Source organism: Thermobia domestica, chromosome 13 (assembly GCF_964235325.1).
Source record: "Thermobia domestica chromosome 13, izTheDome1.hap1.1, whole genome shotgun sequence".
NCBI lineage: Eukaryota > Metazoa > Arthropoda > Insecta > Zygentoma > Lepismatidae > Thermobia > Thermobia domestica.
Genome location: NC_137466.1, coordinates 7,486,833 through 7,763,499, shown reverse-complemented (window position 1 = coordinate 7,763,499; position 276,667 = coordinate 7,486,833). Strand labels below are relative to the sequence as shown.

Sequence of the window (276,667 nt, the reverse complement as noted above, 5' to 3'; positions counted from 1 at the left end):
TGATGGTCCTTCCTTTCCTTTCATCGGATAGTGTGCTCGCCGAGGGAGTCATCCCTTACATGTGACGGGCTAATATGGGCATATATGCTGAAAGCCCAGAAATCTAATTCCTAATCCTAACATTTCACTTTACAAACCAATAAGTCATTTATAATCAATCACCTTATATTGTATTGAGTTGGCTTTGACATTCTGTGACTTCACACCTCAAGTTGAGCTATTACTTGGCCTCAGTGGTGAGCCGAACTTTTTCGCTGGCGTAAGCAGTCGAGGACCATTACGTATTAACATCCCATTTTCTCCTTCATGTGCATTAAAAATAATTGAGACAGATTGCAGATGCATTGAACTTTCAATCAATTTTTTAATCAACTTAATAAAGGTTATATTATATATATTGGTATGCAAAACTTAAGAACGAAAGTAAGCCTCGCATGAACTATGTTACTCCGAAGTAGCGTAGGTCGGTGAGACTTAAACTATAGATAGAAAGTAGTGCTACGGTATGATACAGGAAACAACAGGAAGAAAAACATGATAACAAAAGTGACACTGTTAGAAGCCAGTGCGACTCATAATGGCCCTCAGAAATTACAGGAGGAGTGAAATGGCCCTTAGAAGAGTGTGTGATCAGCGCAGACAGGATGCATGCTCTGCCGTGTGCTCCCATTCGGCCTACAAAGTTCGTAACATGTTGTTGTGGTATGGAGTTCTATTTTTTAACTACCGTTGTTCACAACTATTGGGCGGTTCTTGATGCATCTGAACGTTTCCCTATTGGATTCTACATGCAGTCGATAGGTCAAATCGGGAGGTCGGGCAGGTCAGTCCATTTGTCGAATATCTTTTGTTTCCAAGAGCTCCGCAACCTGCGCTATTCGATGCGGTCGCACGTTATCGTCCATAAAGGTGAAGTCGGGGCTGACTACATATCTGAAAAGACACACGCGAGGAAGGAGTGCAGTGTCACAGTAATTGACCTGTGAATGTACCGCATTCAAAAATGTGGAGAACGGTATGCTCATACAAAATCATGCCTCGCTACTCAAGAACTCCTGCACCACCAAAATGATCATGTTGGACAATGTTCCTGGGCCAATTGCATGTTGCTACCTCTCACCAGATGAGTGTGTATCCAGAATCACTACTCAAACTGAATTTGCTCACATCTCAGAAGAGAACGCGACCTCACTCATCCTCGGTCTGGTCTTGATGTTTTTGACAGTACCGTAAGTGTTGCCGCCGATGTGTCAATTGAACACACGATAGTGGCCGTCGGGTAAAGAGGCCATCTCCATGCATTCGACGTGCCACTGTGGAACGTGAAATTGAACGTCTCGCAGCCTTGTTCAATGTGCTTGAATGGCACCCGTTGTTTTGATATCTGTTTCTTCTTGTCTGTTGCACATGTATCGGTCGTCCTCTGGAGTAGTTGACCGTGGTCAATTACAATTTCTCTTTCGCACAACATTGCCAACGCTCTTCTCCATGTGTGCATGTAGGAGACTTGCCGGACACCAACTACGCAAATATTTTGTTACTTTACCTATCTTATCCTCAAGTTCTGTTCACATATACATGTTGACACATATATCCTCAAGTTCTGTTCAGCCGCTACAGAGGATTGAAAATTTACTATGTGGCAACGTTGTAGATTAACTTTGAAACACAAGCAGTTAAACTACGAGTTTTTATCAAGTAGTTACATCGATTGTCGCCAGATGGAGTTACAGCTGACAAGTGCAGAGTAAATGGAAATTATATGACATATTTCATAACAGTCATATTGAGGGTATCTGAGAATTATATCGAACATGCTGATTGGCTAATCGTCTGTTTCAGCGTTCTTCATTGGCTAATCCTTTCTCGATTTCAGAATAGATTGTCATTCCCCGCATTTTTCTATAGTCTCGAAGATGTTGGTACTAACGCCATCTCTTAGTATCGGTAGCGTTATATCATGGTCCAACAAAAGGCACAACTAGAGTAATTTATGTGTATGTGTGTGTGTGTTACACAACTGAGGCAGCGGATTGATACAGAAGCAAGTCTCGTGTTGCTAACTTGTTTAACGTCATAACAATAAAATACATATGTAAATACTTGTAGTAGTGAAATAATTGTCATGTTAACTCTAACTGTACAAATTGAAAAAAATACATCCAATTGAAGAAGACATTTTTTTTCATTTCTACATTAGTATTACCAGGATAATACTTTCTGTGAAAGAGGACCAAAAATCCAACCCTATGCAATACTTCGATGCAGAAGCGGCAGCTTTTGTAAATCAGTAGAAGTCCTTTAATTAACTGTTTAAGACCGGAAATCTAGGGGTACGGAAACCACTCAGGCTCATAGGAGGACCCTTTCCCAGATTGGAAATTGGCTCTTCTAAAACTGCAATTTTAGGTATTTTGAATGAATGGATTCTTTTTGTGATTCTTCTTTTTTTCACAGTGCAAAATGTGTATTCTTGAATGAGAGTATTGTGGTGTAACTAGGGATATTCTAAGATTCTAACCCCCGACCTTAGTTTTCGCCACACCATTTTCAACGTCTGTCATTTGTGATATATATGAAGCATAGAAATTATAATTCAATCTGTCATTTAAAGTAATCGCCACTTCGTTGAGAAAAAATACAGTGAAGATGATTTTAACTGTCTTCTCATCAACAGCATCACAATTTCGGATTTTTCTATCCCTGCTTAAATCTCAGCTCAAATTTTATATATCTTTAGTCACCCTAAGAAAATGTCGATTCCTGCTATCATTTGGGGTGCTGAGTTCAATTGTCAAAGCTGTGAGAAAAAATGACAAAGTTTCTATACATGAAAAAAGGAACACTGTTTTCTACAATATAAGAAGTACGTACAATACCTGGATATGAATCTTTCAAGCAGTGAAAGGAACTTCATATAAAGATCTTAAATATAAAATATCACCAAACTAATCAAAAAAGTGGATTTGAATCCATTGTGCAATGAATGCCCCATTTAGGAACTACGTTGGATTAGAATTGAGTTTTCTTTCTTTTGCCTTGGTTCTTTTACTTTCAATTTTCCTATTTTTGGCTGTTTTTGTGGGGTGATGAGAACCCCACAAAAAATCTGCGGAGTGCTCCTCCGCAGTCTGCGATTCTGTTTCGTTGAGTAACAGTTTTTTCAGTCGTGTAAACTGATTTTAAAATTATATGTTCTTTTACAACATTCAGAAATTATTCCACTTGTAATAAACCGTTAGCATGAAATTGCTTGTTGTACATCCTACATACAGAAGAATAAAACATGATATATTTGCGCATATTTTTTTTTTTTTTCCAGGAGTGGGATGATAAAATGAGAATAAAAATAAATGTTGTATCTATAAAAGAACTGCATGATCATATCTTCAATACACATTCATTTGCACACATCAGTTAATAAGACATTAATTATGTACTGGGTATAATAAGAGGTGATATTATAGTTACAAACGTTAAAGAAAGACGTCAATATGTAAATCGTAAAAGAATTATAATTTTTCAGCAGTTACTTCTGGTGGCCCTCTTGAATTTTATCTATGCTAAGTGAGATATTTTCATGTCCCCCACCGCAAATCTTTTAGGGAACAGTAAAAGGAAAAGGAAATTAGTGAAAGAAATGGAGAATAAAGAAAAGGAACTTTTTAAATGTTGTAAAGAGCTAATAGTTGGCATGAAGAAATGTGGTAAAAGGAAAGTGAACTCTCGCGATAAAACAATTATTTGCGATGAATGTAAAAATGTTTTCCATTACCGGTGCCTGAATCTTGACGAGGAACAGTGTGAAAATATGAGTGATAATGAGGGTAAATGGACATGTGACGAGTGTTCTTTGAAAGCGCCCAAACAAAGAGAAGGTGAATGTATTGAACCCATAAATGAATTAGATGACAACAAAAGTAACAAAAGTGATGAGGAAGAACAAAGTATAGAAAGAAAAACCCATGATGAAAAGGATGAAAAGAAAGATTGTGAAGAACAGTTATTTCCGAGACCAAACAGTCCGGATCAGGGAAAAGAAAAGGACGTGTATACTTTAATGAAATTTGTGGAAATTCATGATTCTGAAGAAGCCACGAATATACCAATTGAAGAAAAGAACCACCAACTGTTATTAAAGATAACACTAGTTAACAAATTTAAACTTTTTGTTTGTTACATGAGAAAAATCACCTGATCTTAAAGGAACTTTTTGCGCTGAATTCGAATATGCACTCGGTTTCTCTCCATCACGTACAGTTTTCCCTAACAGAGGGATTTTCGGGAAATTCCCTCAAAAATTTCCCTTTTTCAGATATTTTATTCCCCTAGCTCCTGTCCCCTTACATATAGTAACATAGAAATTATACCTAAGTATACCTTCATTTATATTTAATAAACCCTAAAAGTTTCGTAAAAATCGCTTTGTTCTTTCTAGAGAAATAAATATATTTGTATGTATACTGTGTGCACTGTTTATTGCACCTGATAGTAATGCTTTCAGATCTCCTGAGTTGGGGTAAAAACGATTTACTTTATTACTACAAACACAGACATAAAAATGAATATTTAGTATCGTTTCCCCCCTCCCCCCGCGCATTTCTTTCTTTCTTGTGTTCTTGACACCTGGTGAGGGAGTTTTGTACATTTTTATATTGACGTGTGGTTTAACACTACTTCACTTTCAAAGTTGTCTTTGCTGCTAAGAGTGCTTTCATGTTTGATCTTAACGGCATTATACCCAACTAAGACCAGAAGTTTAGTTTGTGATCAGTACAATGGCGTCAAGAGGACGGCGTTCGTGTGTTAACTCACCAAATAGTTTTTGTTATGTGTGTGGCCAGTTTGTAGTTAAAGGACAGTGTAGATCCATTACGCCATCGGTGAAACTAGCATATTATATATATTTCGGATGTCGTGTGGGAGATCAGGACAAAACTTGGGCACCCAACATAATTTATGCGTCGTTCCGTCACTTTACTTGCATGGGCCAAAGGGAAACGGAGGTTCATGAAATTTGCTGTACCAATGGTGTGGAGAGAACCCACCAACCATCTAGATGATTGTTATTTTTGTCTCACAGTAGTTAAGGGACATTCTAAAAAAAGCAAATACACAATAAGTTATCCCAACGTTAAATCCGCAATTAGACCTATTCCGCACGGGGATGAACTTCCACTTCCCGAGCCCCCTACCAACTGGGAAGAGATATGGCCAAAAGACTCTGATGATGATCATGACCTTGATGAACCATCGACTTCAACATGTACATCCAAGGATCCAACGTTCATCCCTGACTGTGTTCGCGAGCCACATTTCATCCGGCAATGTGAACTTAATGACCTAGTCCGTGATTTGCACCTGACAAAACAAGAGGCGGAACTTCTGGGATCAAGGCTCCAGCAGTGGAACTTATTGGATGCAGAAACGAACATATCAGTGTACAGGAAAAGGCATGTTCAATTTTCAAGCTATTTCTCAATGCAAGATAATGTGTGCGTATGCACGGATATAAATGGGTTGATGGCGGAGCAAGGAATTCCTTACGTTCCAGAAGAATGGAGGTTATTTATCGACGCGTCAAAGGTCAGCCTTAAAGCTGTCCTTTTACATAATGGAAATAAAAAACCTTCTATACCACTTGCGCACTCAGTGAAGATTAAGGAATCCTATGACACCATGTCAACTTTGCTAAATCTTATAAATTACAAGGACCATTGTTGGCAAATATGTTGTGATCTCAAGGTAGTTGGTATTTTATTAGGACTGCAGTGCGGTTACATGAAGTACCAATGTTTTTTATGTTTATGGGATAGCCGAGCTGATGACAAACATTATGAAGTGAAGGAATGGGAACCTAGAGTGAATTACGTACCTGGAGAATGCAACGTCAAATACGCTCCTTTGGTAGATCCTAATAAGATATTACTACCGCCACTTCATATCAAGTTAGGACTTATGAAAAACTTTGTCAAAGCCATGGACACATCTGGTGAAGGTTTCAAGTATTTGCGAGATAAGTTCCCTAACCTGAGTGATGCTAAGATTTCAGCGGGAGTGTTTATTGGTCCCCAAATTAGGAAATTAATGCTTGATGATAGCTTTGATAGTGCTGAGCTAGCTGCCTGGACAGCATTTAAGTGTGTTGTGCGCAACTTTCTGGGCAATAACAAAGCTGAGAGTTACACAGAAATCGTACAGGACATGATACAGAAATACAAAGAGTTAGGTTGTAGGATGTTTTTAAAAATCCACTTTTTGCACTCCCACCTCAGCTTCTTTCCTGCTAACCTAGGTGCTCTCAGCGACGAACAGGGGGAAAGATTCCACCAAGATATAATGGCAATGGAGAAAAGGTACAAGGGACGATGGGATCCTTCAATGATGGGGGACTATTGTTGGGGTATTGTTAGAGAATGCAATATTTCTTACAAAAGAAGGAAGTAGTGTACGTTTTTGTAACCCAATGGAAGTTTCATATATTGTGATAGTTTTGATTGTCTTTTCATGACCTTTTGGTACATTTGTATTATTGTTTATTGTAAATTGTCACACTTGTAAATTATATTGTATTATATTTTATATATGTGTTTGTGGTACTAAAGCAAAACGTTTTACCTCAACTTAAGAGATCTGAAAGCATTACTATAAGGCAGCGGCGTAGCGTAAGGGAACGCCGGTATGCCCGGCATCCCCTGTTAATAAGAAAAAGTACGTATTTCATTATATATAAATTGTTTGCTTGTAATTATCACAATTATTTCCACTGCAATCTTCTGGCGCGCTCTCTCGACTTACTTTGACAAGAGGAACCTACGCATGCGCGTCGCTCAGATGCACATTTTCTGTCTTTCCTCCTGTCGTATGCTATTTTCCTCGGGCTTCCAGGCCTACTGAAAGCATCGGTGTTTTCGTCTGCTACCGGTTGAATGCGCATGCGCAATACTTCCCTTCTCACTCCTCCTCATCCCTTGCAACCCTACATTTGCTTTAGACATACGCTGGCATATTCAAGTATTTCCAACTGTATATATTTTGAACTAAGCTATAGTTTCTGAAAAGAACTTACGAGCCCTGATATAAAGGATATAGAACAAAACGGAAATGGTTAGTTCAACGCATTTTTGAAGCATGCCGGTTATGTAAATAATAGTATTAAAATAGTTATGCCTTAATCGTAACTAAATAATATATGCCTCAATCATAATTGTAATCTTCATCGTAAAGGAGCTCACAGACACAGGCATAAATTTAAAGCATTCTGTAGAATTACGGTCACCGATCTGGTAGGACAAGAGAGCCACCACTCCCCGTCACTCGCAAAGATTGTGCCAGGGCCCTTCAGTCACTGGCACAAATCTCGGGGACATAAAGGGAACATGTTCCCTACAATCTTGTCCCCCCCAATAATCCGATTTGAGATTGTGATGATGATGATTTCTATCCGACTGCCACAAAGGAAACTGATGTCCTTTGACTTGTTTCATTTTTTAAAAAAGAATCGTATTCTGTAATATTTCATTGTCATTAATTATTAGTAGCCTATTTTCAACTATTTGTTTAATTCCTGTAACAATTCCTATAATGCTATTATGGTAATCAAATTTTGCTCAGATAAGAGTATTGTTGCGCCAAATATAGGCCTGATTGATTTTCTTTCATAGTTTTGGGGAAGTCATTATTTGTATTGTTATAAAACAAATGTCCTAAAATTTTCATGTGGATCATTGTGGATGCGTAAGTAGAAACATAACAATTATTATTATGCATATATTCAAATTTCAGAATGTGCTCACGGCACTGAGTTGTAATAATGATATGTACCACTATTTCATCTACATCATTTGGTATATAATATACGAGTACAACAGGTTTACCTCAGAAATCTGATTCATCTACTGTAATATGAGTCTCTTCTCCCCTTCCCCCACAATAAGCCTTAAAATGTGCCCTCCTGCCGATGTTATAGACAACTCTGCTCCCCTAATCCTCCACAGCATTTTTTTCAACTTCATAAATATTTTGAACATCGTTAAAAAAAGGAAAGGATTATGGGAACAGTCTTACCCATCCCACGAACGTTGAAGACAGATTTGCGCCCTTGACTTCAGTATCTGGATACAGAAACAGGCCCCCAGAGTTGGTTTAAGTGCTTTGTATTTATATCTTCAAATGATATATACACTCAGGCCCATATTCACGAACGGGCGTCTGAGTTCCGGACCCAAGATGACAAATTTCTAGGGGCGATTTTTTTTTTTGTGGGAAGAACGAGATTGACGTGTGGTATGTGGAGAAAAAAGCCGCCAACGAGAAAGAAATGAAGGGAACGATACTGGACAATGTTCATACAAAAGTCGAGCCTAGTTTTCTCGTCACAACGGTAGTGGCAAGAAGGAGCTGAGACAATTGGTTATTAAATTCTAACGTAATCCACGCATTCGCTTCTCTATGCCCCACTAGTCCTCCAATTAGGGGGGCTTCCTCCTAAATTTTGTATAACCCTATATTTCCATTCGGAATAGCTATGTATTGCTGCTTGCAGTAGTACTATATCGCAGAAATGACTAACTTTGGCATCCTCTTTCGGAATATCACGCTACGCTACTGCTATAAGGTGCAATAAACAGTACACACAGTATACATACAAACATATTTATTTCTCTAGAAAGAATAAAGCGATTATTACGAAACTTGGAGGGTTTGTTAAATATGAATCAAAGTATACTTAGGTATAATTTCTATGTTAGTATATGCAAGGGGACAAGATCTTGGGGTGTAAAATAAACGAAAAGGGAAATTTTTTAGGGATTTTCCCGAAAATCCCTCTGTTACGGGAAAATCGTACGTGATGGAGAAAAACCGAGTGCATATTCGAATTCAGCGCAAAAAGTTTCTTTAAGAACAGGTATTTTCTTTTATGTAACAAAACCTTTGTTAATTAGTGTAATGCAACAACTTCCCGAATGTAAGTCGGAGATTTTGAATGGCATAAATACTTTTACTAACCGACTGGAAAATTTCGGAAAGGAATTAAAGGAAGAAATAAAGAAAGATTTAAATGCTGAAGTTGAAGATACGAAGAAGGAGATTAAAGAAATACATAAGCGAAAAGAAGATAGTATGAAGAACGCTCCTGCAAAGACAACCAATGGAATCGACGACATGGATAAGTCGGATGAAAGAACACAAGAAAAAATTTTGTCAGATAAAAGTACGAAAACTTTGAATTGGCTGAATGAAAGATCTCTTAAGAAAATAAATAAACGTAAAGAAGAGATCCAAATACGAGAGATGGGAAAAAGAATATGCAAAGATAGAACCTGGAGAAAAAGAAAAAAGAAAAGGGAAAGTACAAGCAGAAAAAGAAGAAAGAAGAATATGGCTGAAATCGACATCAGAAATCAGAAAAACGAGAGAAGAAAATTCAATAAGAAAAGATATTTGATGAAGAGGCCGAAGAAGAAGCAAAGAAGGACAAGATGTTCAAACAGAAACAAATTTCGAAAGAAACTCAGAGAGAAGTACTGGAACAAGAACAGAAAGACCCACGAACAGCTATGGAATCCGGAAAAAGAGGAAGAGAAAAAAGAAATTTGAACTAGACAAGAAATTGAAACATCACAGGAAGAAAGACAAGAAAGTGGAAAAAGTAATTAGTGGAAGAAGCCAGCATAGAAAGAAAGAAAGAAAAAAAAGAAACAGAAATACAATGAAGGAATAAGTAATGCGAGGTGGAAAAAAATGTACAATGACAATTCGATGATTGTTGTTTCCGTTCTTGTTTATATGTTATTGCCATTGTCCTGTTTGTTATTTTGTTTATTGAGTTTCTAATTTCAAACTTACATCTTCATAGACTTCTACGTAGGCAATAACAAAATTCTGGACAAGTTATGCTACTTTTCAATCAATTTAAAACGTTATGATATCCAATTTTAAAAATGAAACTTTTAATACTCTGAAAGTAAATGAGAAAATTATACCAATATTTAAATCATCAAACCTATTATTGAAGCGGTGTTAGCTATTATTGCTTTTTAAAAAATGATACAGTCAAATATTTGAAGTATTAAACTGGACCTTACATTGTCACCAAGATATTGCGAAATTGTGCATTATTAACTACTCTTGATAATCAGTCTATAGGCGCGCACAATATTCGTAATTTAAAGTACTACAATTGCTCTTCCGAAGAGAGAAGAAATCTTTTAAGAAAATACAACAAGGACTATCTAGCATCTCCAAAGGAATCAGAGAAAATTAATGAACGTGAAGTGTAAAAAAAAAAAAAAAAAAAGGGTCTAACAGTGTCTCTCGAATTTGTAAACTGTAATTATGTTTAATTACTTCTTTATGATATTTAACAGGTTAATATGTTTAATTATTTGTTATGTTTGTTTTTAATTCCTAAAGTTCTAACTTTATTATGCTAACTGCTTAGGTTATTATTGATCTGTACCTAATTGTTTTATTAATTATTTAAACTTCCAATTTAAAAAGAAAACTAATTACGCTGTTAGAAGAAAAAGAACAAATTCGAATAAAAAAAGAGAGTTTTTAATATATATATATATTGTAAACAAAATAATTGTAATACTTGAAGTTAATTATTTAAAAAAGGGAAAATATTTAACAAAATTTCTAAATATCTGAAAATATATAAAAAATTAAGTAAATCTGAGAAATACCAAGTACTTATTCAAAATAACATAACTATTTTACGGATTAAGATTGAATTTTGACGTTGAAATGACACTATTTAATATGTCAAGCTACAAAGTTTATTTTAGGGGCTTAAGCCCTTCTTTCTCTCGTCAGCCACCGAATAATAGCTTAAAATGTATATATAATCTGATTCATACGTAATGTCAAAATTCCTGTTCTAGTAAATTTTGAATATAAACAAAATTCTATATTTCAGTACCTTAGCAGTAACAACATATATTCAGTGACTATATTGTGTAATCGCTAAGTATATCAGAACATAATTGTTGCAATATCATTCTTTCAATACTATATTTTTGGAATATCAGCATATTCAACTTTGTAAAGAAGGTACCAAACACCTAATATTCAATACTAAAATAATATGAAAGACACATGGTTATGTTAATGAATATGAATATTATGAATTTGAATGAAAATGGTTACTTTTAATGAATATGAATACTACGAATTTGAATGAAAATGGTTAGATACGTTACACAATGAAACGTGAATTTAATGGAGTAATTATTTATATGAAATGAATTTTGAACCTTGTGGGAAGTAATAATAATGATGAACTGTTAGGTACCTAGTCGATATGCTGTTTTTATTCATAATAGAAGATCGTTAGCAATCTGTATAATTATGTTAACTCGCTGAATGTAGAGAGAGGATTATTTGTTGTACTACTAATAAACTTTCGATATACCGTATGTAAAACACAAATTTGGACGATTTGAAAAAACATTCTATAAATATGTTTCTATTTGGTTTAAACTCTTGTACTTGTACACAAAACAGAATAATGATAATAATCACGCAGTCAATATTAGAGTTTTCATATAAATTTTAAGTCACGGTGTCTGATGTCCCGTGCGATGTGACCGTAATCAAGCTGTGCTTGCTTTTAATACCTCTGCACTTATCTGATTCTTCTGATCGTGTAATCTATAGTCAGATTCGAACTTGTCCACGTTTATATCAGCGTGGTGGCGACCCAGGCTATTTTCAGAATTGAAAGTTAAAATCTAGTCAAGCTGAAGAGCAATGGCATGACAACTAGTTGCCAGCGCTCATTGTTAGCAGACGGCTGTTTTGGAGGAAGGACACCATAATATGTGAGTGAAACAATATGGATGTGTTGTGGAGTACAGTTTCTACAGGATATGAAACGTAAAATATCAGTCATGTCACACTTGTTACTCATTAGCTTAAACGTGCACTTTATAAAGAATAGTTATAGATATTTATTTCTTGTCAATAGAAATGTTAACTAGTAGATCATATCAACTGAACATTATGTGTACTGCCTCATTCCTCTTCCTTGAGATACAAGATATACAACCTTGTTTATTGGTAATTTTAATTTCTACAGCTTTATAGACATCAGTTCAATGTCTCTACGTGTACTATTCACATCTATCGAAGTGATGATATGTCATGAACAGTACAAATCTTAATTTGGTTACTTGGAGATACTCTCTGGTGAATGAATTAATGGATAAAGGAATCTTTTTCACATTTGAGATAAATCATTTCAACGCTTTTTGTGTTTTTCGTTATATCGAAAAAAAAAGTTGGTAAATTTAAAGTTACTAACATGGGGCATCTTGAATGTGGGACTGTGAGTTCGAATCCCACTCCTAACATGTGGATTTAACAATCCTAATATCATGGTTCGGATCTTACGTTAAACTGCAGGTCCCGCCAGCACTTATGTGAGCTCATTTAGGACTAACCGAAAGAGAAAAGGTAATAGCATTGACATTGACAGACCTCCATCAAGCCCTGAATTTGATATAAACAAAGATATACTTTGAAATGTTCATCACGATCAATCAATATGCAAACATTTTTTTTTTTTTTTAGCTGAGCCGCTTTTACGATACTTAAATACAACATACAGCGTGTCAAGAAAATGGAAAAGTTTGAAAGTTGTGTTGGCAACAGTGAGCGTTTGGGAACACTGAATAAGGTACGCCAGTCTGTCAACAACACCCTGCTATTTAGTTATCATGAATGCTTGAAGTGGTGCCCAATGTGCTTTCGTGATCAAGCGTTTCAGAAGAAAAATGACAGTGTGGAAGGACCCCTAGAGAATGCCGCTGTCATTTTAATTTAGGACACCAAGATCGTGTTCAATCAGTACATGCAATTAAAACATGGATACGTAATTTCGAGCAAACTGCAGCAATGAAAAGGAAACCTCCAGGCCGTGTGCGAACCGTCCGTACACCAGATAATATCCAAGCTGTTCGAGATGCTGTCATAAGAAGTCCATCTCGGTTAAGCTCACTAATGCTTCAAAATATAAACGAGGTAAACTGGATGTCAGACGAACCCCATTTCCACCTCAGTGGATTTGTTAAGAAACAAAATTTTAGATATTGGACACAAGACAATCCTATTGAGCTACACCAGCGTCCATTGCACAGCAACAAAGTTACTATGTGGTGTACTATGTCATCATACGGTGTGATGGGCCCTTATTTTTTTGAGGACAAGAGTGGCCATGCGATTAGAATCACATGGAATCGTTAAGTCGCCATGCTTGAAACCTTTGTTGTATAACAACTACAGAGATTTCCACACATTATTGACACAGCCTGGTTTCAACAACAAGGTTCAACATCCCGCTGAGCACGAATATCGATGGCTGCTGTATGCCAGTTGTTTGGGGAACTTATAATTTCGAAAAATGGTGACATTCAATGACTTTCCAAATCCCTGATTTGTCAGCTTGTGATTTCTTTTTGTGGGGTCATCATAAAAGTAAAGTGTTCCTTAGTCGACCTGCTACAATGGAAGAATTAAAAGCAACAATCAGAGAAGCAATTGCCGAAATTCCAGTTGAGATGTTATGTCAAACTATGAACAATGTAACGAAGAGACTGCATGAATGTTTGCGTAGAGAAGCTCATCTGCAAGATATCATCTTAAAAAAATAAATTGTATTATATGTATTCTAAAATGAGATAATTAATTACATGTACTATTTACTATTAAATGAGATAAATAACATAAAAAATTGTTTTCATGAAATTATTTAATTTTCAAAATTTCCCATTTTTTTTGAATCACCCTGTATTAAAATGTAATAGTGATATCTTCTATCTTCTGCTAGGTTAGGGTAAGCAGGCGTACTGATTTTCGCAGGACAGTACTGTTTTCCAAAGAGCTGTCCTGAGTGTTGCAAAGACATCTAGAAAATCGAGAAATGTCCTTTTTTTTTAAATGTCCTGCGAAATGCCCTGATTTAACTTGTTTGCAATACTTTAATGTTTCGTTTTTTATTCACATTTCAAATCACAAGCACTCTTTTTAGAATGATAAACCGCTGCGTTTCTCAACACTCCTCAGAAGGAAAACAATCAACAAACCCTCGTTTTACAATACATTGTTTTTACTGAGAAGGCCTTGTTGAGATGTCCCCAGACAGAAAATGCAGGTGGTTTACAGGCGCCTGTGAAACATGCATAAACAGACATATTTTTACAGGCACCTGTACATGCGCCTGAAAATGGAACACTTTTAAACGCATGAGACATGTATTAATTTTTTTCACGATCATTGCATGTTCATTTCACGGAAACAGGTAGTTTTCATGTTGATAGGGATGCAACCTTGCAACGTGAAAAATGCGTGTAAACAACATGTAGAGAGTGGAAAGACATTTACGTAACCGGCATATTCCATGTAGTTGACATATATGTTACCTCATGAGGATCTGACGGCAGCTGCTTTGCATTTGATAAAAATGTAATTGACATGTTAAATACATGTGAAACACAAGTATTAGCGAATTAGTGGGTGTGTTAGCGGAGCATACATGTAAAGTACATCGCGTTAAGTATAAATAAAATTTGCGTGTACATCCAAGGTTCCAATCCATCTAATCCAAGGGTCTGCGCACGCCTCTGTATATGTGTCAGCACCTTGCATATGTGCATGTCAAAGTGAAGACTTGATGTCTAGATATTGCATGTTCCCTACGCCTGTAAAGTGAATGTTTCACTCTAATCAACCTTGTCCATCGCATTTACCTGTTTAAACTATTTACTCACTACATGTATCGGTTTAATCCATTTATTGGCAGTCATGATCACTGCCTGTAGATGAGTTCACACTTTGCATGTTACAGGCAATGTGTCCAATTCTATTTCAATGTACTATACATGTGTCAGGACTTTGTATATGTGCATGATAAACTGGAAACTTGGTGCCTGAATATTACATGTTTCCTACACCTGTAACATTAATGATTCACTCCAATCAACCTTGTTCATTGCATGCACCTGTTTAACTCATTTATTGGCAATCATGATCATTGCATGTTCCCGTTCACCTGTACATTGCCTGTACACTGTACGTAGGGGAGTTACACATTTCGCATGTACACGAAAATGATAAATGTACAATAGCATATTCTACATCATGCATTTTCCATGCTATACGCTAATACATGGTATTTACATGTAATGCGAATGCCACACATGTATATTATATGTTGATAAACAGGCACCTTCCCTACACTTTTCATTCTTACTGTATTGCGAATGTTATCAACAATCCATTCAAGGTACTTTACATGCGCATATTCCGTCCATTTACTTGCATGTGAGTGACTACGGGTGCATTGCATGTTCTCATTTTAATGTACAGGCTCTGTACAACGCCTGTTTCCTTGTAATATTTTCAACAGAAGTTTAATACTTTTTTCGACATGCATATCACCTGAAGACAATGTTCCTGTAATATTTTCTTTACTTGCGTTTTCGCCGAAATCTGACAGGCTTTTACAGGCAGTTCCAGGGACAAAACATTGCATCTTTCTTCATAAATTTTTATAATAGTCGGTAAAGCAATCTTATTTCAAGTTACGACAGTGATGCTAACGAAGTTACGTAGTTCCCTCGTCCAGTCTAAATTTTCCCTCATTCCTTAAAATAATCCCACACTCCGAAAATCGGCAAAAAAAAAAAAAAAAAAAAAAACTACTCATATGAAATTTAACTGTATTTTCATAAAAATACACCACAAGCACAAATATTAATTACTTGTCTAATTAATTACAATACAAATGAAATTATGTGATTATATTATTATTTGATTATAATAAAAATGAATTGGATTCGCTCATTAGCGACTTGCGATGCGGAGTATTTTCGCTTCCTAAATACTTTGGTGTGAACAGAGAGAGCAAGAATTCTTTATAGTTTAATTGTGACTTTTTTTTTTTTTTTTTTTTCGTGATACCTCCAAGACGGAAATGTGTTTTAAATTCTGAACTACAATCTCTATACCAGTTTATTAAGAGAGGAAAGACAGATAGTGATGTACATTGTGAAAAATATTCAGCTCAGTTTTCCATTGTCAACAGTCGAAAATCTGAAATTGAACGTTATCTAAAAACGACGCAGTAGGCTATCATATACTATTATGTTTCTGTCCTACTTTTCGCTTGTCAGAATCTGGTCACTTTCTGCTACGTCGAGGAAGAAAACAAAAAGGAAAAGAGTAAGACGTAACAATAGAAGAGTGTGCAGGAAAGAACTTAAACAGCTGGAGAGGCAACGACAAATTGAAAATTTTAAAACAAAAAGAAAAAAAAAGTTTACCTACAGAAGTAAACAAAAGGTTAAGAGTTTAATGAAATGCTTGTTGCATTAAATAAAAGCAAGCAATGAGAAAGAATAACAATGAAAAGAAGTCGTTTCTGAGAGTTTATGTAGGAGAAAATATAAAAATATAGGATGTTCGAAACAAATGAACGCATTTATGAATTACTAGCAGCGTTCACCCCGCTTCGCTGCGGTCACCCCGGAACGCAATAAACTTTGTTACTTAGATAATTTTTACTTTTTCGCTTTCAAGTGATATGATAAAAACCATAGAAGATTGCAGTAAATCTTAACATTATATCGCCTGTCATTTATGTTAACCCGCCCCGCTTCGCTGCGGTCATCCCGGTGCTGGCATATTGTAAAAGTGTCTGTAAAAATAAGCAAATCAATTAAAAAATTTTAAACAGAAGATTCAAGCTATTTTCCGCTGTATATCGCCTGTCATTTATGTTAACCCGCCGAGTGACACGGTCATGCGGGTTGCATATAAATGCGTTTATTTTTACCTATGATGAACTAATAACAAAGGATTTGTACGTTATGGACACTTGAATGGTCAATTATCTCAAGACACTGGTAATTAAAAATTAAAGTGATATGATAAAAACCATCTAGGGTCCAAATCCTAATAACCCCCCAAAAATGAAAGAAATTGGTTCAGCCGTATTAGCGTGATGAGCGGACAAAGGATTTTGTACGTTCTCTTTTATATATATAGATAAAGTTTGTAAAATTTCACATAGATCACCAGGAAATGTACGGAATTTAGAATAGAGTTAATAAAAATACTTAGAACTGTTTCTAAATAATGACTTATATGGCAAACAGTCCGCTCGATAAAGAATATAATAAGAGTGATAGAAATAAATTGTTCCAAAATCAAACTTATAAGGAAGAACAAACACATGCATTTTTATTTCCAGAAGTCGAAGACCAATCGTGGAACGAGGGATACGATTTTAAACAAATGCTCTCTGATCGTATCAGTCTTTACCGTAGAAGGAAATTGTTCGAAAACCTTAAGTTATCAAAGCTTTCACAATATGAGATAATATCGAAAGCAGCTATTTTAAAACAAGAATTTCGTTTCACTATGAGTTTATTTATTTATTTAGAAAAATATATAAGTATTTTACTTACACATTATTAGCTACTTTCATATAACTAACGGCAAAAGCATTCCAGTTGTTTAGTTCAAGAAAAGTCCCACATTTTGTGTGCTATCCTATGAAAGAAGCCATCTTGCTTAAAAATTAGTTAAATGCAATCCATATTTCTTTCTCTGTCTCTCTCTCTCTCTTTTTTTTTCAAAGTGCATGCCTAGCTTCATAACTAATTTTAGTGTGTATTTTTATGATATAATTTCGTTTTTTAAGTTCTTTAAAGACTTCTGAAAACCTTATGTCACCACGCATCAAAACAAAAACGAAATATGTATTTCTGAAACTTTTTTTTTTCAGAAAATTAGTTCAAAGTTCCCTATTTCTGAGAATGTTCCCCATATATCGTCGCTCCCATAACAGGGGCGTAAGTGACATTTTTTTGAAAATATATTTTTTTTTCACTCATTGAATCATTTATGTTGCATTCTTGCACCTGGCAAATTGATGTACGTTAATTCCCAATAAAAACAGATTTACTGTTCAAAATTTGGAAGACGTAACAGTGTGTTCCACTAAGTTGTTCATGACAGAAATGTTTAAGTTCACTTACGTCTTTATGTTATAAAAATAATATTCACATTGTAGTAAATATATTTCTGAGCATACATACAATGGATGGGCGTAAGTTGCATTCAGATGCGTATTAAAACAATTGCAACTTCAAACCAAGCCGCATTATCTTATATTTTTCTTGCATTGCTTTATTGTTGGCGGTGAATAAATAAACTAAATAATGTTGCAGTTTGTGGCATTGTTGGCTTTTTCTTTAGTTTTGTAGTGTGTGTATATCTTCTAGTTGAGCTGAAGAGAGTGATCAGGATGGACGGTGTTTCGCTATCTGATCAGGAAATATCCAGGCTTTTGGAGAAAGACGATTCTGGAAACTCCATTACTGATATTAGTGTATCGTACGACAGTGATGCTGACCCGGAATTTAAGGTGGACAAAGATGAAAGTACTTCAAGTGATGAAATGCTAATAGAAACAAATGTGGCCACAAAATCATCAGGCGCATCTAAAGCAAGAAGCATAAATCGAATCCCATGAACTGGAATTTGCAAGAAGTTTTTCCTTTGTACTCTTGACGTTAGTGATAAAGTGTGTCGTTTCGTTTTGCTGAGAGGGCTGAGAGGGCTCCGGAAGTACAGGTCGTGAGCTTCGAGGTAAACACAAACCGAAACACAGTTTAACATCAGCAGCCAAAAATATTGCAAAGGAGTATGTACTATCGATGCCCCATGTTGAATCTCATTATTGTCGATCTTCATCAACTTGCTATTACTATGTTGAGCCAGGACTGTCTTGTGAGAAGCTCTACAACCTTTATAAGCAATACTGCAAGAAGAAGGAAGTCTCACCTGAAAATGTAACAGGGCGTACTTCACACTGGAAAATTCTGAAAGAAATGAATATCAAGATACATAAGCCGAAGAAAGATCAATATAAAACTTGTCGGTTTTTAAAATTTGTCTTCTGAGGAAAAGGAAAGAGAGAAATTGGTTTATGAAGAACCTTTGAAAAGAAAAGAAGAATCATGATCAGAAAAGCAAAAAGACAAAGAAGAAGCAATAAAGGACGACTCTCACGTAGCTATCGCCATCATGTAAAACGGATGTTTTGTATTATATTCGTAAACTTAATGTTTACAGCCTGACCATCTACAATCTAGCCACGCGCGAAGGGTTTTGTTACATGTGGGATGAATCAAGGGGTAAGAGAGGTCCTGATGAAATGCCCTTTTCATTCTACTATACTTGCGAAATTTACCTCCTCGAGTAAAACAAGTGACGATGTATTCAGACTATTGTGGTGGACAGAATTTGAACAAGAAATTTGCAGCAATGTGTATGTATGCCGTCCATAATACAAGTGTAACCTGTATTGACCACAAGTTTCTTGAACCAGGACATACACAGATGGAAGCTGATTCCATGCGTAGCGTCAAAGAACGCGCAAAGAAGAACATAGATATTTATACACCTTCTGATTGGTGTATAGTTGCTAAGATGGCAAGACGGAAGCCGCAGTCATTCAGGGTCCATTCGATGACAACAGAAGATTTCTATAATTTTGATGCCACAAACAGCTATTATAAGTTAGCTACATTCAAAGATCAGAATGGTGTTTCTTCGCCATGGCAAAAGTTAAGATGGCTGAGATCCACGCAAGACGAAAGGATGACAGAGCCTTTAAAGAATCCTCACTTCAAGATCCTTACAAACACCTGGAAAGGAATACAATCTAAGTCAACTGCACTCAGGACTGCTACCAATTTCCAAGGAAAAAAAGAATGATTTAATGAAATACTGTAACACTAAAGTCATACCGCAAGAGTATCACAACTTTTTAGCAAGTCTCGTTACATCCGATGACGCTAAGGACTACTTAGAGATTTCCTACTCGGACATTCAGTAAAAGCACTTGTGCGTAATCTGTAATCGCTAATGAAGATTGGAATTATTCTTGTTATGGGTAAAACTTAATCAGCACTATTGCATCTCTTATGTTTTTTTTTAAGTATTAAACTCTCTACCGTTATCTTGGTTGTGTAAACAGAACGTGGTAAAGACCAAGCTAGAAAAATTACTTTTCCTCTGATAGAGAAAATACTGGACTGCTGTTATAATTGTATTTTTAATTCATTGTGTATAATCGGTAACCAGTTTTATACTGTTTTACTATTGCGTAAGTAAACAACACTGGTATGTAAAAATTCATTTAAGTACTTTGTTGGAAATAAATTGTTTATGACATAAGGGCGTATTTATGACACTAACATGTAAAAATTCAATTAAAAATGTTATATATGAAAATATACACTCATGTCCAAAATTATTGTCGCATGTCTATAAATATGTTGATGTAGGAATATAATTTGATAACGATTTCGCCCGGTATTTCTTATAATGTTAGTATGTGTATAATTGGCAAAGACATGTATGTGGCAAATTTCATGTCAAAAGATCAGTAAATAAGAACAATAAAACGAAAATAAAACTTTCTTGTTTATTTAGCAACATTTTGGTTTGGTCATTCTAATTTTCGTATTTATAATTCTTTTCCTATGAAATTTACCACAAATATACATTTTCTGATTATACACATAGTATCAGTATTAAAGTACCCTGCAAAATCATTATCAAATTATATTCTTACAAGAAGACAGTTATAGATATGCGACAATCAGTTTGGACATGAGTGTACATGATAAAAGGCATCATCTTTGACCCCTAAATATCAAAATAACAAAAAAGATTTCAGATTGCTTCTAATCTGAGACAGTACCAAGGGATTGAAATCAAGCAAAATCTTTTTTCCTCTCTCCTGTAAAAAAATAAAAATGCAACTTACCCCCTCTGCCATGGATGTGACGATATAATATCTTAATTCATTTGCTTTGACTTAACATTCTTAATAATAGTAACTATAATCGGCTACGGATAGCTGTATTCATGATTTCTGAATTCGATCGAAAGGATTATACTATCTATGACTTTTTGTCAATAGGAAATAAAATGTATACACTTGGATTACGATACATTTTTATAGAGTATCAATACCTATGGAGAAGGACAATACACAATTCAATCATGTTATACACTTAGCAAGTTCTAGCACAATAACAAGTAAACACTTGGAAATACTTGGAAATGTTTGCTTTTAACTCTGAACACATTTCTAATGTCACTTCTAATGCATTAGACAAGGCCCTTTTTTGAAGCAGCAGCACTTGTATCTTAGGTAAGGAAATCTGATGTATACGCCAGATCAAACATTATTTCCTCACCCCATTCTTACTTGTTGCTTGTATAAAACACGCCGATGAGAAAGAATTTTATAGGCAAAGGTAAAGCACAAAAAAGTAAAACTACTTATTTTATTTATTGTATTCTTAATATTTTTATTTTATATCATAAGGTTACATATCTTGCAGATTTTCAAATGTAAATGAGAATTAAAATAACTAAGTTTCTTATGTGTTTGAAGAAGACAGTTAATGGGAATTTTCAAATGGCGAAGTGTAGGAATTGAAACGTGGTTTAAAAAAACGTATGAAGACTAAAACATAGCCAAATGTATATTATACCTTACATTATTTGCAAACTTTGTTCTAAAGATGATACTTCTTAAGTTGCATTAAAAACTTAACCATTACTGAATATAACTCTATCGCTTGCACCGTTCTTCGATTTGTCAACATGTTCACGTTCGATTTATTAACTTCTCACACCTGATGGTTCAATTGCAATTATCCACAGCTACTTTTCTAAATCAATGTTTAAAAGCATTTTTAAAAATATTTCTATTTAGATTAAAAACATTTAAATTGTCTTTCTACATGGCTTGAATGAAAATAACTTGAATGAAAATAAAAAAGTTATGTAAATAAATGGGAAATTACAATTTCCAAGGTATTAAGTAAAACAGGTAAAAATTATAGCATAGCATGAGCACAGCATTTACAGTGTATACAAAGTAGTAACGCGAATGCCCCTGTTACGTATTCTGTTCGTTTCTTGCAATCAAATTTTCATTTACTACTTTGAGTGACACATTCACAATACAATGTTTCCTGAATACAATAGTGTATTTTGTAAATAATTCTCACTAAAAATATGATTCAGTTCACATATTATTAAACATCGTAATACACATTGTAAAGTGTTGTCGATTAATATATCGACTTTGACCTCCAATAATGTTTTACTTATTCGAATACAGAAACTATGTCGGTTAAATAAGTTTATTTTATGCTTAGTTATACTCATGCGTTTATGATATACTCAGTATAACAAGAAGGGAAAATGTCTTTTGCTTATACTAATACCATTATTATTACTACAATTCCTGTATTTCAACGTTAGACAAGCTTTGAAAAGTGGTCTCTTTTGGCAGATAGTTTGAATAGACAACTCTTACACGTGGGTACATTTTAAAGAACTTTAGATTTTGTACGTATAACAGAACAATCTTCTGCTAACTGAGTCTATTTCTGTGAACTGTATAACAAATCTCAGAAATTTCAGTCTCAATCCAGTAATACATTTTTTAACTCTTTGAATGTCATTGAATTCACATCTCTCAGTAACCGGTGTGATATAAAATTGTTTTTTTTTGTCATTTATTGAATATAATATATTTTAGTTTGTTACGTTCACGGTGAACTACTAAACATTTATCTAACAAATTTAGTTTGATAGGAACTAAAACACATTGAAGGAATTAGCAGAAATAATCCATTAAACATATACATTTTTGTAACACATATCATCTAATCCATTGAGAATAGGAAGATTTTCCCATATCTTTTCTGTTTATGATTTATTTATGTAATTTAATGAAGCGAATAATCACCATTGAAATTGACATCGTTTACATATTTGTAATATTTATATTGTTCTGCAAAACGCATTAAGTGAAATATAATATCATTCGTCCCAAATCTTACTTAGAGATAACATTTACTACTACATCATTACATGACTCCACTTTAAACTCTGGTTATTGTGCTACAAGCAACCATAAATTAAAATTGGAACACTTCTTGAAGTTTATTACAAGCGAGACCGTCAGAAATTAAAATGTTTAACAAAACAGATCCAAAATTTGAGCTCCAAACCAATAAGTTTAACAAGAAACTAATCGGTAATTCAGTCCCAAAGTAATTTTATAATGGACCATTCTTGTATATCTAGCTCATCCGCATTTACGCATATATCATGTGAGGGAAGTTTTATTCGAGTTTACTGTATTATCATAAATATGTGTGTTTGTTTTTACAATTTGAAGCAAATGAACGATAGATAAAGTAATGTGGTATGTCAAAAACAAATCAAAGTAGTATTATTGGGCTCCCTCGTGAGTAAGGGGTTAGCGTACCGACTTTGGCATGTAGAGCTCATGTATTTCTGATCGCACGTCTTATATAGCCTCGTTGCTGAAGAAGACAGTAACCTCAAAACCAGATCAGATATGAAAATAGTATTACAGAATTCAAATGTTGTAACCGAGGGGTTATCTCCAGTGAACCATCAACTTTCTCCATGTGAGACATCAAAACACTATTTAGGGCGGGGAGATTTGCTTAGTGGTTTTCAAATCCCCTGGGTTTTCTCATTTAGGTTTTTAAAGTTGGAGAGATTTGACTTGTGTATGTCAAGAAAACCCGAGGTTTTTGCCCCCTTGGTTTTGGTAAAAAAAAAAAAAAAAACACCAGCAAAACACCAGTGGTTTTTCGTCTGGAGAGTTAAATGTCTCTGGGTTTTTAAAAATGGAGATATTTGGTCTACAGTGAAAAAACCCAAGGTTTAAATACCTAGCACTTTACTGGGGGAAATTTATCCTATTGGTAGCAGTGTTTTTTTAGACGGAATAATTTCCTGTAATCAACCTGGACGAAATAGACCACATCGATTACGTGGGTGATGTTATTGAGAACCAGCCACACAAAAGAAATTATACAATACGTAGCAGAGTAGATCCTTTGGCAGTCTAAAGTAATGAAGAATTTGGAGATCGTTTTGGCTATACCAAATAAACTTTCCGAGCATTAATGCATTTGATTGAAGAAGATCTACACAAACCAGTACGTAAGCATGACTGCTCCGCAGATTTACAGGTATTGAGTACATTACGCATTCTCCGCACAGGCACTTTTCAATGAGTTGGTGGTGATTCGGTAAATGTGCATCGCACAACTGCAGGAAAAATATTTCACAGTGTAGTTGGAATTATAGCTAGAAGAAGGCCCCAGTTCATAAAAATGCCTGCAGGAACAGAAGTGCCTGCAGTGAAACTGAAGTTCTATGAGGACTTACAATTCCCTGGTGCAATTGGAGCAATTGATTACACGCATATTCCAGTTCTGTCACCCTCTGGTCCAAACTGCAGAGTTGTACAGAAACAGGAAAGGGGTACATACTATCAATACACAGCTAATTTGTGATTCTAATATAAAAATATTAAATATCGTTGCACATTGGCCTGGCTCCACCCATGATTCAAGTGTTTGAAGGAACTGTTCCCTGAGAGTCATAGCCGAAGAAAGAAACCTTCCTGGATTATTAATAGCTGACGGTGGTTATGCTTGTACAAGCTACATATTAACGTCTATTCCAAATCCTAAAAACGCTACAGAAGAAAGATATAACCATGCTCACAGGAAAGCAAGAAACGTTCGCTGGGTTCTATTCGATTAGACAGGCAGGCAAAATAATACTTTTCAGTCACATGTACAGCAAGTCGGTGGATTTCAAGAAAAACCCTGGATATTTCACCCCACGGTTGATAATGAGCAAATCTCTTCACTCAAAAACCCCGGGTTTTCGCAAAAATACCTCGGGGGCAAATACCTAATGTTTTACTAAAAACCAGAGGTTATTTTCCCCACAGCAAATCTCTTCGCAAATTAGAGAAAAAGACGTGTAGGTACTGGGTCACAACAACGTTTTTACAAGTTTTTATAGTCTTTTTCTCCAATTATTACCTTATATTAATTACAACATTTTTCATAATTAGATTAATAATGCTTAGCGCCACACAAATAAATTCAGTTCATAAATAAGAACAAAAGTGATTCTATATTTTACGAATATGATAAAAAAAATATTATATATTAGCTGTGCAAGTGCAAAACTAACTTTTAGCTGGATCATAAAATTACGAGAAAATTGCTGTGACACAATGACTGCTATGTACCGTTAAGTTTGTAACCATTGTTTTAAGAATAATATACAAATTCCACGAACTAAAGTATGTATTTCAATTTTCAAAACACGTCAATCAATATATATTAATTTCTGATCTTGTTTGAAATTCACGTTTGTTTTATTTCCTATTTTCTTGATCCTTTTGTATTTTCTGAGAGTAATGCTTTATTGGACAGAGAAATTGTAACTTCTTAATGGGTACAATTTGGATACGAAGTAGGAACAACAGATATATTTGGACAATTATTTTCACTTTGAGGTACAGACACTTTGAATTGTACCAGAACAACAAGATAAGTGACGACAGTGCCGAATACCTGGAAATATGAAACAAGGAAATACTAGTGTGAATAAACCAATTGTGGTTAAACATTATTAAAAGAATATATATTTTAGTTCTCACAACATAGCTCAGTACTTGATTCAGATATAATTATGGTACTAATGTTTCTTGGTTTGATTCCAAGATATCGATTAGGGTTGTTTCGTCATTATTGTGATGTATAATAACCTGTCCTTTGATTTTCCGAACTCTCCCGCTTCTATCTACAATCTTCATTTCATTTTTGTTTTAATCAGTATTAGGACATTTATCTAACTTCTTCTTGGACATAGATTAACCGACGGAGTTATGCAAAAGACTATTTCACTTCATATTTATCTTACTTGTTAATTGTATTTCAATAAACGTATTAAAAACAAGTAGAGTGCGCTCTGAATGAACTTTATGGCTAAAATAATAAATAAATAATACAAATACTACGCTTCTGATCAGTTACTGAAATTTTGTAGAGTTGCTGCTGTTGTGCTTACGTTGTTATTTGGTTAAGAAAGTGTTGCGAAGGAAGACATGAATTGTTTTATGCATTTCTTTACAGGATTGGCACAATGTAAGAGCAGTAAAGTTAGTAGGGCGAACCTTTGTCTCGTTTTGTTTAGATATTTTGTGCGATATTTGAGGTGATTGTTATGAATTGAAGAAGAAAGTAAAAGCGTTAGCAAAAATGCCGCCCGATGCTGGAAAGTTTATATACAAGGTATCGTTATTCTGTAGAGAAGAAAACTCTTACATTGAAGTAGTATTAATGTTTCTTCAAATTATTCTTTAAGGCTTGAAGTTTTTCTTTCATATATAGCACTAACCTACAGGTTTAATATTTGTTCCCACGTTAACAAGTTAGAAATTGAACACAAAACGATTTAGAGTATGGACACGACTCCTATCACACTAATTTGATTAGGCTCAACTTATTCACTTTCTTTTCTTGAAGAACTCTAAAATGTGTATGGAATTTTACATAAAAGTAGCACCTCTGGAAGAAACTGATATATGTCAAACGTCACTTGTAAACAACGAAATTATTACGCAATCTTATTATTCGCACAAATATAGCATACGTGTAATACTTTTTAAATCATAGAAATCATAGAGGTAAGGCCACCTTCGTAATAATCTAACATTGTGGTTTATTTTCTTCTACTGTAATACATAAAGTTTTCAGCCATGCTTTGAGGAAATCAGAGTAGTGAAAATAGTTTATTTTTATTTTTACAAAAATGCATATACTAAATATTGTAAAGTAATATAAAGACGTGAACAATGATTTGTAGAATAGCGGTCTGTGAGAAACAGTGGAAAAGTTTAGATTAGATGTACAGCCGAACAGCAAAAGAAAATACTATAAAGATTGAAGGAATACTGCTCAAAGGTAAAAGAAATAATCAAGCACAGGTTCAATGAGAAGTAAGTAAATGATGTATTGATATCTCTAAGGCACTTTTAAAACTTTCAATCGCCAATATATTTACAAACAATAGAATTCTCATATTTACATGTTCAAAATGCAATTTATTCAGTAACACGCACTTGCAAAGAGGAAATCCTTCGTTTCATCTCACTAAAACATGTTAGAATACGGAATACACAAAATACATTGACAAGATGACTTTGAAATCAATATTGAGTATTGTAACATTTGAAAGACTAATAAAATTCTTGAAAGCATAGGTGTAGCTAGAACTTTTCATATGCATAGTATACGCGACTCCAAAAGTGCATTACCACCTGCAATTCTCCCTTTTCTGCAATTATGGACAACATAAAAAACAGGGTCGTTAGGATGGTTGAAATTAGAAAGGCGTTGGACCAAACCTCAATTTTGTTACAAACATATCAGTGCGGCAAACTTCAAATAAGAGAAGAAAATACATTGTCCAGAATTACAATTTTATTATCGTGAGAGCAATGGATGACACAAAAAGTTACAAAAGATCCTACTTAAGCAGTTCAAACAAGACGAATAGTAAAAAAAAAAAAAATAGGCACCAGAGGAAAGTAGTTTCTCTTCTTTTATGAAACAAATCTCGTAAAAAAAAGAAAAATGTTAGATAAATAAAGGCTTAATATAAAAGCCTAACAACACAAATACAAACATTCACAAGAAACGGAAAGAGAGACAAACAGAGACTAAGGGACACCATTTGCGTAGCAGATTTGCGGGTCTCCAATGCAAGAGGAAGAGATGGGACTCTAGTTGTAAACTCAATTGTTACAATAATAATAATAATAATAATAATAATAATAATAATAATAATAATAATAATAATAATAATAATAATAATAAACTATTATTATTTTTATTTTTATTATGTCTGCATATAGCGGTCATGTGTGTACTTTTTGTCAATGAGCGGTCCCAAACGCCAAAAGGAATAGAAATTTCTGAGAGAGAGGAACAAAAAACTTTTTTTATGATAAACTCTAGGTCAAGGTTCGAAGCATTTGCTTTTGACTGATACTTTCTAGTTTCTTTGTTTCAGAAAGAGACAAGTTTTGGCTGTTAAGAAATTACAGTATATAATATTGCAAATTTCCAAGTGGATTTATTAGCATTGCAATTTATGGTAATAAAGAAATTGTCATTAGAAGACATTATTGAAAGAAATTAAGTTTTGTTTCTTCATCCATCGCAAGTCTTAGAAGCTCCCTATACTCGCCCCCCACGAAGATCAATATCGAAAATTGAGGATATGGATATATCGATGTTGATGTATTTGCGATATCGAATGTTGATATGTGTCAATGTCGATATCGATATATTGACATATCGTACAGGCCTAGATCTGACAAATGATGCTTGAAATATAATGGAATCAATAATCAAAATCTAAACTTTTCTTCTCCAATGTTCTTGCTTTTTCCGCATCCAAGGTTGAGGGGGAAGTGGGTGAACCCATACTGACATTTTAAGCCAAAAAATGTTAAAATAAAAGTAGTTATACTTCCCCCTCAATAGAAACAATTACTCTATTATACCCTTTACTTCTGTTTCTGATTGTAATCAGAAATCAGCGACAGGACACATACTTTACATACTATATCAATACACTCTATAATATCTCACAACTGAGCAAATCGGAAGATGAAATTCCTGTGACATTAAAGTGGAATGTTCTACAAAATAATCATAATTCACTGTCTTTATTTCTGTCAGTAATTTTGACACAGACTCAAAACTACAAATCTAATAGAACTAGAAATGAGAGATTTAATTCCCTTTTTCTCTCAGACTAAAAGACTTCTGTATTTTGCTGAGATTATCATTATTTTTAAATATGAGTCCCTTATCCCACGCTAATTCTGGTTGCCGGAGTTTCGACGTAATCGGTACCCGAAATTGTAGTTTGTCGACTCTCAAACCTTGACAGTTTGTTAAAATAGATTTCATATTTCAGTTTGTTATTTCTTCGTTACAAAAACATTTCCGGTTGACTCTATTCATGGTGAATTACTGAACGTATACAATCCCCATTAAAAAAGCGATAGCTAACACCTTGCAGCTAGGTAATCCAATATACATCTTCTTATCCCCCCTCTCTCTCTCTCCCTTTCCTCTCTCCCGTATGAAAATCAGCAACAACATGAGCACGATTCTAATTTTAATATATACATGTATTAGTATTAATAAAGTGAAAGAGTAAAAATGAGACTGAGACGAAACGAGATTAATAAGTTGATGTAGGGAGAAACTTAAACATATCTCAATGAAAAATTGAAACCAATAGATATCTGTTAGAGGTACAGAAGTGAAACAGAGAGAGAAAGATGTAGAAAGTTAAAAAAGGGAGCACAGATAAAAGTATTGGGTTTAATTTATAAAAATATTGGATTTAAACGTAGTAAGAAAAGAACTTACATCATAGTTCTGCTTCCAGAAATCTAATAGTAATATAGAAATAACGCTTGGTCTTTATATTTTTTACGGCTATTCGAATCTATAGAAAATGCTTAAAACATTAAGTCACTTTCAAAATGAATACTAAACTTGGTTGTGAAATTAAACCTCACTTTTCAGTGAAACTCTAGAGGTCCCACACATACCTAGGATGATGCCAAAAGTTTTACACATACCCTGTCTTTCGGTGTGGTTCGGTTGCAAATTCGTTACTGTTCATTAAACATACTGATATGAAATACATTCTAATAAATCTAGTAGGTTGCGTTGGTCAAACTTTCCATGCCAGACTACCAATGCAAATTGAACAAAAAAAAAATAATGAAAAAAGACAGAAAGAAAAAATGGAATGAGTGCTATTTTACTATTAAATTTCTACCAAAAAAGTTCAAATTTTGTCATAATGAAAAGTTACAAATGTTTAAAAGGAAAATTGGATCTTGGTTGTATATAGACGTAGCAAATCTTGCATATTTCGCGTTTCATACATGGATAAAACAAATTGAATTGTAAGATGGAAACAAATTTTGTGTCAAATTAATATAAATAAAATCTCTCTTGAAATAACTAAAAAGTGGGCCATCTAGTCATTTCAGAATATTTGTTCTGAACATCCATTCTTGATTCCACCTATTGCAGATATAACGTTGTAATTCGAAATGGTAGAATGAACACGCTAAGGCTGAAATGGGTCATCGCAGTGACTTGGTGAATCGATTGAGACTCGGTAACCAACAGGAAAAAAGAGACTTTACTTTTTTCCTTGATATAAAGTGTGTGCTTGTGTGTGTCTGAGCGTGTGTGTGTGAGAGAGAGAAGGAGGAGGAGAGAGAGACAGAGAAGAGAAACATACAAGACATGATATGGAAACGTCAAGAAAGATTGATAGAGAGAAAGAGAGACTATTATAAATATGAAAGTTACTTATTACACTGTATGATGAAGAATGCACACTGTTTATTCGGATTTCGCCAGTGATGTTTTGTAACTTTTCCAACCAACGTTGCTAGGGAATGTTTTATGGGAAAAAGTTACTACCTGATGGGATTCGAACCGAGATTTTCCGTTTGGAAGTCTAGGACGACCCAATGCCTTACCGGTTCTCAACCAGAAACGTGTTTAACAAATAGTACAGTATTTCTTTCTAAGAGCAATAACATGGAAAGTGGATACTACAGACCAATTAAGTGTTTCGAATATTGTCTTAGTAGGCTCCATAGTTATTTGAACTTTCCCAACCAACGTTTGTAAATTGTCTCTATCATGATACGGATGTTTGCTTCCTTACGGATTGCTCATTTAGTATGAGAAGTCACTCTTCGATTCCTTCGACTACACACGAAGTCACTCTACCCGAAACGTGTTTAACAAATAGTACAGTATTTCTTTCTAAGAGCAATAACATGGAAAGTGGATACTACAGACCAATTAAGTGTTTCGAATATTGTCTTAGTAGGCTCCATAGCTATTTGAGCTTTCCCAACCAACATTTGTAAATCGTCTCTATCATGATACGGATATTTGCTTCCTAACGAATTGCTCATTTAGTATGAGAAGTCGCTCTTCGATTCCTTACGATCACTTTGTTAAAAAAGTAACATTTTTGGGGGCCGCGGTGGTAGAGCGTTTACCTCTGGTGCATGGGGTCCCGGGTTCAAACCCTGCTCCCGCCAAGTGAACTTTGTGGTGGACAAACACCGTGTGCGTGGGTTTTCTCCGGGTTCTCCCGTTTCCTCCCACTTTCTTCATTCCACCATTTCATTCATTTCTCATAATCACCGTCTCCTTTAGCCTAACCGGCATAACCGTGGGACGTAAAACTCAAAGATTTCATTTCATTTTTCAAAGTAACCTTTGACTTTAACAGGATTTGAACATGTTTTGAACCTGTACTACTCGTTACTATAGGACGTTACCCCTATAATACCCTGCCATCTAAAACTACAACTCAAATTTTAGTAAGTTCAGTTCTGTTCTCTGGAACAAACTGGCTTCTTTCTGTAAGGTTATTTATACCAAAGTGCAAACCGAAATTCATTTATTCAACGACCTGAAGACAAATTAATGCCCACTAATAAACGAAATAACATATAATCCAGGAAAAAATTACAGAAATAATAAAATCATATGCAGCAATTTTCCCGTGCAAGTTCAAAAGTATGCTTGTAATAATAATAATAATAATAATAATAATAATAATAATAATAATAATAATAATAATAATAATAATAATAAATGTTCATCTTCAGTGGATAATTGTCATTTCAACGAATAATAATGCGGCGTCAATCTAACGAACATTTTTTATGATTAACCAGTTGTCCCACTTACTCTTCCGTTTCGAAAAAATCCACTTACGTAGTGTTTATTTACCATAAAGTCCATATGACATGAGATGGGATCGATCTTATGTATGCATAAAAGTCGGGACCAGTACTACACATGTACTTGTTGAATAACTCAAGCTTGTGTGTAACTTACAAAAATATTTACTAACGTCTTTTGCGCGTGGACATGGTTTCAAGTCCGTTGGGGCCTATAGAACACACTGGGTCTTAACTTACTTTAGCCAAAATTCTAAGTCCCGTCGTTAGGAGCTCAACTGTTCGTTTTAGTCTTTCGTAGTAATTATCATTAATAATGTTTAGTACCGGTAATACTTTTTGTTTTTACGTATTCTTTTTATTTTCTTTATTTTTAAAAATGGGATATTCCATATGAAATCAACAAATCAAGGTGGCTCATGTGTTTTAGATTTTCTTCAAATTTGTACAAATGTTGTGGTATCCATACAGGCAAGCATAGCAGACCTGTCAAATTTTACAGATCTACGTCAAAGGAGAATGCTGTAGGAGTCATTCGAAGTTTGAAGGTTTTTGTGCCTAAGTTTGCCTTCGACTTAAAGTACTGAAACCGCTAGATCTCTGAAGATACTGAAGCTATTTGAAAGTGGTATTCACTAAAATAATATTAGAATTTGCAGCATTTAAAACATTGTAGTAATGACTGCCCAAGTGGAATTGAGCATATAAATTTCAATATCAAAGAGAAAAAAGAAGAAAAAATAATGTCAAAATTTGGCAACTATTTCTGAAAAAGGCCCACCTAACACCAACCTCAAATTTTCAAAATAAGTAACTCTGGTGTTCCTCTTTAACATATAAAAAATAGCAGGGTGTTATTCGTTATGTTTAAGAAAAACAAATTATAACACAATGTAAGTTGAGAGCGGATTTAGGCACTTTTTGCACAAAACCTCAAATTTCCAAAGACTGTTTCCAATTTTCCGTGTTGAAAATGTTTATAATTGTCAAGACTGAGGTGACTGAATAATTAAATTGTGCCAGAAATTTGAAACTCCAAGTATCATTGCTGAAGGGACTCAGATTCTGTCATTTCCAAAATCATAGACAACTATGAAAACTATTGAAACATTTCAAACAACCGAGTATCTCGTTCGTGCATTAAAAGAACTGGCTCACTTATAAGACAAACAATGGATTCAAACTGACAGAACCCAAATGGAGACAATGATTAAAGATACAGACGACTTCATTGAAATTTTAGTAGGAATAAAATGACAAATTAGCGCAGCATCACTTCATAGTCAAATCACACAGCATCTATTTCAAACACACACAATAGAGACTTTGGAAATCATGCTTAATTATAGATGATTTTGCTGAAAACTGCTTCTGTATTATTCAAGATGAAGTTTAAGAGTAGCACTGGACCAACATTCTACTGAACCGTGCAACATTCGAATCTTTTTAAATGCAACATCCTAAGAGGTCTTGTAACTTTTGTTATCAAATGTTTCATTATGTTGTGTCAGTGATATGTTAAAGGACGATATAGTTACATTTTATTTCTTCCAGGTTATTCTTTTGAAGTACGTTAACGATGTTTTCCCTCAAATTAAACACGTTATCTACTTTGGAGATGGGTGACCAGCCCGATATAAGGACTATAAAAAAGAAAAAAACCTTGACATCTTATGCCTGCGTAAGTGATTTTGGACTCACTTATGAGTGGAACTATTTTTCCACAAGTCACAGCAAAAGTGTTTGCGACGACATAGTTGAGACGCTGAAATGTTTTACGAGACATGTTAGTTTACGTAGGCCACTGGATGACCGGATTGTTACTGTTGCTGATTTCTTCGAATTTTCTCAAACTACAACCAATGTCAAACTATAACCAACTATAACCGAACGCTTTTTTTATGCTGGAATATGTTGGAAACCTTTGTCCAATGCTTCAAAAGAGACTGGAAAAGCCATAACGTTGCAAATGACGCGTGAAATTCATCATTATGAACACACAAGCATGTTAAAACTTGAAGTCAGTTGTGTATCTTCTTCGAAGACAACATTCACTCTAAATACTTAAGCAGAATTGAAGGACATTAATCTCTCATGTGAGCAATTTATTACCTGCATTTCTGAAGAGAAATGGTGGATTGGAAAAATAGTTGAGAATTTACAGGAACATGGTAACTAATGTGAATTCCTTTATTCCCATGGACCCACGAAAACGTTTTTCTGGCCAAAACACCTGACACATGCTGGATTCCATACGAAAACTGCATCATTGATATTGGAGAACCAAGTATTTCAACTGGTACTGGCAGAAATTACAGCATTTCTGAAGAAGAAATTCAAGCTACTGAGAAGACCTTCTCTAAAATTGGTGATCGTAGGCTCAATATTTCAAATTGTTTACAATCAACCAAACATGTAAATGATATTTGTGTATTATATAACGATAGTTCACTATTGTTCAGTGTATCTTTCATTAGAACAAACAACACTATATAAGTAACTACAGCAGATTTCAGATGAGATACGATATGGCCTTGAGTTGGCTTCACACGGCGTCCAATTGGCATTGAGCGGTGTTGACAGTTCGCGACAAGCAGTTCTGCATACTGACTTCTCGCGCTACTGCGAATCTTGACAAATATCAGAGGCGCCACTTAGAAATATTGCATTAGCACATTAACTGCTCACTTTAGGAAGTAGAGAAAAGAATTACGAACACACACGTGAAAACTACATCTTTCTATGTCAACTGGTTGTCGTGATACACGCTTTGAAAGGTTTCCATATAAAACAATTAGTAAAACGAGCGTTGAGTCCCGCGTCTAATTTCCAGTGGATTTTGTTTCGAATTGCAAATAGAACTCACAACTTTTATTACAGGATAATCAGGGGTGTAGCCAGTAGGTTGTTCTAGGGGTACATTACTTACAGGGGGAGGCAAGCTTTTCACGTATTAAAAGCAGAACAAATTACCTCTTTCACAACATGAAAGCATTTTAATTCACCATACATACATACATACTATACACACATTATATTTTCACAATGCTACCTTATCAAAAGACGGATCTTGACAGTACTGAAGTTAAAAACCGGATTGTAAAAGATGAATCAATAAGCTATTCATAAGAAAACAAATGCTGTTTTTGGCAATCTGTTTATCTGACTTTGTGTTTATGTGGGTTAAAATAGTAAAGGAAAAAAACTTGAAAAAAAAAATCAACTCAGATAGGCCCTATTATTATGCAATAATATAGAGACTTCACAGAGAAAGGGAAATGAGAATGTAAACCATATGATTAATTTTAGCTGTTTTAATTAGGTACAAAAACCGTACTGATGATGTTTTCTTTTTTAATTTTCATGTTTTATCATAAACGTCCCTCATTTACATTAACTATTAAATAAGTTTATTAAACATATACCAAACGAACCTCATTTCGGGGTTGGAAATAATTTGGAAAGACAGGGCCCCCTTTTCCCCCGTGGCTACACCCTTGAGAATAGTAAGCGCGCGAGTTAAATAATATCAAGCCTCTGATATATATATATATATATATATATATATATATATATATATATATATATATATATATATATATATATATATATATATATATATATATATATATATGCGCCTAGCATCGTAAGAACAAAGTATGGGAAGTTCGTAGTATTGGTTTGAAGTTCACTTCCAGATAGATTCTTCCTTATTCGACAGAAAGAAATGCAGTATGTTTTGTCTATTTTTTTTTCTTTCACGTTTCACTACGTTACATATATGCGACCACTTATTCCCTCTTTTCCCCTCAAGCAGGGATTCAAAAGCACCAGGCATCTGAATGGTATCGTAAATTATCGTAACCCAAAACAAACTCGATCATATGGACTTGCTTAAGAGAATCAGACGGATTGTTTTCGTGAGACCTAGACCAAGCCCCAAGAGTGTTATTTGTTATGAAAACTGATAAAGAACAAAGGGACTATTCGTGTAGGAACGCAACTTCTCTTCTAGCATAAACATAATTCATCAGTATGTGGGTTGTTTTCTTTCGTGGTAGTTCGTTTGATCTCCGAAAACCAGAATTGACAATGTCTTTAAGCAAACCGAGTGCAAGTGCGGGGTTTTCTAAAAAAAGAAGTGCTTCGAAGTCAAGCTTGGAGAATTATTTTTTGTATTTACATTTTTTTTAAAGAAATACTCATCACAAAAAGAAAGAAAGAAAGTTAACTTTAAAAAGTGTCAAAGCCTAACAGCACAAGCTTGCGGGAAAAATCGAGCCACAGTGTCACGAATCTGCGTGGAGGCAAGAAAGCTGCCTCCCAGTAATATCCCAGTTTTTCTATCTCCTAGAAAACACAAAGGACCTCCCAAAAGGCTCACAAACCTTAATGACTTTGAGAAGGACGTAGTACGCAGGACTGTTTTTGACTTTTATGACCAAGGCAAATTTCCGACTTTGCAAAAAATCACAAATGCTTTGAAAAGTAAGATTTCCTTTACAGGTTCCAAGTCATCCACTTACAGAATACTCCGGGCTTTAGGTTTCAGGTATAAGAAAAAACCGATGGACGTAAATTTTTAATGGAGAGAAGTGATATTGTGGCGGCAAGACTAAAATTTCTTCGGAAGATGCATGAAATTCGGATTTCTGGCGACACAAGACCAATATTTTACTTGGACGAGACTTGGGTAAATCAAAATCATTCACATAAGTCAATTTGGCAAGATTCTACAAAAAACGGTGGATTAAAGGTGCCTCCGGGAAAAGGAAGCAGACTTATTGTCTGTCATGTGGGATCTGCAAAAACTGGATTTATACCTGAAAGTTGGTGGATATTTCGGTCTAAATCAACTTCCGACTATCACGAAGAAATGACAAGTGCTATATTTAAGGATTGGTTTTTGAACCGATTTCTAAATTATTTAGAGGAGAGTAGCATTATAATAATGGATAATGCCCCATACCATTCAGTCATCACAAATAAAATTCCAAATTCATCAACTAGAAAAGATGCCATTGTTGAATGGTTACACCAAAAAGGTGTTGAATTTTCGGCAACAGAAGCTAAGGTTGAGCTATTGCAGCGCGTAATGCCGCTCAAAAACCAATCTAAAATGTACGAACTAGACCAACTGGCAAACGAAAACGGACACGAGATAGTACGGTTACCACCCTATCATTGTCAATACAACCCAATCGAGCGTATATGGGTTTAAGTAAAGAGAGGAGTTGCAACAAGAAATAAGACATTCAAGTTGACAGACGTTGAAAGACTGATAAACAAAGAAATTGATAGCATAACGCAAAACGACTGGCAATCTTGTGTACAACACACGGACAAATTACAAGAAGATGACTTCATGAAAGAAATAGAACGTGACGAAATTTTGGAACCCATAATAGTCAATTTACAAGACTCAGATTCAGACAATGACGAAATATTAACTGACATAGACGATAGTGAAAGTAGTGGGGAAGACGAGCCTTTAGCAGTTCCACTGGAGTAGATAAAAGGTAAGTAATTTAGTTGCTATATATACTTTTAGGATGCACAGTCAAAATTCCAGATTTTGCTGGAATGATATTGTTACATTGTGAATAGTGTTGCAAATTTATGTGTCATAATCTCAGCTGGAGAAAGAGCAAGAAGGGAAAGGGGAGTCCGCAATCCGGCAACACCGCGTGAAATATCGCGCAGCATTGGCTACTGCCCGTGATGCTTTACATCTGAAACACACAATAACTAACTAACTAACTCTATGGCCTATGGAACCCGGAGGTTCAATGCCGCGTTCACAAAAGCTCTCCACTGACTTCTATCCTTAGTTAACTGCACCCAGTTTCTACTTTGTATTCCAATCTCTGCGAGATCCATCTTAATATTGTCCTCCCATCTGCGCCTAGGTCTTCCTAATGGTCGTTTTCCGGTTGGTCTTCCAGTCGAGACTGAAAGCGTTTCTACTTTCTTCCATTCAAGCTACATGACCCGCCCACCTCAAACAGTACTATATACGCTACGTAATAGGCACATATTGTTTTAAAATAACTTTATAAATTACATTTAAGGAAGAGTTTCTACTTGATTTATTATTATTATTATTATTATTTCAGAAGAATCATCAACCATTGTAGAGGAACATACTTAGCTATGCAAGTCGTATTACTAGAAAATTAAATAATATGAGACTTGTATTATTTTTTTCCCTTCAACATATCTAAAAACACGCTCCTAATTTTTATATACGATAAACATGAATAGCAAAGCTACTTATTTTGAAAATTTAAGGTTGATGTTAGGTGGGCCTCTTCCAGAAATAATTGAAAAACTTTGACATTATTTTTTCTTTTCTTTTCTCTTTGATTGTGAAATTCGTATGCTTACTGACACTGACACTCAATCCAGCATTTCAGGGCACTTCATCATTGTTGTAAAATTCTGTGACTAAATTAAAGGTGTTTGCAGGAACACTATATTCGTTTTTAGTTCCAGGTTTGGCTAAAATACAATGCTCCTTTGTGATCTTTACGAACGAGATACTCGGTTATTTGAAATGTTTCAACAGTTTTCATAGTCGTCCATGATTTTGGAACTAATGACAGAATCTGAATCCTTTCAGCAATGGTACTTGAAGTTTTAGATTTCTGGACCAATTCTTTTACTCAGTCACCTCAGTCTTGACATTTACACAAATTTTGAAGACGGAAAATTGGAAACAGTCGTTGGAAATTTGGGGGTTTTGTGCAAAAAGTTCCTAAATCCGTCCTCAACTTACGTTGTCATAATTTGTTTTTCTTGAATATACCAAAAAACATCCTTCTATTTTTTATATGTTAAAGAGAAACACCAGAGCTACTTATTTTGAAAATTTGAGGTTTATGTTAGGTGGGCCTTTTTCAGAAATAGTTGCCAAATTTTGACATTATTTTTCTTCTATTTTTCTCTTTGATGGTGAAATTTATATTCTTAACCTCACTTGGACAGTTCATTACTACAATGTTTTAAATGCTACAAATTCTAATATTGTTTTAGTGAAAACCATTTTCAAATAGCTTCAATATCTCCAGAGATCAAGCGGTTTTAGCACTTTAAGTCGAAGGCGGACTTAGGTGCTTTTTGCACAAAACCCCCAAATTTCGAATGGCTCCTACAGCAGTTCCCTTTGAGGTGGAGTTGTAACCTTTTACAGGTGTGTTATGTCTGAGTACCACAACATATGTGCAAAATTCGAATAAAATTTAAAATATACGAACCATATTTTAGTTTCAAATTTGGTGATTTCATATGGAATGAACCAAATATATCCAAAAAATGCCACCATAGTTATTTTGAATGTAAACGATATTTACAATTGATAAAGAACAAAAATTTAACGTTCCGACGTATCTGTAAAAAAAAAAAAACCCGCAAAAACCGAAAATGGAAGTATTGGGGTTCGTACTCATTCCCATGGACATCAAAAGTATTACAACCACCTACCTGAAACCGCTTCGCCATGATGATTACGTTTAGTAGTACTCAATATATTGAAGTTCTGTATAACCCTATTGAAAGTATGCTTTCGAACCCCAAAACTTCCACTTTGGTTTTTTACTTTTTGCAGCTACGTCGGAACGTAAAAATTTGGTTCTTTATCAATTGTAAATGGCGTTAACATTCATAATGAGAGTAATTATGGTCACATTTATTTTGATATAATGTTAAAATAAAGAAAAGAGTGAAAACAATATGCAAGCACAAAAATCACCGGTATTAAACGTTATCAATAATAATTATTACGAAAAACTAAAACGAACAGCTCAGCTTGTAATGGAACTTACAATTTTGGTTTAAATATGTTAAGGTCCACGGTGTTCTATCATTCCCAACGGACTTGAACCCATGTCCACGTTCACAATACGTAAGTAAATATTTTTGTAACGCTGCACACAAGCTTGACTTATTAGACTATAGCACGGGTATTACTGGTCCCGACTTTTATGTATAAATAAGATGAATCCTATTTCATTTCATATCGACTTTATCGCATAGGTTTCCAAAGTCGCGAGCCCGACGCTCGCGAGCTCGGGAATCGCGCTCAACCGGATTCCGGCTCAATAATTGAACGCTAGCCCAACCATAATTGAAACAAGTGAGCGCGAATCCGAGTGAGCACAAGCGTAATTAGGACTAGTGAGCGCGAGCCCGAGTGAGCGCAAGTGCATTCGAGAGAATTGTGTGCGATCCCGGGTGAGCGTAAGCCCAAGTCAGGAAAATGATCGCAAGCCCGAGTGAACGAGAGTCCAGTTGAGAGAAGTGATCATGAGGGCGAGTGAGCGCAACTCCAGTTGAGAGAAGTGAGCGCGAGCCGATTGATCACGACCCTAGTTAAGAGAAGTGATTGGGCGCGCAAGTGAGCGCGAGCTCAGTTAATAGAAGCGAGCGCGAGCCCTAGAGTGCGAACTCAGTTGAGGAAAATGAACGTGAGCCCGAACTCAGTTGACAAAAGTGAACGTGAGCGTGAACGCGAGCTCGGGCCTGCTTAACACTCACGTGGACTCATTGCCTTCACAGAAGAGAAAAATAAGAAATTCATTGCAAAATTAAAAATGAAGATTTAAGCAACTGTACAAAAAGTAAAAAAGCACATTCTTGATGGCTGTTTGAGATTAGGGCAATCATTTTATTGTTCAAAGGAATTCAAATAACCGACAAAAACTCAACTTTTCATATGAAGGGATGGTAATCCCGACATTCGCGAGCTCGCCACTGGCGCTCAACCGGGCTTGGGCTCAATATTTAATTATAAGCTTGAGTGAGCCCGAGCCCATTTGCAAAATGCAAGCGCGAGTCCAAGTAAGCGCGAGCGGAGTGGAGAGAAGTGAGCGCGAGCCCGTGTTAGTGCGTGCCCCGTTGAGACAGGTGAGCGCGAGTCCAGTTAAGGGAGCTGATCACCAGCTTGAATAAGCGTGAGCCAATTTGAGGGAAGTGATCGTGAGTTCAGTTGGAAGAAGTGAGCGCGAGCAAGAGCAAGACGCGCAAAATGACCATCTACGCTTTATGGTGGATAAACACCACGTGAGCGGATTTTCTTAAAACTGAAGAGTAAATGGGACAAGTGCCTATTCTACGAACAATGTTCGTTAGATTGACTCCGCATATTGGTATTATTATTATTATTTGAAATACCAACCATACAGTTAAGATGAACTTTTATTATTATTATTATTATTATTATTATTATTATTATTATTATTATTATTATTATTATTATAAGCGTACTTTTGAACTTCGTGGCGAAATCACTGCATATTGTGTTATTATTTCTATAATTTTTGCCTGAATTGTATGTTATTTCATTTATTAGTGCGCACTAATTTGTCTCCACGTTGTCGTATAAATGAATTTTGGCGTATAAAAATGAAATATGAAATCTATTTTAACAAACTGTCAAGATTTGAGAGTCGACAAACTTTACACTTTCGGGTACCGATTACCTCAAAAGTCCGGCAACCAGAATTAGCGTGGGTTAATGGACTTATATTTAAAAACTAATGGCAATCTCAGCAAAGTACAGAAGTCTTTTAGTCTGAGAGAAAAGAAGGAATTAAATCTCTCATTTCTAGTTCTATTAGTCTTGTAGTTTTGAGTCTGTGTCAAAATTACTGACAGAAATACAGTGAATTATTATTATTTTGTAGAACATTCCACTTTAATATCACAGGAATTTCATCTTCCGGTTTGCTTAGATGTGAAAAATTTAGGAGTAAATTACTATATTATGTAAAGTACGTGTACTGCCGCTGATTTCTGATTACAACCAGAAACAGGTAAATGATAAATTACTGTAATAGTTTTCTGTTAAGGGGGAAGTATAACTACTTTTACTTTAACAACTTTTTGGCCTAAAATGTTTGTTCGAGGACACCCTGTTTCCCATCAACCTGAATACGGAAATGGAGGAACACATTTAGATTTTGATTGTTGATTCGAGTATACTTCATATCCTAGATTTTCGACATCGATCTTGGCGGGAGGGGGGACCGGGGTATAGGGGCTACTAATACTTGCGATAGATGAAGTAATAAAATATAATTTTTACAATAATGTCTTCTAATGATAATTTCTTTATTACCAGAAATTGCAATGTGAATAAATCCGTTTGGAAATTTACAATATGATATACTGAAATTTCTTAGCCGCCAGAACTTTCCTGTTCCCGATAAAAGAAACAAAAAAGTATCTGTGAAAAGCAAGTGCTTCTAACTTTGATGTGGAATTTATGACAAGAAATTTTTTCCTTCCTCTCTCTCGGAGATTTCCATTCCTTTTGGCGTTTGGGACCACTCATTTAAAAAATGAGTGAGGCAGATTTAAAAATTTGGAAAGGAAACGAGTTTCCAATACTAATACTACTAATAATAATAATTATTGTAACAATTAAGTTTACAACTCGAGTCGCATCTCTTAATCTTGTATACATTGTCTAAAGATAATAAAATACCAGTCACTATTATAACATTCTTACGTGCAAATTTTATACAGTTTTAAGTCTATTAGAAATGGGGTTAAAATTTTATTTCAATGAGTTGACAATAAGAATTGAAGAAAGAAAAAATAAAGAATCAACGCATTTCATAAAGCTGTGCATGGGAATATTTGGCATCCTGTAGCTACACCTATGCTTGAACAGTCCGTAACAAGAGATTAGCTAAAAGGATCTTCTGCATATGAATAGAACATTATGTGAAGAAACAAGATACTATCAAATTTCGGCTTGTTTGATCATAAGGACTTCAACTTTAGATTCCAAGTCCAAACATTTCTAGAAAATCAATGAATACGAGTCGTTTATATATATACAGGGGTAGACAAAAATCTAAAAACGCTTATACGGGACACGTAAGTTTGGCCAATCACTGTACAACACGTGTTGCGGTTGCTGATCGTTTTTTGTTTTCAATCTGTCATGTGGACCTTCCTCTTCCGTCAGCAGTAACCAGTTCACCTGCGAGTGTCATGGTGTGAAAGTGGTGCGGTAAAATGGGCGACCTGACAGACTTCCAAAGAGGCATGATCGTTGATGCCCGTCTGGTTGGAGGGTTGGAGCTTCAGTGGCAACAGTGGCGAACATTGTGGGGGTATCGAAAGGCACTGTGTCCAATGTCACGAGGGCATACACTATTCATGGGCAAACGACGTCTGCAAAGCACAACAGTGGTCGAAAGACAATCCTGTTAGATGGGGACCGGAGGGCATTAGAACAGATTGTAGCAGCTACAAGAAAGACCACTGCAATGAAAATTACGTCTGAATTCAATTCCGGCCTACAAAACCCGGTTTCATCGAAAACAGTGTGACGGGAACTTCATAAAATGAAAATTCATGGCAGGGCCGCTATCGCCAAACCCCTGGTCACAGCAGCAAATGCGAAGAAACGATTCAGTAGTGCAAGGACCACAAGACGTGGACTCATGAGCAGTGGAAAGACGTAACGTGGTCCGATGAATCGACCTTCATCTTGTTTGCAACAACCGGTCGTGTTTACGTATGGAGAACACCGTCGCAGGCCTATGATACAGACTGTCTGCTCCCAACTGTAAAGCATGGGGGTGGTTCTGTTACAGTATGGGCAGTGATATCGTGGTTTTCTGCAGGTCTCATCATATCCCTACATGGAATGATGAATACTAAGGCGTATGAGGCCATTCTGGGTTACCAGGTTCTACCCATGGCCCAAATATTGTTCCCTGATGGTGATGGCATCTCCAAGATGATTTGGCACCCTATCACTCTGCAAAAACGATGAAATCATGGTTTGTAAAGCATGACCAGGAGCTATAACACCTCCCCTGGGTCCCACAATCACCAGATCTGAACATCATTGAGCCATTGTTGTCTGAGTAAGAAAGGCGTGTTCGGTCTCATTACCCTCCACCAGCATCTCTTATGGAACTGGAGCATGTTTTGCAGGAACATTGGTACAAAATTCCACACACCAGGATTCAGAAGCTGTATACGTCCATTCCACGTTGGATTCAAGCTGTTTTGGACGCAAAAGGAAGCCCCACACCGTACTAGATATGATTTTCACACTTCTGCAAACGTTTTAGATTCTTTTGTCCAACCCCTATATATATATATATATATATATATATATATATATATATATATATATATATATATATATATATATATATATATATATATATATATATATATATATATATATATATATATATATATATATATATATATATAGTGTTAATGAATTAGAGCGACACACTGTAAGATGTGACTCCTCGTATGAAAATTATAGAGAAAGTTCATATGAATCAGTATGGAAAAATGCATCATTTCAGAGCTCGGACTGTCTAAGATCGTCGAAAAACTCAATTTCAACTCGTGCTATTTCGAATTCGAGAAACCATGAAGTGGCGATCCATATCACCGTAAAACAAGACACACATATACATCTAAATAAGTATATTTCATTAATGCACAATGAGTGTGCAGGAGATTCCTTACAGGGAATAATTTCCAGACATGTTCTTAACAAAATTTTCAGATATACTCTGAATGTAAGGGGTCCAAAGTAGGAAAATATAAGCCTTGACAGCAGTGAATATATAACGTGTCAGTGAAAAGTCGGAAAAATTAACGACGAGCAACATCATGGGCTCTTTACTCAGATTTAATGTGAACTGCTCTGTTTTGTTTCACGCTTAGGCATATAGGTGAACCATCAGAAAGTATGTTGCAGTACGTGTTATTGGGAACAAGTACCGTGTAGCTGTTCATATGCACTGTTGGCAAGAGTTACATTTTTCCTAAGTTGAGTCCACCATAAAATTACAGCATATCTGAAACTTCTGTTCAAAGTTTGGCTGGGAAATATACCCTTTAGTTAATTCACTACATACCCGTTTTGCTTATTCATGAAATATGTATTTTTGGATTGCATATGTATGACTTTTTTATGCTGATGTGCATCGCCACTCCATGTTTTTTCGAAATCGAAAAAGTGTGTATTGAAATGTTGCTTTATTTTTTATTTTTATTGATTTATTTATAATAGTCCTCTACAGAGCCAAACTCCATTTACAGAGGAACACATGTATACACACATAATTTCACATGAAATACATATGTACCTACATATTGAAAGAAATAAAAAATACATGTAAACAAGGAAAAATACGAGTTAGATAATAAAAACAAATTAAAATATTAATAGTATAAATCTAAAAGAAAATGAAAAAAATATGATGAAAAATGTACAATATGAAAAAATAAAAAATATGAAAATAAAAATAAAAAATAAAAATAAAAATGTCTCCAGCATAGGTTCAACATTCATACAGATAACACTTCCTAATTATTTAATTATTCCATACATAATGTCTTTTTCAAAATATTATTTTTGAGTGTACGCAAATATACAGAAATAGGATAACAGAAGTCAAGATCGAAGTCTGATGAAACCAGCTGATTGAAATTCTTACAAGCTCTAATTATGAATGACTCCTGGTGAATTGCAATATGAGATCTTGTTATGTTAAATACTAAATTCTTACGCAATGGTCGTTTTGGTATATTGAAATTAATATATTGGAGCAAATTACAATTATCTGTTACTGACTTTACTGTCTTGCACAAATATGTTTGTTGAATAAGGAAACGTCTACTACTTTTCCACAGCCCTAGCTTTTTCTGTTATTGTAATTTGAGCTATCACCTTTTTCAGCTTGTCGGTATAATACATTGACATATATATATATATATATATATATATATATATATATATATATATATATATATGGTCGTCGTTATATCAACATCATTGGAAAACAATGGACACACATTGAAGTATGAGAAAATTTTTGCATATAGAACTTGGCACAATTAGAGTTTGTGTCTTAGACGTGTCCATAATAGTCTATATTCTGAAGATCGAGAGAAAAGAGATATACATATAATAGTTTTAATTAACATCTATAGAATTTTATTAGATACAAAATTGCCAAAGTTCTAATTAGAGTGTTAAATTTTAGAATCTTTTAGAAATTGAGAAAGGAATTGAAATATGGAGTAACTGAATGTTCTGAGAGGTGAATACTTTCTTTTAATTTACAATAAGAACCTGGTCTTTTTAGTTTGAGACAAATTTTATCAGAAAGCAAACAATCCAAAGAAAATATTTTTGGATTTTACTTTTCCGTGAATGTAACTCATTTGTCAACTTCAAGTTAGAGGCAGGTAATAAAAATATCTGAAACTGCTTATTAGAAGGTTGATGGATTAATGAGACACTTTTTAGTTACTAAATATCGATTCAACGAGACATCGAAATAAGGGGAAACGAATAAAACTTGGTTTATGGTAGGAGGGAAGGGTAATCGCTTAGTGGGTGTTGACTTACAGTAGATAGACAAATCTGCCGGGAGCTTCTTATTTTTTAGTTTTTTTTATTTCTTTAATTTTTGGATTTACTAAAAAGGATTTTCCAACTTATTTTTAGTAGGAATTTCATATACAGGTTGACAATTAATCTATTGGACAATGGTGCCTCTTGAGGGATATCACATCGGTAAAAATTTTAATTTTGTTGCTACATGCTAAAGGAATAAAGGTTACCTAACGTGCTGATTCTTGTATACAGCTCATAACGCTGTATAAAAATTTATGGCTAGATTGAAATGATAACATTTAATGTGTTACCAACATGACTTCGCTGAGGAACCGCCAATGCTTATGCTATTTGATAATAGTATTTGTTTATAGGGATTAGTTTTATTTCTCCCTAGAAATTTGGTAAATTAAGCATTACTTCATCTTGTCATTTCATATACAGTGAAAAATAATACACAAACTACTTTAAGAAACAGTAGGACACGGTACACATTACTGACACTCTTTGAACATCTCCAGATTACATATATTCACCCTTTTCAGATACTGTGGTGTCGAAGTATGTTCCAGATGTGTGTACAAAACGTGTAAAATGTATGTCATCACTTTGTTTTCGAACTGTTTGCCGAGCAGAAGTGTCTTAAATGTCATAATAGATATTGTTTTCGGAGAATGAACACTTTTGGACACGCGGAGCATACTTTATATATTTTCATCTCAAGATATGTACCAAAAGTGTTTCAATGCTGTTTTATTTTTTACAGTGTATAAACGATCGTTATATCTATATTTAATAATAATAATAAAATACCACCCTTCCATAAATTGATAAATAATATTGTTTTCTCTTATCTTAAAGTAGCCTACTGCCAGATCTATAAATTGCCTAAACCATGAAACAAATTGTCTAATCTCTCTTATGTGAGTTCTTAAATTGTATCTTCAGTACACTAAAATGGGATCAATTATTGTAACTAATCAACAAATGCGGTGAGACATTCAGAGCACAAGTCACATTACCTAAATTGTGAGAGAGACACACATAAGTGTATTAAGAAGTTAAAACTGTTTTTACATTATAAAACTTATTTACAATAACTGCTCGCCAATCCTTGAAGCTCTGAAAGAAGCTTTGGACACAAATCTTGAAGACGAACTATATCCAAAATGACGAAAACTCGACTTAATTCCTTTGCGCACTGAACGCACCAAATGTGTGTGTTTTTAATAAAATTAATCATAGTTTGTAACTATAAAACGAGAATAAGTTATTTAAACTAAAAATAAAATTCTATTTTACAGTTTTAATCTTAATTATTTGTTTGAGGTAAAATGTTATTTTAATTATGTGTGGCTCTGATCAGAGATAAAGTTCCGTTCCCTCAAAGTAAAGAAATAGACCTTACCTAATGCTTTAATTGTTGTGTTTAGCAATTCGTATTTTGGTAAATTTTCTCCCTTTACTTCAGCTTAAAGAAAAAATAAAAATAAGAAAGAAAAGAACAGGAAAGTAGAGTTAGAATTTCTCTCACGACCTGCCTCTGGATGCTTTAGAAAGACGTTTGAATAGTTATAAAAGGTAATTTTAAGCTTTTATAATAAATTTCTAAAGTAAATGTAATATATTAAGTGATTTATGATTGTTTACTAATAGTGCTATTAGATATAAAAATTAAATAAAAAATAACTCACTGAAGTCAGCAATGCTCTGTTTACTTGAACAAAACCCCCGAAGTTGATGACTGGTTTCTTCGTTGAAAGAACTTGGATCAGAAATTGAACCTTAAAAGAAAATGAGAAAGTTATTGTATATACAGTAACTACAGTTTGATACAGTAAGATCAATATCAGAATGAATAGAATTTATCACACCTTTCCCTTAAGAAAATGATGAGCTCTCTCCTCTTTGTTGCTTTGCGGTAATTTGTTAATTGAGAACAGCAGTCTGCTTATTTTATACACAGCAAAAAATGAGGTGTTTAAACAACCAAAATGACTACCACTTTAGCGTGTAACTTGTGTGTCAATTCAACACTTCTTTTTCTTTTGTCTGTCGTCCCGTTTAAAGGGTTTCGCCCTTTCTTCGGGCAAGTGCTTCATATATAGAAAAGTTGATTGCACTTTAATGTGGTTGGTCTAAGAGGTGTTCATATTTAATATTTATTCATTTACTGAATATACGTACATACAGAGAGGTGATTGAAGGGTGAAAAATAACACATAATGAGAATCAAACATAATATGATGTGGGGCCAAGTGTGCCACAATAGTATGGTAGAAAATAATACATTTATTAGCATGCCGTGTTGAATTATGGCGAAGCAAAGCTGAATGATTGTAGTGCAGGATGCAGTGGGCAGAGAAGTAGATTAAGATGGAATGCAGTGCTTTGGACGCCACATCACAGGGTTTTTGGTTAGTACTGACGAATGCAAGTTATCTTCTGTTCCTGGGCTGATTCAGGAACTGATGAAGACAGAGGAAGCCCATGTTAATAGGTAGTTACGGTGCATATTATGGGTAGATGAATGATGAAAGCTCACGTGGTTCATAGATGTGAAAGATTTCGGGATCCACTGCAGCATCATCTAGTTGTAAATGATAGAAGGTCATGAAGTGCTGGAGAGGAGTATCGACGTAAGTTGGAGGTGCGTCGTGATGCCGATGGTACCGTAGGATATCAAGTAACATGGGATGCTGCTGGTCAATTCGCTTGCAAACGTACCGAGTACGAAGCTGTTCGAGATGATGCAACAAAGGTGGAAAATCAATCAGCTCGTAAAGTAACTGTGTCGGATGCGGTAAGATGCGATGTGCTAGGCGTAAAGCATGACGCTCTAGGATAGCCAATTTCTGATAGAATTTTGGCGGTGCGGATGTCCAGGCAGTGTGTCCATATGTTAATGTGCTGCGCATAAAGGCCTTGTAAGTATTAAGTACTGTTAATGCTTTTTAGCCCACAGGTTGTACCGACTAAGCACTTGAGTAGGTTGAGCCGATTTTGTGCTTGGCGTACGATCTTGGTGAGGTGTAGATTCCAGGTAAGTTTGGAGTCAAATATGACACCAAGATAAGTCAGAGTATTTGACGCCAGTACAGGTGTATGATCTACTTGAAGGTTTAATCGATTTGGATTCCTGTATATTCGTGAACGGTGTCTACGTGGCAGAAAAACAATAGCCCGAGTTTTCGTAGAATTAATACTTACACCATATATTACACCAGTGAACGAATGTGTTAATTTCCGTTTGTATGTTTTTACTGATTGATTGCACTGTGCAGGTCGCCGTGAAAAGGCGGTGTCGTCAGCAAACTGAAATGTGCATATGTTGTGTGGGACAACAAGGTCGGCAACATACAATAAGTATAATAGAGGAGACAGTGACGAACCTCGAGGAACGCCAGATTGTAGGAAGATCGGATGAGAGAGTGCTCCGTTAATAGAGATATATGCTAGCCTACCTAATAAGAAGGAATGTATGAACCTGATATATGAAGATGGTAGTAGATAGTTATGGAGTTTGTAAAGTAAACCAGGGTGCCAGACTTTGTCGAAAGCTTTCTCTAGATCAAAGGCTACCAGACAAGAGGGTAAACCGGTGTTGTATTGATTATAAATAGCCGTGGATAGTCGTACTAGTTGATCCAGCGTACTAAAATTAGGTCGAAAACCGGCTTGGTGAATAGGAGGTAGATTATGAGTAGCAAGATGAGCATGTATACGGCGGACTAGAATTCGTTCCAAAGTTTTACAGAGGCAACTAGTGAGGTAAATAGGGCGATAAGACTGGACGTCAGACGGAGGTTTCTTAGGTTTCGGGAAGAGAAGAACTTTTGAGTATTTCCAATCGATTGGAAAAAAATCCAGTTCGGAGGATGAAAGTATATATGGTGCTGAGAAACAGAAGAAAAGAAGGTGGAGCTTGCCGGATGAGAACATACGTAAGAGAATCAAATCCTGGGGCAGTGTTGCGTTTACGGAATAATGTTTGGCGAATATCGCTGGTTGGATCGGAGTGGTAAGTTGATTATTGGGTTCCAAAGAGTGGTTGATAGATGGTCGCAGAAAAGCAGAAGATGGATCTGTAAGTCGGTTTATTGATTTTTGTAGGCGTTGCGATGTATGCCAACCTGGGAAAGGTGTAAAAATATCTTGAAAAATGAAGCAAACGTATTAGCTTTATCCATATCAGTGATTACTGCCTGATTAATTTGAACAATGGGGTATGGTGTGCGGGAAACTGTCCCTGTGAGTTGATGGAATTTGCGCCAATATTTACTAGGGTGTGATTTACTTGCAAGTGTGTTACAAGTTTCAATCTAATGGCGTTTCTTATGTGCAACAATATAATTATGCGTAATCCTAAGGTATTGGTGATGAAGCCGAAGCGCTTCAAGATTACCTGTAGCGAGATACTCGCGATGTGCTCTACGAGGAGCGGATATGAAAGGTAAATAGTGAGGAGACAAATTTTGGTTTATGCAATTGTATTTCTGTTGTTGGAATGGAACGTTGTGCTGCTTCTTGAATAGCTTCAGTAAGATTAGCAATTGTGTGATCAAGATCGTATTGTGTTGTAGGCATGAGCAATTTATTAACAGCAGTGTCCAGATCTGAGCGATATTGTTCCCAATTGGCTCGTTTGTAGCAGAATACTTTCTGAGGAGGTAGTTTAGATTGAGAGCGAGGAGGACATTGAAGTGTAAGTTTGATAGGCACATGATCACTACCAATTGAATCAAGCACATCGATATGAATACTCTGGGAGAGATATGTTGATGTGATGACAACATCAGGTGTGGTATTGCTGACGGGGCGTGTAGGTTTCGGTACAACATGGAGCTCAGCAACTGTTTCAGTGTGCAAAAAGTCGAGAAAGTTATTCTTGTCACGCTGTGACCGGCTATGAATGTTTAGATCTGCCATGATAATATAGTGCCTAAAGGTAGAATCGATGTATCGAAAGAAGTCGTAGTTAAGTGCTTTACTTGGACGAAAATATATGGTGACAAAGGTGACAGTGCGGCCTCGAAAATAAATAGTCGTGACATTATGCTCAGGTAGGTGGAGTGTGAGCGTTAATGGAACCGTGACTGCTCGATAAGACGTTGGCTAACACCTATATCTGTTCCTCCATAGACTCGTGGACCAGATGGAGCATCATGTCGGAGTGATATTTCGGGAAGTAACATTGGAGATGTGGTGCGAGGTACGTTTCGTTAAGTGCAAAGGCTGCAATTTGTTCTTCTTGAAGAAGCTGTGTAAAGAGCACGTGGTGTGTTAAGACTGATCGAATGTTAAGAAAAAGTAAGCTATAAGCCATAATTATATGTAGTATACAAGTGTATGTAGAAGTATCCATGTTAAACATAGACTTCTATTGGTTGAATTTGAAAGTAAACTGTAGGTCCGGAATAGGTAGCATGAAGTTGTAAGTTAAACAGTAATTTGGCTGCATATATGATCTGGTTCAGGATGTGGTTGCGATCAAAAGGATGAATGTTTTGTAAAGAAATAGTCAGGAAACGTAATAGGTCTTCAACTGTTATTGGATGGCGTAACGAATTTGCTGGAGGGGGTTGGAGTGTCAACGGAACGGATTTGTACAACAAGCTCTGGCTTAGCTGGGTCGGGTTTAGGCTTAGCTTTACACTTGTAGCTATGAGTAGGATGTCTTTCAGAACATTGGTCACTATGTGGTGGTTCCTTAAGATTTGGACAAGTTTTTGTAGAATGTTCAAGTGAACAGTAGCCACATTTGATGGTATTTGGACACTCAGATGTCGGATGAGAATTGTATTGCTGACATTTCTCGCATCTAACAGGTAAAGGTGCTGGTGTGCGAGATGGTTCGACCTTGTAACGACGCCGGTATAGATATGCACCGTTGAAAAGAAGTTGGTCGGTCAACTTTTGTTGATCAGTAAGAATGCGGACTAAGTATGTTGGACCCAAGTTGTTCTTAATAAGTATACAACGTTTGACAGGTACTCCTTTTTAATGCAATTCAGAGTAAATTTCTTCATCGGTAAAGTCGGGTTCTACGCCACGAATGACAACAGATAACATTGAAGCACACCGTGGTGGAGGTGGCGTTTTCCGTCCACTCGAACTTAAAGTTGATATTTTTACTTTCAATCCAAAAATTTCGTAAGTGGCTTTGTTCCGAACGTGTGTGGCGAAGTTTGGATTGGTCGATTTGAGAATGATGCCTCGACGTGTCTTGATGATTTCTCGTATTTCTGGACGAGGAACGTCCTTTACTAGTTGTTGAAATACAGCACATACTGAGTCGTATTTTGTATCATATCGGTTAATAAGAAGTTATAAACTGTTTCTTGGTGTGACATTGATTGATATGAGCAGAAGTGGATGCCCAATCCATATTAGTGCTGACACTATTAACAGCAATAGGATCTGCGATGGGTGTAAGGTGTTGTTTCTTCGGGTCTAATGTTTGCTCACCATCGGAAAGAGATCTCGAACGAATTCGTTGTCCGTTAGTTACACATGATGCATAACTTGTAGGAACAGTTGTGGTAGCTTGTACTAGATGTGTAGTATCGGTAACTATTCGCGGTTGCGGTCAACACTAAGACATCGCCTTCAGAGAATATCAAAGTACCTTGTTACTGGCTGTGAGTATTTGCATCGTTTTTTACTGTTTGGTATGAGCAGTGGCGCATTTACGATTTTGTTTCGGGAGGGGCTTTGCTAACTTTCGGGGGGGGGGACTTTTCCTGAAAATGTGAAAATTCTGCAAGTTACTTTATATATTTGACTGTAGTAAGTGAGATTTCGGGGGGAGTTTAAGCCCGGAAGCCACCCCCTAAATACGCCACTGGGTATGAGTAAAGCTTTCCGAAATACATTTCGCATTTATGGTAAGTAACTAATAACATTCTATGTTTTCTGTAATCACAATAATATTGTTGTAAACCTGTGAATCATCTGACAACAGTTACACAGATAGCAGTGCTTTCCTGTATTTTCTTTATTTGTTATTCTTGTGTCTTAGCACGTATGAACGTGATGACAGAACTCTTGCTTATGTAACTGTTGTCAGACGATTCACAGGTTTACAACAATATTATTGTTATCGATAACAGGAAACATAGAACATTATTCGTTACTTGGGACAAGTGCTAAATATGTTTCGCAAAGCTTTGCTCATATTAAACGATAAATACCAATGCAAATTCTCTCAGGTAGTAACGAGTTATTTCTGATATACTCAGAAGGCGATGTGCTTGGTGCTGAATTAACACACAAGTAACACGCTAAAATGGTACCGTAGTCATTTTATGTTGTTTCAACACCTAATTTTTTACAGTGTAAGAAGTTGTATTGCTGATTCGAGAAAGGTTTCTTTTCTTCTTTTTCTTTTGGTTCTCGTAATTTTATTTTCTTCATGTAAAATAGCCATGTTCAAAAACCGGCCCCCGTCCCACTGAACCCTTTCATCTTCCCTGCCTGACCTCTTATTGAAACTATACTTCTTACATAACCTTAAACTAAATTGAAAGTATTTCCTGGATAACTGATGTCCAACTTGGAAAATATCATGCACATTGAAATATCTAGCGTACAACGGGACATTGAAAAACATGAAGAATGAAATTCCCCTAAATAAATAGATTTGTCGTGCATTCCTTTAGTAAATAAATATTTTTGTTTATTTTATAACAGTTTATGTGTTCTTGTGATGTTAGAATACGATGAGTTAGTTTCTCCATTAAATACGGCCATTCGATTGTTACGAAAATATTATATACAATGTCTCGTACAGCTCTCGATGCCTGTAAGTTCTCTGTTATTGACCCATCCCCTGTTTCAACTTGCACATACCTTACGTAAAACATACAGCATATTGTCATAAAATATAGAACTACAACTTATGATAGCTATGAAAGAACTACAACTTAAAAAGGTAGTGGATTGATTGGAGTTCAATAGACGGTTCCACTAAAGTGATATACAAACTACTGCTCGGGTTTGTGATTCAGGCGAGCACCTCCAACGGGACAAACATATGCCTTATTTTCTCTGGCACAAACGGTAGTAAATGAGAAAACTTATAGGAAGCATTGTAGACTATGACGGGTTAAATAGTCAAACATGATTACAATAATAATAATCTCTTTAGTGGGAAGAAGATTGAAGAGTGAGATCATCTGAACCCAAAATGTGGGCGTCAGATTGGAAGAAAAGAAACTTATTATTAATTTCCTAATGATACATAACAAACTCCATATAACAGGAAAGCGTTATATCTATGAAACAATAAGGCGAGTGATGGGTTTTCTTAAATATTACAGTACACTGTACACCATAAAAAATTACTTTAGCTCTGAATACTGTAAGCCAAATTAAAATAAATCCTAGTTTTGAAAGTGCTTTTCTTCTTTGTACCAATACAGCATAAACATAATTTGTTTTACGCCATAAATAGTAACTCATCTTCAATATCATAAACTATTGTTTTGCACATTAAATTCCACTTACAGATGTATCTGCATTATTTCAGGTGTTACTGTTGGTTTTCGTTGGCATATTCTTTCTGTAGTGCTTCCTCTAAAAGTATTGCCTTAATTTCATTTATTTACACTTATTTCATTTAGGTAATGTTTCTCAATACTTTTGAGTTTCGAAAACGAGTCCAGGATAAGGCACAATCCTCTATTGAAATTCCTTAACAAAAGAAGCATTCTTGTAACAGCAATTACCGAAACATTGGATGTGTCCATCAATGTAACTTGCTAAATTCTGAATATAAGATTAAGTAATTTTTACTTTCATAATTAAATAGACGAGTATGGATAAATTCGATTATTTTGTCTCTAGCCAATATAACTAAAAAGAAAATAACAAAGCAACGTTTTCTGTACTACCTCGTATTTTGTGTCAGGATCCATTCGTGTGGTATCAATTGACCCAATATCTTCTTCTAAGAATTTCTGGGCCTGTAAATAAAGAATTAATAAGAATTATTATAAATTTTACTTTCATGTACAGAATGAAAAAATCATTACATTTTCCGAGAAAATATTGGAAATATCTACCGTTACACTACGCGCTAGGTTTGAAGTTGAAATAGTTTCTTTGGTTTCATTTTCTTTCATGTATTTTATTTTATTATTGTGCCGTGATGTGCCAACAGTTTGTAGCACAGAACAATGTCTAAATACTCATAAAATGACTGTGACAATTGGGGATGAAATTGATGCTCAACACGGTACTTAACTCTAAAAGTTATGGTTGAATTTATATAAAATTCAAATGTTTCAATTTCATAAGAATGACTAGTTGAGGGAAAGGCAAGAGAGAGAGAAAAGGTTTAAACTATGAAACAAAGGATGAGCACTAGCCTGATAATTCCAACGAGACTGGTGTCGTCCTGGTCATCTGGGTTAATGAATGGTTTTCCGTGGAAGAGCCTGGATACACTGGAGTCAGCCAACAATTGGATCCGAATCCTATTGAGCTGCCGGGGGCGTCGAGTTATCTTGTCACGGTGTATCTAACGATTCTTCTCATTCATCTCCATACCACTAGTCAGGTGTCTAACTCAAGTGAATCTGTGGCGATGAACCTGCAGAATGGTATTTCCAAGACATATATTTGGTCGATCTCCAATGGTGCGTTGTGCTTCTTACGACGAATCTGCACTTTTCCAAACCTTGTAGCAAATACCCCGTGTGGACGTGTCCTCCGTGGTTTCATTTAACAGGAAAACGATGAGTCTTACATTCAATCAATTAGGAAGAATCAGGCTAGGCGGAATGGAATGCAGAAAAGCAGGAAGGGAAACTAGTCGTATATATTAGCAATTTCAGTAATAACAATTAAGAAATACATGCTTATCCAAGTCCTCTACGAATGCATATCATAAATAAAAGTTTTGTTTCGTTGAAATTTAAGAGTTCCTGATTCTGTTAAGATTTAAATGTGGATAAATGTAAAAATAATAAAACTGAAATGATATATATATATGGTGTTTTAAAACAACACCGACAGCGTTTGGGAGGTGATTCCTGACACTAAAATAAGACAAAAAGTATAGACCAAACTGGGTGCACAAATGCATCCTTTCGGAGTTATAGGCTGCCGAAAACATGAAAAAATGAACTTTAAAAGGTCCATACCTCCAATAGTATGGCACCTACCGTGGTCGGGTCAAGACTTCAGTTAGGAACTAATATGTGCACTATCCAAAAATCCATGTTTCAGAATCCTAAGGTACTCAAGCAACAACTTTTAGACAGGCAGTTTGACTACTGGCATATAACTTGAAGTACTCACAAACTACCTCTATAAAAATTGTTGCGTAAATAACGCAGGGTTCTGAAACACATATTTTTGGGTAGGACACGTATCGGTTTCTAAGTGAAGTCTTGACCCGACTGCGGTAGGTACCATGGTTTTCGAGCTACGGGCCTTTAAAGTTCATTTTCTGCATGTTTTCGGCAGCCTATAGTGCACCCAGGTTGGTCTATACCTTTTGTCTTATCTTGGTGACAGGAATCACCTCCCAAACGTTCTCGGTGTTGTTTCGAAACTCTCTCTCTCTCTCTCTCTTTATTTATATATATATATATATATATATATATATATATATATATATATATATATATATATATATATATATATATATTCCCTACCCTCATGTTGCGGGCCATAGCATCGGAAGTGTCATCGTTTATCTCAGCTACTCCTAAAACTATACATTGGACACTGATATTAGTCATTAGTCATTTTTAAATGTTTATCCCCCTCCCCTATGTTGTACCCTCCCCCTCCAATCTAAGTATCAGGGCTGAACTTGGGTTGACACAGCATCAGAAGTGTCCCTGTTTCTCTCATCGACCCCGAAAACTATGTGTTCAACTTTAATATCGGTCATTTTTGATCATTTATAAAGTTCTCTCCCCCTCCCCTTCCTCCGTGCTGCGACACACGGCATCCGAAATGTCACTGTTAATCTCAGCTACTCCTAAAACTATGGATTGAACACTAATATTAGTCATCTTCGATCATTTTTAAATGTTTAACTCCCTCCCTTACGTTGTACCCTCCCCCTCCCCAACTGTCAGGGCTGAACTTGGATTGAAACAGCATCAGAAGTGTCACTGTTTCTCACATCGATCCCGAAAACTATGGATTGAACACTAATATCGGTCATTTGTGATCATTTCTAAATTTCTCTTCCCCTCCCCCTCCCCTATGTTGCATCCTTAAAGTAAATAGCCTAAAGTAATCTCTGCCCCTAAACTCAAGTATGTTGAAAATTTGATTGAGATTGGTGGGGTGGTTCAAGAGTGATGAAGTCACGAGAGCAGTCATTTTAATTTTTTTCTACATATATTTGCCTCATCTCCCTCCCCTATGTTGGCTTGTCAAATTGATAGGATAGGATAGGATAGGATTTTTAGATTTCTGGGCTTTCGGCATCTAAGGCCATTTAGCCCTTCACGTTTTTGAGGGATGACGTCCCTCGGCGAGCACACAATCCCGGGAAAGGGAAGGAAGGAAGCGGCCAGGACCTATAAGTTAGGTACCACCCCGGCATTTGCCTGGTGAGAATGAGGAAAACCCAGGAAAAACCTCATTCAGGGTGGCTGGTCTGAAAATGCGCTTTACACTTTTTCGACCGAGTGACCGCTTGTCAAATTGAAACGACACATTGAAGAAACACTTAACGTCCGACCCTCATATATGTTGAAAATTTGATCGTGATTGGTTGGGTGGTCCAAAAGTTGATAGGTTTTATTAGTATTTATTTATACGTCCCCCTCCCCTCCTCCTTCCCTAGGATCTATCGTTAAAGTGAAATTACAAAAATGTTTCCAGGTCGGAATCACACGTGTCTTGAAAATTCGATTTAGATCGGTCGGATTGTTCAAGAGTTATTAAGTTCAAAAATAGTCACTTTCAAACTTATATAATTGTTTTTATATATCTCCCTTCCTTCTCCTCCACTACATTGCTCCGTCAAATTTAATTCATAGAAGCGATTCAAGGACTGAACCTCATCTACGTTGAAAATTTGATCAAGATCGGTGGAGAGGTTCAGGAGTTATTAAGTTTTATTTATTTTTATACCCCTCCACCTCCCCCCTTCAATTCTAACATCAAAGTGAATAGCCTAAAACCAGCCCAGCCTCGAACCGTATGGCAATTCAGGAGATTTATAGTCACAAACATAGTGATTTTCAATTTTATATACAGTGCGTCCCACTAGCTTTCGAACCCGAAAAAAACGTTATAATTCCGAACACATATACATAGGAAAATGAAATTCACAATACATGTACCTTGTTTTATGCTGAATACATGATCGTCACACCAGATGCTGAAACTGTCCTCCCTGAACGTCAAGACATGTTTGTACACGGCATTCCACATTGTGAAAAGTCCGATGTAGAGTCTCCGGTGTGATCTCATGAATCGCATTCTCAATATTGTTTCGCAACTCATGCAGTGATCGTGGGTTGTTTCTGTAGACACAACCTTTAAGAAAATCCCATAAGAAGAAATCAGGTGGTGGCAAATCCGGGGATCTTGGCGGCCACAATCCTTTGGAGATTATTCTGTCACCAGAAAAGGACTCAATTTCTGCCATGGCCACGTTGGAAGTATGGCATGTTGCTCCGTCTTGTTGGAAATAACCGCGACGCAGTTCTTGATCGTCCAGCTGATTCACAAATTCACTGAAGATGTGTTAGTAAACTTGTGTGTTTACTGTATCTTCAAAGAAGATGGGTCCAATGATACGCTGTCGGGAAATTACACACCAAACTCCCACCTTCAAGGGATGAAGTGGAATCTCATGGTACACATGAGGATTTTCGGCGGCCCACACCCGAGTATTTTGCGAGCTCACATAACCGGAGAGATGGAACCAAGCTTCATCTGTGAACCAAGTATAGTCTAGGATACCTGGATTGTCATGCAACAAAGCTTGCAACCAACGACAATACATCACGCGCTTTTCCCAATCTGTAGTCTTCAACTCCTGGACGACTGTAACGCGATATGAAAACAGCTTGGCTCTTTTGGCGGCTCTTTGCACAGTTGACTTTGACATCCCTACTTCTTGTGATAATCGACGCAGGCTCTTCTTAGGGGACTGCAAAAGACGTTGCCGCACATTCTGTACTGTCTCCTCGGACATCCGTGGACGCGCGCCTCCATGTCCCGTAAGCAACGTTCCTGTTGTTTCGAACTTGTTCACCAAATGATGTATTGATGATTTCGATGGTCCTTTACGGCATCCAAATTCACGTCAAAATTCACATTGAATGGTCTGATACGATCCCGATATCCAATATTTTTTTAACAATGAACACGCGTTCCTGTACGGTGTACAGAACCATCCTCGTGCTGCAGCGACTCGAGTCACACTAACGCACGCGCACCACGCCAAGCAGCACTTCCCCTGGCGCCACCTATCGTCTTTGTGTTGACGTGTGCGCTTCTGTTCAACCCTTTCTCGTGTTTAGCATGAAACAAGGTACGTGTATTGTGAATTTCATTTTCTTATGTACATTTGTTCGGAAATTATAACGTTTTTTTCGGGTTCGAAAGCTAGTGGGACGCACTGTATATAGATTAAAATTGTTTTACAGCGTAATAAGTGATAAATTATCTCCAACTTCGAATTTTCATATTCCTTGGATTCTGGACTTTCTCCGTTCTCCTCCTACAGGAAAGATAGTTAAAGTAGTGCACAAATATATTAATTTTAACGAAAATTACATTGAAAAATTGAAAGTGTTTTTAAAATTTGTACAGATCAGCGACATTTACATTCTTTTCATTATTCAATGAAAATCATTTAATTTATAAAACATCAAATAAATATTAAGATTATATTTTAAAAATCTATATTTCTTTAACACTAGATAAACCTAAGATATGGAGTACAATAATTGTTCTAGTTATCTTCGACGGAAATGAAACATACGCCGTACCTGTTAAAGTGCTTTTTATGGATGTAGCATAGAATTAGAGATATTATGCAAACAGCTACAGGGCATTGTATTTTGTACAGCGTAAACGCATCCGGAGATATAGGTTTAGAAGTAAGTGCAGAAAAAACTAAATAGGTTAAAATTTCTCATGACGTAACACCGCAACTTAAGCGTAGGGTAAAATATCAAATAATATTTTCGACAAAGTCGGGAATTTCTAATACCAAGAACCAACATTATCAAAACAAAATCATGTCAAAGAACAGATTGAATATGGATTGAAGCGGGAAATTCGTCCAAACTCTTTTGCTTTTGCAAATTGTGTGGAAGAATTTGAAATTTGAAATATACGGATTAAAAGATAATTATGCGTGTTGTGCTCTAAGGTTGCGAAATATGGCCACTTACTTTGAGGGAAGAACTCAAACTGAAAGTATTTGAAATTAAAATCTTGATGCAAATATTGGGATCCAAGAAAAGTGAGAATTGAGAATGGCGAAATCTTTATAACTATTACTTTCGTATTTTATACCATTTACCTGACATTGTTAGTCATCAAGTCTAGGAGGCTCAAGTGGGCAGGTTAAATAGCCAGAATGGAATAAAGCAGGAACACTTTGAAGCTTTAACTGGAAACCCAATCGCAGAAAGATGATTGAGAAGATGTTTTTCTTTTCTCTCTTTTTTTGTCCTGAAATTTCCAATAATCTGTACAACATCCAACGACCAATACTATGTACTCTTGATATGATTTATTGTTTGCAGGGAAGAAAGGAAGAAATCAAGTTTTTTTCTATTTTAACCAATTACCATATTTATAACCTCTTTTTAAAGCAAACAACATTTTATATGTTGTAATGGGGAAGGGGCGTAGAGTGAAGAATAAATTCATTATTATGCAAATTAAATCAAAATTTAAATAAATTTGAATATGCTAATCTTGAAATGCTAATGTTCTGAAAAATATGTAAGTAACTAACTAAGTCGGTAGAGCTTTTAAGTTGAAATGTCGGTAGAGCAAAATATGTAATTTAGAAAGATAAAGTAGTTTTACTGAACAAACTTGAAAATAATTTAGGATAGCATTTCAAATCAAAAGAGAGACTCTAAGTTTCAGGTCTACGTGTTTCCCCAGGTGGTTAGAGGCAATACTAATTCTCACTCACCCAACAACCCTTGATTGTACACCGTACTTTACCGGACATTGACAACTCCAAGACAGCTGAAAAGAAAGACGTGATAATATTATACTGATCACATACCTTGTCAGGCTTCCTTTGGAGAATGAAGTGCACACGAAATTCATTAGACAAACTTTTAATGAGGTGTAATAACACACGCAACAGCACTATACACTGTGACTTTACAACAATGAAAAAAATATTAAATTTTGAAATTCTCAGAATTGTTTCACCGAAGTGTTTATTTTCACTTTTTAAGGCCTGATTTGTTTATACTAAATGTTCGTGCACGATTCAACGCATCTTCGGTGGTTCTCCTCTTCTCTTGGATGTCCTCCTGCTCTTCTTCTTGATCCTTGGAGTTGGCTCTACTATCTTCCACCTTAGTAGAACGTAGGTACCAAGGAGGTCATGTTTGTCTTCCACATTAAAACATGACGATACTCTATTTCCATCCTGGTTCGCCTTCGGTCGAATATTCAGAGAACAATTAGCAATTCTCTGGATCTTGTGCCTGCGGTGAAACGAGATCTAGGCACAGGTTGTTTCGCCTAACCTAACGTGATCCAGCCTGTTAGGTGGCTATTGCACGACTATCTAACTTCATCACCCTAATAGAAAAGGGAAGATGACACTATAGGGTTCGCATAACAGATAATTATATCCTGCTCATATTTTATAAATGTTCGCACACCACTGTCCTGTACTTAACGCACACAATTGCGAAGTTCACTTGCAGAATTAATTATGGAAGATGATATATATACACATTTTACCCTGAAGATATTAACTAGGATGAATATTGAATATATATATATATATATATATATATATATATATATATATATATATATATATATATATATATATATATATATATATATATATATATATAGTTTATTTATTTACAAAATATTCGCGCACATCGCTAATATAAGTGCTTGCAAGTTTAAAACTTCAATGTTCGTAGCTAGCACTGTCTGCTACTATACCAGAGTCATGAATTCCTCTGTACGTCAAGAGACGAATTTCTCTATACGAGAGCACGAAGAGTGATACCTCTCTTCCGATCACAAGACACGAATTGCCTTTCTTCCCCCTGCCTCCTTGTTTTTATCAAACCCACCTTCTACTCAAAAGGCTGGGCTCGCTTCACAGCTTTTGCGAGTCTTATGACGGGGGTGAAGTGGGGATGAAAAAGAGTGCCTACAAAGGTCATTGTCCCCTCTGACCTGAATTTTCACTTTCACTGTTTCACATCTTCACCATTTAACCCATTTGTGCCCATTGTCGACATTTGTCGACAACCTCTGACGTCGACATTTGTGAGGTTTCGGAACCTCTGGGGCTGAAATAAAAATCGGGGTAAACGGTACAACTTTTTCTAGTGTCGGTTGGTATCACTGCCTACGATTAGGTCAGCGACATCCCGCTCCATGTCACGTGGTGTGTATTTTGTAAGAGAGATGAAAAATAGAAACAAATATTTCGAAATTTTTTTTTGGCCAGAAATGGGTTAAAATTGTTAATAGTTAATCGCAAACTGATGTATCCACAGTATAGCTGAAATGTCCGGCTTTCAAATCATACGTAGCACTACTCTAATCATGTTCTTATTAAACATGTATTCTACGTTTTTCTCACAAAAAATGTTTATTTTTCAGTTGAGAGAACACATTGCTCTCATGCAGACCTGATTATCCTGCCGCCTAGCGGGATTTCTCCGCGACCACTCACCTGTGTGAGGGGTTGCTATAAGGAGTTGTCATATTTTCATTGTTTTTGGTAAATTAAAATGTTTGTCAACATACCACACACGAGAATTAACACCTATATACAGTACGACAGCTTATTTGAAAGTGTGATATGCTGATATATCTTAAAAACATAGAAATTTCACATTTTCTCACATGTTGGTGCAGCTTTTCTCCTCAGGACGTCACCTGCTATGATCACGATGTTTAAGCTCTTACATCTATCATGCATTCCCTTCATGGAGTACTGCCGGACTTGTCGTCCTGTACTGAAATAAGCCTTTTTTGATATGACACAAAAATAACACCATACAGCGACTAACCTAACTTATATTCCACAACAACGAAATACCAAGAAAATCTTTACAATATTGAAAGAATTACTTGTGGAAGTAAAATTATCTACAGGGGTGAAGGATTCTACATGGAACGCTCAGCTCGTCGGTTTCGCTCCGGTGAGGTGAGGGGAGCTGCGAAATTCTAGGTTTGATTCTAGCTGGCCGAATTTCCGTTGGAAGTGATGCTAGCTGCTCAAGAGGTGTTACTTCTAGTCAACTTCCAAAATTTTAACGCCCCTTTGTAAATGAAGTTTCGCATGTACTTACGAACTCCAGCAAGCAAACTTAAACAATGGCTGCACCCGACTTGGTGTCTTCAGATCACATCGTCTCTGACCATAGTAATTTTCCCATATATATCTTCCGCAGGTTTATAAATACTGAAGATTCAGCGATATTCCCTTCTTTCTGAAAATTGTAGTTAGCAACCATGAGCCAGCTGCATCTAACTCTTGGGTGTTCTTTTCCTTGAGACAAAGAATCTTCCAACTTTTCTCTTTTTTTTCTGTGTTGAGTTCATGCGATGTACCGTCCAGCTTCCTAAGATTTCCCAAGCATTGCTTTCTGTTCCATTTTATATTCCAAATCGATGTGCTTAATTAATCTTTTGTCTTGATTTAATCCTTCCCCTTACGTACTTACATAACACACACAATAATAATAATAATAATAATAATAATAATAATAATAATAATAATAATAATAATAATAATAATAATAATAATAATAAACACAAAAATGAACTATACCATACACGATTACTCCCACAACTAATCCTTTACTTATCCTATCTTAAATGCAAATTGTTATACGGAAATATATATAAAATATGTAAATTTTGAAGCAAAATAATTATATGCATAGCACGATTTTAATGTATTTACATAAGCTAATGTATGTATATTACAATGTTAAATCATATTTTAAAGTTCAGTAAATGGATTTCTTGTACATAGTTTTTCGTAAACCTTCTACCGGGATGGGAAATCAAATAAATACCCCAAGAACACAATACCGTCAAATATCTAGTTTTGGTGTTCCATGAGATGATATTTAAAATTTTGATCCGTTGACTAACAGAGCAGTCGACCATCTTCGGAATTAGAAAATAACGATAATGGTAAATTTTAAGAAAGAAAGTAATTGATGACATTTAACTTAATTACCATAGTCCAGTAGTCAAAGCTTCAAGCGACATGGAGTTTAGTGATTGATACAAAAAATCTAAATTCCCAAAACTTAAATTCTTCAACACTATTTGACTTGAAAGTAATAGTTTGTACATCAGCACATCAGCATCAACTTTATAGAACCTAATTATTATTTTTTTCCCAGACCACTAATTAGTGGTGTAAAAAACCAAAATATGTTTATACTGCATCGGTAACAAATTTCAAGAACGTAAACCATGGAAATATTTAAAGAAAGTGTAATGTCAGTCAAGTTGTTCTCCAGTAATACTACTTGACTTTAGACCCGTAATATATATATATATATATATATATATATATATATATATATATAGGGGATAACAAAAAATCTAAACACACTTCATACAGGACACGTAAGTTTGGCCCATCACTGTACAACACGTGATGCGGTTGCCAATCGTTTCTTGTTTTCAATGTGTCACGTGGACCTTCCTCTTCCGTCAGCAGTTACCAGTTCACCTGTGAGTGTCGTGGTGTGAAAGTTGTGCCGTAAAATGGTCGACCTGGCAGACTTCCAAAGAGGCATGATCGTTGGTGCCCGTCTGGTTGGAGCTTCAGTGGCAACAGTCGCGAACATTGTGGGTGTATCGAAAGGCACTGTGTCCAATGTCACGAGGGCATACACAATTCATGGGCAAACGACGTCTGCAAAGAACAACAGTGGTCGAAAGACAATCCTGTCAGATAGGGACCGGAGGGCATTAAAACGGATTGTAGCAACTAAAAAAAGACCACTGCAATGAAAATTACTTCTGAACTCAATTCCGGCCTACAAAACCCAGTTTAATCGAAAACAGTGCAACTAGAAGAGTGCGTCGCCAAACCCTGGTCACAGCTGTAAATGGGAAGAGGCGTATGCAGTGGTACAAGGACCACAAGGCGTGGACTCATGAGCAGTGGAAAGACGTAATGTGGTCCAATGAATCGACTTTCACCTTGTGTCCAACGACCGGTCGTATTTACGTATGGAAAACACCGTCGCAGGCCTATGATACAGACTGTCTGCTCCCAACTGTAAAGGATGGGAGTGTTTCTGTTACAGTGTGGGCAGTGATATCGTGTTTTTCTTCAGGTTCCATCATAGCCCTGTATGAAATGATGAATGCTAAGGCGTATGAGCTCATTTTGGGGACTAGGTTCTACCCATGGCCCAAATATTGTTCCCTGATGGTGATGGCATCTACCAAGATGATTTGGCACCCTGTCACGGTACAAAACGATGAAATCATGTTTGAGAAGCATGACCAGGAGTTATCACACCTTCCCTGGGTCCTACAAGCACCAGATCTGACAATCATTGAGCCATTGTAGTCTAAGTTAGAAAGGCGTGTTCGGTCTCATTACCCTCCATCAGCATCCCTTAAGGAAGTGGAGCATGTTTTGGAGGAACATTGGTACAAAATTCCACTCACCACGATTCAGGAGCTATATACGTCCATTCCTCGTTGGATCCAAGCTGTTTTGGACGGAAAAGAAGGCCTCACACCATACTAGGTATAATTTTCACATTTTTGCAAACGTTTTAGAATTTTAGTGTAACCCCTGTATATACAGCGTGTATGAAAAGTCTGGAGCCATGGACCAACTTCGTTATGAACAAAAACACGAAAAAATGAAAATACAGGAAAGTTGTTAGAAATAGCTAAAGTAAAATGGTGGAAACGTTACAATCTCATCTGTCGTTTAGGTTACATTTATTAAGCGGTTCTATGTAAAATGACAAAGTAATCTCTCAGCGCAGTAGGCTGTCCGAATGCAACTTAAGGCCACGCCGAAATAACACAATGATCATATAAATTATTGCGTGAGGGAACCTAGAGTACCTTAAATCCGTTTTGCAATAATGCTGTATTGTTCTTATGATGAGGGCCCAAGGGAACAGTTTATGGAACTGGCATGTTACTTTTTCATTGAGAAACTGGCGAAGGGCAGTACTGAGCAAAGACGTTATTTGCAGCATTTAAGTAGTGGTGTAGTTAGAAAGCGGAAAATGGGTGGGAAAGTCACTAAGTTTTGTCGACTGCAATTAAGGAACTAAATAAACATATAACAGTGTTCGAATTAAACTATATATACTGGCAGTTTCTTGTACCGTAGAATTGTGTGCGCTCGCCGCTACTACAGCAATAAATGTGTGGAAGTAATCAAGAGAAGGGAACCATACACAATGAAGATCTGGCAGTGAAAAATACAAAGATGACAGATTTTGAGCTCAATACGCAGTTGATGCGGAAGCACGGTAAAAGATGCCAATTTATCTGCGTCACCGATGTAATGGCATTTGCTAAACGTTAAAGTTACATCACGAATTCATTTACATCAAGTTGTATTGGCTTAAAACTACAAATGATTAAGGTTACAATTCGTGTGTTAACACTATTGATGCTATGCCGAACGTCGCACCTTTTATTTTCTGCCGAGTGCCGCTTCTGCCTGTCCTGTAGTGATGATCAAAGACTCTATGAAATGGATTAGGTGAGTTTAATTTCAAATTGCGTATTCAGAAAGTGACAACAGCCGAAAGGTAGGTGTGATAATATGGGACGGTACTAGGCACAACATGAAACAGCGTCTGCTACCCTCTAAAGGTAATTTTCGAGTTATCGATTCAATAGAAAAGTTGATGAGGTTCACAGTTATCCCTTGTACAACTCTAGAAATAATATTTTAGCATTACAATGCTTGGCGATGCGCATAGTGAAACGTGCAAGCCAACTTCAAGGAACAATGAATACCAAAGCTTCCTTGGTCTGCGCACATGAATGGGATACAAAGACACAACCATAACTATTTACAGATATGCACAGGTACTTAGGACCACCACACATTTTCGTATGGGTGTGTACAAAGGGTAATTAAATATCATTATCTCACGTTCTGAATTTATTGGGCTTATAAGTGTATTAGAAATAAACAATGAAATTGTTTTCTTATGCTGTGCATAGGCATTCTTTGCACACTCCGTATCTATACCTATGATGAGATATGGGTGGTCTACACCTTACTGCCACGGCTCCTCAGTAAAGAATGTACATGTGTTTTGAACTAGATTACATTCAACGAGGTAGGCGATTCCTTATGCAGAATCCAACGTTTCCTTAATTCGATGTCATGACAGAATTTCTGTTCGCAGAACCTTCAGTGTTTACTTCATTTTGATGCATCACCTCTAGATCTCGTGCGCAATTTCTGAACTTGTTATCCATCCTGTACAGTCGTGTAACAAGTTTCTGATTCATTTAGCTTATAGATGTCGTGTTTTTAAAGTAACAAATTTCAACAACAACAATGTATTAGACACCTAATGGAATATTACGTTGAGACACTTTCACATGGCAAATTCAAAATTTTACAGTTTTTTTAAATTAATTAGGCCCACAACTAGATTCCTTTCCTATTAATAAATTACAGTCACTATATTAGAGACAATATAAGTTAAAATACAACATAAAAGAGTTCTGTCGTTCGGGCGCAGCTAATATAAAATTGGGAAACGTAATTCGTATATTGTGAAAAAAATCACAGTAAACCCAAACAATTATTAAAGAAAATAAACAACAATTAATGTTACATTAAAATCACATTACGAGAAAATTATTCTACTAATAATTAACCAGAAAAATCAACATTATTAACTATAGATAATACTTCTTGAGGAACTAAAGTTTTAACAATCTGTATCCTTTTGCTTCTGGTATGAGGTGAAGGGAACCATTTCTTTAATTCATCTATATCACGCTGACCTAGAATTTACCAGTTAACATTACATAACTCAAAAACCTTTGGATTAATCTGTTTGGTACATAAATAAAATCCGGTGTATAAATCATAGGATTTGTAGATTCTCTTCAGGGATGCGTCACTTTGTGGGTGTAGTCGAGTAAAAACATGGATGATCTGAATTTTAGGTTTGCCAGTTTGTTGATTCTCAATTTTTTTGTTTCGGAATTGGAATTTATGTGTTCTACGAAGATGTACCATATGATAAGATGAAAATAATCAATGTCATCGTTTTCAGTAAGCTTGATACCAAATGTTCTATTGGCTCTATAGAATCGGTTCCACTATGATTATTTGCTGGAGCGACACTCAAAGTGTTTGGAACAGAATGATTTAAGAAATGTGTAATTTCAGTCACACATTTAATCCAGTCTGAATTTTTAGTTTTCCAACAATGTCGGAATTGCATACCAAATTACGATGAGTATTTTCCACTATTGAATTATTCGGGGGCTTTGGAGTGACAAAATGGACTTGAATATTAGATTATTCAATGCACCTTACTACAAAATTGGCCAGCATTCTCGCAGAGAATATGCTCAATAGGGCCATAATGTGGTATATAACATTCAAAATCCTGTGGACAATTGCAGAGGAAGTTGCTTTTCTGAAAGGATATACTACAAGGTATCTTATAAAGACGTTCATTACTGTACGGAGAAAAGTATCACCAGCACGTGCTTGTGGCAACGGTCCATGCAGATCTATAGAAATAAAAGACTGTTGCTTCTTAGGTATAATTGACTACATGGGTTTATATATAGCCTAATAATTGAGTTTAATTTCCATATATTCCTCACAATCATTAATATAATTCTTGATTTGTGTCTTTAGCGACTTCCAGTAAAAGGGTTTTCTGATTAGCGACTGTGCCTTCAAATATCCCTCCCCCAAAAGTCCGAAGTTGTCATGATACGCCTTTAATATGCGAGGTATCGGAATTGGTGGAATACATATTTTCTTCTTGTTCTTGTATTTGAAATCGCATTTGACATCCAATACGTTGTACTCCAATTACGAGACAATCACAATCTTGGGACAACATGTTAAATGCGTTATGAATTTTGCATATTCCTCGTAATTTCACTGTTGTTTCTTTAAGATCTTCTGAAGAAATTTTTCCTATCTTATGCTGAACAACTTTGAATGCATTTATGTACGGGACTCAATGTTCGGAATCCGGAAATAATCCCGATAATGAGTCTACAGATACGTTTTAAATACTTTTATATGTTGCACATCAAAATCAAAGGACTGTAGTACTAATAATCATCGCAGTAAACGACTCTTTTACCCTTGAACTCCTTTCAAATGGCGTAAAGAATTGTATATAAAGATCAGTCACATTGGACATAAAAAGCACGATCGAAATTTGAACAGTTTAAATGAATATTTTCCATGATACAAGCTTTCAAGTTGTGAGAGCTTCGTTCCTGTGCATCACTCTACTGGCAAGGAATTCCTCTTTTGTAATGAAAAATTGAGGTTTTGCAATTTTTACAAATCGAGATATTGATCTTCGGAACCAGTTGAATAAGCCCAAAACTTGACGTGTTTCTTTTATATTTGTTGGGGAAGTGAATTTTTCTATGGCCTGAATCTTGGATTAACTAAAACATATTCCACGTGAATTTATGATGTAGCCAAAAAAATTCATACGATTCCTGAAAAGAGCTCCTTCGTGGCTAAGTGGTTAGCGTACGCGCCTTTGGCGTGGGAGACCCGGCGGGAGCTCATGTGGTTCGGATTCCACGTTAATCAGTAGGTCCACGTCTCATATAGCCTCGCTGCTGAAAGGGACGCTAAACCAAAATCAACACAACAACAACACGATTCCTAAAAAAAAATATTTTTCCAAATTGGTTGTGAGACCTGCCAGGACAATGTCAAGGTTTTTCAAATAATCTTAGCATGTTTATCTCTTGATTAAAATACCATTTGTGGAAAAGATTACATTGGAACAAAGGTCTCGTCCAAATACCTGATTTAGGCAAACAGTTAAACCAGCATTCCCATTAATCAATCCAAAAAACTACTGTTATATTCATACAATTGATCTTCGAATGAACATGTTTAGAATAAGGCCTAGATCTTTCTCCCAATAATATTTGGTTGTACGCGGAGACTAGATCCAAATTTGAAAATATTACATTCTCCTATAAAAAACTGAGGATCTCATCGACAAGAGAGTACCTTACTTGTTGTAGTCGCTTTATATTTATTTCATTTTCTCAGATCAAGAACAATTATCAGTTTGTTTCCATTCTTTTTCGGTACGACATGGATCAGATTGAAATGCATATTGTGTGAAGGACTCATTCTCCTTCATCTCATTAATTTGGTTCCTTACTTCATTCCTAAATATGTAAAGTATGATATAAGGTTTGGTTACAGTCGGTTGTTATGTATCTACATCAATCGCATACACCCTTGAATTTTTTGAATACACCCTTGTATGTTTGTGAAGAATTCTTAAATTCTGGTATAAGTTTCTCATGTTCGTTACGAATACAACCAATAATTTTATCCACACAATCATTAAACGAGCGAATTTTTCTATTAATAGTATCCCTTTTGTCTTGAGATTTTTCGGTAGCTGGTGTGATGTTGTCGTAACTATTTAAATGTAAATTGATATATTTACAAAAGCTGAGACTGACAAGCAAACATTTTCAAAAGCTGGTATTAAATCTAAAAATTACTTTATCGCTGAAGGTATGTACAGAAAACGTTTTATTCTTAAAATCCAGCACGGAACGTATATGCCTGAGGCAATCTAGTCCTATAAAAATATTTTATTTTTATTATTTTTATAACTAATATTGGTATAGAAACGGGCATATAATCTTGCAGAGAAATCACGACTTGTGTACTTCCCATAATCTTCTCTTGTTCTTACCTGTGTAATCAAATTAAATTATTTATTTTTGAGCCTAGGGATTAAGATATCTTTAGTGAGATCTCGCCAAAAGGAATAAGAAATCAGAGATAGCGTGGCGTCAGTGTCAATAAAGGCATCATTAACTGTGACACGTATTCTAGTTGTACAGTACTTTTTAAGAAAACAAAATCATTGTCTGATACATAAATATGACTTATATTATCATCTGATAAGCAAAAAGAGTTACGTATAGGAATGTACTGGTAAGTAGGCTATATACACAACTCAAAACTAAAAGGGATAGTTTAACAGAAAATATCATCTGTCTTAATGTTAGAAGGATCAACATGAGTATATATTTAAAGTATTGCCCCTGGTTTCTACATTCATAATTTTATGAGTGAATTTCAGTTGCTGATCTGGTTTCACCCCCTTAGTATTCCTGTATGACACATCAATTAGGACACATTGAACGGCATACTCTTGTGCACAACCATGAGGAGAACTCAATTCTTTTCTTGTTTGTCTCATATTGTAAAAATTCCTGCTACTTTTCCGATAAGAATTGCAACGGAACCTATTAGTGTTAATTAGATTAGGTTGGTTGGATCTATTATTTCTACAACAGTATTACCTTTGGAATTAGGGTCAGTTATTTTACCGGTAAATGATTTTCTTGTTTCATTACTACTGTCTTGTTTTATAGTAATGTTAGGTATTGGCACTTGCTTGTTGCGTACATTTTTGTTTGCAGCATATTGCATAGACATGTGGTCACACTGGTATGCACAAAATGTAAAATTTCTGTCAAAAGAACAAAACAAACTGTTTCTGGAAAATAATGTTTTCCCTGAATCCAGGTAAAATTCCAGAATTTCTCAATCGGCCTAAGTTTTTATGTGAAACTGGTTTTTGTATATGCCTATGGTTTTTGTTAGTACTATATGTATTTGCCATAAAGACATGGTCTCGCAACAGTAGCTACTTACATAAAGTTTTTAAAAACAGTATTAGTACACAAACGAAACAAAGGAATGAGCAGCATAGAAGTAAGTAAAAATTAAGAAATTTACAAAAAAAAGTTTTCTATCAGATTTGCTGCGAAACTTTGGTTCAGGAAAGTCCGGCAATAGTCAGATAACATTGCTTCACTCCACTACCCCTGATAATGCATATCCATTTGAGAAATATCCTGGTGAAAGCGTGTACCGTGTTCGTCACTAATGGCATGAAGGTTATCCGGAAAGAGGTCCGAATAGTCATTTAGGAAACGCAATTTAAGTGACATGTTACATCCCATACGGTGATATGATTTCACTAGTTCAAGTACAAGATCGACATAATTCTTTGCCTTATGGTTGCCTGAAAAGTTCTTGCACATACAAAGGACAGAAATGCCATTTTCTCAACATCACTCAAAAAATCAACAAAATTCTCATCATTCATTAATGTAATAATTTGCGGTCCTATGAATATTCCTTTATTTTAGCATCACTTACCCTTTGGGAACTTTGGGGACTCGTGTACTCTATCACGAGTACATGAATACATGTGATGTTTCGTCCATACTTTTTACAACGTTTTTGATAAGTCCCAATTTAAACTGCAGTGTAGGCAAATACACATTTTTAGGGTCAACAAGAGGAGCGTTCGCCACATTTTCGTGTCCAGGCAGCAGTTGATTGCGAAGAGGCCTTTTTTCCCCACAATAGTGAATTTTCTGTTCCGGCTGTCCCACTAGAATAGAAAGCAGCAGTACTTTGTATACCCCGACTGCATGCCAAGCAGAATAGCAATTACTTTTAAATCTCCACAGATATTCCATTTGTATATTGGATAATAGTGAAAACAGTTTAAATTTCTCGTAAGGCTCTTTAAAATTAACTGCGTGAGTAATCAGAACAAAAGGAAATTTGTTTTTGTCTCCTGTAAAATGGGGAAGAACTGCTTTGAGTCCCAATTTACTAGAATCTATGAACAGACGCCACTCATTTACAGTGTATGCATGGCCGTGAGTCTCCATAACGGGTTCGATATCGTTACAAAAAAAAAAAAAAAAAAAAAAAAATCCACATCACCTTCCTTTGAGTAATATTCAGAGAAAACAATATGGCGGTCACGAGAAACACTAAATTTGGCATTGGGAGAAAGATGATTCCACCCTTTCAATGGCGAAGCTAAAAACTCAGATTGCTGCTTACGCAAATTTAAATCGCGAACAAGATCGTTGAGATCACCTTATGTCAAAATGTGTGGGGTACTTCATTCGCAAGGTAATTCAAATGTTGGGCAGCCATGAGAGGATTCCCCATCTTCTGAACCTTCTTTATGCTCGCTACCGGATTCATCGTTACTCAATATCACATTTTCTGGAGCCATTCGTACAGATAATTTCTCACAGTGGCATACCGGTCTCATAGCAGATGGTAAATTCGGGTTTGTACACACTTCTTTGTATTCGAATGATTACAGATGCTTTTGTTATATAAAAATAAGTCTGTTGTGTGATCCGTTGTTTTTCGCCAAATCATGCAAACAGCGAACAGCATATGTCGTGAACCTTTCACCCAGCCTCTTAGGAATCTCAAGCAGCATATGTGGGGGTCGCCAAACTTACAACCAAAATAAAGTTCGTAGCACTTCTTCACAAGCGAGGTCAGTTGTTGTTTTTGCGAACTGAGAGTCACCCGTCTACAAATATAACAAAAAGCATTTGCACTATTGACAAAGCTGGGATGCATGTCCTTCTTCTGAATGACCACAGCACTCAAATCTCACTAACCTAGAAGAACATGCAACCACTTCCCACGCTATGAGAACTCACAATGCTGCGTCACAGGAGGCAAGAATCAGTGCGCAATTCCTGTATGATTGAATATGACTCATCGGCAATGTTGCCAAACGTCACTCATTTCCTAGAATATGTTCTTTGACCCCAGGGCACGAATCGAAATTCCTTTCACTTCTCTCGATTTTATCTCACTTTCTCTCAGCTTTATTTCAATCAATATATCTGAAAGTTACTTAAATTCAGCCATGGAAGAATAAACCGTATCCAACGTTTTTACCGATTTTCAAGGATTTCAATAAGGAGGGAGTAGCATGTCAGAAGAAAACCTAGCCCGATAGACAAAAACTGATTTCATTTTCGAATTTAGCACCCTCGATTTAGCTTAGAACACTAGTCATATTCCTTCTGACAGAAACCTTGTTGACCAGTGTAATAGATGGTTGAAATTCATGAACTAAGATGGCATTAGAACTTGTTGCAATTTATACAGTAACAAAATTGTAATTGAAGCAATAATCCTTGAATCCAGTTGGTAAGGATTCAATAATTTAAGATCGTTGTATGTAGTAATAACAAAGTCCATAATACTTTCAACTATTTTAGGATCATATCTCCTATTTCTGACTTGTGTATACCTGTTTGCTGGTATAAAGTCATTTTCATTATCAAGCAAAATGCTCTTAAATTCCTCATAGCTACTTAGACCATCTTTGATGCTTTTGAACTATATAAAACATGAGGTAAAATTTAAATAAGAACTAGACTTATTAATGCCTATTAGTTTGCATTCTTTTTCAAATTTCTACATAAAATATTTTCCAGAATGTCATCTACACGACTACTAAATTTAGTTGAAGTTTTGATATCACTACACTTTACTGATACATTTAAAGATCTAATATTGCTTACTTTTACAGATCTTATTGTTCCGGGTTTTACGTGATTGGAACTTTGCTTAGTCTTTCCTCTTTCTTTACACTTTCTAGATCTGAACTGGCGTCTTCTCTTGCTGTAATTTCCAGTGAAGTTCCGCCTTCGTTTCCACACCTGGGAATTGCCTGATGAGATTCGGGGATGACTACATTATACCACGACTTCGGGATAACTTCTCTAGCCGTAAAGTCCAAATTAGTCTCACTAGAGGTTCTTAATTTATTCTTGGTGGTTACCAGAAGTGGTTACCATATTGAGTTTCCAAGTACTAGATGCTGGTTCAAATCAAAGATGATACGAACTTTCCAAGATGCTTCAATTTCGATTTCAATCCATATTTAGTGTGATAGACAAAATCTACTCATTACATCTGTGGAAAAGAGAAGAGACGTAGTAATGACAGGATTAACTCGGAATTGGAATAGGATCAGGGATGGAGATAAAGACTGACAAACTTGTTTCCTTTAATTGTTTCAGATTTAATATTTTCAGTTTATTTCAACTGTTTGCTTAGTCGTTTTTCATCACATATTTCTTTGTAATATCTAAGAAAGTGATACATCATAGCCATAACAAGTTATAATGTCTTCGATATGTGGCCCTCGTTAGACACTCTCACTTCGAACAGTAGATAATTATTTCGTTACATCTTAAACTAGAGAATTATTTCGTTCATCAACTGCACAGCAGAAAATTCTTTCAGTGCTTCACAGACGCACCATCTGTCCTCACTTGCTTGAAATGCTGCGTATAATTTGGGTTGTATCTGCTCAGACGTTTGCGTTTGTGAAACCTACAAAAGCACTAGGCCTGTCCTAATTGAGTTATAGCAGAAGGGTGCCATTATATATATATATATATATATATATATATATATATATATATATATATATATGGCTGAAGCATTCCAGACTTTTAATAGCCTTACTTAACCCTTCAAGGCTAAGTCTGTAGGCCTTCACAAGCTTGCATTTACACATCTGTAGACCTAACCAAAGTTAAAGCTAGTTCTTCAATTGCAAGCTTGCTTCAAGTTCGTCAATAATACGTAATATAAGGCTAGCATTAAAATTCTTTTAAATTGACATACCTGTCAAATGTAACTTAAAATGTACACTTGATAAAGCCGTATACCGAGAGAATCGCCAAAGCTAAATCTAACGCGCACGCGTTTACGAGTAGAATTATATCTGGTCTAAGCGTAGGGTACACAGCTTTATATGTCAAGGCTATCTGGACTTGAAACATGACTTAAAATTTACACTTGGGAAAGCCATACAGAGACACAATCTTTAATCTTAAGCCTACCAAGGGAAATCAGGAGCAAACTTAGGATTTACCGTAGACGTACTTGCTTCCTGTGGTCTATCCTACATATAAAAAAATACATATTTAAAGAAAACAACAATTTACAGAATTGGTTTCAAATTCAAGTTATAAGAGCAGAAATCTATATTAGGAATTACGTAAGCTTTGTCTTAAGAATTGATTTTAAGGGCTATTATAATAAAGATAAAACAAAGGAATACGAAATTTACATAGAGTAGCAGTTTAAGACACTTCGGTATAGAATAAAATAATGTAGAGTAAAATTATAAAATATAAATATCTATTTGAACTCACCTCTTCGGAGACTATCTCTGCGGAAATGCATTGAAGCACAAGGAGTGACAAATACATTAACACTGCCAGGAAATACGTAACGATCCCATCGGAAGGTTCAAAAAGAGAATCAATGAAAGAAAATAAAGATAATACAAAGGCCACTGTAAACAAAGCCTGTTGATAAAGCATATTTAATGTAAATGACTTACTCAGCAGACGAACAATTTTTATGATTTTAGTGTACGTGATTCGCATTTGTTTTACTGTTAGAGAATTTGTTTGTGCGGGATGATCAACAATGCATTTTATGTTGTGTAGAAGACGGTCGAGAGACCTTCTGCAAGCTGTGCAACATAATACGAATAGGGCATTGGTGAACAGAAGAACCAGATGTTTGTATATTGCAAACATATATACAACTAGAGAAAACTTTATTATTCCTGTAACTAAATGAAGAAAGTTAGCGAGAGGACACCATACTCCAATCACAACAAGAAGTAATAAAGTTGGTTTTCTTAAATTCAATGACATAAATATCTTAGAAGATTGAAATACATGAGATTCAATCTTCGTCCATTCGTAGAAATAGCATCTCATACATAACATCCATTGCCAACACATAGGTAAACAGAATACAATATTTGCAATATGCATTGAGTACGTTATTATTACGCAAATCTTCTTGAATCCGGCAACATCTAGTTCGTACTGGCGAATTTCAGTGAATCCTAAAGAACTAATCCCACACCCTAGTAAGAACATAACAAGGGAATATATTGAAATTGTTTTGGATAAATGTGGTTTCGAAGAGTTATCAACATTTAGAGGAAAACAACCGATAATTTTACCAAAGACTAAAAGTGGTTGGATGTCTTCAAAGAAGTTTCTTTCACATTTAGAATTTGAGGAATTTGCTAACGAAGTAGAAGCTGGTTTTACAAATTTATGAGTCATTTTCACCTGCTGAGAATCAAAATGCTTTTACGAGAGAACATAATTCTATTTTAGTGCCCTTATGGTATTTTAGAGTTAAGGAAATACAACAATAGGTCTATTTGACACAATTAAGTTTGTTTCATTAATTAATACGTTGAAAAGGAATATTGAATTTTCAATATTGTTTGGTGGTTTATCAAACATTTACAAAAGGCGTAGGTATGGAAATTACTTTCTCATTTATTATCTTAAAATATTTCCTTGCTTGCAACAATAGAATACACCACCTACGAAATTTTGTTAACAAAGAGATGCTTTTTTTAATATATAGATTTAATGTATCAACCCATTACGTTCAAGAAGCGTTAAAGTGAAGAGAGAAATGAGCAAAATTAATTGAATAATGTTATTTTTGATATTTTACTCTAAAAGTATGACAAATTATCATAGCTTTTTTTTCTTTTTTTCTTTCTTTTTTTTTTTTTTTTTTTTTTTTTTTTTTTTTGCAAATGAACAAAAGCTTCCGAAAAGCACTGAATAAATTTTCCTTTGTCTTGTAGTCTTTTGGAATTTAGTTTCATTTTGCAGCACGGAGGCTAGATGAGTAAGAACCTACAGTTCAACTTGAAATCTCAACCAAAGAAGTTGCCGATTTAAAATCGTATACAAGCCTTCCATGCAAAAGACGAATATTATATTATTCAGTCACTGTAAATCACAAGAAAGCTCGAAATCTTCGTATTAAAATTCTTTGCGGTATATTTTACATTTTTATATCTACGTTTTCTAAACGTCCAGGAAGACGAATATTTTCTTTGAAGGAATAATGAAGCGATTACCTATTGTCCTCAAGGTCTTTATTGAAAAACAGTGTTAGATTTTTCTGTGTGTGAATGTCAGAATATGGCAATTTATAGGTAGCCAAGATTTTTAGAGCAAGGTTGTACATAAAGTCGTATAGAACTTCTGAGAAAGAAATGAGCACATATACGTATGCTACTATGTTGATATAATTATTACTCCCAAGTTGAACCAAAATGCTGTGATATATAGTAGGGTGGAGCGTTTTGCACTTTTGTTGGAAATTCGATGACGGCTAGTGCGGAAAAGGGCCATTAGTAGCACCGACCTTACTGATTTATTTTATTTTTTGGACAATCCCTTACCCTGCCCCAACGGACTTAAAGTTTTTTAGGTGTTTGGTTAAGCAACACGCACAACACAGAATGACACACAATGACAGAAAAGCTACTTGTGGTCGTTTTCAGTTACCTGATGGCTATAATACAATTATTTTATTAAAAGAAACTTGTAGCAATGCTACGAAATAATTTTAAAATGTTTATCAGTCAAAGTACAGCCATATTAGCTTTGTTGTTGGAATTAATGTTCAGATTTTGTTTGGAATGCCACGTTAACGATGATTATAGACATAGCCCTTGATATAACACGATTTTCTGGTGCAACTCTTCGCTTATTTTGGTCTGTACGCAAAATAACCCGTATTACTTCAACAAAGCGGCTGCAATTATGTATTTTAACCAATGTTTAATAGAAATAATGTGTTGTGAACTCTGTACAATACAAAATAATGTATTGTGAATTGTGTACTCTCTATCTTTTTATAGTAAAAAATACACTAGTGCCTTTGTTTGACATGCTGTGATTCCCACCACGACAGATTGTTTTAGGGGGCTCAGCCCCACCGTAGCAACGTTGCTGATTATTATTAGGTTGTTACAACATAATTGTTATAACATAATTTTTTAAATATAATTGTTTAGAACATAGTTGATTATAACATAATTGATTTTTCTGAAGAACTTATGTCCGGTTAGCTTTTATCCGCTTTTGCGTTAATATAGGGCAGCTTATGTCCGATAAGCTTTTAGCCAGTGAGATTTTGTACTGTGAATTTTTCGCCGGTGAGCTTATATCCGCGACCCCAAAATCTTATGACACAGTGTACTTCAAGTGAAACGTGTAACGAATTTCTTGAGCATTATCGCAACTCATTACGAAGCATCTGCACTTCTTTCTAAATTTACGGTGATGCATTTGGCTTGCATCCTAAGTGTGGCATAAATTGCCAACGGAGTTTAATTTTTAGAATTTATTTTGCAATTTGATGAATGAGATTTATCTTAATCTAAAGAGTCTAACTAAGTATATAACATTACTTAATTAATGTGGTGAATACTCAATATCATATTAGTAACATGTAAAAATCATCTGTAACTGCAACATTTTTGTTGTCTTAAATCCTATTTAAACTACTCGCTGAACAAAACAATACGTTTAATGTAAATATTAATAACGTGTAACAGTTTCACCAACCACCCACTCGGCTTCATCAGACACTATAACTACACAGATAAAGGCGGGTTATACATATAAAAGATAGCGAAACAATTCCTGAATGCTGATTCGCTACAACAAGTTACATCAGCCAATCCCCTTTAATCACAAAACCAGAATATAAAATAGAAACAAAATTCACTAATTCCCTTTCCTCCGCTGTTGAAGCCAAATACATAATATCTAAATTACAAAATGACCCTACAACTAACTCAAATATGAATACTAAATAAATACTAAATTATAAATAAATAATATAGAACAAATAAAAATATAAAATATATAATATAGAACAAATAAATAATATAAAATAAATAATACAGAATAAATAAATAAATATATCATTATGAAGTTTACAGAAATAAAAAGCTGTACAATTAACATATTCAATCTTTAAACCTACATAACAATTTAACCCACTGTTCAACAATTTTGATACCTGACTTCCACTTCTTGATTATATCACCTTCCATTTCAATGAGTCTTGCTTCCTTCCATTTTTCACTAATCTTCTCTCCTATTGGACCAACACATTCACTTCACTCCAATTAATTGAATGTCCCATGTCTCTTATGTGCTTATTAACTGCATTCCTGTCTCTCTCCAACCTAACGTCGCAATTGTGTTGTTTTATTAGTTCCTTTAACTGTTTCGCGTTTCCCCAATATAGCACATATCACACTTACTGCACACTGGATCATATATATTACTTCTTCTTTCTACATCATTACTTCCTCCTCTTCTTCTCCTATCTTTCTTCGCTTCTCCCTTATATCTGTAATCTCTTCCTTCCCTTTTTGTACGTGCAAATACCTCCCATCTTCAACATTCTTCCTTGACCCGTACTATTTATCCCCACCACAATTTCTTTCTTCTAATCCTTCCAACCTTTGTACTCTTTTTCCTTCATCTCTTCCTGTTTTCCTTTCTGGTACCATTCTGCGTATATATTTCTTTCCTTCTTCTCTATCTTCATGTCAAAGAATACAAATTTCAGTTTCCACTTTCAACTCTAGTTCTACGCCTTTTTCATATCTTCAGTGTCTTCTACAAATTTCTCCAATTGTTGTCGTGTCCCATTCAATATTCCTACACAATTATCAACATATCTACTAAAACAATATTTTGTCATCATCTTTTGACTTCACTATCTTCTCCCAATCATTCACACAATATCTGCCAACCTCTTGACTCAGCCTGGACTCTATGCTTAGCCCCTCTTTAATTTTAACCAACTTGTCATCTATTTTGCAATAACTACAATAACTGATTTAGAGTCTCTTTCAGAACTTTCGCACTCAAGCCATTAATCCACTATCTTTCCGTAATCACCCTTATTATGTTCTTTCTTCTTAAACAAGGAATCATGGCTTTTACGTGAATACCAAATGTTATGCGTTTTACCCTAATGTGACCTATTTCCTCTAAACTTCTCTTCAGTTCCAGCGAGTTCTTTACACTACTACTTTCTTGTTGTCCTTTATTACCTCTACCACTTTCTTTATCTCTTCCTCCAGTGTTTGAAAGAAGGCGGAAAGAGATACCGAAGAGAGCACGTGTGGTTCCTGAGGAGGTGCTTAATGGACGTTTAAAAGTAGACAAGAAAGGACTGAAGTGTGAATCAAGCAGATATAAAAGACTTGTTAAGAAGATGGAAAATGAACTGATTTGGAATGAAATCGGGGTTAGGGAGCTTTTTTCTAAGTTGGAGTGAGGAGAAAAAGAACAAATTGAGAGGTGATATTACTGATAGTTTGCTGGTGTTTGTTACAGACACAGTTACGGAAAGACTTAGTGTGTGGGAATAGATTCTAGTATGAAAGTGCACAAGAGATTGGAGGTGAAAGGATTGAGGTTAGGGTGGAAGAAAGATAGTATGAAAGACATAGACAAGAAAGTAGTACTAATAGATGATGTGACAGTCTTGGAAGACGAAAAGAAGTGACTGAGTTTAGGTTAAATTTGACTAGGAAAATCCTTAATGACTCGAAATCTTTGATGGAAATTACTACTTTTATGGAAAATTGAACGATTGCTACTTTATCAATTGTCAGCAAATTCTGTGTTATTTCTCTAATTTTCATTTTCTCCGGAATAACTATAGCATTCTGCGGTAATAACTTATCACTAATTATCGATAATTGAGATCCTGAGTCAATTGTAGCTTTGATCCTCCGATTTCCAATATGAATTGGTAGAAATTCCATCTCATTGTTACATTCTAATGAGGCTATTACTTCTCTAATTTTTGTAAATCTATTCCTTGTAAATGCGCCTCGCGCATTTACAGCTTGCTTTAGTTTAAATTCTTGTTAGGTTGACTATCTAGGATCAATATTAAAAGAGGAAAATCATATCCACGAAGAAATTAAATGTCGACTAAAAGCAGGTAATTCGAATTACCATTCAAGTTCAAAATCTCTTGTCGTCGCGAATTCTGTCGAGAAATTTGAAGCTTAAAATATATAAATCGGTAATCATGCCTGTTGTTCTATGGATGCGAAACATAGTCGCTTACACCGAGGGAAGAACATAGACTGAAAGTATTTGAGAAGAAAATCCTGAGACGAATATTCGGACCCAAGAGGAACGGGAATGGGGAATGGCGGAAACTTCATAACGAGGAACTACATAATTTATACGGTCTACCCAACATTGTTAGGGTCGTCAAGTCTAGGAGGCTTAGGTGGACAGGTCATGTAGATAGAATGAAAGAAAGTAGAAACGTTTTCAAAGTCTTGAATGGAAGACCAATCGGAAAACTTAGGCGCAGATGGGAGGACAATATTAAGATGGATCTCGCAGAGATAGGAATACAAAGTAGAAACTGGATGCAGTTAGCTAAGGATAGAAGTCAGTGGAGAGCTTTTGGAACGCGGCGTTGAACCTCTGGGTTCCATAGGCCATTGAGTTAGTCAGTTAGTTAGGTTGACTATAATATATTGTCCCATTTTGGAGCTGGTTGAGATATAACCGATGTCTGCTGATGTTATTGTTGGGGAAAATTTGGCTGAAATTGGGAATTATGCTGATTCTGATAGTTATTTTGAAAATTATTTCTACGCCAATTTCTCCTAAAGTTTGTTCGTCCTCGTAATTTCCTGACCTATAATTATTTCCAAGACCAAAATTTCCCCTGTTGTTACCATTGTTGTTATAGTAATTATTCCTATTGTTTCCATACGAATAATTTCCATTTCGAGACTAATTATTCTTACAATTTCTATTATTTCCTCTAAATCTCTGATTTCTAAAATTTCTCCCTCTAAGCCTTCTTTCTCTATCTGGCCTGTCTTCTGTATTCTGACCTTGATTTTGGCTACTATTCGACACCTGAGTTAGATCCTGATTTTGCTGTTGATCAGATGCATTTACTAATGATACATGTAATTCGTCTATTTTCTTTTCTAATTTTGAAATTTGAGGCACACTAATTCCTACTTTCTTATTTTCTTTCTGAGTTTTTCTTTACTAACAATTTCTGTATTTCAGCGACACTATCCTGACTGTTTATTTGTTCTTTCATTCTCTTTTATAAATCTTTCACCGTTACTTTCCTATCCTTGCTCTCCTTCTTTCTATTTTACACTTATTTTTTTCTACTGTAATTCACCCAAAAAATCCTCTAATGTTACAAACGTTTTCGTTCCGATTTTCTGCATGAAATAGGTAAAAGCCCTGATGCTATCAATCCTATTTTTTATCTTCCATATTTTTTATCTTCCTATTCTTTATCTTCCATATCTATCTGCTAATGTCAAAATATCATGGGCAAAATTTATCACTGGCTTCTCTTCCTTCTGTAACCTATCTCTATTCCTGTTTTCTAAATCTAGATTGAAATTCGAATTCGTAAATTCTTCAATCAATTCCTTCTGTAAATCCTTATATGGAAAATCTGCTACATTTTTCCTTTCCAAAAATAATTTTACCCATTGTCTACCTAGTCCTTTAAATACTGTAGTGAATAATGTTCTTGTCTTATCTTCTTCATAACCTGCTATCTCACATGCATCATCAAATTCGTCAAAGAATGCCACTATATCCTGATTTTTTGTTAAATTAAAGTTTGGTAACCTACTCATGTCTGAGAAAACTGCTACTCTGCTATCTGATGTCGCCATGTTTCTATTTTCTATTTCTACTTTCGGTTCTTCCTCCGAATTCTCTTTTCGGTTGTTCTTCCGTATCTTCTGATTTTTGTTTCTCGTCCCAACTGAACTGTACTTGTACCTCTTGATCTATTTGTTCTAGTTACCTTTCTTTCTCTACTTTTTCCTCTGTTCCTTTGTGCTTCTGCTTTTCTTCTTTAATTTCTAAATCATACTCCTCGAAAACACTTGTAAAATCATATCTTTGTGCTAATAGTCGACTGCCTGGATAATTTGTAATTGGTCCTGTTCTAAAATTCGGTGTCATGATTCCTTGACTTGTTGATGGTTGATCCTATCCTTTGCTCTTGTCTATTTATTCGCCTCTTACGCACCCGCGGTGGTGTTAGTAAACGAAATAAATTAACAAGTTCTGGATGTAAACCTGCTAATGCTTTTTGTGTTCTAGTGATAACTCTCTTTTCCGTCATCAATTTATGCTCATACCCAAAATATCAACGCAAACATTATCTTAATCTAAAGATTTGGTATAACCACATACAGAAACACATCGTATTTGTGTAAGCAAATAAATGTACTTTTACCAAACAACAATTTTCTGAATTTCGAGGGTTTATCTTTTTGTTAAAAAGAAACTTCCCTGCGCGGTTGTGAGACGGTTTACCAAATTTACTGCTGTCATATTAAATACCAAATAATCAACCACTTTTTAATTAATGGAAAATTTTTTTCTTCCTTGAATTTAAAACTATATTTTGTATAAGACGTGAAACATCTTTACCATGCCTTAATGGTGAGTTAATTCGTCTTTTGTTTCTCTGGGATTCGAACCGGACGCGTTTCTATCATTCACTAGGGAGAACACAATTTTTAATTCTTAAGCCGGGAATCGAACCAGAAGCATCTCCACCATGCCAACCGTGGTTGCTATGTCTTTAATTGAATACTGAATGTACCATGTAGAGCACTCAGAGCTCCCCAGATTGTTCTAGTTAGCATTAGAACTAGCTTCAAATGACTGATTCACATAAAGTTTACATATTGAGAGAGGCAAGTAATGAGGATGATCCACAAGTAGTTGCACTGACCAAGGGCCAACCAGAGTCCATTCAGAAATGATAAAATAAGACGTTAAGTCTGAACTTGTGTATTTAAATACTTCATTGAAATTGGGGTGATAGATATTTTGTGTAATGTGAACTCAGAGTGAAATTATTCCGTCTGTATGCCATGTATAAGAATCGTGTTAGCACATCATTTGGTTGTGACACATACCTTGGTTCTTGTGTTGGAGATGTTCAGCCCAAGCTATGGAGATCCGTGCTTCCAGAAAACAGTATGCGGTCGTAATTCTTAGTGCTTCTTATTCTCGTCGTAATATAATATCGAAGTTTGTTCTCCCTATTTATGACGATCTTGTCTCTCCAACTGTCGGTATATTTCTCTCCCCTCAAGGAATAAACTGAAGATTTTATAGGACCAAACCTGCTGACGTTCTACAGATACGGTTTCAGTACTCGGGATGATTTTCACCCACGTGTGTCCTAGATATTAAAAGATCTTAATCAACCAAATTCTTGTAACCTGGATGCAACATGATGACACAAAATAGTGTCACTTTTCTGATATCCGCATTGTGTATGTATGTTAACAAAGTGTGTATATTAACAAATTTATTACATTACAAGCATTCTGTTTTTAACACGCTATGCACATAATCTGAAATACACACATAATGTTATATTAGCACATATCTCATAAACAAGTAATGAGACTGAAATTAGATTTCTGTTTGTTTTAAGAATTAACCATAATTTTAAAATATAACAATTTAATTATAAAATATCTATCATTTTGACAGTGAAGAAACCAAAGTTGGACTCACAAAAAGTCATTTACTATGTAGAACAAGGTATAACCCAAATACAGGACAAAGAGGTAAAGGAGAAAGTAAGAAGGGCAAGGTAATAGTGAAGAGAAACATAAGGAAGGAAGGAGCAACCTATCAAAGAAAGAGTATAGGGTGTTAGAGAACAAGAGGAAAAGGAAAGGCATATATGTGCAACATGCTGACAGGTGGTGCAATTGTTGTTATGGACAAACAATGGTAAAAGAAGAGATTGAGTAAGCTATGTGATGAAACTTATGACGTAATTGATGACAATACTATGTGTGAAGATATTGAAGAAAAAATGGTGGTATCGTTCACGAAAGAAAAGTATAAGCAAGGTCTAAATGAAAAAGGTACTACGTTCTACAATTTATGAAGGGTTTCCCAAAAATTCATAAAGAAAATATGAAACTAAGCCCAGTGCTCGATTGCAGAGGAAATATATCTTTTTTGAACCACTGAAGGAGGAGATAAAGAAAGTGGTAGAGGTAATAAAGGAGAACAAGAAAGTAGTAGTGTGAAGAACTCGGTGGAACTGAGGAGAAGGCTCAAGGAAATAGGCCAGTTTATTGAAAAAAACATAATGTTTAGTATTGATATGAAAACCATGATTAATTCTTTAAGAAGAAAGAACATAATGAGGGTGATTACAGTACCGATGAAAGATACTAGAATTAATGGCTGGAGTGCGAAAGTTCTGAAAGAAACCCTAAGCCACATGTGAAGGTGCAGTCACTGCATAATAGACGATAAGTTGGTTAACATTAAAGAGGGGCTAAGCACAGGGTCCAGGCTGAGTCAAGAGGTTGGCAGATATTGTGCGAATGATTGGGAGAAGATAGTGAAGTCAAAAGAAGATGACAAAATATTGTTTTAGTACATATGTTGATAATTGTGTAGGAATATTGAATGGGACACGACAACAATTGGAGAAATTTGTAGAAGACATTGAAGATGTGAAAAAGGCGTAGAACTAGAGTTGAAAGTGGAAACTGAAGTGAAATTTGTGTTCTTTGACCTGAAGATAGAGAGGAAGGAAAGAAATATATACACAGAATGGTACCAGAAAGGAAAACAGGAAGAGAAGAAGGAAAAAGATTACGATTACGAAGATTGGAAGGAGAAGAAGAAGAAAGTAAAATGTGGTGGGGATAGATAATATGGGTCAGGGAAGAATGCTGAAGATGGGAGGTATTTCCACATACAAAAAAGGAACGAAGAAATTATAAGAATAAGGGAGAACCGAAGAAAGATAGGAGAAGAGGAGGAAAGAAACATCCAGTGTGCAGTGAGTGTGATATGTGCTATATTGGGGAAACGAGAAAGCAGTTAAAGGAACTAATAAAACAACACAATTGCGACGTTAGGTTGGAGAGAGACAGGAATGCAGTTTATAAGCACATAAGAGACATGGGACATTCAATTAATTGGAGTGAAGTGAATGTGTTGGTCCAATAGGAGAGAAGATTAGTGAAAAAATGGAAGGAAGCAAGATTCATTGAACTGGAAGGTGATATAATCATGAAGTGGAAGTCAGGTATCAAAATTGTTGAACAGTGGGTTAAATTGTTATGTAGGTTTAAAGATTGAATATGTTAATTGTACAGCTTTTTATTTCTGTAAACTTCATAATGATTTATTTATTTATTTATTCTGTATTATTTATTTTATATTATTTATTTGTTCTATATTATTTCTTTTATATTATTTATTTGTTCAACATTATTTATTTATTGTTTAGTATTCATATTTAACGGTCAGTTGTAAGGTTATTTTGTAATTCAGATATTTATGTATGTGGAGTCAACAGCTGGGGAAAGGGAATTAGCGAACTTTATTTTTGTTTAACAATATATTTTTTGTGATTTAAAGGGATTGGTTGAAGTAACTTGTGATAGCCACTCAGAATTCAGGAATTGTTTCGTTGTCTCTTATATACGCCTGTCATCAATTTATAGTGTGCAATGAAACCAAGTATATTTATAGTTAATGAAATATTTATACGTCATTAATTTTTACAATAAATAGCTCAGCTGGATTTAAGTCTACTAAAGCAAAACTTTCACAACGGAAAACATTTTGGTTGTGTTTGAATTTTAGTGTTTTATCTCCCATTTGCAACAATGGGTTATGAAGGAGAAAATCTGCTACTAACGTAGTCTCCAAACTGCGTAAGGGGTTTGAATATAATGTGCTTGTGGGTGCAAGGTCAGTCCTTTAAACATAGGTCAGTTTTCAGCACAAAAGAAATATCAGTACACCATTTGACCGGTTCTGACTTTAAATATTAGGCAGGGCATCAGACGAAGAGACTTCCGAGAAAGAAAAATAGAATAAATATTATAGTAATTGTATTATCCTTGAACAAAATAAACAGATATTAAGGAGTCTGTTTTTACTTTTTATTGAATTCGTGGTAATATTTGATACACTTTTGTGTTTCATTTTTTTCTTATACGCTCACGTTTAGAAAATCTCTGACTGTTTTAGTCTTAACATTTATAACACTCAATTATTATTGGCTTATTAAATTGCAAAGAAAGAAAAATTAAATTACTTATTCACCTTATAACGAAATCTGTGTTTTAGAGCTATAACATCTCAGATGAAGAAAAGAGTCAATTGTTTAAGCGCAATGTCAGCTTGTGGATTAACAGTTAAATATGACTCGCATGTTTCAATTACTACATACTTCCCTAGTGATGACATTAAGATTGTAATTCTGAGGCCATGTTTTTTGATTATTCGCAAATGAATTTAAGTAGTAAATAATAATAATAATAATAAATGTGATAATACTTAATTTCTCTAAAGGTAACAAACAAAGTGCAGTCGTGTTTTCACCCACCACATTCATACATCGATATATTACCTAAGACGTTCCAGAAAGATAAAAAATAGTCTCCATCAGCATGAAAGATCTTCTGGCAACGTTCTGGTAGGCCATGGATTTCATTGCGGTAGAAATTGGTAGGCCGTTTAGCAAAGAAAGTACCAAGTGCTCATCTACTAGGAATTTCAAGTGGCCACCTCCAAGGTTATTGTCCAAGAAATGGAATAAGTGATAATCGGACGTTGCAATGTCCGAGGAGTACGGGAGATGCAAGTGTTTGACATTCAAGATGTACACGTGTAGAATGGTGTTCTGGGCCATTCTAGCCACGCGGTGCTTAACGTTGGCCTGTAAGAGGAAAACCCCTATTTGATTCAGAAATACTGGCTCCAGAGTTTTTGAGTTTTTCTTGAACACGGCTCAACTGATGAGAGTACATAGTTCCATTGATGCTCTGACCAGCTGGTAGCAGTTCCCGATGTACGATGCCGCGAGCAGTCCACCAAACACAAAGGGGGACCTTCTTCTGGTGCAGTGCTGGTTTTGGTTGTTTTAGAACTTGCTCATGGGATGCTAACCAATGATGACGGTGCCATGGAGCTACGTATAAAACCCACTTGTCATCACATGCCAACGCCCTGTCCCGAAATGGCTCCTTCCTCAGATGAGACAGCAAAGAAACATAGGTGTCTGCTAACGTTGTCCTCTGGGCCGGAGTCAAATCATGTGGGATCATGACCCAACTTGTAGTGCTTTCCAAGTTGATGGAGGTGCTGCCGAATCGTTTATCCACTCACGCTGGATTGTAGTCTCAATTCCTCACATGTCTGGCCACTGTTCGCCTCAACTGCGACGTGTAGATCATTTTGTATATGTGTTGGTCTTGCGGCACGCCTTGCGTCTTCGAGTGTTTTGTCACTTTCTTTAAACGTGTTAAACCATCGTTACACTGCTCGCATAGTCACGAGACCTCACAAAAGGTCTGGTGTATCTTCTGCCTCTCTGCAGAGGCGTTTGGCCCCAGTTTGAACTCGTACAACATACATGCATTATGACACTCCGTGGAAGTCCCATGTTCACTCTCTTCATACGGAAGTTCACGGTGTAACTGAAGTGTCACAACCAGGTAGTATGTTGGATATTCCCACACCACTGGCCTTCGCCTTATATCCATTCGCGTTCAACTCACTGTGTGAGGGCCAATTGAACACAGACCTCCACAAAAAGCGACAGATATCTCTTGGTTACCTTTATAAAAGTAAATACAATTGATTTTAAGCAGAACTTCATTACAATTTAATCTGATATATAAAGTGCAACTTGCACAAAATGTGAAAATGCCCTCCTATTAAACATTTGACGTTCTCAACTTTGAAGGTTCGGTAATCCGCGGAAGAATAAGTAGCTACTTTGTATTCCATACTGACCTTGGCTTCATATATCATCTAACAGGAAGCTAAAAGGAGGCACGAAAACAAATTGAGGCACCTAATACTATTAGATGGGTTATATCATATTTAAATATCGTGATACTTTGAACGAGATTTTTGCATAATGAACTCCATAAATGTAATTACCAGAACTTAAATTTAGGTAATAACAAATAAAACCCAATTTTTCTTCTTTGTTATTACAATCTCCTTTGTTAACTCATCCAACATAATACTCTATATTCAGTCTAATTCAATTATGTCATTGCTGTATGCAGTTCCAGCTTCGATTTCAAATGACTGATTTTCAGTAATTATTCATCGCCATATCAAGTATTCTGTAAAATGGAATATACGGCATCTCAAATTCTCTCGATTCCTCCTCCACGTTTACCACTTTCCCTTATACACCCAATCTCATAAAGATTTTCATTCATCTTAGTCGTTCGGCAAGTACTTCTAAACCTAAACCTAGAATAAATCCAATGAGAATAAATAGATTGAGTACATTCTAAAATCCTCTTTGCAGTAAAGGCAGTTGTATCAAGTTAGAAAATGAATAAATACGTTTATTATAGTGTCTATAAACGTCATGCCGTCATATGTATTACCTACAATTCCACACAGCTTTTAGAAAAGTTAATATTACAATATTCTTTAATCAAAATAAAATCAATGAAACTGCTACCTATTTGACGAATTTCACTGTAAAATATTAATAATTGGGAGGTTACGATTATTAAAGAGATAAAGTAGGCAATGAAACCTTATTATGTCTCTGAACTTTATATATTAACCAAAAACGTTATATGTAATTCAAATTCGGTTATAACTCGCTTTTTGAAAAGCCCAGTCAAGAAAAGTAGATGAGTAGAAATACCGTAATATGATAAGGAACTATATTTGGATTCACGAGAGAAAGCTAAGAATAATGATAGTAATATCACAAAAATTTGCAGGAGCTACATATCTCATTCAGCTATGAAGGCTGTATCAGATGTGCAACTAACATGTTTAACGTTGGAACCTAACCAATGAATTTTCGCTTGGGACCGAATCTGGGTCTTCCGTGGAAAGTATGCATGCTAATTGTAGTCACAGGAATCTAGTTATAATTAAAAAATACCAATGTTGCTTCCAGATGAACATAACAAATTTATGCCGAAGTTTTTCTGAAGTGTTACTTAAGATTTCGGTATTGCCTTGGTTGCAGCATGAATATTTTCGTTTAGTCATTTTTCATTCCTGTGTCTCATATTTCTCAACTTCTGACTTAGCTTACAGAACAGAATCATGATATTCAATATCATCTAAACAGGCAATAAAGTTAATGGGCACTTGTTCGTTTTATGTTCCTGTAGCTTCAACATAATTTTAGAAATTTCGGTACCCCTATTCCATTTTAGTTTTAATCAATAGGGTTAGTACAGGGTAACTCAAAACTACTTACCAAAATTAAATGTATTGCACAGATATGCCTGAACAGTTTAAACAAAGCTAACTGAAATGTATGAGAATTGGTATTAATAAAACATGCTCGACTTTATCACTGGTCCCATCAATGCTTTACGCAATCGGATTGCAAAATTGAACACCACGCAGTACTGTCTCGCTGGCCGTCTATAAGAATGGCTTTGCATCGTTCCTACGTGTTCTCCCATCTTCGTGCATTGACATGAACCTGCATCTCTTTCGCATACGGGTGACGTATGCACCCAAATCACAGACACACAATTTCTGTTTTCGTTCCTTATTTCTTCCTGCTCATTGCCAACCTCTTGACTCACTTCCGTAACACATTATGACAACGTGGTACACGTGATTGGTCCATTTCTGGATGTTCTCCTTTCTTCGAGTGGGTCTGTTCTACCTCATTGCCTTGCGTCGGCTATTCGTAATATTTCGTACATGTAAACTTTTTCGATATCTCTTCTCGTTCTCGCTATATTCCACATAATCTCATTTTGACAAAAAAATATGCCTATTTTTGACCCTTTCAATGCGCTTGTTAGCCGATATAAAATAATACGTGTAGAGTCTTTTTCGATGTTCTCTATATCTGTGCAATCTTTTCAAAATCGGTGTGTTATACCGGGGTATCCTGCCTTGTAAGAAATATTAACTTCTGTACAACTAACAAAATTCATTCAACAGTGGCAACTCTATGCGTAAATTTCAATAACATATCAGTTGACGTTGTCGAATAGAGAAACAGCTTGAATAATTCAGTTTTGGAAATGATGTCAGAAAAGTATACCGCACTAATTACTTTGTTGTATTCTATTTTGTCTGAAAAAAATTAAATCTAACAATAGGTTATTGCTGAAACTAATGTCATTGGTAATTAAAAGAATAACAAATATCATATATTCTGTAAGTTTAACGAAATTAAATTGTATTTACTATTTTCCTTAATATTTGAGTTGACATTAATGGACCATTCTGTTAACTGCTGCTATCTAGTACTGGAATTATTGTAAGTAATGCTAAATCCTCAAGTTACAAACCCTCAGGAATACTAAAAAATCAATTTTCAAGATGAATTTTCCCTCATTTTCGTTCACTATATATATATATATATATATATATATATATATATATATATATATATATATATATATATATATATATATATATATATATTTGGTCTGGGAATTAATTCGTGCGGTTGGTACACACACATTGAAGCTGTAGTACAAACACAAAATACATAAATACCTTAAGAAAAATATTGTCCATCGCTAGCCACCACTTTCGCCCATCTGTCAGACAATGTACGGATTCCGTGGCGAAAGAAGTTCTCATCCTTGGAAGCGATCCAGTCAGAGACCCATGTTTCGATATCTTCTGAAGAAGTAAACCGCTGTCCAATCAAATCGTTGTTCATGCAATCGAACAAGTAGTAGTCCGAAGGAGCAACGTCTGGTGAATACGGCGGGTGGGGTAAAACTTCCCATCCGACATTTTCTAAATAGGTTTTGACCGGTTTTGCGACATGTGGGCGAGCGTTATCATGTTGAACAATAAGTTTATCATGTCTGTTCTCCCATTCTGGTCGTGTTCTGGCCAGAGCTTGCTTCAAACGCATTAATTGTCGTCGATAACGTTCTCCATTCATAGTTTCACCCGGTTGCAGCAGCTCATAGTATACCACACCTTTCATATCCCACCATATGCACAGCATAACCTTTGCACAGTGAATATCTCGTTTTGGTTGTGATGGACCTGGTTCACCTGGTTTCACCCAGGCCTTTTTTCGTTTAGGGTTCTCGTAATGGATCCACTTCTCATCACCCGTAATAATTCGATGCAGAAACCCCTTTCTGCTCTGTCGTTGAAGCAGCAATTCGCAAATGGTTTTTCGTCTTTCAACGTCTCTGTCTTTCAATTCATGTGGAACCCAATGTGACATCTTTTGAATCATTCCCATGGCTTTCAAGCGTTTGGAGACTGTTGTTTGATCAACGCCTAATGCTGCTGCAAGTTGTTCCTGCGTTTGACACGAATCCTGCTCGAGCAATGCTGTCAATTCTTCGTCTTGAAATTTTTTTGGCTGTCCAGCTCGCTCTTGGTCTGCCAAGCCGAAATCACCACTTCTAAACCGTGCAAACCACTTCTGACACGTTCGCTCAGCTAGAGCATGGTCACCATACACTTCCACCAAAATACGATGACTTTCAGTCGCACTTTTCTGCATGTTAAAGTAATGCAGCAGAACACCCCGCAAAAACACTTTATCAGGCACAAATTGCGCCATGTTCACTTAACTACAAACTGGTGTTGTTGACGCTTTAATCCACTGCCCTATACTACGAACGATGCGCGATGACAGGGGTTTGCAACACATGTGTGGATACACGGAACTGTGGGACGCTCCGTTCGTTGCGCCATCTCTTGTCCACCCGCACGAATTAATTCCTAGACCAAATATATATATATATATATATATATATATATATATATATATAATTATTTAAAGAGAGCATTATTGCGTATTTATGGATCATTACACCATGGTTTTATATCCTCAACATACATTTGTGCTTTTAATCTTCTGTTATTACTTCAAACTTGCCTTGTATAATGACATGCTCAAACCAGGCCGCGGAAGGCTTGTGAAAAAAGAAAAGTTTGTCACTTTGTGTGTGGGATTCTGGAAAGAATAGCACAGTCTTTCGTCATACTGCTGCAGTACTTAGTAACATAACATTTGTTTAAAAGTTAAATTTCTCTACATTCTTCCCCATATTCGTAAAGTCTCCACATTTCCCTCCTTAAAAAGTCTTTTCTTAATCTCCCTACGCAACAGGAAATTTCCCTCAAACTAGTATAAGTAATTATTTTTTTAGAATTGTGAAGATGTACTAGCTGAACCTGAGCTCCCTACACAGCGCATCATTCACATATGAGCATGAATCTCTTTGTCATTCCTCACATCATTTGTACATGTCCCTCTACAGACACAAGTGAAAGACGTCTTGATTTAAAAAAAAAATTAGGCAAGGAGTACCATAAAAATGAGTCTTTTTGTTTTTTTTCAATATCTCACACCGTTTGCAAGATTTGAGTCTACTTTCAGTTGGAGTTTCTAATTCATGTATGATCAGTGTTTCTTTTCTTCTTGCATGCAATATGAAATAACCAAGTACATTATATAGACAATTAATTACGAGGGCTATCCAGAAAGTAGATTACGTTTTAGTCTGTGTCCGCTAGGGGCGGGGCTAGCGCGGCCATCTTGGGGTCAGAGCGTTGCGCAGCTCAGTCGGCATCTAGCCGTGCTAGTGAGAGGTTCGTGCTGTGCTCCGTTAAGATACTGTGACGGTTTGAAATGTCTGCGTTAATTGAAAATCCCGCGAGCTGCGAGGTGCGTGCAGTAATAAGGTTTCTGACAGCAAAAAACTGTAAACCGATAGAAATCTATCGGCAGTTGTGTGAAGTGTATGGGGACAACATTATCACTGAAGGTGGAGTGCGACAGTGGGTCATAAGATTTAAAAATGGCCGAACCAATGTTCACGACGAAGATCGAAGTGGGAGACCCAGCAAAGTGACTGCCGAACTTGTCGAAAAAGTCGATGTTAAAGTCCGTAAAAATCGAAAGTTCACAATAACGGAACTTTCTTTGAGTTTTCCACAAATTTCGCGAAGTTTGTTGCACGAAATCATCAGCGAAAAGCTTGGTTACCACAAGTTTTGTGCAAGATGGATTCCAAAAATCTTGACAGAGGACCACAAAAATCAGCGAATGGCTGCAGCGTTGCACTTTTTGGACGCCTACAATAAGGATGGTGACTCTTTACTCGATCGCATCGTTACTGGTGACGAAACATGGGTGAAACACGTGAACTGTGAAACGAAATTGCAATCAATGCAGTGGGGGCACACAGGTTCTCCCCAAAAACCCAAGAAATGCATGCAAACAATGTCGCAAGGAAGATGATGGCGACTGTTTTTTGGGACAGAAAAGGTGTGATTTTGGTGGACTTCCTGGAAAGAGGCACTACAATAAACGCTCAAAGGTATTGCCAAACTCTGCAAAACCTCAGAAGAGCAATTCAAAACAAGGGCAGAGGAATGTTGAGCTCTAAGATCTTGTTGATTCACGACAACGCCCGGCCCCACACGGCAAATGTCACGCGTGAAGTTCTTGAATCTTTTCAGTGGGAGTTGTTTCCTCATCCGCCGTACAGTCCCGACCTGGCACCGAGCGACTTCCACCTATTCCCAGCAATGAAGAAGTGGATGGCTATGCAGCGTTTTGATGACGACGAACAGCTGCAAGAAGAGGTAACGAAGTGGTTGAAGTCGCAGGCGGCCGAATTTTTCGACGAAGGAATTTCCAAGCTCGTACATCGCTACGATAAATGCCTTAATTTGAATGGTGACTATGTCGAAAAGTAGTATTTGTGTGTGGCTTTCATCTGTATATAATAAAATTTGTTTCCTATACTTTGTTGATTTTTTATTCCAAAACGTAATCTACTTTCTGGATAGCCCTCGTATGTCAGTGATATATGGTGTTCGTTGGCAGAACACACCAAAAAATAAAGATTTATCTTAGCCTGGAGAAATGGTTATCCTTCGTTTTTTATTACCATTTGGCCAACATATATGTGTGTGTTGTTGGAATGTTTAACTCGTAAAATATGATGCTTCTTTAAAATTTCAACACTTCCAGTGTACTGATAAAATGTAATAAATAAATAACGGTCATTTTTTAAATATTCAATTAGACTGAACAACCTACACAAAATTTGCAATCGGTCAGTGAAAACGGCTTCTTTCTAGAGACTATGATTCACCAGAATTCATTGTCGAGAGGATTGGCTATTAACATATAAACGTCCACAAACATTTAAACTTTTCTTGACCACAAACATATAAACCTAACACTTTAATATATAGATTGCTTTTAAGTGTTCATTTTCATTCCGGTGCTAACTATGTCTCAAGCAATGTCAGGAGGACCCTTCTTAAAGGTAAGCAATAATGATAATATTCGATTTTCTTATTTTATTTGTCAAGATATTTAACTCCTATCAACTTTCGAGTTGGCTATCATACACTCGTTGAGTGTTGAACTAGCATATAAATTTACAGGTACCCATTTCCTGGGTTAATTTTGCCCATGGTTTGGTGCATCTTGTATTACTGCTAAATATGAAACAAGAACTTACCTTTCTACAAACGGATTCAGCAGAAGAGCATAGCATTACACCACCCACCACCATGATTAGGATTGCTACAGTGAAAGACATGCAAAGTCTACCCGAATCTTCCATTATTCCTATACTCAACACAAATAACGATTTTATGAAACTTGATATGTTCATTATCAGAAATATTAACAACTGAGTAGCAAATGTGCTGCTTGTGAGACGTATCATGTTATGCAAGTCGTTATAGAGAAGTCGGTATCTTCTGACAAGAGTAGGTTCTAGTAAGTTTGGGTATTGCATAATGCTGATGAATTTTTGATTATGATATTCAAAGTATAAACCATATGTTTTACAAATCAATATAAACAAAAGAAAATTTAACCACATTATAAATATGAAGTATATGCTGCTAATTAGTAGATACACGTTCAACCAATCGGAATAAAAATATTCTGTTACTTCACTTGCTACAAGAATTCCGAAAATCACAATTAAATATTTCAAACATATTTTTTCATACTTTAAAAGAGGACACGTGTTATTACACAATATATATATTGACTTAAAGAAGTACAATTTCTGAAAGCAATTAGTAATCACATTTCCATTGAACCATCCAAGAGGTATGGAAATGAAAAGAAGAATCCGATAAAAAATGATCATAGCTTTGACAATTTGATCCTGAAGTTCATATTTCTTATATGTGACTAGTAGTTTGTACACACCATTAGCTGAAATGTAGCAAAATGTTATGTAAATGCATAGAGAATATATGAGAAGATTACGCGAAAATACGCTAGCAGAAGCACTTCCCGTATTAAATGGAAAACATCCTAAAAGTTTTCCAACAAGCATGAGTGGACTCAAATCATATTCCAATCCATCTAAATTGTCAATAATGGGAATGTCATTTGTAGGTATATCTCGACAAATATTCATCGTACTTCTGCATCTAGTATTAGTTCCACCAAATAACTTAGCTAGTTAACTCACTATATACACATTGTGTCAAGTGTTGTAGTGTTTTCTTTACTAATTGACAAAATTTATAAAATATGCTTTTCATTATGTGAGATACAGATGATAATAGAAAATTAAAAATTACCTTAAAGGATGCTTCTGAGTTGTATGACATGAAAATATTTACTTAATCAAATATGTCAATATTAAGAGAACACAGAGAGAAAGAGAGAGACGGAGAGAAAGGAGAGAGAGAAAGAGATAAAGAGATTGAAAATAGAAAGAGAGAGACGGAGAGGACACAATAATAACTGTATTAATAATAATTGCTGAGTGACATGTGTGAAACAAAACACACATGTAAAAACATTTCAGTTTCGTGAATAAGTAGAGAAGAAAACATTTGAAAGCAAGATGAAGCACGAAACACAGAGTTAATGAATTGAGATGGAATGAATGACTTCATGTGTCCATTTTTCAAAACGGATGGACAAAAGGGAAACACGAAAAATAGTCCAAGAACTAAAGAAAAAAGAGAACTATTTTAGACTCGATTAATAAGAGGAAAAGAACTAGTTGGGAAACTAGCTGAAAAGGAATTGCATTATAAAGGACCTGCTAGAGGAAGATGAAAGAAAGATGAGAGACGGACAAAAAGGTAATGAGTGAGTAAATGATTATCAATTACTTTAGATGCCAGCAGCTAAAGTAGTAAGGACGCCAGCTGATCGAACTTTTTTGAGCCCCCTGGATTGCGGCACTCGGGCACCCTGGAGTACCTAGGACCACCAATCTTTATTTTGACAGGGTACCTTGGCCCACACTCTAAATTTTGGCAGGGGTACATAGAATTACCTTCCCCAAATTTTGGAAATTGCTAAATTAAAAAAAAATGTACGGCAGTTGAGGACCAGAGTATGTACGTGTATAAGTTTTGGGGTGTCCATCTAGTTCCTTTCCTGGGTAAAAAAAAAAAAGTCAAATGTTGGAGGTTTTTGACCCAATTTATCCCCTTTTATAAGGTCTTATTACCTTATATGGTTATATGGGCGTTTACTTGGGTCTATTCTCTTTCATCGGACATAGGTACTTTAGTGGGTCACATTGAAAATTTGGAAGAGGTACATTGGCCCACCTCTTAAATTTTGGAAATTGCCAAATTTAAAATTTTGGCATAATAGTATAGGACCCTAATAAATACCAATAAATTTCGGTGGAACAATTCGTTCTATTTCATGGTTAAAAAAATGCCAAAAGTTAATACGAATACGTGTTTGCCATGAGGTCGGTTATTGGCCCGATTTATTCATTTTGATGAGGTCTTATTACCACATACGGTTATATGAGTGTGTACAGTTGTCTATTCTATTTGATAAGGCATGGGTATATTGAGGGACTCCTTTGAAAATTTGGGAGAGGTACATTGACTTACCTTTTAAATTTTGAAAATTGCCAAACTTAAAAATTTAATATAGTAGTATTGGACCTTAATAAATACCACTATAAATTTGGTTGCTCATTATCGTGGCTAAAAAATTGCCAAAAATTAGTACGACTATGTGATTGCATATTTAAAAGATTTATATCCTTTGAAGAGGGCTTTATTATTTTATATGATTAGATCAATGTGTTCCGGAATCTGCTCTCTTTCATAAGGCATGAGTAGTTCGATGCTTTCCTCTTCAAATTTGACCCAACCCTTAAAATTTGGAAATTGCCAAATTTAAGAATTTGGTATAGTAGTATATGATCTTAATACATGCCACTATAAATTTGGGTGGGCCATCTCGTTCTCTTTCACTGATAAAAAATACCAAGAGTTAGTACGTAGCCACATGTTCGGTTATTGACCGAATTTATTCCCCTTAATAGAGATTTAACACGTTATATGGGTGTGTATATTGGTCCATTTCCTTTATAAGTCATGTATACTTTGATGGTCCATTTTAAAAATTTTTTGGGACCATTCCTTAAATTTGGAAAGTACCAATAACAAAATTCGGTAAACGTTCTATAGGGTGCAGTATAGTTTTTTTCCTTTAATGGGTATAAAAATGGCCAAATATTCATATTTCGAAGGTTATTGTCCTATTTTATTTTTTTGATACGGCATTATTACCTTATATGATTATATGAATGAGTACATCGTTTATTACCTTTCATAAGACATAGGTATATTTGTACCAATCTTAACTTTTGGGAGGGGTACATTTCTTGACAATTGAATTTTTTGAATTGTCAAGTCAATAATTGGTAATTGTTCTTGGAATATGAATATGTATCATTGTAAAAAAACGTTGGGTGGTCCAGCTTATCTCATTCTTTGAATAAATAATTGTCAAATATTAGTTAGCACACATGGAAACAATTTCCTGTCCTAACTATTTCTTTTGTATACACTACTCCAAAAGTCCATTACCACCTGCAATTCTCCTTTTCCTGCAATAGCAGGCAACCCAAAACGCTCGGAGGTTGGGTTGGTTGCGAATTCGAAAGGCGTTGGACAAAACCTCAATTTTGTCACAAATATATCAGTGTGGCAAACTGCAAATAAGGGAATAAAACAAATTGTTAAGAATGACAATTTTATTATTGTGATGGAGTTGGACGACATCAAAAGTTACAAAATGATTTACTTAAACAGTTCAAACAAGATGAATGGTAAGAAACAGATATCAGAAGAAAGCATTTCTCTCTTTCCCCCCGCCCCACCCAGAAAAAGAAACACATAAAAAAGTTACATAATATAAAAGTTTCATATAAAAGCCTAACAGCACAAAAACAAATATCTATACGAAACAAAAAAGAGATAAACACAGAATAGGGGACATTAGTGGTGTAGTAGACTTGCGGCCTTCCTATGTAAGATAAAGAGGCAAGACCCTAGTTGTAAACCCCATTGTAATAATAATAATAATAATAATAATAATAATAATAATAATAATAATAATAATAATTATTATTATTATTATTATTATTATTATTATTAAAAAGTCGTTTCCTTTTCTAAATCTCTGACTCTGCCTCAGAGCATAAATGCATATAGCGATCATGTGTGCACCTTTTGTCAATTAGCGGTCCCAAAGGCCAAAAGGGATGGAAATCTCCAAGGAAGAGAAACGAAAAACTTTGTTACGGTAAATTCTAGTTCAAAGTTCGAAGTACTTGCTTTTCCACATGATTTTTTGTTTCTTTCTTCAGGGAACAAAAAAGTTCTGGCGCCTAAGAAATTACATCATATAATATTGCAAATTTGCAAGTGGATGTATTTGCATTGCAATGTTTGGTAATAAAGATATGATTAGAAAACAATCTTGCAAAAAGTAAGTTTAATTTCTTCATCCATCGCAAGTCTTAGGGGACATTTATACCTCGCATCCCCACTCCCCGAATATCGATATCAAAAATTTAGAATGATTATATTCATGTCCATATATTTGCGATATCGAATGTTGATATATGATAATATAGATATCGATGATAGCGATATATCGACATATCACAGGCCCAGATTCCGAGAAGTGATGCTTGAAATATATTGGAATCAACAATCAAATTCTAAATAACTTTTTCATTTCCTTATCCAATGTTGAGGGGGAATGGTGGGAGTCTACTTAGCTACAGAGGCCATATCAATTGTGTTCTCAAACCAGCCATTATACCCGCTATTATCAAAGTGTTAAGTCAGCCATTGTCTGCGAGTTACCCCAGTTCCATTTGAAGTTTGAATTGAATACCTGAATTACAAAACATCCCAAGTCCACTCTTTTTCTTCGTATTTTTTGTTTTCTGTTTTTTATGTTAGCATCTATGTTTCAGGGCTATTCACTTGCATAATACGTAAGTCCAAGTCAAAACTTTTTTTTTAAAAGAAATCAAAATAATTTCAGCTAAACAGCATAGCATTCCAAGTATAATCTTCTTGTCTTTCTTCTAAAAACAAAAAAGTACTCCGGTGGACTTCGGATGTTCTGCAATTCAGATCTTCAATTTTATTTACGGTCTTTAACCATCTTTAACTCGCAGGCTCCTTGCTTTCATAAAAAGCATTTGTTGTGTAGATTAAAATCAAAAATGAATTAATCTATATTCTTGGGAACTTATTGTTGCACCAACACACATATATACAGGGTGTAACGAAAAGGTAAGGCAAAATTTCAGAGGTGGATTCCTTATGGGTAGACAAGCAAAATCATTCATATGACCATATGTCGGGAAATGTATCATTACAGAGTTATGGCCATTGAGCCGCCTAATGGTGAAAATAGTCATATTCTGGTCGCTCCTTAATGTGACTCAATTTAAACCTCAATAACTCAGACCCTAATTAACCTAGGAAGATATTTTTGATATCTATGTATTTCTAAAGGACGATGCTTTCCGCCTATATATATAGGGTGAGTCAAAAGTCTTGGAAACCTGCATAAGTTTTAAAATCGACGGGAAAAGTAAAAATTGATGATGGGAAAAGAGGTTTGATGAAGGGCTGCAACTTTTGGAGTGTATGTCATTCATGGCCGCCATCTCGAAATCCGCCATTTTGGATTCAAGTCTTTTTTTAAATGGAAAAGTGTATGTCACATCAAATAACACTAGCTTGAGCTCAGAAATTTAGTGGTGTAATTTGTTTTTTCTATCTTGTACAGTTTAGAAGTTATTAATGTTCAAAAGTGGGAAATTACCTTGACACTGACCCAGTTCTCTCTGTTCCAGGTGACCTAAAATAGGTCTGACACGTGAACAGAAGATCGAAATCATCCTTATATCAGTGGAACGCAGCTACCGAACAATAGCAGCTGACTACAACCGACGGCACTCAGACAGAGAACTGGTATCGCACAGCACGGTGGCTCACGTGATCACCAAATTCCGAAAGACGGGCTCTGTTCAAGATAGGGCACGTAGTGGGCGACCAAAGACTGCCACCAATGACGAAACTGCAACGGCGGTTGTTGCGTCGTTTGTGAAAAGTCCTACACGAAGTACCCGTCGTGTGTCCCTAGCATGTCCAATAAGCCAATCCTCCGTTATCCGGATATTGCACACCAATCAGTGGCATCCTTACGAGCTGCACATGCAACATAAACTGAACGAGGATGACCCTGATCGCCGGTTGGAGTTCTGCATGTAGGCTACTGAACAACACGAACTGGATCCTGCGTTTGTCAAGGGCATACTGTTCAGTGACGAGGCGTATCTCACTTTGAACGGGGAGGTTAATCGACATAATTGTCGACACTGGTGTGACGCAAATCCGATCTGGGTTGACCCGAGTCGAGAACATAGTCCAGCGAAGGTGATGGTTTGGTATGGTATATGGGACACCCGCATCATTGGGCCATTTTTAAGTTACAACACCTTAACTGCACCACAGTATCTGATTCTGTTGCAGGACTTTGTGTTCCCTGCCACACTGAACGCTGACGGCATTTTCCCATCTTATTTTCAGCACGATAGAACCCCTCCACACTATAGACTTGGTGTCCGTCAATGGTTGGATGAACAACTGCCACGGAAGTGAATTGGTCGCCGTGGTCCCGTGGAGTGGCTGCCCAGATCCCCTGACTTAACGCCCCTTGATTTTTATCTATGGGGACATCTTAAGCAGATAGTGTATGCTGAGACAATCCGTGATTTGAGACACCTGGAGGAACGCATCCAACAAGCCTGTGACCAAACTTCAGGAGACATCTCCTCCGTGTGAGACTCCAGTCAGAGTGGTTGCAGTTACTACAGTTGTGCATTGCACGAAATGGACAACACGTAGAACATGTGTTGTAGCATTCAGTATCAAGGTAATTTCCCACCTTTGAACATTAATAACTTCTAAACCGTACTAGATAGGAAAAACAAATTACACCACTAAATTCCTGAGCTCAAGCTAGTGTTATTTGATGGGTCATACACCCCCTTCCCATTTTAAAAAATGACGTGAATCCAAAATGGCGGATTTCAAGATGACATACACTTCAAAAGTTGCGGCCCCTCATCAAACCTCTGTTCCCATCATTACTTTTTACTTTTCCCGTCGATTTTCACTTATGCAGGTGTCCAAGGACTTTTGACTCACCCTGTGTATTTTATGTATGTGTGGGAGTACCACGGTGGACATGGGAGGGTAATTACTTGTTTTTTGTTTGATTTTTGCATCAGCATTTTGGAGATGGCATTCCTTGGGGATACACTCATAAAATGCATATCAGCGGAAAGCTTAATTTTTGCAGAACACGTTGCTACTAAAATTACCTTACTATCTTAATCAGAGTTTGATATATTGAGGTTTAAATTGAGACACATTAAGTAGCGATCAGAATGTGATTATTTCACACCAGTAGTCGGCTCAAAGGCCGTAATTCTGGAACGATGCATTTCCCGACATATGGTCATCGAAACGTTTTTGCTTGTCTACCTATAAGGAATCCACCCATGAAGTTTTGTCGTACCTTTTATTTACACCCTCTATATACAAGATCTGTTTTGTTGATTTACGAAATCACTCTTTTTTCCTCAAACAATTTACAAAAAGGGTCTTGAATGAGGTGGTCGCACTAGTAATGACATTCCGTAGCGTCGTTACGTAACACACACAGTATAAATAAAGCTTCAAAACCACAAATTACAAGTTCTGCCGCAGATAATTCGGTAAGATGTCTGCTTGTTGAGTGGGCAACCCAGATTCATATCACGGCTGGTACGGTTTGCCTTTTTCCCTTTCAAAATACGTTTCTATATGTTTATATTTCTTCTTAATAATTACTTTCTTGCAATCTTAAATTAGTCGGGGTTAAGTAGTCAGAAGATTAAAATACATGTATGACTACTTTATCCGTGTGTGTGTACTCATATATGTATCTTTACATATTTGTTTCTCTCTTAGGGCCGCGGCGGCTCAGTGGTAGAGCGTTCAACTTTGGTGCTTGGGGTCCGGGTTCGATCCCAGTCCCCGACAAGTGAACTTTGTGGTGGACAAACACCGTGTGCGTGGGTTTTCTCGGGGTTCTCCCGCTTTGTTCATTCCACCATTTCATTCATTACTGATCATCACCGTCTCCTTTAGCCTAACCGGCATAACCGTGGGACGTAAAACCCAAAGATTTCATTAGTTTCTTTCTTTCAACTAGTGTTGCCACGAGACCAGACAAAAACCTTTGATACGAGACACGAGACGAGACAGACTACTTGTCCCGTCTCGTTTCCGAGACGAGACGAGACGTCTCTTGAAATGCCTCGTATCGTCTCATGTCTCAAAAATGAAAAGACAGTTTTTGAATTTGTTTAAAAATTTATTAACTCGGAAGAAATTATTGCCTTCGAAAGTATACCAGCGTTTATTATTTCAAATGAGGACTATCCTAAAAGAACAAGGAAGACCTAAAGTTATTTTTAAATGATTCTTAGAAACAGCTTTCATTTCTATTTTCCAACCGATTCAAGTTTAAATATTTAGTGATACTGTTCCAGATTCAAGTAAAATGTTAAACCATTCTTTGAGATCAGTGTTTCAGAATATTTCATTCCGAGGGCTGGTGGTTATATCTATGTATAAAAATCCTTTATAGAAATACAAGTACTCTTAATGCCAGTTTCATCAGCAACTAACCATTGTTCATGAGTTTTCTCGTTCCGAACAAAGACAGAAACGTGTATGCCTTTTCCTGTACTGAGTTTGAAAGGATGCTGGTTTGACAATAAAATTTAGTTTCGTTTTATTGTTTTATGATGTTATTCGAACCAAAGTCATTTTTGAAATCAGAAAGTCACATGGGCCTTCTTATATTTTGAAGTGGCGCCAGAGGTTTTGAAAAAAGGATTTCAAAATAAGTGGGGAAGGCTTGCCTTTCGACTGTACCGACGATATTGACAAATATTCCTGTCGTAATAATTCATTACTGGAAACCATTGGCGCCCGAAGAATTTTTAAGGGGGTCATCTCCTTGATTGCTATATTACGCCTGATATTTAATATACGTAGTTTGCTATAATACACATATATTTTCGTGAGCAAGGGCGGCCGGGCCCCTTCCCCCTCCCTTCGGGCGCCCGTGGTCGAAACTAAGTAGTCGTTGTTTTAAGCAGTGTTTCTTCCAGACATGTTTTTGGGGTGCTGCCCCCTGGAACTCTAAGAGTACCCCCCACGGGGAGACCAAAATAATACATCTATAATAGAATAATACCAGCAGTACCCCCGGAATCCTAAATATACCCTCCCAGGAACATTTTTTCTGAAAGAAACACTGATTGGAAGATTGTAGTCGTGTTATGTGTTGTGCTGATAACCAAACAAAAGTGGTTAAAAGCTGTAATTTTAACCACTTTGTATAACAGCTCCTTTTAGTGGGCCTCATCCGCTCTAGTGTTGCCACGAGACGAGACATTTCTCGTGTCTCGTCTCACGAGACTAGACAGCTTGAAGTCTTCTCTCGTCTCATCTCGTGGAAACACTACTTTCGACCATGTGGGTTACTGCCTCGATCTTGGAAATGTCCTCGAAGGGATTGTGCTATGAATAACAGATTTTATTCGAACTAATTGACTGACTCCGATGCAACATTGTTCCAATTTCGCCTATTCACAATGTAATGGAATAGACAAACATACGTTTATATGGTTACATGAAGGCGGTCCCGTGTTCGATTCCTGGTGGGGGCACTCGGTCGAAAAATTTAAAAGTTTTTCAGGCCAGTCACCTTGAATGAGATTTTCCTTGGTTTTCCACATTCACACCAGGAAGATGCCTGGGTGATACCTTAGGTTTCAGATCACTTCCTTTCTTCCCCAATCCTTTCTTCCTTCCCTTTCCCCGGAAAGTGTGTTCGCCTAGAGACGTCATCCCTCGAACGTGACGGGTTAAATGGTCTCAGATGCCGAAAGCCCAGAAATCTAAATCCTAAATCCTAAATTTACAAAGTTACTTCTGGGAAACATTGTTCTTTCAAAATATATTTCTATATATTGATATTTATTATTATTAATTGCTTTCTTGCATCTTTCCTACATTATTCTAGATTAGTTACCATCGGTTAGTTTAGTCACATTATGTATAGTTAAATACGGTTACGTATGTTTACCGTTTCTTTTCTTTTTTTCAAAATACATTCCTATCTGATCACATGTATTGTTAATAATTTATTTGTTGCATTTTTTAATAATTTATTTCATACACACAACAGATAAAACAACTCATACATTTTAATTACACAGCACATAATTCTTTGACATGGAGAGAAATCTCCTTTGGCTATAGGAGCATATAGTATTACCAATGGGGATTTCCCTCATCCCCCTTGTAATTCGCACATCGTTAACAGATATAGAACATTGTTGAACATTTCTTGAACCACTTCATCACACTCCTGGCCTTATGACATGGTGCATTATTTTGTCGAAAAATGCCACTACCGTTGGGAAACATGGTCGTCATCAAGGGATGTACGTAGTCTGCAAGCAGTGTGCGATACGCGTCGGCCGTCATGTGCCTTGCTCGAGCTATACTAGATACATGCTCACGTGTATGTCCCCCAGAACATTATTATTATTATTATTATTATTATTATTATTATTATTATTATTATTATTATTATTATTATTATTATTATTATTATATTTGAAGTACAATCAAATATCACGACATTAATTATTAGTTTTAATTAACGGAATTGAGCTGAAAATTAAATCTTGATTTCGAAATATTAACCATTAAGTTTATGCGTTCGGTACCTTTCTAAAGTAATAAATACTGGAATTGGTTTCAAGGCTGTTTCTGACTGAAAACTTTCTTCAAAATAATATTAAAAATTATAGAAAGATTTTCGACACATTCGAGTCGAGTCGAGATTTTTACGAAAAGTCTCGACTCGACTCGTGTCTCGGCTCGAAAATTAGAGTCGAGAAATAAATTTGTCTTGACTCGTCTCGAATTTTACAAAGTGTGTCAACTCGAATTTCAATCCAGATCGAGACATGTCTCGACTCGTGCGAATCCTTAAATATTCATATTTTAAATGTGCAATACTACCTCGCGAAAAATGACCCCAAAGTTAATTTACCAGTCTACTTTCTTCTTGTTAGATTAGTGATCGTGGTTTAGGATAGATTATGTAAAGTCAGACATGGTTATGTATGTTTACACTTTCGTTTCTTTCTTTCAAAATGCATTCCTATCTGTTCCCACTTATTATTAATAATTTATTTCTTGCATTTATTAATAACTATCAGAAAAACCCATTATTCGCATGGTGGCTGTATTTGGAAGTCAACGCCTCTATAGTATCACCGTTGATTTCAGCGAGTGTGAAAACTTTGGATTTGACATTAATATCGGCCATTTTGGATTATTTTTACATGTCAGTTATCATCTCCGGTACCCCGACCCTCAACTAAGTGGGGTTAATTTGGAAGTTAATGCAATCGGAGTTTCACCATTGATCTCAGCGACCGCCAAAACTTTGAATTCGACACTAATATCGGTTATCTTCTACTACTTTTACATGTCCCTGTAAACGTCTCCTGAGACTTACTGGTTCGATTTAAAAAAAAACGCTTCGTCTTGATCCGGAACCTGGGCCAAGGTACCCAAGATCAAAATTTGGTAACTCTCGGTCCTCTTGTCTGGTCTCCAGGCAGCACAAGATACATACATACAGACAGATAGACACACAAACAAACTTTTTATTTTATTTATATTAGATTAGGTGTATTTCAAACAGTGCTTCTTCCAGAAGTGTTTTTAGGGGTACTGCCCGCCCGGAGCTCTGAGAGTGCCCCCCGGAAGAGACCAAAATAATACGTCTATAATATAATAAAAAATAGAAAGTTATCGATAGTGCCCCCGGAATACTAAGTGTGCCCCCCCCCGGAACATAGTTTCTGAAAGAAACACTGATTTCAAACACAACAGATAGAACCAACCGCGCCGACTTTCAAAATGTATGTGGGTGCATATAAATGACGGGACGAGTTATATGTTTTCAGGGGAGTCTCGATTTTTTTTGATTGATTTCTTTTTAGTTAAAATCTTTTATGAACACTGTCATAAAGGGCTGTGCTGTGATAAAGTAAAATATACCGGTCCTAAGGATAAGTTGGGACTGTCCTAGCTCAGTCGGTAACACGGCTGACTTAAACGTAAAGAAACAGGTTGAAACCCGGGTTTAAGTTTAATTCCTGTAATGCATATTCCCAACATATATAATCGTGGTATTTAGTGTATATTTTCAACAACTTACATGATGCACAATGAGTGCAAGAGGCAGTGATATTATCAAACGTTACTAAAAGAAAATACTACATTCATACAAATTAAAATGAAAATATCATCATAAAAGAAAATAATTTTAATGGTATTACAAAAAGAACTTGCAAGGATTTTGAAAATGAAATCTTTGAGTCTTGCGTCCCACGCTTATGCCGGTTAGGCTAAAGGAGACGGTGATGATGAGAGATGAATGAAATGGTGGAATGAAGAAAGTGGTAGGAAACGGGAGTGCCCCGAGAAAACCCACGAGCACGGTGTTTGTCCACCACAAGGTTCACTTGGCGGGGACTGTGATCGAACCCGGGACCCCAAGCACCAGAGGTGAATGCTCTACCACTGAGCCACCGCGCCCCCTGCAAGGATTTTGTTGTGGACATAAAGTATAAAGTGACTAACTTAGTGTGTTTCTTGGTTGCCTTTGCAAAAACACATTTGAAACAATCAATTATGTTTTAGAGGTTAGAAATTTTAACTCCCATCTCTGTTTTAATTGTTTATTTTTTAATAGTGTCAAGCGAGAAATATTTATTTTATTATGTTTATTATGTTTCGAAACTAAAAATCTTGCCTGCAGCGCCCTGAGAAGATTATTTGTGTGAGTGCTTTAACCAGGGAACACCAAGGAGGCGGCGCACATAGACAGAACAACCCCTAGCATTTCTTACACAGTACAACGTTGTTTGGCATATAACGTTGCTCCTGTACTAGCTAGTTCCAGCTAGTTAAGACTTTTATTAACAGCCGGAGGCAGCATTCTGTTATATCGTTGTAGTGAGTGGCGTGTTAAAATACTCCTAGTATCAGTTTTTTCATTGTTCGATTGACCTTGAAGGACCAACAAATGCCTTTCGAGGAATACAAGTTCCCTTTAATTCATGAAGTTAATATAGAAATGACCTTCAAACCTATGCTGTGCATAAATGCTGGAAGTCTTATAAAACGGTTTTATCCGTGTGTCTGTAGACCAGAGCCCTGCAAAGCCAGGCTCGAAGACGGCCCGGATGGATCTGTATTCTGTGTCCGTCTCGACGCGATCCGGCCCGAATCTCGAGCCGGGCAGAGAGTGGGCCGGGCTGTAACCGGTCCGGGCACAAACGGGCCGGACTCTAAACTGGCCGGGCACAAAGGAGCCGGGCTCTAAACGGGCCGGGCGTAACCGGCCTGAGAACAACCAAGTTGATAAATCAAGTCAATCCTTCAATATGTAATGGAAAATGAGAAATATGTCGTCATAATATTGCACTGTCTATTTGTCCTTCTCAAATAGGAAAATCGTGTGAAAAGTTACCCAAGGTTTGTTTTCTATATCCCTATACTGTCTGTCTATTTGTTATTTGTGCTTGCTCTGTCCAGCCATGTTTATTATGCAATAATACAGCTCATGGACGTAAATGTCTTATACTACACTCATTAATGCATTACGAGTAACAGAGAAGATATGTAAAACTGCTACACCATATGTGATACTAATACTACAACCACTACTGTTAATACTACTGTTACTATTGCTATTACGAATGCTAGTGCTAATTCCACTATTGCTGCCACTCCTACTTATATTACTACTACACTACTACTACTACTCATTACTATACTAATACAACAGCCAATACCACTACTGCTATTACTAGTAATACGAAAACAAAACAATACAAATGAAATCTTTGAGTTTTATGTCCCACAGTTATGCCGGCTAGGCTAAAGGAGACGGTGATGATGGTGGAATAAATGAAATGAAATGGTGGAATTAATAAAGTGGGAGGAAACGGGAGAACGTCGAGAACCCCCACACACGGTGTTTGTCCACCACAAATTTCATTTGGCGAGACCTGGGATCGAACTAGGGACCCCATCCACCAGTGGTGAACGCTCAATCACTGAGCCACCGTTCCAGGAACACCTAATCCGCCCTGGCGTCTTGGTGATTTATTTTATCATAATATTTTGTTATATTTGTAGTATCATACTATGATATAAAGAATACAGGAACATGTAACATCATTTGGTATTTGGCTTGCTAATTGAACATAACTACAAATTGCACTGATCTTATGAACACGCCAGTTCACGGTTTAGGCCTCCGTGGTCTAAAGGTAGCGTACCAAATTCTACTTAATAGGTCAAGTACTTGACTTTGTCATACGTTCTTTAGGTAACTACGGCTCAGGCTGTATGGATGATGATGGGATGAATTGGTGGAATGAAAACAGTGGGAGGAAGTGTGACCACCCCGGAAACTCCCACGCACACGGTATTTGTCCACCACAAAGCTCACATAGCATCTGGGTGGTAGTTCTGTACGGATCCAATGAACTACGGAATAACGAAGCAGAAACTATCTACTCTGTAAATATATACTGCTAATATTCGTAAGTTTCAAGCTTGTAAAAGAACGTAGCTGTTTTGTCTTTCTATTAAGGTTTACGATATTTCTATCGTATCTTGTCTGAGCTGCAAAACGAGAGGTAATACGTTTATCGATTTATGGTTAGGGATTGGTCCTTTAAAACATTTAATTAAATCGAGAGGTGATAGAAACATACTATCCCGCGAAAAACGTACATTTTCTTTTGTGACAGATGATAACACTACTTCAAGTTTCACTATTGAATTGATATTGTTTGGAAATCTTCGTTTCATACTGTGAAACGATACTTACTTCTTTTAGTTTGGTATTGGTACTGGTAACTCCTCTAATATATGCAACAAGTTGAAGCTCTTAGTCATAGATTAAAAATGTAGCAATACACGTTGAAACCGAGCTTGGCTAACTTCAGCTACTTCTGTTTTGAATAGGAATTGGTGGAAAGTATTCTTGGGATGCTGAATTCTTGGAGGAACATTTCCTTACGACTCTGATATATTTAAAAAAAGCCGTATCTTGATATCTCCTATTGTTTTGATTCCTGGAAACAAGAATTCAAATAGGAAATGATAGTTAATTGGAACCACTTCCTGTTGATCGTAAAAAAAAAAAGACATCCTGATATCTCGTATTGTTTTGATCTATGGAAAAAAGAATTGAGATAGGAAGTAATAGTTAATTTGAACAACTTCCTGTTCCGGTAGGATGTTGACAATAATTATGGTATGTTGCCTAGAGACGGTAAATCGTTTGGACAAAAATGTTCTATCTATTACTGTTTTTGCTCTATGGCGAGGAACGTTCAAACATAATATGGCTAATTTTAACAAATTCTGCTTGGATCAAAACTGCCACGGAAATGGAGGAGGCTATTCTTGAGACGATGAATCGATTGCAAAAAGCCATATTTTAATATCTTTTACCATTTTTGCTCTACGGAAATCAGTATTGGAACAGGAAGTACTAGTAAATTTGAACAATTTCCAGTTTTAGTAGAGTTGTATGGATAGTAACGATATATTTGTTGAGAGGCTGAATCGTTTGCTTAAAACTGTTTCTAGCTATCTGCTGCCGTTTTCATTCTATAGCGATAAACGTTGAAACCGTTATTGAAACCAGAAGTTATAATAAATTCTAACTACAGCCGAATTTAGTATTGTAGATATTTGTCTTTAGACTCTAAATCGTTTGCAGAAACCACTTCTCACTATCCGTTATCATTTTCTTTATATATCGACAAACGTTGAAATCGGAAATGGCTAATTTGAAGCAATTCCGGTTTGAGTAGAAGGTTAACGGAGGAAATAAAATATATTCTTTGGATACTGAATTAATTGCAAAAGACCACATCTTGAAGCATTTACTATTTCTATTAGGCGGAAATTGAAAATTGAAACCGGAAGTAATAGTAAATTTCAACCAGTTATAATTTCGGTAGAATATTTTGTGTACTCATAATGTTGACTCTAGATGGTAACTCGTTTTCAGAAATCAGTTCTCGCTATGTTACCGTTTTATGCTATGACGATAAAAGTTGAAACTTGTTGAGACCGGAAGTAATAATAAATTTAAACCATTTTCAATTTTAGTAGAGATTGTGAACGACCATGATATGTTGCCTATACACGCGCAATCGTTTACAAAAAAAAAGAAAAAAACTTTTTCATGTATGTTACCGTTTTCATCTATGGGTTAAATGTTAGAACCGGAAATTGCTAATTTGAACCATTTCTGGGTTCAATATAAAGTTAACGGATGAGATGGAACCTATTCTATTCATTGGATGAAGAATCAATAGCAGAAAACCATTTCTCTATATCACTTTCTGTTTTGCTCTGGTATCTGTCAACAGACACACGGATGAAACCACTCTATAAGATTTCCGACTTTATGCACAGCACAGTTTTGTAGTTTAAAACCTGTCTTTGGTTCCATAAATATTATTAACACTAACATATCAATGATACTCTTGTGTATGATTCAAAAAGTTAGCCGTGAAATTTAATCTAGATTGGAAGTAGTTGTGGTAAGGCCTCTTGCTATAACAGATTTGTGGGTGTTCAGATAAAACCAACATAATATTTCTATTTCACAACGGGTGAGTAATGCATAGGTCATTTCTACTGTATATCAACTTCACGGACCAAAGCGACTTGTGACTTCATGAGAAACCATTTGTTAGTTCTTCAAGGTCAATATCAACAAAATAGCTAATACTTGGACTACACGCAACCGATTACTTCGATAGAAGAGGCAGATTCAATAGACGTGTTTACGTATAAAAGAAGCCCTCCGGTGTGGCGCGCACGAAATACCGGGGTCCCAATTTTTACCCCCTCATAAATCATAGTTGTAAAATGTCAAAACATACTGTGTTAAAACATCAGATGGCTTTTTCAAACGAAGGCTTTTGAGGTACAAGTTTTGTAGTCATACATGGTTGCCAGTGCACGGACTGGAGAGAGGAGTTTGTCCAACGATAGAATATTTCTGTACCCCCAATAAAATAAGGAAAAGGCACAGAGCAATAAAACTACCACACGTCTTGACCACAAATTTAGGAGAGAAAAATTGGCACGCGACACATTGAGTGACAGGTAATAATCCAACCGCTCAATGCGGAGAATCGGTCTTTTGAAAAATCTTCTATATTAATCAATACATTTTACTTTTTGTAAAATATTAATGCTTTCACAAGATAAATAAAACTGTCACTGTTCATTGGATCAGTCATAAACATATATATATATATATACAGTGGCGGATCCAGGATATAATCAAGGGAGGGGCTAAACTATAGTTTGCACTTTTATCCAGTGTAAAGCAGGATTGAAGCCCATTTTATCCAGTGTACACTTGAGCGTCCACTATATATATTTTAAATCAATTGATCAGTGTTGACAAATTATGTTCCAGACTGCAAATATTATCTTTGTATATATTTAAATTAAGTTACTTGAAATGAAATTTATTAGTTTAATCAGGAATGTCATTTATTTATTTATGCCCCCTAAGTCTGAGGTGTATAATGAAATACTAATGGAAAACGTTCATTAGTAGATAACATTACTCCAGAATATGTTTCAATTAAATTCAATTTCTTTAGTCATTACGCAACACCAAGGTTATGAAGGACGGAACGTGGGCCTTGAACAGCCACCGGCGGGTGTACAGACAATCATATAAGATCAACTTTCTCAGAATAAGTATTTTCCACCACACTGTCTCACTTTCCAGAGAGTTGGATTAGAGGATCACGCAACTGTCCTGACATGACCAACTCAAATAGTTTAAATTAAAAATATATCGAGTACTTAAGTCTTCCAAACATAAATAAATGAATAACCTACCCATTCTTTCTCAGTTTTATAAGTTTCTGTATGCAAGGGGCATATATATCTGATATCTCGCTTATTGTTTAAGAACAGCGAGACAAAACTTTTTCCTATATAAACTTTCTTTTTGTCATTATCTTTTCAATGATATATCAAATTACATACTTTATCATGTAAGATTTTCGGATAGTCACAGCAATAGGTTACACGGTGACACAAGCAGAGCATTCCATGAAAATATTGTTTTCAAAAAGATTGGAGACATCATCAAAAGGTTCTGTTGTTTTTCCTGCTCGCAATAATTTTTTCTTGAAAATGGTTTGTCCTGGAACAGAGTTGTAGAAATATGTGGTGATGCAGCTCCAGCGATGTTAGCTTCGCAGTCTGGATTTATAAAGCTGGCAAAGAACAAAAATTCTACAGTTATGGGTTTGCACTACTTCATTCACACACAAGCCTTAGTAAAAAAAAAAAAAAAAAAAAAAAAAAAAAAAAAAAAAAAAAAAAACCCAGAAAACCTGAAGCAGGCATTATCACTGGCTATTAAAGTTGTTAATTTTGTCAAGTCAAGTGCTCTGAATGCTCGCCTTTTTGAGATTTTGTGCTGTATCCATATTGAAGTTCGTTGATTAAGGAGTTTAAATACCACTTTTCATATCCCTCATATGTCTCAAATTTTCCGGTATTTCGAGATAGGGCCATCTTATTATAACAGTTGCAAACCAATCCCCTTTTTTCTCCCACCTTTCTCTTCCCCTTCTAAGGAAATCCAGAAAATGCAGAAACAATTCTTTAACTATTTTAAATGAAAAGTCTAAATAAAATAAATTATGTCTCTAAGCTTTAGGAATTTCGAGATATGGCTATCTTATTTTAACAATTGCAGCATCCACCAATTTTCTTACCGTCTTTTTCACTTTCTGCTTTTCTCTTTCCTTCTAAGGGAAATATCTAAAACCGCTGAAACACATCTTTAATAACTTTAAATGAAAAGTCTAAATACCAAATTTCATGTCTCTAACCTTAAAGGATTTTGAGATATTTTCATTTTGTTATAACAATTGTAACCACATTCCTTCCCCTTCTTCCATTCTAGGGAAAATATCAAAAACCGACGAAACACGTGTATAATTATTTTAAACGGCAAGTCTATATACCAAATTTTATGTCTCTCTCTGCCTTCAGAGATTCGGAGATATGGAAATTTTAGTATAATTATTGCCAGCACCCTTTCCTTCCTTCCATATCGATTTTCTAAAAATCTCTCCTTAATGGTATCCCACATTACAAATCCGATGCACTGTAAAAATTTAAAATTTCCAGGTTAAGAAATTTGACCTTTGAGTTGTTCAGTCATGTAGGCCTTACTGTGTCCAGTGCTGCCGTGTCGTGACAAAACGCTGTAACTTTGGCGGAGAAGTTTTGCGAAAATGAGCCTTAAAGTTTTCATTCGAAAATGTGATCTGTATCGTGTAGAACCAGTGTATCTTGACTTTGGAAACACGTGGATACATGTAATGTTACGTAAATGCATGTTGTGTGATTAAATTTGGTGAAAACTGATTGATTGACAATTATTGCCTAGTTACACTGGTTCTACACGATAGAGATCACATTTTCGAATGAAAACTTTACGGCTCATTTTCGCAAAACTTCTCCGCCAAAGTTACAGCGTTTTGTCACGACACGGCAGAGTGGTGGGTCGATGTGTCCGAGGTTCGATCTCAGCTCTTGGCAAGTGAGTTTAGTGACTGACAAGTTGTGTGCGCGAGTTTTCTCGGTATTCTGTTACCTTCGGCTTTCTTTATTCAATCATTATCATCAATAGAGCCCGGATTTCGATACATAAACAAACCCCAAAATATTCATGCAAACATGCACGAAAAATACAGTATAAAAATATGCACTAAAATATGCATTTAAAAATTTAACATATGCACTGAAATATACACTAAGAAAATAAAATATCAGATTCTTACAAAAATATCTTATCTTAACGATCTCTGTTGCAATGAACTATCTTCCTTAAGTTGTTTTTTTTTTCTGTCAACTCTGTGTTTATCAGTAAGAAACGTTTTGTAGATCGAAAAGTTTCTTTCTACATCAGCAGAAGTCACTCGTACATGTGAAATACATGAAATTCTTCCTGTGTTACATTCTCTTCCCATTCCATGTTTTCACCATTAAGTACATTTGTAATGGCAAAGATTGTTTTGTACCCGGATTTTTTTTTGCAAAGTTTATCTGACGCTATTTTGGCAAGACCATGAATTGTTTCACTGGACAAAGTCTGCGATAATTCGCCCAACAAGGAGAGTGAATGCTGCAAAGCCTTCTTACAGGATTCCAACTGTCTGATAACTTCAGGTATTGCCGAGAAGTGGTTATGTATGTACTTAATTTTCTTCTCAATGCCACTTGTAGAGAAACATTTTTGAGATACATAAATAGCGGCTGCATCATCGGGACTTAGTGAGTCTACGGCTGTCTTCATTGATTTTTAAGATATCTGTATAATACTGCACAGCTTGGAGCCACGAGCTCTTCACTGGATGAGAAGGTACTGGAACATTTGTCGCAACTTCGCGAAAAATACGTAAGCGCGATGGAGCTTTCACAATAATTTATTTACATTTAATACTAGCGCGTCTACTGCTAGATATTAGCATTTGGTTGTTTCAGTTACGCAACACTTTCTGCTATTATTCTGTACAACATTTTGTTCTACACTGCGTTTACAAACGGAGTCAGTTCACTTTAAATCAGTGATGTGCCGTAAACTATAATTTTACGTCTACGCGATTGTCTACTGTAATATATACGTAATCTACATTACACCTTTTCCCGTGTAGACTATGTAGACAATCATTATCAAATGTAAGGAACAATTTCGTTGCTCGTTTGTTCATATTTCCTCATTCAGTTGTTTCGCTTCGGTGCAGCGAGCATTTTTGCCGATCCCAAAAGTTTCAGCATTCTTGCCAATTTGATGTCGAGAGCAGAACCCAAACAACCCCTGCGGGGCTTCTAACCCGTTCCTACTACTACAACTACTACTACATTAGCTGTGGATCTATATAGTACAAGGGCAACGTACTACTACTACATTTGCTGTGGGTCTATACAGTACAAGGGCAAACTAATTTTAATGAAAGAAGTTTAATGAAAATTTTAAAAAAAATATCGTTAAATCACTTTTTGAATATTATTTTTGATCTTATTTGTTGCGCTAGCCCATTCGGCTATCAGAGCCGACACCATTTACCGTTTACTTTGTGCTATATGTAGATCATGTCTTGTGATGTCGTATCTGTATCGACCAATCAGATCAGAGGATATCTGAAACGTTTGGGATCCGCAAATATGCGTGCAGCGAAAGATTAGGGAAACGAGTAACATATAAAAAGTAGAGGGAATTATCTAATCTGTATGTTTACTCTGCTCTGCACATACCACTTCCTTAGATTTTCCACTTCGAGCACTGCTTTTCTAATGAAATTTACAAAACAAATTCTCACCTGTGAGCTTTCAGTCTTGAATATGCTGTATTTGCCAATTTTTTCTTGCATATTTTACAAAATGCATAATATTTTTCATTTTCCTTCATCAAGACGCAACTAAGTATTCGAAAGTTACTATTCGCTGGTCTAGGCATTTTATTTTGTACGCAATTTCGCAAGGTAACGACAAAATAAAGCTCCTTTATTGTCCACGATGCCATATTAAGTTACGTGTTGTTGACATATTTTACATAGTCTACGTTGTTTACATTGTCTACGCATAGTTGACACGTAAACGTAAACTATCGTTTTTTACGCGTAGACGCACATCTCTGCTTTAAATATAGCCTACTTTCATGTGATATACTCTCAAATATGCTAGTAAGCAGCAATAAAATTCAGGAATATGCAGTATCCTGCAAAGTTTACAAAGATGTATACACATTGAAATTCACTCAAAATATGCACTTACATGCACCATTACATGCATCTCAAACGAATTCTTGCAAGTCCGTCGGAAGGAAGAAAACATTTTCCATACGTTCTTGCATGTCACTATAAACATGCATTTCGCATATAAATCCGGGCTGTAATCATCAACGTCTTCCTTAACCTCAGTGCATAATCATGGGACGCTAAACTACTACTACTACTACTACTACTACTACTACTACTACTACTACTACTACTACTACTACTACTACTACTACTACTAATAATAATAATAATAATAATAATAATAATAATAAGGATCACATTATAGTTTTATAACCAACATTGCACACCTGATTCATGACAATAAATTTACTCTTCTAGTCAACTCTAGGACTTGGTACCGTACTTCAATTAAATTTATGCATGTATCATTAAATTTTAAAATAGTTTTGAGTGTACCGTTTGTTCCGCTAGTCCGTGGAATATTTAATAACAATATTTAAATACTGATTCTCACATAGGGTACTTTATTATTATTATTATTATTATTATTATTATTATTATTATTATTATTATTGTTTGCTTTTTTACTACCTACATGAATTACTTTTCTCTGTCTATCTATACTAATACAATAAAATATCGTTTATGTGTGTCTGTTTGTCTCTCATCGGCTCTCCGCAGAGAAAGACGTGACCTAGAGCTATCAAATTTGGTAGGTTACTAGATCTAATTCTATATGAAGCACTTTCTTCTTTATTTCGCCACTGAAGACATTATAGAGGACTCGAAATTTATGCATAAAGTGAGATTAATAATTCCCGGGAAGCCGGATATTAGTGTCTAATTCATAGTTTTCGGTGTCACTTAGACGAATAATAACACTCCCGAAGCCGTTCAAGTTATATTCTCTACCCATTATCATCGAGGGGGACGAAGAGAAAAACAGTACATCCAAAATCACCGATATTAGTATAGAATTTGCAAGCTGATTGGTGTCAGTCATGATGACATTGAAGCCCAAGTTTAGGCAGAAAGGGGCATGTCAGTTGGCCCGGGAATAGACAGGTACAACCAGGCGCGGACCAAGGCAAAATTTTCACCCGGGCAAAGTGACTTTCTGTCACTTTCTCCAAGTTCTAACATATATTTTACATTTTATTCGAGTGATTTTAATATTTTAAACCCATTGTTCAAAGAGAAAAATTAATATTCAAATACATGACATATGTAGATATATTTAGTACTTAAAAATGAATATGGTATCAGATATATTGTGTTTATATTATTATTATTATTATTATTATTATTATTATTATTATTATTATTATTATTATTATTATTTATGTATCGATATCTAACAACAAAAACAATATCGAACACCATTTATTGAATACTACTAATGCTGACATGATTAGTGCTATATAATCAATTGTTTTGTTATCAATAACATCAGTAGTAGTATTCAATACCACCCACTACCATAAATCCCACTATGTAACAATCTATTCTAATAACGTGAAATACCAATAAAGACACTTCACATATGTTGAATGTCTTTTACGCACAGCAATATAAACCACCCTTTTTAAGTAGGTCCTACTAGCTGAAGTCCATAGCATTCATAAAACATATCTCATGAATTTGTACAAAAGCTGAACACTCTTACAAGACTAAAGCTTAATAACAGGTTTTATTAAGTATTAGAAATCCTCTGACTTTGATAAGTAAGTAGATCATATCAATGTCAATTTATGGAACTTTATGAGAAAGAGCGTCCATGTCTTTTTCTTCCATAAAAACAGTACCTTAAAATCTTGAATAATTTACTCAAATTAGTTTCCTAATTTTGCAACATTTAGCCTCAGGCGTGATAATTAATAGTGTAACAAAATTTAGAAACTCAATAAAAAGTTAAACTTTACTATTACTGAAAATTAACAACATATTAAACAACTTTAAATATATTTCTTTTCAGCACTCACAAGAATTAAAATATAATTTTCCAAGTCTTTTTTGTCTGCAAAATACCTAACAATGACATCTGTGTCAATGTCTTGAAGAATGTCGAACTCAATCGGCATCATGGCGATCCCCACGAGGCGCTCCTGGCACATGGTAGATCTCAAATAATTTTTAATTAATTTTAATTTTGAGAATCTCCTTTCGCCTGAAGCCACGCTGACAAGAAGAGGGGGCGGCCCCCCAAACCCCCCTGGATACGGGCCTGCTGGTTACTCGTTAAGTATTTTAATACTTCAAAGCAAGGCTGACATTTTCTTTGTAACTTTGGGAGGGTGGGGGCATTAAGATGTGTTTGGTTGCAAATAAGGGTCTAAGAAGGGATATATAAGGATTTCAAGACAAATTAAATTCAAATTATGCAAAATATTGTATATTCATAAAAAATATAACAATAAAAAATATTCAAAAAATACATGGGGGGCCACATAAGCATTGGAAGGCCCGGGCCCCCACGTTCTCCAGGATCGGCGACCTTGCTTCAAGTTTTTTTTTTTCCACCTGGTAGTAGGAGGAGTAAAACCAATAGTTCCTGTTGAAGTTGGAAACCCTCAATATCACAATGCTCTAGGTCAGCGTTTCCCAACCGGTGTGCCGCGGCACACTGGTGTGCCGCGAATGGGCCGCTGGTGTGCCGCGAGGAAATCGAAACAAAATTATTAATTCTATAGCAACCAAATTGCAAGACATAGGGAAAAAATATATATTTTTGTATTTCACATTACTATGAATTTCTACCATGGAAAAAAACTACTGTAATTGTAATATATTATTCTACATCTATTACTGTGTAGCAGACAGTATTTCGGCTCGTACACATTTCCACTATTAGCTGTTATATTACGTTAACCCGAGTCATACGAACACCGAGAAATGGAAGCACTTGTACGGTACGCGTCAAGTGAACGTTCGAGCACTCATTCGCACGTGAATGACAGAACAACACTTTGTTCAACAGCTGTGTTTTGACTTCCACGCATCGCAAGCTGTGTGATTGCAATAATATGCACCGGTTTAGGTTAAAACAGCAAAGTTAAAAGTACAAGACATTTGTTTGTTCGCTCGTTATTTAGTGATCTTCGTTCTTAGTGAAAGGTTGGATACAGTTTTCGAAAAAGAAAGTGTATTTTTAAAAATCTGAGTCCTTTATTTCATTGCAATTGTTTTCTATTTTAAAATTAGAATAAAAAATAAGCATAATGAATTAGCATGGGGGAAAACCAGTGATCGAGCTTTCATCTCTGTGAGAAGGAGATCAGTAATCACAGAAAAAAAATACAACGGTATTTTATATTTGCAAATAATAACAATAATAATAATAATAATAATAATAATAATAATAATAATAATAATAATAATAATATCTATGAGTGTGCCGCGAGAATTCAGGTTACACCCGTTGTGTGCCGCAAGTTGAAAAAGGTTGGGAAACGCTGCTCTAGGTCAGCAAATTTCTTCATCAGGGTATCCTAGTCTACCTTTTTGATCCTGTATAAAAACCCAAATAGGTCATGTTGTTGGGTCGAAATGAATGATTTTGCAAGAACTGTGCATAGCGATACAATAACATTTCCTAGACACTACTTTCAACAAAGGTCGACAGTTAGGTGCGGCGGCATCGTATCTAAGGAAACAAAAATAAGTGGTGCCTGTTAACCCTCCAGTACCACTTTAAATGAGTAGCACATGTAAACTCCAATAACATTCATTGCCTGGGAAAAGTTTACAAAGAAAATGGGCCGCTATAAACAATATTAAATCCCCCTCCACTCTCTCTTGTACATACCATTTCTCCATTTGTCGATACAGTCCCCTACTAATATGAAAGTCTCTTCTTCCATGGTGGAATGGAAAAAGATTATCTAATTGACGCTAGTTTACAACAATATAAACAAACAAAAAAAAAAAAATCAGTAGAGAACACGTTATAAAATTTGCTTTTTGAGACTCGTTTTGGCACCCCCTGACTGTGGCGCCCCGGGTAGTTGCCCGGGTTGCCTGGCCCTTGGTACGCTCCTGGGTACAACGCCAAGGGAACTACTCTTCCTTATTTATTCACTTAACATATTTCTTTACTTTCAAATCTATCTTTCTATATTGTATAAATAAAAATGAAAATGACAATGTTGTGACTTATTAACTCTTCAACAATAAGACTGATCTCGATCAAATTTTCAACATAAATGAGGTCTGGGATGATTTTCATAATTTTATTTTGATGGTGCAATTTGGGGAGGGGAAAATGTGTAAAAATGAGGGAAAATGAGCGATATTAGTGCCGAATCCATAGTTTTCGGGGTCGGTGAGATCAACAGTGACACTTCGATGCCGTTTCAGTCCCTATTAGTACTTCTAAGAGAAGATGGTACCATATAAAAATAATTGAAAATAACCGATATTAGTGTAATTCATATTTTTTGCGGTCCCTAAGTTGATTGGGGACAGTTTTGACGCTTTTTATGTCCAACATGAAACGCATTCTCTCCGTGCGAAGAACGGATATTTAAGGTAATATGTATGAATTCAATGGCTCATTCACTGAGTCATTCATAAACAAATCTCTCTGTTATTAAACGAACTTTGAAATTATTTATGAATGTTCTTCTTCTAGTCTATATTGTAGATAAGACAGTATTTTTTTTAATGTAACTCCTAAAGCTAAGAACGAGGGGAGAGCTTCAATGATTTTTGCCCTCGACAAATCTCCAAAACTACTCACCGTACAACCTTAAAATCTTTTGTTTTCATCGCACTCTGGGCTGTAGACTATACGGGTATTTTCGAAATGCAACTTCCTATGTAAGGGAGGGAAGATTGTTTTCTTGTCGTTCAGTACAATTTTGAGAGTAGAACTATTACATTTTGAGTAAATATTTTTCTTTCCCTACTGCAGATTTTTTTTTTAATTGTGACTTCCTAAAAAGATGGGAAAAAGAGCTTTCTTTTTTCCGTTCTCCAGATCTTTAACCCTATTAAGTATAAAACCTTGAACAATTTGCTTAAGCATTTTCAATTCACACCAAGTGATTTTGCGAAATTTGAGTTTCAAGGGGAGACTGAGGCCTAAACTTATTGCCTTTCTATTGGTCTTTGAACTTTTTCATAAATATTCTTGATTCACTCAGGCTCTAGATGACACGGGATTTTTGAAATGGTACCACTAAGAAAAACAAATAAGAAAAAAAAAACATGATGTAATTTTTTTTCATTCTGGATTTCCTAAAACATTAGGTACCTGATCTTGAAAACTTTTCATTTCTACCTTCTGAATTAGACACGGTTTTACGAAATGGGATCCTCGGTCTGAGGAAACGGTCTGTATCTCTTCCTTCTCGTTCCCCAGATCTCTGAAATAGGTGTACATAATCATAATTTTGTATAGATATTAGGGTATAAATTTATGGGTAAAACTTTTTTAAAAAATGAATCATGGAAGAAGGTGGAAATGGGGTTAGAGGTTTTCTCGCACTAGAAAGTTGAAATTTTGTGAATATATAATAAACTGTATACTTTAAGACAGAATTTGAAAATGAAATCTTTAAGTTTTACGTCCCACGATTGTGCCGGTTAGGCTAAAGGAGACGGTGATGATGAGAGATGAGTGAAATAGTATAATGAAGAAAGTGGGAGAAAACGGGAGAACCCCGAGAAAACCCACGAGCACGGAAGACATAATTTGAGTAATAACTCCAAGGACACGAGTTAGAATCAAAAGATTTCGCATTATTAGTAATTTGCTAATTTCTTTTGAATGAAATAAAGTGAAACTTTTCAGTTTAACGTCCTACGATTCCTCTCTTTAGGCTAAGGGAGACGACGATTAAGGCAAGTGAATGATGATGGAAGAATTGGTGGAATGAGAATTGAGAGGAAGTGGGAGTATCCTGATAAAAATCACGGACACAATGTTGTCCACCATAAATTTATGTGGCCGGGGATCGAACCAGGGACTCCACATACCAGAGGTAAGCGTATCTATACCATTGAACCACCTTCCTCTCCCTAACTTCTTTTGAAACTAGCTATATTTTGGCATGCAGAATATTAGCATATTGTGCGAGAGATCGACTTGGTCAAGTTTGGGAACTGAGAAAAGACATTTAAAGGTGCTTTACGGAAAATTAATTTCGATGAATGAGATTTAGTAACAATTTCCGTTAACACTGTGAAAATCTTGTGATTTCCGGTGCAAGAAATTGATTCACCTCAGTCTCAACTCTGATAAAATACATTTAAAAAAATAGCTTTTGGGATTATGCGTATCGCCTAAAAATTTTGCCTAATGATTTACGTAGATTTTGGTGAATCCGCTATTTTTGCTGCTAAAAACGGTCTGATCCAGCCTTAACGTTGCGAAAAGTTATTTAGGAGCTGTCGCATGAAGTTTTATGTAATTCCAGGGAAATCAAAATTCTATTAAGTAGTGTTTTAAATGAAGAAAATTTGCACATATATCAAATATTTTTTCATAAACCTATTTTTTCCGTGCGAAGAACGGACATTCTCCTAGTAATTTATTAAATTACTTGCTTGATTTGACGAAAGAAGATGTTTACTTTAAGATTAAAATTGAGTAAGACATCATGAAAAAATAAATATTTCCTGTGTTGAGATATGTGCCTGAAATTATATGAACTTGAAAGCATAAGTCACCATTACCATTATTTTTCTGTGACAATGAACTTTCTGCCCTCTTAAGACACAAGGTTATTTACTTTGATTCATGTTGTATGTTATTTGAAGCTTATATCTTGTACTATACTTGATTTTGATTGGAAATGCTGTGTGTTATTTGATAGGAAGTCTGATAACATTTTATATTAAAACAGAGAACTTGTTTTTATGCCAGTTTCAGTACGTCCAGACGTGATTGACATTATAGTTTGTTGTCTTGAAAATAAAGAAAGAAAAGTGCCTTTATTTCTCCGAGACGAACATACTGCTTATTTCACAGATGTTCATACAACAGATGAGTACCTGGTTGATCATTTTTACACTACATAGCATGTGACTTGGTCCCATGAGGATCTTCGGCCTTCTTGTTCCTAATCCGCTAGAACAAGACCTCGTGAGAAACGCAAGTAGACAACGCACCTAGTACTATACATCCTTTGTATCTAACAAGCATAAGCTACGTATATTCCTAAAGTAATATATCTTGTCCACCGCCTCCTATCTCCGATCCGCTCCCACTAGGTGGATCGAGGAGGCAGTGATTTTGATATTACCACTTTACCTTGCGTCTTACGCCGCATGGGACACTTTCTCATTGAGAAACAATGTTTCAAAGAACAAGTGCTTCTTGAAATAAAGCTGACTCATATTGATAAGAGAGGAACTGGAAGAAAAGAAAGGTTGCCTTTCCTACAAGACGCAGCTTGAAGAATACGAATCTATAAATACCACATCCACAAAATATCGTGTTCATCTGAAAGAAACCATAATACTCTTTCCCACGGTACCAGATCCATAGCCGGCTACTATTTGAAGTACTGTGGAGAGAGCGTGAGAGAAATATAGGAAAATGGGCCATTAGGCTATTATTTTAAGTGCGGTGCATACCAATCTACAACTATGTGCGGTCAATATACCATGAAACAATATAAGCATTCGTTCTTAGAATGTTAGGCGAAAACACAAAATAAGCATAACATATGATGAAAATCTATTAAGCAGAAAAGTGGTGAAACGAAGTATTCAGACTCTTATACAGTATTTTACACTACAATAATGATATACAGTACAGTACAATGATAATAGCCACGATCGGAAGAGAAATGATTATGATCGATCATATAATTGAGGAATAATCCTCGAAACAATGTTGTAATTAATCAGAAGAAAATATTCCCCAAAATGAATATATTTTTATTCTTTTCTGAATAGAGAAATAGTGATAAACGTTCACACTTGCAATGGTACCTAAGGCATGCCCAATCGGACAAATTTTACATGTTGACTAAGTTTATCCCTGGAATATTTATAATATTCCTCAAATTCATAATTTGAAATTGAAATGCTAAATCGTATTTCTCTGTGTGTCTTTTTCAAACAGTTCCTCGTCTTCATCCCATACAAAGTTTATATGCATATCTTGCGCCGCATTTATTACCTCATAAAACTCCTGGTCATCCTTGAGAATATTCGACTGTTGCCTTTTATTTCCATTAAGCAATATTGTACTGGAATGTATGATTTTAGTGTATTGCTCTTATGCCAATTTGTTTCATTTTCGTGCATTTGCACATTATATTTCTTATTCTTTTCCTTGCTTTGCTCTGCTCTGAATTTCTGGATTTCCTGTACTCTCCTTCAATAACGTGTATTCTGTCTCTCCTGTTCCTCTGTTGTCGAAGCCTTTTCGGCATATTCTCTTCTTTACCTACACACTCGTTAATGAAGACACTCAAATATACTGTACAAGAACTGAATAATAGAAGTGATGCTGGATTTGGTTCCCAGTCAAGGGCGCCGATCCTGGGAGGGTGGGAGGAACCCAAAGCTCATGTGACCCCTGTATTTTTATGAATATGTATTTTCTCTTGTTATATGTATTGTTATATGCACTTTTTTATGAATGGGCCCCCCAAAGTTACAGAGAAATCGGCGCCCTTGTTCCCAGTAGGGCTTGCCTGAGATACAGACTTCAAAAGCAATTTGGATTCCATTTTAAATAGTATGTCGCGTAACGTATAGCCTCTGTGTTGAAAAGAATATTAAGCTCCAATAAATACATCTTTTTTTAATTGCATATATTAATTATTTTAGATTTTTATGTAATGATTATTTATGGTGTTTGCTTGCCTCTCTTCCTATCGCTGTTTGAAACTCATTCAAGATGTAGTATTATTTTTCAGCTTCTCAAAATCCCATGGCCAATATAAATTATGAATTTTTCGATTATCACGTCAAATGTAACTGACATTTCATTAGTACTATGTTATCATTTCAATTAACTTTGGAGAACCTTTGATTACTCTTACTTCAATCATACAATTTCTTCCAAGACAGCATTTCCCAAACTATGTTTGACGGCAACCCTTCGTGAATCCTATATACTTCACGTCTCCCCTCTTTCCTGCCGCTCATTGATCTGACCCTTTTTGCGATTTCAGATACTGCATTGAATTATTGAATCTTCCATAATAATAATAATAATAATAATAATAATAATAATAATAATAATAATAATAATAATAATAATAATAATAATAATAATAATAATAAGAAGAAGAAGAAGAAAATCTATAAATTACATTTATTTCCAGCAAGACTTCTACAAACGCTTCTATGTTACAACATTCGTAATGTTTGTAACCAGGTGAAATGCCTTTAGGCTTAAAAAGACGGTGATGATGAGAATGAATAAAATGATTCAATGAAGAAAGTGGGAGCAAACGGGAGAACTCCGAGAACATCCATTCACATGGTGTTTATTTATCATAAAACTCAATTGATAACAGCTGGGATCGAACCAGACACCCGGTGCAGAAGAGGTGAACGATCTACCGATAATCAACCACGATAGCTTATTTTGTGTTACCTGATTTTAACTTTTCAGCCCCTGGAGTGTGACGCCCGCTGAAATTTTGCGCCACAACCCCTCTAGTTTACATAGTTTTACGCTTCGCCTTTATGGGGTAGTCTCAGTATGGATTTATTTTGTTTTCTTTTATGGTATAAATTTGACGAATGTCATTTCCTTTTTTACCTTATAGGGTGTATAGCCTACCTTATTTTTGTTCTCTTTAATACGCCCCTGCGCCCACCTTAGCATCACCTTTAGGATTACGTCATGGGGTCACGTGATGTTAGGCCATACTCTACCTTTATGGGGTAGTTCCACTGAGGGGTTTAGTTTGTTTTATTTTATGGTATAAATTTGAAGAATGTTATTTCCTTTTTTACCTTATAGGGTGTATATATAGCCTACCTTATTTTTGTTCCCTTTGATACGCCCCTGCGCCCACCTTAGCATCGCCTTTAGGATTACGTCATGGGGTCACGTGATGTTAGGCCATACTCTACATTTATGGGGTAGTTCCACTGAGGGGTTTATTTTGCTTCCTTTTATGGGTATAAAATTTTGGAGATTGTTATCTTTATTTTTTACCTTATAGGTTATATGTATAGTCCGTTTCCTTTGATGCTTATCAATGATTGATTTTGGAGCCTTATTACGTTATATGATTATTTGGTGGTGTACTTAAGATTATTTCCTTAAATTTGATATGTACTTTGTGATCCATTTTGTTCCGCTTTAGGGGTGAACATGGATACTTTACGTGTGTTGATTACTACGTTATAGACATTGCATTCGTCCCGAGTTCGATTATGGTGCTAGTTTCAGGAAACTTTAAGTTTAACGCCCCGCGAAACGATGGTGATGAGAAATGGTAGGATGAAACAGAAGAAAACATGAACTCACTTGCTTGCGGATTGAAGCAGGGACCTCACACATTAGAGACAATCGCTGAGCCACCGTGCCCCATTCGGTGTGAGCAATTTTACGTATGAAAAGTACATGGACATGTTATGTTACATTAAACATTTCTGCCCGTTGTTACGCATACGAGTTTGTTGTGAAATTGCAGAATCTGCTTTTTACGAAGAGTATAATGTCAGTTCGTTTATTGAATATCTCTAAGAGGCGTAAAGGAGGAACGATTCCGGACCTCATTAATTTATATCGTTTTTGTTCGCAGATTAAATAAAAATGATGCAAAGTTTAAAAAAAAACTGCTTCGTGCATTGGTTTATAATCATATGTTTAGAAGCAAACGTCAGCTATATTGTGTTACATGTGCTTACGTATTCGTGGCCAGTATCATTGCCATTATTTTAGTTTGCATATTAAACATATACAGTATTTAACTGTCAATGGTTTACTTTGAAAGGATATATTTATTCTTTGAGAAGGATAAAAAGGATGGGATGATGTGATTTTGGACCTAGTTAGTACCTCTCGTTTCCGTTCGTGGATTAAATAAAAAGATGACTCTTTGCTTAAAACTGATTAGTTAATTGTTCGAGCGGTTTTTTAAAAACGCTCAGCGTTTGTTTTTCAGTAAGCGCTTCATTAATGGAAACAGTGTTGCCAGATTTTTCTTTCCTAAACTGCTCCGATTCTTTTCGAAACGGTTCCGCAGAGTGCAAGAATTTTCAAACTAAAAATTTTTCGAACTAAAAAAATTTCAAAACTAAAAATTTTTCGAACTAAAAAAATGAAACAAAAATTTTTCGAACTAAAAAATTTCAAAACTAAAAGTTTTTTCGAACTAAAAAAATGAAAAATTTGTGATTTAGGGCTGACTAGATAGCTTGTCTTGAGAGATGAGCTTAAGACTTCATTTCAATGTTCCGTTACGAAATAAATGACTAGCAATGACTAGCGAAACGGTTCATCATCATATATCAAATTTAATCCTGAATACTTCTCCAAGATAATTTAAATTCAAATCAGTAAACCAAATATCGTTAAACTGACTGCACTTTCAATTTTAGCAACAATTCACAATTCTACGATGTAATCTGTTTAGGTGATCACTTTCAATCTCTATTAAGATTTTCAAAAAGTTTGAGTTTGATAATTGTAGTTCGAAAATATTTTTAATTGGAAACGTGAATTTCAAATTTTGATTTTAAAACTTTCTGAGTTCGAAAATTTTTAGTTTGAACTTTGAGTTTGAATTTTTTGTTCAAAATTTTAGATCGAAAACTTTTAGTTTGAAATTTTGATTTGCATGTTTTAAGTTTGAAACTTTCTGAGTTCGAAAAAATTTGTTTGAAAATTTGGTTTGAAAAGTTTTTAGTTTTCAAATTCGGTTTGAAATCTTAAGTTCGAAAATTTTAAGTTTAAAAAATTTCGTTCCAGAAAGTTTTCATTTTATTTTTTTGTTTCAAAATTTTTAGTTCGAAATTTTTTTGTTTGAATATTTTTGTATCTTTTTTTGGTTCAAAAATATTTTTCATTTTTTTAGTTCGAAAAAAAATTTTAGTTTTGAAATTTTTTAGTTCGAAAAATTTTTGTTTCAGTTTTTTTAGTTCAAAGAATTTTTAGTTTGAAAATTCTTGCACTCTGCGGAACCGTTTCGAAACGAGTCGGAGCAGTTTAGGAAAGAAAAATCTGGCAACACTGTTTCCATTAATGAAGCGCTTACTGACCAACAAACGCTGAGCGTTTTTAAAAAACCGCTCGAACAATTAACTAATCAGTTTTAAGCAAAGAGTCATCTTTTTATTTAATCCACGAACGGAAACGAGAGGTACTAACTAGGTCCAAAATCACATCATCCCATCCCTTTTATTCTTCTCAAAGAATAAATATATCCTTTCAAAGTAAACCATTGACAGTTAAATACTGTATATGTTTAATATGCAAACTAAAATAATGGCAATGATACTGACCACGAATACGTAAGCACATGTAACACAATATAGCTGACGTTTGCTTCTAAACATATGATTATAAACCAATGCACGAAGCAGCTTTTTTTAACTTTGCATCATTTTTATTTAATCTGCGAACAAAAACGATATAAATTAATGAGGTCCGGAATCGTTCCTCCTTTACACCTCTTAGAGATATTCAATAAACGAACTGACATTATACTCTTCGTAAAAGCAGATTCTGCAATTTCACAACAAACTCGTATGCGTAACAACGGGCAGAAATGTTTAATGTAACATAACATGTCCATGTTCTTTTCATACGTAAAATTGCTCACACCGAATGGGGCACGGTGGCTCAGCGCTTGTATCTAATTTGTGAGGTCCCTGCTTCAATCCGCAAGCAAGTGAGTTCATGTTTTTTCCTGTTTCGTCCTATCATTTCTCATCATCGTCGTCTCTCTTAGCCTCGAAGGGGCGTTAAATTCAATATTTCCTAAACTAGCACCAAGAATCGAATATGTAAGCATATGTAACACGATTTAGTTGACGTTACCTTTTCAACATATGATTATAAGTCAATGCAGAAAGAAGCTTTTTAAATCTTTCCAACAGTTTTATTTAATCCACAAACGAATACAATATAAATTATTATTGTTAACCAAGTCCGGGATCGCCCCTCCCCCTCTTTTATGCGTCTCAAATAAATGTATGCTTTCCTGGATACACTTTTTGACAATTGAATATCATGGTTCGAGTCCCATAAGTTCCATGAATGAAAACTAAACCTTAATCAAAATAAAGTATTCCTCCCAAAGTTTTCGAGTTAAGTTGATTTTGAGTTTAACGTCCCGTTCAGCAGCGAGGATAGAACCTACTAATTAACGTGAAATCCAAACCGCATGAGCTCCTTCCGGGAATCGAACCCTGGTCTCCCACGTTAAAGGCGCATACGCTAACCGGTTAGCCACGGAGGAACTCCAAAGTTTTCATATTAATACTAATACTAATTTATACTATTACTGGGATCTACTAATTCATAATGTAATAGATCATCAAGAAAGAGATCAAACCTTGTTTTAGTAATTTTATGCCCATAAAAGGGAACGAAAAAAGCCATCATAATCTCCAAGCTAAAAATCCCAGTTCAGTGATTTCAAACGAACATATTAGCTCGAACCAAATACCTCTAATTCAATCATACCAGTAGGGGTGCGGTGGCTCAGTGGTAGAGAGTTCACCTTTGCTGTTTGTGGTCCCTGGTTGAAGCCCCGCGAAAGTAGTTTTGTGGTGGGCAACATTATGCTCGGGATACTCCATTTTTCTCCTACCAATTCATTCATTTCTCATCGTCACCGTTTCCTTTAGCCTAACCGGCATAATCGTGGGACGTAAAACTAAAGATTTCATTTGCACCAGTGTTAGTCCATCTCATCAAAGGGATAAAAATCTCCAAATTTTATGCCATAAAAGGGAACGAAAAATAAAAAGCATTCGTAAACCTGTACTATTTCATAACGTAATGAATCATCAAGACCAAATTTTTAGTAATTTTAAAGAATCATCATAATATCTGATCCAAAACTCCCAATTCAATTACGTCATAGCAGGGCCAAGGTACCTGTGACTCATTCACACCAGCGTGCATGGCCCTGAATAAGCATAAGCAAAATTTCAATAGGTGACGCAATCCCAGGCCAAATCATCCCCGATTCATTCACTATGGTCCATGAGGCCCTAAATTGGATAATCAAGAGTGAGATCAGGTGGGACTCTTACTACTTTGTTAGCGTAGGTTCCTTTGGCGAGGAAGACTCGTGTTCTTAGTGGAAGTCCATATGATCCATATTCTACGTTAGCTGTATGTCTGCGTCCCATACAGCCTCTGGTTGAAAGGGACACTGAACTCCAAATCAACCAACCTACTGAATAGCTAAAAAAATGTCGGGAAAACATTTATCATCGGAGTAACCACGTCGTCATCAACTCTGACATGATCCACGGCCTCTTCTCTACTGACTAAAGTGTTTACACTTGTAATAAAACCAGGTTGTGAAATTATCACTAATCGGAGTTTGAACTTCTACGGTCAATCGCTCAAGCACCGTTCTGTCACAATAACGGTGGACCTGACCTTTATGATATAAAAGGGTAAAGTGTTTGTCATGGGCCAAATTACGATGAATTTTAATTAAATTATCATGGTATAATTATTGCCTCGTTGAATTGTTGATACTTTTCAGTGAAAAAAGGATAAAATTTGAAAGTCCCAAATCAAGGTAAGTAGACTAACGTAAAGGAAGAAAAAAGTATACAATTTTTCATACAATTAAACGTACAGTCTGAACTTAAAATTTTCGTGTAATGAAGCTTACAACACAAATATTATGCCTACTTTTCTCACAACTTCATGGGTTGATTGCCCTGTGCTCTACATAAGCGCTCCATATAATAAATATAAACTTCAACAATTATTATAGTAGAAAGCAATGGATATATGAAGCGAAGCACTGAATATTTTGTTTCTCAATTAATAATTGTTTCTCAACTAATATCGATCGTTTTCGATTATTTTTACAAACCAAACCACTACCAATTTTTCATATATAAAGAGTTAACACACTGAATTTCAGCTCCGTAAGTTTAAGGACTTGCGAGATACTTAAAGATGGACACGAGTCGAGCTATAACTCAACTCGACTTGAGTTTCGAGTCGAGTCAAATTCAATTTTCTTGAGTCGAGTCACTGTTTTGAGGTCGAGTTTCGAGTCGAGCCGAGTTTGATAAATGGCTTGCTCGTTCAGCTCGTTTTAACTCGTTTTGAAATCATCGCCAGATTAGCCTGGAAAACGAAAGCCATGAGGAATGTAAATAGTAATGCGGAATACTTTTAATGTTATTCACAACAGGGACGCACCTCGTCTCGTACTTTTAGTGCATCTTGTGGGGAACTTTTAGTGCGTCTCGCCTCATCTTGATAACGAGGCAATAGATTTTAATAACGAGACTGCCTCAAATGTCATGACCACCAATATAAGTATGTAGTTCTTACCATCAAGGCTGAGACCTGCACGGTCTAATGTTTGAGCCCAAACAGAAGCTCAATCCGGGTAGTGATGTCAACCGACTCGGCTCGGTTCAACTGAGCGAGCTGCTCGCTCCGGCTCGATTGTGATTAGCCATCGGCTCGGTAGGGACAAGCCATCGACTGAGCCGATGGTTCGAGCCAGCTAGGTTGGGATGAGCCACCGACTCGGCTCTAGCTAGCTCCGTTGAAACGAGTCCATCGGCTTGGTTCGACTCAGGTCAAATGAGTCGATGGCTCGAACTGGCTCGGTTGGGTGAGCAATCAGCTCGGTTTGGTTCGGCTTGGGTGAGCCATCGGTTCGAGCCTGCTCATTTAGGTGAGCTGTTGGCTCAGGTCACTTCTCGGTTCGGCTCGATATGAATGAGCTGTGAGCCGAGCCGTTCGAGCTGTTGACAACCATAAACCCAGGCCGAGCAGTATTGAACATCTTTGGCCGGCGCCGTATAATTTTTAACAACTTTTCGCTGGAGTCCGAATACTTATTCCTCCGGAACTCAAACCCAGAACCTCGTGACCGATGTTTTTGCCTCCTGAAGACTTTTCGAAGACCGAGATCTACAGGCAACTAGTTTTCATTATTCAGATACAAACCGCCTACCTTTCATGGTTATACACGGTATTGTTCTGATAATAATAATAATAATAATAATAATAATAATAATAATAATAATAATAATAATAATAATAATAATAATAATAATAAAAGAAGTAGTAGTAGTAGTAGTAGCATAATTGATAATTATTTTGTCACTGTAGGATACTTGAAAAGAGTACTTGGAACTACACACAGGGTTTAGCTCGAATTGGCTATTTTGACTCGACTCAACTCGAAACGGCCCAAATTCGAATCGAGTTGCACGAAATTTTCGATTCGAGCTGAAAAATGTCTGTTTCGAGTCAAGCTGAAAAATGTCTGTTTCGAGTCGAGTCGAGTTTCAAAGAAAACTCTCCCGTGCCCATCCGTAGGAGATACTCATTTTTTTTTTTTTGCGCACAAAATCGGATCCCCACTACCCCCTTAGGATATGTTTTATAATAAAAGCGATGTGATACTATCCCAGTTTGGATTAAGACCTAAGCCAAAAGTCATTTCATTTGACTTTTCAATTTGGCCGTGATGGTTAAGCACACATAATTACATTCAAATTTTTATTATAATAATTTATATATTACAGTAATTCAAAAATTTTTTTTCCAGTATTTAGCTCCTCTAAAAGCTCACACGCTGTTTCTCAAAAGCCAAGTAGTAGTATAAGTCCTATTGCTTTTATTACGATTACAAATATCAATATCCGAAAATGCCTGAAGTTCTTTTTTCACTTAAATATACTCATCTCAAGTAAGTAAACAGAAACAAATGAAAAAGGAAAGGAAATGAAAGCCATGCAAGTAAAACATAGACAAATTCACCAGTATTCAGAAGATGCTGTCTATAATGCAGAGAGTCGCTGGATCAGAGTGAGCCATGGTGAGTGGTGGGTTGCAGTGGGTCATGATGGGTGGTGGGTCTCAGTAGGTCACATGCTGTTGACCCACGACCCAATGACCCACTCCATCTCTAGTATGAAACACTGTGACCTTGAACAATTACTATTACCAATATTAGGATTAATTGCATTTTATTTTCACTCACAAAGTTTTTATTTAAATCCCAATCTTCCGCACCAATTTACAAAATTCCGTCCATATGTCCCTACGGTTACCAGAAATGTCTAAATATTTCTAAGTTAAAGAAAGATACATATCCCTACAGTAGACAACACTTATATTCACTGTAGTTAGTTACCATACAGTGAGCCAGCTAAACTAACTTTTGGCAACCAATTAGTGATCAGCGTGCTGTTGTCAAACCTGCGATGAGTGTTTCAGAGGATGAGTGTTTTGTAATGATGAGGCACTCACTAAGATTATTTAATACGTTATAACAATACATAAATACGTGACATTAATTATAAAATTATCTTAGCATGCGTGTTATTGATAATCGTATTAATTGTTATTACGGGTAAAAGCGGATCTGAAAAGGTAGGGGTATGGTAGGTAGCGGCATGAGGTCGCGCCGTCCCCTTGCCTATCTTTGCCCATTGTAATTTTTAGGAACTGGAGGGACGCCGTACATATTTTTTCAAGGTCGGAGGACGGTATCTCCCCGCGTTCCCCCTCACTTTTACCCTTAATTATTATAAATAAATATTAATAATGTAAGTATGTTCTATTTGGTTCGGATGTTCATGTATTCACCATCTAGTTCATAATCCTTCAGAGTTTAATAACATTGTTTTACTATTACAAGAAGTTTCTTATATATATATATATATATATATATATATATATATATATATATATATATATATATATATATATATATATATATATATATATATATATACCCACCTAAAGTTTTCTCTTTGGACTCACAAAAATTTGCTCACCACTGTGCTAGGATATAGGATATATATTTTCACTGAAATTTGTTAGTAATTATGAAAACACGAAATAAATTCTTCAATATCCTGCTATTTTGAAAACTCAAATATATATATATATATAAAGCAGTTCGTACATTGTCAGAGCCGTAGCTAAAGAGGGGGGCAAGAAGAGCGGTCGCAGCGGGTGCTGATAGTAAGGGGCGACGAACAAGCAAGAAAGAAAAAGCGCTGGAAATGAGTAAATGACGAGTCATTCCAAAAACTTTTTGGTGTCCTATTAAATCAATATGTTTATCAGTTTGCAAAAAAAATAGATTAAAAAAAAAATTTTACTCGCTCCTCTTGCAATTCGAATGTTTCAATAAGAATGATTGCAAGTTTTAACTTATTACTTAAAAAATGTATTGTATATGATTTTTTAATAACGATGTGATATACAAGGTAGGGTGTAATAATATCTTATAGTGTACGGAGGAGCGTTTTCAAAATCGGAAACGGTCCAAGTTTGAAATACGCTTTCGGCATTGCGATGGCGATGAATTTGCTTAGTTAATCATAATTTTTTACTCAATCAGATTAACCACGATGGTGAGAATGAAGATATGAAAATGAGAGTAGCGAAGAGACATGCATGTTGCTGTTTGCGCAGGAACATTAGCCAGTTGAGAATGCTCGAAGAGTATTGCCAGAACTAACTTAGAACGAATTATTTTTTTCCGAAATTTATATGAAATTTAATAATTAATTTATTTGTTTAAATTCGATAGATAATACACTTACATATTTGGAACCTGCGTATTAGGGGATCTATTGAATTAGCTATATAGAGGTGTCACATTTTTATCACCGTATATATACTGAAAATGCAGATATAACCAGTGGCCATCGGTTATTATTTGGTACCAAAATGTTCACCATTCTCTTAGGTATTGATCAACACCAATATCATCTCACTATCACTTAAGATTCCCGAGATATGGCTTCTTAAATCTACCGAAATCGGAACTTCTTCCAATATCTTGTAAACGGTAAGAGTGACGCAAAAAATGTCATCACTTCTTTCAGGTAGTTTTTGATGCTCTATGGAATGGACGACTCAAAATTGAAAAAAAAAATGCAGATATCAGACACACAGACATAGAGAATTCAGTAACCAACTATTTAAATTCGTTGAAAATGAAGGTAAACAAGGGGAATAATAACATTTTTGAAGTTGAAGCAGTTGTAGAATAGGAGCTTAAGGGTCATAACTAAACCCAGCGAATTTCGTATTTTTCAAAGACGGATCACTAACAGTGATTTTTTTTCATTCCATTGACATATGAAATGCTTCCAATTTGGAGGAATTTGTTATAATTTCTCCATCAACTACTTGTATCACCAGGATATTTCTTCTCTGCATACCTATCTATACATAACACTCTCTCTCTCTCTCTCTCTCTCTCTCTCTCTCTCTCTCTCTATATATATATATATATATATATATATATATATATATATATATACATAAATATAATATGTATGTGCGTTAGTGTATACCAGACTAGAAATAACTCCCTCGTGTGTATAGCATACGCGCCTTTGGGGTGGGAGGCCCAGGTTCGATTCTCAGCGGGAATTCATGTGGTCCGGATCCCACGTTAAGCTGTAGATCCACGTCTCATACAGCCTTACTGCTGAACGGGACACTAAACTCAGATATCTAATCCAACCCAATAAAACGAGAATCAGATAGCCTATTATACTTATTTCAAAGTGAAATAGTGTTATGATTTCCATTGGTTATTCCTTGCAATTTGCAATTCGAATAACCATACAGGTAATTTTATGAACTACAACTTGGGAAAATATGTGTATCTATTTTAACTAATTGGTTCATTATCCAATCATTTGTTTCTTTTTCTTATAAGCATTACTAAAATATTTATTTAAAACATAATGCAGGCAGAGAAACAAAGAAATATTAATAAACAGTACGATAAATAAAGTAATAAATAATAACTATTCTTGTATAATAACTGACTTTTTAAAGTCGGATTTTTTTTTAAAAAAAAAAAGTAACTCTCGGTAAAAGAAATGTTTTAAAAAATAACACGCCTTGAAAATGAAACAAAGCAAAGAAAACCACAAAACAAATATATATTTACAATAATATTATGGAAAATTTCCTACTTTAAAATCAGACAAAATTAACATGAAACGCAAGAAGGAATAGACATAATAGCTTCAATGAATCTGTAAGTATTGCAGCAGGTAAGAAATATGACAATTATTTGAGCTGACTTTCATAATTCTCTTCGTTGGCTTTTGCTCCTCGTAACTTACATTACTCATTACAAACGGATACACAAAAGTTTCTCAAAGAAGTGTTACTCCACGTGGAGTTGATGAGAGTTTGACATTAGACACTGGAATCGTATTGGCTAAAAAGGTCGAAGAATTTAGGGGTGTGGCTGTGAATCGAATAAAGAGCTTTGTTTATGTCTTTTGACGTCCCGATGACCGCGTGAGCAGGTAGGGAGAACTAAACTTCCTTATCCTTTCCTCCTGCTTTATTGTCAATCTTTGGTTTTCTTTAAAACTGGTATTCATAGACGGCACCTGTTGGTGAAAGTCATCTCCTTTTAGAAGAAAGGGCTACTACATGTGTGTTTGTCAAAATAATTTATTGGGGGGTAATCTTTGTGTATAAGCACTACTTGAACTCGCTGAATGATCACCCTGTCCCTTACTCGTACCTTTATATTACTGGCAACCCTGAAACCAACTTAAAAGACGGTATCCTTTTGGTAATATGTCTGGTTCCACAAGGAGGAAAGAATAAAAGCGGATGTCAATATGATTTATTGGGGGGTAGTTTTTGGCTGCTCATCTTGTACCCCCCGGTAATGCATGGGCAGCTTCAACTGTGGGCAGCACACCGGCACTCAGGCTGGGTGGAAGCAACAACATTCTATGCGAAAGAACGCTGTTTGTTCTATCTGTTCGAGTTTGCTTGTGTGTCTGTTTGTGTGCGGCCTGGGGATCAGACGAGTTGACAAAAAGTTACTAAATTTTAATAACGGATACTTTTGTCCAGGCTCCAGACCAGGACCAAGTGGTTTTTATTTTTTAAAAAATCGGACCAGGGGTCTTAGGGGAGGGGGACGTTTATCGAGACATGTAATAATATTAGACAATTGCCGATATTTGTGTCGAATTCATAGTTTTCACGGTCATTGAGATCAATGGTGACACTTCAATTAGCGATGACTTTCAAAATCAGCTACCATTGCGTGCGGGCCGGGGTCACCGGGAGGGGGGAGATGTAGAGAAACACGTAAAAATAATCCAAAATGACCTATATTAGTATCAAATCCTTAGTTTTCACGGTCGCTGAGATGAATGGTGATTCTTCCAGAGGCGTTGAATTCTAAATACAGCTCCCATCGCTTGGTAGCCAGAGGCGTTGTTTTTAAATTTTGAACCAGGGGGTCTCAAGGGGCGTTTCCCGCGATATGTAAAAGTAGTAGAAAATTACCGATATATTTTCGTTTCGTTGTTCAGTTTGTTTACATAGATATTTTATCTTACCCATGCGAAAAGTGGCTATTTTCAGCTAGTTATTATTAAATGCAAGAAATAAATTATTAATAATATACAGGGTGGCCCAAAAGTACGTATACAGTACCGTACTGATCAGCTCATTGTATTTTATATAATTTCTTATTTTTATCCATCAGGTAGACTTAGTTTCTTTATTATTTGTTCTTAATATGTTTTTACTTATATCTTAAGCTCAGAAGAGCCGAAGCAAATAAACTCATACACTAGAATGTTATAATTGATCAATACAGAGGTGTATGCCTACGTTTGGACTACGTGAACAGATAGGAGTGCAGTTTGAAAGAAAGAAACGAAAATATAAACATACATAACCGTATTTGACTTTACATAATCTATCCTAAACCGCGGTCACTAATCTAAGATAATGTAGGAAAAAATACAAGAAAATAATTAATAATAATAACTATGAACATATAAAAATATATTTTGAAAGAAAAAAGTTCCCCTGGCAGAACTTGTTTACTCCAGACGCCGAAACGTTAACCAGAGTTGGAGTGGGTGAGTGGGTCAGTGGGTCGGTGGATCGAGTTTTCTCAGTGGGACGTGGGTCAACAACATGTGACCCACCACCCACCGTGACTCACTGCGACCCATCACCCACCATGACCCACTCTGCTCACTGCATTGTAAACAGCATTTTCTGAACAGCATATTTTTTTCACCCTCGACTCTAGCCATAGAAAGTAAAAACTAAAACGAAGAAGAACATTGAAGAAGCAGTTGAAGTTAAATTTATATCATGGCAGTCACGGTGGTTCATATCAAGGACTGCCTAATATCAATATTAGGCCGTCAACTAATATCGATCGTTTTCGATTATTTTTAGAAATCAATCCTATATATAGAAAATGCCCCCCCCCAACAAAAGGGAGTTTTAAAAAATGATATTGAGATTAGGGCCTAACTATGTATATGCCAAATGTCATTTCAGTTGACTTTGATGTTGATGATCACACATACATAGTTATATTAAATTTTTATATAATAATTCAGACATTATAGGTGATTCAAAATAAAACCAGTAGTTAGCTCCTCTAAAAACTCTTAGGCTGTGTCTGAAAAGTCAAGAAGTAAGTCCTATTGCTATTATTACAATTGCAAATATGATCAATTTCCTAAAGTTCTGCAAGAGTTCCTGAAGTTCTTTCTTCAATGGAAACAAATGAAAAAGAAGAAAAAAGAAGGCTTTGAAAGTAAAACGTAGACAAATTCACCAGTGCTCAGAAGAAGCTGTCTACAATGCACTGAGCAGAATGGGTTGGTGAGTCACAGTAGTTCGGTGGGTCAGCGTGGGTCAGAATGGATTGTTTGGTCAAAGTGGGTCACGGTGGGTTGTGTGTCGCAGTGAGTCATATCCTGTTGACCCACAACCCACTTAAAAATCTTAATACAATTGACCCACTGACACTCCATTATTTCAGTCCTTTTTACCGAAATCCAGAACATCAGCATTTTCGATTACTTTCCAAAATTGGCCCTGTAGTGGCGAAACGGTCAGTGAGTAGTGGTTGTGCCTATTAAATCCGTTTCTCAGAATCACAATATCTACAACATATCACAGTTTCAGTCATTTTTATCGAAATCCAGAATATCACCATCTTTGGTTACTTTCACGTGGCCTGGTTGTGGCCAAACGGTCAGTAATTATTGGTTGTACCCATTAGGACATTTTCTCAGAATCACAATATCTACAACATATTACAGTTTCAGTCATTTTTACCTAAATGCAGAACATCACCATTTTAGCTTACTTTCAAAAAAGTCATCTCATAGTGTCCAAACGGCCAGTGATTATTGGCTGTGCCCATTAAGACTTTCTCTCAGAATCACAATATCTTAAACATATCACAGTTTCAGTCATTTTTACTGAAATCCAGGACATCAACATTTTCGGTTACTTTCAAGAAACTGGCCTGTAATGGCCAAACGGAAATTGATTAGTGTGTGTGCCCATTAAGACCTTTTCTCGGAATCACAAGATTTACAACATATCACAGTTTCAGTCACTTCTGTCGAAATCCAGAGCATCACCATGTTACGTTACTTTCAAGAAAGTGGCCCGGTAGTGGCCAAACGGTAAGTAATTATTAGTTGTGCCCATTAGGACATTTCCTCAGAATCACAATATCTACAACATATCACAGTTTCAATCAATTTTAGCGAAATCCAGAAAATCAACATATTCGATTACTTTCCAAAAAGTGGCCCTGTAGTGGCCAAACGTTGAGTGATTAGTGGTTTTGCCCTTTTCTCAGAATCACAAGATCTACAACATATCACAGTTTTATTTTTTCGAAATCCAGAACATCATCTTCGATTACTTTCCAGAAAGTGGCCTGGTTGTGGCCAAAGGTCAGTGATTAGTTTGTGTGCCCATGGAGACCTTACAAGATCTAAAACATCACTTTTCAGTCATTTGTACCTAAATCCAGAACACCACCATGTTCCGTTACTTTAAAAAAGTGGCCCTGTAGTATCGAAACGATCAGTGATTAGTGGTTGTGCCTATTAAATCCTTTTCTCAGGATCATAATATCTACAACATATCACAGTTTCAGTCATTTTTACCAAAATCCAGAAAATCAACATTTTCGATTACTTTCCAAAATTGGCCCTGTAGTGGCGAAACGGTCAGTGAGTAGTGGTTGTGCCTATTAAATCCTTTTCTCAGAATCACAATATCTACAACATATCACAGTTTCAATAATTTTTACCGAAATCTAGAATGTCACCATCTTTGGTTACTTTCAATTGGCCTGGTTGTGGCTAAACGGTCAGTAATTTTTTGGTTGTTGCCATTAGGACATTTTCTCATAATCACAATATCTACAACATCTCACAGTTTTAGTCATTTTACCTAATTCCAGAACATCACCATTTTAGCTTACTTTCAAAAATGTGGTCTCGTAGTGTCCAAACGGCCAGTGATTATTGGCTGTACCCATTAAGACTTTTTCTCAGAATCACAATATCTACAACGTATCACAGTTTCAGTCATTTTTACCGAAATCCAGGCCATCAATATTTTCGGTTCTTTCAAGAAAGCGGCCTGCTTCTGGCCAATGGTCAGCGATTAGTGGTTATGCCTATTAAGACCTTCCCTCAGAATCAGCAATCTACAACATATCACAGTTTCAGTCATTTTTACCGAAATCCAGGACATCAACATTTTCGGTTACTTTCAAGATAGTGGCCTGTAATGGCCAAACGGAAACTGAGTAGTATGTGTGACCATTGAGACCTTTTCTCGGAATCTCAAGATCTACAACATATCACAGTTTCAGTCATTTCTATCGAAATCCAGAACATCACTATGTTCCGTTACTTTCAAGAAAGTGGCCCGGTAGTGGCCAAATGGTCAGTAATTATTGGTTGTGCCCATTAGGACATTTTCTCAGAATCACAATATCTACAACATATCACAGTTTCAGTCATTTTTAATGAAATCCAGAAAATCAATATTTTGGATTACTTTCCTAAAAGTGGCCCTGTAGTGGCCAAACGGTCAGTGATTAGTGGTTGTGTCCTTTTCTCAGAATCACAAGATCTACAACATATCACACACAGTTTCAGTCATTTTTACCGAAATCCAGAACATCACCATCTTCGGTTACTTTCAAGAAAGTGGCCTGGTTGTGGCCAAAGGTCAGTGATTAGTGTGTGTGCCCATGGAGACCTTTTCGTGGAATCACAAGATCTATAACATATCAAAGTTTCATTCATTTTTACCTAAATCCAGAACATCACCATGTTCCGTTACTTAAAAAAAAAGTGGCCCTGTAATGGCCAAACGCTCAGTATTTATTGGTTGTGCCCATTAGGACATTTTCTCAGAATCACAATATCTACAATATATCACAGTTCCAGTCATTTCTATTGAAATCAAGAACATCTCCATGTTCCGTTACTTTCAAGAAAGTGGCCCGGTAATGGCCAAACGCTCAGTATTTATTGGTTATGCCCATTAGGACATTTTCTCAGAATCACAAGATCTACAACATATCACAGTTTCAGTCATTTTTACCGAAATCCAGAACATCACCATCTTCGGTTACTTTCAAGAAAGTGGCCTGGTTGTTGCCAAACGGTCAGTGATTAGTGGGTGTGCCCATTCAGACCTTTTCTCGGAATCAGAAGATCTACAACATATCACAGTTTCAGCCATTTTTACCGAAATCCAGAACATCACCGTGGCCCTGTAGTGGCCAAACGCTCAGTAATTATTGGTTGTGCCCATTAGGACATTTTCTCAGAATCACCACATCTACAACATATCACAGTTTCAGTCATTTTTACCGAAATCCAGAACATCACCATGTTCCGTTACTTTTAAAAAAGTGCCCTCGTCGTGTCCAAACGGCCAGTGATTATTGGCTGTGCCCATTAAGACTTTTTCTCACAATCACAATGGCTACAACATATCGCAATTTCAGTCAATTTTACAGAAATCCAGGCCATCAATATTTTCGGTTACTTTCAAGAAAGTGGCCTGGTTGTGGCCAAAGGTCAGTGACTAATGGTTGTACCTATTAAGACTTTTTCTTAGAATCACCACATCTACAACATATCACAGTTTCAGTCATTTTTACCGAAATCCAGAACATCACCATGTTCCGTTACATTCAAAAAAGTCGCCCTGTAGTGGCCAAAGGTCAATGATTAATGGTTGTGCCTATTAAGACTTTTTCTTAGAATCACCACATCTACAACATATCACAGTTTCAGTCATTTTTACCGAAATCCAGAACATCACCATGTTCCGTTACTTCCAAAAAAGTGGCCTAACGATCAGTAATTATTGGCTGTGCCCATTAGGATATTTTCTCAGAATCACAATATCTACAACATATCACAGTTTTAGTCATTTTTACCGAAATCAAGAACAACGCCATCTTCGGTTAGTTTCAAAATAGTGACCTCGTGGTGGTCAAACGATCAGTGATTAGTGGTTGTGCTCATTAAGACCTTTTCTCAGAATCACAATATCTACAAAATATCACAGTTTCACTGATTTTACCGAAATCCAGAACATGGCCATCTTCGTTTACTTTCAAGAAAGTGGCCTCGTTGTGGCCAAACGGTCATTGATTAGTGTTTGTGCCCATTAAGACCTTTTCTCAGAATTACCACATCTACAACATATCACAGTTTCAGTAATTTTACCGAAATCCAGAAAGTGGCTATCTTCGGTTACTTTCAAAATAGTGGCCTCGTGGTGGCCAAACGATCAGTGATTAGTGGTTGTGCTCATTAAGATCTTTTCTCAGAATCACAATATCTACAAAATATCACAGTTTCAGTGATTTTACCGAAATTCAGAACATGGCCATCTTCGGTTACTTTCAAGAAAGTGGCCTCGTTGTGGCCAAACGGTCATTGATTAGTGTTTGTGCCCATTAAGACCTTTTCTCAGAATCTCAATATCTACAACATATCACAGTTTTAGTCATTTTTACCGAAATCGAGAACATCGCCATCTTCGGTTACTTTCAAAACAGTGGCCTCGTAGTGGCCAAACGATCAGTGATTAGTGGTTGTGCTCATTAGGACCTTTTCCCAGAATCACAATATCTACAACATATCACCGTTTCAAGCAATTGCTATGAAATCCAAAATAACGTTAAGTTCTGCTGTTGGCAAAAATGTGGCTCTGTAGTTACCAAACGGTCAGTGATTGGTGGTTGTGCTTATTGAGACTTTTTCTCAGGATCACAACATCTACAACACATCACAGTTTTACTGATTTTCATTGAAATCCAGAATATCACTATGTTTGGCTGTTTTCAAAAAAGTAGCCCTGTAGTGGCCAAATATCAGTGTTTGGTGGTTATGGCCATTAGAACCTTTTCGGAATCACAATATCTACAACATCACGGTTTTAGTATTTTTGTCCAAAATCTCGAATGTCGTTTTCTTCGGCTTTTTTTTAAGAAAGTGGCCTTATGGTGGCCAAACGGCCAACGATTTTTGGTTGTGTCCATTGCGACTTTTTCTCAGGAACATAATATCTACAACATAACACGGTTCCAAGCAATTCCACCGAAATCCAATTTCCATAAAGATTGTTCGGGGTCCTTTCTCATTTCGAAGGAGCATTGCCTCTGTAAAACCTCTCTGTAAAAAACTTCAAAACCCGTATTTTGTACTTTGAAGTCATCTTTGCACCGGCAGAGTATCGTTTCTTTAATTTGGTCCTTTTAAATCAAAGGTACCCTTTTTTAAAAGGGACCCTTTGCCTCCTTTAACCTGTTCTCCGAAAGAAACAAAACAAAAACATGTGTGCATTTATTTTCGGTCTAGTATATATGTGCCAAGTTTGAAGAAAATCAGATGAATGGAAATCCTTGTGAAGCTATCTCCTTTATAGTTTCACTTTTTGGACTTGACAAGTCGTTTGTCCCGAAGTCCTCAATTTCTTTATTACCTCAAATTGCATTGTAAATAAATGCACTTGCAAATTTGCAATATTATATACTGTAATTTCTTAGCCGATACAATTTTCTGTCCCCGAAAAACAAGAAAGCACCCGTCAAAAGCAATTCCTCGAACTTTCCCCTAGAATTTATCATAAGAAAGTTTTTTTGTTCCTCTCTCTCAGAGATTTGCATCCTTTTACCTTTAGGGCCACTCATTGATAAAAGGTACTCACATGACCGCTATATACAGACATGCTCTTAGGTAGGTCAGAGATTGGGAAAGTAGACGATTTTTAATAATAATAATAATAATAATAATAATAATAATAATAATAATAATAATAATAATAATAATAATAATAATTATTATTATTATTATTATTATTATTATTATAACAATTAGGTTTACAACTAGGGTCCCATCTCTTTATCTTGTATGAGAGGCCCGCTAGTCAGCTAAGCCATTGGTGTTCCTTATTCTGTGTTTCTCTCTCTTTTTGTGTCGTGTGGATGTTTGTTTTGGGGTGTTAGGCTTTTATATTAAACCTTTACATTATATAATATTTTTCTTTTTTACGAGATTTTCTTTTGGAAAAGGAAAGAAACTGCTTTCCTCTTATGTGTGTTTCTTACCATTCACCTTGTTTGAACTGCTTAGGTAAGATGATTTTGTAACTTTTATGTCATTCATTGCCATCACGATAATAAAATACTAAGTCTTAACAATTTATTTTATTCTCTTATTTGCAGTTTGCCACACTGATATATTTGTAACAAAATTGAGGTTTGGTCCAACGCCTTTCAAATGTGCAACCAACCCAAGCGCTGAGCTTTTTGGGTTGCCAGCTATTGCAGGAAAGGGAGAATTGCAGGTGGTAATGCACTTTTGGAGTCGTGTATACAAGAGCAGTTTGGTGCATACTTGGTAGTTCTAAGCGGAGTGTTCTCGGGCAGTTGACACTGAAATACCATCAAAGAATCAGCAATCAGGACTGAAGTCTGATATTTCACAAGTTCTATACTTTCGGAAGGATGATAGAGGAGGGGTATAAGGAAATGATGAAAGTGGAAATGAATTATCAATATCATTCAAATGCTAGGAAGGAACCATAGAAAAATACGTCGTATTTCTCATTCATACTTACGAGGAAGGTCCATAAACCGTGAGAGTCGAATTTTGATGAAAATTTGTGACAAGATTCAGTTTGAGTTGCTAAGTAATGTAGTAATAGTCACTCGATGCGCAAATGCTTCGTTGAGCTGCTACACCTACGGCATCTTGAAATCCAGTGGGCAATGTCCAAGAATACCCTTTTGGCACAAAAATGAAATAGCTTTTGATAGATCTGACTTCAGTATTGTAAACCAAGGTAGAGCATCTATATGTGGGAGTACTTCCAGTGCATGATCGCCATCTTGTAAGGCGCCATATTGAATTGCTGTCAAATGATAAATGGCAAGGGGGACATGTGGGGTATCAAATAGCACTGGAATTTACTCCTGAATCCATTTCCGCAACCAAAGTTTACATATCTGTGTTCACTTCAGAGTTAAGAGCTCTCTTACCCATAGGAACATATAAAAACTGTGTGAGTTAGACTTGTGTTATGAAACACGGTCGTGCGAGCACTTGCAGGGTTTTAACTAATGCAGTAGTTAATGCAGTGCAATAGCCACTATACCAATCAGATCTTGAAATTAGTAAGAGAAATCGCTAATTAAATTGAAATTCCTGTGGTGAAAAATGGAATAGCAGCATGCTACAAGATATACCTATTTCAAAGTGCGATGGAATAGACTGCTCGTCGATGAAACACATGCCTAATAGTACTGACGAGCAGACAATACCAAACGGATTTTCTGATCTATATTATAAAAATATATATAAACTGGTGAATATTAGTTGAACGACCAAAATGGTTCGGATTCCATTATAGTCAGTAGGTCCATGTATCCTTTACCTTAACAGGAATAAGTGTGGGACTTTGGACTGAATCCGAATCTATTTTAGGGAATCTTACGTGGTCCGTTATACTGTGTTAAGTTTTCTTCTCCAATCTTAAAACCTTAGGTAAAGACCATCATCGTTGCAGAATATTGCATTCTTTTCCAATACTCATACTTGACAACCTATAATTTACCGTGCATATTACGAAGTTAAAATACTTTAATGCATTTTTTGCCAGTTTGTCTAAATACAATTGATTTATTGCTGCCGCATTGTACAATTAAGGGGGTTTAAATTATCAGTTCACAGCAAATTCTTAGAAGTTACACCTGGAAACTTAGAATTCACTTTCCTTGTGTCTGTTCTTCTATTAGTGATAAGAGAATGCATACACACTTGCTAAGAATAAATGGTAATAAAGATTATTACAAGATTCAAAACCAAGTTGCAATTCATAAAACAAGCCTTTTTTTGCTTTTTCCTTCAATATTAAATAATTGAATATCTGCAACTTTCCACCTTTAACGATAAAACACTTGCTTATAATAAGGGCAAGACTAGTTTTCATATCAAAACTGTGATAAATAACGAATTTTATCATGTGTTCACTTGTTCGGTGTACGAGTTATATGACAGAATTTTCATAATGAAAATGCATTCTGTTGTGTATCATCAATTTTGTGCGCCAGTCCTAAAGAACATGCTTGTATATGCATTTCAGAAATTTGGATACGTCACATGACCAATAGTTGGTTCATTTACAAATGTTCTGGAGCAGTGCCGGATTTACGTATAAGCTAAACAAGCTATAGCTTAAGGCTCCATACTCTTGGGGGCTCAAAAAATTCAAGGAAAAAATTGAATGTACATTTTCAAAATATAAGAAAAACAATAAATAAAGTAGCAACAGTGCTTCGTTTGTGTAGGCCCCTATGATGTAAGTAATGGGGCCCCTTCTGCTAGTCTGCTTTCTAAAATATCACTGGTTTCTTCATTTCTGCATATAGGGTCCTACGTTCATCTGGACACATAAAGGACCCCATTATCTTCAGTAGCTTAGGGTCCCACCAAACCTAAATCCAACTCTGTTCTGGAGACTAATAGAAAATAGTGTCTGTGGTCATGAAGATTGTGACGAAAGTGCATTTGTTAAGTGTTTGTACTGCTCCACGATACTGTGTGCTAATCACTTCGTTTTGTATCTCCATCATCACAACTGAAGAGCAAATTGTTAGTAGGTTAATATTTGCTTATGTGCATCGGTTTATATTATTTTTCTAATAATTTTTCTATTAATTTTCTAAAACTTCAAGACATATTCTTGTAAAGTCATATGTGACGTTGCACCTAACTTATATTACAGCATTTAAATGCTATGCATAATCGCAACACACATAGACTCATATATATATATAGCACACTTTGAAATAGGTATAATTTCTTACAGTGCTGCTATTCCATTTTTCACTGCAGGAATTTCAATTTAATTAACGATTTCTCTCACTAGTCTCAAGATCTGATTGGTATAATGGCTACTGTACTGCATTAACTACTGCATTAGTTAAAATCCTGCATGTGCTCGCACGACTGCATTTCATAACACATATTTTACTTGCACAGATTTTATTTATACGTTCCTATAAGCGAGAGAGCTCTTAACTCGGAAGCAAAAACAGATATGTAAACTTTGATTACGGAAATGAATTCAGGAGTAAATTCCAGTGCTATTTGATACCCCACATGACCCCCTTGCCATTTATCGTTTGACGGCGATTCAATATGGCGCCTTACAAAATGGCGATCATGCACTGGAAGTACTCCCACATATAGATGCTCTACCTCGGTTTACAATACTAAAGTCAGATCTATCAAAAGCTTTTTCATTTTTGTGCCAAAAGGGTATTCTTGGACATTGCCCACTGGATTTCAAGATGCCGTAGGTGTAGCAGCTCAACGAAGCATTTGCGCATCGAATGATTATTACTACATTACTTAGCAACTCGAACTGAATCTTGTCACAAATTTTCATCAAAATTCAACTCTCACGGTTTATGGACCTTCCTCGTTAGCTAAACTATTTATGATAAAGAATGAAATTTTTTTAACGCACAGTCATTGCATGCCCATACCCACAAAGACAATTAAAAACCTCAATATAGGTTTTGAAAATAGGTTTCCGAAATCATAATCCAACAATTAGTAATTTTGAATGTAACTTCTATCGTATTTGCAGGAGAGCGGGAGCTCATGTGGTTCGGATTCCACGTTAATCAGTAGGTCCACGTCTCACATAGCCTCGCTGCTGAACGGGACGTTAAACTCAAAATCAACTCAACTCGTATTTGCAGGAGAGTATATGTTCTTGAGAGTGCCTGCAGGGTGTATTATTACAGAACACTCTCACAAATCAATACAATAAAGAGAAGAGCTTTTTACCAACACTTCAATTAGGCACGATTATTTTTCAAATGATTTTCTGTACACCTGGTAAGTTTGACAGACCTTTTTGTTTTATTACATATCAGTGACTTACCATGGTGTCTTACCTACATAACGCGCACAAAAGTATTACCCCTAAGCTGGGTTTGACTTGCATATCTGAGTTTCTTCGACTGGAACCTCTCTTTTGCATAGAATTTTATATTATCAGTCCTATAGGACGAAGAAGCTTATTCTCTCCATTGATATATATATATATATATATATATATCGAATAAATAACTACAATTTTGTGATTGAGAAAACTCAGTCATTTCATAATTCTTTTTACCTCGTCTTAGACTTTTCATGTTTCGAGACCAGTGGTTCAAAAAAACACGGCTTTCTTTTTTTATAATATTATTTTATAAGATTCTAGGACTTGAACATAAACGATTTCTGGTTCGACTAGTACAGGACAACCACACTAATTATTATAAGTGATTTTCATCTTTATTACGCATCATGAGTTTGTGACCAGTTTGTCTTAATTGGTATATTGTATACATCATTGACAAAACTTCACCTTCCTGGAAATTGCTTCTTCACAACAACATAGCACAGAAGCACTAACTGCCTTGGAAAGAACCGCTAGTTTGAGAATCAAGTAAAATCTGCTTAAATCCTCAAAAATTTCAATACATGATGATGATAAAGGTACATTGAAACCGAAGAGGATATTTCCAGAAATAATTAGAATTAGATAGTAAATGTACCAGAACTACTGCAAGTAGTTAAACTTAAAATGCTATGTAGATCGTTATAAACAAGTCGTTACTTATTGACATGAGTTAAAAAATGGGAAATTGCGTGATAGTAACGAATTTCCGACAAACTGATTAAGAATATAATAAGTATGCTTTACAGAATAACACAAACAAAATATAAATGACCCATATTAGAAATGAGATATACAGAGGAGTGATTAATATATACTCATTTAGTCAATCAGAATAAAATGTATTGTTACTTCCCTTGTAATCATAATTCCGAATACCACAAATATATATATCTCAAAAGTAAATTTATATAAGAGCCCCTGTGGTTACGTAGTAGAGCTATTATCTGTGAAGTGCGGTCCCTGGTTTGATTCCAGGTCCCATCAAATGGGAATTCTAGTGGAGAAACACAAAGTGCGTGTTTTTTCTGGATTGTTTCGTTTTTATCTACAATTTTCTCATTTCACTAATATCATCCATGTTATCGTCACCATCTCCCTTAGCCTCGGCACGTAATTGTAGGGCTTCAACAAATAAAAAAATCTGTAGAATAAGAGTGGAGACATATTGTTAAATGTGTTAAACAATTTGTACGTTGGCTGCATCAGGCACCATTTCTAGAAGTTTTTATCAATCGCATATTGGATCATTTAAGAAGTAAGGAAATAAATGTAAACATTCCAAAACCAACAATAGTAGATTTGACGATTTAGCTTTGAAGTCCATATTTTTATATTTTGAAAATGCCACTGGCAGTTTATATAATTAATTGGCCGAAATGTAAATGCGTACAGAATATATGATAAGTTTACCATATATTTTGAAGAGAGAAAACAGCAGCAAAAGTAGTTCTCACAATGAATAGGAACAACCTAAAAGTTTCCTAACGTATCAGAATGGAGTCATATCTATTCTAATCTATTTAAATTGGTAACATAGCGAATATTATTTGATTAAGACCATTTCTGAAAAGTAACTACCTTATTCAGATTAATATCATCAAAACATTCTTCTTCTATCTTGTAACAATATTGCTTTCATCAAACAATTTTCCAAAACACATGTGTGACTAGTAATTAAACAACATTGTTCGTATTTTTTCTTCTAAATGCATTAAATAATGAGTATCGTAATATAATAATCCACGATGTAATATTAAAAATTCAGTTCAAAAGATGCTTGGCAATAGTATAAAGGGAAAGCGATATCTGAATGGAATATACAAATTCTGAGAAGAGAAAAGTGAAGGAAGAATAAGAACATTTACATACACGAGAAGGAAACGTGTCATAGGATCTTCATTTTTGTGGTACATAAAATTTAAAGAAGAAATGTCTTTGAAACAAAGACTGAAACGAAGAGTGAAATAGTGGAATTAAACATTCACGGAATTCAGCTATTCAATTTATGGAAACAACTGAAGCCGTGACTTCCATTACTACACAAGTCCAGCTGAAGAGATATTGAGAAAATCAGTAAAAGCTGAATATTTCCTGGAAATATAAACTTGGAAATCTGACTTGGTTCTCATACTTACACTTTGCTCAATAACAAATATCACTAATTATTAAAATAACGAGTATAACAAGTAATTTGTCTATTAATAACAATGAAAATACTGGAGTTGTGTTATTATGGAACTCATTAGTCTCTAACATTGGGTTTAAATACTATAACTTTCATTTGGAAATGGAATATACTGATGTTTAAGCAATAGCGTCCCGAAAAGAAACAACAATTAGTCACTCTCCATAAGTCCAGTCTCTATTTTCAGAATAATGTAATACAACAAACAAAACATTTAAATCTTTACCATACTCGTCCAGAAGTCTGAAAGTAAGGTTGCTCTGCAGGTAAAATTGAGGACAGGTCTTTTTTAATATCCCTGGCTTTAGCAGCTTCGGCTGTTTCCTTTTCAGAACAACATAGTCCATGTATTTGTGTGTTAATGAAACTCAACACGCCAGTAACATATGGAAGATACGTGAACCTGTGTTGGTTTGAATGTCAAATGATAGAGCTCACTTAGACGATTACAACGATATAAATAACTCATATAGTGACAGAAAGTGGACTTGTGCTGTTATGGAAAGCGCCGCTTCCATAGTATTTGACTCAGCACACTAACAGATTCAAAAGATTCGTTTGATGGGAGCGGATTCCATTCTACACAATGCTCAAGCTACGAAATACAAATATAAAAGGTAGACCTTTTAGCTTTAAATGCTTTTATACCTTTCAAACTAATATATTAAAGAATTCTATTATCTTGTATCATTCAAATATCGACAGTTAAGGAAATTGTCTCTAGCAATTATGCTAACCAGCATATTATTCTAACAAAGAATGGAATTTGACACTTTTGTTGAGACCACTAAAAGACAGAATGTGTTTAACTTTTAGAAGCTGTTAAAACCATACAACTCCTATGCTAAATATGCTTGAACAGTTTCCTGGACATAAAATAAAATAAATTGTGAATAGTATTAAGCTGTGTCTCTTAAATTCACACGAGACGAGAAATTGTGTTTTCCTGTCTTGTCTCACAAATTTTGTAGAAGTATCGTCTCAATTCTCAAAGACTTTCTTGTGGTCCCGTCTCCATTTTTCTTTTTTGTACATTTATGTACAAAAATTAAGCCTAGATATTTCTTAATTTTATTTAGGAGCATCAAAATCCTTCCGGAAAAATGGTTTACGAAGATTGTCATATATAAGATAGAAACCAAATTTATTATTGGAGTATATTTACAAGGGTTCATTCATACTAAATATGGATTATAAGACATTTCCGTAACTTAGCACTTTTAGTACAATCTTCATAATGTGGCAAAAAATCATTCCATTTGTGATTATTCAACAATAAAATTTCGTTACAATTTGCAGTTATTAATATACAGGTATTATTGACATACACCGATTTTAAATGTCTCAAAAGGAATTTATAATTAGTGATTTTTTCTTATTGTCGGTTCAAATTTAATGTTCCATGCACTTACACTAAATAATAATATAATAATTAAAAAAGATTCTGAATAATTATGGGGTTCCTTAAGATAGATTTCCTCTAATTCTTTACCGGTAGTTAACGTTCCCCCGTTGTACGGCTATACTGATCCGTTGAATAAGGAATGATGTAGATCGTTTATCTTCCGTTATAAGTGTTATACAATGGCCGATTTCATTGATAAAATTAGCTCCTTGACCCCAAATATCACTTGACTCTATGACAATCGGAACAAACGAATATTTATCAATGAGATTAATATATTTATTCCTTGTTTCGGTCTCCTTACGAGCAGCTACGAGACCTGCACGTGAAGACGAACGTGGAAGAATGAAGGGAACATAAGTGTCTGTGCAGGTGGAGTTCCAAACTAGAGCTTTTCCTTTTCCCAAGGCACTAATGTCATTCTGTCTGGTGTTTTTCCATCTGAACGACTGCATCCGTTTAGTTCTCGTACTGATGGAACATTTGCAGATGTAAGAGCTCTCAAAATGATTTAGTTCACGCTTAAATACAGTGATTGTCTACCTGCGCTGCTCTTGCATGATAAGCCATGTAAGTATTGCGAGCACGACAACGGTGTGTTATCTGCTCCTAACCGCAGAACTGTAGCTATACGAAAACTTTGTAGATGTGGACCAACAGAAGATGACGGTAGAGCATAAGGCCATGAACCGTTTTCCGGACACGGAACAGCGAGGAATCTGGCCTTGTCTTCGACCTTATGAGTTTAAAACAATAATGAGGAAATATGATGTTTTACTATGGGTTCGTCCCAGGCAGATTGGACATTTGTTTTCTCGTTAGCTTGAGGGGCAGACCTCACTACAGTAGACCAATTGACGATGCAATCCTGTACATCTGAATCGGTATCCAGTTCGACTTCTCCCTGCAGCTGAGTACCAGTTAATTGGCTTGAGCCATAGAAAGAAGAAAGAAATAATAGCATAGCAATATCTGAGGTCCGACGGATTCCGAGACCTCCATTTCGGACTGGTAATGATGCTTGTTACCATGATTCATTGCTTAGGGTGCAATTGAGGATAGATTCCAATCCTGTTGTTATCGTATCGTCGAATTTCTCAAGGAAATCCACTTCACGCCAGAATGGACAACATCGAAGGAAGTACTGTAATCTTGGTATTGCCAATGAGGCTCGCAATAAATAAAACGCTGAATGAGCTGAGATGTTTGATAAGCGTGGCAAGAATAACTCTAAGTTCGAAATCTTCTATACCAATATTTTCCTCCGGGCTTATGGTGATAGAGCTTTGCCTAAAAGCATTAGTTGATATCAGTAGTTTATACCGCGAGCTGATTCATTAAAATTATTAAAAAAGATTCTGAATTTCCTCTTCTTTAGCGACTAAAAGAGTCAACTCGCACATTGAATGGTTGAGATATAAACCGATGGATGTTGCCTGTGTGCTAATATTGTCTAAAGTATGTAGTACTGCCTCAGTATTTCCTGCTATGATTTCATCTTCGAGATACCACACATTCAACTGTGTATTTTAGGCCTACGACTAGGGTGAATCAATGTTGTTCTCCGTGAATTTCTTCTCTAGTCTCAAACTTAGAAAGATGCTTCTCGTCTTGTTTTCGAGACGATATGATAAATTTCTGGACTCGCAGACAATACTACTTCTCAAGTTTAATTACATGTCGCAAATTCTAATGGGTAGGACGTATTCTAGAAATTGCTAATATTTTCGTACGTAAAGTCGACATGGAAGTTTGTAGTATTATGCACTAACATTCGTTAGCAAAGAAAGAAATAAAAAAGGCAGACTAGAATAAGTTTTCCTTAATGTTCAGAGAGTTCAGAGAGTTCAGAGTGTTCAGAGTTAATAACGAAAGATTATGATTTTCTCTGAGATTTTTTTAGGATTAAATAAGATTGAATGTAGGCGAGCACTGGCACAAAGCAATAGGTAAATCTCGGGCTTAGATAGCTCGGGAAATCTCGGCTTTTGCATCTTGACAAGTTTCGTTAGCCTCACTAGTGTGCTGTTGTTATGATACCTTTAATGTGTAGACCACAGCTGATATTTCCAAATTTTTCTTTCTTTGTTGTTCTTATAAAGTTTCAACGTAAAATTACTTTACTGTTGAAACTGAAACCTATTGATCAATGAATACACACCAGTGGCGTCGATTTTGTTATAAATATGAGATCCATTCAGTTACATGTGTTTCATTGTCACACATCATCTACAAGAATATAATGAGAAATTTAATATAAATACGGAGGAAACCCAGAACATTTTAGCCTCCCGAGTCCCATCGCTCCACAGGGTAGGAGCTCATGAAAGATGTCTTTGTAACATTTCGCTCTGCTAACATACAGTAGTGAATATTCCTGTTGTAATTAGTGAATAACTATTTGTTATATACAATTTATTGTGACCAGTTTGATAAAACATGGTTAAATCGTGTTCCTAATCTAGTTTAGTCCAGCATAAGCAAAATATTTTGCTGTTACTGTCCACAGAGTCCAGTATTTGTGTACTGGAAAAGTTTTCATCAAGAACCAGAAATATTTTTCACATTAACCAACGTTTTCCAGCCACGTTGGACAGTGGGAGGAAGCTCGAAACTGTTTGAAGGCAGCTTTTACGGTCGCTAAAACTAGGTCACATTTCCAGATCGCCAAAACTTATCCTTCCACAAATAAGAGGGTGATTTTACTTTGCGAATGACCATACTAATCCGCTAGCTGAATGCCGATAAAACTCTTCATAACTTGGAAGAGAACATGTATACAGGAGAAGTCCAATATTTTCTAACAACCTTAAGGAATTCCATGTGAATGTATTAGATTGATATGAAGGAAATGCCTGAAAGAATCTTATCTCAGCATCACAACGGAGGGATGGATTGAAGTAACTAAAATGTCTAATATCACAAACTCAGTATGCGATCTGAGAATAGGCAGGAATATCCAGAAATCGGAAAGCAGAGAGTTGTTGAACAGAGTAGCGTGAAAGTGTACCATAGAGAACACAAAAATGCGGGATTAATCGTTTGCAGGAGACCGCTTATCTCTATCTATTACCGTTTTATTCTATAGTCATCGACGCTAGAAATGGAAATGGTTACTTTTAACGATTTTCCATTTTAGTATAGAGACTAGAGAGGATATGGAATATATTTTGAGGACACTTAAACGACTGCAGAAAACAACTTCTCGCTATTTATTACTGTTTTAATTCTATGGCCATCAACGTTTCTGATTTATGCCACGTCCAGGTTTAATATATATATTTTAATGAAGATGGAATTTATTCTTGAGACAGTTAATTAATCGAATTAGCTTAGCATCCGCTATCTTTTACTGTTTTCAGTCTAATCTGATCAATATTAAAACCGGAAGTGGTTGATTTCTGAAACTTCCGCTTGAGTAGATAGATTACAGTAAATATAAAACATATTTTTAATTGATTTCGAAAATCCTCTCGCTATCTATTACGGAATTTATTCTACGGTTAACAACGTTTGTTCCAGAAGTGGTTGATTTATGTTTCTTTCGGTTTCAATAGGTGGTTAGGAGAAAATATGATACGTATTCTTAAAAGGCTAAATTAATACCAAAAACTAGTTTCTTATTGTTTTTGCTCTAAACGAAACCAATATTGAAACCGGAAGTTCTAAAGCATTTCTGCCTTTTAAGCTTTTAGTAGAGGGCTAAGGGTGAGCATGTAATGTATTATTAGAACACCTTACTAGTTGCAGGAAAGTGCATCCTTCTACCTGTCACTAATTTCATCTATAACAATCAACGTTAAAACCGAAAGTAGTTGATTTCTTTCACTTCCGATTTCATTAGAATGATTATAATGGAGGTAAATATATTTTTCGAATTCTTAATTGATTATTAAAAAAAAACCGCTACACGTTATCTATTTCGGTTTCTGTTTAATGCTCATTTACGATAAAACCGGAAGTGATTAATTTCTACCACTTTCGATTTGAATATTTACATCAAAAATGAACTCGGTTTCTAATTTTTGACTGTCTATAGTTTTCTGATCACGTAATTCTTGAGATTTCTTGTCTCCCATACGAGCAAACAGAGTAAATATAAGACGTTTTGGTTTCTTAAAAACATACAAAATACAGTTGCTAAACTGAGTTCAAGGTAAGTAGCATTCTGTCTGGTGTTGAACGTAATTATGAAATATCTATTATATGGTAAGTATATATAAAAAGAGGAACCTTTCGCTACATGACGCTAGTTCCACTCTCACCCCAATTCACTCGTATCTTGTGTTATAACTGAAACATAACTCTATTTTATAGCGCAATATTTATAATATGTAACGTTTCATTACGCACTAGTTAAAGGAATGAACTAAAATCTGTACTGATTTTTCTGGGAACAATGTTCAAAATTACATATTGTTAAGTTATTTGTAACAACGATTCTAATCCTATATGGTACTTCCTATAAACATGAAAACTTGTAATTGGACACAAATGTAGGTTCTGTGGTGCAACCAAAGAGAATACACGAAACTTAAAATTTAAAGCTGTAGGGGCTGAAAAAGGCAGAAGCCACATATTGTCATTATATTTATAAACATAACAAAACACACAAAACTGGGTAACAAAATTTGACCAACTTTATGTTTATCTGATTTCTTTTCCTTTTTTAATATTGTTGAGTGGTACTAATAACGTGCATAACATTAGTTTTCCCGAAATGTCAAAAATCGCCTTAAAATAAGTCTTTAACCCTTAGAAATCGGGTAATTTGTCGAATTTTCCCTCCAGTTTTCGTTAAAGCGTAATAACTAAGAAACCATTTGTCCTAACACAACCGGTTATGCCTTGCTTTTTAAGCAAAGGAACATGCTTTTAAACTGTGTAAGTTTATTTGCAATATTAAATGCAAAAGAAAATTTATTCAACAAATTTTGAGAAAATTCTTAATTTTCCCCCAAAATTGTATTTTTATTTCTGGAGTTGGCAACACTATACAGTTAGTCAAATTACATCAGATATTTTTGATCAGAAATTGATTCTTTAAGTTTTAAATTGGTATTCACAAGACACAAAATGTTGGGGACAAAATTAGAAATTAGGTTATGAAATAAACTGGAACTTGACAAAGAAAAATGGAAAAAAGTCATTTTTCATTTCCGTGTAATAGTTCCTAACCTCAATTTTCAACTAAAATATATTACATTTCTAATGCTTTTCGTACGCAGAAGAAGTGAATATTAAATGGCTAATCTATATAACCCGCCGTTTTGGCCCAGTTTTGATTTTTATCGAGAAATTTAGAGCTATTTGCTATCTTACAATATGCTGCACTGAAGAAAATAGGCAGAATTAATTTAGTCACTATGGAGTGCGAACAACGTATAAAACAAAACAAAACAAAACAAAAAAAAAAAAAAACTTAGCGAAAATATATCCACTTTCACTACAAGCACATAACGCAGAACATTTTTTAAAATGAGCACGCTTGCTTTTTTCGCTTGTGCAAAGGTGATTTGTCATCAGAAATCAATGTCCAGATGTAATCTCCCATCATCGCGGTGTCCCAGCGCCCTTGGTATCTTCTTTCCATTTGTTCAATATCTTGATGAAAGCGTTCATCATGTTCTTCCCTTACATCTGCTAAATTTGGACAGAAAAAATCAAGATGGGAAAACAAAAAATACAATTTCAACGACATTCTACAACCCAAATTGCGATATAAGTCAATCAAAGAATCTATTAACTCCCTATAATTTTCACTCCTATTTTTACCAAGAAAACCTTGCACTACCGCCCTAAAAGCTTCTCAAGCACTTCTTTCTTCTCGAGTCATTCTATCCTGAAGTTCTTCAGACTGAAGCATCACACATATCTGTGGGCCAGTAAATACGTCAGCTGTAATTTTAGCGTCAGTTAACTGTGGAAACATTTGTGTTATGTAAGAAAGAGCTGCAGAATGTGGATCTAATGCTCTAACAAACTTTTTAACAAGTCCTAATTTTATGTGGAGTGCTGGTAGTAAGATTTTTTCTCTTTCAATTAAAGCTTCATGTATGACATTGTGAGGGCCAGGAAGTATATGTTTCCTTTCTGGTCACACCTTGAGTGTATAACGACGGTCAGTAGCTCTGCTATCCCAAAGGCAAAGAAAGCACAAATATTTAGTATTGCCACTCTGCAAACCTAAAAGAAAACAGATCATCTTAAAATCTCCACAAATATCCCATTTATATTTTTTGTACTTAATCTTTTCCAATAATAATTTCACGTTTTCATAGTCTTCCTTCATATGGACTGAGTGTGCAACTGGTACAGAATGATTCACATTTTCATTGTGCAGAAGAACTGCCTTCAAACTTCTAAATGAACTGTCTATGAAAAGACGCCACTCCTCTAGCAGATGTGGGAAACCGATAGCTTCAAATAGACCACTAACGTCATGACAATAATACAAACTTCTTTCCATTTTGAAGAATTGTGAAGAAGTCTTAAGTCTTTTCCTATATTTTGATATTTTACATGTTGGAGGAAGAAAATTCCACTCATTTAAACGTGAAGCAAGAAGTTCTGCCTTTAATTTGGGAAGACCTAAATCTCTTATCAAGTCATCAAGTTGTTGCTGATTAAGCAAATGTGGTTCCTTTCTTCTGAAATGAAATCTTTGAGTTTTACGTCCCACGCATTTGCCGATTAGGATAAAGGAGACAGTGATGATGAGAAGTGAATGAAATAGTGGAATGAAGAAAGTGGGAGGAAACGGGAGAACCCCGAAAAAACTCACGAGCACGGCGTTTGTCCACCACAAAGTCCACACGGCGCGAGCTGGGATCGAACCAGGGACTCCAAGCACCGGAGGTGAACGTTCTACCACTGAGCCACTGCGCACCCTCTTTTTTATTGGTTTCATGCGGAAAACTAATATCAAGATCGTAAGATTCCTCTGGCTCTCCTTCCGATGACAATATCTCTGGTGGTTTGGGTACAGGAAGTTCGTCACTGTGTGAAACTGGAGCAATGGATGAAGGTAAACTGGGGTATTGTATTTTCTTCTATTCTTTCTATTTTATAGTGTGTCACGTCAACTGAACAGAATAGCAGTAATTATGGTGATTAGTAGGCTCTCTCCAAATTCGAGGAATAGCAAATGGTATACATTTTCTGGTTGGGGCCGCGGTGGCTCAGTGGTAGAGCGTTCACCTCTGGTGCTAGGGGTCTCGGGTTCAAACCCTGCTCCAGCCAAGTAAACTTTGTGGTGGACAAACACCGTGTGCGTGGGTTTTCTCGGGGTTCTCCCGTTTCCTCCCACTTTCTTCATTCCACCATTTCATTCATTACTCATTATCATCGTCTCCTTTAGCCTCACCGGCATAACCGTGGGACGTAAAACTCAAAATTTCATTTTCATTTTCTGGTTCCCTGTAACCAAGCTTCTAATTTAGAATGGCAACTACCGGAGCACACATGCGGAGCACATGTTTGTTTTGATCACCCATATGCACTCGAAAGTAAGCTTCATATGAAACACAGAACTTTGTTCCAAGCACAATGTTATATTTAAGTTGTTTTGGGCTTATGTAATATCCACAAACATAACAAAATGAGTCTCCTGACATTTTACAACGCCTACTTGTAGACATTTTATCTTTTACATAGCACCTAGTGAAATTAAATCAAATGCTACTGATATAATATAGTTACATAGTTACTCAATACTGCATGCAGCTAGCTTTTTATTTTTTTATGGTGTAGCTAGCACCAATTGCGAGGGCTACACCCTCTATTTGGAAAAGAGATTTGACATTATTATGGCGAAAAAAGGACTTTTTGTTGGGCAAAGAGACATTTATTAGCTTTATTAAATATCCATATGCTTTTTTGACACGTGAGGAGGCCCTGTTAGTAACAATCGTGTTTACTCTGCATGATATGAAGGTGAGATATGGGCCGGTACGGGTGACGTGCTGAGGATACTGATGATGTTATAGTCCGGATGATCTGGAGGTACGGTATATTTATATAATGCGAAAAGCAGTGAGAGAGGTGTAGACGTGTTGTGATGGCTTTGAGTGTAGGGAGCGTCGCTATAAACGTTTTCAAAAAATAAAGCGTTGAGTGATATATTTAATACGAAGAGATTCGATATGATAAAGAAGGTGAGGAAATGTGATGCGGTCGTACAGTTCACGGGTTGGACTCGGTAATTTAATGAACCAGGCTAGGCGGAGAGCATGTCGTTACATTATTAACAGCTTTTCGTAATGTTTTGCACTTGCCGATATCCATGAAGTAAAAACATACGTAAGAACAGGACGGAGGAAGACCTTGTAAGTGTTGATGAGCGTAGAAGATTGGAGACCCCACGTTGTACCTATGAGACGTTTAAGTAAATTTAATTTATTTTTGGCTTTGCTTACAACGGTAGCGAGGTGTGGACCCCATGTAAGATGATGATCAAATGTTTTACCCAAGTAGCTCACTGTCTTTGAGTGGTGTATGGCAACACTATGGCCCGAGTTTTGGTAGCGTTTATTGTTAAGCGCCACATCCGACACCAATCGCTAAACCGACGGATAGCTTCATTCGACGCGGTGTTTATTTGAGAGATATTTTTTCTTAACGCTGGGAAAGCCATGTCATCGCAAACTGAAAAGTATGAGTGTGTTGAGGTAAGGACGGCATGTCAGCGACATAAAGCAGATATAGCAGTGGGGACAAGCAGAGACTTGCGGAACGCCCCTATGAAGAAAAACAGGATAAGATACACTGTCATTGATGTAGATGTAAGCCAGGAGGTTTGAAAGGAAATTATAGATGAAGCGGATGTACGTGGTAGGTAGACGGAAAGACAGATGCTTGAATAGAAGTCCCATGTGTCATACTTTATCAAATGCCTTTTCAAGATAAATAAAACTAATAAAACTAAACAGGCAGGCTTGGAAGAATTGTAATGATTAGTGATCATGTTGGTGAGGCGAAGTAACTGATCGTTAATACTATATCCTGGTCCGAAACCAGCTTGATGTAAAGGTAGCAAATTTTTCGCTCTTAAGTGAGTGTGAAGTATTTTGACAAGGAAGCGTTCCAATATTTTGCTGAAAGTCGGTGTTAATTGTATGTGCCTGTAAGGTGAGACGGAATTTAGTGGTTTGTGTGGCTTAGCAAACATGAGTGTTTTGGAAGTCTTCCATTGAGGGGGAATATAACCTGTGCGGAGAGTAAACGTAAAGATAGTTGCTAAAAGGTGTAGTAACGCGAGAGGCGCTTCTTTGATATGACGATAAGTGACTGAGTCCAGGGGCAATATTGCGTTTGCGAGCTGTGACGAAGTTGATATCTGTTACAGTGATAGGCGTAGCAAGAGGATGGTCGGGTAAAACATGAGACGTGCTGGGTTGAAGTTCTGGTGAATTTGTGTCAAAGGTATGTGGGGGATGCCTGCGAGGAACGGCAGCTTCAGATGGCGTGAAGATAGATTCTAGATAGGTTGCGAAGGCGTTTGTTTTTTCTTTATCTGTCTGAAGAGGATATTCATTTTCTATGAGAGGATAGGTAGACCAGTAAGCATGTTGAAACGGTTCCAGTATCTGGATGGGGGTGCAGTGTCTGCCAAATTATTGCAAGCTTTTATCCTTGACGGAGTTTATATGCTTTAACATAATTGTGAACTGTGCGTTGAAATTGACGATGTAAGTGCAATGACTCTGGATTTTCTGTACGTTTGTAGTCTCTGTAGAGTGCTCGTGAACTTCTGATAAGTGGTAAATAATGGGGTGGTGCAGCTGGAAATTTTGAATACAACATTTATTTTGAATGAAAATAACTGTCTAGAAAAATATAATTTCTTATTTTCCCCCCTTACTTTTACAAAAAATATTAACTTTTACTTAAGTCAGTAAATTTCTATATGAAACCACATGCAGCTGTTTCTGTTTTGTTCCCAATGCTGGCGATCAGCCAACAACCGTTAGAAGGTTGCGCCTTCTGTGCGGTAATAGATTTAAACGCATTATTAGAGGTCTATAATTTTCGATGGGCTAAGGGATGTTCGTAGAGCTGGAGTAGGATTTTCTATTTTAATTTCAGTAAAAGGGATTTAGGCTGTATGTTATTGGTTTACTATTTTATTTGTATTATTGGTTTACTAATTTTTTTGTTATCTGAAACAGGAGAGAAGATAATGAAGAATGAAAAGAGAAACATGAAGTGCACTGTAACAACACAACACATAAGTAATAGTCAGTGTGACATTGCAGCTGGCTATCCAAGTGGATTCGTATAGAAATTTACTGACTTTACTTAAGTAAAAGTTAATATTTTTTGTGAAAGTAAGGGGAAAAATAAGAAATTATATTTTTCTAGACAGTTATTTTCATTCAAAATAAATGTTGTATTCAAAATTTGTAATCATAGAACGCATATGTCACGAAACGGAACTTGCTAATTAATCCACAAGGGTTTGTTCTGTTTTACCATTTATGGACAGCCAAAGTAAAAGCTGAAATTCTTCTAAAATGGTGTTCTTGAACAAAGACGATTTTGTAAAATTCCTTCCAAACAATCGATATTATAGGAATACTAATACCAGATTTGTAATTAGCACGTCAAAATCATTCGGTAAATGTAAAACATTAAGATAAACAATTTCTTGCTGAGCAGTGTTAATTGAAATGTTCAGTTGTTACTTCTAAGTTGTGGCATAACATTTCAGTGCAAAGTAGGTTTTAAGGAAAGCTGAAGAAGTCCTAAAACTAAATATTCAGAGAAACTTTCGATATTCTATACTACTATGTCGTGATATTCAAGAGCCTTTAGTTGCAAAATTTCGGTATGGAATATTTTATAAATATTAACCTAGAGTACAATCAATGTGTCGATGGCGTCTGTTTGAGCATAGTTTGCCAGTGTTTCTAGACAATTTGATACAACACCCATTCATTATTAATGATTAACTGAAAACTTACCTTGTTAGATACAGATTCGGCAGAACAGCACAGCGTCACAGAGCCAATAGTCATACCTAATATCACTATAGAGAAATTCAAATAAAGCCTGCCAAAATCTTCCATAATTGAAAGACATAACTCAAATAAAGATTTTATAAAAAGTAACATGGTGACTGCTAGGAAAAGTAACAATTGGGTAGCAAATGTTTTGCTGGTGGAACTTATCATGTTGTGTAAATCGTTATACAGTATTCGAAATCTCCTAACAACAGCAGGAGACAATAAATTGGGAAATTTCATGATGGTAATGAATTCCTGAGTAAGATATTCAAAATATAATCCACATGCTTTACAAAGCACCACAAACAAAATAAATGGGAACCACATTAGAAATGAGATGTAGAGAGCACTAATTAGTAAATACGCATTTAACCAATCAGAATAAAAATATTCTGTTATTTCGCATGCACTCAGAATTCCGAAAATCACAATCAAATATTTCAAACATAACATTCTATAATTTGAAAGGGGATATGTATTATTACACAATTCGTACATTGACTGCAGAAGATACCACTTCTGAAAGTAACCAGTAATCGCAAATCCATTTAACCATGAAAGGGGTAAATTAATGAAAAGAAAAGCTCGATAAACAATGATCAAAGCCTTGACAAGTTGATCATGAAGGTCATATTTCTTATATGAGATTAGTAGTTCATACATTCCATTAGCAGAAATGTAACAAAACATTATATAGAGGCACATAGAGTATATGAGAAGATTTCGAGAGAAAACACCGGCAGAAGCACTTCCCACTTTAAATGGAAAACAACCTAACATTTTTCCAACGAATATGAGTGGGCTCAGACTGCATTCTAATCTATTTAAAGTGCCAGTAGAACGAATATCATTTGATCGAGAACTTTGCTGACAAATAACCACCATATTCGATTAGCACTTAATTTTGTATAACTTGTTACAATATTACTTCATCCATCAAATTACGTTCCACGGTTACGTTAGTGCCTAACACTAAAAGAACATTATTCGTATTTTCTTCCCTAAATAGATTAGATATTGTGAGTCGCAAGAAAGATATTGAAGTCGATTAGAGAGGATTAAAATCTCACTTGGAAAATGTGCTTGTCAATGGTATGAAGCTAAAGTTATTTACTCAATCGAATATAAAAATATCCGAAGAAGAGTTGGTTGGAAGGAGAATGAGGATAGCAACAATAGCTGAGTCATGTATGCAAGAAGAAAACATACACGTCGCAGCTCATTTTCCTCAAACGTAATTTAGTGTTTCTTGAGAGAAAGAGTGAGACAAAGAATAACAGTAATATTCGAAAAGTAATGAAATTAAGTTGATTGATTTCAACAGCATTATTGAAGTAAGTGAAGTTGCATCCGATTGTCTGAAACGTATTGATCATTTAGATGTCCAAATTGAAAATACTATTATTGTTTTTTCGAAACTAACATAATAAAATGATACATGCACCATTTTCTTCGATGACCTTCTCCTATTTATCAGGCAACACCATCGTTCCATCGCTATAGAACTTCTGTGGTTCCTGATCAAAAGGTGTGACACGTGGTTTTCAAGGCCTATTTTGAAACTAGCTCAACACCATACTCTGCAGAGATCGAAACAAATAATACCCAGATCCGAGCTGTACGGTGGATGTAGTAAGATCTCCCAGCCGTATGTTTTGAATTATTGAGTGCACCATCGTCAATTGTTGACAGTGTAGATCCGAGTACATCGTTCTGCGCAGCTCGCAGCTCTTCTAATCCCACAAAACGCCAAGTGTTACCTTCCTAAATATAATTGTGGATTTTGCAACAGATTTTTGAGCTTCTCGTTTTAAGTTACCTAGGACACGACACTTTAATCGACACTTTGGTCTTTTCACGACATTTTAGTCGTAGGTAATCTACTTTCCATCACACACGATAAATCACTTCACAAATGTATACTTTCAGTAGATATTCACAGATAAAATTTTTATTCAGTGAATATTTTAGTCAGTTCACGTGATACTAAAATTTTGAGCTATATTTGTTTTATTGAAGCCAGATTTCCTCAAATGGTTTAACACTTGCGACGAATGGTTAGATCATTGGCAATGCTATAACTGCTTACATGGAGGTGCTGATCGAATATCATCCACTTTTTCTGTGCTTTGTTGCCCACGGCAAGGATCATCTTGAAAATATAACACTTCAAAACAAAACAAATTGAACCATATCGTGGATGTTTCTTTCGATAACATATCCTGTCCATAAAAACCAGATTGCATCCATTTACGAAGTCAACCGAAGTAATCTCTCTAGCTGTCTATTAGAAAAAAACAGAATTGAAAATTGTGGCAGAGTGAATGTGGGAGCAAACGGGAGTATCCTGACGAAACCCTCAAAAACGACGTTGTCTACCACAAACTTACTCGGACCAGGGACCCAACGTACCAGAGGTAAGCGCCACCGTGTCCCTTGAATACATTCAAGAGTTGCTTCTCGCTATAATTTCAATGTTAGATCTATGGAGATGAACGTTGAATCCAGAAATAATGCTGAGCTTATACCACTTTTGCTATTTGTTGAAATATAAATGTGAACTTGTACTTGGCAATTTGAATCGCAGCAAGTACACACAGAGCCCGAAATGAGTGAAAAAGACACAAAAATACATGTCTTCAAATTTGGACATGCCTTAATGTGTACAAATGAGTTGCATTCTAATGGCGAACATAACTAAATATGTCAATTTTTTGACATTACGAATATGTCCGCCGTGAATGTAAAAATTTCAGCAACTATAACATGTCAAAATGACCCACTGCCTTGTTTTCATTAGTTTCGACAGATTAGTATATTATGTTTGATCATTGAGACAATGTTTGAGTTGATGTATGTCAAAAATTTATACACATGCGCGGGAATGTGGAGCGGTTGTTGTTTGTATTTTGTTATTAGTGTTACCAATGTAGCACTTTTGTCGTTTAATCTAGAAATTTTTAAGATTTATGAAAACGAAAACAATTGATTCATTTATCATTGTTAGAAAAAGAATTTAGAACACTTTGAATATTGTCTAGTGACTAAACTGGCATTATTCTAACTAAAATTAATATTTCTAGCGGCTTCTTGCAGTTTGTTTAGCGACATTATTATTCATGTTGTTAGCAATACTGCTATTTATGAAAACAAAATAATTTGTTGTGCTTGCAGTTGCAGTGGTAAATGCAAACATTTTCCTTTTTAAATGACAGATTAAGAGAGGCGAATGTGTACAAGGAACAAAATGTACAGGTAACTACTGTTAAAATTGATAGAACATAGTGGCAACGACATAGACACAACGGCAACGACAACGGCATAGAGCATAGACACAAGACCTATATGAGTATACAACTATTGATTTCAAATTGTTTAATACGTGTTTTAAAGCTCAAGCTCGTACTAAGAAGGCAGCAACATAATAAGAGGTTAGAATGAACGAAGCTATGATTGTAGAAAAAATTTAAGTTTTTAAACGTGATTATTGAGTCTAGTTTCGTAGAGGGCACACTTCGGCGAAACTCGATTAATATTGGGATTAACTGTTGCAGAAAGAGTCCAGAATTACCAACAATTTGCAAAATTTACAGGAGAGGGAGAGTAATTAACCTATTTGTTATTAGGTCAATAAAATGAATTAGTAAAGCAGTCAGCGATGGTGGGTATAAGCATAAACGAGGATTGTGTAAAACTACTGCTTTTGCAATACAAAGATACCTTTTGTGCAGTTGCATTCCCCGATGCAGATTGACTTTATTTATTTATTGATTTATTTATTTGCCTGTTTTGCTTACAAATGAGAGTATTCTCGAGTATGCACACAGTTGTCAAAATTACAAAATAATTACATATATGGTATAAAAAAATCTTACGGATAGAGTAATACATACATAACTATGAATGAGCTTACACATTCATAATATAATTAAAAAAACATTTATACATTGTCTTCAAAAAACTCATTTACCGAGTAGTAACACTTATCTACTAAGAACTTGTGAAGATCAGATTTAAACATAGAATATAATTTGTTTTGCTTTAGAAAGTCAGATAACTTATTGAAAATTTTTGTACGGTTAATATATACACATTTTTTAAAAAACGAGAAATTTTGGGGGATAACATGCAAATTATTAACGAATCGAGTATTGTATTTATGGACGTTTTTGTTTTCAATAAATAAGTGTTTGTTACTTATGGTAAACCAGATAATTTTATATAGATACACACAATGTAATGGTAATATTTTTTGTCTTCCAAAGATGGGCTTGCAAGAAGACTTTCGTTACAATCCAAACACAACCCTTAGTGCTTTCTTTTGTAAGCGAAACGTGCTAATACATTCAGTAGAATAACCCCAAAAAATAATAATACCATAAGTTATTAAAGAACGGAATTTTGCATAGTACACCGAAACTAAAGCCTCTGTTGTGACATTGCCTCTTAGTCTACGTAGGCCGAAACAAATACTACTTAATTTTCTGTTGAGTTGAGAAGTATGCTCGTTCCAAGTTAGTTTCGAACTAATGGTGACACCAAGAAATTTAGTTGAAATAGAAAAGTCGACTTTTTTTTGTTGGTGTTGTTTACCATTACGTAAGGAATAAATTTATGTTGAAGAGGACAATAAAAATTTAGCAACGAAGTTTTATCATTGTTTAAAACTAATTTATTACTAGTTAACCAGTTACTTGATCGTGAAAACGCAGTGTTTAGATTATGTTCAATATCATGTCATGATTTACCTGTAATGATAACATTGGTGTCATCAACAAATAAAACACATTTATTTGGCAACATTTCACGTGTCAAATTATTGATGTAAATAAGAAAGCGCAATGGACCAAGAACTGATCTTGAGGTACACCAGTTAGTATTCTACCTTTATAACTACTAAACTTATACATTTTGCCATTATTTTCGTTCGTAATTTGAACTATCTGATATCTATCATTCAAGTAAGACTCGATACATTTATTGGCAGCTCCTCTTATACCATAAAAGCATAATTTTTAAAGTAAGAAATTATTATTTACAGTGTCAAATGCTTTAGTAAGATCAACAAAGAGTTCAATTGCCCATTTTTATAATTTTCGCACGCACAACAGTACTAAGAAAATCGAAAATTTAAGAAGTAAAAACACGAACGAATTTGTGTTAGGTGGCCACTAAAAAAACATGAATGCTGTCTAATCGAGTGAAGACAGGGCGCATCAGCGGACCCATGCGGTAGTGCGTTTTACTTGTGCAGAAACATCAATCAACTTGTGCTAGGTAACTACTAAAAAGACGAATGATATCGAACTAAGTCAGAGACGGAACGTAGGATGGGGCCCGCCCAAGAATGCATCCGTAGGGAAGAGACGCGTCAGCGATGGTGGGTATACGCGTTTGCGAAGGTTATGGAAAACCACTGCTTTCACAATACAAATATATCATTTTGTTGAAGTCATTTGCTCACTACATTTTGGTTTGCACGTGCATTCCTTGTTGAAAATTAAATTTTTAAAGGCTTGGCACCATCTAACCTGTGCTACGTGGCCACTGGAAAATCCAACTCAGTTAGAGTACTAGCATAGCAGGGGGTTTGCGCGATAGTGCGTAGGTCTTGGGTAGAAACACAAACCAACCTGTGTTAGGTGGCCGCTGAAAAGCGCTAGCGCTATCTAACCGAGTAATCGAGTGAGAGAACGAGCGCAGCAGGGACACCCGCTCGGGGATGCGTCCGTAGGGAAAAAAGGCGTCAGCCATCGTGTGTATATGCTTAATCGAGTATTGTAGAAAACTACTGCTTTCACAATACAAAGATTTTTGCTAAAATCATTTGCTCCTTCCATTGATGTTTACACTTGCATCCTGGGGTTCCAGTTCAGTTTAGGAGGTTTTGTACAATAACACAACCAATCAAATACATTATTGTTCATGTAAGTTTGCTATATATTTTAGCTACAAAAATGTGCAATCTTTAATAAAAGATCTATCAAAGTGTAATGCCAAATTTTCGCCTTAACCTTTTAGGTTCTAGGGAAATTATATAATTCAGTCAAGATGCTAGAGAATCATTAGTAGTAATCGCCCCACTTGAAGACAATTTTCCGCTTCCTGGAGCAGGCCGCCGCCAAAATTTTGCGGCCTGGGCGAGCGGCGCCCACCTGGGATTACGTGGTATGATGTTATAGCGTCACGTGATGTTAGGCCACGCCTTTTTGGGTTACGTGGTGTTAGACCACGCCTCTTTGGGTTAGTTTCACCCAGGGGGTTGATTTTGTTCCCTTTTACGGTATAAAATTTTGGAGATCGTTACCTTTTGATGGATACAGATGTATGTATAGTTTACTTTGCGGTATATAATTTCAACTTTTGCGCCCCTAGGCCATATCCCATGGTTTACGCTCCTCCTTTATAGGGTAGTTTTTCCGAGGGGTTGATTTTATTCTCTTTTATGGCATAAAATTTTAGACATTATTGCCTTTTGATGGAATACAGGTGTGTGTATAGCACATGTGGTGGAACCTGATTTTAACTTCTGCGCCCATGGAGTGTGGCGTCCACCAAAGTTCAGCGACCCGTACCCTCTAGTTTACATAGTTTTACGCTCCGCCTTTATGAGGTAGTCTCACCTATGGGTTTATTTTTCCCTTTTATGGGTGTGCGAGCAGTTTTGCGTATGAAAAGAAGACGAGCAGACTTAAACACAAACTTCAGTTGGAATTAAAATTATACGCTAAAGACAAACTAGTACAAAAAGCTCAAAACACATTGTATCGACAATATCCACATCCTTTATCTGGTATTGATGTATGTGATTAACCAGTGAAGTGTAATAAAATGTTCCATTTCAATGATTTGTGTTTTTCATTTGAAGTACACCCCATGTTCTGACGTGTACTATTGCATCATGATAAAGAATGTTGCCACATGTTTTTCTTCTAAACAGTTCAAAACGGTTCTTTACTAATGAGTGCACAAACTTAAAAAATTTGAAACCAAAAATTTACAACAAAAAGTTTCAAACAAAAAAATTACAAACAAAAATTTCAAACAAAAATATTAAAAAATTGAAAAATAATTTAAACAAAAATTACAAACTTAAAAATTTTCAAACAAAATTTTTCAACGAAAAATTTCTGTTTTGAAGCAAAAAAATGTAAACAAAAATTTAAAAAATTTCAAACAAAAACTTTGAAACTTAAAAATTTTACCGTCAAACTTTATCCGGTTTTTAACTATTCGATTAACAAATAAACGGTTTTGATCATATTTAGCAGTGAATGCAAGATGTTAAACGAAAATGTTCAAACCAAGGTTTCTGAAGAGTAATCGTTAAATGTTAAACAAAACTTAAAACAGCAAAGATTTGAAAATCATCAACCAATCAGATTGCACGAAAGATAATGATCAACCAATCAAATTGCATCAACAATATCTTTGCCACTGATCAGATTACATCGCCTTGTTACCCATGTCAGAGATTTATTGCGAACCAAATGTCTTAAGGTTGGTTTAAAGGGACAAGTTTTGCCGATAGATGGCACTAGAGTCTTCGTATCTCCCCCATGTATTTTTTTATGTTTCACAAAAATTTACTATTTCTCTTACACATTTCAACATACAGACTTCAAGTTTTTAGAAAAGTAATTTCATAATCTACTAAAAGGAACAATCCGTGCCGATATTTTATTTAGAATTTTCTATATTGTTGAAAAGGTTTGATTGTTCCTTATGTTCCCTTTTCAATTTTGTTCGGGTACAAAGAACCATTCTTAAATTTGGGAATTATCAAATAATAAAATTCGGTATATGTTTTCTAGGGCTTATTGTAAACGTTGGTGTCCCTCTTATGGCCAAATATTCAAATTTCGAAGGTTATTGACCTATTTCAGGAAACGTTTATTTGAATCTGCCTTTGAGGCTAAGGGAGACGACAATTATGAGAAATGATGAAATGAGAAAACATCATAAACTTGCTTGCGGATTGAACCAGGGATTTCACACATTAGAGATAAGCGCTGAGCCACCGTGCCCATTCACAGAGCAGTTTTACAATAAGTTTATGTTTCATATAGAAAGAAGGTCTGTGTTATCATGTTTCCTTTCGTGTGCGACTTTAACTTGGAAGGAAACATTGCTGACTCAGTGCTAAGCATTAGCATTGAAACTTATAAATATATCCCTATTGTTTAGTTGGCTGTATTTAGAGATGAGTCAGACGTTTAGAATTGTTGGTTCGAATCTAGTTGTGTTCGCTTCCACTCAGTGCCTTAGCGATACTACAATAATAGTCGCGTGAGTTTTCAGTGTTGCCAACACTATCAGAATGAATCGATTCAATAAGTCGGAGCAGTTTCGTGACGGAAAAGTTCTGAAACAAAAATTTAGTAACGAAAAGTTAGTTTTTTTCCCGCAAAACATTGATTTCACAAATTTTATTTTACCGGTACTCTGATTCAGAAAAAGAAATTGAAATCGAGGTACAGAAAAAAATTTGATTTTAGGATGTGAAATATAATACAGAATTACTTTTTCTTCATGTTTCTGTACACTTATTTTTGGGGTGTGAAATAAAATACAGAATTACTTTTTTCTTCATGTTTCTGTACATTTATTTTTAGGATGTGAAATAAAATACAGAATTTCTTTTTCTCCATGTTTATGTGCGTTTATGTTTCTTCAACAAAAGACGTGTCTGTGACGGGTACAAATTCTCTAAAGAGAAAATAAAACACATGAAAGTAAGTGATAATATTTATTTTGTTTTTTGAAAAAGAAGAAAAACAGATTATTAACATCTAACAAGAACATAAACTAAGTGATCAAGAGAGAATCAGGTGAAAAAAAGAAAAGCAAATATGATGTACCTGAATTCATTTTCTCCACTGGTTTCTGCAAGGTGATGTCATCTTCTGCAACTTAGTTTATCTGTGCTGTATCATCAGAAGGAACGCGTGCATCGCTTAAGGTTGTTTCGTGTTACGGTTGACTCTTTGGCCGTGTTTGGGAGATGATGTTGGTGGATTTACGGAAAATATGGCAGTTATTGTGTTTTGGCTTTTTTATACCCATAGGGGAATGTTTCGTATGTATCGGGTATTAGTTGGCCTTTTTTTATAGTTGAAACTGTACTTCCTTTCTTCAGTTTTCGCAACAAGATGATGATCGTGGGTTCTGTAAATTTTGTGTTGCGTGCTAACGGAGATTTTTTACTGGATTGATTCACGATAATTTGCTCCACACTATTCAAATTTAACTTTTGGCTTGGTGTATAATTGAGTGTGAATCCACGAATTTTGCATACATAATTGATTGATTTCGTGTTGTGGCCATAGATTTCTAAAACATACTGTTTTCGGCCTCCAGACACGTGTTTTTTAATGTATGCTTTTGGTCCAATTGATTCCAGTTCATTTAACATTGAACCAAGAAATTCTTCTGGTTGTATTGTGGGCTCTAAAAGTCGTTGTGTGAATATCACAGAATCTGTATCGAAATATAGTACTCTTTGTTGTAGTAGTTCTAAATATTTGTAGAGTTCCAGACGAGCTTGACACGTCGTAAATGCTCCAAGAACAACATTAGCATTGTGAGTTTTTACTGGAGCATCATCTTCATACTACCAATAATGGTATAACAACGAATCATTAACAGGTAAAATTTAGTTGACTTGTATTTTCGGAGCAGTTAATTTCTGATACAGTTCTTTGAGGTCGTTAATGATGGCCATTTGACTGAAATTGTTTTTTATAGGGAGTCGTCCCCAGAAGGCATTCAAACAGTGTTTTACAAGAGTTCGACGTGCTGAATTTGTCATTCTATTTGCTGCATCCAAAGTTATGCCTTCACGTTGTTGTACCATTTGAATGTACTGTTGCCTTTCTTCTTCGGTGATGCAATTGGCCGGCCATCCAGAAGCTTCCAGTTTGGATTTCAGAAATGTGTTGATGTATTCGCTGAATAGACCTCCGGTCTTGGTTTCTGGATCATATACGGTGATGTCATAATCCCAAATTTCGTAAATTTCAATTACTTGATACCCAAGTTCAATGGCTTTTAGAATTTCATAGGACACCCACGTACCTGTTAGACTTCGTTCACAGTCGGAATGTGTACAATCAGAATCTTGATTTAATGCTCTGGAATAGGCAGCACAAAGTGGAAATAACAACTTCTTATTTGAGCGAAATGGGAGCACTGGACGAAAGACATTTCTGCTAGGGAAAATCTTTAGCTTGATTGATCCGTTCACATCTTGAATGGCAGACATATTTGGATCTCCGTGTAGGTCAATTCGTGGGTGCGCTATTGGAATATGTCCACATTTATTGATAAACGGATACTATGAAACAATATCCAAATATCGAATTTCTTCGCCTTCGTTTTAATTTGCGACGTGATACAATTTAATGGCATTAACACGCTGAAGCTGTCTCTTGGATTTAATGGTGTCTTAATTGTGTAAGGATGCGAATTTAAAGACGATGCCAGACGGTGAAAACTCGAATTCGATTCACTGCGAGAGATCAGATCCCAAATTAAACTCTAGGCCACGTCTCGCTGTTAAAAGGCACGCATGCTAATGTTGTCCTTGGAGCATTTACGACGTGTCAAGCTCATCTGGAACTCTACAAATATTTAGAACTACTACAAGAAAGAGTACAGGGTTTTCATAAAGTATGGACGGATTTACTTCGCTTATAATTTACATAAAAATGCTCATATTGAAATCAAGTAAAGTGCAAACGGTAGCGGAAGGATTAAATTTTTACTTGTAATCTGCACCAGCTCAGTTCATTCACAGCCACATCTCCAACTGGGGACCGTCTAGGAATCGACTTCTGTGGGCCGTTGATGATGTTTTCCCTTACCCTGCTCACTGTTGCAGGCGATGTTGGCGGCCTCCCACTTCGAGGACGGTCCAGGATGCTTCTTGTCTTCAAGAACTTAGCATGCCACTTTCGGATTGCACTCTCAGTCGGTGCCGGCTTTTTGAACTCTGGTGAACTTTCGACACACCAGAATTGGTGATTTTAGCTCTGCGTACCACAAAACACATTGCGCTTTCTCTTTCACCGACGCCATCTTTGATACGGTAAAAAAATAGTCTTCTCAGAGGAGTTTTTCATTTATTTGTTTCTTTAAAAGACACACACACCAATACAGCTTACAACTTACTTTTAACAGTCAACATTGAAACAACAATGAAAACAACAATGGATGGAATTTGGTAAGAAACTGACCCTTGCCCTCCCTCTCCCTCTCTCAACGTGTTCAGAGTTGCCGCTTATCTAACAGTGTTGCCAACTAAAAATGTAATCCTTCCGCTACCGTTTGCACTTTATTTGATTTCATTATGAACATTTTTATGAAAATTATAAGCAAATTAAATCCTTCCAGACTTTATGAAACCCTGTACTATATTTCAACACAGATTCTGTGATATTCACACAACGACTTTTAGAGCCCACAATACAACCAGAAGAATTTCTTGGTTCAATGTTAAATGAACTGGAATCAATTGGACCAAAAGCATACATTAAAAAACTCGTGTCTGGTGGCCCAAAACAGTATGCTTTAGAAATTTACGACCACGACACGAAATCAATCAATTAGGTGTGCAAAATTCGTGGATTCACACTCAATTATACACCAAGCCAAAAGCTAAATTACAATAGTTTGGAGCAAATGATCGTGAATCAATCCAGTGAAAAAATCTCCATTAGCACGCAACACAAAATCTACAGAACCCAGGATCATCATCTTGTTACAAAAACTGAAGAAAAGAAGTGCAGTTTCAGCTATAAAAGACGCCGACTAATACCCGATACATACGAAACATTCCCCTATGGGTATAAAAAAGTCAAAACAGAATAACAGCCAAATTTTCGTTAATCCCACCAACATCACCTCCCAAACACGGCCAAAGAGTCAACCGTAATACGAAACATGCTTCAACGCGAGTTCCTTCTGATGTTACAGAGGAAACAAACTAAGTTGCAGAAGATGACATCACTCTGCAGAAACCAGTGGAGAAAACGAATTCAGGTACATCACAATTGCTTTTCTTTTTCTCACCTGATTCTCTCTTGATCACTTAGTTTATGTTCTTGTTAGATGGTAATAATCTGTTTTTCTTCTTTTACAAAAAACAAAATAAATATTATCACTTACTTTCATGTGTTTTATTTTCTCTTTAGAGAATTTGTACCCGTCACAGACACGTCTTTTGTTGAAGAAACATAAACGCACACAAATATGGAGAAAAAGAAATTCTGTATTTTATTTCACATCCTAAAAATAAATGTACAGAAACATGAAGAAAAAAGTAATTCTGTATTTTATTTCACACCCTAAAAATAAGTGTACAGAAACATGAAGAAAAAGTAATGCTGTATTTTATTTCACATCCTAAAATCAAATTCTTTTTCTGTGCCTCGATTTCATTTTTTTTTCTGAATCAGAATACCGGTAAAATAAAATTTGTGAAATCAATGTTTTGCGAAAAAAAACTAATTTTTCGTTACTAAATTTTTGTTTCAGAACTTTTTTCGTGTACGAAACAAAGTTTTGTGTACAAAACAATATTGTTGCAGAAAAAAGTGTGTATGAAAAAATCATACATACAACCTATAAGGGAAGAAAGAGGACAATAATCTCCAAATTTTATGCCGTAAAAGGGAACAAAATAAACGCCTTTGGTGGGACTACCCATAAAGGCGGACCGGGCGTGGTCTAGGGGCGCCGGGGCACAAAAGTTAAAATTATATACCGCAAAGTAAACTATACATACACCTGTATTCCATCAAAAGGTAACAATCTTCAAAATTTTATGCCATAAAAAGGAACAAAATCAACCCCCTCGGTAAAACTAACCCAAAAAGTCGTGGCCTAACACCACATAACCCAAAAAGGCGTGGCCTAATATCACGTGATCTCAAAGAGGCGTGGCCTAACATCACGTGGCCGTATAACGTCATACCACGTAATCCCAAGTTGGGCGCTTGGCGCCCGGGACGCAAAATTTTAGTTGCGGGGCGGGTGCTACGCTCCAGGAGTTGGAAAATTGTCCTCAAGGGGGGCGATTAGTACTTCATTCCTATTTATCGTAGGTTAATGGTTCATATCTTGCTTTTTTCGCAATAGTGCAGCCTTCAAGCGGTATCATTCACATGTCTCCATGATGTCTGAGGCATAGAAATCGCTAAAAAAAAGAATTTTTTTTAGTTAAGATATTGTCTTTTTTTTACATTTTTACCCGTTAGAAAAGATAATAAAAGTAAGTATAAAAAATAGTTTTTCAAAAGTTATGACGTCACCACCCCTAGGTATGGACGCGAAGGGGCGTGAAACTATACGTAATGAATTCTGCAATGCCTCTATGCTTGGGAAAACAAAAAAGCCGAAGTAAAAAGTTTAATTGGTACTTTTTAATCGAATAATGAAGACACTACTTCAGTACCTAAAAATCAGTACTAGAACCTGAAAGGGTTAAACGTAAACATTCTACAGAATAGGGTAGCATGTGTTAAAATTGGCTGGTTGCTACCTACGAGATAGAATGTTAATGTTTTGCGCAAACCAGGGCACGTATTAAAGACGCGTAAATAAGTTTTTTTTTTTGTAAATTATTTCTGCTTGATTTTATTTCTACGTTGCTTGTTAGTTGTCTCGATGCCTTGAGTTTTCAAGAAAATTAATTATTGAGGCGGATATTTAAACGAAGGACAATGCACTTTAAGTATTTGTATGGACTTTTGCATTGCTGAGCAAGGTTTTCAGCTATAACTTTTGTAATGTTCCGTAATTTGGTGATTGAATTAATAAAGACTACCTGTGAATGCAGAAACAAACAAGGCCGTGGCTCTAAATTGCATACTGTGTAGTATTACTTTAGAGTTTTGCAGATCTAGCTAAGGCATCGGTAGTTCCTAACTATTTATTTGCATTTTAGTTGCGAAAGTATTTTTTCTATTGTTCTGGTGAGTAAGATAATGTTCTTAACCATTAATGCTGTAACTATACGTGTAATATTCTAGACTAATACCAAACAGTATGCAACTTTAGTCACAATCCTTGTTAGTTTCTACATCTACAATTATTAACTTAAAATCACCATATTACAAAATAGTATATTACAGGTGAAATCCTCAATCAGCGACGCAAAACTCACAAATGATTTACAGGCATTGTCCTCCACTTAAATGGCGCTCCTCAATAAAGTCATCGAGAAAAATAAGCAAGGAATAAATAGAAACAAACAATTATTTGGAATAAATGTAATAAATTGTTTCTACAACAGATTTTTAAAATTATTTTTTAATATGAAACTTAGGTTTATTTGCATTGTTTGATTTCAAATACGTCCATTTCTTTTATTTTCTTTTTCTTTTTTTGTCTTCTTTTGATATAGAATGTTTTTTACTAAAATGTAGGTAACAAATTCATTGTACAATAGGGATGTATTTTTTCATGGTTTTTATATGAAACTTAGCTCTCTATTATAATTTCTTCATCCAGACATTCCAAGGAGAAGGAAAAGAATATTGCTGTTACTCGACCAGTCTCATACGGAAGTACAATCAGTTCATGGGTGGTACAGATTGAATGGACCAAATTATTTCGAAATATAGAATTCACATAAGACGGGGAAAATGGTGGTGGTTTCTGGAATATTCACGTGGCTTCTGGACATTTCTGATCAAAATACCTGGATCCTTTCAAGGCAAATTTGACAAAACATGTAGCAGCTGCCATTTAGAAGATACATCGTGGAACATTATCTTACTACTAATCCGTCACTCCCAAGAGTCCGGAAGCTCACTGGTTATCAGCAGAGTGAAGACTGACAAAAGATACGATGGAAGTAATCACATACCGGCAATGATCCCAGACAAGAAACGATACTGTTGTCCTGCAGAAAACTGTAAAAGTTCCCTCAGCGCTATGTGTTTGAGATGTGAAGTAGGTTTATATATTGAATTGTTTTGAGCCATTCCACACCAACTGATGCTTTTTCTTAGTTCATGAACATTGCTACATGTAAAACTATATTTCATATTTCAAATATTGATTTCTCTTGCTTAATGTGACATTTACGAATGTACCAGGACAAAATTGACTCATCTGCCTTGCGTGCCATGTATGTTACGGGGCACAAATTGCTCAAGGTGCATTGTACATAATATTTTTCATTAAAAATATTAATTTCCAGTTCTAAGAAGTGTTTTACACTTAATCCTCAAGTTTTCTTTGAACAAAATTCAGGCATAAAAGGGTTTATATAGTTGTACTCCTATAGCAGTAGTAGTTTTAGTAAAGGAGTAATAGTAGTAATATAGCAGTAGTGATATTTTGCATATCAATTAAACAATAGATTATCCAAGCAGTATGCATGAGGAGCTGTCAGCTGAAAACTGAACGGCCTCTATAAAACACATTCCTCGGAAGGGTTGTCAACACAGTTCTTAATAATCGATACTCTCATCTCTCAGAGAGGACAAATACCTAGTGACAACTAACAGGAACACAAGGTTTGTTTATTACTCTGTAGATCAGCGCAGTGAAAAGTGTTCGCCTAGCATTAAAATTGGAGGCAAGCAAAAAAAGAGCAAAGAAGTGTGGTTCGATTCTTGGTGGTCGACTGTATTTTAACACACGGAACTCATCGTGGCATGGCAGTTGTGTATGACAAAAACTACATGTCACTGATAAGTGTGCAGGAATGGCATTCCGAGAAAGACGGGCATAACTGCAAGTTGATTCGCGCCCAATGTTTTATAACATTCATCCATACTTATCACTGACATGTAGCATTCCTCATATACAGAAGCTATGTGACCATGAGTTTCGGGTGTTACAATACCCTCAGCCACCAAAAAACGAACAACACCTCCTTGCTCTTCTTTGCTTTCCTCCATTTTTAATGTTGGGCGAACACACTTTTCACTGCGCTCACCTATAGGGCAATGACCAAACGTGTACCTGTGAGTTGTCACTATGCATTTGTTCTCCCTGAGAGATGGTAGTTTCGATTATTAAGAACTGTGTTGACAACTTTTGAAAGGAATGTGTTTTAGAGAGGTTGTTCCGTTTTCATTTGACTGCTCCTCATATGTCAAAATAGCGCTTATTAGTCATCTTGCCATTCCGCTTTGTATGTCTAGAGAACATTCCAGTATGTCAGAAAGGCTATGACCATTCTGATGTATCATATCGACTTACGATAAGTCATAATAGGGACAAGATATTGGACATACTTTCGCATCATGGTGTCGTCAGTTTGACATTCTCGTCATATCTTTTCGACATGTGTATGTGCCCTATTACGGACATGTTTGATATATGTTTTTATACCATATCAATATACTTCGGCTCTGTGTCTAAACGTTTTATGCTGTTATCGTTCTTGCGATACTCCGCGGTGACTAGTCACGCTCGGATGTTTTATGCTGTGACAAATCATAGAAATAGGTGTGATGTAACCTAGGCAATGTTTTGAAATTAGCACATCACGTTTGGGATTGAAACCTCGAAATTTACGTTCACCAAATTCCACGTAAGAGAAACTTCTACACCCAATTAATAAACTCTCACCAAATAAATACTAACTTTTAGGGTTTTATTTGGTATCCGCACGTATTCTACCGTGCGGGACTCAGTTCATTCTGATTTCTCGCCTCTTTTAACGTTGCTTTATTCCGTATTTACATCATTTCCAAGAATGTAGATCATTCTGTAAACGTATGTCATAAAATAGTAGAAAAGGTATCGTTATACAAGCCCAGGGCGTCATGAGGTGGAGAAATGGAAAGGTTGTCCGGTACATTAATGAAAATACAATTAGATACGAAAAATGTTTGAATAAAACGGGAAACGAATTCACAACCTTATGATTTGAAGTAGCGCGAGTTACCACTGTGCTAATTTTCTATTTTCATTTGTTTACATCACATGTAATTATAACATCTCAGTTCATATATTTATGATACAGTATTCTTAAATAATGAGCAAATATTTAGTGCTGAACAGAAAATAGTTTACAAGCATTTTTCAGAAAGATCATGTAATCAAACGTATTTTCACACGGTTAGTATCCATGATATAAAAAATTGTTGTCCAATTAGCCAGGTCACAGTACGTGTTTTGTAATCGAAAAATGACGATATTCCGGAAACAGCATACACTGGTGACCAAACGCAGTGGCATGTAAACGGCAGATCTCAATTTAGCATTTGTGTTAACTTTTACCAGATATCAAGTGATTGAATACAGAACAGTGGTCTGTGTTCAATCATATCTGGTTGATTGCAATGTTGACATATATACGTTTTAGCACGCCAATATGTTTCAATTTAACGTTAGTACGAGAAAGCTCATTCACAATCAGACACCAGGTACTCCTTACAGGCTGACAGTGTGAACATTATGCCATATCATCGTAAATTACTTTGTGGGAAACTTTTGCTAAATATGTGGAACCATGTTGTTGCATAGAGGGGCAAGTAATTAATGATACAGAAGGTTGACAACGGAATAATTGGCAAAATCTAAGATAGTAGATATGACCATTGTACGCATTGTTTAATACACATAGTGGTGTCTTTGAGGTATTACGTACTCGGGGTGGTAGGTGCCGGAAACGATGCCGTCCAATACAAAAGTCATTGATGGGTAATGCTATCAGCAAATTGATATTGCTTATTTGTTTTTAAAAAAGTGTATTTTTTCATTTTATTACTATTATTTTAAGTTTCAGTTAAGCAATAAATCTCTTAACCCAAAACTTCCTTAATCAATGTCAACACAATTACGTTACCACCAAATCAATCTGTGAAATCTGCCATTACGTTACCACAAATCAATCTGTGAAATAAGATACGATTACTCATTACGTTATTTTTCCTCAATGTAACTTATCTTCGTTAATTTTATCTAATTGAATGGATCCGCCGAACAACGTTGCAAGCGACAATTTCTGCCACATTGACAGTTTATCGGAACAACATGGAAACGACTTTCCCCACCACGTAGGTTATTGCTTTTTCCATAATATTAAGGTAGGCATTACTTAGCAGTCAGTGGATTGGCACTATCTTTCAGAACAACATTCCAACCGACGTGATGTCGGCCGTGAATAATGTTACTCTCTATCCTGGTGACCAAAATCGTTTAAATAATGGCAAAAAAGAGGAAAATTAATATAGATGATTGGAAAAATAAGTGTCATAAACGTGTAAGTGATGCTGGAAATCCATGTGTATCTAAAAGAAAGCGACCTGTACCGGGCAAACTAAAATCTGACGAGATGAGTAGAACTACGTTGCAACCGACGTAAGTTTGTGTGCAGTACTACTCCGAAAACGTTTATTTTGGTAGCAATACTACTAACTTTAGCTGCTTGTTGAACATATTCTGACGAAATACATAAAACATTTCGTGGAAGAACGTCCCACAGCGTCCTTCAAAGCTGGTTAATGTACACATTGAAAAAAAGTGAAGGATCAAGGATCTCGGTAACAAATGACACTCTTCGGTGAAAGTTCGCAGTTTCCCACCTCCCACTTTTGTGCGATGACAAACTGCGAATCAAATCAACAAGAAAGAACGTATGAGAAATGTTCAAGTACATTCCTAAATAGTTTGTGGAACCTTATGAAAAAAAAATATGATGAGCAATGTTAAACAATCCCTCAAACATTTCTTACTTTTTATAAAACTTTCGTGTTAACGATGTTCAACGGTTCATTGTATTTTTTACTAACATTCATGTATACATAAAAGTCGTACTTTCAAACTGACGTGCATTACTATAGCAGCCCCATTCTAGAGCTGTACCAAAAACAACGTTGCAAGCGCTGTCGCTGAAACTTTGTTTCTGGAACAAATGCATTTAAAACATCAACAGTTCCGTTAAATGGTAGTGTAACAGAAGTTCCAATTCTATGTAATATCGTTTGATAAAAAGACATACTTTGAAGCTGAAAAAGAAAATTTAAAGCCTATACTTAACACCAGAAATCAAAGTTTACCTTTTTTAATGCTTCGGAAAAGAAAAGTACATTTTAGTATGCAAATGAGGATACTGAATACCTAAATGAACATAAAAATTCTGAATTGATTCGAGTTAAAGTGCAATTGGCAGAAATATGTGTTCTGTAGTGTTGACACTTTTAGATTCTTAAATTTTCTATTTCGCCTTTCACTTAAGTACCTATTGCTTAAACTATGTTAATTCTAGTTGATATGTCATTCGCTTCAGAATAAACCAAGCTTGCATGTGGTACTATGGACACGTGTAAGAGGAGAGAAATTTAAAATGAAATTTGGATTTTCCCTTCCAAAAATCAATGTTTTCAAATGTAGTACCCCTTGGTAAAGTTCCGAATAAAGATACCCAAATATAATATATCTCTAAAACTATTGTAATTTATACGTAATACATTTTCCAAGTTTCATTGCAATATCTACAATAATTACAAGGGAAAGTACAGGGTTTTCATAAAGTATGGACGAATTTAATTCGCTTATAATTTACATAAAAATGCTCATATTGAAATCAAATAAAGTGCAAACGGTAGAGGAAGAATTAAAGTTTTATCTGTAATCTGCACCAGCTCAGTTCATTCACCGTCACACCTCCAACTGGGCGCCATTTACGTCCACACATTCGCGTAAGCGGCGCTGGAATCCACTCACAGCCTTCCGCCGTTTTTGTTCCGAAATGCCAGCCACAGACGCCCTGATTTTGTCCTTTAAGTTCTTCAAATCACTTGGCTTCTTTGCATAAACTTCCGTTTTCACATGACCCCAAAGCCAGAAGTCGCAGGGGGTAAGGTCGGGTGATCTTGGCGGCCAAGCGGTCGGGCCACCGCGGCCAATCCATCCGTTAGGGAATTTCTCGTCAAGGAACTGTCTCACCTTGATTGCATAGTGAGGGGGTGCCCTGTCATGTTGGAACACGATGTCGTTCTGGATTCCACGTGCCTCCAGTTCCGGAATGAGGTATTTCTGCAACATATCTAGGTACGAATCTCCATTCACGGTCTCCTCTTCAAAAAAGAACGGTCCAATCAGATGGTCATAGGACACAGCGCACCAAACGTTCACTTTAGGGCTATCTCTCTCATGTGTCTCAAATTCCTTTGGGTTTTCCGTGCCCCAAACGCGACAGTTGTGTCGGTTAACCTTCCCGGAGACATGGAACAACAATGGATGGAATTTGGTAAGAAACTGACCCTTGCCCTCCCTCTCCCTCTCTTAACGTGTTCAGAGTTGCCGCTTATCTAACAGTGTTGCCAAATAAAAATTTAATCCTTCCGCTACCGTTTGCACTTTATTTGATTTCATTATGAGCATTTTTATGAAAATTGTAAGCAAATTAAATCCGTCCAGACTTTATGAAAACCATGTATTTCTCAATCATGCTTGTCAGTATCAACTTTTATATAGGGAAAAGTGAGATATATATATATATATATAATAAAAATATATAAAGTGATGTTCGTACGTAAACAGAGGAAAATGCGTTTTGTTATAACGTTAGACCCTCTACTATGAGACAAAAGTCACTTGACATATAGGTTATAGGATATACTCGGCACAGCGTTTGTTCCAAAGATTGTAAAAGCGTGATAAGAAATTAAAATTATATAAAATGAAAGTGATAAAACAACTTACATGGATATTACAAATAGGGCCTGTTTGTCTTCTCTTGTATTGTGGTTCTGGAACATCTCAAGCGATTATCTAACAACAATTGCAAGCGCAAACTTGCTACAGTAGCTATGATATCGTTTCTTCATCATAGATATAACTTAGTAGAAATCTTCTCCATGTTCATCAATGACTGCTCCGCAATTTTCTTAGAAGAAATCTATGTGGGGGTGCAACATATGAATTTTTAGTGACATTGTACACCCCATTGATTGTTAGAAGATATTAGGTATTCGACTACTTCCTTATAATTCTGAGACCACTCGTTTCCCTAAACATTCATCACCATTTTTCGGTAAGAATTGCATGCAATCTTCTCCTTATCTTCTAACGCTGCATCAAATTCAGGATCATTGAGGCGTTAGCGAATTTGGGGGCCAATAAGGACACCCTACCTGATATTAGTTTCAGGAATTTGTTTAAGTTTACGCAGAACATATTTGAAGAATGGTTTTGATGCGTCTATGAATAGCCGCCATTCATCAGGATTATCTTCTATGTTAAGTTCACTCGTAAGAGCAGTTACATTGTTACAACGTACTGTGTCACTTTCTACTGGAAATACTGTTCCAGGGGATTCTGTTGTGTTCAAAACACGGACAAGTTTACATCTTCAGAATAAGCTCCTCACTTCTTGAGTCTGGATGCCAGTACTTCTGAGCCACTTTTTGACAACCCCAGGTAATTTAGTTCAAGTTGAGTATCATATGGCGAATAGATAATGATATGTTGGTTTTGAGAAGTCAGAATCGGTGGAAGACGAGAATCTGCAGCAGAATTTGACAACCTGGGTCTAATCCCCATCGGATGAAGCACTGGAGTAATGTATGGGAGGTTGTGGAACCATTAGTTCTTCAGAATATGACACAGTGACGAACATCTCAAGGAATACTTGGATAAATAGTAGTCCATTTTTCTTTATTTGGATAGACCTTTAATTGGAGGAACTATGCAAAAATAGCAGTTTGAAGTCAGATATGTCGGCTCTCTCCATATCATAGGAACTGCAAATGGCGTGCATGGTCTTTTTTCTATGTAGTCAGTCCCGCAAGTTTGTAGAACAAGTATTACAAGATGTATGTGATACCCACTTCTTGTCCATATCTCCCACTTTATAGCCAAGTTTAGTTTTCCTTTGTTAAAAGCAATTTAACTGTAAACACTGCTGTATTAAAAGCAATTTAACTGTAAAGCTGCACTGTAAACAGCTGAGATATATCTCAGCTAATAACTGAGATTTATATGCAGGAAGCTCTGCAAAAGAGTATTCATGTGATAAGCGATCGAAGGCATTTTAAAGTCCAGTGATACAATCAATCCTGTTTCCCCGCGAAAAGAAATTCTTACACATCTCGGATCTTCGAAAGTTCAGAATACACATTCTTTCCTTTATTGAGTGCTTCCTGAAAGGGATTAATTTTATCAGTATAGAGGTTGTGCAGGCACTGCACTAAAATTTCGATAAACAATTTTAATTCGATATTTAGCAAGGTTATGGGTCTATACTGCGTTGCATCTTTAGCGTCTTCAGATCTTGAAAGAAATATAACGTGACCTTCATTTTATAAAGGATGTTTCAAACCAACACCGACAACGTTTGGGAGGTGATTCCTGACACCAAGATAACCCAAAAAGTATAGCCTAACCTGGGTGCACAAATGCTTCCTTTCGGAGTTATAGGCTGCCGAAAACATGAAAAAAGTAATTTTAAAGGCCCATAGCTACAGAACTATAGGATCTACCGTAATCGGGGCAAGACTTCACTTGGAAACTATGTGAGCTATTCAAAAATACATGTTTCAGAATCCTGCGATACTCACGCAACAATTTTTATATAGGGAGTTTGACTACGGGCATACAATTAGAAATACTCACCAACCACCTCTGTAAATACTGTTGCTGAAGTACCACGGGATTCTGAAACTTGTATATTCGGATATTGAAAAATAAAATAGTCAAGCTGCGTTCCTCAAATGCAGCGATTCCAATAGTTGTGTGATCTAAGTAAATGTATACGATGTTGTCTAAAGGGGAAATTCTTTTAATAACAGAAGTTTCAAATATAATTTTGTGTAAAATCAATTTTGGTTGTTTTGCAAAAATTTGTATCAGCCACTATTTTAACCTCTTAAATCAATAAAGGTTAAAATGTTTTATCTGTTCACACCCGAAAGATTACTTATATGCTGAAAATTCAAAGCCGTATGTTTCTACTTTCTTACAAGTCTGCGTATTTCTATGTTCGTATTTGTAGGTGGTTTCTAGTGCTACTATTATTATTTAAAGATGAAATACAAATATGTGATACATAAGACATTTTATGAATTTGACTTGACATGACATGGAAAAAGGCTTGGAAGGGAATACCATATTTACACGGATCAATAAACTTCCGACCAATTCCTCTTGCAAATAATTCTCACCAATAGATTTACTATACTGAGATTACATGTTGCATAAGCAGCACTGACCGGATGCAAACTTAATGAGATTTTGCCATCTTGTTGAGGTTCCAAGAAAAGTTGTATGATCTATGTAACAAGATCTGCTTTATGATGCATCTGCCATATTGTCATCATCAGAAGAACTGTTTCTGCAGCCATATAAAATTCTGTTATGAATAAAATATTAGTTGGAAAAGCTAAATATTTATCTCCTTACCCTGGATTAAAAAGTATATTTTCTGCAAACAGTAGAGGTTGAAAAATTGATTAGATATTTCCCATATATAAAACTACATGTTGGTTATACATGAAATAAAAATCATGTGAATTTATTTCCAAGTGTTATCGTTACGCAAACAAATAACACAAAGTTAAATAAAAAAATGTTATACTGCAAATAAGATCGTTTATTTTATAGAATACTTGATCACTCCTTGCTCACCCTGTACACATTCTTCAATTAGTGTGTACAGTGATTTGTGAATGAATGTGTTACAACTAAGAACTTCAACCACCTGCTAAACAGCAATCTCAGTTGAAGACTGGCTTACAACTGACGTCACCTACAACAAAACCAATAAAACGTCTATTGGATAAGAAAAAAACGTTCTCGTGAAATTTAGCTAAAATATTTTGAAAATCAGCCTAGTTCATTGGGAGGAAGTTGATGATGTATAAAGGGGTGATGTGTTTATGTACTTTATTTACAAATCACGCATATCACAACCACAGCTAATGAACTGTATGATTAAACCCATATTACTGATTCACCCAGATATCATGGAGGATCGAGAAATAAGACTTAACGAATACTTTAGCTGTTACTTGCTTCAATTCTTATTCAAAAGTACATACGTTAATATGATAAATATGACATGCTTTGTTCATATGTTAATATAATGATAAAATACTTAAATATTAGTACAATGAATTACTTATCTTAACTTCTTTTCGGAGTTAATTGTTGCTAGCTTGCTGCTAAACCACATGGTTGCTTGCTAAACTGTCATACTTTGTCTTCGGTCACACATAAACTGAGTAGCACTCTAAAACACTGTTAAGAACATGTAAATCTTGTCTATGAATGAGCATGTGTTTCTCTAAAGACTATGAATAAATATGTTTTTCTAAAACTATGAATGAATATGTTTGCCTAGTTGCACTTCACAACACATTGTCGAATGCACAGACACAACTTGAATAGAACACTGAATGCACTGTTGCCAGCCAATGCAAACACAACTCACTAAAACTCACCAAAAATCACTAAAAGAAACACAAAGAATTCACTAAACCACTAAACTATATACAAAAAAAAAAAAAATGAAACTAATATGAATAAAAATAATGCACATATGCAAGCTTATCCAGAAGTATGCCGAGATAAAGTAAAGGTATTCTTCTCACAAGTAAAAGTGCAAAACTGCATATTGTATAAGTGCTAATAAGTTTGACTACATTTTTATTGTTGGGAGCTGCAGTTGTTTATTGCAGCAAAATAGGTGTTTTTTTTTTTTTTAATCATAAACTCGTGCGTTTTTCGTAGTCCTAGGTTTTAAATTCAGTGGAACACTGAATCAAGGTAAACTGTTGCATAATGATATACATAAAACAATTATCTTTGTGGAAGTGTTTAATACTCTTCAAAATTATAAGCTATTTTATCCATCCATGCCGTGCCATGGACAGAACGGTTAACCCTTTCCGGCACCTGGTATTTTGGGCTATTTTTTAGGCTTTCAGTCAAGCAGCTACTGCATCGTCACTATTTATCCTAGGATCATGGTTCATACCTCATTCTCTTAAGAATGAAGCTGGCTTTCAAATGATACTACTTGCATGCTCATACCATATACCAGGAGCGGGAAAAATTATGTCAAAGGATAATTTCCGAGGGTATTTTTTCTCTCGCACTTTGGGCCCCTCTGGAGCGGCCCTGTGTGAACGTAGCCATATAAAAAAATCTGATAAATAGTACTTGGTATACTAAATGTGTGTGCCAAATTTCAAGCTTCTATCTTGAATACCCAGGGCGGGTGAAATTTTATCAGGAATTCCCACCATGCCCCAAATTACCGTAAAACACCATGATCTCAGGTAAAAAATTTCCTGAGACATCCCTAATTACCCTAGGGTCATGTTTCGCCCATCATTCTCTTCAGCTTAGAACTGCCTTTCAGGCGGTATGACTCACGTGTCTCCATCATGTATCTAAGGCAGGAAAATGAGGAAAAACGGGATTTTTTGGGTCTAAATATCCTTTTTTCAACTTTTAGCTCCCCCTGAACCCCCTGTTTTAACGCAGAGATCTGAAAAAAAAACTGGTAAATACTACTCGGTGGGCTGAATGTTTATGCACAATTCCAATTTTCCAGGTGCACAAGTAAGCCCGCCAAAAAAAAATATACCGACAATGTCCCATATTCCCGTATACAGAGGGAAATTTTTAAACATTCCCTGAGACATCCCTAATTACCCTAGGGTCATGTTTCGCCCATAATTCTCTTCAGAATAGAACTGCCTTTCAGGCAATACCATTCACTTGTCACCATCATGTATCTAAGGCGGGAAAATCCCGTGAAAGAGATTTTTTGGTAAAAATTTCCCTTTTTCATGGTTTAGCCCCTCTGTACCCCCCTGTTTTAACGCAGAAATCTGAAAAAAATCTGGTAGATACTACTCGGTGGACTGAATGTTTGTGCACAATTTCAATCTTCTACGTGCAAAAATAAGCCCGCAAAAAATAATACCGAAAATGTCCAAAATTCCCCCTATACAGAAGTATATTTTGGTAAAAATTCCCTGACGCTTCCCTAATTACCCTAGGGCCATGTGTCGCATATCATTCCCTTCAGAATAGAACTGCCTTTCAGGCGGTACCATTCACTTGTCTCCATCTTGTATCTAAAGCGGGAAAATGAGGAAAAACGGGATTTTTGGGTAAAAATATCCCTTTTTTCAAATTTTTGACCCTCTGGATCCCATCTGTTTTAACGCAGAAATCTGAAAAAAAATCTGGTAAATAGTACTCGGTGGACTGCATGTTTGTGCAAAATTTCAATCTTCTACGTGCAAAAATAAGCCCGCCAAAAATACTTTACATAACCCCCTCAATAAAAAGTATTACACGAAAATATAAATTTTAGAATTATGACGTCATCACCTCCTATGTCTCGACGCAGGAAGGTGTGAAACCATCCGTAATGTCTTCTAGAATGCCTCTGGACTTGAAAAACAAAAAAACAAAACAAACAAACAAACAAAAAAAAAAAAAACGGACGAAAAAGCTCAAATAGGATAGTTATAACGCAGTGTACCATGAAACAATCCGGATGGTACGAGGGCAAGTCAAGAAAGACTTGGACTGATTTTTTTCCCGGCAGTTCTGTTAACGCTGGAGCTTCATAGTTTGGCATACAAGTAGGGTGGGTCTTGCTGTGCATATATATAAAATGTTGTTAAGGAATCATTGCATGTTTGGTAACCACGACTTTTTATTGCAGGTGATGTTCTGCGCCGCCTCTAGAAGTCGCCTGTAGAAGAAATGGAGTCATTACGAGATGAACAATTTGCAGCTATACGGTTCTGCTATCGCCTGGGGAAAAGTGCAACAGAAACTCTAGGAATGTTGAGAGCAGCCTACAAAGATGACGCTCTGCCACGAAGTACCGTGTTCTGGTGGTTCAAAGAGTTTAAAGAGGGCCGAATGACAATCACGAAAGCTGGTGGACCAGGTGTATCAGCGTCAGCTGTTACTGAGGTGAACATTAACACGGCAGCAGTCATTGTTAGAGAAGATCGCCGCATCAGTATCGACGATCTGGCAGCCGCACTACGCATATCTCATGGCAGTGCCTTCAAAATTTTGCATGACCACCTCCACATGAGCCGAGTGTGTGCGCGATGGATTCCGCGACTCCTGACACCAGAGCAGAAGGCCGTTCAAGTGGAGACTTGCAGGGAGCTGTTGCAAAGGTTTGAGGATGGTGGAGACGCCTACCGCACCGTGCGACCTTTTTCTATTCCCTGCCCTAAAATCCAGACTGCGTGGACGCCGCTTCTCCGATAATTCCGAGGTTCTGAAGGCATCGGAGGCGGTTTTGAAGGACCTCTCAAAGAATGGCCTGCGACACGTGTTTGAGGCCTGGAAGACTCGAATGAAAAAGTGCATTCAAATGGGCGGGGACTACTTTGAAAAGGATCATGTGCCTGTTGCTGAGTAATAATAAATTGCCTAGAAAAAAAATCAGTCCAAGTCTTTCTTGACTAGCCCTCGTACAAATTGTACCATAAGATCCCCAAAGGGTTAAAGCTACCAATGTTGAGAAATGACCCGTGTTCATAAATTTATTACCGTGTTAGGCCTCTAATTGAATTCTCTGCTTCGGTATCGAGCAGAGATAAAATATATCGGATTTGTCTACAGGAAAAACGATACGAGGAGAAAACTGTTACCTTAGAGATAGGTAACAGGAATGAGTTCCTAAGAACCGTGAAATGCGTAACAACAAGTAGTCGTGTTATCCATTACCTGCATGAAACTTGTATTGATTCGCACCACACAGAAAATAAAGTCTGGGTTCCCAAAGAGTGGTCAGTTTCTTTGAAGCTCCCTCCAGATAGAGGTGAAAGAATAACTGTCGTTTCTGCAAATGTCAATAGAATTTATATATATATATATATATATATATATATATATATATATATATATATATATATATATATATATATATATATATATATAAAACAAAAAAAAAACGCACATTTGGTATTCTGGTCAAGATCGACGAAAGATTATCATAAAGAATTGAACAGCAATGAATGTCAAAAAAGTGGTTTGAAGAACAATTATTATCAAATATTACGGAGCATTAGGTGATAGTAATGGATAATGTATCTACTCACGGTAAATAAATAAACGACGACTTCAAGAATTAAGTCTGAGAGGCAGATGTGGCTACGAGAGAACAATATTCTTTTCGATAATGAGATGCTCAGAGAAACACTTTATAATTTGATTATTGAAAACCCTGAGCGAAGATTATATTACGGAATAGAGAACTGTAAAGAATACACTGTTATTAGTTTATAGCTTATCCAGACTTAAGAGTGGAGTGTTGGTCTTATGGGAACAGCGATGTCAAGTTGAGCATTAAAAACAAATGCAGAGCAGATCGCGCTTCTATTATACTGCCGGCTGATGTTGCCAACTCACGTAGGAAAATATCCACCACCACGACGATTAATAAATAATAATAATAATAATAATAATAATAATAAACTTATCACATTTAATCAATTGCACTCCAAAGGATCAATTCCTTCCATATGTTTTGTCTTTCCACTCTTTATCCATGGCTATCCCAATATTTACCCACGATTCGGCCATGTATACTATGTTTCTATTTTGGTTTGGAAATTTTCTTATTTGCCTTAGATATTTGTGATGCACCGACACAATATCCTCTCTCTATATAAGCATGGCCTTACTTTGTCTTTTCTCATAAACAAATTCAAGCTCTTTTAAACGTACGTGGAACGTGGATCTTTTAAATTTCGGCCAATCGGGATCTGAATCAGGGGCGGATCCAGGGAAGGGGGGGCAGAAGAGGAAACTTTCTTATTTTTTATATATAAATAAAACCCATCCCAAAGTTTGAGACCTTAAAAGTAGCAGTATGACAACCCACCGCCTTCCCCCCAGAAGTCGGTCCTGGATCCGCCCCTGATCTGAATTCACCTGTTTGAGAACGGAATTGAGTGTTGGTGGCAAATTTCTAAAGAATAACTTATGGACCTTTTGTCTGATCGCACTGTTAACAAATTCATTATATTTTGCAAATCGACTGTTCTTTGTAATTTTCTCTCTTAATCGCTTCTTGTTCGGTGTTACTAAAGGTCCACGTTATAACTCGCTTCGAATTTTGAAAACAGTTGTCCTGGAAGTTTTCGTGGCTTCAGCTGTTTCACTCGCGAACCAACTTATACTTTTACCCGGGTTTTTCTGCTTTAACTAATTAAACACGTTCATAACAATAGACCTATCTTTGCTCTTCAACACTTGACCACTGTTACGCTTAAAAGAGGTGCTGGCTGTAACTTCTTTCATTTTGATATATTAACACACACTCACACACCTATACATACATACACATCCGATTTTGTTCCCAGAACAGCACAGTACGTAAATAAACACAATCAACAAAATGCCGAATGCTCAGAGACCACACTCCGCCACACACAGCACAATAGCAGACACAACAGAGAAGAATTTTGTCTGGAGTCTGAGATGAGTCATCTACCGCGACAATAGATGATACAGTAGGTAAGCAATTAGTCCTACTCACCGCAACAAACCGTCTCTCTATTTCCTGGTGTAGTTTCTGAAACCAATACTATTATAAAACCCAACAAAAATCGGTCAGTTTCGAACTCCCAAAGAAATTTCAATACAAGAAAGATGAAAGAAGAAATATGAAATGTGTCCTACAGTAATTCTCGCTTAAAATTTCCTTCCCGATGAGGAATATATCTAAATAATCGAACTCAGATGTACCGAGAAAAATTTCATGGATCAGTGCTAGGCCTAAGAAGCTTTATACTTAGCGTTTATTTTTAATACAAAGCAAGTTAATAGTTTTGGAAAAATATGGATTATGGCTGTAGCTTTGTTAAAAATTAATAATAATAATAATAATAATAATAATAATAATAATAATAATAATAATAATAATAATAATGACCTAATAAAACTGAACTACCTGAGATGGTAATTTCGTACTTGAAAAATCATCCTGCAGATCATCCCCTGAAATTATTACTGCCTTTTTATTCAGTGTCCCCCGTGGATGAGGGTTACGCTCGTCGCCATGTAAGCAAACGGTCACGGGTTCGATTCCAGGTGCGGGCACAAATTGTTCGAATCTCATGTTAAGCTGCAACTCCTTTTCTGCTCTCTTTCCTTTTTGATTAAAATATTTCTCTTTGGTTGAGGTAGAAAAATAAAGAAAGAAAGAAAAGGAGAGGGAAAGAAAATTTACTTTTTTCCAAAAATCAGAAAGATTTCATTCAATTCTTTCTGGCTGTACTTTTATTTCTTTTTAGCTACGTGAAATCAGTGGAAGTGACAATACTAATGAGCTCACGAATGTAGGTTGACACTACGGCGAAATTTTTCGGCAGTTGGAAACGCTATCTTTGAGCAGACAGTTTTAGTCACGTACAAATGTAGCGGCAACGTTCTAGCAGCTATTACGCTTATCGTGTCTTCCCCCTTTAAGTTTAAAAAACAAAAACTAGCTATTAAAAGCTAATTAAATACTTTATAAGGAAAAGAGAAGTTATGAAAATTATTTTTGTATCGTCGGTAAATATTTAACATTTTTAAAGATAAACTACAGTAGTGAAATCTGTTCTCTTTAAGGGGGTAAGTACGCAGAAGTAAAAGCACATAAGCACCCACAGTACAGACCAAACGCTGGACGAGCAATAGCACCTTATCACTGTAATTTTTATTCTGTAGAGTTGATACGGCTAGAGTTAAGTATTATGTGTCAAATCGGCACACAAAATTTAACATTTGTGCTGGTGAAACGCTTCTGTCCGAGGTTGTAAGATTAGTGAACCCTAAAAGCAGAAAGAAGGCTATGGAACCTGTCAAACGCTAAGAATAATTTTATTTGGAAAAAAGACAAATTTCTAGATTAACTCGCTGTCGCTGATCGTTTAGTGATTAACTTGTCATATAAGTCAGAACGTAACCGAGACGACGAAAAAGAATGGGAAGCTGGATCTTCTGGTAATGATATTGACATTTAACTTTTATCTCCCTAAAGGTAAGTGAAAACGGACTCTTCAATGTAACTTACTGTGTTTCCGAACAAATTTCTTGTAGTGTGCTTTTAATACGAGCATGTTGGAGAATTTTTATATGTGAAGTAGACTGTAAACCTTGCAATTAAAATCTTGCATGTGGTTTCACTAAAAAAAATATAACATTTCAGCAACAGTACAATTTGACCACATTTGTTTAATATTTTGATTAGTTTTACATCTAATATTTAAACTTGATTGTTTGTATAATAAATTACGATTATATTATTTTTGGAACGAAAACGTTACAATGTAACAATAGCATTCCAGAAAATTTTGTTCCCATTTCATACTCCAGTTTGGATAAGAGAATACAGCTTATTGTATCTCTCAACATAACCAATGCGTGGCAACACCGTATTATAAACAGTTTCATCATTTAGGCGGGCCAAGTGAAAACAGATGTACTCTAAATTTACGAAATACGCCAATACGATATCTTTAAATACGATATTTTTTAATTTCTTGCTTGATTTTATATTTTTGAAAATATTACTAGTTTTTCAATATAATTTTTATAGGTATAAGCATAAATATTCACTTGAGGTACTGGAAGATGTGTAAATAAAAGACAGTTGAACTATTCAAAATCGATTAATAATTTATTAAACGCTTACAATTTTATACATTATTTATACTAATCCTATACCTTAACCACTTCACAACACAAATCATTCCAGTTGGATTTGGATTTAATCAATCAAGCAACAATGGTAGTTTTCTATATTTTTGTTCACACCCTTTCTATTATTATATCCAGATGGTTCCGGTCATCCAGAATACAATATTAATTACAATAATTTTCCTTATACTATGCTTGTGCACTGTATTACATGAATATCACTAACCTCCGAAACACGACGTTAATTCCTAGACAAGATAAACTAATACTTATAAAAATATAACTCGAGAACGTGAAATGTCCAAAATTACCAATAATTTTCCCATCGATATATCTTGTTCATGTTATAACAGTTCCATTGCTGCATCAAAGACACGTTATATTTTGTACAATTCAGAATATAAAATCAAGTTGTGTTAATTGATATATCCTCAATTTACGCTTTTAGTAATGCATGTACGGTTACAATTCACATATACATTTCTTCTTCATGATTCTTGGTTCGCGTATTAATATTGTAAAGTGTACATATAAAGAAAGAAAATGTACTATTTCAAGTGTCAAATATTATTCTAGGAGTAGACATATGCACAGCATTAAATTGAAAATTAAAACGTCTAAATTCCTAAAAATAAACGGATGTTGCCGAGAACATTAACTACAGTTTTTAAACTCATTTCTAAAGCTGCGTAATACAAAGGTAATATACCATTTTTTTAAAAACTCAAATCAACAGGGTTTCACTTATTCTTGTATCAATAAGATGTAAGAGTTCTCGTCGTATTTTCTATTTTGCCTATAACAAAGTGTAACATGGAAGAACATAACTAGAGGGAGGAAAATATAGAATTTCGTATTTTAAACAATGCCTTGTATGAGAATGGGAACAAGGATCTAAGTGTTTAATAATATGTTGAGTCGAAATACTGTATTTTACATTTTCATTTCGCATATTTTGGCAAAATTTTCATATTTAGCAAAAATCTTCTTATTTCTTATTCTGTATATCTTATTTGTGTAATTGGATTTTTAACTTATATGAATCCGGTGCCATTGCATTATCTTGAAGGATAAACAACATTTTCCCTACCCCATATAGGAGGGGAAATGTTTGCATCTCCTAGTTATATCTGATATTTGAGGGAACTTTCTTTACAAATGGCAATCGACTACCATCTCCAGTGTTGACACCAGAGGATTTTAATGCTACAATTTCAGTTCTAGTTATATTATATTGAAGCTGAGGTACTACCTATAGTATCGGAAAGAATGGTTCGTTCAATCCGCACATTTTGAAGTGGCACGAACCTCACCTTTCTGACAGGACGTCTCTTTACGTTCGGCTCATCTTACTTTATGAGGGAAAAAACAATGTCAACGCAAGATTTATTTGTATACCAAATATGTTTAAATAAATAAAGACTTCACTATATACCACTAGGACAGTTTGTGACTCCAACAAAAGTGAAACAAACTGGGATGGTGGTAGTTGAATGTTCTCAGGCTTGTCTCTTATTGTATCTTCCCTGAAATGAAATTATATGAAAGTTGTCTTTTGATCTACTACGTTTAAGTGCTGAAGTGTAAAGGGGACGATGCTTACTGAAACTAGATGATTATCAAATAATTGCTGGTATGGGTATGTTGAAAGAATTAAGAGAACACGAGACCATTCACGGACAAGATGTCGCTAACCACGCACGCACGCACACGGCCAGGGATCAAACCAGGAATGCATCCCACCAAAATTGAGCGCTCTAAGTCATTTCCAGGAATATACATGTATCCTATCTTTAACTTTAAAGTAGAGTATACATTAATAGCACCAATTGTTAATAGTAAGCTTTCACTACTGAAGCAAGCTGAAATAATTGTTTTTCGCACAGAAATCATAGGATTATGGAAAATATTTGACAGATTATATGTATCTTCTTTACCTCTTCACGATGCGTGTATTAATCACAATAAAATAAAACGCCCAGCTCGAAAATGTATTTAAGGGAACAATGAAGCCATTCTTCCTTGTGAAAAAAAAAAAACAACTTTCTCTAGTAGGACACTCATGTGAATCAAAGTGAGTCGATTAAATGCCAGGTCAACCCAAGTGCACATATTCAAGAATTTCTTTAAACGATGCGTCAAAGCTGAATTTTGGATAACATTTGAAATCAAGTCAACTTATATTTAGTAAGGAATTTGTATACTGAATTACTCTTCCTAACTTCGTGATATATTCTACTTTTCACTTACACTTTGAACCCCTGTCTCCTTATGATAGTCACTATAATGAAAGTAATATGATTAAAAATTCTGCAAAAGCCTCGTGGTAACTATTATGCGAAATCTATTTTAAACGATACAGCCGTTTTTCCTTCATTATAAAATAGAGGTCGATATAAATGACGAGAAAAAGTATTAAAAATTCCCCACTTCTTATAAATTCGGAATTTCAGGAAAAGCTGAAACACATATTTTATTAGTTTTAGTTAACAATTTACATATTATGTTTCCAGTTTTGAACTTATCAAATTCTGGCACTGATTCTTTTATGAATAAGTAGTAAGAAATTTTAATATTACAGAAACTTCCCCATTTCCCTCTTAGCAACAGGATTTCTGAAAACATATTCCATTATTTGTAATTAAGACTTTATCGAATTTCAAATCTCCAACTTAACCAAAGTCTTACATTTTACGTTTCCTTAATAAATAATGGGAAATTTTTAATAGTATAGACGTTGCAATGTCTTTTACCCTTTAGGAATGGACTTTTTAAAAACATTCAAACACAAACTTCATTATTTTGTGTTAGGAATTAACCGAATTTGATATCATCAACTTAACCGAATCCTTACATTTGGATTTCGGAATCCTCACAATCTTTTGGATAAGTACTGAACTTTAACCCTTTGGGGATCCCATGGTACAATTTGTACCATACGGGGTGTTTCATGGTACATTGCGTTATAACTCTACTATTTGAGATTTTTCGTCCGGTTTTTTTTTGTTTGTTCGTTTTTCAAGTCCAGAGGCATTGCAGAAGACATTACGGATGGTTTCACACCTTCCTGCGTCGAGACATAGGAGGTGATGACGTCATAAGTCTAAAATTTATATTTTCGTGTAATGCTTTTTTTTGGAGGGGGGTTATGTAAAGTATTTTTGGCGGGCTTAATTTTGCACGTAGAAGATTGAAATTTTGCACAAATATGCAGTCCACCGAGTAGTATTTACCAGATTTTTTCAGATTTCTGCGTTAAAACAGGGGGGGAATCCAGAGGGTCAAAAAGTTGAAAAAAGGGATATTTTTGCCCAAAAATCCCGTTTTACCTAATTTTCCCGCCTTAGATACATGATGGAGACAAGTGAATGGAACCGCCTGAAAGGCAGTTCTATTCTGAAGAGAATTATGGGCGACAAATGGCCCTAGGGTAATTAGGGAAGTGTCAGGGAATTTTTATGAAAATATACTTCTGTATAGGGGAATTTTGGACATTTTCGGTACTATTTTTGTGGTGGCTTATTTTGGCACCTAGAAGATTGAAATTGTGCACAAACATTCAGTCCACCGAGTAGTATTTACCACATTTTTTTTTCAGATTTCTGCGTTAAAACAGGGGAGTACAGAGGTGCTAAACGTTGAAAAGAGAAATTTTTACCAAAACATCCCTTTCACGGGATTTTCCCGCCTTAGATACATAATGGGGACAAGTGAATGGTACCGACTGAAAGGCCGTTTTATTCTGAAGAGAATTATGGGCGAAACATGACCCTAGGGTAATTAGGAATGTCTCAGGGAATGTTTAAAAACTCCCTCTGTATACGGGAATATGGGACATTGTCGGTATATTTTTTTTGGCGGGCTTACTTTTGCACCTGGAAAATTGAAATTGTGCATAAACATTCAGCCCACCTAGTAGTATTTACCAGATCTTTTCAGATCTCTGCGTTAAAACAGGGGGGTCCAGGGGGCTAAATGTTAAAAAAGGATATTTAGACCAAAAAATCCCGTTTTTCCTCATTTTCCCGCTTTAGATAGATGATGGAGACACGTGAGTCATACCGCCTGAAAGGCAGTTCTATTCTGAAGAGAATTATGGGCGAAACATGACCCTAGGATAATTAGGGATGTCTCAGGAAATTTTTTACCTGAGATCATGGTGTTTTACGGTAATTTGGAGGCATGGTGGGAATTCCTGATAAAATTTCTCCCGCCCTTGGTATTCAAGATAGGAACTTGAAATTTGGCACACACCAAGTACTGTTTATAAGATTTTTTTTATATGGCTACGTTCACACAGGGTCGCTCCAGGGGGGGCCCAAAGTGCGAGAAAAAAATTCCCTCGAAAATTTTCCCTTTGACATCATTTTTCCCGCTCCTGGTATATGGTATGAGCATGCAAGTGGTATCATTTGAAAGCTAGCTCCATTCTGAAGAGAATGAGGTATGAACCATGATCCTAGGATAAATAGTGACGATGTCGTAGCTGCTTGACTGATAGTCTAAAAAATAGCCCAAAAACCCCGGATCTCTTAAGGGTTAAATACTGTAGAAACTGCCCGCTATCCATTGCTGTTGGGAACGGGATTTTCGGAAACGATTGAACACATATTCCATTGTTTTCAGGTAAGAATATATACAGGGTGCGGCACGTAAAATCCGGGGGTTACATGTACAGGACCGACACGGCGGAGGGCCGACACGGCATAGGATCGACACGGCGTAGGATCGACACGGCATAGGATCGACACGGCACAGAACCGAAACGGCATAGGATCGACACGGCACATAACCGAAACGGCACAGGATCGACACGGCATAGGATCGACAGCAGAACTTTCATACGATCGAAATAATAAAAAATACATTATTTTATAATTACGCAATATTAAGTGACAATTATTTTCTTAAGGATATATAGGAGAGAACCGTCATACGATCGAAACGGCGTAGGATCGACACGGCATAGGACCGAAACGGCACAGGGCCGACACGGCACAGGATCGACACGGCACAGGACCGAAACGGCACATAACCGAAACGGCACAGGATCGACACGGCATAGGATCGACAGCAGAACTTTCATACGATCGAAATAATAAAAAATACATTATTTTATAATTACGCAATATTAAGTGACAATTATTTTCTTAAGGATATATAGGAGAGAACCGTCATACGATCGAAACGGCGTAGGATCGACACGGCACATGACCGAAACGGCATAGGATCGACATTCTGTAGGGTGGTCAACACTTTCTGAATATATCAATATCGCATATCCCTCACCTTGAATTTGTGGATATAAAAAATTGTAAGGATAAATAATTCTAAATGGTCTATTTTTAAAAACTTATATTATATCTATATCTATCTATCTATCTATCTATCTATATATATATATATATATATATATATATATATATATATATATATATATATATATATATATACAAATTGTATAAATATACTGTTCGTAATATATCCATGTCCCACACCTTTAATTTTGTGATATTAAAAAAAAATGACGCTAAATAACTCCAATAGTTGATTCGAGGTTTTCAACACCGAATGAATAATATTATTTGTCTGGTATTTTTATAATGCTGTAATTTTTTATGTATACTAAGTTGAAGTATGTATCGTCATCCGCAAAAAAAAAGTTCGCATATACTGTAACTTCCACATTTTCATTAATAACTCAGTTTTCTTAATATATTATCGCTTCTTTGTGCTTTCCTTAACAAAGCAGTGTAGTAATGAATAATTATTTATGATTTTTGTGAAAAAATAAAGCAAAATAAGAAAATTATAAGCAAAAAACTGTGATTGTTATGAAACGTTAGTCTGTCAGACAATTACGCGAAGAATATCCCGAGGGAAATTCACTCCATACAGTGCACAGGTATTAGGAGCACTCACAAATACGTAAAAGGAACAGAAAATAATGTATTTTTGAGGTGAACATACAATTCACACTTCACGTGAAGTTCCAATATTTGAAATCAATCAATATCTTCAGTTGAAATTACTGAAAAAAAAAGAAAAAACAGAAAATGGCTATTTAAAACTCCAAGTGTAAACCTGCGCTTGGAGCGAGTCTATTTCTAATATCAGAACGCGTTATTTCGTAACATGCCTGCGTGGCCAAGCGGGTTTAGCAATGCTGTTGAAATTCTAGAACCGAAGGGTGGCAGTTCGAGCCTGGGTGCGGAACGCTTTTTTTTTTCAATATAGTGAATATTTTTTAAAATATAAATGTCTAGTTTGAAGTGCTTAAAAACACAAGACCAGATGAATAATCACTTTTCAAAGCTCAGTCACATTTATTCACTATGTTCATCAATTAGGCTATATACGAAGACACTAAAATGTGGAACGTTAACGATCCTTATTAACGTTAATACCACATCCGTTATAATGAGAACAGATTTGTGATTTGAATACCAACCTTAAACCATACGTCCAAAATGAAAATTATTCATGTTCTTGATACCTATTGCAACACTCAGTTGTAATATAGAGAGTGAGAGTGCGAAAGAGAGAGATAAAATACTGTATACAGGGTGCGGAAAATTTCCCGGAACGGTCCAATATCTCGCGAAGTATAAATATCACCAAAACAAAAATAACACATGTTAAATAGTTTTAAGGAAGCTATCCAATGATAGAAAACACAATCACCTATCCCTACCTCCTTGGAGACTACGGGGGATAACTTTAAAATTTTAAATGGGAACCCCTACGTCTTATTTCATATGTGGATTCTCCAGAAAAAGTGATAGTGATTTGATCAAAAATTGAAAACAGTGTGTGCGAAGATGAAGTTACATGGAATACAATATCGATAATTGTTTTGCAAAGTAGCTTTATGAAGTAGTTCTTAGTAGTAGGGTTATTTACAACAAAAATAAGCCATTTTTGTCACCATTTGTATTTTCTTGCAAATTAACAAATATGGACAAATGCATTATTTTATGGAAGTTAAAATGTATGAATTCGTTATGTGGGTAAAAAAAATCACATGAAAATTTTACTCTGCGTGGAAATCGAACTCATGACCTTTCATGCCGCAGTCCCGTACGCTAACCGCATGGCCCAGAGCTCGACACTGAGAGGCCACATTTTCATAAAGATTTGCCGCCTCCACTTTTTATGTGTCGATTCAAGTGCTATCCGTGAAGGCACTGTTTTCAATTTTGGGTCAAATCACTGTTACTTATTCTGAAGAATCCAAATTTGCAACAAAATATGGGGATTTCCATTTAAAATTTTAAAGTTTCCCCCCGTGTGGGAATGGAGGGTTGCGTTTTTTATCATTGGATAGATTTTTCAAAACTGTTTAACACGTGTTATTTTTGTTTTGCTGATCTGTATCTTTCGCGAGATATTGGACCGTTCCGGGACTTTCCCCGCACCCTGTATAAGCTTGTATTTTTAATTAAAACAGTTAATGTAAATCATAATCTGGATTTTTATAAAGTAAATGAAACAATCATATAGCAAATGTATACAGTTTAAAATTGAATTAAATTGCAATTCCAGAATCTGTAACATTATACATTTCTTATTTATTTACATCGAATGTTAACTTATTGTATAGTTTATAGCATGAGTATCAGCTGATATGTAACACAAAATTATCTATAAATTGAATTAAAATAGGAAATGATATAGTTGCTATAAGAACAAGTTTATGAAAATGAACTGTATAATAATGGTTGTATTTGAAACAGAGTTTGCGTAATGGAGTAAATATTTACACCGCCAGCTTTGCAATACTGTGCGGTTTAAATTGTCAATCTCATCAATTTTACTTATTTCGCTTGAATGTTTATGGAATTTAGTATAGCATTATGAAACATTCAACAACTGATCTAGTAGTGAAACATATTCAATAAGATTACCGCACATTACGGTAGGTTCCGAGATCGCTCCCAGCTTTGCGAGCACTTGATAATATCTTATTATTATTTCAGATAAAATATTATGTGGAAGAGCTAAATTAAATTAGAAAATGAAATGAAATATTTAACATCCCACTATTACGCCCTTTAGGCGGGAAGGTTCTAGATTGCTGGTCCTCACATAGAGGAGAATTTGGATTAGTAACCAGTTTGGTTCTTTTCTTTATCAAATCTCAATACACAATTCATATATTAATGTCAAGCAAGCGATAGCGAGTGAAGGCAGGTTAACCAGGTTGATTGCTTTCTTCATCACCACTCAATTGGTATACGGACCAGTGTTCTAGAATCCTGCTATTTTAGGCTAAGCGAGAAGATAATTAAAGTAAGAAAAATGATATAAGAATTGGTGGAATGAGAAAGTGGAAGGAAAAGGAAATGCTTTGAGAAAAGTCACGGACATAATGTTGTCCACCACAAGCTTACTTGAACGCAATAAAACCAGAGACCGCATGCACCAAAGGTAAGCGCTCTTCCAGTGAACCATCGCGCCCCATAAATTAAATAAAAAAGATAAGTAGTAGGCATTTTATAATTGAATATTGTATGTAAGAAACATATTGTCCATAAAGATTCTTTCTCTTCAAGCTTTTGTAATTGATGTTGCAAATTGTCCGATGCTTTGCAATGCGGGTCAAAGGAATAAATGCATTTTTTCGGGATAGTATCGTCTGCCCCTTGCTGCTATTGGTGGTATAAAAGCAGTGTTGAGTTGACTTTTAGTTTCTTGTTCCTTTTGTTATGTGAATATAGACTAGACCAAAATTTTTTACTGGTGTTCGTTTCAGGATCACTCGGTAGCATGTTTTTAGTGGAGGAATGTTACGTGAATATAGATTACACCAAGTCACAAATATTTTGACAAAGATATACATTTTTATTACACAAATAGTTTCTGTTTTTCCTTTTACTGCAAATGTTTGTTTCTAATAGTGATTTTTATTCTTATTGTATCCGTGAATACACATTCAAGACTTTTTTTTTAAAAAAATAAGTTGTTTAATAAGGCACTGAAAAGTGTTGGATTTTGTAACACTCTAACACTTAAAAACATAATACTGAGTGATCCTGAAATGGACACCAATAATTAATTTTGGTCTAGTCTATATTCACGTAACACTTTCAACAGCGAGGCTATATGAAACGTGGGCTTACTAACTAACGTGGAATAAAAATAAAAAAGTCTAGTGGCTAGCGCGAGTGTTTTGGTTCTTGTAGTCTCGGGTTCGATTCCCGGTAAGGGTCGATTCAGGTTAAATTTTCAGGGGAGTTTATGGGAAAAACGTTAAGAAATATAATTGCAAAAGTCTGATGCCAGTGTTTTGTAAGCTATTGAGAAAATAATAGAAAGACAGGAAAGAAATTCTCTTGAGAACTGAAAGTGAACAATGTTTTCGCATTTATGCTTAATTTGCTACTAGCGTGACACAATAAATTGAATATAATATAAATATTAGACACAAAATTCGCTACGTCACGGTTGATAACATGGTAAATGCTAGGTATTGTTAAACATTAAACGTAATACCTCAATTTTATATCAATAAATAACTTAAATAAATAAATAACAAGACAGAACAATACTATTAACCTATATTTGCATAGTATATAAATTAAAAACACGTTTTTTATCATAACGAAAAATGGCTGAGCCGTTTGAAATGAATTTTATTAACATAGTTAACACCTACCTCGGACTGGGTTGTTGTCACGCCATTTTTATTGAAATGCGTATCCAAACAGAAGAGAGGGGGTTAAAATGTATGCCAAAAATAGAATCTCTCACGTTTGTGAGATGAAATATGATACATAAATTCCTTATTTAAAACGAGTGTGCACGTGTCCGACCGTGTTTAGAAATTTCGGTACTAAATGGAGAAGAGGGGCAATTTGTATCGTTTTTGCTCAATATTTAAGAATGATGACAGCAAAACGGATGAAGCACTTGAAATTATCTTTTAAATATACGGTATTTAGCATTTGGTCCAGTTGGATTCATTAACACATATGTCGTAAGAGGAACAGATGGATATAAACACCTTATTTTAAAATATGTGATCCCATCTTCCGTTGTCCTTAAAAATCCACTTTTGAGGGGGAAATGGGGCAAGTTCGAAATAAGGCGGTCAATATGTAAAAGTGACATCGTGTTTGTCTGTCCGATCATCACGGGAAATCAAATCAGCCGTTTGAAATAAATATTTGAATACATTTAGTACTTGAAAGAAAATGGTTAGCTGACGTTCACTAGAAACTTGACAAAACTTCGATACAAATTAGAGGATAGTCAGCTATGCCTAAATCTAATATTGTAGGTGGAAGTGAAAACGACGAACGAAGTAACAGCGGATTAAAATTTAGCATTAGAAGTCATTGAAAAACAGAATGTGATGTGCGAAAACGAGAAAAAAAGAAAAGGAAAAACGTAACGTTGCCGACGACAACACACTGGATGGTGCTTATTGAAAGACCCATAAACGCTATTCATTAGCTCATTCTTCACGGTTTGGATTGCAAGAAATAAAACTATTTCTTCGTGCTAATACGCCTTTCAAAACGAAATGTTATATTTCTGCAAAATTTGTTTTTCTCACATGACTGGATATTTTTTTAAAAAATTCTATTGTGCTGAAGAAAACAAAATCATATGACAAGTTGTATTTGATCTGAAGACCCCATGATCTTTACTACATGTTGTTATTCATTACATCAGCGAGACGTTGTTTGCAATGACACTGATACATTGAGTGGTTTGTTCGAGAAAGTTGCTTGTCTCGATTTTGTTTACTCTTTAGGTTTTTCGTAGAATACATGAAAAAGAAATAAATTTTTCGCTTAGATATCCAGGAATCCTGTTTTAACTGATCAGAAAACACCAATCTACTGGTGAAATGATATGGGGTAATGTGTAGCATTTTGTTTTCACGCCATCGATAGCAGCAAAAGGCACATGAATTACATAAAAAGGGAGTGTGTTGTTATGAACTACTAATATCTTTTTCAAAAAATCTACGTGTTACTTCGTAGCTCAGGGGATAAGTGAGAGATTACAATACATAAGTTCGCACGATCGAGTCTTGTCCACTGCTATTATGTCTGTTTTTTTTTCATTTTCATTGTTTAACGGTGAAAGTGACGTAAATACATGTTCATTGGCATTCAAAAAAAAAAAAAAAAAAGAATGGAAGGGAATACGTAGCCCTGAAAAGGGCTGTTTATATATAAGTGTCTAATAGGAGGTCCAATGACCTTCTACATCGATGACTGCCTGGAGCCTTCTGGGCATGCTTTCGGTAAGTCTGCGGAGAAAGCGTTCACTACGGGAGACTTCCTCCCAGCTGTTTTCAACGATTTCCCATAGTTGATTTTTTGTGGATGGAGGCGGGTTAGGCCAGTTCTCCTTCATCACCCTTTTGGCCTCTGCCCATACTGTCTCAATTATATTCATATCGGCTCCACGCGGTGGCCAATCTAGGATCTCTAAATCAGCCTGCTGCGAGAGCCAATTCTGAACTAATTGACACATATGAACCGGAGACCTGTCGTGCTGAAACTGGATTACTCCATCGGGGTAGATAAAACGCACAGATGGCAACATAACATCCCGAAGGATATGTAAATATTGCTCACCTGTAAGACGCCCCTCTACCCTATGGAATACTCCAAGACACTATGATGTCATGAAACCCCAACCAGATACAGATACGCGTCTACAGTGACGTTTGTGGAAAACGTATCTGGGATCATGCCTGGAGCCTCTCGGACGATACACGACTACTGGGCCATTATTTGACGAAGAAAATGTGCATTCGTCTGTAAAGACAACATGTCTCCAATCACGGTTCACATTTTCTTCCGCAAACTGAAGCCGTCGTCTTATATGCTCTTCCCAGAGGAATTCTTTCACCGCAGCACGACGGGCGTGAAGATTAGCTTCCCTAAGACGCCGTACAGCAGTATCTCGAGAGCCTGGAAAAGCTGATGCGTGCCGAAGTTGTCTGGCGGTCATGTTGGGATTAAGTCGCGCAGCAGCAACAAGCTGCGCATCCTGCTCAGGTGTCGTCACACGACGCCTACCACTACCTCGGCGCCGCATAGTTTCTCCAGTCTCTCGAAAACGCTTTATCCACTTCTGTGCTGTTCTTGGTAAAACTCCACACCTTTCAGCGGCTTGTGAAGCGCAATAGCCTTCTTACACTAAAGCAAGAACACGCTCTTTTCTATTCTCAGCCATTTCTGACTTCTACCCTTTTCACGAGTTGCACGTTGAATGAGCACCCCTTTTAGTTGAAGCTATTAAACAACATGCGCAGTTGGTTACTCCAAGAGCTAGTAAGATCGTAGTTTTTATTTGCTAAGAGGCAGAAAACACGTTATTTCGATATATGTTGTTTGACTACAAGGGAGCACTTCACAACTGATTACTGAGTGATAAGATCTGTGGTATTCTGTTCAACTTTCCTTTAGGCAATTTTAAACGTAATAGACAATATTTGTCTGACCTTGTCAGTGCCTGAGGCAGAAGACAAAATCAATGAAAATGTTTTCAACATAACATTTTCGATTTATGTTTATCTCCTATCCGTTTTTGTTACGATTGCCTCCTTTAGAAATATCAGCTCTCCTTTTTTTTGGCCCCTATAAGGAAATGCTATTGCGGTTTTCCAACGTTCAATATTTTTGGCAAAATTAACACTTTCAAATAAAGCTAAACAAGCATATGTTTCACAGACAAAACAATATGTAAATCTACTTTCCAGTTAGGCAACATTCCTTCAAAAAATTGCAACTATAGTTTGCATCTCAAGTAATAGGGTAAATGTGCCAGTAGTCGACCATTTAAGGAGATTTTCAACTTTGTTAACGTATAAAAAAATCATTTTTTACTAATAACTTTTACTGTATATGTCATTAGAAAGAACAGTGTTTAAATTTTACGTTTGTGTAGCTCGCATAGGAAATCTTTTATACATAATTACACAGGAAAAAGAAAATACCAGAAACCCTGAAAAAAACAGTAGTCGGCCTATGAAAATCAAAGGTCAGCCATTACTTTAACCAGTACTCAGCCACACTATAGAATTGACTTTTTTAATGGAATTTTAGAGATCAATTCCTCAGTAGCAAATTAAGGGACAAATATATTGCACTCAGAGTTCCTACAAAGAAAAACTACGTGGAAAACAGGCCCGCAACCAGAGGGAGCTAGGGGGCCTGGCCCTCCTAAACTTTTCGTGGCCCCTCCAGACCTCAGCACAAAAAACGCAATTTAGATATGTGTAAGAGATTTTTAATGACTTGCCCCCCTAACATATCTATGCCCCCCCCCAAACCTCTGTGGCTAGAAGCAGGCCTGGTGGAAAATATTTATATATTGCGATACAGGAAAAAAGACTTCTTGTATTTTATTTACCATAAACTAAGAAAAATGTGCCTCGGCCTAGACTAGCCTATTTAAAACTAATATATAGGCCTATTTATATTTACATTTATATTTACATTGATATTTATATTTAGCTATGACATTAACTCTTTAATATGAAGTTCATTAAGCACATTCAGGGCACATAAGCACTTGTTTAGCAGGTTCCTCGTACGATAATACACTGAGGCACGTGCATTTTAAGTGGTACCAGTGATCACAAAAGTGACACCCAATATATTTAAGTGTATCGTTCTCAATATCACTTATGAATTCTTCTTCAGGCCTTAGACGGCATTTCAACAACTTCTTGCGTCTCGTCTTTTTAACTACTAGTGCTACTTGGCTTGACAGTCCTTTTCTTTTTGTTTGACTTAAAATTTTTCCTTTCTTTTGTATTCTCTCCCTTTTTCATTTTAGACATTCCTCTTCTAGTTTACTTTTCTTTTCATTCTTTACCATCTGATAATTTCTCCATGCTTGGGAGGATACTGCACTTTGAACTTTGAGTTGAGTTGATTTTGAGTTTAACGTCCCGTTCAGCAGCGAGGCTATATGAGACGTGGACCTACTGATTAACGTGGAATCCGAACCACATGAGCTCCCGCCGGGCACTTTGAACTTTTTCTCTGGGCACATGTTTGGTAGTTTTGTTTTTGATTGGAGCTAGCCAGAAAAGATGCTAATCAAAGCCTGATGATATGGAAGTATTTTACGAAGGTTTTCTTTGAATTTCTTCTGAGATCATATGGAGTTATTTCTGGCTCTACTGACTGTAGAAACAGAAGCAGACCTTTCACCTCGCGTCGCTTCAGTACAAGATGCCATAACGGATATGTTGTTTTCCTGGTTTGAGTCAGACGTAACATCTATTTCTGATATCGAAGATATATTTGTAGGCTCTAGACGGCCAATTGCTAAAATTTGGTATGTTCCAGGACTAAGATATCGAGCATTTCACTAGCAAGTATCTACTGATAGCAGATCGATCCTCTTCGGACAGAACAATAGCCTTATATGTGTTCATTAGTGTAGAATAAGAAGACCCTTTGGATAGAGTATCCTCAACGCACCTGGTTGCAAAAACAGCTGACACTGAGTCTATTCCAGTAGTAGATGTCTTTGGACTGGTTGAAAGAAACGCTAAATCACGCGTTCTTAAACTTTTAGACATATTTTCCTCACGCTCATAGTGAGTTAGAATGTAAATATTTATGATTATTCTGTATTGTTTCGGCAATCAGGCAACTCTAGGAACAGAGCAGATAATAATAATAATAATAATAATAATAATAATAATAATAATAATAATAATAATAATAATAATAATAATAATAATAATAATAGTTGAAGAGCAATTGCAGCCTTGGAATTAAAAACGTGCAGAAACGCGACATTGTGCGGAGTAATTTAAAAAAATAAATCAATTAGATATGGATAACCCTTACTTCCTCATAGCTACCTTAGATTAAAAGACTAAGCTATGATCAGGGTCAAGGGTGTCGATCCTGCTAGGCCCGGGGGGCCCGGGCCGCCAAAGCTTATGTAGGGCGTATGCTTAGGGTAAAATAAATACTCATTACCTGTCCTTTTTAAATTTTAGAGAAATAATTCAGACCAGCCATAAATCCTTAACCTTTTTTCCCTCAGTTCTAGAAAAATACAAGAATTGAAATGGTTACAATACCAGACTGATATTAAAGTACGGGACAAAAATAAACGACCAACATCGTCATAAGTTTTAATGGCACTTTCGAACGTTTAATTTTGTCCCGTACTTTATAACTGTATTATACTTGTATGATGCAATTAGTGACATCATAACAGTTACTTTTTCATTAAATCGTCAGAAAAGTCTTCTACGTATTAGTTAAGTGTCTTAGTTGTATGTCATGTGTCATTTAAATTGAATGAATGATAAGTGGATGACTACTGGAGTATATGTATCCAGTAGTCGTCCGTTGAAAGTAATGGGGGGCTGACCATTGGAAATTGAAGTGAAGTGTCATTTCCAGTAGTCAGCCCCTAATGGCTGACTACCGGAAAACGTTATCAAAAATGCAACTTGTAGTCAGCCCCCTTATTTCTACGCAATATCTTGTTTTGTATCATAAACCACGAATTTTTGATAAGCTACGATACATTCATGCATAGAAGAAAGCAATAATTAACTCGTACTATTTTACAATAATATAATTTTAACTTAACTTTGAAGTAAAGCTTCTTCTTTATTTTTTAATTAACAAAATGCGCACTTTGCTCACTTGCATCAGCAGACTTCAAATGATAATTTTTCTTTTCTGCCACGAGGAGTCACACCAGGCCAGAACAAATGAGGTTGAATACTGGAGCTCTGATTTAAGTTGTAGTTGATTATTTGTTTGATAACAAGCTACTGTATGTTTATTTAATATGCTTTTTACTGAAAAATGGCTGACTACTGGAGACGACTGACTTTAGGCACACTTACCCTCCTAACTAACTAACTAATTCTATGGCCTATGGAACCCGGAGGTTTAATGCCGCATTCACAAAAGCTCTCCACTGACTTCTATCCTTAGCTAACTGGATCCAGTTTCTACTTTGTATTCCTATTTCTGCGAGATCCAACTTAATATTGTCCTCCTATCTGCGCATAGGTCTTCCTAATTATAAGCTCAAGTTATATGTAACATAATAATAATAATAATAATAATAATAATAATAATAATAATAATAATAATAATAATAATAATAATAATAATAATAATATCTTAGTATCAAACTTTAAGCGATTTTTATATTCATGAAAATAGTCACTACTTGTTATGTAATCATTTGGTGTTCCCCTAGGGTTACTAGGAATTGAAATCAGGATCTCTGACTGTGCAGTCCAGTATGCTAACTGTATGACCACAGAGCACGGATCTGACAAAAAACATTTTCATAACGTTTTGCTACCCCTCCTTTTCCCGTATCGATTAAAGTGCCATCCGTGAAGGAATTGTTTTCAATTCTGGGTGAAATCAGTCACTTTTTTCTGGAGAATCGAAATGTCCAATAAGAAATGGGGGTCCCACTTTAAAATTTTAAAGTTACCCCTACCGCCAAAGGGAATGGGGATAGCGGATTTTGTTTGGTATAATTGAACTATACATATAAAGCAGAAACATATATTCTCATTTTGGGCGTGTGTTTTCAATTTGATATTAACTTAGAAATCTATTTGAACTTTGGTAGTGCTAGCATTTCCATAGTGTCATCTTCGTATACAAACAGATGATGAATAAAAGTGACAGAGGTTTGAAAGCTGACAGTTTATCTGATTTTGTTTTTATAACCAATTCAAATGTTAAAAATGTAATGTTGTATTTAGAAAAAATAAAATATCCTTATATTGAAAGAAAACCGGACTGGGAACCGAACCGTCAATCATTACTGTAATTTCAAGCGCCTCGCTAAACCCACTTATTTTCTTCTTAATTTACGTCGCGAAAGGCGGACCCGAAGTTCACTTACCAAAGTCTACTTTCCCCTTATCAGTACTTTCTGTATATTTCCTACTCGGTTATACACGTTTTACAGTAACCTTGAATGACAGGGACACAAACACAGACACGTCGAGAACATTTAAAATTCCAAAAGTTCTCCCACCGGGAATCAAACCCGGTACCCTGTACACCACAGACACCCATGCTAGCCACTAGACCACACAGCCAAGTTATAAAGCCAGCGCGTTTTAATAATTCTACTGGAAATGCACGAGATATGCACTTGTAATACATTGAGTGATTTATTCGAGAGAGGCAAAGCACTTTACTTTGAATTCATTTCTTGGTTTCGTTTCTACTGTGTTTATTCTTTGTATTTTTCGTACACTACTTGAAAAAGCAAATACATTTTTCGCTACGGTGTCCAGAAATACTATTTTAACTTATCATAAAACAGAAATCTTTCGGTGAAATAATATGGGGTAATGTGTGCTATTCTAGTTTCATACCGAGTTCCTTCGTAGCTGAGCGGTTAGCATACGCACCTTTGACGTAAGAGACCCGGTTCGATTCCGGTGTGAGCTCATGTGGTTCGGATTTCACGCTAATCAGTAGGTAAACGTCTCATATAGCCTCGATGCTGAAAGGGATGTTAAAATCAACTCAACATTATTTTATACCATCAATTGAAGCAAAAGGTAGACGATACTACCCTGTTAAAAACATGCATTTATTTCTTTGGCACATATTACAAAGCATCGGACTATTTGCGACACTTCAAGAAAAAGATGCTTTATGAATATTAAGTCGCTTTAAGCGTTCAAATCGCTTTGTAAAAATCCAGATTATGAATTCCAATAATTTTTTACGTTGTAATTAAAATTACAGCATATATTGTTTTCTATCTCTCTCACATACTTTCTCTCTCTCTCTCTCTTTCTTTCTCTATATATACACACCTGTATATTACAATAGGTATCAGAACATGAAGAATTTTCATTTTGGACGTGTGATTTAAGGATGGTATTCAAATCAGAAAGTTGTTCCCATTATAACAATGTTAACGTTCCTCATTTTAGCGTCTTCGTATATAAATGATGACAGGGTGAACAAATGTAACAGGCTTTGAAACGTGATAGTTCATCTGATTTTTTTTTTCAAGCACTTCAAAGCAGAACTTTATATTTAAAGAAATGTTTCCATATGTTGAAAAAATCAAGACTGCCGGGAGGCAGATTCGAACTGCCGCCCTCCGATGCTAGACTTTCAAGAACACTACTAAACACGCTTGACCACCGAGACAATTCATGAAAGAATATGGTGTAATAATGCTCATATATCGCTCCAAACGCACGTTCACACCTGAAGTTTTAAATAGTCATTTTCTCCCTATATCAGTAATTTCAACTGAAGATATTGACTGATTTTGCATATTGGAACTGTGCATGAAGTGTGAATTGCATATTAAACGCAGAAATACGTAGTTGACTCTTCAGTTCATGTTTCTGTTCAATAGCTTCACATGTTAGTGAGTGTTTCCTAATACCTGTGTCATTTTCCCTCTTTTTTCCCACGGGATATTCTTCGTGTAATTATTTGACACACTAAGTTTTCATAAGATTAAAGGTTTTTTGCTTATAATTTTATTATTTTGCTTTATTTTTTATCTAAACTAATAAATAATTATGCATTATTACACTGCTTTGTTAAGGAAAGCACAAAGAAGCGATAATATAGTCAGAAAAGCGAGTTATTAATGAAAATGTGGAAGTTACAGTATATGCGAACTTTTTTTGCGGATGAGGATACATGTAACTGCAATTTTAAAACTGTAGGCTTCGAATTTGCGTTAGGAAATTTGGAATTTTTTAAGGGAATCAACGCACCTATGTGAAGTTGCCTCCTTTCAAATTTCGAATTGAAATCGGAAGCCAATCGTTTATTTTTCGTTCGTTATTGATTGTTTTGAAGAAAAACAGAACCATTAAAGAAATTTTGATAGTAAAGGTGGTCACCTTCACAGGGTCCCTGCACTTCAAATTTCGTTCAAAGCATAAAACGGTTAAAATAATAAGAGAAACACAATCAGTACTCTACGCAAATGTTTAGGGGGTTCAGGGGCTTTAGGAGCACAAGTTTATATAATATCAAGTGTTTATATATATAAACGTGCTAATATGATAAACGTGCTTAATTTTGCATAATACCTTGCTCAAGGGGGGTTTCAAAGTCTTTAATCCCTTTCCTTCAGTAGCCACTAAACATCAATTATAAATCATTCGTTATCCAAATTGTACTTCTTGTACTGATTCAATTCTTAATTTCAAAGTTTAAAATTATGTGGGCACTTACTATGCTATTGGAAAAGAGCACATATTTTATGACACTGCAAGGAAGTTTCTTGTTTTAACAATTGAAAGAAAGGAAAACACCAATAAAAGTAATAATAATACCTGACACGAATTCCGATAGTAAATCATATTTCATTATCTTATTTGAAACTTTGAGAAAATTGAAGCTCTACACCGAATACAAATTGGATAATAAGCAATGCTTTATAATTGCTTGATACATTTCAAATTGAGAACAAAGAGAGTGATACTGTTTAAAAGAAAGATTGGATAAAAACAAGAATTTTAGGAATGATCTAAAAAATGGATCACAATATTATGATCTTGGCTAATATTAATTTTTGGATCAGTTACCATAAAATATTCGAACGATCTCTAATATCTCTTTTCTCCAGATATGTAGTTCTCCAGGTATAAGGAGTACAAGAAAAATTTCGATTAATGAAATATTTTGGATTTTTTTTATAACGGGCCACAAAATTTTTGGACGGTCCCTTAATCGACTTTTCATATTTTTTACGCAATAAGCATATCACACTGAGTTAAGTGATATCTTGGGTTGGGTTACGGTATATGTAGTTCTCTATATATAAGACATACAATAAAATTATTGATTGAATGAAATATATTAGATTTTTTGGATCAAGGCAACAGAATTTTTGAATGGCCCCTAAATCGAGTTTTCGTATTTTTCAGGCACTAAGCACATCATACTGACACTGTGAGTTCAGTCATAATTTAGGTTTGGGTACACTATATGTTGTTCTCCAGATATAAAGCCCACAAGAAATTTTTTGTCTGAAATATATTGGATCTTTTGATCCAATAATAGTCCTTCATCCTCCATTTATACATTAAGCAAGTAACAATATAACGTGTACATTACGTGATACACTTTGTATTTTATGGTGTGATGTTTAATAATAAATTATTAACAGAATACCCGTTCTTCGCACGGGGAGAATAGTTTCATTTTGAGCATAAAGGGCAATGGTATCTGAGTATGGATTTAAATTGCATCGGAAGTGTTACTGTCCGGAAGTGTTACTGTCGTCTGAGCGACTCCAAATACTATTTCATCGACACTAATATCGGTATTATTTTTTATCATTATATATATAGGGTGTAACTTAATTAATGTAATGAACGTCTGGAGGTGATTCCTGGACTCGGAAGAAGAATTTAAATGAAACGAAGTCTTTAGCTTATCACAATTATACCTTCTATGCTAATGGTAACGGATGATCAATGAATGGCTTCCTGTTCAACTTAAGAGTGTGTAAAAATGGAAAAAATAACTTTGATCGAGACTAGGTTTATAACGACTGTGCATAAAAGTCAGGGGCAAAAGATCATGTATGATGAACTAGAGTATAAGGGATTCTTCACATAACAACAGTGATTCCCACAAATTATGTGAATATAATTTGAGCCAAAGTAAGCTGCATTAAAAGATTTCCTCCCCGTAATGCGTAAATCCGTGGAAGATAATAACTACGAGTATAAAAGGAATGAAATTCGACGATACTCAAGGTGTTGCGCGTGTTGCACAAGGAAAGAAAGAAATACAATTTCAAATTATCGATTTATTCTGTTTCGTACAAGGTAGGATAACTGTGAAATACTCAGAGGTACCTTGTACAGTATTTGTGCAATGCAGTATGTGTACACGAGACAGCTATGAAGAATAACAGTCCACAGTCTGATATTGTCGACCGTTGACCGCATTGCAAAGATGACATCGGCGAAGCAATTTTTTCCGCGTGTGGTCAAGCACATCTGAAATTTCGTAGATGATTGCCGCAGCTGTATTAAATCGAGCTACAAATTCTTCGACTGTCGTGGCCGGAGTTTCATACGTATCCCCGAAATAAAAAATCAAGCAGCGTGAGGTAGAATGAACGAGGTTGTCATAACACAGGTTTTTCTCTCCCAATCAAACGATCTGGGAATGTTTCCTTTAGGTAAGTCTGCATATTCCTGTCAAAATGTGCAGGTGCACTGTCATACTGAAATCACATCTGCTGTGCAAGGGAAAAAAAATATTTAAAAAAAAGAAAGGGGGTGCTATAATAATAATAATAATTATAATAATAATAATAATTACTGGCCGTAACTCGCTCGGGAGATGGTAATTATGTATGGCAACCCGCCGTACAAACAATCTCAATTAATCAACTCAAAATCTCAAGAATAACTTCTCCAAATCCCTTGCATATATTTAAAAGGTGTATAATGAAGATATTATACAAATTCTAATATCCTATTAACCCAGAGGATATCAGTTTCTGGCTGTGTCTAGGGGTATAAAATTTGATCTAATGAAAATTACCTACGGGAACATATCCTGTTAATAAAAGCCTTAAATTCTTTCCTCTGTATGCTTTATTTATAAAAGAAAAATCTTTGGGCTTAACTTTGAATCAATCTACTTCGCAAAAGAGTAATCGAGTCCACAAGTTGGCTCTCGGAAACTATATTACAAACTATAGCCGGTATTCGAGATATAGCTCCTACTCTGCTATCTCTTTAAGAACGTTAAATAAAACCTTAATTCAACTAAAGTTTCTCTAAACCTTTGGGCCTGCGGACTCACCTTCTTTGCATTCACTTACACACCTTCCAGTGAGCCCTTAATTTTCAAAGGTTCCTTCGGCACTCGTTCAAAAACCTGGCCTAACGCCTACTCGTAGTAAAACCTGTCAGAGGCAGTATTAGTCCAGCAGCGAACGAGTGCGGGCGGCCGATTTTGGAACTAAAATACAAACAACAGGGTTTCTAACCGGATCACTTGTAATTAATCTATCACAGTTGTTTTTGCAAGGTTCATAATAAACCACTTCATGCATATGTTCAAGTTAAGACAAACACAATTTCAAAAGTTATGTAAGTTATTTTCAGAACATTTTAAGGGACTGAAAAAAAAGTACATACACCCTCCATATTAATATGACAATAACTTGCGAATAAACTAACCTCAGTGTTGTACAAAGGAACAATAAGAACTTCGTAGCATTAAAATGTAAGGAATTCCTAATTCATCTGTTAACAAAACCTCGAAGTTCATCTTTGTGAATCAAAGTTATACTTTGGCAACTGCGCTTTCATTGTTTAAAGCAAGTTCTATTGTGTAGTTTTGAGATAAGGCATCTTCGAAATTGCTACCAATTTGGACCATGTGATCGATCGATTGACAGTACCTTCAGTAACAAATTTGCATTGAGATCATTTTCAGTTGTGCTGCAAAAGACTGGTGAGAGAGAAACTGATAATCTAACCGCCTCCGAAGGAGATTTGGATCCGCCCCTAATTAAAAAGGTAGATAAAGATAACTTTCTCTGATATCTAACCTGTCATTATATAGCATGGTTTGGTAACTTAAAAATCCAGTATTTCTACCATATTTTGGAAAAAAAAATATTTAAAAGAAATAAACCCAATGTTACATTGAGACGGTAGGGGAGCGATTAAAATTTAAAGTTGAGAGCCTGACAATTGATTTCTTATAGCTCGTGAAATTCAGAAAAAATTAATTTCATATTAAAAAAGAAATACAAAATACATTTTCAGGTAACTCTTACATTCATTATGTTATTATAAAGTTAATGGTACTTTTGATATTGATTAGAGTGAATAGATATGTATTCAAGTAACAAAACCACTTGCGTAAGTTTTTCAAAATATCAAGTTAGAAGAACGAAGTTTGTCTTCCACTGCTATCTCATTGCTTAAAGATACCAGCGATGAAACAATTGGCCGGAAATCTAAGTAGCACATTTTAGTACTTACACTTGAAATAAAAATACAGCTGTTTAAGACGATTGATTACCTTTGTCTTTGAATTTCATATGTGCACACAGGATTTGTTAAACAAGACCGTGCATCTAATATGTTTGAACTATATGCAACTTATGCTCACGGGCTAAACTCAGTCTTCTGAAGTCAATCGACAAATGATTACGTATTACAGACACAAAGACAACACTAGGCTCCCAAGTTTCAAAATTATATTGTGTATGAAAACAGATAATGGAATTAATTCTTTGTCACAAGAGACCTAGGGTCTGAAAGAAATTCAGAGGGAGTTCAAAGGGAACTTCTATACTCATAAATAAAAGTTGTGAATTTATTGTGTATTGAACCAATGATATTTATGCTTACATTACCCATACGCTGATGTTTTATCGATACTTTTATTTCACATTTACCAAAAGGCTGGATTACGATTATAATCCTAAAGGAAAGATACATTGTAATCAGGTTTTACAAGGCAATCCCGAAAGACAAGCTATCCAATCCCGTAGCCCTTTAAAAAATTAAGGAAAATTTCTTCTTCACTTCCTTTCCCCCGAAGGGTTCACATTAATCGAAACAATGAAATGAAATTTCTTTAGTTTAACGTCCCATGATTATGCTCTTTATGCCAGATGAAACAGATGATTAATGAAAGTGAAACATTGTAAAATTAATTGTTGGGCTCTCACAAAACCACGTACAACAAAGACACATGCGCTAGCCAATAGACCAACGGAGAGAACTTCCACAGTTCTCGAGTGGAAACGTATCGGAATTCTTTCTTGGCTACAATTCAAGAAAATAATTTAGTTGTCAATCGATAGACCTACATTAAAATAAATACAAGCGTCGCGAGCCTTAACTTGATTTAAACTTATAGTTACAAGATATTGCGCAAGTATCTAAGCTACCAACCCATAATTAATCTTTTAGTCATTAACATCTTATTGCTGAGTTTTACAGGTTTCTGCTCTTTTATAATGAAATCAAATAAAACGTAATCATTTTTTTTATGTAATCTGCTTAATACACGGTAGAAACTCACTTGTATTCTATCTTGTTCTTAAATTGTTAATTTTCATGCATATGCCATTATCCACAATACATCTGCATTATTGCAGGAATAACCATTACTGCATTCAGTAACAACTATATAATTTATGGAGTTCTTTATTAAGCGAAACAGATTAGGCTACTTATAACATGTAAACTGCAACTTTTGAAAATCGTTGGATACACTGCAAAGTGACGCTCTCCGTTCCCCTGTCCCACTGCGCTTACCAAGAAACTGATGTAAACACTACACTAGCGCCCTCCACGAAAAACCGCACTAATATCCTGGTCAGGTAATACTACTAAATAAAGGATTCTAATCTAATCAATTTACAAGGAGTGGGTAAGGTTAAAGGTAAGGCAATATTTCCTCAAGTAGGAAATAATTATGTCCCTCACTTCGGAACAGGGTAAATTGTTGAATGTTTAACAAAACGATATAGGCCCATAATCTCTATCGTTTAAGAGTAAGACCTATAAACTCTATCTAGCAGGCCGATCACGACACTTGCCTTCATAAGGGGAATCGAACCCAAAACCATAGGATCCGTAAATACCAAATTGCCCTGCTGCTGGCCCTCAAGTAGAAACCAGACTTAACTGAGAGCTCACAAAGCCTCAGAAAAACTCTAAGAAAAATCCAATTTCCAAAATAGGAGTAGGATTAAAATCACATATATTAACTTAATAACTTCTAACTAAAATCCTTATATTTCAGAAAAGAAAGAAATTCCTAACCAGGGACTGCCCTACCAAACCTATCTTAACCAGGAATACAGACTCTCATTTGAAAAGCTGTGAAACTTCCTGTCTCAGAATCACTCATCTGAGTCTCGAAAAGTGCTAAACTTCTAAGGAACCTATCATAACCTATAATGCCATCACTAATGCAAAAAAGCCAGCATAAGCTGAAAAAATTATCTTCGAGGCGTCGAGCGTAAAGTCTAGCCAAAAATGAAGATGAGGAGGACAGCTCCTCCTCGTACTTATAGGGAACTACCCAAAAGGACGCTTTGGCCTCCCGTACAAACAATCCATTGATACTCCGAGAGAAAGCGGTCTCCCCCCTCTCGAAAAGCTGGCTGGCTAAATCCAGAAATAAACTGGTTTCTAAAGTAGCAATAGGAAAGAAAGATTTTTGTCAATAATTTTAAGAATCTCTAAGAAAAAGAAATACATGGAATATACAAACATATATACAATAATAATATTAATAATTCTTACAGACTAATCAGAATATATGAATTAAATGCTACCCAGGCCTGGGATCCCCGTCTTATATTATCATAATTAAACATATAATAATACTAATAATATATATGTATACCCACGATATTAAAATTTTAAATATATACAAGCAAGAGGCATAAAGTGACTCTTGCAGCTGTCTTATGTTCAAGGGCACATGTTCTATCAATTTTGGGAGAAAATTACGTAAAAATAAAAGAAACGTACTTCCACACAGGCAGGCCGGTAATAAATAAGATCCTACCACAAAATTATCCACCATACCACACCAAATTTCTGCTGCTGATCGTTTACTAGAGTTGCATGTGGATTTTTACGCCATACACATGATAGTTTCAAGACGGTCTCTGATCATTCGACGTACGCTGTCTTCAAGTTCAGCTGTCCATATGGGGCTATTTCCTCCGATTTCACGTACGAGAAACTGAAGGGACCCCTATCTCGAAGTCGAATATGGAGGCGTGGAAAAATACAAGGAAAGCTACTCTCTTTTGAGGGCGACGGTCACGATATAAACGCCTCGCCTCTGGGCTATTGCCCCTTGCTACTCCATAAATGAGTTGCATATCTGCCAGCTCGTGGACAGGGTAATCTTCCATTGCGCAGGCGTGTACACGTTAACACAATCAATTTTACTTAAACACCAACGTCTACACTTTTACACGACCTTAAATACCTGGACACAACCCTCTACCGTTGAACGCAACACTTCCCATTCTGTTATACAGCAATTACACGTGTAACAGTAGAGCATCTGACTATGTATATCACTCACAAGTTGCGTAGATGCTTATTACAACTCAGCCATGCTAGTTGATGCCATTCCACAATGAAACTGTAAGACAGCCTTCTGCAAGCCACTCACAATTGGCACACAATGGACGATAGGATGGATGGAGGGGAAATCATCGCTGGAGTCGTGTTTCCAAGACGGACCACAGATGTTCAATTATGTTGAGATCTGGGGATTGGGCGGGCCAGGGGAGGTGTTGAACTTCATCCCGATGTTCCTCAAACCACGCTGCAACAACGCCAGCTGAGTGAATGGGTGCATTATCATCCTGGAAGATGGCGTCATTGTCCAGGAACAACATCCGGACCATAGGATGAAAGTGGTCTCCTAAAATTGCAACATAATTGTTGGCAGTGATTCGTCCGCTAAGTGTGACCACAGGACCCAATGAAAAAAATAATATGGCAGCTCACAGCATCACCGAGCCTCCGCCATGTTTCACAGTTGGGCAGAGACACTGCAGATCATATGAATTGATACCTGAGTGATCGACAGTGTCCTTTTGGATCCTTTCGGTTGTATGGTTAAATAAACTTTGGAGCGGGACTTCTGCGGAGGTCTTGGTAAATTTAATATCATTAGGGTGACAATCTTTCTTTGTACGCTGGATTTTTTAAGCTAGGGAAAACCTTGAACCCTTTTTCTTTTGTGGCACCTCTGATTACCTCGTATTGATATTTGGAAAGCTTAGCCTGTGTAAAGATTGATAATGCGAAATCAGCACTGAAACTTTCCGATGTGTTTCCTGAATGCGATGAAGCAGCAGCATCTATTACGCTTTTGGAATGTGATACTTTTAGATCGTGAACTTTACGTCTTTTACTTCTCTCAGAACAATCTTCAAAACCCTTTTTAGGCCTTCCAACAGGATTGGAAGACTTCGGAGAATGAGCATCATCACTGGGGAAACTAATCACAAATTCACCATTCATCCACTGGCGATACTTCTTGCGAAAATATGTTTTACTGTGATTAACTATTTTTTAGTTTTTGTACATAATCCGGCAAAAATCTTCTTTATTTCATCACAAATTCGAGAAAGTTTATCTTCATGCATGTTCTGATATCTTTCGCGAATAAAACATTCCACTGATCCACCTGTAAATAGCACTCTACAAAGTTCGGCATATTTTACTACTTCTTCCATTATGCGGAAAGAGCGCACACTCTCACTGAAACTACTACTGTAACTACTGAATAGAAACTTCATAACAGATAATTGACTTTAGAGTACTCGCTGCACACGGCCATATTTATACTTCCTACTATGCTGTTCCACGGAAACTGGATTTTCTTAACGCAGTCATCTAGCTTACAACGGTGCTGTGGCTACATTTTGCGGCATATTGTGATGCAATTTACAGAGAAAGTAGTTTACTACAGTAGTTTCATGAAAACGATTTAATTAGAGCGGAGTTCAGCGGAGCTTTTTTTATAAGCCTAGACATGTGTGCAATTCCTTGAACAATTCACTATTTTGCTCAAATTACCCCTCCTATGTAACTTGTTTTTGGCGAACCAATTGTTTGTCGCATGCTTGCCTATATTCACATCAGTCACGTTAGGGCAGCTATTTTTTTTTTTCATAAAGCAAAACTGTATTTTACCTCTCAATAAACCTACGTAAACTCAACAAATTCAACATTGTTGCGTTTTAAATACAATTTCCGAATTGCAAAAGAATGTTAATTGAAAAATCATTATGATAATGGATTCCTCGGCTCATTTACTATAGAAAACGTATAGATTATCGCCCAAATTGTCACTTTCATGACAGTCAATTTTGTCCGCCTTGGCCCCACTGTGCGTCGCCGTTGTTATCCGTTCCAAAGGTCGACATTCTGATAATTAGGTAGGTAGTCATAATGGTCTGGCTGATCTGTGCATATATTTTAAGTCGTATATTTTGTCTCGACTCGAATTTCGAGACGTCTCGACTCGAATTCGAGTCGAGTCGAGACAGAGACTGTCGAGTCGAGACATTTTCTCGAGACGAGTCGAGACAGGCTTAAATCTCGACTCGACTCGACTCGTGCGCATACCTAGCCATGTCATTCCACAATTTTCTTTTTCCGCTAATTCTTTCATGAATATTCAGTTTCATTACTTTCGTCTCCTTTAACCTACAGGAAACAATTGTGGTACGCAAAACAAAAGGTATCGTTTCATTGCATTTTAGTTATAATAAGAAGAAAAACAAAGACATATAAGTCTTGAGAATTTTCAACTATCACCATCCCAGTTTCCCCAATATTGTATTATTTCACGAAGCTTCGTCTCTCGTGCGATATAATGGAGTTTTTTCTTTAAAGTAAAAAATTGTAATGTAATGGTAAAGACGGTACACGGGTTTGTATCTTTCCCTTGCCTTTTTATTACAAAAAGTTCTATACAAGTAATATGCTACAAATAAATAGTTTCGTTTCTCTAAGAAGTTGTACATCCTGCCCTAAGCATTCATTCAATCCGGTATTTATTTGCGGACCTCCAAATGGCTGCACAAAGTGAAAGCAGGTAAGTGACTTCTTATAACGGTATCACATGCAAAATGATATTGTCTAAGCGGCTCGCTTTTCACTTTTTGTTTACTTTTGTCTATTTTGAAGATATTACAAGAAAACTGTTAAATTAGCGTCACTTTAATTTCGCAGGAGTGAGGCCTCTTAAAGAATTAGAATAGCACACATTTTAAATTATTTATCTACACAATATGGCAAATTTATCTATAAAATGGTATGGCAAATATATCTATAAACTGATCCTCCTGGCTTTCTGTGATGCGAAGTCATTGATTAACTGGTAAAAATTCAGTAACAACACTCTGCTTTTCGATGGAGAGTATGGCTAAACCTGACAACCGTTTCTGCAACATGGAGGATCTTAAATAATTTTTGATCAATTTTAACTTGCTGAATGTTCTCTCACAAGAAGCAACAGAACAAGGCAATGTTAGAAAAATCGTAAGAGCTGTTGCTAAATTTGACATGTTATGAATAAAATTTAACACTTGCAAAGGAGTCATTTCTGAGAGCACACTGACAACTAAGTCATTTAAAAAAGGTTTGATATGATCCTCAAAGAATATAATTTCATCAATTAGATCGCTACTCTTCTGATCTTTCTCATAGAACAGAGCTAAGTCAGCCACTTGTTTTCTCAAATCACTTTCGCAAAGTTTCTCGAAACGATTTGGGAGAGTACATGAAAAGTCTTCTACAATCGTGTTGAGTTTGTTGAACCTCTCATCCATTTGAACACTGATGGAATCTAGTGCTGCAAACATACGCTGTCTCATTTTTTTGCTGTTCATTCAAAGTATTTCCTTCGTCTTCTGCCAGTTCTTCACGAAACCTTTTCTTTTTTCTTGGACGAGATTCTTCCATCAATATACCATGCTGGATGCAAATGCTGCAACTTTCCTGAAGAGCTTCTCGCATATACGATTCATGATTTTCTTGTAGAACATGTTGAAATCCTTTTAAATGGCAAGCAGCACCTTTCGAATGATCTTGTAGGGCTAAATTTACTTTGTTGATCGCTTTTAGCACTTTGTGCAAAAACACCAAAAAGGACAGGAAACCAAAGTTCTTTATGTTTCTTAAAAAGCCGCTAGCTCCATTTACAGTTTCTTCAGTTTCCCTTGTAATGTCTTTCAACTCTTCCAATGCATTGCAAGCTTGTGGAAACTGAGTTCTCAGAGCATCTACTGCATTCCACTTGGAAGCCCAGCTAGTTGCGCAATGTCCTTTGACCGTTATGTATACATGCTTTTTCAAAACATCCCACCGATGTGCCGATCTGCTAAAAAAAACAGGATCTGTATAATCCCAAAACAATTTACTTTATGAAAATCCACTTGAGCTGCGTCCATTCCAACTAGGTTCAAATTATGTGCAGTGCAGGGCACATAACGAGCGCTGGGAAAATGTTCGGTTAAACGAGCTTGCACGCCGGACATCGGAATATTCACCAGACATCGTATTAGCGTTGTCGTAGCATTGACCCCGACAATTTTCCATCTTCATACCATCGTCTTGAACTTTCTGTAATATAACGTCCGTTAGGGAACTTGAAGTTCTTTCCTTGACATCGATGAAATCAACCAAGCTTTCTTCGACTTGGCAGTCTCCATCAGATGAAACCGTTACATAGCGATAAATATGTGACACTTGTTCTGTATGGCTTGCAGGTGTAGAGTCAAACATTATCGAAAAGTATTTGGTTTTACGTCTATCACTGATTTTCGGACCCTATTGGCAGCCAACCCGATCAGTTCATTTTGAATTTTTGGTGACAGATATGTTGGCGCAAGTTTGGATGGTGAATCCATGGTCTTCGCAACATGCAACTTCAACACACTATTATACTTGGCTAAAAGCAGAAACATATTAAGAAAATTTCCTAGATTATTAGAGCCATATTTCGTGCTAGCAGATATAACATCGTTTCCACCACATAGTGCAAGGTTGTTTTCAGCAAGGTATTACAATACAAACAAGTGCAGCCCGAAGAATATGGCTCCATTTTTCGGTTTCATTCATTATTTGCGTCTGCATTTCATGATTAATGGCTTCTTTCTTCTTTAATCGAATTGTGAGTTCTATCCACTGAGTGAATGCTGTTTTATGACCAGGAGACACCTTATGATCTACAATACGGGGATTTAGTTTCCGCCAGTTGTTGAATCCTTCACTTCGACATAACTTTGAGGAATCAGTTTTCCCAAATAAAAAGCAAGGAATACAAACAAATACATTTTCTGGATGGAAAATACGCTAACCAGGTTCGGTCAGCTTCTACTTTATTCTCCAGGATTCGCTTGAATCATCCTGCTGAAAAATATCTTCCCATGCTGTCTTCCGTTTCACTTGGAAAATTGACATCACGGTTTTGAAAGCTTTCTTTTCTTTCTGTAATGTAACATCTGATGTTGTCTTGCCTTTGCTCAAATGGAATTACGCCCAAGTCATGCTGATACAAGAACTGAGTTGCCGCTGTATTTGAAGACTGGTTCTGTGCCGTGACAATGTCTGAAGATACAAATGACGTTGTACGTCTAGAAGTCAATTCCTGTACAAATGTATCAACGGACAGGTCTGCTGGTGGACTGTCTTCGTGATCCTGGGCATGGACTTCAGTTGTTTCGATGTTTTCTGGATTTTCCTGTAATTAAAACCAATAATGTAAACTCTGTTCCACTTGAACAAATAATAAGTTATTTTTCACTGAAAGCAAAATAAGTATTTTATTAATGAAAGAGTCCCAAAAGAATTATTTTATTACCCACACATTTGTACAAACAATCGGTAATTTAGATGCTCTATAATTGACTTGAAAGTGTTGTTAATACGAGAGCTCTCGCAAGATTCGTACAGCAGCATGCCGTTAATTGTTCAAACAGCAAAATTGGCAGTCACACTGCCAATCAATTATCATTAGTACATAGTAAAATTTATTGTTTTGCACCCATTGTTTATTTCTCTGCAAACGGATTTTTCACTTTTGTCAAGAAAAGGGAGAATATAGCTTTAAAATAATGAAAAGTTTGAACTTCGCGCTATAGTTGCAACCAAACTTCTACATCATTCTGAACCAGAGTCATCATGATCAAATTGTTATTCGGTTTGAAACTGAAATTTGGATCCACTACTGTGATCCTTGTGAAAGAAAGCAGTGGAAGAAAAACTCATTGATTTAAATTTTTCGTATGAGATGTCAAATAAAGAAACATTCACTACATAGTAATAATATTATTAATCAAGAAGTTAGGTTAGGTTAGGTTATAATTAGTGTTGGCTGCATTGAACTTAAAACCTGCTTTTTCTTTGGATTTTATTTTTATGTATCGTATTCGGCAGGGGCGTCATTTAGGGTGCAGGAGGGGGCAATTGCCCCCCCAAGCGTTTGAGGAATACATATATTTTAATAGATTGCCTACTAATATACTAGTACAAAACGTGAAAGTTTTATGTCGGTGGTGTTCTTGCTCCCCCCACAAGCGAAGTCTGAAATGACGACCCTGGTATTCGGTACAGGTACCGGTTTACTTTATTGCATACCTTATTAAAAAAAGAATTCATTAAACTGTATTAATTTGGAATAATACACAAAGTGAACGTGTTTTTGAGGCGCGGAAACCAAAAATAAAACCAGGGGGCTATTGGTCGGAGGAGGGTTGGGTGGTTAGAGAAGTGTGCGCGAGCGAAGCAATCGTAGATAACACACACCTTTCAACTGTCATTCAACTTAGAAAAGAGTATAATGGCCTTGGAAAACGTAATATACTCCCTTGTACTTAATCCATGATAAAATGGAATAATGAGAAAATTACTCTTCGCTCTTTATGTTGGCTTTCGGTGCCTCAAAACTGCCTCCATATTTACCCAAGTCCTAACTAATTTACTTTATTAGGTACGTTAAGAATGCTCTAAAGAAAAGTATCCAATAAAGAAAACTTATGCCTCAAAATCATTACATTCGAAGTACTTTTAAAAGCACTTCTTAAGGTACCCAATAAAGAAAACTTATGCCCCCAAATCATTACATTTGAAGTACTTTTAAAAGCACTTTTTAAGGTACCCAATAAAGAAAAATTATGCCCCCAAATCATTACATTTGAATTACTTTTAAAAGCATTTCTTAAGGTACCGAATAAAGAAAACTTATGCCCCCAAATCATTACATTTGAAGTACTTCTAAAAGCACTTCTTAAGGTACCCAATAAAGAAAACTTATGCCCCCAAATCATTAGATTTGAAATACTTTTAAAAGCACTTCTTAAGGTACCCAATAAAGAAAACTTATGCCCTCAAATCATTACATTTGAAGTACTTTTAAAAGCACTTCTTAAGGTACCCAATAAAGAAAACTTATGCCCCCAAATCATTACATTTGAAGTACTTTTAAAAGCACTTCTTAAGGTACACAATAAAGAAAACTTATGCCCCCAAATCATTACATTTGAAGTACTTTTAAAAGCACTTCTTAAGGTACCCAATAAAGAAAACTTATGCCTCAAAATCAATACATTTGAAGTACTTTTAAAAGCACTTCTTAAGGTACCGAATAAAGAAACCTTATGCCCCCAAATCATTACATTTGAAATACTTTTAAAAGCACTTCTTAAGGTACCCAATCAAGAAAACTTATGAACCAAATCATTACATTTGAAGTACTTTTAAAAGCACTTCTTAAGGTACCCAATAAAGAAAACTTATGCCTCAAAATCGTTACATTTGAAGTACTTCTAAAAGCACTTCTTAAGGTACCTAATAAAGAAAACTTATGCCCCCAAATCATTAAATTTGAAATACTTTTAAAAGCACTTCTTGAGGTACCCAATAAAGAAAACTTATGCCCCAAACCATTACATTTGAAGTACTTTTAAAAGCACTTCTTAAGGTACCCAATAAAGAAAACTTATGCCCCCAAATCATTACATTTGAAGTACTTTTAAAAGCACTTCTTAAGGTACACAATAAAGAAAACTTATGCCCCAAAATCATTACATTTGAAGTACTTTTAAAAGCACTTCTTAAGGTACCCAATAAAGAAAACTTATGCCCCCAAATCATTACATTTGAAGTACTTTTAAAAGCACTTTTTAAGGTACCCAATAAAGAAAACTTATGCCCCCAAATCATTACATTTAAAGTACTTTTAAAAGCACTTTTTAAGGTACCCAATAAAGAAAACTTATGCCCCCAAATCATTCCATTTGAAGTACTTTTGAAAGCACTTCTTAAGGTACCCAATAAAGAAAACTTATGCCCCCAAATCATTACATTTGAAGTACTTTTAAAAGCATTTCTTAAGGTACCCAATAAAGAAAACGTATGCCCCCAAATCATTAGATTTGAAATACTTTTAAAAGCACTTCTTAAGGTACCCAATCAAGAAAACTTATGCCCCCAAATCATTAGATTTGAAGTACTTTTAAAAGCACTTCTTAAGGTACCCAATAAAGAAAACTTATGCCCCCAAATCATTACATTTGAAATACTTTTAAAAGCACTTCTTAAGGTACCCAATCAAGAAAACGTATGCCCCAAATCATTAGATTTGAAGTACTTTTAAAAGCACTTCTTAAGGTACCCAATAAAGAAAACTTATGCCCCCAAATCATTACATTTGAAGTACTTTCAAAAGTACTTCTTAAGGTACCCAATAAAGAAAACTTATGCCCCCAAATCATTACATTTGAAGTACTTTTAAAAGCACTTCTTAAGGTACCCAATAAAGAAAACTTATGCCCCCAAATCATTACATTTGAAGTACTTTTAAAAGCACTTCTTAAGGTACCCAATAAAGAAAACTTATGCCCCCAAATCATTACATTTGAAATACTTTTAAAAGCACTTCTTAAGGTACACAATAAAGAAAACTTATGCCCCCAAAATCATTACATTTGAAGTACTTTTAAAAGCACTTCTTAAGGTACCCAATAAAGAAAACTTATGCCCCCAAATCATTACATTTGAAGTACTTTTAAAAGCACTTCTTATGGTACCCAATAAAGAAAACTTATGCCCTCAAATCATTACATTTGAAGTACTTTTAAAAGCACTTCTTAAGGTACCCAATAAAGAAAACTTATGCTCCCAAATCATTATATTTGAAATACTTTTAAAAGCACTTCTTAAGGTACCGAATAAAGAAAACTTATGCTCCCAAATCATTACATTTGAAATACTTTTAAAAGCACTTCTTAAGGTACCCAATAAAGAAAACTTATTCCCCAAAATCATTACATTTAAAGTACTTTTAAAAGCTCTGCTTAAGGTACCCAGTAAATAAAACTTATGCCCCCAAATCATTAAATTTGAAATACTTTTAAAAGCACTTCTTAAGGTACCCAATAAAGAAAACTTATGCCCCCAAATCATTACATTTGAAATACTTTTAAAAGCACTTCTTAAGGTACCCAATAAAGAAAACATATGAACCAAATCATTACATTTGAAGTACTTTTAAAAGCACTTCTTAAGGTACCCAATAAAGAAAACTTATGCCCCCAAATCATTACATTTGAAGTACTTTTAAAAGCACTTCTTAAGGTACCCAATAAAGAAAACTTACTCCCCAAAATCATTACATTTGAAGTACTTTTAAAAGCACTTCTTAAGGTACCCAATAAAGAAAACTTATGCCCCCAAATCATTACATTTGAAGTACTTTTAAAAGCACTTCTTATGGTACCCAATAAAAAAAACTTATGCCCCCAAATCATTACATTTGAAGTACTTTTAAAAGCACTTCTTAAGGTACCCAATAAAGAAAACTTATGCCCCCAAATCATTATATTTGAAATACTTTTAAAAGCACTTCTTAAGGTACCCAATAAAGAAAACTTATGCCCCCAAATCATTACATTTGAAATACTTTTAAAAGCACTTCTTAAGGTACCCAATAAAGAAAACTTATGCCCCAAATCATTACATTTGAAGTACTTTTAAAAACACTTCTTATGGTACCCAATAAAGAAAACTTATGCCCCCAAATCATTACATTTGAAATACTTTTAAAAGCACTTCTTATGGTACCCAATAAAGAACACTTATGCCCCCAAATCATTACATTTGAAGTACTTTCAAAAGCACTTCTTATGGTACCCAATAAAGAAAACTTATGCCCCCAAATCATTACATTTGAAGTACTTTTAAAAGCACTTCTTAAGGTACCCAATAAAGAAAACTTATGCCCCCAAATCATTACATTTGAAGTACTTTTAAAAGCACTTCTTATGGTACCCAATAAAGAAAACTTATGCCCCCAAATCATTACATTTGAAGTACTTTTAAAAGCACTTCTTAAGGTACCCAATAAAGAAAAATTATTCCCCAAAATCATTACATTTGAAATACTTTTAAAAGCACTTCTTAAGGTACCCAATAAAGAAAACTTATTCCCCAAAATCATTACATTTAAAGTACTTTTGAAAGGCCTTCTTAAGGTACCCAATAAATGAAACTTATGCCCCCAAAACATTACAGTTGAAATACTTTTAAGAGCACTTCTTAAGGTACATAATAAAGAAAACTTATGCCCCCAAATCATTACATTTGAAATACTTTTAAAAGCACTTCTTAAGGTACCCAATAAAGAAAACTTATGCCCCCAAATCATTAAATTTGAAATACTTTTAAAAGCACTTCTTAAGGTACCCAATAAAGAAAACTTATGCCCCCAAATCATTATATTTGAAATACTTTTAAAAGCACTTCCCAAGGTACCCAATAAAGAAAACATATGAACCAAATCATTACATTTGAAGTACTTTTAAAAGCACTTCTTAAGGTACCCAATAAAGAAAACTTATGCCCCCAAATCATTACATTTGAAGTACTTTTAAAAGCACTTCTTAAGGTACCCAATAAAGAAAACTTATGCCCCCAAATCATTACATTTGAAGTACTTTTAAAAGCACTTCTTAAGGTACCCAATAAAGAAAACTTATTCCCCAAAATCATTACATTTAAAGTACTTTTCAAAGCTCTTCTTAAGGTACCCAATAAATAAAACTTATCCCCCCAAATCATTAAATTTGAAATACTTTTAAAAGCACTTCTTAAGGTACCCAATAAAGAAAACTTATGCCCCCAAATCATTACATTTGAAATACTTTTAAAAGCACTTCTTAAGGTACCCAATAAAGAAAACTTATGCCCCCAAATCATTACATTTGAAATACTTGTAAAAGCACTTCTTAAGGTACCCAATAAAGAAAACTTATGAACCAAATCATTACATTTGAAGTACTTTTAAAAGCACTTCTTAAGGTACCAATAAAGAAAACTTATGCCCCCAAATCATTACTTTTGAAGTACTTTTAAAAGCACTTCTTAAGGTACCCAATAAAGAAAACTTATTCCCCAAAATCATTACATTTAAAGTACTTTTAAAAGCTCTTTTTAAAGTACCCAATAAATAAAACTTATGCCGGCAAATCATTAAATTTGAAATACTTTTAAAAGCACTTCTTAAGGTACCCAATAAAGAAAACTTATGCCCCCAAATCATTACATTTGAAATACTTTTAAAAGCACTTCTTAAGGTACCCAATAAAGAAAACTTATGCCTTCAAATCATTACATTTGAAGTACTTTTAAAAGCACTTCTTAAGGTACCCAATAAAGAAAACTTATGCCTCAAAATCAATACATTTGAAGTACTTTTAAAAGCACTTCTTAAGGTACCGAATAAAGAAAACTTATGCCCCCAAATCATTACATTTGAAAAACTTTTAAAAGCACTTCTTAAGGTACACAATAAAGAAAACTTATGAACCAAATCATTACATTTGAAGTACTTTTAAAAGCACTTCTTAAGGTACCCAATAAAGAAAACTTATGCCTCAAAATCGTTACATTTGAAGTACTTCTAAAAGCACTTCCTAAGGTACCTAATAAAGAAAACTTATGCCCCCAAATCATTAAATTTGCAATACTTTTAAAAGCATTTCTTGAGGTACCCAATAAAGAAAACTTATGCCCCAAACCATTACATTTGAAGTACTTTTAAAAGCACTTCTTAAGGTACCCAATAAAGAAAACTTATGCCCCCAAATCATTACATTTGAAGTACTTTTAAAAGCACTTCTTAAGGTACACAATAAAGAAAACTTATGCCCCAAAATCATTACATTTGAAGTACTTTTAAAAGCACATCTTAAGGTACCCAATAAAGAAAACTTATGCCCCCAAATCATTACATTTGAAGTACTTTTAAAAGCACTTTTTAAGGTACCCAATAAAGAAAATTTATGCCCCCAAATCATTACATTTGAAGTACTTTTAAAAGCACTTTTTAAGGTACCCAATAAAGAAAACTTATGCCCTCAAATCATTCCATTTGAAGTACTTTTAAAAGCACTACTTAAGGTACCCAATAAAGAAAACTTATGCCCCCAAATCATTACATTTGAAGTACTTTTAAAAGCACTTCTTAAGGTACCCAATAAAGAAAACGTATGCCCCCAAATCATTAGATTTGAAATACTTTTAAAAGCACTTCTTAAGGTACCCAATCAAGAAAACTTATGCCCCCAAATCATTAGATTTGAAGTACTTTTAAAAGCACTTCTTAAGGTACCCAATAAAGAAAACTTATGCCCTCAAATCATTACATTTGAAATACTTTTAAAAGCACTTCTTAAGGTACCCAATCAAGAAAACTTATGCCCCAAATCATTAGATTTGAAGTACTTTTAAAAGCACTTCTTAAGGTACCCAATAAAGAAAACTTATGCCCCCAAATCATTACATTTGAAGTACTTTTAAAAGCACTTCTTAAGGTACCCAATAAAGAAAACTTATGCCCCCAAATCATTACATTTGAAGTACTTTTAAAAGCACTTCTTAAGGTACCCAATAAAGAAAACTTATTCCCCAAAATCATTACATTTGAAGTACTTTTAAAAGCACTTCTTAAGGTACCCAATAAAGAAAACTTATGCCCCCAAATCATTACATTTGAAGTATTTTAAAAGCACTTCTTAAGGTACACAATAAAGAAAACTTATGCCCCCAAATCATTACATTAGAAGTACTTTTAAAAGCACTTCTTAAGGTACCCAATAAAGAAAACTTATGCCCCCAAATCATTACATTTGAAGTACTTTTAAAAGCACTTCTTATGGTACCCAATAAAGAAAACTTATGCCCCCAAATCATTACATTTGAAGTACTTTTAAAAGCACTTCTTAAGGTACCCAATAAAGAAAACTTATGCTCCCAAATCATTATATTTGAAATACTTTTAAAAGCACTTCTTAAAATACCGAATAAAGAAAACTTATGCTCCCAAATCATTACATTTGAAATACTTTTAAAAGCACTTCTTAAGGTACCCAATAAAGAAAACTTATGCCCCAAATCATTACATTTGAAGTACTTTTAAAAGCACTTCTTAAGGTACCCAATAAAGAAAACTTATTCCCCAAAATCATTACATTTAAAGTACTTTTAAATGCTCTTCTTAAGGTACCCAATAAATAAAACTTATGTCCCCAAATCATTAAATTTGAAATACTTTTAAAAGCACTTCTTAAGGTACCCAATAAAGAAAACTTATGCCCCCAAATCATTAAATTTGAAATACTTTTAAAAGCACTTCCCAAGGTACCCAATAAAGAAAACTTATGAACCAAATCATTACATTTGAAGTACTTTTAAAAGCACTTCTTAAGGTACCCAATAAAGAAAACTTATGCCCCCAATTCATTACATTTGAAATACTTTTAAAAGCACTTCTTAAGGTACCCAATAAAGAAAACTTATGCCCCAAATCATTACATTTGAAGTACTTTTAAAAGCACTTCTTAAGGTACCCAATAAAGAAAACTTATGCCCCCAAATCATTACATTTGAAGTACTTTTGAAAGCACTTCTTAAGGTACCCAATAAAGAAAACGTATGCCCCCAAATCATTAGATTTGAAATACTTTTAAAAGCACTTCTTAAGGTACCCAATCAAGAAAACTTATGCCCCCAAATCATTAGATTTGAAGTACTTTTAAAAGCACTTCTTAAGGTACCCAATAAAGAAAACTTATGCCCCCAAATCATTACATTTGAAAAACTTTTAAAAGCACTTCTTAAAGTACCCAATCAAGAAAACTTATGTCCCAAATCATTACATTTGAAGTACTTTTAAAAGCACTTCTTAAGGTACCCAATAAAGAAAACTTATGCCCCCAAATCATTACATTTGAAGTACTTTTAAAAGCACTTCTTAAGGTACCCAATAAAGAAAACTTATGCCCCCAAATCATTACATTTGAAGTACTTTTAAAAGCACTTCTTAAGGTACCCAATAAAGAAAACTTATGCCCCCAAATCATTACATTTGAAGTACTTTTAAAAGCACTTCTTAAGGTACCCAATAAAGAAAACTTATGCCCCCAAATCATTACATTTGAAGTATTTTAAAAGCACTTCTTAAGGTACACAATAAAGAAAACTTATGCCCCCAAATCATTACATTAGAAGTACTTTTAAAAGCACTTCTTAAGGTACCCAATAAAGAAAACTTATGCCCCCAAATCATTACATTTGAAGTACTTTTAAAAGCACTTCTTATGGTACCCAATAAAGAAAACTTATGCCCCCAAATCATTACATTTGAAGTACTTTTAAAAGCACTTCTTAAGGTACCCAATAAAGAAAACTTATGCTCCCAAATCATTATATTTGAAATACTTTTAAAAGCACTTCTTAAAATACCGAATAAAGAAAACTTATGCTCCCAAATCATTACATTTGAAATACTTTTAAAAGCACTTCTTAAGGTACCCAATAAAGAAAACTTATGCCCCAAATCATTACATTTGAAGTACTTTTAAAAGCACTTCTTAAGGTACCCAATAAAGAAAACTTATTCCCCAAAATCATTACATTTAAAGTACTTTTAAATGCTCTTCTTAAGGTACCCAATAAATAAAACTTATGCCCCCAAATCATTAAATATGAAATACTTTTAAAAGCACTTCTTAAGGTACCCAATAAAGAAAACTTATGCCCCCAAATCATTAAATTTGAAATACTTTTAAAAGCACTTCCCAAGGTACCCAATAAAGAAAACTTATGCCCCAAATCATTACATTTGAAGTACTTTTAAAAGCACTTCTTAAGGTACCCAATAAAGGAAACTTATGCCCCCAAATCATTACATTTGAAGTACTTTTGAAAGCACTTCTTAAGTTACCCAATAAAGAAAACTTATGCCCCTAAATCATTACATTTGAAGTACTTTTAAAAGCACTTCTTAAGGTACCCAATAAAGAAAACTTATGCCCCCAAATCATTACATTTGAAGTACTTTTAAAAGCACTTCTTAAGGTACCCAATAAAGAAAACTTATTCCCCAAAATCATTACATTTGAAGTACTTTTAAAAGCACTTCTTAAGGTACCCAATAAAGAAAACTTATGCCCCCAAATCATTACATTTGAAGTACTTTTAAAAGCACTTCTTATGGTACCCAATAAAGAAAACTTATGCCCCCAAATCATTTTATTTGAAGTACTTTTAAAAGCAATTCTTAAGGTACCCAATAAAGAAAACTTATGCCCCCAAATCATTATATTTGAAATACTTTTAAAAGCACTTCTTAAGGTACCCAATAAAGAAAACTTATGCCCCCAAATCATTACATTTGAAATACTTTTAAAAGCACTTCTTAAGGTACCCAATAAAGAAAACTTATGCCCCAAATCATTACATTTGAAGTACTTTTAAAAACACTTCTTAAGGTACCCAATAAAGAAAACTTATGCCCTCAAATCATTACATTTGAAGTACTTTTAAAAGCACTTCTTAAGGTACCCAATAAAGAAAACTTATGCCCCCAAATCATTACATTTGAAGTACTTTTGAAAGCACTTCTTAAGGTACCCAATAAAGAAAACGTATGCCCCCAAATCATTAGATTTGAAATACTTTTAAAAGCACTTCTTAAGGTACCCAATCAAGAAAACTTATGCCCCCAAATCATTAGATTTGAAGTACTTTTAAAAGCACTTCTTAAGGTACCCAATAAAGAAAACTTATGCCCCCAAATCATTACATTTGAAATACTTTTAAAAGCACTTCTTAAGGTACCCAATCAAGAAAACTTATGCCCCAAATCATTAGATTTGAAGTACTTTTAAAAGCACTTCTTAAGGTACCCAATAAAGAAAACTTATGCCCCCAAATCATTACATTTGAAGTACTTTTAAAAGCACTTCTTAAGGTACCCAATAAAGAAAACTTATGCCCCCAAATCATTACATTTGAAGTACTTTTAAAAGCACTTCTTAAGGTACCCAAAAAAGAAAACTTATGCCCCCAAATCATTACATTTGAAGTACTTTTAAAAGCACTTCTTAAGGTACCCCATAAAGAAAACTTATGCCCCCAAATCATTACATTTGAAGTATTTTAAAAGCACTTCTTAAGGTACCCAATAAAGAAAACTTATGCCCCCAAATCATTACATTAGAAGTACTTTTAAAAGCACTTCTTAAGGTACCCAATAAAGAAAACTTATGCCCCCAAATCATTACATTTGAAGTACTTTTAAAAGCACTTCTTATGGTACCCAATAAAGAAAACTTATGCCCCCAAATCATTACATTTGAAGTACTTTTAAAAGCACTTCTTAAGGTACCCAATAAAGAAAACTTATGCTCCCAAATCATTATATTTGAAATACTTTTAAAAGCACTTCTTAAAATACCGAATAAAGAATACTTATGCTCCCAAATCATTACATTTGAAATACTTTTAAAAGCACTTCTTAAGGTACCCAATAAAGAAAACTTATGCCCCAAATCATTACATTTGAAGTACTTTTAAAAGCACTTCTTAAGGTACCCAATAAAGAAAACTTATTCCCCCAAATCATTAAATTTGAAATACTTTTAAAAGCACTTCTTAAGGTATTCAATAAATAAAACTTATGCCCCAATATCATTAAATTTGAAATACCTTTAAAAGCACTTCTTAAGGTACCCAATAAAGAAAACTTATGCCCCCAAATCATTAAATTTGAAATACTTTTAAAAGCACTTCCCAAGGTACCCAATAAAGAAAACTTATGAACCAAATCATTACATTTGAAGTACTTTTAAAAGCACTTCTTAAGGTACCCAATAAAGAAAACTTATGCCCCCAATTCATTACATTTGAAATACTTTTAAAAGCACTTCTTAAGGTACCCAATAAAGAAAACTTATGCCCCAAATCATTACATTTGAAGTACTTTTAAAAGCACTTCTTAAGGTACCCAATAAAGAAAACTTATGCCCCCAAATCATTACATTTGAAGTACTTTTGAAAGCACTTCTTAAGGTACCCAATAAAGAAAACTTATGCCCCCAAATCATTACATTTGAAGTACTTTTAAAAGCACTTCTTAAGGTACCCAATAAAGAAAACTTATGCCCCCAAATCATTACATTTGAAGTACTTTTAAAAGCACTTCTTAAGGTACCCAATAAAGAAAACTTATTCCCCAAAATCATTACATTTGAAGTACTTTTAAAAGCACTTCTTAAGGTACCCAATAAAGAAAACTTATGCCCCCAAATCATTACATTTGAAGTACTTTTAAAAGCACTTCTTATGGTACCCAATAAAGAAAACTTATGCCCCCAAATCATTTTATTTGAAGTACTTTTAAAAGCACTTCTTATGGTACCCAATAAAGAAAACTTATGCCCCCAAATCATTATATTTGAAATACTTTTAAAAGCACTTCCCAAGGTACCCAATAAAGAAAACATATGAACCAAATCATTACATTTGAAGTACTTTTAAAAGCACTTCTTAAGGTACCCAATAAAGAAAACTTATGCCCCCAAATCATTACATTTGAAGTACTTTTGAAAGCACTTCTTAAGGTACCCAATAAAGAAAACTTATTCCCCAAAATCATTACATTTGAAGTACTTTTAAAAGCACTTCTTAAGGTACCCAATAAAGAAAACTTATGCCCCCAAATCATTACATTTGAAGTACTTTTAAAAGCACTTCTTATGGTACCCAATAAAGAAAACTTATGCCCCCAAATCATTACATTTGAAGTACTTTTAAAAGCACTTCTTATGGTACCCAATAAAGAAAACTTATGCCCCCAAAATCATTACATTTGAAGTACTTTTAAAAGCACTTCTTAAGGTACCCAATAAAGAAAACTTATGCCCCCAAATCATTACATTTGAAGTACTTTTAAAAGCACTTCTTATGGTACCCAATAAAGAAAACTTATGCCCCCAAATCATTACATTTGAAGTACTTTTAAAAGCACTTCTTAAGGTACCCAATAAAGAAAACTTATTCCCCAAAATCATTACATTTGAAATACTTTTAAAAGCACTTCTTAAGGTACCCAATAAAGAAAACTTATTCCCCAAAATCATTACATTTAAAGTACTTTTGAAAGGTCTTCTTAAGGTACCCAATAAATGAAACTTATGCCCCCAAGTCATTACATTTGAAATACTTTTAAAAGCACTTCTTAAGGTACCCAATAAAGAAAACTTATGCCCCCAAATCATTAAATTTGAAATACTTTTAAAAGCACTTCTTAAGGTACCCAATAAAGAAAACTTATGCCCCAAATCATTACATTTGAAGTACTTTTAAAAGCACTTCTTAAGGTACCCAATAAAGAAAACTTATGCCCCCAAATCATTACATTTGAAGTACTTTTAAAAGCACTTCTTAAGGTACCCAATAAAGAAAACTTATGCCCCCAAATCATTACATTTGAAGTACTTTTAAAAGCACTTCTTAAGGTACCCAATAAAGAAAACTTATTCCCCAAAATCATTACATTTAAAGTACTTTTAAAAGCTCTTCTTAAGGTACCCAATAAATAAAACTTATCCCCCCAAATCATTAAATTTGAAATACTTTTAAAAGCACTTCTTAAGGTATTCAATAAAGAAAACTTATGCCCCAAAATCATTAAATTTGAAATACCTTTAAAAGCACTTCTTAAGGTACCCAATAAAGAAAACTTATGCCCCAAAATCATTACATTTGAAATACTTTTAAAAGCACTTCTTAAGGTACCCAATAAAGAAAACTTATGAACCAAATCATTACATTTGAAGTACTTTTAAAAGCACTTCTTAAGGTACCCAATAAAGAAAACTTATGCCCCCAAATCATTACTTTTGAAGTACTTTTAAAAGCTCTTCTTAAGGTACCCAATAAAGAAAACTTATTCCCCAAAATCATTACATTTAAAGTACTTTTAAAAGCTCTTCTTAAGGTACCCAATAAATAAAACTTATGCTCCCAAATCATTAAATTTGAAATACTTTTAAAAGCACTTCTTAAGGTACCCAATAAAGAAAACTTATGCCCCCAAATCATTACATTTGAAATACTTTTAAAAGCACTTCTTAAGGTACCCAATAAAGAAAACTTATGCCTTCAAATCATTACATTTGAAGTACTTTTAAAAGCACTTCTTAAGGTACCCAATAAAGAAAACTTATGCCCCCAAATCATTACATTTGAAGTACTTTTAAAAGCACTTCTTAAGGTACCCAATAAAGCAAACTTTCCCTCCGTGTTCTTTATATATACAGCAAATATGTAACGGGAAGAATATAGCATATTTTGAGCAGGACATTTTATATTACTGTCTTTACGTTAGATAAGACAATTTATAGAGATGTTAATACTGCAAAGCTGCGCTTTATTATTACAGAGATACTAAACCTAACTTATCGTACTCATTTATGGAGTATGGCGTGCGTTGGAACCAGTTAGCATGAAGAATTCATATGCCCTTGTACATATAAATACGCATACCTGTAGACATTTCACAATTTTACTACTCCGAGAGAGTCTACTACTTCCTGGGAATCACAATTACGTAAGTACAAGCAGGCACGTAGTCAAGGGGGGGTCCGGAACCCCCCCCCCCGAGACCAGAAATGATAAAAATTAAGGAAGGATGATACAAAATTAAATGAGAAAAAGAAGGATCAACGTTAAAAATAAACTACAGGAAGCTTTTGGTTACTCTTTCTTATGAGGAGATTTGTATTAGTTGCAATGCATCGTGGCGAGGTGAGCGAGATATCTTGGAAAAGTCAGGGAATTTAAAATTTCTAGAAAAGTTACGGAATTCTCAGAATTTCTGCTACTAGTCAGGGAGATTTCAAGCTTCCGAAACCATTGTTCCATTGCGTAATAGCGTGGACATTTTTTTCATCATAATTTACAGTATCAACATGTTATTTTAAAAACAATTTTCTACTGCTCCTTTAACCTGTCATTTGGAACAGACAGTAGTTGACGGAATAATAAAAACAAAAATTTATGTGGAAAGAAAATTCTGTTAACATTTGATTCAACAGAAAAAGGAATGCAGATATTGTAAAATATTTTACAAGACATTATTGAGTATGTACTTTTTATAATGGTCGAGGTCATAATGAAGGGAAAATTGTTATATTTGAATAAACAGAGGAAGGATGTAAATATTGTATAATCTTTTTCAATACTTTTTGTTTTATTATTTTAGTCAAGATTGCTTCATAGTTCGTTATTAAACTACAGTAGGAAGTCGAAAATCCGAACTAATTGGGACCATAGATAGTTCGGGTTTTCAAATTATTCGGATTTTCGGAAATGACTAAAAAATGCAATTTAGGCTCAAATATACTCTACGGTATGCTCTTTTATGGATACAGTGGTTATACACTACATACAGTAATTACAATACCTATGTAAAGCTACTTGTTTCTGAAGAACCTGCTTGTACACTAAATACACTGTTCTTAACTTGTATTAAAACTTAACTTGTATAGGCCTAAGGGAAAATAAAAATCAAAATATATATATATGACAAACAATTAATTACCTACATATGAATAAGCTTTTCTAAAAGCACTGACTTCACACAACGCCGACAGACAACCCTATTGTTTGTTTATCGCTAGCACTAAGACAAAATGTAAAAAGCTTCTAGGGACCGCGTTCGGATTTTTGACGTTTCGGATTTTTGACGTTCGGATTATTGACGTCCTACTGTACATACCAACATATCCTCATTTTATCGTGCTAACAAATCAATATATTTTGATAATAAAGTAGTTTAGATTGATCAAGCTCCTGGGCCTTCAGAATTTCATGTCACTCCCCCCTCCCCCGGTTACGAAATCCTGGCTAAACGAACCAATATATGTTCCAGTAAAATAGTTTAGAATGATCGAACTGCTGGTGTGATGACCACAGTATTTCATGTCACGGACCGCCCCCCGCTTCACGAAATCCTGGCTACGTGCCTGGTACAAGGCATAATTTTGTTTACTTTTTAGAAGGTTTCGTTCATCGGAAAGACAGTAACCCAAACAGCAGGAACGTAGCCACAGTTCTGACTTGTGGGGTGCGTTTTTGTACACGGCGTTTTTATATATATACGGTAATATTAAAATATTTGGGAGACAAACGAAGATTTGGAGGGGCATGTGCCCCCATGATCCCCCTATGGACGTTCCTGCCAAACAGGTTCCAATGTACCCTCAAACCTGTTTAAGTAGACCTATATAAGATTTTAACTTTATATACTTACAGCTTCAACTGCTGACTTCTGTGCAACATCGTCCGCATCATCGTCAGAAGAGCCATCAATATCATTAGTGGGCTTTACTAATTTAGCCATGAACTGCGCACTTTTACTGTCTTGATCGCCCACTCCTTTTTTCTCTTTCGTAGTTGAGCACCTGATAATTTCTTATGGGGGATCATTTTTCACTATTAAAATAGGCGTAGTCACATCAGTTTAAAAATGTACTCAAACGGCTCTGACTTCAGTCTGCACTTCACTGAACAATTACTCCTCTAAAGCACTATTTTTCTGTTGTTATTTGTTCATAAATGGCAATCGAGTACAGCTTTCCACAGTCAAAACACAAATCACAAACAATCCTAGGCCCAGTTAAAACAAAACCACAGATCACATAGCCTAACGGCAAGATTGGTAACTACATGGAAAAACAAGCGTATCAAGTTCGTCGCGCTTGCAGCGACATCTACTCTCGCTGGCAGGATAATATAACTACTCACCAGTAGTGTAACTATCCACCTAAAGAACTCACCAATATACGCAGTACATTCATAGGCATAGACAAGTTATTAAAAAAAAAAAACTAGTCTATGCCTATGGATGCAGTGTATCCATACAGCACCTTGACGTAGTTTATTATAAATAATATTTGCCATTAAATTCAAAATGCAAATATGATATCCTTCTAGTAGTCCTGATTTCCTATCTTTATTCATCCGACTACTTTAATCGAAGGTCATATTGTCAACCCCCCTTGTCGTGCCTTTAAAAGCATGGACGTAGCTTAAAATGACAGGAAGGTCGTCGTCCTAACATTTTCTATAATGTCAGGGAAATTCTATTACTAATTTCAAAAGTAAACACAAGACGAGTAAGGTTTAGATTCATTGTATTTTCAATCATAAAACGTGATGTGATAGTGTATTGTGCTATGTGTAGGATGTACAAACATTTCCAGATCACAACTTAATGAGTCTGATTAAATTCTCTATTTGATGATGTAAAACAAATAACAAACACATACCTGCTGGTTAGCTTTTGATGTAGTCTCTAATGAAGCTTAAGGTGCAGCAGAGTAATCACCAACTTCTGACGATAAAACGTTGCTAAAATGTTCTACTGAAGAACGGCTATAGTACTCGTATTATGAACTAGTTGACCATAGCTCATGAATGAACTTAAAGTAAATCTCGTTGAAATATTAAATAACAAAAGATTGAATTGCGAGTCTCTTCGTAGACTTAACAGTCTGAGACCTCTCGTCATCTAATCTCTAAATGTCAATCTTCGAATGACAACCTTCGAATGGCCTCCTTCGAACGACCATCTTTGACTGATCCTGATCTCAATTTCCTAGAGTATTTATGTCAATCCAGTTGCTCTCCAGACTGCCACCCTGCTTCACATTTCTCCACGTGTTTGCTATCTCATTGCCGAAATTAACATTTCTGCAATGATCATCAAATAGACAAAATCTCCAGACGTCTATCTCCGTAATCTGACAATTTTGTTACATCATAAAATTTTATGTTGATGTTGACAATTGACAAACATAAACATTACAACTTATTGTTTCAGCATTTCTGACACAGCATTATTTCTGTGTTTTTCTTCGTAATGACAACATTGCACATTAATACATGTGTACTTACATCTGACACAACCAAAACATAGACAGCATAATTTTGTAATTTATTTCTTTAACCTAATTCTGCAATTACTTAACTTTAAGTTTTGTCTTTTAGTTCTTACACATTCATTTTATTTTTATTTGATCTAATTATTAAAACTTTTGAAAATAAAATTTATCTAACTTCAATCCCTCAACAATACTAATAAGAGTTGAAAGGTGGCTATTGTGTACCATATTCTTATAATTTTATCTATTTAGAAATTGGAGACACTCTTTTTTCACTCTATGCTTTAAGTACGAATTCAATAAAATTCAAAGAGAAAAAAAATGCTAGACTTGTCTGGCAATCGAACCTTTCCTCTACTCTTATAATGCCGGTGAGCTATCATACAATTCCAGTTCCTCCCCAATTGGCGCTGCGCTGTCCTGAACATTGAATTAGGGTTAATCTGGACAGTATACTGATACAGTAAGCTATAGATCGGAATACGACCTCTTGTACTCTCACATTTTCATTGTTATAATTTTATTGATTTCGTACCTACAAAAGATACAGTGAAAGAAAAATCAAACCTTTTCCCCCCAATTTCCTAATAAATAAAGTTATATATATACGCAATAAACACAATTAAAATATAATACTAACACGCTTTCGATCGGAATCATATAGTAAAACTAAAAAAAAAATCCAAATTAAGGCTGCTAGAAGGTAATTATAGCTATTTAACTTTAATTAATGTTAGGTAACTATTAATACTATAGTTCTAAATATATACATTTACTAGCAGCGTTCACCCCGCTTCGCTGCGGTCACCCCGGAACGCAATAAACTTTGTTACTTAGATAATTTTTACTTTTTCGCTTTCAAGTGATATGATAAAAACCATAGAAGATTGCAGTAAATCTTAACATTATATCGCCTGTCATTTATGTTAACCCGCCTCGCTTCGCTGCGGTCATCCCGGTGCTGGCATATTGTAAAAGTGTCTGTAAAAATAAGCAAATCAATTAAAAAATTTTAAACAGAAGATTCAAGCTATTTTCCGCTGTATATCGCCTGTCATTTATGTTAACCCGCTGAGTGACACGGTCATGCGGGTTGCATATAAATACGTTTATTTTTACCTATGATGAACTAATAACAAAGGATTTGTGGACACCTGAATGGTCAATTATCTCAAGACACTGGTAATTGAAAATTAAAGTGATATGATAAAAACCATCTAGGGTCCAAATCCTAATAACCCCCCAAAAATGAAAGAAATTGGTTCAGCCGTATTAGCGTGATGAGCGGACAAAGGATTTTGTACGTTCTCTTTTATATATATAGATTAAAATTTCATTTAAAATTCTCTTATATCTTGTTTGAGTGCTTTGTATTGCTCTTCTTGCGGATAATACAGGTGTCTTTACCAGCGGCGCAAATCTGTCTTCAATATTGGGTGGGTGGGGCGGGAAACACCGTTCCCATATTTTTTTTCTAAGCGATGTTCAAAATATTTATGAAGTTGAAAAACAATGCTGTGGAGGATCAGGGGAGCAGAGTTTTCTTCAACATTGGGAGGCCGGCAGATTTGAGGCTTATTCTGGGGGGACATCAATTTCATTGCACTTTCCTTTGTGGCAATCGGACACAAATCATCACATTTCTCACCGAAAAACACATTTCAAATCAGATTATTGGGGGACAGTTCCCCCCAGTTTTAAGATTGGAGGGGACATGTTCCCTTCATTCCCCCGGAGTAGTACGAAATGGATCGATCTGGGCCAGACCTGAGCCAGCGTTTAACAACTCACAAGCCACTAGGAAAATGACCACCGTGCACCGTGAGCCCACGGTCTTTTACGACCTCCATTTTAGGGATGAATTTATTCCCTTTTATGAGCACTTTTAAGGGGGTGTATTCGTTCTCTTTTACGAGCACATTTTAGGGGGTGAACTCATTCCCTTTTATGAGCATATTTTCCAACCCCTATGAACAAACAGCAGAACATTAGACTACGTAACATAACGAACATACAGAAGAGCACATTGAACTCGTTCTCTTTTATGAGCACATTTTAAGGGGTGAACTCGTTCCCTTTTTCAACCCCTATTTTAACATAGCAGAAATTACATAGCACAGCTAATAAAAGAACATGGTTTATTTCAGAAATTACACTGAGACTACGTAACACACAACATCCTCCATTTTAAGGGGGTGTACTCGTTTTCAACCCCTACGAACACATAACACTACGTAACACACAGCAGAACAGATAACAGATAAGAATATGAAACATAGAAGGGGTGTGTACCCTTATTTTAACATAGCAGAAAGTACACTGAGACTATGAACAGATAATACTTAAGAATACGTAACATAGCAAGGGTGTATTCATTCCAACCCCTATGTATGTTAATTACGAACAGATAGCAGAGCACATAAAACTACAACCTCCATTTTAAGGGGTGTATTCATTCTCCAACCCTTACGAACACATAGCAGAAATTACGAACACACAGAAGATCAGATAATACATAAGATTACGTAACATTTCAAGGGTGAACTCGTTCCCTTTTCCAACCCCTATTTTAACATAGCAGATAGCACAGCTAATAAAAGAGCATGGCATATTTTTCAACCCCTATTTTAACATAACAGAAATGACAAAAGAATACGTAACATAGCAGGGTGAACTCGTTCCCTTTTCCAACCCTTATTTTAACATAACAGAGAATACACTGAGACTATGAACACACAGCACAACAGATAATACATAGCACAGCTAATAAAAGAACATGGCTTATTTTCCAGCAACACATAGCAGACATAAGACTACGGAGGGAGGGTGTACTCGTTCTCATTTTTCAACCATTATTTGAACATAACAGATAATACATTCGAACTCTATAGCAAAGATTCTTTTAAGGAGTGAACTTGTTCTAACCTATATTTGAACATAGCAGAGATGATTATTTAAAGAATGCGAAACTTCCGTGTTTTGTTATCAGTTACATAATAACTTCCGCCATATGTAGATAATTCTCATTACGTCATTCATCCGGATTTTAAAAAACATTGACCTAATTTTCTCTTTAACAGACAATAACTTGTCATTCAACGATAGGAATCCCTGAACGTAATGTAATCAATCACAAAGGTATAAAAAAAAGAGGGGAATTCCCGAGGATGACTCATACTATTGCACAATATTACGCAATGCGGTCAGACAGGTATAAAAGACTGACCGACATGTTTTTTTGTAATCACTTCATGTTTACCGTGTGAAGCGTAAAGTTCAAATATTTTTTGCATTACAATCTTCACATGAATCTAGATCCTTCTTTTCTCTGTATCTTCTGTGTTTCTGGGTGTGGGCCCTTAAAACTTTGGATTTCTCACTTTTCTTCAGTCCTCTACCGATTGCGCGTTGTTTGATTGGGCAATGTGGTTGTGTTTTCTTTTGTAAGTAAGACATTTTATAATAATAATATTAATATTATATTATAAAAACTCAGTTCAAAATTATTATAGTAACTTTGAAGAGTTAGTTTTTTTTAAAAAAAAGTGGCAACAAAAAAGGTCAAATTAAATACTATCAATTCTGATACTCTATTTAATAATAATTTAAAAAATTTTATTTTAAAATGTGATACTGATTTAAATGAGGATAGTGGATGTTTTCTAAAGAATAAAAGAAAAGACTGTTTAGATATATTAAAACAGGAACAAGATAATTCAGCATTTAAAGTAAATTTTTCGTTGGCTACCACTTTTGTAAAACCAGTAGATTTAGAAACATGTCGATTCTTTGTAAATAGTGGTAACGAAATTATTTTACCGAGTACAGATGTGAATTCTATAATAGAAAAACTATTTAATAAAATTTTAGTTGAACAAGAAAATAGAGCAATTAAGAAATCAGGGTGGTCTTTATGTTCTGAACCAAACCATCACTTAGAAATTAAAATCAGTAAATATGATCCTCCTTCCGCTTCTTCTTTTATAAAATTACCTCAATGGATTTTATCCAAAAAGAATTGTGTTTTAAATATTGAAAATAACGATAATAGATGTTTTATGTACTGCATTCCAGCTGCGTTGCATCCCACAAAAGAACATCCACATCGTGTGAATAATTACATACAATATATTAATACTTTATTACCATTATTTGAAAAAAACAATATAAAGTTTCCCGTTGAAATAGAACACATAAGCAAATTTGAACATATGTATAATTCCGTATTTCCTAAGGAACAAATTTCCATTAATATATATGGCATTAACTATGATCATGAAACTATTTTCCCGTTACGTATAAGCGAACACACAGCTGTAGATAAACGTATAGATTTACTGTATTGTGAAGAAAATTGCAACAGTCATTATTGTCTTATAAAAAATATCAATGCGTTATTGAAGAGTCATAAAGAGAAAACTTATGTAAAATTGCCTCAATGGATTTTATCCAAAAAGAATTGTGTTTTAAATATTGAAAATAACGATAGTAGATGTTTTATGTACTGCATTCTAGCTGCGTTGCATCCCACAAAAGATAATCCATATCGTGTGAATAATTACATACAATATAATAATACTTTATTACCATTATTTGAAAAAAAACCAATATACAATTTCCCGTTGAAATAGAACACATAAGCAAATTTGAACATATGTATAATTCCGTATTTCCTAAGGAACAAATTTCCATTAATATATATGGCATTAACTATGATCATGAAACTATTTTCCCGTTACGTATAAGCGAAAACACAGCTGTAGGTAAACATATTGATTTATTATATTTAAACTCTCATTATTGTTTAATTACAAATTTAAATGGTTTAGTCAGACATCAGTTAGGTAGTCATCAAACATTTATTTGTAGACGATGTTTAATATCTTTTTATAACAAATCAAAATTAGATGAACATGACAAATTATGTAAAGAACACACTCCAACCAAAATTAACATGCCGAAACAAGGAGAAGTTTTAAAATTTCGAAAATTGAAATTGTTATTACAGAATGATGTGATAATAATTGCAGATATGGAAAGTTTATTAAAACCTATAAATAAACAAAGTGGATCTCATACAATACAAATTAACCAACATATACCATGCAGTTTTGGTTATATTGTATGTTGGAGTAACAACCATATAAAATCAGATTTAGTTTTTTATCGGGGAGAAAATGTATCGATGAAGTTTATGTCTGCTATGGAGAATGAATTAAGAAAAATCATAAACATATTAGATCAAGAAAAACCATTAATACCATTAAATAGTTCTCAGTTACAGGAGTTTAACCTATCCACTGAATGCTCAGTTTGTGATAGTAAATATACGAGTAACAATAGAAGAGTTAAACATCATAACCATTTAACTGGTCAATTTATTGCCACGGTGTGCAACAAGTGTAATTTACAAATTAAACGTCAAAGTAATTTTATCCCTGTCTTCTTCCATAATTTGTCTGGGTATGATGCACATTTATTTGTGAAAGAATTAGGTTGCACCCCTGGAAATATTTTTGTAATTGCTGAAAGCACTGAGAAATACATAACATTCTCTAAGCACTTTAATTTTAATGGTAGACCTATCGAGTTACGTTTTGTAGACTTATTTAAATTCCTACCGTATAGTCTCGAAAATTTGGTGTCAAAATTAAAACCTGAGCAATTTGTCTATACAAAGCAATATTTTTCTGATGAAAAGTTTCCTTTAATTCTCCGTAAGGGAATTTATTTTTATGAATACATAACAAATTTATATACATTTAAAGAAACTGAACTTCCTGGAAGAGAGGCGTTTAGTAGAAAATTGAATGGAACACAAATTTCCGAGACTGATTATCAATATGCAAAACTGAATTGGCGTGTGTTTAAATGTGAAAATTTAGGGGACTACCACGATCTATATTTAAAATGTGATGTACTTCTCACAGCAGATGTGTTGGAGAATTTTAGAAAGACATGTTTAAATGCTTTTTGTATTGATCCGATTAATTGTTTTACTGCACCTGGGTTGGCATGGCAAGCCATGTTATATAGAACAAAAATTGAACTTGAACTTTTATCAGATATCAATATGTATATGTTTGTAGAAAAATCGATTCGCGGAGGTATTACTCAAGCTGTGTTAAGATATGCCAAAGCTAATAATCCTTACGTACATGATTTTGATGCGGAAAAAGAAAAATCTTATTTACTGTATATTGACATGAACAATCTGTACGGACTATCAATGATTGACTATTTACCATATGGTGGTTTTCGGTGGGAGGATAAAATTGACAATTGGCAAGACAAACATAAATTTATCAATTGGCCCACGGATAGTGAATGGGGATTTTTTCTAGAAGTGGATTTAGAATATCCAAATTATTTACACGAATACCATTCTGATTTTCCGTGTGCTCCAACTAATGAAGTTCCACCGAATGGTAAATATTCAAAATTACTATTGACACTTAAATCGAAATCGAATTATATCTTGCATTATAGAGTATTACAATTTTATCTAAAACAAGGTTTAATATTGGTAAAAGTACATAAAATATTATGGTTTCGTCAATCTAAATGGCTTGCATCTTATATTCAAGAAAATACTCAACGCCGTGCACATGCTACAATTGAATTTGAAAAAGATTTCTATAAGTTATTAAATAATTCTGTATACGGAAAGACAATGGAGAATGTACGAAAACGAATTGATATAAAATTAATTAACAATGAAAAAAGTGTAAAAAATTAGTAGCGCAAAATCAGTTTCAAAATTGGGTAAAATTGGCTGATAATTTGGCATTGTTTCATATGGTAAAAAAATTGGTAACCCTTAATAAACCAATTTACGTAGGAGCGACAGTTTTAGAATTATCAAAATTAGCTATATATAACTTCCATTGTAATATAATGAAACCGCGATATGGAGATAAAATTAGAATTGCATATATGGATACTGACTCTTTCATTTACCAAATTAAAACTAACAATATTTATAACGATATAAAAGATATGATTGAGTATTTTGACACCTCAAATTATCCTGAAAATAATTCTTTATATAGCACACAAAATAAACACGTTTTGGGTAAAATGAAAGACGAATTAGGTGGAGTTCCTATGATTGAATATGTTGGGTTACGAGCAAAAAATTATGCAATAAAAACTGGTGAAAATAAAGAATTGAAAAAATGTAAAGGGATCAAGAAAAATATAGTTAAAGAACAAATTACGTTTAACGATTATAAATCATGTATATTTAAAAACGAAACGATCTATAAAACACAATTTGAAATTAAAAGTAAATACCATAATTTAACAACAAATCAGGTGACAAAATTAGCGTTAGATCCGTATGATGACAAAAGAAAAATTTTAAATTGTAATATACACACTGTTCCTTGGGGGTATTATAATAAAAATGTAAAATGTACGATTTGTATATTGTAAATACGATATAATTTTTTTGGATATATTAGTATTAAAAATATGTCACAATCAGTTCGAGAACAAATAGTTGCAGAATTACATAAAAGTGCAAGACGAAACTATCCTCGAATACCCGTTATAACGAAAGGTATTCATGATTTATGGCAAGCTGATTTAGTTGAAATGAATAGTGGAAAATTGAAAGGTCTAGCAAAAATTAATCGAAATTTCAAATATTTATTAACTGTGATAGATACATTCTCTAAATATGCTTGGGCTATTCCTGTGAAAAATAAAACTGGAAAAGAAATTACACAACCATTTATAACAGTACTGAGAAAAGCAAACAAAAGCCCTAAATTTTTACAAACTGACAGGGGTCGAGAATTTTATAACTCAGAGTTTCAGAAGGCGATGAACCAAAATAACATTAAACATTATTCCACGTACAGTGATGTGAAAGCAAGTATTATTGAAAGATTTAATAGATCATTACGTAATTTAATGTGGAAAAAATTTACACTGCAGGGAAATTATAAATGGATTGGCATTCTACCGGAATTACTACATAATTATAATAATACTATTCATTCCACTATTAAAATGAAACCTTTCGACGCTATTAAAAAAGAAAATGAAAAACATCTATTGACAAACATCTATTGCAAAAAGTTTTCTGTGATAAAAAGAAAAAGTAAATTTAAGATAGGTGAATATGTAAGAATTAGTAAACTTAAGCGTCCTGGTTTTGATAGAGGTTTTACACGCAATTGGAGTACAGAAATTTTTCGAATTGCTAAAGTTTTCTTCACTAATCCTCCGACATATCACTTAGTAGACTCAAATAATAAACCTATTGAAGGAAGATTTTACGGACACGAATTACAATTAACGAAATTTCCAAAACATATTTAATTGAAAAAGTTTTGCGAAAGAAAAATAATAAGGCCTATGTGAAATGCTTAGGTCTGCCAAAAAGTGAAAATTCTTGGATTGACTTAAAACATACTATATTGTAAAAAAAGAGAAGTCAAGAATTTATAGGTGAAGCATGTAGTCACAAGTATTTTAAATTCTAGCATTATATCTGTAATAGAGATGGAATGGAAAATTCCTTTTTACATGTATGGTAGCAGGTCCTACAGGATGTGGAAAATCATATTTTGTTAAAACATTTCTTGACCATTATAGTAAGTTATTTAAAAATATTGTATGGTGTTATGGTGAATGGCAACCGTTGTATGATACTCTTTCAAACTGTACGTTTAAAGAAGGTTTACCTCAAAATAATGAATTTCAAGCACATGAGGGTCCACATCTTGTCATTATAGATGATTTAATGCGTGAGTGTGACCATCGGATTGTAGATATTTTTACTAAGGGTAGCCATCATAGAAATATAAGTGTAATGTTTATCACACAGAATATTTTCCATCAACAAAAAGGAATGCGGGATATTTCGTTAAATTGTCATTATATTGTTTGTTTTAAAAATCCTAGAGACCAAGCTCAAATTAATTATCTCGCACGACATTTGTATCCAGGTAATACAAAATTTATTCAAGAAGCATATCAAGATGCAACTCGAATTGCACATGGTTATTTACTCTTTGATTTAAAACAAAATACTCCTGATGAGCAGCGAGTTCGAACAAATATCTTTCCAACAGATTCTTTTAATTATGTTTATGTACCTGTAAAAAAATAATAATTGTAATATGGTTTATATTCTAACAACTATTTGTGCTTTAATAGCCGTAAAAAAATGATTATTAAGGAAAATGCACATTTGTTAAAACTTTTAGCAAAGTCAAAACCGAAAGCACGTAAGGCAATTTTACAAAATGCAGATCCTGATTTAATTCGCTCTATTTGTGAATGTTCCTATAACGTATTACAGGGAAATGTTCCATTAAATAAAACAGAGATAAATAAGCTAAAAAAATATAAAAAGGAACTGAGATATTTGGTGAAAAAAGGTCCGTCATTAAAACAAAAGAAAAAACGAATAATTATACAAAAAGGTGGTTTTCTTACTGCTTTGCTTGCACCTATTATTGGAGGTATACTATCTAGTTTAATTAAATAATTATGCAAAACGCACAAAAACTTATTTTAATCGCACCAGAAAAATTACATCATTATCAAACGATATCTAATCTTGATGATGAAATGAAAGAAATTTTAAATAATAAAAGTTTAAATGCAGAAGAAAAATGGACAAAATATAGAGAAGTCTTACAAAAATATTTAAATATAATTCAAAAACCGGCAGCAGTTACAACAACAGCAACAACTACTACGAAGGAAGAAGAACAAGAGGACGAGGAGGAGGAAGAGGAGGATGATGAAATAATATCTACTTTCCCTGAAATTTGTAAACGTAAAGCGAGACCTTTATTACGTAAATTGAAACAAAATCCAAATATTCAATGGGACGATAATGGAAATGTGAATATTAATAATAAATTAATTCCAGGTGCAAATATAGTGGATTTGATATCCGATTTTGTTAGATGTCGTAAGAAAAATATTTCAGTTGCCGGCTGGAAACCTTTTGCTACATTATTAGCAAAAACCAATATACCCTTAGAGTACATTGGTAATCCTCAACGAATAGATTATATTAGAAAACTAACAGAAGACGAAGAGGACGAAGAGGATGGTTCTCCACCCCGTAAACGCAAATGGTGTACTTATAAGCAATAATAATAATATTCTATTGTAATCTATTGATATTTTTAAGTATATAGAAAGAAAGAAAGATGAATGAGCCCTACCTTAATTATTACATATATCAAGCAGGAGGTAATTATAACGTGTATAGAGGTACAGCATATCAAGAAGGTTATGGCATTGGTAGTTTTCTAGGAGGTTTATTTCGTACTGTATTTCCTTTATTAAAACAAGGTGCAAAAACTGTTGGTAAAGAATTGATACGTACAGGAATTAATGTAGCAGGAGATGTACTAGATAATAATGGACCTATGGAAGAGTCTTTGCATGATCGATGGCAAGAAGCTAAAACAAATTTAAAAAATAAAGCTCAAAATAAATTAAATCAGGTGTTGGAAGGATCTGGAAGAAGAAAAAGAAAGAAAGTTCATTTTAGTGGTGCTGGTGTAAAACGGATAAAAAGATCCAAAGATATCTTTGTTTAATTAATTATGGAGCAAAGTGATAGTTTTTATCTCACACTTCCTAGCAATAGTTCTATGGAATATTTTCCTCAAAATACTCTTGCTTGTTATACTACTAAATTATATCAACCTATTGTACTGCAGAAGGGAGTGTGGGAAACAGCTGTTGTTGAAGTGCATTATACAAGTTCATTTCAGAATGTTTCCAAATATACAAATAATATTTATTATCGTCTCATGAATACAAAAAACTGGAAAATAACTCAATTCTTACCAGGCCGCTATTATCATGTTGATGATATTCTATCTCAAATTAATCATAAAAGTGATATACTAAATTTACAATTAAAAGTCAAAGCATCAGTGAAACGAATTGAGGTTAATAGAGTAATAAAAGATCAAGAGAAGCATATAGAAGTACGCCTATCTCCTGAACTAGCCAGAATACTAGGCTTTGATCATATTCAACAAGAAGATATTGCAGTTGTTCATCATGCTCGTTATCCACCTGATTTACAAAAAGCGCTACCTACACTTATGTATATTTACAGTGATATGGTAGAACCACAAATGGTGGGTGACACCGTAGCTCCGTTGTTACGTATTATAAATACAAATATTACAGAGTATGGTATTAATAATGTACATATTTTTGATAATCCTCATTATGTCACTGTGCAACGTAAACAATTTGATCAAATTATTATTGATTTAAGAGATAGTACAGGTAATCCACTTCCTTTCCAATATGGCAGTGTATGTGTAAAATTACATTTTCGTAGACGTAATATGGTATTGTAAATTTTACCATGTGTGAATATTAATAGTAAGAAAAATGCAGTGTGAGTGTATGAAATCAGAATTAGATTTATTTGCTGGTTTACCCACTCAAACCAGTATTATAGGTAATAAAATAGTTCCATATAAACCTGTGGCTTCAATAGCTGATAATGCACCAATAGAATTTGTAGTCCCCGGTCATGGGGATGACTATATTGACTTACCGCACACAATGTTATATGTTAAAGGTAAAATTACTAAATCAGATGGTTCTAATTTAACTTCTGCCGATAAGAAAATCGGCCCTGTAAATGATTTTCTCAATGCAATGTTCAGAGAAGTGCAATTATATTTAAATAATCAAATTATTTCCTACTCTTCACATACATATCCATATCGATCGTATATTGAAAAACTACTAAATTATAATACTGAAGCTAAAACAACGCATCTTCAAACATCAATGTGGTTTAAAGATACTGCAGGGCATATGGACAGTGTGGCCGATGCTAATGTAGGATTTAAACAACGTTTTCTTCTCACTGCTTTAAGTCAGTCATTTGAATTATTGGGTTATATTCATGCTGATATTTTCAATCAGGAGAAATTTTTACTGAATGGTGTACAATTGCGTATTAAACTAATTCCAGCTAAACCTACATTTTGTCTAATGGGTGACGCAGATGCTGATGGAAAAGTTGTAATTACAGATGCAACATTGCTTGTGAAAAAGGTTGATGTATCACCAGCAGTTAAAATAGCACAAAATAAAGTATTACAAAATCCTAAATTTATAATAAAATATCCTATAACAAAAGTGCAGGTGAAGACAGAAACTCTGCCATAAGGAATTATGGATAGTACACTTCCAGATCTGTTTTCAGGCATAGTGCCTAAACGTATTATTATTGGTTTTGTTACTAATGCTGCTTTCAATGGTACTTATCAAACAAACCCATTCAATTTTCAACATTTTAGTATGTCATTTTTTACATTGTATGTTGATGGAAATCCAATGCCCTTCAAACCTTTACAACCAGATTTTGATAATAAGCTATATGTACAAGCATATTCTACGTTATTTACAGGTTCAGGTATTTATTATTCTAATCATGGTAATAATATTTCACTCGCTGAATATCCTAATGGTTATACTCTACTGGTGTTTGATTTAACTCCTGATTCAAGCGCAAGTGCTGCATTTCATACTAGTCCACAACGGCAAGGAAGTGTACGTTTAGAGGCTCATTTTAAAGAAGCACTGCCATCTCCTATAACAACAATTATTTATGGTGAATTCTATTCAGAATTAGAAATTGATTTCCAGAGAAAAATATATATTAATTAAAGAAAAAAATGTTAAATACAATTGAGCTTTATGAAGCATTACAACAAAATTTGCCTAAAGATCATTTTATTGGTGTATATGCTGCTGATGAGTTACCTTTGTTTATTCATACATTTCCAGCCGCCATAATTATAAACACTGATTCTAGTGATAAGCCTGGTGAACATTGGGTTGCTGTTTATATATCTAATGTGTGTGTGGGAGAGTATTTCGATAGCTATGGTATACCTCCCTATATACAACATCATATAAGGTTTTTAAAACGAAACTGTCTGTATTATACATGGAATAATAGACGTATTCAAGGTGATTTATCTCAATTTTGTGGACATTACTGTTTCCTATATTTAGCATGTCGTGCATCTGGTTATTCGATGCAGGATTTTTTAAACAAATTCTCACTCACTACTATTGATGCTAATGATATTATGCTTTATTCATTTATGAGAGTATGATGATGCTATTTTTTTAAACTCCGCCATTGCCGGTCCCAAGCCCTGGATGAGAAAGGAGGAGGGTTGGGGGTGTTGCTACCCCCGTAAAAGAAAATAATGTTACATTAAAATAAGGGTTGGAAACGAGTACACTTCTATTCTCTGCTATGTTAAAATAAGGGTTGGAAAACGAGTACACCCCTAAAATGCTGTGTGTTCATTGTCTCAGTGTAATTTCTGCTATGTTAAAATAGGGGTTGGAAAAGGGAACGAGTTCACCCTTGAAATGTTACGTAGTCTTATGTATTATCTGATCTTCTGTGTGTTCGTAATTTCTGCTATGTGTTCGTAAGGGTTGGAGAATGAATACACCCCTTAAAATGGAGGTTGTAGTTTTATGTGCTCTTCTATCTGTTCGTAATTAACATACATAGGGGTTGGAATGAATACACCCTTGCTATGTTACGTATTCTTATGTATTATCTGTTCATAGTCTCAGTGTACTTTCTGCTATGTTAAAATAAGGGTTGGAAAATATGCTCATAAAAGAGAACGAATACACCCCTTCTATGTTTCATATTCTTATCTGTTATCTGTTCTGCTGTGTGTTACGTAGTGTTATGTGTTATCTTCTCTTCTCTGTGTTCGTAGGGGTTGAAAACGAGTACACCCCCTAAAAAGTGGTCATAAAAGGGAATGAATACACCCCCTTAAAATGGAGGATGTTGTGTGTTACGTAGTCTCAGTGTAATTTCTGAAATAAACCATGTTCTTTTATTAGCTGTGCTATGTAATTTCTGCTATGTTAAAATAGGGGTTGAAAAAGGGAACGAGTTCACCCCTTAAAATGTGCTCATAAAAGAGAACGAGTTCACCCCTGAAAGAGTGTTCATAAATGGGAACGAATCTGTTCTGTTGTATGTTCATATTCTGCTATGTTCAAATAGGGGTTGGAAAATATGCTCGTAAAAGGGAACGAGTTCACCCCCTAAAATATGCTCGTAAAAGAGAACGAATACACCCCCTTAAAAGTGCTCATAAAAGGGAATAAATTCACCCCTAAAATGGAGGTCGTAAAAGACCGTGGGCTCACGGTGCACGGTGGTCATTTTCCCAGGGGCTTGTGAGTTGGCCTCATATGGCCAATGTTGTTCTATGTTGAGCCAGATCGATCACTTTTTTCCTACTCCCCGGGATTTGTGCCAGTAGTCTTTACATTCCCAGCTCGCAGGACTGTTTATTTACTTTAAGTTTCTCTGTTTTCTTAAAAAGTAATCGTTGCAGATTTTTTCTTATCCTCTCTCCCTAAGTGAGAAATCAATAAATTTCCTAACAAAGCTTGGTAAAACATGTTAATTGTGTTGAAAACCTTACCGGGAAGCGCGATGGTAAAGCGTTCACGTCTAGTACATGGGTCTCTGGATCGATTGCAGTTCGCGCCAAGTTAACTTTATGGTGGACAAACACCGCGTGCATGAATGTTCTCAGGGTTCTCCCGTTTCCTCACCATTATCACACATCTCATCATGATTGCATGCCTTGGCGCACAGTGGACGATTAAAAAAAAAAACTTACCTGAATTTCAGTTTCACCTAAAACAGTCACTCCTTCCTTGCTGTTCCATAACTAAAAGGTTGAAATTTCTGCCAGAATAAATTAAGATAACATTCAACTTGCGAAAATCTACTTAGATGTAATAATTACTTTTCCGTTGCTTTGGAATCCGCAAGTTCTGTGAACATTATTACGCAATGAAGCTCCTGAGCCCGTAGTGACGGAGCTCTAGTTTTTGTAACGGGAGTAAATCATGATTAGGAGAAATTGACGATTGTAAATAAGAATCATAATTACTGCAGTCCCTTTTATTTAACATTAGTACTTTGCACTTATTACATAATAACAATGCAACTTAAAAGAGCAGCCTTAATTTTAGTATTTCCGCTTTATTCTTTCTTTTATTTTTCATTCTTCAATTTACAGATACAAGAACTTTATAATATTGTCTACGTTTTCCACGCATCCAGTTAAGTACTGATAATTTCAAAGTGGAAATAAGATTGCAATACAAATACAAATCACTTTAAATAGAATACAAATCTGTACATTCCACAAACAGATGTGTATACTCAAATACTTATAAGATGTATAGAGTACAAAATACTACACACTTTTTAACTCAGTAAAGAATAGAAAATCATGGAAATAAACACGAAAGAAAGCAAATCATCAATTTTCATTAGAGGCAACGGTAACAAAAATGTATAAACCAATAATTACTTTTTGTTCTCAATTTTTTGTATAAGGATGAGTGTAGCAATATTCTGGTGCACAGTCAGATTAACATTCAAAGTAGACCTATAGATTCTCGAGTTAATTATCTGGAGCTACCTTCTTGCTAGTTCCTGGTTTCCACGTCGATAGCCCGGAATAGCTAAATAAAATTCATATGGGGTAAAGTCCATTACGCTTAGTTTTGTAAGCAGTAACAAACACAATACATGCACCTACCTACAAACTTGTATAATGGTAGAAGTAGGAATGTAATCTAACGATAAATGATTAATACTGGTTACAGATTTCATACATAAAATAAAGAATATTATTTTTTGTCAATAATGACTGCTTCTGTCGTACAGACTGTACAGATACTCGCGTCTTCTATTCATGATTAAGGGACTGTGAAGTAGGTGGAGACAATCGATTTCCTTCTATCTCACACATAGCGTAGTTCAATTGGAAACACTGGTTCAAACCCTGAAGAGTGTAGTGACTGCGAGCATTAATACTGACATTCACATTGTTGTCACTATGTGATACAAGGACGTGAAGACTTAAAAGCTTCTAGGAGTAACAACAGAACAGTTATGGTTCTTGTTTCCTTCACGTGAGCGAGAACCAAAAAATAAGGTATTTGTGACTCATCGCATTCTCTCAAATGCAGAAATAAGAGCTATGACGTTTATTCCATCCAATTAATGTGTATACTCAAATACATAAGTACTTTACTTATAAGTACGAATACTTTAGTTTCTGTATAAGCTTAATGCTTCTGTTCACTTCTGATACCTGTCAAAATAAAGAGATAATAAAAATAAATGAGATAATAAAGAGATAAAAAAAGAGAGTGAGATGTATGTATTTAAATTACTTCGTAGGATTTGATTATGGTAACCTGTCTTATTTTTAATATCATTATAATCTTGAAATAGCCAATATTCGCTATTTTTATTTTAACACATCACAAAAAGTAACTCTATTCTAGATTATGCAGGTAGTAACGCACGGTGGGAACATATTAAACGTTGTTTACAGCAGGCTGCAGAAGAAGCAGTAGGTTACCGCGAACACAAAACTGCTAAGAAACCATGGGTTACAGAGCAGATGTTGCAGAAAATGAAGGAGAGGAAGATGTGGAAACAGGTTGATACAGAAGAGGGCAGAAAGATGTACAGAAAGTTAAATAATGAATTACGAAGAGAAACAGACAGAGCGAGGGAAGAGTTTTACAAAAGAAAATGCGAGGACATAGAAGAATTAGAAAGAGTTGGGAAATATGAGTAAATGTACAAGGAGGTGAAATCTATGGAATTTCGGAGGAAACAAGGGAGTATTATGATGGCAGTAGAAAATAAGAATGGGAAGGTAGTCAGCGAGAGAAATGAGGTCATAGGAAGGTGGAAAGAATACGTTGAAAACTTATATGAGAGTAGGGATAGACCGTGTAGCCTAAATGTTGAAGTGGAAAATGAAGTAGGCGAGGATGATAAAGGATTTAGTATTCTTCGGGATGAGTTTGAAAAGGCTATATCCGAGATTAGGAATGGAAAGGCAACAGGAATAGATAACATACCAATCGAATTCATTAAAAATATAGGAGACAAGGGAAAGAAAGAATTGTGGCGACTATGCAATGAAATATATGAAACAGGAGAATGGCCAAGAGACTTTCTGAAAACGATCATGATACCGATGGCTAAGAAATCGAACCCAAAGAGATGTGAGCATTATAGAACTATTAGTCTCATATCTCATGCAGCTAAAATTCTGCTCCGAATACTGAACAGAAGGTTATATGGAAGAACAAATAAAGATGTTGAGGAAGAGCAGTTCGGGTTCAGAAGAGGCAAGGGCACAAGAGATGCTATTGGATTATTAAGGGTGATCGGTGAAAGATTTATTGAAAAAGGGAAAGAGGTGTATGTTGTATTTATTGATCTAGAAAAGGCTTTTGACCGCGTGAATTGGGAATTGTTGCTGGGAGTTCTAACAAAGATAGGGTTGGAATGGAAAGATAGAAGACTCATAAGAAACTTATACATGAACCAACAAGTAAATTTTAGGATAGGGGAAGAACTGACGGAAGAGAGTGCAATCGGAAGGGGAGTTCGACAAGGATGCTGCCTCTCGCCAACACTATTTAATGTCTATCTAGAAGAGACAGTGAAAAAGAGTTAACATGATGATGATGGCATTTCGGTAGGAGGTAGAATGATTAGATGCATAAGCTTTGCAGACGATATGGAGCTTGTTGCAGAATCTGAAAAGAAAATCAATAAAATGTTAGAAAAAATGAGAAAGGGCTTTGAAGAATATGGGATGAAAATAAATGTTAGAAAGACAAAAGCCATGGTGATTGGAACGATGGGGTCTGTGTCAAATATAAAAGTAGGAGGGGAGAAAATAGAACAAGTGAATAGTTATCGATACCTGGGTAGTATTCTTAGTAATGACATGAAAAGCGAACGTGAAATAAAAGCAAAGATAGGAATGGTGAAAGAATCCTTTAAAAGAAAGGAAAGTCTGTTTTGTGGGACCTTGAACAAAGAGTTGAGAAAAAGACTCATAAAATGCTTCGTGTGGAGTGTTGTACTGTATAGGGCGGAAACGTGGACATTACTTAAAGGTGACGAAAATCGACTGGAAGCCTTCGAAATGTGGGTGTGGAGAAGAATGGAAAGAATTAGTTGGGTCGAGCGGAAAACGAAAGAGAGTGTGTTAGAAATGGTGGATGAGAAAAGAACACTTTTAGATATTATTAGGAAGAGGAAGAGAAACTGGTTGGGACATTGCCTAAGAAGAGATTGTATCATGAGGGAGTCCTAGAGGGTATGGTGGCGGGAAAGAGAGGGAGGGGGCGAAGGAGACTACAATAATACCTATGATGATCTAGATTATGAGGGTATTTAACCACTTTTGACTCATTCTATTGAACTTAATGTTGACAGAAAGTAATTAAGGACATTCATATCTGCTTATGTGTGCTACGATCGCGTTATCTACATAGCCCAAACACATCTGTTATAGATTTTGATAATTACTTCAAAGTGAACATACATCCGGTGTTGGAAGCTGCAAGTATCAGCTATTCTCTCATTATGTCATTCAAATTATCGAACCGATAAAGCAGCCGTCGACATATACTAGCCAAAACGTTGTAAGATATTAGAGTACGTTTGTTTTATCTTGGCACACTTTCCGCCAGTGCACTTCGTTGGCCTTAAAGTATTTTCTGCTAGCATTCACGTGAACGTTTTAATCCAATAGTTGTCGTATTGCTTTTGTCGTATATGTGACGTTAGTTGTCATCCAGCCCATCAAATAAACTCATTGCTGTTTGGCGAGTATTTGAAGTGCTCAGTTGCCACACGCGAATAGATGTGTTACAGTGATTTGTGAGTGGTGTCGCGTTTTGCTGTATTGTAACTGTCAACTTAACCGTGCCGTGGCAACAATGCGTTTGCAGACAGATCCATCTTTTAGGCGGGAAGCGTGTCAAGATAAAACAAACGTACTCTAATACATTTTCATAGGAGATGACCACATCAGTCATACAGACTTAATTTGTCTTCGGTTAACTTCTACATATTTGATCCAATGAAGGTAATCTTACTGGATAGAAGATCCCTCTACCAACAGGAATAACGGGTAAGAGTCAGGGCTCATCTCGATAATAAGCGTATTTCATTACAATTCTTCGGAAGCGTTTAACTTGAAGATCTAGGATTATAACAAAATTTCAGGGACTATTAAAGAAAAATCATGTGCTTCCAAAATACAGAACCTTATAGTTATGTGGCAAATATCCGCTGCCGTAGCAGAAGACTAAATAGAAAATAGCACAGTAAACTTCAGTCCATACTCTACAGTTATCTAAAAATTCAATCAGCCACATCGGAACTGAAATAGTGATATATGGGTGTATTGTACACTCCGCATCAAAAAAATTGCGACACCTAACGCCGTGCAGCTAGGCCACCCAATATACACCTTCTTATCACATAATCGTGTCTGGTAGAGAGACTCCCTCCCTCTCCTCCTTTCTTCTCTCCCATACTAAAATTAGCTAACAACATGAACGCAATTCTAATTGCAAACTACACATGTATTAGTATCGATAAAATGAAATAACAAAACCGAGACGAAACAAGATTCGTAAGTTGATTTAGGGAGACTGAAACACACATAATGAAAAATTGAAACCAATGAATGTCTATTTCACAGAGGTTCAGAAACGAGCCAGAGAGAGAGAGAGAGAAGGCGAGAGAAGAAGAAAAGTGAAAGGAAGAAGAGATAAAAATGTGGAATTTTAAACTTAGCAAGAAAATAACCTAACATTATAAAGTTCCGTTACCAGAAATCCAACAGTAATATAGAAATAACGTTTGTTTTATATATTTTTTCAGGACTATTCGAATATATAGAGGATGCTTGAAACATTCATTAAGTCTCTTTCATAAAGGATAGCATATTCAATTTTCAGTAGAATTGTAGATCTCACGGGACACATCTAAGATAATGTAAACAGTTTAAAACACATGCTTTGTTTCTGCGTGGTTCAGTTGTAAATTCGGTAGTGTTCATTGGACGTACTGATGCAAACTACATTCTAATAAACCCAGTAGGTAGCGTAGGACATATCTTCCATTTCAGACTACCAATGCAAAGTGAACAAAAAAAGAAAGAAAAGAAAAGAAAAAGGAAGAAAGAAAGAAAGATGTGTGCTATTTTACTGGTAAATTTTTATCAGAAATATCCTATAATAAAAGTCCAAACCGTATTATAATGAAAAGTTACAAATGTTCAAATGGAAAATTGGATGTTCCTTATAGATGTAGCAGACCTTGCACGTTTCAAATTTCAACGTGAATAAATAACATTGAATTACAAGATGAAACAAGTTTGTGTCGAACTATTATAAATAAATTTTTGTTTTCAAATAACCAGAGAGGTTATCATTTTCTAGTCTTTTCGGAAGATTTATCTGTACCGAACATCCGGCATCACTTTCACCTCTTGCGAATATAACGTTGTAATTTGCACAGAGAGAATGAACACGCTTAGAGCTAAAATGGATCATAGTGTCAGTCGGATGATGTTGGTTAGCTTATGGACCACCACTGGATCAAGGATTCAAACCTATAGTTACCCGGTAATTCGACTGAGACTCGGTAACCTAGATGATAAAAAAGATATTTTGCTTATTATCTTGTGTTTAAACAGTATTTCTTTCAGAGATGACCAGGACTGGAGATGTTATGTCCAGAGTACGAAAAACTCGACGTTGAAGTTGCCAGTTAATTACATTCTCCAGACCACGTCTATCGTTCTCTTGCTCCGTTTTAACTTTGGAACACGCATACGCAGATGAAGTGCGTGTGTACGTGAGAGGGGGGGAGAAATGAAAGACGCAACGACAGGATAGGGAAACGACAAGAAAGAGAGAGAGAGAGAAAGACGAATACAAATATGAAACACTTATAATTAGTGTATGATGAAGAACGCTTACACTGTTTATTCGAATTCTCGCCAGTGATGCTTTGTAAGTTCTCAAACAGAAGATAAATCTCTGTTTGCAGCCATTATTTTATGCGAAAAAGTTATACTATCTAGTGGGAAATCGAACCGAGATTTTCTTCTTGGACGTCCGGTACTTTACCATTACACCACCAATTGCTTTCCCTAAACTTTGTTAAACAAATGTTGTAATATTTCTTTCTGAGAACGATAACACGAAAAGTGTTTACTGCAGATCAATGAAGTGTTCCGAATGTCCTGATAAATCCCTTGCCCTTTCCCAACCAACATTCGTAAATCGTCTCTATTATGACAAAGGTGTTTGCTTCCACATTCTTAAGCATTGCACGTATAATATGAGAAATCGATTCTTCACTATCACTTAGTAAAAAATGGAAGTTTGGCATGGAGAGGATTTGAACCCATGCTAGATACCTTTATTAATCGTAACCCTATTATGTTACCGCTACAACCTGAAGCTAGAAGGCAAATATTACTTAATTTAGCCTTGATTATTAAAACGATCAAGCTTCTTCCTGTAAGATTATTTGCACCTAAGTGCACAACGAAATTCATTTATTCGACGACCTAGAGGGAAATTAGTGCCCGCTAATAGAGGAAACAACATCAATCCAGGAAAAATTACAGAAATAAAAACATATTATGAATTATTATTATTATTATTATTATTATTATTATTATTATTATTATTATTATTATTATTATTATTATTATTATTATTATTATTATTATTATTATTATTATTAGCATCAATTGGCCGCTTTGCTGGGCTAAATTGAGCAAAAATAAATATATGCTCCGTTCTTTAATCACTTTTTACTATTACTAAAGCGCTCTTTGATAGCGGCCATTTTCGATGAGTTTTATATATCCCCTCACCTTCCCATGCTACTGAGCACGGCATCTTCAGTGCCATTGTTCATCTCAGCCGCCCGAAAAACTAAGAATTCCACAATGATATTGGTTATTTTGATCATTTTATATGTCTTACCCTCCTCCATGTTGCCTGTTGAATTTGGATTTAAACGGCATCAGATGTGTCACTGTTCATCTCTGCGACTCCAAGAATTATAGATTCGATACTAATATCGGCCATTTTTTGTTATCTTTTCAATGTTGCTATCCTTCCCCCTTCAATTAGCTACACCATCAAAATGATCTGAGGAAATCCATCTCGGGTTCGTAGGTTCAAGAGTTATTAAATTTTATTTAAGTATATATATATATATATATATATATATATATATATATCCCTTTCGCATTTCCCTTCTCTAATTTCTAGCCTCAAAGTGAAATAATGAGAACTATACTAGGCCCGAATCTCATCTATGTTTAAAAAATGATCGAGATAATTCACGTGGTTCAAGACTTATTAAGTTTTATTTATTTTTATATATCTTTCCCCTACCCTCCACTCCCCTAAGTTTTGCCGTCAAAGTGATATGATGAAAACCACTCCAGGCTCGAACTTCATCCATGTTGAAAATTTGATGCAGATCTGTCCGGTGGTTCAAGACTTATTAACTCATTAACATAGTCACTTTTATTTTAATTTGAATTGACTTTTATATATCTACCCGTCCTCCCCTTCCCTACATTCCACCATCAAAGTGAAATGATTAAAAGCATTCCACTGCACAAACATATTCTATGTTGAAACTTTCATCCACGTCGGTTGTTTGATTCAAGACTTAAGTTTTCTTTATTTTTTATATTTTTTTCATTCTCGCCCTCACCTAAGTAACACCATCAAAACGAATAGATAAAAATACTCCCAGGTACGAACATTATCAATGTTGAATATTTGATCGAGGTCGGGTCGGGTGGTTCAAGAGACTGTAAGTCACAGTCCCTTTCAATTTTACAATATAGGTTATTATTATTATTATTATTATTATTATTATTATTAGTAGTAGTAGTAGTAGTAGTAGTAGTAGTAGTAGTAGTAATAGTAGTAGTAGTAGTAGTAGTAATAGTAGTACTAGTAGTATTGGCGTACTTTTGAATTTGCACGGCGAAATTACTGCATGATAAGTTTTTATTTCTGTATTTTTTCCTGGATTGAATGTTGTTTCCTTTATTAGTGGGGACTAATTTCTCTCTATGTCGTCGAATAAATGAATTTCTTTGTGCACTTAGGTGCAAATAATCTTACAGGAAGAAGCTTGATCGTTTTAATAATCACGGTTAAATTAAGTAATATTTGCCTTCTAGCTTCAGGTGATATGGTAGTGTAGCGGTAACGTAATGGAATTACGATTATTACAGGTGTCTAGCATGGGTTCAAAACCAGTTCATGCCAAGCTTGCATTTTTTACTAAGTGATAGTGAAGAATCGATTTCTCATATTATACGTGCAATGCTTAAGAATGTGGAAGCAAACACCTTTGTCATGATAGAGACGATTTACGAATGTTGGTTGGGAAAGGACAAAGGATTTACCGGGACATTCGAAACACTTCATTGATCTGCAGTAAACACTTTTCGTGTTATCGTTCTCCAAAAAAGAAATATTACAACATTTGTTTAACAAAGTTTAGAGAAAGCAATCGGGGTGGTATAATGGTAAAGTACCAGACTTCCAAGATGAAAATCTGGGTTCGGTTCCCCACTAAGTAGTATAACTTTTTCGCATAAAATAATGGCTGCAAACAGAGATTTATCTTCTGTTGAAGAACTTACAAAGCATCACTGGCGAGAATTTGAATAAACAGTGTGTGCGTTGTTTATCATATACTGTAATGATAAGTATGTTTCATATTTATATTCGTCTCTCTCTCTCTCCCTCTTTCTGTTTCTTGATGTTTCCCTATTTTATCGTTACATCTTTCACTTCTCCCCCTCTATTTCACGTACATGAAGTGCGTGTTCCAAAGTTAAAACGGAGCAAGAGAACGATAGACGTGGTCTGGAGAATGTAATTAATTGGCAACTTCAGCGTCGAGTTTTCGTGCTCTGGACATAACATCTCCAGTCCTGGTCATCTCTGAAAGAAATACTGTTTAAACGCAAGAGAATAAGCAAAATATCTTTTTTATTATCTGGGTTACCAAGTCTCAGTAGAATTACCGGGTAACTATGGCTTTGAATCCTTGATCCAGTGGTGGTCCATAAGCTAACCAAGATCATCCGACTGACACTATGATCCGTTTTAGCTCTAAGCGTGTTCATTCTCTCTGTGCAAATTACAACGTTATATTCGCAAGAGATGAAAGTGATGCCGGATGTTCGGTACAGATAAATCTTCCGAAAAGACTAGAAAATGATAACCTCTCTGGTTATTTGAAAACAAAAATTTATTTATAATAGTTCGACACAAACTTGTTTCCATCTTGTAATTCAATGTTATTTATTCACGTTGAAATTTGAAACGTGCAAGGTCTGCTACATCTATAAGGAACATCCAATTTTCCATTTGAACATTTGTAACTTTTCATTATAATACGGTTTGGACTTTTATTATAGGATATTTCTGATAAAAATTTACCAGTAAAATAGCACTCTTCTTTCTTTCTTTCTTCCTTTTTTGGTTCACTTTGCATTAGTAGTCTGAAATGGAAGATATGACCTACGCTACCTACTGGGTTTATTAGAATGTAGTTTGCATCAGTACGTCCAATGAACACCACCGAATTTACAACTGAACCACGCAGAAACAAAGTATGTGTTTTAAACTGTTTACATTTTCTTAGATGTGTCCCGTGAGATCTACAGTTCTACTGGAAACTGAGTATGCTATCCTTTTTGAAAGTGACTTAATGAATGTTTCAAGCATCTTCTATATATTCGAATAGTCCTGAAAAAATATATAAAACAAACGTTATTTCTATATTACTGTTGGATTTCTGGTAACGGAACTTTATAATGTTAGGTTATTTTCTTGCTAAGTTTAAAATTCCACATTTTTATCTCTTCTCCCTTTTTTTTATTCCTCTCTCACCTTTTCTCTCTCTCTCTCTCTCTTTGACTCATTTCTGACCCTCTGTGAAATAGACATTCATTGGTTTTAATTTTTCATTGTGTGTGTTTCAGTTTCTCCCTAAATCAACTTATGAATCTTGTTTCGTCTCGGTTTTGTTATTTCATTTTATCGATAATAATAAATGTGTAGTTTGAAATTAGAATTGCGTTCATGTTGTTAGCTAATTTTAGTATGGGAGAGAAGAAAGGAGGAGAGGGAGGGAGTCTTTCTACCACACACGATTATGTGATAAGAAGGTGTATATTGGGTGGCCTAGCTGCACAGCGTTAGGTGTCGCAATTTTTTTTATGCGGAGTGTACCATGTCAAAGACAATGGTAATTATATTCGGTACTTACTACCAGTAGTGTGTATTTTGTTATACGTTGGAGTTATTTATCCTTTTCAGCACCGAAGCTATATGAGGCGTAGACCGACAGTGGAAGGTAAAAATCGAACCACCATAATGTGTTCAAGTTTCAAACCTTTTCCATGGGAATAGAACACAGTACTCATCCGTTATCGATCAGACCAACAGGCAAGCCATTTTAACTCTAGATTTCAATACTTGTTGAAAGAAATGAATTACCAATAAATGAACGAAATCTAGCGACGAAGGTAACATCGTTTATCGAAATCGTTTTAAATACTAACATTTAATTTCAGACGCAATAAAAAGGGTAATTCGTAACTTTCCTTTGCAAATAATCCAGCTTTCAATATTTAGTTTTGGTGGATAATTATGTGTCAACAAAATAAAAAAGGAACATATGGACTAGGATAGGAATTGAAAATTGTATCCAATTTTCGTGCCGGTTCGATAACTAATTCACTGCTCAACTAGTCCTAGATCATAATCACATAAACTTTTAAATATCACCTTCGCCGTCACAGTAAACCGCAGACCATAGTCTGAGTCTCGACTCCGTTCTCCTACTTTCGAAATTCCAGTGAATTCGCAACAAATGAGGATAGTGTAATGAAAATTCTATTAGAGTAGAGGGGGGCAAATGTACGTGGGGGGTAAGAATACGATTCCCTAAAATCAGGTGAATATATTCGCGTATCGCAATAATGCGTCATGTGGAGTTTGATGTTAATGGTGTCTAGAACCTAAACAAGTTTGAGTGTGCTGCGGCAAACTACAAGCTATCTAGGTAATTATTTATGTTTTTCTAATAGTTTGATATAATATTGGGACATAAGTACTTAAGGAATAACTTTCACAATTTTTTAACGATTTCAAGGTACTATAAAGCGTTAGTTTCTAACATATCCATTGTTTGACAGGATGGAGTAAATTGACTTTCTTCCAACAGTTGGCTGTACAACATCACGGGAAAGTCAATTGTGTAGTGAGGGGGCAAGGGTACGCAGATACCGACGGGGCAAGGGTACGCGTGCGTACTCTTGCCCCTTCTGTTCTATGAAGAAACAATCCAATTTTATTTAGATGTAACAATCAAAAAGAATGTAGATTCCATTGTAATAGAGAGTGACGGCAAACTTTACTAATACTGGTTCCCATATGTAGCCTCTAACGCTAAGAATTCTAAAGAATCCTTATATTTTCTTATGTACGAGGGATAAATTGTTATTCTAAATACCACTCCTTACATAACAGTATCTAAGATGGTGTTTGAGTTTTCGAAACAGATAAACGTGTGAGATAGTTAAATCTGCAGTTATTGAATAACATTACTCTTGCTTAATTTATTCAGGTTTCAAAAATGCTACGCTTTGTCCTCTTTTATCTTAAATGTCAATAGTCTTCAGTAATAAATTTCAATGGGCCTTATGCAGGGTCGTTCTGACGCGTGATTAGCGCCATACTAAAAAGTTCGACTACCATATGTTTCCTGTAGTAGTCAGTCCTTTAGTAATTATACGTTAAAACGACTCTGCATAAGGCGGTCTCAGTCCAATGATTGGTATGGAATCTTATAAAGATATACGAAGCTAACCTAATCTAACATTTGACAATATGTAGCTTCATCAAGGATAGCTCGAGAAGTTTTCAAGTTACCCTCGTAGGTGACAAGCATTCTGTAACTGATGGAATAAGCTGAATTTGGAAATATATTTTTATAAAGGGTCTAAATATTATCTGATTTTTTTTTTGCATCCTGTGCATTTCCATTACTGATATAAGGAGAATTAAGAATTTTTCTTTCCTTTTTTTAAATGAGAATCTGCAACGTCTTTAGGCACAATAAAGTCAGTAGGCCTATTTACCGAAGAAATGAAGAACGAATTAGTAGAATATATCACATTACTGGATCAATTCTTCTATGACTTAACTTTAAAAGAACTAAGAAGAATGGCATACAATTTTGCTGAACGTAACTAGTTGCCCAATATCCTTTAGCCATGTGAATCGAACGGCAGGAAGAGATTGTACAGAGTCTTTCCGTCGTAGGCATTTAACTATTGCTTTGCGACAGCCTTCAAAGATTGGTCTGGGGGGAGCTCGTGGTTTTAGCAAGCCACAAGTTGAACGCTTTTTTAATTGTCTAAAAAATCTTGTAAGAGAAAACGGCTTTCCTCCACGGGATATCTACAACATGCACGAAACTGGCATAAATACGGTTCCTCATAAAGTTTCAAAAGTCGACTAAAAATCAGTTGTGAATAAAACTGTATCTAGTGATTTTGGAGTTAACATAACAGCTGTTTCCTGGTGAGTGCATCTGATTCCTTTATTCCCCAGATATTTCCCAGAAAACGAATGAAACAAGAACTATTCGATGGCTCGCCGCTGGGTTCTGTGGGAATGATATCTGATTCCGGTTCATCAACTCACAACTTTTCGTAGAATGGTTATATTATTTACACTAACATGTGCGATCAAATTCGGTTCCGAAAAGGTATTGTTACTTTTTGACAATCAAACCTCTCATATTTCAATCGAGGCGATTGATTTCTGCAGGCAAAATGTGATAGTGATGTTGACTATATCACCCCATACTAGCCATAATTTGAAACCATTAGACCGCTCCTTTTTTGACCCACTGAAATCCTGGTATTCAACAGTGTGTGATAAATGGATGAGGAATCATCCATTCCGCCTAATTCCAAGTAGCGAGTTTGTCTACTGAGGCTTGGTATCCAGCCTTCAAGAATCTGGAGTTGTCCCACTGAATACAGATGTGTTCAATGAAGAAGATTTTCTTCCTTCTATTGCGGATGTGGTAGACTTAAATGTAGAAGCCAGCTCTGAAGATGAAAGCATTCCTGAAGCAACAAATCAAGCATCAGACCTGAATAGAGCCCAAAATCGTTCATTGGATGATTCACTGGAAGTAAAAATGGGCCCATGTGGCGCGTCCAGATCAAACACTCCTTTGCCAGTTTCTCGTTCTCCTCCATCTGTTACCAAACCTTCCAACAGTAACGCTAGATCCCCACTAGAAGCAAGCAAGAGCTCATGCGGACTGCCCACTTCAAACAGTCTTCTGCCGGTTACTCGTTCTCATTCATCTGTTACGAAATATTCAGCCAGTAACGCTAGATCCTCACTAGAAGCAAGCAAGAGCTCATGCGGACTGTCCACTTCAGTCTTCTGCCGGTAGCTCGTTCTCATTCATCTGTTACCAAATCTTCAATCAGTAACGCTGGATTCTCACTAGAAGCAAGCAAGAGCTCATGCGGACTGTCCACTTCAAACAGTCTTCTGCCGGTTGCTCGTTGTCATTCATCTGTTACCAAATCTTCAACCAGTAACGCTAGATCCTCACTAGAAGCAAGCAAGAGCTCATGGGACTGTCCACTTCAAACAGTATTCTGCCGGTTGCTCGTTCTCATTCATCTGTTACCAAATCTTCAATCAGTAACGCTGGATTCTCACTAGAAGCAAGCAAGAGCTCATGCGGACTGTCCACTTCAAACAGTCTTCTACCGGTTGCTCGTTCTCATTCATCTGTTACCAAATCTTCAATCAGTAACGCTGGATTCTCACTAGAAGCAAGCAGGAACTCATGCAGATTGTCCATATCCAATACCCCTCTGCCGGCTGCTCGTTCATCGGTTACCAAAGCTCCAACTAGTAAAGATGGATCTTCACTGGAAATAAGCAGGAGCCCATGTGGACTGTCCACATCATGCACTCCTTTGGTGGTTGTCAGTCCTCCTCCGACTGCCACCAAACCTTCAAACAAAAATATCTTGATCTTCCAGAGGTCAATCAGAGATTCTGACATCCTCTCCTTTCAAGCAGAACTTACTTCTGAAACGGCGCCCTCCAAAGAGCAAAGGCAAACATCAACTTGTACCAAGAAAGCTACAACCGAAGGTAACTCCTCAGGTCAGTGAGGAAGTAGTGTACGAGTGTCCATTATGCAATATCGTCTACAGTGATCCACCAATAGAAGACTGGATCAAGTGCGCAAGATGCCATGAATGGTGGCATGAACAATGCACATCATATGAAGGAGTAGGCACCTTCATCTGTGATAATTGTTAATGCTCTTTTGAGTGCGTGCTCTTGCCCCTTTGATTTCGTACTCTTGCCCCACATATCGGGGCAAGAGTACTAATTTGAATGTTTTCATTTTACGAATTATAGTTCCTCCAAGGACAGAGGTGTATAAAAGTTGAGTTCACATTTCGTAAAGGAGAGTTCAAGTTTTGTGTTCCATGTAAAAGTTTTCCGTTGTAACTATTTTTTACCAAAATATATAAGTTTAATTGAAATTTGCGTACTCTTGCCCCCCCTTCCTATACCCCTTCCTTTCTGATAAGTCACAGTACATGCCTTTCTATAATGAACCAAACACTTCAATGTATTTCACTTAAAGCTGATTTGAAGAACGAGATTTAAAACATAATATGTTTGTACAACTTAGGAGCATGGAGTCCTTGGTTCGATCCCAGCTCTCGCCAAGAGAGCTTTGCAGAAGACAAATACTGCGTCCGTGGGTTTTCTCGGGGTTCTGCCGTTTCCTCCCACCTTCTTCATTCCAACATTTCATTCCTCATCATCACCATCTCTTTAGCCTATCTGGCAATAACCGTGGGACGTGAAACTTAAATTTCATTTTATTTCATGTTTGTATGAAGGCGAAAATACTTAACAGAAAAGTATTCTACCCCATTTTCTTGAAGATGAATATGTTATAATTTGCAGTTTCAACATGTAGCAAATAAAGTGCTAAATGTATGTTCTCCATTGTCAGAACTGCAGTTAATAAAATATTCTAGAAAGAATTCAGAAAGAAACATGCCATGGTATTTGCCCATTACGAAACTCACAGGGCGGGAGGTGAAATTAAAGCCAGAGAATCCGGACGCCAGATGGGAAGCTTTACCACTGAGGTTTCAAATATTTAATAGTGCAGTCAAACTACCAAAAAGTAAGGAACAAATTAGTAACAATCTGAAACTTGGTGCAGATATTGGAAATTATGTTCTAAACAATATACTAAAAGTACTCTAAAATCCCATGTGACCTTCGCCGCCATATTGGAAAATTGCCGCTGGAAGTGTCAAATGAATAATACCCAGATAAAAATAGAAATATCTTCGCTACGGTTGAACATACAGAGATA

General features: G+C 35.5%; 1 protein-coding gene across 1 annotated transcript; it reads right to left on the bottom strand.

Moving 5' to 3' along the window:
* Window positions 1-47,244: 47,244 nt before the first annotated feature.
* On the bottom strand, window positions 47,245-244,955 carry LOC145667485 (uncharacterized). The gene is made up of 4 exons (XM_081734962.1): window positions 244,596-244,955; window positions 55,052-55,123; window positions 47,852-47,941; window positions 47,245-47,409 (listed from the first exon to the last, which is right to left on the bottom strand). Exons 1-4 carry the CDS (start codon window positions 244,683-244,685, stop codon window positions 47,245-47,247), a joined length of 417 nt encoding a protein of 138 aa, XP_081591088.1. The 5' UTR covers window positions 244,686-244,955.
* Window positions 244,956-276,667: the final 31,712 nt, after the last annotated feature.

Excerpts from the sequence above, each read along its gene's own strand:
- LOC145667485 (XM_081734962.1), bottom strand. The coding sequence starts at position 244,685 with ATGGCTAAATTAGTAAAGCCCACTAATGATATTGATGGCTCTTCTGAC. Across the intron at positions 55,124-244,595 it reads AGAAGTCAGCAGTTGAAGCT|GCCCAGAAATTCTTAGAAGA; the intron begins GTAAGTATATAA and ends CTTTATTTACAG. Across the intron at positions 47,410-47,851 it reads ACAGAGCATTGCTGACTTCA|TTACAAACTATGATTAATTT; the intron begins GTGAGTTATTTT and ends CTCGTTTTATAG.